The sequence below is a fragment of the Patiria miniata genome, unplaced genomic scaffold (genome assembly GCF_015706575.1).
Source record: "Patiria miniata isolate m_02_andy unplaced genomic scaffold, ASM1570657v1 HiC_scaffold_3, whole genome shotgun sequence".
Lineage (NCBI taxonomy): Eukaryota > Metazoa > Echinodermata > Asteroidea > Valvatida > Asterinidae > Patiria > Patiria miniata.
The window spans coordinates 42063381-42339744 of NW_024037069.1; the positions used below are offsets into that span (position 1 = coordinate 42063381).

Genomic DNA, 276364 nt, shown 5'->3' on the forward strand with positions numbered 1-276364 from the left:
TGATATCATTGGCTGCGTGACTTCAACCCCGTGAACTCTGACCTTTTGCTGTCGTTTATTTTACAGGACGGGAAGTTCGCCTAGTGGAATCCAGAGTCTACAACATCAGAATGGGAATCTGCGATCCGGATGAATACTTCAAGCTCCCAGAAAGCTGTCACGAGGTGAGTTATATACAAATACCGACCTCGTCACCGGGGATTACTGTATTTTCAACCTCGTTTCCAATAGTGAGCCCTTGGATGGGAACTTGCTTCCTGTATCCTGATTCGATAGCGCAATTAGCAGGTAATGGTTTTATATCGTGTACTTGGTGTTGTTAAATGTTATTTCCAACGTGTATTACGTGTTTTCATGTTCATTGTTGTTATGACGTCCACACCTTCTCAAAAATAATAATTTCCTTTGGATGATATGAGAGTGCAGTTAGTGGTGGGAGCGTACTGCTCGACACCCTGGAATCGAGGTTGTACAAATACAGTTGTGTCATCTTAGAGGTACAGCCATGAACTTGGTGTGCTTTTGTTCCACATGCAAACTATGAGTTCACTCCTTCTTTCGCCATTGATTGTGAATGACTTCAAATAATCAAAACAGCAAAGATGGCCGGTGTATATGCACAATTCGCATTGAATATACTATACATGTAGTCCTAAATGTCAATGTTCAGTTGTCGCGTGGAGTTTTCTATCGTAGAGAACACGGTAACCCATCGTGATTTTGCTTGGTGTGAGTAACATGCTTCAAAAGCATTGACAATAAAGCGTGGCTCTATTCACTATTCACTCCCAACATATAGTTCAATGGACGTTGATTATTTTTCTATATTTTGATCTATTTTCCGCAGGAGCGTGCCTTAAAGGAACACACCCCAGAGATGGTGAAGTCCCAAAGCAAGAGCTTTTTCCACCGCTATTAAACGTCGCTCACAAATTTGAAAGGAGCTCCAAGACCAATTCTGATTATGGAAATAATCTAGTTTGACTAAAAGACTAAATGAGACAAGTATATTTTCTAGACATGAATAATAAATTTATAATATACATGTACTCTTGTTAATTGAAATACATCTGGCGTATAGCGCAAGGGATTTCGTTTATTCACTCATTAAGAAGTGAGAAATTGTACACTCTAAATAAATTTGTGTTGAGCAATTAAACACAATCTCTCTATCATTTTGTAAACATTTTTAGAAGCTAGACACTATGCGTTCAATTCCTAAATATCGTTGTTCAATTGCGAAACACTATGTATCCTTACTCGAAACATGTTGGTATTTTTAAACATGCTTACAAACTGATAGCAAGAAAGTGTTTAGAAAAGTGTTCAATTGCTGAACAACTAAAAGCTAAATTCGTATTCGTTGGCCTAACCACACTTAACTTTATTTGTTTTTATTCATGTAGATTAGGAAACAAATATTGTTGATGTTGGCAATTATGTTTTTTGTTTTTTTTCTTTGCATGGTCATTCACGTCCATGTGCTACATGTGACAGCTGCAAATAATCTGTGTAGCGATACCTTTTTCGTAAATTAAACTTTTCCTAATAGCTTTACTGCAGCTGAAGCTTAATTGTTGATATCCTCTTTCACTTCTATGTGGGCCCCTTTTTGTAACTCTATCATTCAATGCTTATAATGACTCAAACTCTTCTCCAACACATGCTAGGCATTTTACCTGCAAAGGACAGCTCAAAAGACATCCCAAACATTGACTTTTTGCCATGCCCCAGGGCACCCTTTGCTTAGTATTCTCATTTTCGTGTCTTGCATAATTAATGCAACCATCCAACCTTCCATGTATTGCCTTCGTTCATCAAAGAAAAGACATGATTGGGCTCAAAGTGAACCCCTCAAACCATTTAGCAAATGCAAAATAATCAACAATATGGTTTTCGTTCAAACTAACTTACTTTATACTTCCGTGAACATATCCTGTTTAAGAAACCAAGCGCGGGCGGATTCGTGTATTATGAAACAAAATATGCAAACGATTTTTAAGATTTGAGGGTTTGTTTTCTTCTGAGGAATTCGTTGAATTCGTTTTATTGGGAATTGGGATGCATGCCTTTAACGGTCTCATTCAAAATTCAAAACAGAGAGGGGCTTTAAGATATAGATGCGGGTGAAGTGACAACGTGCCTGGATGGCCTAAATATTTGAACATCGGTCGAGGTCTCAGACCGATCGCCACATCGTCACTGTGATGCCAATGTTTTATGTACGTGATGAATGGTCTTGAATGTCAATAGGCCACACTAGTGTCCAAGCTTACAGGGTCATACCTCCTGTGGATGTTAAACCCATTTGTACCTTATTACAATGTATAGAATCTTTAACAGTTACAATGATTATTATATCTACAAGCATTATGTTGTACGGATGGAAATAAAACAAACAAACAAACACCCCAGCTTACCTAACCCTATATATTACTTATATATATATTAAGAAACTCAGAAGCATAAGAAACCGCCAGCATTCTCACACCTATGGACGGCACAGCCTCTCATCAAGCGCAGCCTTGCAAACATTATCCCTTGCAAGAGGGATCTTTTATATACAGCTCGTTTATTTCTCAAGATCTCAGTTCACGGACCTCATCACTCCTTTCCCACCTTGCATCCTAATCATCCCTCCTTGATATTCCCTCTCGCATCCATTCATCTTTCACGCTCCACTTCCCCAAGACGCTATGCATGGCGAAGGCATCCCCGTTCGAGACGTGTAAGGTTGCCGGGCGCATTGTTTTTCTTCTGCCGCGTAGAATAGTCGCCTACCATTATTCGCATGCGTAAAACATTTCTTGTAATTTAGACGATGGTGCTTTGGGAGGACTCTATAAAGTTTACATTATTTTTTTTCGGCTCAGATCGAAGCAACTCCGTGGCATTGTAGCTAGTGATATTTCTGGATATACTGGATGCTGTGAGATGGAATTCCAGTATTTATTTTTTCCTGTTCCTCAAAATTAAGTCCTATTTTCCAATGAAATAAATTTAACCTTGTATTTTCTATTCATAGTTTTCAAGGTAATTGTTTCAGGGTAAGCGAAGCCCAAGAACTACTACAGTAACAACTGACGCAAGGGCATATTATGGTCAGTGACTATACAAAATCGTAATATAAAATTGCGGTCGCAAAGTCGCAATATAAAATTGCGGTCGTTGCTGATGGCCGAGTGTCCCCAGCGTATTTCTCCCAGGAGTCGGCCCCGCGTGATATAAGATTCTCGGTGTCTGTCACATCCAGTAGACTTTCCCCGGTAAGCCACTACTTACCGTACGAATAAGAGATAAAACAAAGCGAACATTACACTCCCCTGGATCGAGAAGAGCACGGTCGCCTTTCAGTCAGCTCATTACCCTGTTATAATTTCAATAAATCAGTAATACATTTATAAAGTTCACAAGCTTGTGTCCATAAACCTACAATGTTAACTGTAATGACTTTGACAATGATGCGAGAGATCATACAAAATGTTCTTATGCGAGTTATCCTCTGGAATGGTAACAGCCCGTCCCTATCACTCCCGCATCTCAGGTTCTTCACACCTTTCGGATCTGTCAAGACGCGATTCCCTGAGACTCATATCTGCGCAAGGAGGACACCTTTTCTTCACTGTACTGACTCTCAGCACTGGTTATTAGAGACCTTCGCCGTCAACCGTATTCAAATTCAGGTGACATCGCAACGATGAGAAAACAGCCGTCACGGTATCAGCGCCTTTAAGATTCCGCTAGGATAACTAGGCATTGTGTCACATTCTTCGGGGGATATCCACAGTTTACTTCGGTCTCTCCTGGTCGGGCAAAGGATGAAGAATACCAGTCTGTTGTTGCTGACCATCTGGTCGGTGTTTGGGGCCTACTTGGGCCTCTTACTGACCAGCGTGGGCACCTTTACGAACCAATGGGTGTTCACCTCGGAGGAGAGACATCTTGACTTCCACAACGGCACCCTGAGGATCACCATGGACATGTACTCAGGGCTGATGGAGTCGTGCAGGATAGGAGGTAGGTAAAACGGACAGGTATAGAGACAAGCGTAGTCAAAACCTTTAAGATGTAGGTGTCTGCGTATTAATATTTTGATGGTTTTTTAGTTTGATGGTTCAGTGTATTTAAAGTGTCACTGAAGAAACTAACGGAGACATTTCATAGTGCAAGACTATTCAGTAATCAGCATTGTCTTCGTGAAGTAGTGGGGCAGATAGGGGAAATATTAAGGGGAATTGTGCCTTTGATGATACAGGCATGGATTTGACACAGAGTCAGAGTATGTTATGAGGTAGCCCCCTAAATGTGGCCTATTTACTTGACTGCCTCCGTAAACATAGGCCACACGTCCACATGTACAACAATCGTGTCAACTCTGCCAAATTTTGATTTTCACATTTAGGCTTAGTTTGTAGGATTTTTTTGCTTTAGAAGCATACTCACCCACTTTATAGGCTAGTCAGAAAGTGCTGCCTTTTTCAGATGTCTAATTTTTGTGAAATTTCATGTTGAAATTTTGATACGCACACGTGTAAAAATGAATCTGGAAATTTCACGAAAAATATACATCTGAAAAAGGCAGCACTTTCTGATTAGCCTATAAAGAAGGTGAGTATGCTTCTAAAGCAAAAAAAACCCTACAAACTATAAAGCCTTAATGTGAAAATCAAAATTTGGCAAAGTCGACACGATTTTTGTACATGTGGGACGTGTGGCCTATGTTTACGGAGGCAGTCCAGTAAATAGGCCACATTTATGGGGCTAGTCATGAGGAAGATAATTGGCTATAGGGACCTCGCGGATTTGTCCTTTGAAAATAATAAATTTAGAATAACAAGCAATTTTCAAAATTGTCAAAATGGCTGCCATTGCTTGTTATATTACCTATAATATTTTAAACGACAAATCTGCGATGGCCCTGTAGCCAAATATCTTTCTCATGACATACTCTGACTGTGTGCCAAATTCCATGCTTGTATCATCAAAGGCACAATCTCATCACCTATCTGCTGTACAAAAGGGCTTGGGGAGGGGAGAGGGAGCTTCCTCCACCCCAGGGTGGTAAAGTCAATAATGTACTGTTAAAGTCAATATATCCACAAGAAACTGCAAGAAGGGACTACAAATCGGCTTTGTACATCAATACATGGACACCAGTCAATTATAATATCCATACGTATAATTATTCGTATATCGTTTTGAACACAGAAAATAAAATTGCGGGACGCGTACGAAGCTATCTGTGAAAAGTAAGACCCTCTCAAAACTTCTAAATATTATTTATGATCATTGAACCGTCTAGCCAAATAAACAAGGGCCAAGAATTGCACAAGTCATGTAAATGTCAATAATTACATCATAATAATATAAATATCATATTGCTTGTGTACGTGAGTTTTAATTAACTGAAATTTAAACTACAGTATTTCCCCAATCGAATTTTTTTTATGTTCAATGGTTTATGACATTTTATGTAAATAGTAGATCCAACAATTGACGTCTTCAGAAAAAATAACATATTTCAGATAATCATGTGTTTTCTTAGTTTTAAAGATCATATTACAACTCCAGCCTCCTCTCAAAAAAGCAGCGATCAAAGGTCATGAGTCGGTCTATATATTTTTTTTTGGGGGGGGGGGTCGTTATACCAAGACGTGCTCTATCCTCATATTTTATTTCCTCTGTCGATTTGCTTTTGCATCATCCATTCTCCTGAGCGTATGATGTCATGGGAAATCTCGTCTTACCGTGGTGGCTGCGTCATTTATTATTTAGACCGACTTCGTGCTCCATACACATCAAAGTCTCGCTATGGTGTGCGCAAGCTGCATTTCAGAATAATTCAGTATCATTTTGTGTGCTTAATATTACACTTTACGTATGAAAATTAATGCGCATGCTAATCACATTTTAAAGCGGAAAATCACACATTATCTAGAAATTTATTCAAGTTTAATTCATTTCGATGATTTAAACTTATTTAAACTGACGATGATTTAAACTTAAGTATTATTGTGGTTTTGTTTTCGTATTTGAGGGTTCAAACTCTGTATAGTAGGAAAACTAAATTTTGTCCTGCCCTTTTAATCATTCGTTCAATGTAAACAAAGCAATTTTTGAGTGTATGTATCCATTTGCTTCTAATTTTGCGGCAGATTGCATTTCATAATTAGTCAGTGAAATATTAATTGGTTTTACGCATCAGTGAACCCTCGTCGAGATTGGATGACGCGTGCCCTAGACTAGCCACGGTCCTTTAAGGTTAAAATTCAACCTGTGAAATTATTGCAACCTTCTCTAGAGTGTTTCAAATATAATAAGGGGTAAAAAAGGCCTTTACGTATGAACATGTATGTTTCACATCGTGCAACTTGAATCGTTATTTTTGGAAAGAAAATCGTGTGAATCGTTTCCCCTTTTCACTTTTTAGTTTGAACAAAAAGTAGTTGATGACGCTGCAAATTTACCCACAAAGGTTTTTTGTCATCCATATGATTTTGCTCCTTTGTTGTTGAAGTTACATACAGGTGGGACTTGAAGGACGCATGGAGGCAAGTGGAGCCCAACTCGACTCAGGAAATCCTACCAAGACCTGGTAAGGATACCAGACCGCAGTGAGAATAATTAGGCCTCGTCCGAATTAGCTGGCTACGGCTTAATGTACTAACGTGTCTATGGTAGAGGCTGCAGCCACTTCCTATAGACTGGTGTGAATTTCAAGCCGTAGCCAATTGACCTCTTTATCCTGATTGGTCAATGAGGCCTTGAAGCAACCGGTCCGCCATCTTGAATCCCCAAACTGTCACGTGACTTTCAAATTTGTTTTTATATTAAAATAACTATTCTTCTTGTAATCATTTGCTCCTTGGATGTTGACAAGTCCTAGTTATGGTTTAAATCTCAAAAACTGGTCAGAAATTGCAATTCTTATTTTCGTCGCCTTAGGCCTAGTTTGAGGGGTCAGACATGCATGTGTGCAGAGCCCACGAACGAAGGTCTGATATACCTTGCCACGCAAATTTTATGCGACCCCGCGCGCCAGCCAATCGGAGTCGACTTTAGAAACTGTGACATCAGTTCGATCAGAAATCTGGACTTAGCTGTTGATTTGTCATTATTTGGCTGCCATGTTTTTGTAAAACAACACCGGTTACGGAAGACCTTATACAAGGCGCCAGCTGAATGGTCAGAGTGTCGCGGTCAAGATGCATTTTTGTTTTGCATAATTAATTGCCGAATCCGCTCGCATTTCATTGACTAATACTGTGCCAGCGGATATTTTCCATAGGCCACCTTATAGGGGTCTGTGAAGTAAGCTGTGTCGAAAAATATATGAAACTATTAGTCTGGGTCCAACTTGTTTTTTTCCCCTCTACTGGCCTAAGAAAGCATTACAACAGCATAAGGAAGTACAATAAGAAAAACAAATGAACCAGATCAAGGCACAAATCAATAACAATTAATATTTTTTTCGGTTGCCCTGTAGGCTCCCCTGCCTGCGTGAAAATCCGAAGTGTGCTTCCGGCCCCCGGCTCACCGCCTAAAGACATCACCTCAGCTGCACTAGGTAAGATGCACACTGGTATAGATCTAGCAGCCACAGTTTAGAAAACCATGAATGAGGTGCTACCACCGCATCCAATAATACTGCGATCAATATAGGGCGAGTCAGAATGATCTGGACCCACGTTCACCATTTTTCTTTGTGGCAAATAGAGTATATTGAGAGAAAATCTGAGTTTTTCGTATAAATTGTTTTTACCTTGCCTTCCACAGGAATTTTGAATTATTCAAATTAGTTATTAGTTTTGATTGAAGTGGCTCATTTTCCAGTCTCGAAACTTGGTTTTGCGTTTTTTTATGTATCAATAATTGCAAGTGTGTTAGTCAACATGGCTAGGTTGTTATTTTGTTATTACACTGTTTCATATCAGTACCGTACGCGATTTCAAATTGTTGAATTGACCATGGAACCATGGTCCGAGTGTTATTAGCGTGAAACTTTCACCAAATATGTCCACAATACCAGCCCATAACATATCTCATTTGCACTCATTTTCAAAATTGCTACATATTTTTAATATGTTCTTTAAATTGAGTCCAGATCATTCTGACTCACCCTGTAGGATTGCAAATTGCGCGCGACTTTCAATATTAGGAATGCATTCCGTGTGCGCAAGTGTGGTACCACAAAAAAAATGATTTCTGACTGATGTCCCTTGTTTGTATAGACACAAAATTGGTGACTTAGTCAATTGTTTAGAATTGTCAATTTGCGTCTGTTTTGTGCAAAACAAATGTATTGTACCACCCTGCGGAGCTCATGCTAAATATTTGATAGCACCCCCCCCCCCTGCCGCCATCAGGCAAATTATTAATAACGAATCAGCACAAAGGACACTGTCACAGGTAACTATGGCAACTTGTTGCCCGTTGTAGTTGCCAGGCGCACTTTCTTTACAAATATCATGCAGGCAGAATGTGACATATTATTTGTTTTGAACGAGTGGCTTGTTTACAGTGCCGTTGCCATGGTATTCAAATTCTAAGTTTCCTTTGTTTTATATATCACCATAGCGTTTTCTATTCATCCACACGTGTGGCTGAAATTGAAATCGTCTGCGTCATTTCGAGTATCGGTTTAAAGTGAATGTCGAGCCTGACTTTGTACACGTGTGTATTGAAAAGAATCCCCACACCACTATGGGATACCTTTGCAAAATATTGTTTAACTTAAATGTTGGTAACTATTTTAACATTGATGATAAGTATAATACCAATGAAGACCCATACATTTTGATCACAAAAACCATCATATACCTGCCTGTTTCGGAGGCAAATTTGTCACCAATACACTGTAAAAGGGTTGGACAAAACGCTGTTGGGCAATGTAATTTATCCAGCGTTGGTATGAAATTACCTCATATTGGGTCAGTGAATTGGGGTAAAACTGTCAAACTATAGGAAAGAATTTGCCCAAGAGTGTATAGGCTGTTGATAATTTGACCAGCATTGGTCGAATTATTAACCAGCATTGGTCGAATTATCAACCCATTTTGCCCAACGTTTGTAAAATGTACAGAGATTGGCGTAAACAGTGTCTTTAAGGCAGAGCATTTTTCTACTTATGACTGGCCGAGAACTACACAATAGGCCTAAACAGTTATTTATTCTCGTTGGAACGTCGCTGGTACGTCATTATAGCAGTAGGCACGAATGCAGCAGAAACGATTACACGTCTGTGTAACTTCCTTACACCATATTGTATGATGTAGGGAGAGAGCGCTGAGTTGCAATTTAGTATCCGGCGCATGGAGTTTGCGAAAAGGAGGTGAGATAAACACAGCTTTTATTAGTAAACGGGAGAGATCTCAGCATCGGCTACTGTATCCAGAAATCGACATGATTCAAAACCTGTAAAACTGTCTTGGTGTCACCGAGTTGAAGACCATTTTGTGCCAGACCACACAACATTGTGAACTGGAGAGCCCGTCTGGATTGTTGGATAGATAGACTTGAAACAAATCAACAGTGTGTGTGGACCGTAAAAGTTACCAAACTATCACCATGCCATCGCTTGTACGTTTTGTTGTCATCTTGCAACTTCTTTTAATTACTTCGGGACTCGATCAATGTGAAAACAACTCCTGTGCCCAAAAGTGTCCCCCTTCATGGAAGCGATGGCATGACTCGTGTTACCGTTTCACCCCGAGCAGGGGCAGCTGGGTCGCCGCGCGGGAGGCCTGCCTGCAGCTGGGAGGTGATCTGGCCGCCCCGCAGTCACAGGAAGAGAACAATTTCTTCTGGGAATTCGGAAAGGAGGACAATTTAAATCCATTCTGGATAAACTGCGAACTGTTGGGAACAAACAACCAATGGTTTTGTGACGAAAAAGCTATTGTCGGTTCCGATGCATTCGAATACTGGGCTCCCGGTGAACCAAATAATAACATTGGCCACGTCTGCGCTGCTCTTGGCACACGCCATGATGGGCATTGGATTGATTTCAGCTGTTCGAACTCATTTCCACCATTACCCGGCATTTGCAGATTGGTACCCCCTGCACCTCGCCTATACTGCTGCACAATCAATAGCGAAGGTAGGCTGGACCCCTCGTGTTTTGATGACTAAATTCTTGCGATCACCTTGACTATAGGCCCCTCGTTTTTTGATGACTAACTTCTGTCGATCACCTTGACTATATAGGCCTGCTACTGCACAACCAACAGCGAAGGTAGGCTGGACCCCTCGTGTTTCGATTATTATATTTTGTCGATTGGTTGAGCGTCTCTTTATGTAAGATCGCTTCGATTTGATGACTTTTGGTTCTACCAATGCAATATTAAACTGGTAACCATGAATCTTTGGAGATTGTGAGAGGCTTGGGGATTCAGACGCCTTCGCATATTTACGACAACATTTTATGTGGAAGCGTAACTTACTTGATGATATCTCTTGATTATCGCGGACAGAATCGCAGATAGTCGGTCCAGTAATCATCTGCAATTACAGACTACTTCCGATACTCCGTACTCAGTTGCATTCTTAATGATATTATATCCATGATTTCGACAAACGACGGTATAAGCTCACTAACTTCGACGCCTCGTGTGTAAGACTGTATTCTTATGGGGAGGTTGTTGAGACACGGTTTCCGGGAAGAACTGTTATTGTTCTCCGAAGTTGCGTGGTTTAATTTGTTTTCGAGTCGAGCCTTTATGGGTTTATAGAACGGTGAATCATATTATATATAATTATAATATAATTATATACGGGTGAATGACCGAAGACCCGATATAGAAAGCGCCCGCTGATTAGTCAAAATCGGGGAGGTCAAGAGGCGGGGTCTTGCCTAATTAATCAGCAAATCTGTTCATGTGATAGACCACGGCTTTCGCCAAGGTCTATTATATAGCCTAGCTATCAGATGGTTAAAACTCCAAAGCTATTATCCGATATTTAATACCTGATAATATTGATATTTAATAATATTTTGCGTCAGAGTTATGTTTATTTAAGCGCAATTTATATGAGCACTGTGTACACAAATGATATGAATTCAACCAGAGATAATGACACACAATTTCACATGTTAACTGGGGTGTTGTTTGAACCCACGACCTTAAAATTGGTGTATACGTGCTTTTTGGGTGTGGCACCTTGAAAATTGATTTTAAAATTGAATTGATTTTGTTTTCTAGCATTACATAAGTTATGAGCTTTCCAATGAGACATTGTACGAAAAAAAAAACGGCCCATGGAAAGTAATCAAATAATTAATTTCAACTTTTGAATTAAGAGCGAGACGCTCCTAATTCGTTCTGAACAGTGTGCACAATTTCTGAACTGGAGCGCGCCATTTAAAACCAATTTTTGAAATTGTATAAAGGCCTGCGAAAACGAAAAACTAATTCATTTGTTACAGGACATTATATTCCTCTAAATTGCGTTTGGAAAAGAAAATTATGAAAAGCACGTACAATTTATACCAACTTTAGAAGCAGTACAGACGGGCCAAGCTAGAATCAAATCCGTGTGTGGTCGTCGTTGTCCTTTTAGTCTTGTTGACGCAATATTATTTCTTTTCTGTTGGTGCCATTTTTTTTCTCCTTATGCTTGAAAACGAATCGCAAGCTGCAACCCAACCTCTGTTACAATCAACTACGGAAGCTGATTGCCATGTTTGTTTTCATGGGTTTGTTGACGCATTTCCATTGCTTTCTAATCGATGGACGTGTCGCATGTATTACAATTGAATGCTACGCTGATTGCTGTTTTTTTACACTTGTAATAAGTTACAAAGGGAGAGTTGGGGGAGACCACTGGTTAGGACATTCAAATACATTGCTGACGACGTATGACGCTCGCGTGCGAAGACACTACCGGTTTAAACATGCAGTCAGTATGAAATCGGTGGTGCATATACTTCACAGTCACACCAATACTATAATAATAATTAGATTTATTTATTAAAATGCTGCCATAAAGGATGATGCATAATGTTGCATAATCAAATTGACAATACATGTACATAGATATATTTACAAGTGATACATAAGCAGTGAACATTAACTAAATGGTAGCATCTAGGTCCGGGGTGAAGCATCAGCTTTTGTTCCCCAGCCTATGGACAGACAGACAAGTGACAGACATACATGAAAAGACAGAGCACAGACACGGGTTTAAGACAGTAATCAAGGCCTTTATACCCATTTCATTGTTTAAGTATGCAATTAAAAACGAGTTTTTTGTTTTTTAGCAAAAATACAGAGATACGCACACGCAGCGTGTTCATCGCCCCCCCCCCCCACCCACCCCACCCCACCCCCACTGGGGATCTTGAAAGTAGTCACAATAGCAACGGGTACCGCAACCAATTGCTATCTGTGTGATGGAATTACAGAAATGATAAATAATCTGCGTCCTTCGATGGAATAGAGAGCGCATATTAGGTTCAAATTAGCAGCTTTCAAACGAAACTGTCACAGGTCACGATGACGACTCGTGGTCTATTGTATTTGCAAGGCGCACTTTCTTTGTAAATATCATTCAGGCACGAGGGGTACATCATTTGTATTGAACGAGTGGCTTGTTTACATTGACGTTGCCATGGTATTCAAATTCAAGGTCTCGGGTTTTTTTTTATTACCACAGTCTTTTCGATTTGTCTACTCGAGTGGCTTAAATTGAAATACTCTACCTCGTTCCAAGTATCATTTTAAAGAGACTGTCGAGACTAACTATGAACACGTGAATTTAGAAGCTATAGGATACTGATACACGTCGTTTTACTTAATCTTTTGGTAGGCAGTATAACGCTGATGATTCCTTTAATTCACGTACATTCCCTCCGTCACATATTGATCATACAAGACATTATAGGCCTGCTTGGTTTTGAGATGGTCACAAATAGTTTTGGTAAAATGGTCACACATACAGCAACAATGCCTTTAAGGCAGTAACACTCTCTACTTTTGATTGGCTGGTGAGTTTCTTGCCGGTACGTCGCTAGTATACGTCGATAATAACTACAGGCACAATACACTTGGCGTCCGGGTATCCTTCTTATTATAGTGCATGTTTGATGAAGGGAGAGGGAGGTGAATTGTACGTTTGTCTTCAGAGCTTGGGAGCTTGCGAAAAGGAGGAGAGAGCTTTTATGAGGAACAGCTCTCTCATAAAGGAGCTCTTTTGTCGGCTGATGTACCCGGAAGTCAAGACAATTTCAAATTTCTGAAACTGGTGTGGTGACGCTGAGTTAACTATTATTTTGAGCCAGACCACTCGTTCATTGTAAACTTAAAAGCCAGTCTAGGCTTAGATGGATGCACAGAACTGATTGAACTGGCAAACAATATATATTCTAACAAACTTTGATGAGAAGGGGCCTAGCGGATTCCATATTTTGTTTGAAGGTTACGCCGATGAGTTGAATAAGATTCAACGCTGAATCAGAATTGGTTTGTGAATGACATTAAACCTCCAAAACCAAATTGGATTCCCAATAAACAACAATAGAATCATGTCATTGTTTGTACTTTTTGGCGTCATCTTGCAACTTGTTCTGATCTCTTCGGCACACGATCAATGTGAAAACAACTCGTCTACTGAGGAGTGTCCCCCGGCTTGGAGGCGATGGCGTGACTCGTGTTACCGTTTCACCCCGAGCGAGGGCAGCTGGTTCGCCGCACAGGAGGCCTGTCTGCAGATGGGAGGAAATCTGGCCGCCCCGCGATCACAGGAAGAGAACGATTTCTTCTGGGAATTCGGAAAAGAGGAAAAATTGAATCTGTTCTGGATAAACTGCGAACAGTTGGAAACCAACGATCATTGGTTTTGTGAGGGAAAAGCTATTGTCGGTTCCGATGCATTCAACTATTGGGCTCCCGAAGAACCAAAAAATACGTTCGGCCACGCCTGCGCTGGTGTCGGCATACAACATGACGGGCATTGGATTGATTTCACATGTTCGAGCACACCTCCATTCCCCGGCATTTGCAGATTGGTCCCCCCTGCACCTCGACTATACTGCTGCACAACCAACAGCGAAGGTAGGCTGGACCCCTCGTGTTTTGATGACTAAATTCTGTCGATCACCTCGACTATAGGCCTACTGCTGCACAACCAACAGCGAAGAAAGGCTGCACCCATCGTGTTTTGATGAATAAATTCTGTCGATCACCTCGACTTTAGGCCAACTGCTGTACCACCAACAGCGAAGGTAGGCTCGACACATTGTGTTTTGATGACTAAATTTGTGTCAATCACCTCGACTATAGGCCTACTGTTGCCAGCCAACAGCGAAGGTAGGCTGGACCCCTCGTCTTTTGATGACTAAATTCTGTCGATCACCCCGACCATAGGCCTGCTGCTGTACCACCAACAGCGAAGGTAGGCCCAACCCATTGTGTTTTGATGACTAAATTTGTGTCAATCACCTCGACTATAGGCCTACTGTTGCACAGCCAACAGCGAAGGTGGACTGGACCCCTCCTCGTTTGATGACTAAATTCTGTCGATAACCTCGATTATAGGTACCTCCTATTGTTTAAATTACTAAATTCTGGCGATTGGTCGGTCGTCCCTCTAATTAGATCGCTTTGATTTGTTAACAAATGCCGGATGATGTTTGGTTAACCGATACAACAAAGCTATCAACAGGAGTAATCATAACACTTTGCAAGTCGAGAGGCCTGGGGCTTCAGACACCAAGCTTCGTGTATTTGTGGATGCATAACTAAATATAGAGGATATTCCTGATTACCGTGAACAAATCGCAGACAGTTCAATAATCGTCTGCAACTGCTTCCGATAGTCTGTGCTGAGTTGCATTCGTGCGGAAATCCCATCCATGCTTTTGACAAACAACGGTAAGCTCGCTAACTTGGACGCCACGTGTTTAAGACTATATTCTGACGAGAAGGTTGATAGTTTCCTGGACAAAAACTGTCATTGCTCTCCGATTATGTGGTTAAGACATAATGACAGTTTCTGAATTCAACCCGATGTAATGGATACTAAACTACGCAAAACACGTGGAATTCAGTAGTAACACAAAGATGTGATAGTAGAACAATGGGAATGCTACATTGAGCTAGAAAAAATAGAGCACGGTTTAATGATACTATTTTGTTGCGTAAAGTATAGAATATCTGCCACCTTTCCCCTTTTTAATTTATCTTGGCATCTTACCGTTTTCGTAAAATGCAACGCCTAACCGTAAAAAAAATGCCGAGGTGAAATCAGTCCCGCACATTTTTTTATCCGATATTTTTTTTTCGTGCCGAGCCTTTTTGAGTTTGTGTATAGAATGATGTCGTACGGACGTTTTGAAACCAATTTTATAAACATGGACGGAGCGCGCGTTTTTGATGTATGTCCAATTTTCGAAGTGGGGCATTGAAAAAATAATTGTTTTCAATTAACCGTAATGGGTCTGTATAGGAAAGCACATTCATTCACGGACGAAAGCTTGTAATAGTAATGTTTATAATTACAAAATGCTTTATTTCGTTGAGGTAAAACTTTGTACAATTATGAAAATGTTTACTAACGCACTACATTTCATAAAAATCGACTCTTGGATGTCCGAGATCCCGTATGTCGGATGGCAAAAACGGCTCCTTATTGGTTAAAACTCAAATGCCTTATAATCATATGCTAATAGTTGATAGAATTATTTGCGTCGGTGTAATTTTCAAGATTTTGTTTTGCCATTCTCCGAGCACTGCGTACACAAGCGCCTAGTACACAAGTAAGTACCACCCATATAGAGCTATATTTAATTACTAGAGCGCTAACTCCTCATTCTTGCGCGCGGAGACGCTTTAAAGCCGCTCTGGGCGCAGACATTTTGAACTTATGTGCGTGTTTGTAGAGCACAATCAAAATAGATGGATTGAATTTTAAAAGTGTACTCTAAATGCATTGATCTCCATATACACAGACTGGATAGGACATCGCGCCGTGTTTGTGCACGAATGCGCGGCCTAACAATGGCGGCGCGTTTACTGTCAGACGGGTAAACGCGCATTGTGTTTTCACTTTGTTTACTTTGGAAATGGATTATTGAGTGAAATTTTTCTGACAGGAGGGAGTTCAAGCGCTCCTCTAAAACAATCTTTAAAAAAATAACTGAACGATGAAGAAGAGTTACCCTGAATCCCTCCAAACAGCTTCTCCAATTTTTCCTGATATACACTTTCTTATTATGCATTTTCGAAATTCAAGAAACCCCCCTTTCCTTTCCCCTTATTTTTTTGTACCCCCTCCTCCTCCCAAAAATGATTGTAAGTAAATTGCCATTTCATTTTTGGCACATTGGTCATTAGAACACACTAAATTACTCCATTAATGAAATGATTATTGTATGCTGAAATGACATCATATTTTTTAACTGAACACTCACACGAGAAATTGTTAGGAGATTCATTCAAATAATTGATATATTTATTAAAAACCCGAACATAAACCAATTAGAATCTAAAAAAGTAAGAAAAAACCTTAATTTTACAAAGTAATCAGTAAAAAATTCTTTCCGTCCCTAGATTGATCAGGGAATGACATCGTTCACCTCTTGTGATATTGTGTGAAAGGAGATGAATCACAAACCAAAATTCTATTTTTGTCAAAGAATAATTCAAGTTTCGCACGGTCTTGTTTTATAGTTAAATGTTTAGCTATACTTCTGAAAATAAATATAATTACTTGTAAGTGTAATGGGAATCGTTTTTGTGAGCGAATATGACGGTGTAATAATGGCTATAGCTAATAATCTTATATAAAGGCGCACATAATATAATTTCAAACTGTAAAAGTACTCATTGCTTTCTTCACCATACAAAAATACTTGCGTTGAACTCCACAGCTTCTTTCCAAAAAGAAAATCAATCAATGTAACAGTTCCACATCGTAAAAATTGATTAAGTCAAACTCTCAGATGCCTATCACATCGCATGTTCCATTCAGTGGATGATACAGTCGATTCCATCCCTCCGTTAAGTTCTCCATTTTCGTCCGGCTCGGTCCTGCAGCTGGTGGTTTTTGCTATATGGCTTTGTTGAAGTTCTTTGTTTGATATGAAGGTCAATCGGCCGGTTGTGCAGTAATTTAGCATAAACCATCTCCTCGGTTTCTCTTTATAAAGAAAAAGAATAGAAACATTTCGATAGGCGTTTAAGGCAGACATAATTCAATCAGATTTTGCATATAAAAGTTATAAAAGTTATTCGAATAAACTATTTTAAACAAGTCAACTTTTGTTCATTGCCATTGCCGGGTCAGTCGTGCACGTTTAGGCTTATGTCTTTTAAAGAAAAATGATGCCGACCAGCATGACAGGCCTAGATCGCATGGAATTTTAACAGAATATCTCGCTATAGCTACCACACAGGCCTCCATCCCCTCCAACTCACAGCGACGTTAACGATATTATAATTTGCTTTGTCGTTCCCACGTTCATATTCCTCCATGCCATGTTGTATAGGCCTCGTTAAAAAAAAAACTTACTTGCGAATAATTGTCCTATTCTTCAACGCTCCTTACTTCCCGACTCCAGCAATCTAATGCTGCGCACACCTTGACTATACTCCTCGTCGATTTTGATCAATTTAGATCTCTGTTTCTTTTATTCTTTCAAAAATGACAAAGAAACCGAAGAAAACCCAACTTCAATTTTTAATCCTCCGTTCGAAAGTGTACACAATTCGAATGCGAATTTGTGTTCTTTACCCTTTTCAAAAAGCGCGCGCGCGGACGCACGTTCGTACGCGATGTCCTATCCAGTCTGTGTATATGGAGATATGGAGATCAATGTCTAAATGCAACGCGCTAGTAGAAGATACGCAAACAACTTAAGCGCGTCATGACGGTTCAAAAAACCTCACGGCAAAAAACATCCTGCAGCGGAGGGACGCGCACGCGTTGCGCTGTTTGCGTAGAGCAAAATGAAACGCTCATTTGCTAATCGTGCGTTTCGGTTTTGGGCGTATCGGCTTCGATGACGCACCGGTATGGAATACAAACGCAGATATGCAAATAGCCGTACAAAAGCCGTACAAAATTTTGAGTTTTCCATAGGTTTGTGCACAAACATGGATGCGCCCATCAGGCAGTACATCGAGTTAGCGCTCTAGTAATTTAATATAGCTCTGTGGTACCACCAGAAATAAAAACATAACTCCGCAAAATAACTCGAGTGGTGTTCGAACCCACGATCTTAGCAGTGCAGACGGTCCAAGAATCGAATCCGTCTTTGGTCGTCGTCGTCATTTTGTCTTCTTGATGCAATGTCATTACCTTTCTGTTGGTGAATTTATTTTTCTTCTAATGCTACTTTGAAACGCATCACAAGCTGCAATTTCGCACCTCGGCAGCAACCCAACAATGGAAGCTGACTGCCGTATGTTACCATGATGTTTGTTGATGCGTTTCCATGGTTTCTTAATATGATGGATTTATCCTGCGTGTCGTTTGTATCATTATTGAATCCTACGCTGATTCCTATAGTTTTTCTTTTACTTGTAAATACTCCACGGTCACAAAGGGAGGGTTGGGGACCACTGGGTCGGGCATTCAAACGCATTGATGAGGATGTATGATGCTCGTGCGAAGACGCCACGGGATTAAAGAGCTTTTGCGGCCTGAAATCCCCGCAAATGTTATGTATTGGATTGTTTACTTATCCTATTTTAAACATCTGGAAAGGAAACTTACCTAATGTCTTACTGTTTCCGAAAAAAACCCCGAAAAAAAGCGTTTGTTTACATCGGACGCAGCAGACATTTGCGGCATGTAGGCCTACGCATACGCGTCAATTCAATGTACGGGTACACGTTGTGTGTGTCACTGCCACATAATACACACAACACCGATACACAAATGTTGTTTCTCGCACGTCCGCAGAATGCTATGCACTGGTGAAACACGTGCGGCAGGATTCACGACTGGCACCCAACATACAGCTCTACTTTTGAGACACAATATTTTGACCCCCGAGATTCGTTATCGCATGGTTCTCGCAAGAATAACACAAAAACGCCAAGTTTTGAAGGGTGGTGGGTGATGCTTCTCAATTTGTGTGTGTAATGTTTTTGTTTCTATTTGGCGTACTCCACGCCAAATGCGCGCAAACTAATACGCGCACGCGGCGTATCCATCCCACTGGGCCAGGCTCATAAACATATAATGCTCGAATGTCATGCAAGGCTTCGATTTACGCGCATACTTCATACGTTATTCTATACGCACATTTTGCTCACAGGCGCAATAGCAAATGTCGTGTCTAGGTTTTTATTATATGGGCTTTCGAAAGTGGTCACAAAGCGCCCTTTACTGTCCATACATGGAGTCCATAGCAACGGGTACCGTCGATAAGATTAAGAGTGCTTGTAAGAAGGAACAAGCGGTTAGTGCATGAGATTGTCATTAGTGACTATGACGACTAATGGCAGTATTGGGTGTGAGTTTTTTTTTTCAACTTCCCATTACAAAATCATTCAGGCGTATTCGCCTGTGTTTTTACATTTACGTGGCCATGTCATTAAACGGTAGGCTTACTTACTAATGACCACTATGTTTTCTGATCAAGTAAGATTTTAAAGTAACTGTCGAGACTGACTAGTACACGTGTATTTGAAAACAAATCCCCACAGCCTTATAGGATACTGATACATGTCGTTTTATTTAATCTTTTGATTAAGAGTCTAACTCTGATGATTCTTTTAATTCCCGTATGCACTCCGTCACATTTTGATCATACAAGGCATGAAGGGCCTGCGTGGTTTTGGACTATTAAAAGGTAAAATGGCCACAGATACAGCAAGTGATGCATGCAACGGTGCCTTTAAGGCAGTAAAACTGTCTACTTTTGATTGGCTGATGAGTTCTTATTCTCGTCGGTACATATAGCTGTAGTATACGTCGATAATAACAGCAGGCACATTATTCACTGTCTATCTGCGTCATTATTCGTCTGTGTATCTTATGGTGTTTGATGAAGGAGAGAGCGGCGAGTTGGCGAAAGGGAGGTGACAGCTTTTGTGACGAAAGTTCTCTCGTAAATCGACGCCATTATCGCCTGATGTATACGGAATTTAAAAAAATCGAGATAATTTAAATTTTGTGAAACTGTTGGTGACACTGAGTTTACTATTATTTTGAGCCAGACCACTCGTGCATTGTGAACTTGAAAGCCCGTCTAGGCTTAGATAAATGGACTAAACTGATAGAACTGGCAAACAAATCCACAGTGCGGTCGGTGATTGCTGGTTTAAGGATTGGAAAGTCCAACTTGCTGAAGTTTGAGAACTATATATTTGCCGGAAAGTATTCGTATACACATTCTAACAAACTGTGGTTAGAAGGAGCCAGGCAGATTCCAAATTTGTTTGAAGGCTACGCCGATGAGTTGAATAAGATTCAACGCTGAATCAAAACTGGTTTGTGAAAGACATTAAACCTCAAAAACCAAATTGGATTCCCAATAAACAACAATAGCACCATGCAATCGCTTGTACTTTTTTGCGTCATCTTGCAACTTGTTCTGATCTCTTCGGCACACGATCAATGCGAAAGCAACTTTTGTGCCAAAAAGTGTCCCCCTTCATGGAAGCGATGGCGTGACTTGTGTTACCGTTTCACCCCGAGCGGGGGCAGCTGGGTCGCCTCACGGGAGGCCTGTCTGCAGATGGGAGGCAACCTGGCCGCCCCGCAGTCACAGGAAGAGAACGATTTCTTCTGGGAATTCGGAAAAGAGGAAAAATCGAATCTAGTCTGGATAAACTGCGAAAATTTAGAAACCAACAACCAATGGTTTTGTGACGGAAAGGCTATGGTCGGTTCCGATGCATTCGAATACTGGGCTCCCGGTGAACCAAAGACTAACCACGGCCACGTCTGCGCTGCTCTTGGCATACAGCATGATGGGCATTGGATTGATTTCACATGTTCGAACTCCTTTCCACCATTCCCCGGCATTTGCAGATTGGTACCCCCTGCACCTCGACTACACTGCTGCACAACCAACAGCGAAGGTAGGCTGGACCCCTCGTGTTTTGATGACTAAACTCTGTCGATCACCTTGACTATAGGCCTACTGCATGCTGCACAACCAACAGCGAAGGTAGGCTGGACCCCTCGTGTTTTGATGACTAAATTCTGTCGATCACCTCGACTAGGCCTACTGCTGCGCACCAACAGCGAAGGTAGGCTGGACCCCTCGTGTTTTGATGACTAAACTCTGTCGATCACCTTGACTATAGGCCTACTGCATGCTGCACAACCAACAGCGAAGGTAGGCTGGAACCCTCATGTTTTGATGACTAAACTCTGTCGATCACCTTGACTATAGGCCTACTGCTGCACAACGAACAGCAAAGGTAGGCTGGACCCCTCGTGTTTTAATGACTAAATTATGTCGATCACCTCGACTATAGGCCTACCGCTGAACAACCAACAGCGAAGGTAGGCTGGCCCCCTCGTGTTTTTGATGATTATATTTTGTCGATTTGTCGAGCGTCTTAAGATCGCTTTGATTTGTTATCGAATTCTTGATGACTTTTGGTTCTACCAGTACAATATTGGTTACCATGAATCTTCGGAGATTGTGAGAGGCCAGGGGCTTCGGACACATCAGCAAAACATGGTACATGTTTAGGATGCGTAACTTACTTGATGATATCCCCTATTAATCGCGGACAGAATCGCAGATAGTTGGCCCTGTAATCATCTGCAATTACAGACTACTTTCGATACTCCGTACTCAGTTGCATTCTTAATGATATTCTATCCATGATTTCGACAAACGACGGTATAAGCTCACTAACTTCGACGCCTTGTGCATAAGAGTGTATTCTTATGGGGAGGTTGTTGAGACATAAATTCCGTTATTATTGTTCCGTTGTTATTGTTCTCCGAAGTTGCGTGGTTTATTTTTTTCGAGTCGAGCCTTTATGAGTTTATAGAACGGGTGTATCATATTATATATAATTATAATATAATTATATACGGGTGAATGACCGAAGACCCGATATAGAAAGCGCCCGCTGATTGGTCAAAATCGGGGAGGTCAAGAGGCGGGGTCTTGCCTAATTAATCAGCGTATCTGTTCATAATAGACTACGGCTTTCGCCAAGGTATATTACATAGACTAGCTATCAGATGGTTAAAACCCCAAGGCTATATTCCGATATTTGATGCCTGATAATATTGATATTTGATAATATTTGGCGTCAGAGTTATGTTTATTCAAGATAGGTTTTGGCAATTCACCGGCGCAACTTATATGAGCTCTGTGTACACAAGTGAATTCAACCAGAGATAATGACACACAATTTCACATGTTAACTGGGGTGTTGTTTGAACCCACGACCTTAAAGTTGGTGTATACGTGCTTTTTGGGTGTGGCACCTTGAAAATTGATTTTAAAATTGAATTGATTTTGTTTTCTAGCATTACATAAGTTATGAGCTTTCCAATGAGACATTGTACGAAAAAAAAACCGGCCCATGGAAAGTAATCACATAATTAATTTCAACTTTTGAATTAAGAGCGAGACGCTCCTAATTCGTTCTGAACAGTGTGCGCAATTTCTGAACTGGAGCGCGCCATTTAAAACCAATTTTTTTAAGTGTATAAAGGCCTGCGAAAACGAAAAACTAATTCATTTGTTACAGGACATTATATTCCTCTAAATTTTGTTCGGAAAAGAAAATTATGAAAAGCACGTGCAATTTATACAAACTTTAGTAGCAGTGCAGACGGGCCAAGCTAGAATCAAATCCATATGTGGTCGTCGTTGTCCTTTTAGTCTTGTTGACGCAATATTATTTCCTTTCTGTTGGTGCCATTTTTTTCTCCTAATGCTTGAAAACGAATCGCAAGCTGCAACCCAACCTCTGCTACAATCAACTACGGAAGCTGATTGCCATGTTTGTTTCCATGGGTTTGTTGACGCATTTCCATTGCTTTCTAATCGATGGACGTGTCGCATGTATTACAATTGAATGCTACGCTGATTGCTGGGTTTTTTTTCACTTGTAGGCCTAATAAGTTACAAAGGGAGAGTTGGGGGAGACCACTGGGTAGGACATTCATATGCATTGCTGACGACGTATGACGCTCGCGTGCGAAGACGCTACCGGTTTAAACATGCAGTCAGTATGAAATAGGTGGTGCATACTTCACAGTCACACCAATACTATAATAATAATTAGATTTATTTATTAAAATGCTGCCATAAAGGATGATACATAATGTTGCATAATCAAATTGACAATACATGTACATAGATATATTTACAAGTGATACATAAACAGTAAACATTAACTAAATGGCAACATCTAGGTCTGGGGTGAAGCATCAGCTTTTGTTCCCCAGCCTATGGACAGACAGACAAGTGACAGACATACATGAAAAGACAGAGCACAGACACGGGTTTAAGACAGTAATCAAGGCCTTTATACCCATTTCATTGTTTAAGTATGCAATTAAAAACGAGGTTTTTGTTTTTTAGCAAAAATACAGAGAGTGGGTGATGAACTAATAAACGAAATCCAGACTATTTCAAATTATAGAGTGCCACGTTGGACAACACATTTTTTTTTGACAATGAGGTTCTACTATAATTAACATAAAGATTTTTCCTAGTAGTACTGCGGGTATTATTTTTTTTAATTGTATGTTTGAATTAAGTGTAAAACAGGGGTTAAAACAAGCAGGTGATGCACGATTCACATATTTATAAGTTTAGATGATACAGGTCAGTAAGTTTTAACAATTTTAAATTTGCAAATAAAGGCCCTAATACGCGCACGCAGCGTGTTCATCGCCCCCCACCAACCCACCCCACCCCCCACTGGGGATCTTGAAAGTAGTCACAATAGCAACGGGTACCGCAACCAATTGCTATCTGTATGATGGAATTACAGAAATGAGAAATAATCTGCGTCCTTCGATGGAATAGAGAGCGCATATTAGTTTCAAATAAGCAGCTTTCAAACGAAACTGTCACAGGTCACTATGACGACTAGTGGTCTATTGTATTTGCAAGGCGCACTTTCTTTGTAAATATCATTCAGGCACGAGGGATACATCATTTGTACTGAACGAGTGGCTTGTTTACATTGACGTTGCCATGGTATTCAAATTCAAGGTTTCGGGTTTTTTTTTATTACCACAGTCTTTTCGATTTGTCTACTCGAGTGGCTTAAATTGAAAGACTCCACCTCGTTACAAGTATCATTTTAAAGAGACTGTCGAGACTAACTATGAACACTTGAATTTGAAAGCTATAGGATACTGATACACGTCGTTTTACTTAATCTTTTGGTGGGCAGTATGACGCTGATGATTCCTTTAATTCCCGTACATTCCCTCCGTCACATTTTGATCTTACAAGACATTATAGGCGTGCTCGGTTTTGAAATGGTCACAAATAGTTTTGGTAAAATGGTCACACATACAGCAACAATGCCTTTAAGGCAGTAACACTCTCTACTTTTGATTGGCTGGTGAGTTTCTTGCCGGTACGTCGCTAGTATACGTCGATAATAACTACAGGCACAATACACTTGGCGTCTGTGTATCCTTCTTATTATAGTGCATGTTTGATAAAGGGAGAGAGAGGTGAATTGTACGTTTGTCTTCAGAGCTTGGGAGCTTGCAAAAAGGAGGAGAGAGCTTTTATGAGGAACAGCTCTCTCATAAAGGAGCTCTTTAGTCGGCTGATGTACCCGGAAGTCAAGACAATTTCAAATTTCTGAAACTGGTGTGGTGACGCTAAGTTAACTATTATTTTGATCCAGACCACTCGTTCATTGTGAACTTAAAAGCCAGTCTAGGCTTAAATGGATGCACAGAACTGATTGAACTGGCAAACAATATATATTCTAACAAACTTTGATGAGAAGGGGCCTAGCGGATTCCATATTTTGTTTGAAGGTTACGCCGATGAGTTGAATAAGATTCAACGCTGAATCAGAACTGGTTTGTGAATGACATTAAACCCTCCAAAACCAAATTGGATTCCCAATAAACAACAATAGAATCATGTCATTGTTTGTACTTTTTGGCGTCATCTTGCAACTTGTTCTGATCTCTTCGGCACACGATCAATGTGAAAACAACTCGTCTACTGAGGAGTGTCCCCCGTCGTGGAGGCGATGGCGTGACTCGTGTTACCGTTTTACAGTGAGCGAGGACAGCTGGTTCGCCGCACAGGAGGCCTGTCTGCAGATGGGAGGAAATCTGGCCGCCCCACGGTCACAGGAAGAGAACGATTTCTTCTGGGAATTCGGAAAAGAGGAAAAATTGAATCTATTCTGGATAAACTGCGAACAGTTGGAAACCAACGATCATTGGTTTTGTGAGGGGAAACCTATTGTCGATTCCGATGCATTTAACTATTGGGCTCCCGAAGAACCAACAAATATGGTCGGTCACAACTGCGCTGCTCTCGGCATACACCATGACGGGCATTGGATTGATTTACCATGTTCGAGCACACCTCCATTCCCCGGCATTTGCAGATTGGTACCCCCTGCACCTCGACTATACTGCTGCACAACCAACAGCGAAGGTAGGCTGGACCCATCGTGTTTTGATGACTAAATTCTGTCGATCACCTCGACTTTAGGCCAACTGCTGTACCACCAACAGCGAAGGTAGGCTCGACACATTGTGTTTTGATGACTAAATTTGTGTCAATCACCTCGACTATAGGCTTATTGTTGCCAGCCAACAGCGAAGGTAGGCTGGACCCCTCGTCTTTTGATGACTAAATTCTGTCGATCACCCCGACCATAGGCCTGCTGCTGTACCACCAACAGCGAAGGTAGGCTCGACCCATTGTTTTTTGATGACTAAATTTGTGTCAATCACCTCGACTTTAGGCCTACTGTTGCACAGCCAACAGCGAAGGTGCACTGGACCCCTCCTCGTTTGATGACTAAATTCTGTCGATAACCTCGATTATAGGTACCCCCTATTGTTTAAATTACTAAATTCTGGCGATTGGTCGGTCGTCCCTCTAATTAGATCGCTTTGATTTGTTAACAAATGCCGGATGATGTTTGGTTAACCGATACAACAAAGCTATCAACAGGAGTAATCATAACACTTTGCAAGTCGAGAGGACTGGGGCTTCAGACACCAAGCTTCGTGTATTTGTGGATGCATAACTAAATATAGAGGATATTCCTGATTACCGTGAACAAATCGCAGACAGTTCAATAATCGTCTGCAACTGCTTCCGATAGTCTGTGCTGAGTTGCATTCTTGCAGAAATCCCATCCATGCTTTCGACAAACAACGGTAAACTAAGTTCAGACTGTATTCTGACGAGAAGGTTGATAGTTTCCTGGACAAAAACTGTCATTGCTCTCCGATTATGTGGTTAAGACATAATGACAGTTTCTGAATTCAACCCCATGTAATGGATACTAAACTACGCAAAACACGTGGAATTCAGTAGTAACACAAAAAATGCAAAAGGAGAACAATGGGAATGCTACATTGAGCCAGAACAAAATAGCAGCACGGTTTAATGATACTATTTTGTTGCGTAAAGTATAAAATATCTGCCACCTTTCCCCTTTATATCTTGGCATCTTATCGTTTTCGTAAAATACAACGCCTAACCGTTAAAAATGCCGAGGTGAAATCAGTGCCGTACATTTGTTTTTTTTATCCGATATCGTCGCCGAGCGATTTTATTTCGTGCCGAGCCTTTTTGAGTTTGTGTATAGAATGATGTCGTACGGACGTTTTGAGACCAATTTTATAAACATGGACGGAGCGTTTTTGATGAATGTCAAATTTTCGAAGTGGGGCATTGAAAAAAATACTTGTTTTCAGTTAACCGTAATGGGTCTCTATAGGAAAGCACACTCATTCACGGACGGAAGCTTGTAATAGTAATGTTTATAATTACAAAATGCTTTATTTTGTACAATTACTAAACATGAAAATAATTACTGACGCACTACATTTCCTAAAAATCGATTCTTGGATGTCCGAGATCCCAAATGTCGGATGGCAAAAACGGCTCCTTATTGGTTGAAATTCAAATGCCTTATAATCATATGCTAATAGTTGATAGAATTATTTGCGTCGGTGTTATGTAATTTTCAAGATTTTGTTTTGCCATTCTCCGAGCACTGCGTACACAAGCGCCTAGTACACAAGTAAGTACCACCAGAAATAAAAACATAACTCCGCAAAATAACTCGAGTGGTGTTCGAACCCACGATCTTAGGCCAAGAAAAAAAAGTCTCCAGTTTCAGATGGCGCACGCGTCGCCGTAGCCATGCGCGTCGGCAAAATGAAAACGTTTTTTTCCAATGAAAGATGATGTCTCAAAACCGCCAAATTCACTGGTTTGACTGGAATCCTGCTGCTGCACAATTTTAACGTGTTTTTGGATGGGGTTATGATCGAGAATAAGCTCTCTGGACTTCCATATATTTGCATCAAGTTTAGTCGGGCACCATTTGCAGTCATCAGCCAAAATTTGAGGCAAAAAAAATCAGGTAAAAAAAAAAGCCGCGTTGGGCAAGCTCCATACCAGAAACCGGAGACTTTTTTGGCCTTAGCAGTGCAGACGGTCAAATAATCGAATCCGTCTATGGTCGTCGTCATCATTTTGTCTTCTTGATGCAATGTCATTACTTTTCTGTCGGGGATTTTTTTTTCTAATAATACTTGAAAACGAATCACAAGCTGCAATTTTGCACCTCGGCAGCAACCCAACAATGGCAGCTGACTGCCGTATGTTGCCATGAGTTTGTTGATGCGTTTCCATGGTTTCTTAATATGATGGATTTATTCCGCGTGTCGTTTGTATCATTATTGAATGCTACGCTGATTCCTATAGGTTTTTTTTTACTTGTAAATACTCCACGGTCACAAAGGGAGAGTTGGGCGACCACTGGGTCGGGCATTCAAACGCATTGCTGAGGATATATGACGATCGTGCGAAGAGGCCACGGGTTTAAAGAGCTTTTGTGGCCTGAAATCCCCGCAAATGTTATGTATTGGATTGTTTACTTATCCTATTTTTAAAATATGGAAAGGAGACTAACCTAATGTCTTACTGTTCCCGAAAAAAAAACGAAAAAAACGTTTGTTTACATCGGACGCAGCAGACATTTTGTGGCATGTAGGCCTACGCATTCGCGTCAATTCAATGTACGGTACACGTTGTGTGTGTCACTGCCAAAATACACACAACACCGATACACAAATGTTGTTTCTCACTCGTCCGCAGAATGCTATGCACTGGTGGAATACGTGCGGCAGGATTCACGACTGGCACCCAACATACAGCTCTACTTTTAAGACACAATATTTTGACCCCCGAGATTCGTTATCGCATGGTTCTCGCAAGAATAACAGGGTGGTGGGAGACAGCCTCGACTCCATGGGCGCGTGCGCGTTCCTTACACTAACCCCTGGCCGTGATGATGACGTATATGACGCTGATTGGCTATTCACAGCGTACTGCGCGCGCATTTCGAAGATTGCACCATAGATATAAAATAAAAAGACTAGATCCGCAGCGCGTCCACACGCGCGGACTTTCATGGAGGGTCACGTGCTGGAGGAAAGATACAAATAATGCGCAAAAACATGACGAACGCAACGCCGTTTACACGCACAGTGCACCATTATCGCTCACGCGTGGGCGCATCGCGTAAATACTCGGTGCGCATTTCTGGCTTCGCACGCGTTGAGCTTTGTCACGTGCTGCAGGAAAGATACATTTTAGCTCCAATACTTTACGTTAATTTGTTGCGCGTCCACGAGGGACAGAAAAAATGGCGGACATTTATCGCACAGTGAGTGGGCGCGTGTGGACGCGCTGCAGATCTAGACTTTTTATTCTATATCTATGGATTGCACGCCGGGCGCGCCCGTAGTGCGCTCGCGTGCTCTGCACGTAACATCACGTACGAAAAAAAGAAATTGTTATTCAAAAGTTGCGCTGCCTGTACCATATGGATTATGGCGGCCTCGTTTTTCGCTAAAAGAAAACCCGGTATCTTCGGTTGTAAAGGGACGAAAGGGGTACGTACATTTAATACAAATCTTTGCTGAATAACGTGAGGTCCAAACGTTACGTTTGAAAGGATTGATTCTTCAAAATCACAACTTTTAACATTTTTAAGATGGCCACGGTACGTAAAACGGATAAACTGCAGCCTAATTATAATGTGCCATATTTTGACACATTTAAATTACACAATTCCAGGGGTTAAGATCGCGCAAGGCATGATGGGTAACAGCATGGCGCAGCAAGATCGTACCCATGGGGAACGAGGTTGGGTGGGCGATGCTTCTAAATTGTGTGTAATGTTTTTGTTTATATTTGGCATACTCCACGCGAAATGCGCGCAAACTGATATGCGCACGCGGCGTATCCATCCCACTTGGCAAGGCTCATAGACATATAATGCTCGAATGTCATGCAAGGCTTCGATTTACGCGCATACTTCATACGTTATTCTATATTATACAACACCTGAATAAATCCCCGTCATCCGATTGGTGGATCGTTGATCACATGTCATTGAATTATTCGTACCAATGCACGGCGCGCCCGTGGCGCGCAGCGCACAGTGCAATGGAAGTACTATTGCACTGTGATTAGAAGTACCATTGCACTGTCACTGCACATGTTGCCGAAGGTGGCGCTGTGGTGTTTAAATTGGCAATAACAGTTCTGGACTTCTTGAACTGTTTAAGTTCTAAACTTATGGAAAAGTTTTAAATTGAGATAAATTGAATATGATAGTTCTCAACCTGTTGAACAGTTTGCATAAATTAAATATGATAACTCTGAATTTGTCAAACTTGTAAACAATTTTTAACTTGATAAATTGGCTATTAAAAGTCAACCAATCAGATGACGAGGATTTATTCAGGTGTTATATCAAACAAATAATGAAAGTTTCACGTTCGTGGAATAGAAAGAATAATTTCATGAGGTGACAGATGAAATGTTCCATTCCACTCGGCTTCGCCTCGTGGAATGGAACATTTCATCTGTCACCTCATGAAATTATTCTTACCATTGCACTCACAAACATTCATTATTTGTATACGCACATTTTGCTCACAGGCGCAATAGCAAATAACGTGTCTAGGTTTTATTTAATATATGTCTATGGCCAGGCTTTCGAAAGTGGTCACAAAGCGCCCTTTACTGTCCATACATGGAGTCCATAGCAATGGGTACCGCAACCAATCGCTGTTTTTACAGTTGTAAATAATGAATAATCGTCGTCCTTCGATAAGATTAAGAGTGCTTGTAAGACGGAACAAGTGGTTAGAGCATTAGATTGTCATTAGTGACTATGACGACTAATGGCAGTATTGGGTGTGGGGTTTTTTTTTTTCAACTTCCCATTATAAAATCATTCAGGCGTATTCGGCTGTGTTTTTACATTTACGTTGCCATGCCATTAAACAGTAGGCTTACTTACTAATGACCACTGTGTTTTCTGATCGAGTAACATTTTAAAGTGACGGTCGAGACTGACAGGTACACGTGTATTTGAAAAAAGAATCCCCACATCCATATGGGATACTGATACATGTCGTTTTACTTAATCTTTTGGTTAAAAGACTAACGCTGATGATTCCTTTAATTCGCGTATGCACTCCGTCTCATTTTGATCATACAAGACATTAAGGGCCTGCGTGGTTTTGGATTAAGGTAAAATGGTCACAGATACAGCGCCCTATGCATGCAACAGTGCCTTTAAGGCAGTAAAACTGTCTACTTTTGATTGGCTGATGAGTTCTCATTCTCGTCGGTACGTATAGCTATAGTATACGTCGATAATAACAGCAGGCACATTATTCACTTGGCGTCTGTGTATTTTATGGTGTTTGATGAAGGAAGAGAGCGGTGAGTTAGTTTTAAATTCGGAGCTTGGAGTTGGCGAAAAGGAGGTGACAGCTTTTGTGAGGAAAAGTTCTCTCGTAAATTGACGCCATTATCACCTGATGTATCCGGAATTTAAAAATTCGAGATAATTTAAATTTTGTGAAACTGTTGGTGACACTGAGTTTACTATTATTTTGAGCCAGACCACTCGTGCATTGTGAACTTGAAAGCCCGTCTAGGCTTAAATAAATGCACTAGTCTGATAGAACTGGCAAACAAATCCACAGTGTGGTCGGTGATGACTGCTTTAAGGATTGGAAAGTCCAACTTGCTGAAGTTTGAGAACTATATATTTGCCGGAAAGTATTCGTATACACATTCTAACAAACTGTGGTTAGAAGGAGCCAGGCGTATTCCATATTTGTTTGAAGTTACGCCGATGAGTTGAGTAAGAACCATCGCTGCATCACAACTGGTTTGTGAAAGACATTAAACCTCAAAAACCAAATTGGATTCCCAATAAACAACTATAGCACCATGCAATCGCTTGTACTTTTTGGCGTCATCTTGCAACTTGTTCTGATCTCTTCGGCACACGATCAATGTGAAAGCAACTCTTGTGCCAAAAAGTGTCCCCCTTCATGGAAGCGATGGCGTGACTCGTGTTACCGTTTCACCCCGAGCGGGGGCAGCTGGGTCGCCTCACGGGAGGCCTGTCTGCAGATGGGAGGCAACCTGGCCGCCCCGCAGTCACAGGAAGAGAACGATTTCTTCTGGGAATTCGGAAAAGAGGAAAAATCGAATCTATTCTGGATAAACTGCGAAAAATTAGAAACCAACAACCAATGGTTTTGTGACGGAAAGGCTATGGTCGGTTCCGATGCATTCGAATACTGGGCTCCCGGTGAACCAAAGACTAACATCGGCCACGTCTGCACTGCTGTCGACATACGCAATGATGGGCATTGGATTGATTTCACATGTTCGAGCACACCTCCATTCCCCGGCATTTGCAGATTGGTACCCCCTGCACCTCGTCTACACTGCTGCACAATCAACAGCGAAGGTAGGCTGGACCCATCGTGTTTTGAAAACTAAACTCCGTCGATCACCTCGACTATAGGCCTACTGTTGCACAGCCAACAGCGAAAGTAGGCTGGCACCCTCGTGTTTTGAAAACTAAACTCTGTCGATCACCTCGACTATAGGCCTACTGTTGCACAGCCAACAGCGAAAGTAGGCTGGACCCCTCGTGTTTTGATGACTAAATTCTTTGGATTACCTGGACTTTCGGCCTACTGCAGCTGCTGCACAACCAACAACGAAGGTAGGCTGGTCCCCTCGTATTCTGATGACTAAATTTTGTCGATCAACTCGACTATAGGCCTACTGCTGCACAACCAACAGCGAAGGTAGGCTGAACCCTCGTGTTTTGATGACTAAATTCTGTCGATAGGTCGAGTGTCTCTCCACGTTAGATCAAAAGCCGAACAGAGATATCAATAATGGTAACCATAACACTTTGGAGATTGTGGGAGGCCTGGGCCCGGCTTCAGACACCGTCATTTATTACGAAATGTTTTATGTGGATTCATCACCTTTTTTTTTGATGAGATTCCTCAGTCGGTCCGTTGATCGCAGACAGCCTCGGTCCAATGATCGCAGGTAGCGTCTAGCATTTGTAATGTGTGCATTGTGCTCATTTGAAGCAACGAAGGTGCTCAAAATCTAATATTTTCAATTACGTCAGTTTCTTTTATGATAGCTGCAAATGATGGCAGTCAGTTGCCGTGTCACGCGTAGCTGCTCTATTTTCTCGTCTACACAACTTACAGCAAAGCGAGGCCAGCGAACGATGGCCGTAAATAGGGCTTCAGGAAATTCGCAATTTTCATGGCAAACCACAACCGATCCAAACAAACAAAGTTGTTTTAGGTAGTTGAAGACCTACTTCATACATCTATCATTTTTTTTTCTCCAAAAAAGGATTTCGATGCATTTTGACGATATTATTTCACGGACAAATCGACTAAACTAGGTCATGAAATTTCCGGGTTTTTTTTTCGAGAACGACGAAAGTCTCCCAAATGTTGAGGTAATCAAACGAAAGAGTGAACCTTCATCTACAAAAAATCTCGTGAACGTGATGTCGTTAATATTTTAAGAATTCGATGTACGCCTTATGTTTCCAACAACTTCCATTTTTCACAACGCGAAAAGATCGTAGCCATTGTAAAGCATAGAGCGAGGAACTTAAACACGGTGTGACCTTGTGACCCATACGCCCACTGATTGGTCGAGCTCGCGCTCGAGTATGGCCTGCTTAATATTCATTAGGCATTCATTGCCCGAATAGCGCGTACTATTTACAATGTTTTCAGGCCAACGTACATGTACGTCGGCGTACGTTTACACACGTACATTGTGATTACAAATCATGAAATCTCGCAAAAGTCTTCATTTTTCAACCGGCGATTTAGACCAAACATTAGAAGTCTCCTGCAAGTGTTTCACATGAAAGTGAAGCGTATACTTTCCACTATCTACTTAGCCTTGCCATTAGCCTTGCCATTTGTTTCGGCCGTTTTTAAGAATCGAATGAATACCTAGAAACTATCGGCCCTCGAGTTTGTTGATAAAAAATATGATTTTGTTTGACAGGCCATAACAACACTTTATATTTGTCAAAAGCAGTTATTTTTGTCATCAAAATGAAGCACACGATTTCAACTTTTCACATATTTAGCCATCTTGGCCAAACAGTGCATGTATCGAGGCACTTTTTGTGTTTTTCTGTAGTCTCGAATAAATCTCGTAAAATCTCGCATACGCTATTGGGCCATGCGTGCTTGACCTCGGGACGAGAAACTGAGGTCAAACAGGGCTGTGTGCGTGACACGGCTACTGACTGATGGACTGTAGCTTTAAATATGCCGTCAGTGTGAAATAGGTCGTGCGTACTTCACGCCAAATGCGCAATGAGTACGCGCTCGTGGCATATCCGGTTCATAAGTGTGACGTCAGCTCAGTTTAAACCACGCCCACTGGCCATCAAGTAGAATTGGAACATTGATCTCCATTAGTAATGGAGATTAATGCATTGGAACCATTGGAATCGGAAGCTAACGCAATTTCAGTGTTTATCCAATGAGTGCTCGTAATCATTGGTTTGTGCGCGTGTATGACGTTTTACTAACGAACCGGACACCTCCAACTTGGAATCTTGAAAGTGGTCACAAAGCACCTTCTACTGTCCATGCATGGAGTCCATAGCAACGGGTACCGCAACCAATCGCTATCTGTATGATGGAAGTACAAAAAATAATGAATAGCCTTCGTGCCTTTGATAAAATAGAGAGAGCGTATTTGTAACGAATCAGCAGTTTTCACAGGAAACGGTCGCAAGTAGCTGTGACAACGTGTGGGCTATGGTATTTGCCAGGCGCAAATTCCATATTAATATCATTCACGCATATGGGACACGTCTTTTTCATTGAACGAGTGGCTTGTTTACAGCGACGTAGCCATGTCATTCAGTTGCACGCTTTTTGTTCGTTATAACACATTGTTTCCATCCACGAGACCACTCGTGCGGCGAATATTGAAATCTTTTGCCTCATTTCAACTATCGTTTTAAAGTGACTGTCGGGCCGAATTCTGTACATGTGCATAGTTCTCACATAGGACACATTTACATGTTATTATACTCAATCTTTTGATGTGCAGTAAATTGTAACGCTAATGATTCCTGTCAGTGTTGTAAGAACTCCATTACTGTTATCACAAAAATCATCATATTGCTTGATTTTGTTAATAAGGTAAAATGGTCACAAATTACTGAAGCTGCTGTAACAGTACCTTTAAGGCAGAGTTGCTTTTGATCGGTAGACGTATATCTATAAAAGGGATATAAGGAGGATGAGTTTGTAACAATGCCAGTTAGTATCATTGGTACGTTGCGCAGCAGGCGCGAATACATTTCGCGTCAGTGTTACTCCCTTAATTCACATAGTGTTTAATACGTGATGACAACGCTGAATTGCAGTGTTTTATTCAGTGTTTGGTGTTTGTGAAAAAGACTGACAGAGATAAACAGCTTTTATCAGTCAAATGAACGTCTTTATCGGCGGATGTATTCAGAAATCGAGATGGTTTAAAATCAATGAAACTGTTTTTGTCGACATCGCGTTTAAGACTATTTTGTGCCAGACCACACAGCACTGTGAACTTGATTGTCCGACTGGATTGTTAAATAGATAGACTTGAATGGATGTCTAGAACTGATATAACTTGCTGGCTAAAAGCTAAACTGGAATTTCAACTCGTCGACTCGCTGAAGTTTGAAGACATTGTTTCGGTGTCAAAGTGTAAGCACACTCTTACAAACTGGGATGACTAGAGAACCGGGTGGAATTTATTGTTTAAATGTTACCTCTTTGCGTTGAATACGACTCAATTTTGAATCACAACTGGTTTATAAAACGGCAATAAGCCTCCCGAACCGAATTGAATTCCCAATCTTTATTTCAATTGACAAAAAAGCACCATGTCACCGCTTGTGCTTTTTGTCGTCATCTTGCAACTTGTCCTGATCACTTTGGCACACGATCAAGGTGAAAACACTTGTCTACCGAGCGAGAAGTGTCCCTTGTCATGGAAGCAATGGCGTGACTCGTGTTACCGTTTTACCCCGACTGTTCACAGCTGGTTCGCCGCACGGGAGGCCTGTCTGCAGCTGGGAGGTAATCTGGCCGCCCCGCGATCACAGGAAGAGAACGATTTCTTCTGGGAATTCGGAAAGGAGGAAATAACCTCCACCGTACAGAAATTCTGGATTAACTGCGATGATTTGAAGACCAACGGCCAGTGGTTTTGTGAGGGAGAATCTGTCGACGATCCGGGTGCCTTCTTAAACTGGGCCGCCAATGAGCCGAATCATTTACCCAGTGAACAATGCGCGGCTGTCGTGATAGACCAACAAGGGAGGTGGGTTGATTTAACATGTCAGCGCACAAACCCATTTCCCGGCATTTGCAGGTTGTTACCCCGTGCAACTCCACTACAATGCTGCACAATCAACAGCGAAGGTAGGCTGGACCCCTCGTCTTTTGATGACTAAATTATGTCGATCACCTCGACTATATAGGCCTACTGCTGCGTAACCAACAGCAAAGGTAGGCTGGACCCCTCGTGTTTTGATGACTACATTCTGTCCATCACCTCGACCATGTGCCTACTGCTGTACAACCAGCAGCGAAGGTAGGCTGGACCCCTCGTGTTTGGATGACTAAATTCTGTCGATCGCCTCGACTATAGGCCTACTGCTGCACAACCTAAGGCGAAGATAGGATTGCCCCCTCGTGTTTAGATGACCAACGCTGTCGATCACCTCGACCATAGGCTGTGGAAACATCGCTTTTTTGATGAGATTCCTCAGTCGGTCCGTTGATCGCAGACAGACGGTCCAATGATCGCAGACGGTCGGTCCAATGATAGTCTGCAACTGCTTTGACTGACATACACAGAGACGCGAAAGACAAAGAAACATGGGAATGTTACATTGAGCGACAGAAAAAATATAGCAGTACGGTTTAAAGATACAGGGTGAGTCAAAAACAATTTGACCAGGGTTAATGTTTCCCATTGAAAAGCAATTGAATTTAACCGATGAAGCATGTTTTAAACGAGCATGTTCGTGTGGGGAAAAAAATTACTGCAATTGATCCATACTATCAGATGTTATACATGTTTTACTAAAAGAGCCCATGTTTACGGCTGTCCATGGCATGCCTAATGTCATTCTGAAGTTTTTTTCAGCTGAGTGAGACCAAGACTTCTAATATTACATTTATTGTACGACTTTTATGTTTTGAACATGACGAACAAATCAAGTTTTTTTCTGAAATTATGATGTGATTTTTGTCAGATGACGAAAACGGCTCTTTATTGTTAAAATTCAAATTCTGTGGATATGTAGTACACACATTTCTTTGCGTCGGTGTTATGTAATTTTCAAGATTGTTTTTTTTTTCATTCATTGACGCAATCTCATGAGCACTGTGTGTACAAGTGCTTAGTACAAAAGTGAGCACCCCGGAGATAAAAAGACAAAACTCCACAAAATAACGAGGGTGGTGTTCGAACCCATGACCTTATAGCAGTGCAGACGGCCCTAGGATCGAATCCGTCTATGGTCGTCGTCATCATTTGTCTTTTTGATGCAATGTCGTTACTTTTCTGTTGGTGCCGTTTGTTTTTCTAATAACACTTTAAAACGAATCGCAACTTTCTTATTCGGGATTCGGCTGCAACTCAACATTGAAAGCGGACTGTCGTTTGTTGACATGAGCTTGTTGATAATGATGCGTTTAATTCCATGGTTTCCTTATCAATGATTTTTTTTCCACCGCAAATGTCGTATATATTGAATGCAACGCTGGTTGCTATTGGTCCACTGGTTTACAAAGTGGACATTCAAACGCATTGCTGACGACGCATGACGCTCGTGCAAAGACGCTACCGCTTTAAATGTAGCGTCCATCGTTTGTAATGTGTGCATTATGTTCGTTTGAAGCAACACACGTGCCCAAAATCTTAAGTAGGGTGCTGAACAACTAACCTGATAAAGTTTCAGCTCAGCGAATGCTGTATATTCCGAGAAAACAGTATTCTAGGATTTCGATTTCAAATCAAAGTTGCTGGGTTATGTTTTAAATTGAGCCCAAATTCAGCGTCCGAGACACGTTGTCTCTTATCCGATTGCAGCTATGCGATGTCGCGCACTGTCGTGACTACGCTTGCGCGCGCTGCCCCGAATAACAAACGAACTACCAACGGAAATTTCCACGAATGCGTCTTTAGACGCCGATACTTCATTGGTTTCTTTAAAATCACATGTACAGCTTGCCAGAAAGAACAGGAAGTGCATACACATTACTATCTTTAAACCAAGAACTATGCTTATCAACAATAATACGTCAGTTTCTTTTTTGATAGCTGCAAATGATGGACTGTAGCTTTAAACATGCAGTCAGTATGAAAAAGGTTGTGCGTACTTCACGCCAAATGTGCGCAAACTAATATGCGCACGTAGCGTATCCATCCCACTGGGGATCTTGAAAGTGGTCACAAAGCGCCCTCTACTGTCCATGCATGGGGTCCATAACAACATGTACTTCAACCAATCGCTATCTGCATGATGGAATTATATAATAATGAATAACCTTCGCGTCTTCGATCAGATAGAGAGAGCGTATTTGTAACGAATCAGCAGTTTTCAAACGAAATTGCCACAGGTCACTATGACGACGTGTGACCTATTGTATTTGCCAGGCGCACTTTCCATTAACGCATATGGGACAAGACTTTTCATTTGAACGAGTGGCTTGTTTACAGCGACGTAACCATGGCATCCGATTGCACGCGTTTTGTTCGTTTTATGACCACAGTGTTTTCATCCACGTGACCGCTCGTGTGGCCAAAATTGAAGTCTTCTGCCTCATTTCAACTATCGTTTTAAAGTGAATGCCAGATCTGATTGAAAAGAATCCCCACATCGCTATAGGAAACATGTATGCCGATACATGTTATTATACTCAATCTTTTGAAACGGTGAATTATAAACGCTAAAGATTCCTGTCAGTGTCGAAAGAACTCCATTACTTGTGGTCACAAAAATCACCATATTGCCTGATTTTGTTAATGTCTCAAAGTACATAAACTGCTTGTAACAGTGCCTTTAAGACAGAGTAACCGTTGATTGGTTGACGTGTATAGGAGGGATATAGGGAGGATGGGGTTGTAAGAATTCCAGTTTATCGTTAGTACGTCGCTAAAGCAGCAGGCACGAACACACTTCGCGTCAGTGGTGTAACTCTCTCAAATCACAGTGTTTGATAAAAGAAGAAAGCGGTGAATTTCAATTTTTTTATTTGGAGTTTGCGAAAAGGAGGTGAGAAAAACATCTTAAAGCAGTCAAATGGACGTCTTTATCGAATGATGTAACCAGATATCGAGATGGTTTAAAATCTAAGAAATTGATTGGGTGACATTGAGTTCAAGCATTTTGTGCAAGACCACACGGCATTGGGAACTTAACTGGTATAGCCCGTTTGGATTGTTGACAAGAAAGACTTCTATGGATGCCAGTAACTGATGGATATTGGAAGTAAATCTTCAGTGATTGCTTGTTTTAAAAACAAAATTTCAGATTTCAGAAAGTTCGATTGTTGAAATTTGAAACAATATTCATCGAGGGCCTGTCGAATAAGATTCAGTGTTCAATCACTGCTGGACGGCATTAAACTTACCACAACTCGACCACGTTAATCAATCGAAACACGGCTTTCATCATGCCATCGTCTGTACATTTTATCGTCCTCTTGCAACTTGTTCTGATCACTACGGCACCCGATCGACGTCAAAACAACTCGTGTACCGATAAATGTCCCCCGTCATGGAAGCGATGGCGTCGGTTTTGTTATCGTTTCACTCCGAGTGAAGGCAGCTGGTTCGCCGCGCGGAAGGCCTGCCGACAAATGGGAGGCAACCTGGCCGCCCCGCGGTCACGGGAGGAGAACGATTTCTTCTGGGAATTCGGTGTAGAGAACGGAACAGATAGGGGAATGCTCTTCTGGATAGACTGCGATGATTTTGAAAACAATTACCAATTGTTTTGTGAGGGAGACTCCGTTGACGATCCTGATGTATTCCGTAGCTGGGCTAGAGGTGAACCAGACAATTTCACCGGCAGTGAACACTGTGTTGCTTTTAAGAAAAATAAGCAAGAAGTTGGGCATTGGTTTGATTGGCCATGTGAAGCGCAGTTTCCCGGAATTTGCAGAAGGTTGCGCTGTCCCCCTGGACTGTACTGCTGCACAACTAACAGCGAAGGTAGGCTGGATCCCTCGTGTTTTGATGACTAAATCAAGTCGATTGGTTGATCGTTTCTCTACCCTAGATTGCTTTGAGTGCCGGATGACTTTTGGTACAAACATTTATGATACCAATGGTGATAAGTAAAACTTTAAAGCTTGTTTATAGTTTTATCTTGATGCGGCACCAACTTGAGGAAAATCCTGATTATCGCGAACAGTATCCCAGACGACAACAAACATTAGCCGCCTCGTGTTTAACTTTAAGACAATGTTTGATGGGAAGGTTTCTTAAGGCATAGCTTCGGTGAGAACTGTCATTGCTCTCTGTTTATGTGATTAAAGCATAATTATAGAGAATCTCAGACTGCAACGCAGATACAATGGAAATAGTTGTCAAGGGATGCGCGACTCGACTACGCGCGACCACCATAAAAGAATTGAGGATGCATGGGCTTGTACATACTTGCTGGATTTTACTCGAAGGAACAGTCACTGCCTGTCAACCTAAGATAGATATTTTGTATTTTTATCCTAAAGTGATTACTTAGCCGCGCGGAAAGCGTTGAATTCACTGAAAAACACAGTCATGCTAAAGAAGAATTGACAATTTTAACATTGAACATCGAAAAAAAGCACCACGGTTTAATGATATTATTGTGTTCTGTAAAGTATAAATGTTTTTCAACATTTCTTCTTTTAAGTATTATTACATCTTACTTTTGAGTAACATACGACGCATGTTGTGTTGCAGGCGCTTTGACGCCTATTTCATTAAAACAAAATATCGAAGAGAGCATTTACACAGAATGTCAAATTGTCGACTCGGGTGCGGGCCTAGGAAAACGCATTCAGCCACGGACGGAAGCGTGCAGTAGTAGGCATTTGAGTTATTTTTCCCCTATAGAATGATGATCACCCCTCCTCACAGGCGCAGCGTCTTAATTGTTGCCCATTATAATTTTAAAGTTGTCCTACTCGTGCAATTGACGAGTTTCCCCCTCCCAAAAAAATTGATCTTTTTCTAGCCATACAACAGTTCGCTTGTGAATGAGACATCGAGGCAAAAAAATCAGCCCATGTTAGTAAACTCGTTATTTCCGGCTCGACAATACATGCGTATCAGGTTTTGTTCGTCATGGGCGCAAAAGCAAGCCAAAAATACAAGTGTATCTTCAGAGGGTTGAAGTCGCCCCAAATTGAAAAAAGTACTAGTTGGTTTATTTTCCGGCAGCTCAAGTTTGGCAGTTAATTGTCATATTCGTTTCCATGAGTTTGTTGACGCGTTTCCATGGTTTCGAAATTGATTAAGCTCCTGTCAACAAGTGTGGTATGCATTGCATATGAACGCATCGTTGACTTTTGTCTTTCACTGGTTAATAATTGAAGGCTAGGTGTGTCTAGTTTCCCGAGCGTATTTATCACCGTTTGTTGATTACCATGGTAACTATATATACGCCTCGTACTCTGTTCATCGATTTTATGTCAGGCAATAAGCAAATAGATTTCTTAAAAACGTAGATAGTGTCAATATTAATGGCTTTTGACAGTTTTAGAAAGTGTTTTTCTTTGTGATAGCAGAAATTTAAGCATTGCATTGTTTCTCCAATATATTTGTTGTAAGAAATAAATTGCGTGCAAATGCGGAAGCTGCAAATCTCAATGATTAGTGGCAAGAAAATTAGCTTGCATTTTTTTCTGATTATTCAACTAAACTCAATGCATCCATATCGAGAAAAGTATTTGCTAACATGACTCGGACGATGTTTTAGCTATTTTCTTATTGGTGAATTCAGTTGTATGTGCCAGCTCAAGACTTTAGACTTAATTGATAAAAGTAAATGTGCCAGATAGATTTTAGTCAAGCTTCTAAACATTGATAAAGGTGACAATTTGAAATATATTTTCATTAGTTTTAAAAAACGAAATGAAACTTGATGTGGAAAGTGCAAGTATTGAACTCTTTAATTTGATGTTATTTTGATGATTTGTTAGCATGGCGCGCATGTATATATTAATATGTTGAGCATTCGCTCGCTTGACAAAACTGTTGGAAATGTGGTTAATATGCCAGAGTCTCGGTCGCTCCATAAAACTTTGAAATTTTTATATTTTTTTTTGAAAGATGAATATTTACTTTCAATTGATATACATGCGTGATTTCGCATGCAAGTCAGGGCTTTGGAGCTCGAGTGCAGTCAATTTAATTCTTGAGCAGAAATGAAATTTTTAAAGTTTCATTACCTTGGCATGAATGAAAAATAAAAAAATGGTTAATTTAATTTAAATCATGACACTATAAGAGCTATATGAATGTCAACTAGTTAACGGTGAAGCCAGTATGTTAATCTCGTGCTAATTCGTTTAATTTTTGAGTGATGTAAATTGCTGTGGTGAATAGATTAGGGCACGTAGGGGTCTATATTGGTATGATGTATAGCAAAAATCGTAGCTAAAACGAAATTTATAGACGTCTTTGATTATCGTAAGAATATTTGTCAAATTGCTGACTAGACCAGGTCAAACCTGTTTACAAACTTCAACGCTCACGTGGTCATTGTAAGACCGATTTTTAGTAATTTACATTGTTGTATTCTGCACTTCTTGTTTTACACTTAAAATATTGGTGGTTTAAAAGTATTGATGATTAGTGCATAATAGGCAGCCATTAGGTATGACGTCACAGGTAGAATTGTATATGATTATCGTCTTTATATTAGTCTTTATAAGACTCAGTTTTAGTTTTAAAGGGTTCATGAAATGAATTTTAAACTGGTGCATATTAATTTTGAAGCAAATTTTGAATTCTCTGAAACGTTTCAAAACTATGAAACATCCCTTTTTGGTGAAATCTTTTGCAAAGTGCACTATTTTAAACAAATTTAAATGTTTCGTGCCTTTCTTGACAACAGAGGGCGCTGTTCTTGTGAATGCCTTGAATGACATCACAGTTTTGCTAATGAAAACTTAGCATACAAACCAAAAAGGGACCAAAACTACCTTGAAGTGACAGTATAAAGATTTAAAATATGTTAAATTTGACGCGAAGGTACATTTCAAGGATTGCATTTTCAAACAAATATATTACATGGACCCTTTAATGAGATAAACATTAATGTTATTGCTTATAACATTCCAATAATTGAAAGTATATTATTGTGCTTGAATGGTAGTTAGAATGTGCATTTAGACTTGTGTTTCAGTGCTCAAAGTCTATGGGATTTATTTCTGGCCTAATTTGGCCATTTACCTGCCATGGCTTATTAAGGAATAACCCCCACCTTTGACATCATGTTAAAGCGCAAATCATTATTTTCCATTGATACCAAATACACTGCTATTGCTTAGTTTATTCCAAAGATATGACGCAGGAACTTCAACAGTGTCCTGCCAAGTTTCTCTAACCTCATTTCAAGAAAAACGGCTTTGAAAAAAAGACATGCATTGCGCCGCCAACGGCAGTGAAAATCGTTCTTCAGTTCTTCCACTTTTGTGGGTATATTTTTCCCATACAAACATGCATAGTGTGAATTTTGGATACCTTGGCTATTCAAAAATACAAAACAATCGAAAAAGATTTTCACATCATTTTTCTAGTATATCCGACTTCAGGCGTCTATTACTCAAAACAAGGTTTTGGGGGACATTCCTCAGTTTGCCTCAGTAGGTCATTTATTTGAATGCATTTGTGTTAGTTGTCTCCTAGAAAGTTTACATTAATGAACCGTACTTAAGACTATAATGGAATGTCCCTTAAATGACCCTGCTCAAGGGGGGGAAATCAGTAATAGTTTTCCGCTGGAAGAATGTAGGCCGATTATATTTTTTGTTTGCGGTACCGGTAACATTACTTTCCAATTGATTTGTTTTATTCAAGATTTAATATTCAACGGAAGAATTATTGGAAACAGTCATTTATGTTTGCTAGGTTGGTGAACTTACCCAAAACAAATTTCAGAACATTTTGCTGGAATTATACATGCTTGCATCTTCTAAAAAGAAGTCATAATAGCAATGTTAACTTTAAAATGCTGACCAAACCATCATTGTGAAGAACAGTTCGAGTCGTCCCACGAATAGTAGTAGTATACGTGTATGTATGAAGTTAACATATGAATAAATGTAATTGAGTGTGTAACGAAAGAGTATATGCCTACTACATTGATATGATACTTATATTTTAGGGTTTTGCTACAAAGATGAGATATCAGAAGGTCAAACGATACCTGCAGAGGCAAATTAATTTAGTCATGAAACTTTTTTTTCGAATCATGTACGAATCCACAATATTGTATTTAACCAGAAGAAACGGTGGAGTTTTTTTCCCTCAAAAAATGTCGAAGATTTGAAAATACTTATTAAGGTCAATGTCCTGCACAGAATCCTAAGGAAGTAGAAAGAAGGCAAATGTTTAAGATCAGTTACTGGAAAAAATTCCTAAAAGATATGTGAGCGATATTTTATTGGCTCGTTATATTTTTGATGAAAAATTGCATTAAATCTCTAAGTTTTATGATATAATGTGCAAAGGCGGATCAAGGACCTAAATTTTAGGGGCGGGGAGCCCGGTGGGAGGCAACCGGCAAGCCGGCCGTTGCAAATTCGAAAAGGGGGGGGGGGGGGAGTGGAGAAACACCTCATTTGAGGCTCATTCCCCGTTTATTTTATCTGTCTTACTTATGACACCTCATTTCAGGCTCATTCCCCGTTTTTTTAATCAAGGGCGGATCCAGGGGGGGGCCAAAGGGGGCCATGCCCCCCCCCAAAAAAAAAACGAAACCAAATTAGTTTTTTCATGTGAAGTCGCAATAAAGGCAGGCAATGAGTACACCACCATCTTTTCCTCAAAAAAACATTGGTTAAAGTGATCAGAAATTGCCTCAGATCGCACCACAGAGCATCTAGAATCCAAAAAGTTTTTCGGGGCCCTTAAGCGGGCCCCGAACCCCACGCCGTAATTTTTTGACCCACTTTTTGGGGGGACCAAATTTTTTTGGGCCCCCCAAAAAATTGTCTTCTGGATCCGCCCTTGTTTTTAATCTGTCTTACTTATGACACCTCATTTAAGGCTCTTTCCCGTTATTTTATCTGTCTTACTTATATTCCAAATATCTATACTGAGAAAATTCATGAGTTTAATTTTTAAAACAAAAATTACACTATTTCTGATTCCCCCTACATCCTTGGATTTAAAATAGGTGACTTCACGATCGTATTACATTCGTCATTGTCCATCGGAGCAAGACAATATTCCCATACATAAATACCAACTAAACCACTGACATTGCTGACCGATATTTGGCACCCACCAGCCAAGATCAACTCCGTGTGGCCGTTCCCCGTCATCAGCTTTCTGCTCCTCATCGTGTCGTCCGCTCTCAGCACGCTGGGTCTTTGCATACCGACCAAGAGAGCATTCACCTTCTTCGCTGGTGTCGTCTGCGTAGTGGCTGGTAAGTTGGCAATACGGCGATGGTGCTGGGAGCCAGTTACGCATCAGGGCGCAGGTTCGGGCGAGGACCATTAGTCGACTAGCGGTTTACTCGTAACTGTCATCACGAACTTCTTGATACTGGCTCCCTGCAGTCCATTATGATGCGCGCAGCTATTGGTAACCAGTTCAAAATAGCCAACCAGAGTAGTCCAACCATCCTGCGTTCGAGTAAAGTTGATCGAGCTATAGTTAGCTATATTCCTCGCTAGACCTTCAACATGGCGAGTTGTTATTTAATACAATGGCTGTTTTCCAAACTCGTCCTTGTCTCCGTATCTGGCTCTAGCCCTACTGCCAAAATACATGACTGAAGCCAGATACGGTGACGAAGCTGGGGTTTGAGAAACAACCAGTGTAGATAGTCATGTTGTGTACGATTACGGCTCATCAACTAGCGCGATGGGGAAAAAAACTTAGTCTTAACAGCAGGATAACCCATTCGGACACCATCATAGGCGTAGCCAGCGGGGGAGGGGGGGTAAGGGGAACCGGAGAAAAAAACGTGACTTCTTTCAGCACGGATGTGCAAGTGCCCTTTTCAAGAAAAGTTTAACACACCCCCCCCCCCCCCCCCCCCCCCCCAGTAAAATGACCTTGCTACGCCCTGACCCTATTTTGATTTTGGTGTAATTCTGCATGATAAGGTCGTTCCGAAACAAGTAAAATTGTCACGTCTCATTGACTTAAATCCCTTGAAATGTTCCCCGGTGGAGCACACGTCGACGCACGTGGTCGTTCGTTTCAAACGCTGCAGAGCTAAGTGTGATGCTGCCCTCTGTTGATGGTTTGAGAGCGAATTTTATTTGTGTACACAGGTTAAGTTAACGGTTGGAGGATGCCTGCCTTTATATATGAAGAAATGGGAGGTCAATAATGGCAAGGAAAAAGACGGAGGAGAAAAGCAGCAACAAAAACCAAAAATGGGGGAACTGAGTGAACACCGGGGCCTTAAAAACATGCATTCTTACTTGTTTTTATTGAGTTTCAAACTCCAAAACTGGCCTATTGTCCACCTTAAAGAGCTATCTCCCCCCCCCCAAAAAAAAAATTAATAATAAGGGAAGGACGACTTAATTTCAGAAAATTAATCAACACATTTTAAGAGAAAGGGGTGATGTTGTTGTCTTCTCGCAGGATTATTTGTTCTGACGGGAATAGTGTGTTACATCATTGCCGTGGGAGATGCAGTCATTGAGAAACATCCGCCCCTACCTGACAAGGTAAAAGCCATCACCAGTTTCTGGTGCCCAGTCCCGCCCGTCTTTTCGCTCATACCCACAGGCTGTCCAAGGGCAGCTAACCTCTAATTTGTTTGAACACTGTCTTATTCGATGTGCGTAAGACACGTGCGCATGGAATGTACGTATATTCATCATGGCAAGTAATGCATAATGCTTTGCGTCAGCTGCGTTTCATTCACTCGATTTTGTGAAGGGATTAACTCCCCCACCTAATCAAATCGGTATGGTGACGCCCAATTCTAAAGACTGAAACATCTGTGTCCCAAAGTAAGCGGATTTATTGTGCGGGGAGGTTGGTTAGTGGGTAACGGCTTACATTCTTCTTTCCTAATAGTCCAGTTAATAAGAGGAGGCTGTTGTTAATGCCACTTCTCCACGTCTTTATTGCAGGTCTTTGAGTATGGCTACGGCTACTCCTTCTGTTTCTGCGCCATCTCCTTCCTGGTCACTGAGGCTACGGGCGTGGCTTCCCTGTATCTCTTCATCAAGCAGGAGACGTACGCCCTGCGCAGCGAGAAGGAGCGGATACGACACCGTCTTACAGCCTCGGGCTCCGGTACCTCAGTGGCCACGGGGAGCACCCAGACCATTCCGCCCAAAGTGACGGTCGAGACTGCGCAAGATGTATGGGTGTAGTTCATAGGGTCCATTGTCCTAATCCTGGCTAAAAGCAGCCGGTTCCCATCCCCTGGCGTGATCAACATGCTGCGGCTGTAAAAAGATGAATCAAATCCAGTCTTTGGGATTTCCGAGCATAGGTCTACATGTACCTCAAGCACGTGAATTAGCTTAAATGTAGCGCGGGTGAGGTGTGCTCGGTTCCAGTGGTGCAGACATGTAAATCGACTCCCATAGACCAAGTGATATAATGAGCCTCTGTACTGATGACGTCACACTTTGTTTACACGTGTGCTTTCTAAGGGAAGCCTAAAGGAGACGACAGTTTCGTAGCACACTTAAACAAAGTGTGACGTCATCAGTACAGAGGCTTATTACGTGCACTTCCTAAAATTATTAAAATTACTCACAACTCTCCCAGGTGTTTAAGACACCCATCAAATTAAAGCTTATATCATCATCTTTCATTTTTTGTGGATGGTAATCGTATGACTTTTGGGAGAAAATTCCATCCAAACATGATTACCCCTAAAAGTTGTCCTGTGGCCCATCGCTATTTTAAGAAAAAAAAATGATGCCTGCGCTCCATTGCGAAATAGAACAGTTTTAGGGCCCAATCTACGAGAAATACGAGCTCGCAGTCCTATGCGCGGATTCCACCAATATCTTTTACAAACCTTCAAGTTTATGGCCCACAATACAAAGTGCTCTAATAACGAACACAAACGAGGGCATACAAATCGTGATTTGGACCGCGCACGCAATTTTGGGCCTATTACCGGTCTGCAACCCCAAAGACTGGATATCGTCTATTCTTGTTGATGAATGCCCGTGGTTTCAGGACCACTTGCACTAGGAGAACAAAGTTCAAATTCACACAGTCTTGGGCCAAGATCAGGGTCCATACGGACTCGTGATAAGTCTGTTTCCCTTACCTTACGACCCCCCTCGACGTTTCGGATTTCGGAGTCAAGAAGCAGCCAGGTTCGTATTTAGAACATGGCGCTCCAAAGCCCTGCCCTCGTCCGGCCGAGTGTATCAGCAACGCCACATAAATACAGATTCTGGGCATGACGTGTGGAATCAAAATTTGCGAATGCGAGCTTCGGTTTAATTAATTTTAAAGTTAAATGACTGATAACAATCAGACGGTGCATTTTGTGTTGATAAATACAACCATTTTTCGCACTCATCCAATAGCTCGGAATAGCATCCGAGCTATTGCGTACAAATTTGACTGTGAACTAGAAATTGAGGAAATTTCAGAAATGGGAGAAAATCCTGCCCGTCTTTTGAAGCTTAACATTAGCCTCTTTATGAGCTAATGCAACCTTCGAATTTCTCAGCCATCGGACTGACAATAACACATGCGCCTATGGAAAAAACTTCACATAACAGACGAATTTATTACTGCCAAATAACCGTAGCCTCGTAATTCGGACGTGGCCACAGATTCTAGTCCGCAAGATTGATTCAAAATAACATGGATAGAACGACTCGTTGAGACAGTGTTTCGTATTTCGTGTTTTGTTTTTCAGTTGAACAAAGAAATTGACTGGAGCGAGGTTTCAACCTGTTATCTCCGGAATGCCACTCCGGTGCTGTACCAAATTGAGTTATCCGGCCCTATGTTGCCTTTTGGGGGACACCCTGCAGAGTCAGAATTAAACCATTGCTATGACCTCACACTGTTGTGGAAAAAGCATGGATTAGTATCAACGAATCCTTTAGTAAAGTTTGCATTCGGAACTACGAATGCACATTTTGCACAGTACACTTTAAACACGATACAAATGATCACCATGAGTAAATTTGTTTTCTTTTTAGCACGATGTTAAACAAAGCTAATATTATAATACCTAATTTCGTGAGTGCGAAGTTACAGCAGATTCCGGTTTCAACATCGCTGTGCGTTGTAGCCCCCCCCCCCCCCCCCAATAGATTTTCTGATGATCATGGACAGGATGATATCATTGCATAGCAAATTAAAAGGTCTTGAGGCAAATTAATTTGCTCGGCGCTATGCGCCTCGTGAATTCTTAAATTACGAATCCACACTTTCTCGTGTATTCTCCTTAACCTAATAAACCCCTGCCATTGTATCCCGTACAGCCAGGGATCGCGCTTAACGTCACGATGCTAGCAACAGTGTAGCAGTGCTGCAAACCTGGGAAATAGCAACATTTTTTCCCCAGGTTTTGCAGCCTTGCAAATATAATGTTGCTAGAACTTGATATGAAAAAGAAACCCCTCCTAATAATGGTCCTACAACAGGACGTCAAATTTATAGCTGATTGAAAGTTTCACGAGCCACCCCTCTCACTTAGAAAAAAGCCCAACAACCAATTAATTGTTTCCGGACCTTAAAACTGGCTCATTTTCATGGACAATTTTTTGAGGGCCACCCTACTATTTGTAATCTAGCTTAAAAGTTGGTTTGTTAGTAGTTGTAAATACTTTGAACAGTGTAAAATTGCAATTTGTCCTTCATTTGTGTCATTTTAGAAGAAAAAAATTATGGTCGAATTGTGAACGTTGCTTGTAGGAATTTTAAACGTGCGAAACAAAAGTACATAAGTTAAAGAAAGCAGCATGCTGTACGTCTGTGTGTTGTGGTAATGATAATTATATAACTTTTGAGTGTTGTTTTTTATACATAAAATAGGTATTCGAACCAGATGGAGATAAACCTTAATTAAATAATGGATTTGTGTGTTAAAAATGTGCACTGAACTGGTTTCTTTTTATTTTTCCGTGTCCACAATTCGTAGTGCCGCGTATAGGAATGTATGATCAAAATCCTCGTAGCTGTGGCAGCAATTTATCGCCATTTTACCGACTACCCGAAAGAGTGCAAACAGATCGTGACCAAAGTATCAATACATAATTAGTCGCACCTCGGCAAACGATTCCACAAAACGCGGCCTTTTTTAATCAGTATCCGTACCCACGGCAACGGCCGGGGTGGAGTCCAGCCCGAGCAAAGTCCGACTACCGGCCGGTATATCTCTGTGACTGGCGTTTGAACAACGATTATCTCCGCAATTATCGTTGATATCAGGGTTGCGAGGCAGGACTTTGAACTGCTGCACTGGCACTGATAATTGCAACAGTTTCGTGGCATTGTTGACTCTAACCCCGCAGATGTGCGGCATTGTTTCGCGTGTTGCCTTTAGCTGCCAACGTCGGTCCCGAGTTTCTTACAGCGTCACATCTTTTTTTTCGGAAAGTTTCTCATCGGATTACTGTCTCCTGGTGAAAGTTGTTGCTCTTAAAGTCTTTCCACAAAGTTGATCTTCCAGCAAGAACAGGTAAGCAATATGTAAACTTGTTATCCTTTGTAACATAAAAGTGATCGCATCACGACACAACACCAGGTATCGTTAATTTTGTAGCACCGCAATTTGCTTAATTTTTGTTACCATATCTAAAACTATTAATTTTTGGCAACATCTTTCGGTGAGACTGTTATGACCATCTCTTTCAAAAATGACTTAACACCTTTTAATCGGAAACAAAACATGCAAAGAGAAAGCGATTCTTTATAAAAAGGCATAACTCACAATGGCTAGACTATTGTGAGAAGAATGGTTAACGACTGTTATGTGAAATTGAAGTATGGGATTGTAAGGTTTATTAATGGTAGTTTGGGGTCATTTTTATACCAGAAGTTTGATGTATACGTGACGACATCTTGTACAGATGTATCTTCTCATGAACTGTAACAATAAGGGAAAAAGTGGGGCCAGGTAATTCGTTAGGAAGGGGAATTGACCTTCGAACAAATTCAAACAATTCTGCAATAATTCTTCAAGAGGTCATGCATAACTTATTTCCAAGTGACCATTCACATTGGTTAGCAATGACACGGCGCGGTTAAGTAGGTCTAGAGTATAGTAACTGGTTAACATAGGATCGTTTGCATTTGGAACATTTTGTCTTTTCGTTTGAAGCAACAAAATTGCCCAAAATGTTAAGTGGGGTGCACAATTAAAATGTTGAAGTTTCAGCTCAGTGGATACCACACCTTTTGAGAAAACGGGGAAACTGTTTGGCGTCTCGAAACTTGATTCCGTCGCTAAAGCACGTAAACAAAAAATGTGCCCGCGAGGACCTACTTGAAAACTTCTTTCAATGCTCTTTCTTCTAAACGATATAATTGTAGGCGAAATAATCTCCAGTATATTTTAATACTCGTCCGGTCTTCACTTTGAGCGAGGTTGCTGCTCTTAAATCGTCAGGTAATTTTTTTTTCTGGAAACTGCCAGTGTTCCTTCGTAGCTTTACTTGGGGTACATGGACCCCAAGCCTTGCCAGTTTAGTTGACTTGATCTTGCCTTACTGGCGTTATTGACTGTTACTGTTGCTAGTGTAAAAAAAAAGGAAAACTAAAGTGTTTGAATGGAACACAAACCATTTTTTTCGAATTGTAACATCTTAAAGACTGCCCTCAGTCCTCAACATTATAAGAAAAAAGCATCTCCGCGCTTTTCCGCTTTTCTGTTTCCCTTGACGAAATTGCAATCTTCCCATTCGCACATCACAAATCAAACGACACCAAAATACATCATTGGTCGCGGACGAGCCAAACTCAAAGTCCATCATGCGTGGAAATTTACTGGCCTGATAATGGCCGCTTAGTCGTTTACATAACATTAGCTGGGCGTGACAGGCACAGCCCAACACGCTGCTTGTGAATCAGCAGTATTATCTCAACAATGAGAATGCTCCTGTGAAACTAACCGTCTGGTTATCTTACTGTTCAACCAAAAACAGGTTTCGTTTATCCGTAAGAATTAAATATCTAGTTCCGTTCTAAATTTATGATGTACAAAAACGTTCAATCATGGCCCAATTTCACAAACTGATCCATGTTAAAATTTGTGTTACTTTTCCCAACGTTGGCATTTGTACTTCTATTTTGTTTGGGGGTTTTGAATAATAATACTGTTTTATTTGTTTTGTTGCATCTAGGCGAACAAGACCGTTTCATTTCCTTTACTTCTTGGAGAGGAGGAAAGGCGAAATGTCTCCAGGACTTTTAACAAATGGCATCGCACTTCCACTGGTGGCGGTGTTGGCGTTAGTTTCTATGACGTCAGCCTGGCAAGGTAAGACAGGATAAAGTTGATTGGCAGATTGAAGTATCCTCGATTTTTGTCTAGGTTGGATTTTTGATTGCACCATTTAGCTCGTTTTAATATAAGTAACCATTCAAGGAAAAACACGATAAGGAACAAAATCTAAACAGAAGCAACTACAGGGTGAGTAAAAAAAAACGAAACCCAAAATAGCAGGACCATTTTTGAATGAAGTTTGCCTGTGTTAACAAAAAAAGTAAGTGTTCCTACAGCAAAACGAAAACAACTCTTGTAAAGATGCATGTGAACTGTTTTCGTTTCGCTAAAAGAACACTTTCCGTTTTTTGATCCGTGGACAGAATTTTAAAACGGTGTTTGTGTTCAAAAAAGTTCATGAGTGATTTGAATGATTTTTGCATTAAAAGAAAGCTTAATGACTGGGCTTTCATAACCTAGATTTTAAAAGCGCTAGAGGCAAAACTAATACATTCAAACATTGGTCTAGCCATTGGGTTTCGTTTTTGTTTACTCATCCTGTTTTATGTGGCGGAAATACGCACATAGGCGTTCACCAAAGTGGCGTTAGAATTATAATACCATGAGATAAATAAGTTAAACCTCGTGCTTTAAAATTGCGCAGAAAACTTTAATGTGGAATAAGCATTGTGTATATAAATCACTGAGCTGCTATTAAAACGGATCGATAAGTGTATGCAGTGTTAATCCTACCATTTTGACCATCTCAACCGTTGTGAAGATTTTACCCAAAAAAATATATTGTTTTTTTTTCAGCTTGCAATTCTTGCCTAAACAAATAAAGTGTCATATTCAATTTCAATTTTTCAAGAGTATATGATATTTTGATATTTTTTTAGATTTTAAATATTTTTTTATCAGAATCAGTGTAGCAGACTGTACAGAGTTCTGTCCTCGAAATAACAAAGGATACGAGTCTCAAATTTCGAGTCCAACTTACTAATCTGAACATGTATCCATCAAAACACGAAATGGGCCGCAAATGAGTGTGCGCACCCATATTGGTTCGTAAAGGCGCTCCAAATTCAATAATGGTAGAAGTGTAAATAGCTTTTCAAATAGATAACTTCTCACAAAAGGCCTACGTGACTGACAATTAACCAGATAAAAAGTTCGACTTTAAGTGTATTCAGGGCGATTGAATAAAGTGATAAAGTTCTTAATCTTAGGGTCTTATGTAAACTTATGCAGAAATAAAAAATTACTGCGTGTGCAGAACGGTGTTAATCCTGCTGACTTTGGGGTGGAAATTTACTGTTGTATTATGGTATAGGGGTCACTGTGGCCGAGTTGGGTGGGGTCACGGGGCGTGGTTCGCGGGGTAGGCTGGGAAGGAAATTCGATTTGGGTGTGTTGTGGGTTGAGTTTTATAAACTCCGAAGAAGAAAAAACATCATATTTAAAACAAGTTCCATTTTTCCCCAACAGATTTTGACAATAATTTGTTTTGTTTTAACGGAACATTAATATTTTCTATTATGGGCGTTTTCAACCTTCCGTTTTTTGGGGGAGTTGCTTTTGCATATTTTCATAAGGGCCAATAATCCTGAGAAAAGCAGCATATAGGCTAACACCAAACACTAAATGTAGATGGGACAAAAAAAGATGCAATTTAACTACTTCATTACAAAAAAAGGTGTTATATTTGCATATTGCAGGGCTGAGACATGATCCATGGTTTCTATCTATGGTTAAGTGTTTGTTTTACAGAAACTATGTTTACAGTATTTGTAACTGTTACTGGTTTATTGGGAAGGATGCTCAATTCAGTAGAGAACCTTTTATAAACACGATAATGATGATTGATGTCCCACTGAGATAAATTTTCCTGTGCAAGGGGGAGTCTGCAATGGTCGTAAACTGAGCAAAAGTAACATTGTAGGGTATATTTTGTTCACTATCAAAGAACGTTTATCTTATAAGATAAGATTTTTAAATGAAACTGCATGTATACATAATCATTCATTGACCTTTATATAAACATGAAACCTAGTTAACGATTAGTTAACAACTATTAACTTTTTTTATTGAATATTTAATTATAATATGTCGCTTTAAATTCATTGGGTCATTTTCATTTTATATACGTTGCCAAGCGGCCCCTTGAACGAAGACATTGGCCAATTGGGGAACTGCCAACACAGGGCTGGATAGCTCAGTTGGCAGAGCACCGGAACCGCAATCCAGAGGTCGCAGGTTCAATCCCCGCTCCATTCATTCAATTTCTTTGGTAAACTATGAAAATAAAAGAAATTATTAATCAAATTAGATAAAATAACTTGCATAACTTTTTCTTAGATCATATCATTATTGTTCCCTTTGTAACTTTCAAAATCAGATTTTACCACTTGTGGCAAGATCCCTATGGACAAATCGCGGATTGTGGGCGGGAAGCCGACGGACGAAGGAGACTGGCCGTGGATGGCCAAGTCGTGGAGGTATGGCCCAGAAACTGACGAGGGTGTCAGCCGGTGTGGGGCCTCTCTAATCCACCCTGAATGGATTCTAACCGCGGCCCATTGTATGTAAGTACGCTCATCTTGATAACTAGCGAGGATTGCATTTTTATGTCCACATTATGCCGACAATAAACTAACTTAATTCAGATACAACACAGATTTGCTTGGGTTTAAGATGTGAGATATTTCCACGTGTATTTTTTTAACAATTTTTTTTATTTCGGCGTTTGCAACCCTGTAAAAAGGTTTTTTTTACGTTGCTTTTGCGAACAGATCCGTTTTGCGAGTAGACTGTTCCCAATCCCTGTATATTTTTTATCGAAAATGATAAACCAATCTGCCCTGGAAAACCATTTTTTCCTACATAATTCGAAAGTGGCAAAGGAATGATTCCATATACCTAAATGTGCGTCCACCGTGTTCGTTTGATGCCGCCTTTAAATAAAGCTGGCTACAGCTTTTCAAATCATCTTGCCTCGGGTCACATGACCAGCTATTCAACTGAATCGTGACGTAGAGTTTTCTTTTGTCATTGCTCATCCACTAAACTTGTAACCTTGCTTGTGATTTGACTTGTGATCAACTTACGAGCGACTCAGTCGCAGCTGTGATGCATCGGCCTAATTTGGTATCATTGAAGGATTCGTTTTGTCAGCCTGGAGGCCATGCATCTTGGAAGCCATTCTCTCTAAATTCCAAAGAGTGACATTAGGGACTAGACGTTTTAGAGCGAAAATCACTGTCATGTTTGATTGAAATAGTCTGAAAAAGAACCACTTCAGACGAAGCTCGAGTGAAAACTCGATCTTTACGATTGAAGGAATAAGCCTCTGTACTGATGACGTCACACTTTGTTTACGTGTATGCCTTCCTATGGTGCTCTTTGGACCGCAGGCCCCCACTGGCTCCATAGGAAAGTGCACGTGTAAACAAAGTGTGACGTCATCAGTACAGAGGCTTATTTCACTCTAAAACGTCGAGTCCCTAGTTCCCGACTGTGGGAGTGAATTTTCACTCGAATGGAGTGAATTTTCACTCTTCGGAATTTAGAGAGTTGTGCCTCCCTTCGTCCCCATGTGATTGATTGCATTCAGCAGTCATCTTTGATGTGTGCTTTGTTTATGTTAATTCATTAACAATGAATGCACGAGAAGTCTGCTATTTCCCTGTTGAAAAAAAGCACAAACCTCTGAGATGGCTGAGTGCAAACAATCTATATAAATACAACGTATCTGTGCCACTTCTTTTATGTACAACGACTTTTCATCTATCAACAGAAAAGTTCTCAACGATCCCTCCATCCACTTCCAAGTGTTCGGCTCAAACACGACGGTGGTGGCCGACTTCTCCAAAAATGTCCAGATTGTGGGCGTGTCCGAGGTCTACATGCACCCCAACTACACCACGTGGGGGGCCACCACAACTGACTGGGACATAGTCGTCATGAAGCTCAAAAAGGCAGTGACATTAGACGATTACGTGAGCCCCGTGTGCCTGCCAACAGCTGACATGGGCGAGAATATATTTACGCCCGGGATGAACGCCACTATCACAGGATGGGGAACCACAGAGCAAGGCGGTAAGTTTTTGCCCCAATTGAAAATAGCGACCAATTACAGACTATATAGCGGGAAGCTGTGGTGAGGCCGCGTCTGAATCTAGTGTGTGGAGCTAAGGACCTGTTTACTAATAAATTCATAATTATGCACCCGGCAAAAAGCGAAAGCGGTCCGCTGAAAATGTACAGGTTTACAAACAGCTTTTTGTCTCTCAATTTGTCCACGATTGATTTGTCGCTTTTTTTTCTTAAGAAAAGCCCCTTAAATCGCCATAGGCATTACTTTCTTGGTTAGTGGGTTTTGGGGCACAAAATAAAAATTGAAACGTTTGCTTTTGTTCCGTGCGCACGAAGTAGAAGGAAATCAGCAGGGCCCTCATTTCCGCACGCGTGAACGAATAAATAACTGTTTGCTTTGGGGTACCATCCACAACATTTCGGGCCGAATCGCGGTGCCGAATCGCACCGAGCTGCACCGCGGGCTGCAACGCGGGCTGCACCGCGGGCTGAAGCGCGGGCTGAACCGCGGGCTGAATCGTGGACTTTACTTCCCTTAAACAAAGCTTCTGAACCATGAATCGGAAAGATAGGGTGTAATTAATTTCGTTGAAAGGACTTAATAACACACGTTAAAGTAAGAAAATTCATATTTTGACAGGGGAAAAGGGCAACTAAATAGGTCGGTGAGATTCGAAGCTGCGGCATATATCTAATATAAAAAGCGTTAAACAGTAGGTTTTGTTGTAGGCCTACATCTTTAGCTTCGATACAACCTCGACATCCGAACTTTATAAAGTCATCTCAAATCACGTGATAAATTTTTCAATCGCGTGATGTGTTTCACGCATGCGTACTATGGTTTGTGACGCATGGGGAAATATTGGTGGTCGGTGTATATTTTTTTTTTGGTCAGATGGTGAACAATCCCAGCCAAGCCTGGACAATGTAACCCTTTTCCCATCTTCGTTTCACGTCCGTCTCTTTTGCATCACTGACTAAAACATATGCATTCTTCTATCTCATAATGAACCAACAGGCGCTCAAAACCCAGATCTGTACGAGGTGACTGTACCCATTGTAAGTCAAACGGACTGCCAAGACTATTACGCCGATGAGGAGATCTCCGAACGCATGATCTGCGCAGGGCTGGACAAAGGAGGCAAAGATTCATGTCAGGTAAACACAATACTAGACAAAGCAAGTCTCATAAGACTGGTCCCTAAGAAGCGCGAACTTCTATTCAATTTGATTCAAAATGGCCATTCACTGGAAGTCTTTTCATGTACGCAAACAGTGGGCCAGATTAAGCTTATTCACTGGTGTTACAGTGTATAGTAATGCCCGGCTCTCTCGTCCACTTTACAGCCAATCAAAACCACGAGTGACAGTCAGTCAGTTAGTTAGTCAGTCATTGGGATGGGCGGGAAGGGGATACTATTTTCCCAAGCACACCATTTCCACAACATAGGAAATTCATTTTCGTAACTCCCCTTTCCCGAGGCACAGTTTGCCATTTTAGGAATTCAGTGACCAGCACTTCACATCAGGTGACTAGCCACCCTTCTATGCTTTTTTGAAAATATTTGCTCCGGAATTGGGTCTATTATGATTATTTTCAGTAAAAAAATACCGATTTAGCACCCCCCAAAAAAATGTTACAATAATAAGTCGGTGTGACCAATGACTGCGCCACTGTTGCATTGATGTCACAACAACCAACTGATGAACGATTCTTGAGTAAAGATGCTCCTTTTTTTATTAACAGGGAGATAGTGGCGGCCCGATGGTGTCCAAGATTGTAGATACCAGTGACGCTACATTGAAAGACCGATGGTTCCAAAATGGGATTGTGAGCTGGGGCTATGGCTGTGCGCAGCCGGAATACCCGGGCGTCTACGCGCGTGTCTCGGCCTTCCAGGATTGGCTGGCGCCCATCTTCGAAAACAATGCCGGACCCACGGAAAGTAAGGAATCCGTTTCTGATATCTTTATTCCATGCTTGCATAAGTAAACACATCTTTTGATTTATCATTTCACGGTTTTTGTTTTAAGTTGACAATTTGGGTTTTTTTAAGAGAACAACCAATCGATTTGCTTCCCTGGTCTATATTGTGTTTTGCATGGAACAGTATTGTCGCAAGTTTTGACGGGGAAAGACATTTAGCTACACTTTTGTTTTCAGTTGTCTTCTTAAGAGGGAAGTGATACTTTGTACTTTTGTCCAGTGTCTTAGTCGAGTCTATCTCGATTCCCCATCACATTAAAGGGAAGGTACAACATTTGCAAACATCAAAACACGAAATGATCCAATTATCACGAAATACCTTACTGGAGTGTCAGGGAACGACAGTCTAAAGCATCCTGTTAAACTGTGGCTCCTGTTGTGCTGGCATTTTCAAGAAAATTTGTAATTTTCCAACGCTGGTCGGCCGACCAGTGTTAGAGAAAACTAGACTGGCAATTTTTTCAAAAACTGCTCTCTAAATTCCAAAGAGTGAAATTTCACTCCATTCGAGTGAAGATTTACTCCAACAGTCGGAAACTAGGGACAAGACGTTTTAGAGTGAAATTTCTTCAATCGTGAAGATCGAGTTTTCACTCGAGCTCCGACTGAAGTGGCTCCTATTCCAATCAAAAATTTCACTCTTTGGAATTAAGAGAGTGCTCCTAATTTTTCATATTTAGTTATTCCGCAATAATAATTATTGTCTTTGCAATTTTTTGTGCCGAGATTTAAACTATATTCGTAAGATGATTAGTTGTCCCTTCTTTTTATTTCGCGTTTATTATGGCGGCTGCCATCTTGAGTTTACGCCATCTGCATCCGCACGCACTTTTGGCCGTTCGTAACCCGAGAACATCGCGGGTCGCTCGAGAACAGGGTTTCGAATACGCCCTATAAAAGACTGATCTCCCCACTAAACAGTAAAGTATCTCAGTAAAGAAATACCGGCGTAGATATATGATGTAACTATTCCGTTTGTGTGTGTTTCGTCTTTGACCAGAATATGGCGACAACGGTTGTCGGCTGGATGAGTTCATGTGCAAAGGACTGCTGTGCATATCCCATGCGGGTAGATGTAACGGGGCCAATAACTGTTTCGCCGACACCGACGAGCTTCAGTGCGGTAGGTCCTTTACACACCCCAGTGCCCTATACATTTGTTAACAGGTACCCTTTTTCTGACCAAGTGCCCCTTTTTTTCTGAACAAGTGCCCTTAAAAAAAAAAGTGCCCTTTTTTAACTATCGGCCGTTACGGGTGCCTTTTTTTATTTTCGCATGTATCACCATGAAAAGCACCATATTATTGTCCGCAAGGGAACATAATAGTTGGTTTTGAACAGCGCCCCCATCGACAGATGGTCCTCCCACACTTGTTGATTTTACAAAGGGCAAGTGTCCAGAGAAAAAAAAAAGTGTCTACATTTCAGCATAGATGTGCAAGTGCCCTTTAAAAAAAAGGTTTACCCTCCAATTAAAATGACCTTGCTACGCCCCTGTTAAGATATTAAAGGACCTGCTAGAAAATGTTGGTTATAGGGTATTTTTAACGAAAGAATTGAGATCAATATGATGAGCGATGTTTTTCAGTTAACTTGCCGATGGGAATAATGACTGAAATTGAGCGCAGGAAGATAAACTTCAAAAGAAAAAAACAAAGTTGATGGAGGTCTTTCTTCAAATTTGCCCCTCCAGGAACCTTCGGTAAGTTCTTCGATCCCATGCCCGGCAAGTGGCTGAATGCCTCGGTCAGCAGCTTCCACGTGGACAGCGATGAAGATTGCGCCAAGCAATGCATTGAGTGGCCGGCCTTCAACTGCTTCGCCTTTGACACGGAGAAGGTGGGCGACAAGATCATCTGCAACCTCTCCGACGAAAACGTCGACACCTACGACAGAGAGGCGAGCGACGATCGGATGCATTACCAACTCCAGACGCCCGCTGAGTGTAAGTATAACCCATCGCTCTTCGCAATCTCATTTGTCTTCTTGTGTCGTTGAGACCAATGACCTCGGTATCATTTGGACTGGCTAAAACTAGCCTTGGTCAAGGCGTTCGTCATTATTCGTCCGTACGCGGTTAACGATCGGTGGCATATCCTCGATATAATACATTGCATTAAAAATACAGCGCCACTTTTTTATACAAATCATTTTGGTCCAGACGAACGCCTTGGTCCAATCGTAAGCGAATTTTACGTTTTTCTTAATTTTGCGCTAGATTTCCAGCGCACGACCCCATATGGGCGGGGCTAATATGTGGACTGTCCAATCACACCTTGGTAAATCTCGACGTCATCAAATCATTTGCAGCTGTTCGCCCTTTGCCGACGTGTAAGAAACCACATTTTTTTTGTGCATTGGTGCTGTGTGTATTGTGAGACTTCGACACACAATGTTTGTGTATGTATTTTGTGTGTGTGGAATGTATTATGTATTGTAAGTATTATGAATTCGACTATGGTGTGATAGTATGTATGTACAGCATATAGTTCCCACGCAACGATCGACCAGTAAGAAAACAACATTTAAGGTCTGCTCAGGCTAATAGCATAATGAGCACCACCCCAAAGGTTCACACGTTTGTTTTACATACCTAAAGTGGACATTCCTTTGTTTTCGTGTAGTTAAGAAAAACCAGTGAAAAAAACTCATTTTACTCAAACTGTGAAAACTCGGTCAAACCAAATTTGTTTTTCTATGATTCCTTTAAGTGTTTCTCTACATTGTGCCACTGATACACCTAACCCAAAAATGCCTCTAAACCTGTTTTCCAGAGAGGGCAAAACGTTATGTGGACACGCAGCTGTACGTGCGCGCAGCTGAGAATGTAACAAAGATAATTATGTGGCTCTTCGTGGAAACAATCATCTCAATACACCTTATTAACCTTTCGCGGTAGAATCGCGTCAACGCAGCTTGTGAAATATTGTCCAATCACGTGATACAAAAATGGACGCAGAACGCGCACGATCTGAGACGAACAAAACTTAACGTACAGAATTCCATAGGGTTGTCTAAGAGGCGTGGCGAACTCGCAAACGGCGAAAGGTCAATAGGTTTTGTACGCGTTCAAGGGGCCAAAAATGTATGAGGCTCCTCGTGAAAACGCAAATGCAATTATCGAGATTTTTTGCCCCTTGCATCATTAATGTATTTTGAAAATTAGTGATGGTTTGCGTACATAAACATGTTTTGATGATTAAGTACAATGTTTGAACGCAAACTAGTGAAAAAAAAATCAAAATGGGAAAAAATGTGGCTCTTCGTGAAAGCGGTGACGAATTATGGAAGAGGCACTCAATCAGCGCTTTACACTAAAGTTTATTTCGGTCTTAATTTTGCTTAGAAATTGATCTTTTTTATTCACTATTAAGTCCTTCAAAATATTGATGACATGGTTTATCGTGATTTTAAAAGGAAATAGTATGCATATTTCTGGTGGCATTAAAATTTCCCTTATGGTTATGACAATGATCCTATAAACACGGATTTTTTTTGGCTTAAAGATATGTTGCATTGTTTTTACCAGATGGGGTCAAAGAAATGACCTTTGACCAGCAGCATAACTTCCTTGTGACCCCTCGCTGGATGCTGGTGCAGGGGACCAGCGACAGCAGCTGGTTCATCTGGAACATCTCGCCCGCCGCCCCCGAGAACTACAACTCCCTCATGTTCAACTTCGTTGGTGTCCGTTCCCTGGCGGATGAATCCATGGAGTGCAAGACGGCCGCCGACATGAACATGGTAGTAATCCGGTCCGGAGTCGAGGTGTCCAGCCCCGTTGCGGCGGCGTTCTGCCTGCACGAGCTCCCAGAAACCTTCAGGGTCATGTCGGCTATGGCACGGGTGGAATTCTACACCAAAGACCCCACCATGTATGGCTTTATGGGGGAGTATAACGCAGGTAGACCCTTTTTTCTTTTCATTCCGCATAGTTGCTCTATCTCTTTATTTATAATCATAGCTCAGTGATTACTATTGCCAAATCCTCTGGCCTTTTGACTCTTAACGGCTAAATTTCGTTTGTTTGTTCGTTTGGTTTTTTGGGGAAGGATTTGTTTGGGGTTTTGTACATTGTGTCTCCTCTAATTTTTGTTGCTGTGTTTGTATATTTTGTTTTGTTTTGTTTGTTTGTTTTTTTTCCTTTGGGGAGGAATTACTTCATTGCTGCTGCTGCTGCTGCTGTTGCCGACTTTCGTGTCGTCTTCGAAATTGTCATTGCTATCGTTTTAATACTTTTTATCTTTGAAATCATTTCAAAGTCTTCTGAAGCATTTTAGATTCAATTCATGTAAAGCTTTGTTATCTATTATACATTCTAAAACTTGTAAATGTTAACTCTGTCTGAAGTTACTCTGTCGCTTGTTGTTCAACACATTGAATTGAGTTTAAGGATATGAACAGCCAATTTCTTTTGTTAAAATTTAAAATTATGGTCGGTTTCCCTTTGTGGTTTATTTGAAAATGTTAAATTGAATTGAGACAGAAAAACAAAATGAGTCTGGCATATACACTCACCATGTGTTGAGTCCTTTGGCAAGCCACTTCAACCCAACTTAATACTTCTCTGCACCCAGGAGTATAAATGGGTACCTGCATTAGCTGGGGAGTAACCTGCGATGGACTGGCATCCCATCCAGGGGTAACAGAAATATTCTCAGTCATTTCTAACTACTGAAACCGGAGATAAGCGCCGGACTGATGGGCCACATTGGCTCGTGACAGACTTTACTTTATATACTCATAGTGAGATCATGCTTTATTCGTCACTAGTATGGTACTGCGCCGACACCAAGACCACATCTCCCGGCACAGTCTCCTCGCCCAAGTACCCGTCCAATTACCCGGCCAACGCCCAGTGCGGCACCTTGCTTCAGGCTCCGGAGGGCATCAAGATCCATCTCAACATCACTACCCTCCTCCTAGAGGCGCCCAACAAAGAAGGCGACTGTTTCGACAGCCTGACGGTCTACAACGGCCCGGACAGCAGCTCGCCGGAGCTGGTCAAGTTCTGCGATAGTCAGGCCGAGGATAAGGTCTTCGAGACGACATCTGCTTCCAACTCCTTCTACCTGGAGTTCAAGTCCGACTACTCGTCTCAGAAGGCGGGTTTTAAAGCCAGCTACAAGTTTCTCACAGGTGAGCACGAGTCACTATCCAGAGATTGCCAATACGTGTTTGATTGCTCTCCAACATTGTGAATTAGTTTTTCGATATTTCCACAAAATCTCTTCTCAGATGTGATTCTTTTTTTCTTCAATGCTTGTCGCCTATAGACTTTTATCATGATGCCACCATTTCAGTCATGTTCTTTGTGTCCAATATCAGTACTGAAGGTTAATGAGTTTTGTGCAAAAAAGGAACCAGACTATTTTTCCTTCCAGCCTAGCTTTGGTTACGTATATTTGAAAGAGAAAAATCAAATTGGCCAAGGCTAAAGACTACAAAGAAAAAGATGGACAGAACAGCACTTGAAGGTAGACATAGCCCTCGAAAGGATGCAACACAGAGGGATTCCGGTCCTCCATACCAACTGAGCTTAAAATTGTGTGCTCGTTTCGATGTTTGAGAGTGTCCTTTCGTCTTATCGGCAGGGAACAATACCAAAGTTTAGCTTTTGGTTGCAGGCCAGTAAATCGGTCCGAAATTGCCTACGCTGGCCAAATTATGATTTGCATGCCCTCAAATTCTCCAGTATTTGAGCATGTGGGCCATGAACTTGAGGGTTTGTAAAAAAATTAATAAGGGAGGAAGCCGTGCACAGGACTGTGAGCTTGTGTTTCTGTGAAATTTGGATGAACAATTATTGAGGCCCGAAAAACGCGCTATTTTGCAATGGAGTGTGGGCACCGTTTGTCAAAATGGCGATGGGCTTCAGGACAAGTAAGAGGTGATCATCTTCGGATGGAAATTTCTCCTAAAAGTCATCAGATTACCAAAAAAAAAAAAAAAAAGGAAAATGGAAGATGATGTAATAAGCTTTAATTTGATGTGTGTCTGGAACAACCGAATTTCTGAAGTGGGGGCATTTATCATTGGGGTCTGTGGCAGTTTATTTACTGGTCTGCACCTATTAGCTTTCAGCACGCGTCAGTGTTGTAGTCTAGTCGAGTCCATCACAAGTCCAGTCTCAAGTAAATCAAACGACCACTCACAATTCCAGTCACGAGCAACAGGGGACGAACGATAACAATATAATGCCTTTGCCAAAGTTTTGAATAACTTATGACTTGTGACTTGACTCGGAAATGGATGACTGTCTTCTGAGGACTTGCAGCGACTTGTGATTGACCCGACTGCAACACTGGTACACGCTTTGTGATATAGCTGGACCATAAAGCTATGTTAAATTACGTGGACATCGGGGAGCTTCTTACATTACCTTGTCTAGTTCCCAGACCTGTTATCGTAGAACAAAAACGGTTCTTGAGTCAGTGGTGTTAAAACGGCAACTCATTGCAACCGATGAAAACTGGTTTGCAAATGAATAGATGTTTTCATCGGTTGGAATCGATTCACTGGTACGCGCTTTGTGATATAGCTGGACGTGGACATCCGGGAGCTTCTTACATTGCCTTGTCTAGTTCCCAGACCTATTTACTTACAACCCAATGGTTATCGAGTCTGGGGTGTTTAACGGCAACTCACCGCAACCGATGGAAACTGGTGTGCACATGAAGAAAAAAACAAATGTTTTCATCGGTTGACGTAATCGCACCCAGACCTATTTCACTTGTTAGATAAGAAAATGACTCCACTTTCCCCTCGTCCTTCTACCTCGCTGCAGGACCCACCAATGAGGAGTTGCTTGACGCCACTTTGACCAACTTCAAGTACGGACTGACAGCCATGGGCATCTTCTTCTTCTGTCTGACCATGGTGTTCATTGCCTCCATTTTCACCATCAACGCCAGGGAGAATGGTGAAAGGGCACAGATTGCAAAACTCAAACACAAGCACTCCATTGGTAAGAGCTCTTGTTTTTGTTTTTTGGGGTTTTTTTGGGGGGGTGGGGGGTTTGGAGGGGGGTTGGTTGGTGTTAAACAGGATGTTGCAAAAAGAAGGCAACCCACTTTTGACAGCAATTGTCCCTACTTGTTGAGCATTTTTCAAAAAATCAATTTAATGGTATTAAAATTTTGATCTTTGAACACACGTGACGAAAATGTATTCATTTTGTCTCTGAGATATGGTAGTTTCAAAATGTCATGTACCGGGAACCACACGTGTCTGTCCACGGACAGACCGGAGCTTGATTTAGAGACAACAATCACTACACCATACTTTTAGGCCAAAAACAAAAGTCTTCGGTTTCTGGTATGGAGCGACGTGGTGCGACGACGCGGCTTTTTTTTTAACTTGTATTTCTTCAAATGTCGGCTGATGACTGCAAATGGTGCCTGACTAAATTTAGTGCAAAATGTATGGGAACCCAGAGAGGCCACATAAAGCTTATACTTGATCGTAACCCCATCTCAAAACACGTTAAAATTGTGCAGGATTCCAGTCAAACCAGTGAGTTTGGCGGTTTTGAGACGTCATCTTACATTGAAAAAAAAACTGTTTAATTTTGCCGACGCGCATTACTACGGCGACGCGCGCGCAGACCAGATCAATGATTTTGGTGACTTGTATTCAAATTAGCATATTAACACTATTCTTGCGATTTTTTTAAAGATTTATTCATCACGTATGGTTAAAGAGCTTTACTTCACTACATTATAAAAACAGTTCAATTAAGTGAAGTTGGTTAAAAAAAATCCTGTCAAAAGTTGGCTTCCTTCTTTTTGCACCACCCTGTAGTACGTCCTTTTTCCTAGCCCCCCCCCCCCCCAAATGGGGTGATATAATAGGTGGGAAGCAAGAATTGGGCTTCACCAAACTAGAGAGTGTAGTCTGTGCACATAAGCCATTCGTTATGGCTATCGGGGCTTGAAATTGGACAAAGAGATACGCTGAACAAAATCAGGCAAACATTGCTAACAGAGAAAAGCGTAATTGAGTTCAAATCTCAAAATAGAAGAAAATGTTGCCATGCAATTGGATACTTGCACTGCTCATCACAAAAGGAAAATGTTGAGGAAAACAATGCTCTGTTTTCTTAAGCCCCCGCTCCACTTCCACTGCCTTCGGACATTATCAACGAGATAGCTTTATATTATGTGACCTGCCACAGCATAATAAGGAATAACCCCCACCTTGGACTTTTCACGTTTTGTACATTATGTTAAAGTGCAAATCATTGGCTTTCCAATGATACCGAATTTATTTCTGTAGATTAATTTATTACAAGGAGAGGACGCAGGAACTTCAACATTGTCCTGCCAAGTTTCGCTAACCTCATTTCGAGAAAACGGTTGGAAAAAAATACATGCATTGCGCCGCCAATGGCAGTGAAAAACGGTCTTCAGTTTTTCAATTTTTGTAGGTATTTTTTCCTCAACAAAAAATGCATAGTGTGAATCTTTGATACCTTGCCTACTAAAAAAATACAAAACGGTCAATATTGATTTTAACTTGATTTTTTTCAGTATAATCGACTTTAGGCGTTCCTCATTTTGCCTCAGTAGGTCACATATTGTGTTCCTCAAGCATCAATGAGCGTGTCTATACGCCTTCACGCATGCGCCAAGTTGCAAGATTGCCTTGCAATGCTTGCCTTGCTTAGCGTGTTTGTTAGTTTGTTTGGTTTTGTTTTCAGCCAAGTGAATCAGAAACGATGCCAAAAGAAATGTCCGTAATTTATAGAATTATTCATCACAGCTTAAAATGTATCCATATAAGGTGTAATATCCATAATTCTCCACCACTTAAGATCGAATAACATCTTGCACCGATAGCCTCGATTTCATACATGTCCATAGTTGTAACATACAATTGTCCCTGTGTTGCATACTACAGTACACGCTGTCCCACCCCAAGTAATTGACACCAACATTGACTGGGACAAGCCGTCAACGAGTCAGGCAGGCAGCGGGTCCGCTAGCGGGTCGCACCCGGACGACTACGCCGAGGTGAACGAGGTCGAAGGCAAGACGAACCCAGCTTACCAATCAGCGGAGTAACGAACCTTCATCCACATAATCGAGGCATTGGACGATTGATCACCGTGTTTAAAAATCTGGATAACCTTTTTGGACATTGCGCGTTGTATGCACATTTGAAGCAACGCGCTGGTTCCGAATCTCTCATTTCGAACATGGTACGGAAACCAGTGTAACCATTCACCTTATAAAAAAAATAAAAGTATATAGGCCTATTAAACGATTGTTTTCTCGACAGAGTTTGACAAAGAAATATTTAAGTTTCAAATTCAATTTTGATGTTTATACAAATGAATACATTTTTTTTTTTTAAATAGGTAAATTATATGCGGTTAAAATGAGGATATATTTTTTTGTTTACAATTCCATTGTTATGGGAGTGTCAATATGGCGGACGGTGACTTCACCTCTGACAGCCAATGGGCTATTCAGATGTTTATTATAGGAGACCGGTGCATGGGATGCCGTGTACACTGCCCTAACTGCTGTGGCCACCATGTGGGGGTGCAGACTAGTCACCAGGGGCCTATACGCGAGTTCGGTATTCCAACTGTGCAGGTGCAAATCAAAATTTGCCCGATTTTTACCGAGGATTACCGTTCCGATGCTGTATACCAACTGAGCTATCCAGCCCTATGTTGGCGGTTCCCCATTTTGTTGATGGCTTCGTTCAAGGTACGCTGCTCAGAGGCCTCTTGACTAGCGCCCCTTGAGCAAAGACTGAGACAAAATAGGGAACCGCCAAGATAGGGCTGGATAGCTCAGTTGTAGAGCACAGGAACGGCAATCCGGATGTCTCAGGTTCAAACTCCGCTCCAGTCAATTTTATTGTTCAACATTAAAACAATTATTTCATGCTGAGCATGCACAGCTTCATGAAATTGGGTCCAGTACAAAAAATGCCAGAGACTTAAACGATAAATATCCTTACTTTAAGAAATTGGGGGGGGGGGAATAATCACAATTCTCATTTTAATTTCAACTTAAAGCTATAATCTATCCTTAGTTACTTTCTGTTCAATTATTTCAGGGGGAGGGGGTTCAACCTTTTAGGTGAATTTTTCCAATGAAGATGATCTCCCCTAAAAGTTGTCTTAAAGCACGTTGCCATTTTGAAGAAATGATCTCTCTTCTCTTTTGCAAAAAAAGAGTGAAATTCCCTACCAATTCCATCCAGATTTCTCAGAGATGCGAAGTTAAAAGTGGTTGAGCTGGTACTCTTCATTTTTACAAACTCTCAAGTGCAACTTTGCAAGGGAAAACCTTACAAACAAAACTTCTTTTTTTTTAAGCGTACAAAAGTGATTTGTTCGGCGAAGGCATTTTAAAAAATCCCTTTACAGGCCTACACAATAATTTGTGGCATTTATCGAATGATTCAATATTGGTAAACCACATGGTATTCATTAATAGTGAACTGTGCAGTGAACAGGTACATAGTCGGTTCGGTAATTGATTTGGGAATAATCACACACGAAAAGAACATTATATGGACGTGGGTTCCAAAATTAAGGAGTACTTAAGGGTCAGTTTTTAATGTATAATGATCGTACGGCAGCCCTGATTGGTTTGTTTTGTTTTGATGTATAATTATTGTACGATAACGCTGATTGGTTTGTTTTCCTTTACTTACTTTCGGATTACGGCACTATATATTTTAACTCTATAGGTTGTTTTTCTTTCTCTGTCACAAATAGATGTACCCATATTTTAATCTTAATATCACTTGTTGTATATTCACGTTTTGTTTTATTTCTTGGCACTTTGTTTCAAATATACTGGGTGTATAAATGCCAGGATGCAATTTAAGAGCCGATGATTATGATCCATACGTTTCACATTATGGATCGTAATCATCGGTAGAACAATGTAGCTTATGTAAAGGTTTGTCTGTTTTATCGTTAAATTTAGCTTTGTGTTGGTTTTGGAGGATTAAAAGGGCAGCAAGAGGGATTTCGTTATTGCAATTGTCACTCCAATATTCACTTAAATTCAAGCGCTTCCGATTTTTATGATTTGTTTTTTTAGGTGTGAATTTATTTAAACTTCGAAGTTAAAAATGGCTTTAAAAATGCAACTGATTTTGTAAGTCTCAGGAAGTTGTGTAAACTCTATTCGATCAAAGACTACAGTTAAATTTCATTGTATAAGTACAGCTTTTCAATATGTTCTTTTTTTGAGAGTGAAGCAGAGAAGCTTGATAATGCTCAGTATTATTTTTTGATCATGTGTATATATTTATCTTGAGTAATAACAAATCGTATGGTCCGTTTTACCCTTTCTGTACTATTTAAGCGATAACATAATGGCATCAAGAGTTTGGGCCTAGCATAGGGTGCACGTACATAATGTTATTCAGTACTTTTTGATATAATAGAAATCACGGTAATATAGCCTGAATTCCTAGATCTGGGGCGTAAAAACGATTAGGCCTAGTTAGGAACCATCGCATTGGCAGTGTACTTAATGACCAAATTTCTCAGGGAAATCATGAATAGACACAGAGAAAGATTATATTCAAGGCAAATTTGTGGATTGCTGTAGTTCAATTATAGCGCCCTCTCTTTGAGGATTGCCGTAGTTCAATAATAGCGCCCTCTATTTGAAATGTAAACTTCGCTAATGACCCGATAAGAGTGCGTGAAATTGTAAAAAATGGTTTGGGGTTTTCTTTGTCTTCAATTTTAATTCCGTGACAGGCTGAAATGGATCTCGAGTTTGGTTTAACTTCTTTTCCCTTTCAATGAAAGGCAATGGTGACACGTAGGCCCAAGTTGGCGACCTCCGTTTATTTTTCACGCTTGATTTCCTCCTCAATATTGTCTTCATCCGTTTGGCAGATTTACTTCCATGTGTATATATTAAACATTATCTGTCGTGAAAACATTCGTAATTGTCGCAGCTTGATTTACAAACCGATTCGTGATTTGTTGTCTACAGATGACGAAGTGTATATATTTTTCACGTTATTTCGAAAGGCCTGCATATTGCGTACCCTTTGTCCTTCAGGCTTAACGTAAGTGAGGCCTTTTTTAGCCTAAGCATGCAAAGGGCCTCTTCTCTACCGGAGGGACGACATTTGGGTCCTTCTTATTCTATGGCGCAGGAACGCTCATCATCCTGAACCCAAACCTTCTGCGTGCAGCGCAGACAGGAATTCTTAGATGGTGGTTGCACCCAGAGGACCCAATACAGTGGATCCGAATGGGGGAGGTAGGGGGCTAGACCAGGGAATGTAGTTAATCCATCACCGCAATTTCCTGCAAGTGCATGCAAGTACAGTCCTTCACGATAGGCTATCAGCTTCGGTCCACAAATTGGGCCACCGGTATCAAGTGATCGAGAAGAGCAATGTTCATAGCGATTTTTTGGCAAGGTATACAGATCTAGAGTGATAGCTTTATAGTGTGAGCGGTGGCAGTTTTTAAAAACAAATTTCAAAATGGCCGCCAATATGCTTGAACTGGATTAATTATATGTGGTAACAAGCATGTTTTGGCTGCCATTTTTTTAAAGTGATATAGTACCCAAAAATCTGATACCGCTGCAATGCTATCACATATTTTCCAACTACAGGGGTGCATACCTTGCCAAAAATCACAATGGCCATTATTCCCCTCATTTGATACCGACCAAACCCCCAGGTCGCTGGCCTACAAGCGCTCTAGTCCCAAAAAGTATTCCTTTGTTATTGTACAACCACTGTTTCTTGTCACTTAAATGTGGGGCAGAAAGGGGAAATATTTCGGGGAATTGTGCCTTTGATGATACAAGCATGGAATTTTACACACAGAGAATACGTCTTAAGAAAGATATTTGGCTATAGGGCCATCGCAGAGTTGTCATTTGAACCAATATAAGTAGAATAACAAGCAATTTTCAAATTTTCCAAAACGGCTGCCATTGCTTGTTATTCTGCCTTTAATTTTTTTCAAAGGATAAATCTGCGCTGGCCCTTTAGCCAAGTATCTTTCTCATGACATACTCTGACTGTGTGGCAAATTCCACGCTTGTATCATCAAAGGCACATTCCCCTCACTTATCCTACACACAAGGATTAACGACTCGGCCAAACTCCACGCGTGATAATGGCCCGTACAGGTTGCAAATACCATGAATACATGTGTCGAAGTCTGTCAAGCCAGCTAATTATATTTTTGAATATTCATGAGTCTATTTTTTATCTTAATTGTTGAATTCTGATAAGTGATAACTACATAACCATGTTTATACCGAGCACAATATATTTAGCTTGAAAATGAACAGTGAAATGTCGCTTTTGTTCATCGGTTCGGAACCACATCTCTCTAAAACTGTTTTATGAAAGCCTAAATAAAAACGAAATTTGGGTAAACTGTGTTCTCCTCGAAATTTGACGTTTATTTCCCGGGTAAATACTTCATCTATGGCGACAACAACTGCACAATACCATGTGTTATTTCCTGAAGCATTTTTTTTTGTAACAATTTTTGAACAATATTATTGTATCTTACATATTAAGGAGTAGTTTTGCATACAGTTTTATGAATATTTTCGTTTTAGATCTGATGCAAAAATCCCGACACAATGGCACACCTGGAAAATTGGCGATTACGCGCCAACGGGTATTAATACCCGTTATCACGCGTCTTCCAAATTAAGGCAAGTCCGCTCAGTACATTTTGTACTAGAGCTCAGAACAGTCATTTATCCTTGTGTGTAGGATCCGTGGCTGTATACTAACTGGAACTGTGATGGTCTTGTCATGGACTCGACGGCATCCCCGGGGCTGACGACCGTCAAGATTTTGGTGGTACGTGCTGTTTATTGGTCTATTTCGTAGGCCTAAGTACACGTATGCCCTGCTGTTTAATTCTGTTTTTTATGTCCTCCGTGTCTTTGATTTCTCTCCATCTGGACACGGTTACCTAGTGGCCCATGCCCAGCGATGAGAGGGAGAAAGAAAGAAAAAGTTAACAGGAAAATTTGTAGAGGTCCGCAAGGGCGGATCCAGAACACAATTTTTTGGGGGGGGCCAAAAAAAAGTTGGTCCCCCCAAAAAAGTGGGTCTAAAAAATTACGGCGTGGGGTTCGGGGCCCGCTTAAGGGCCCCGAAAATTTTTGGATTCTAGATGCTCTGTGGTGCGATCTGAGGCAATTTCTGACCACTTTAACCAATTTTTTTTTGAGGAAAAGATGGTGGTGTACTCATTGCCTGCCTTTATTGCGATGTCACATTAAAAAAAAAAAAAAGGGTTTCGTTTTTGGGGGGGCCATGGCCCCCTTTGGCCCCCCCCCCCCTGGATCCGCCCTTGGAGGTCCGACGTCCACTGTACCATGGTAAGTCAATAACGATGGACGCTACCATGGTCCAATGTCATGGCACTGCTTAACAGTTAGCAGACATGGTGGATGTCGGACATGGACCTTGACATTTGATTCGGTGTTGCATACGAGAGAGAGAGAGGGAGAGGGAACAGAAAAGTTGTGCTTACTATAGCAAAAAATCGTGCTAATCGTAAGCACTTTTTCACGGCGTGGGTGTGCTAACAGTTGCGTGCGCATGGAGAATTCCAATGTTACGTCACTAAGTTCAGCAATTTTTTTCCTCTGAGGTAGGCGTGGCTTTTGCTGTGCTTACTGCTTACGGTCTCCGTTAAACACGAAGAGCCTCTGTTAGCTTAAAATCGTGTGATTTGCAGTGCCATGAAATTGACCTTTATCATGCTGCCACCATTTAAGTCATGTTCCCTGTATCAAATAACAGTACTGGATGATAATGTTTTTGTGCAAAAAGGAACCAGACTATTTTTCCTTCCAGCCTCGCTTAAGTAACGTTGATTTGAATGGGAAAAAAAATCAGGGTGGCTGCAACATGATAATGGTCTATTGGGCCCAGGATCAGGAAAGGATCTCAATCGTGTTATGTACAGTACACAGCCACAGACATATAATAAAACCTTTATTATATGTCTATGTACACGGCACATTCGCCGCGCATTGATGAACAGCGCCCTCAAACGTCGAATGATCCGCGCGCTTTTTGAATTTTCCAAGGCCGGCCGGAAAATTTACTTTTAGTAACACTCCCCCCCCCCCCCCATCAACCCCCACACCACCACCACCACCAAACAAAATACTTCTCTCTACGATACTGCCAATACTGCAGTAGGCCCCTTCTCCCACAACTACCAAAGCTCGTTTAAACAGCCCCTGGGTAAAGCGTTCAAATCCACCAACACGTTCTAGGCGCTCTTGAACTTCTCAACTTATTTCTGCTGATTTTTAGACCATAGTGACCGTTTTAGCCGATTTTCGGCCAATTTTGACAGATTTTTTGTACAAAAGCGAGTTTGACAGAAAATTTGACAGAATGGATTTTTTTTTGGCAGGTTTCTGGCAGAATTCTGCAAAACAATGGTTATTTGACAGAAAACACAGCAAATTTGAAAAAAAATGGTACATTTTTGTTTAAAAAAAGCTTTTATCTTCTCAAACAAACCCTTGCAAAAATAGGACAGGTTGCCTGGTCTAGGTGCTGAGATCACACTGGGAACCAGATTTCGTTGTGACACAACCGCGTTTTGCCTGAAATTTACGCAATTTCATAGCATCTTTATGGGACTGTAGATTGTTTATAATGTCATTCTAACCTTAATATAAGGCAATATTACAACATCTGCATGTGAATTTAAGTGTTTATTGTGTATTTCGAGTAATTCTGGGGAATTTGGCAGATTTTTGATGAATCTGACAGATTTTTGAAGTGCATTTAGCAGAATTTTGCCATGACCTCACGGTCACCCTGTTTCAGACCTCCCTATCCCTAGTATTGGCCGGTCATAACTTACTTCTTCTTGTCGACGGACTGACTAAACAGACAAACAGGTGACAATGAAGCTTACCAATCCTTTTCACGTTCGGCGACACGACGGAACCTCGGATCACTGGGTATACCAGCCGTATTATTCTCTTCTAAAGTACAGTGTCCACTTAAAGGGAATATACATCATTTGCTTTTGCTGTAATTTTCAGAAATGGATGGAATTGGGGGGTTGGAAATATAAAGCAAATATAGTTACACTAACTTTTTGGAGGTTTTGGGTTCGAAAATGCTATAAAAACCAAGTAAAACGATCATTTTCCTGTAGTCTGGTTCCCTGACTCCATATAAGAAGAAACAGAGCAGTTTACATACTTTGGGGGAATTGTAAGGTCAGGGAACCAGTCTAGCTGGCTCGTACCCGTTTATAGGTTTGTAATCGATTGCAAACAAGTGCAATGGTCAATTGGGGCTAGTATTTGAAAAAAAGCCAGTTGTTTCCAACGCTGATCGGCCGATCAGCGTTGGAAATTGATACAAAAATACCACTTTTCTTGAAAATGACAGTATACCAGGTGCCATAATTTTACAGGATGCTTTAGACTGTCATTTACCAACATCCTGTTAAGGTATTTCGCAAAAACTTGGTAGTTTTATTTTTCGATGTTCTTTGTCCTTTCAAAAGAAACCGACACTACTATTTTGATAACCGTCTAATGTAGGCTTACGTACTTTGTGTAGGTCAGGGTTGGTATTTGGAAGTATTTTTGTGCATATTTTACACCCTGAGATATCAGTTGCGGTGCAATCTCGTTATTAAGCACCGTTTAATGAAGTTTAAAAAAATACCCGTGTTTGACTTTAAGTGGATAGCGCCCAATTTGAAATACATTTACATGTAGTTGCTATGCCGTAAACCAACCCCACACTTCATGCCAAAATATCTGTTAGCAACTTAATTTGAGAAACAATGAAATTGAAAAATTCATGTCACAATTAACTTTCTAAGAACACAAAAGTAGAAAGACAGCTCCTACAAACAGTCATTCTCTTGTAAGTTACGCTAATTAAAAAAGGTCAAACGTGGCACGTGATTTGTGGCCTTATGACCTGCCAATCTCCATTAACGGAAAAGAGATAGGCCTATCTGTTCTTAAAATAAAGATATATCTCGATTATGGGAATAGGGATATCTTTAAAGAGATATCTCTATTTGAAATATAGATATCTCTATAACAGATAGAGGATATCCGTTTGAAATAGAGATATTTGAAAAAAAAGCTTACTTGGATTAAATATCGTACGGGTACTAAACACCCCGTGAAACGTTCGAAATAGAGAACATGTCTATTTCGAATTGAATATCATTTTGGTACGTCTGGAAAGGGAGCTATCTCTACTAATAAAAAAAGTCCTTTGGTGCACTTTAGTTTCCCAATCTAACTGGGAAATCGTGATTTATTGTTGTTTTTACTTGCTTAAACTTGCGTTCCATGTGCTGTTTTCGAGTCTCATCCCGAAAAATAGATTCCTTCTCCAAACTGCTATTTTCTATAGCAATACAAAAGTTATTCACGTTTGAACCAGACATTAGTTATCAAATTATTACTTTAAATTTTCGAGTTATTGGCTGCTAGGCAATAATTTCTTTCTTGCGGGATATATAAGGCTGGCTCCCGCCCCACAATCAGTATCGATAATGTACGGACCGGGAGCCAGTCTGCTCGCAAAGGGAATCTGTTTGTGCCCAAAACAAAATGTTTTTTTTTCCAGAAGGTTGCAGACGCACAATTAAAAAAGATACAAGGCTTTTTTGTGGTTGGAATGAAACGTACATGTTAAAAATTCAGTAATGTAAAAAAAAATCGAATTTGTTGAATAACACGGCGATTACAACTTTGAGTCGATATACAAGTAGAAACCCGAAAAAAACCACAAACACCCGTCGTGAGCTTCGGGGAGCTATAGCCCCGCGATGCATGGCTTACGAAAATCAAAGCCGGGCCAACTCCAGGGACACTTTTTGCCGATTCCTACAAGGTTAACAAACAATAATTGTCACATCACAAAAGATCAGTGTTAATACCGCATGACGAATTGCTAATGAAGTCTTTCAAAGACAGGGTCGACTTTAATCGGGCCACTGGTTTTTCTGAAGCATTTTTTCCCGCCAACGCCGAGTCCTCGAATTTTTTTTGAATTGCATTGACTTTCGACGAGGTTTTTTTTTCTCAAACGAAAATTCTAAAAATCACTTTTGAACCTTTCGTAACCATTAACACCAGCATAATAACACCATGGTGGGGTGTCCTATACCATTATGCTTGTAAGATGCCAGGGAGAGAAAAAAGAAACAGAAAAACACCTCAACACTAATGTGATATTAAAGACTTTTTGAATCACGGCTAAGATCAAACGTTTCTCGAGTTTACACTCAGTGGGGCGTCCGGTCAATACGTGAAAAAAAACAACTTTAAAAATCCAAAAAAGCTCTACATTTTAACTGAAAAGAGTCAACTAGGATACTTTCTCAATGGATTTGTTATTTTGACGACAAGAAGACATACAAAGACTGGCAGTTACTTACTGACCCTTCAAGTAAGATTGACTTTCAACAGCTGTACTACTTGGGCGCACTTCTCACTTTAAATATTACCTGTTGCGATCTCATGTATCCACCGTGAGTTTTGAATTTCCCGATTTCATTAAAAGTAGCATGCTCGTCTCAATTGTGACAGTTTGGCTCTAACGCGTTTTAGAAAGACCCTTACAAAGTAGAATTTGACAGTGTACGCAACTTTTAATACTTTCAAATGTTCGGTTTTTCTTGTGAAAAAAAAGCTTTTAGATGTAATGACAGTAACATAATTTGTCATTTTCTGCAGTGACATGTACATTGACGAACAAGAGAGTATGCATTAAATCCAATGTAAACTTATAGGAAAAACTTAGTTATATGAAAGCCAGACTACAAAATTCTGATCCTCAAAATTCGAGCTGTTGGAGCGCTAGTCGTGATTCCAGTCACACAACGTTCATCGACCAAGTCAGTTTACTTAGAACGGGCAGGGCACGTAACAGACTGTACATTTAAAACCTGGCTCATAATTCAATGGCTTTATTCACTGCTGGAAATAAGATTAAGCGAATCAACAAAAATGCCCCTCTGAGCAGTTGTAAACCGAACGTAAGACATTGTGATGTCGATTTCCTTGACCCGGCCCTTTGAAGTAGGGTTGATGCACTATCTTATTAAAACACACAATAAGCAATCGCAGGATCAAAGTTCACCTTTAAGTTTAAGTACTGTGTACTTGGTACTTGGTGGTTATCCTCTTCAGAACTCCTCGAGGAAGTCTAACTAAGAGGCTTGGAGAGTGGCATAATTAACTAAATCAATGATTTGAATTTATTGTGGTTTGGGGCATTGATGACATCTTGGGGTAATTTGTTCCATTTTCTGACTGTTCTTGGTAAGAAGGATTGCATGTAGACATTGGTTCTTGCGGTGATTTCATTAAAATTGGCAGTTGTTCCCCCTCCTTTGTCTGTTACTTTTCTGTTGCAGTGCATCTGTGTTGTTGATGACCTTGTACAAAAATACTAGTTGGTTTACTAGTACAGTTGAGTAACAGTTTTTGGTGTACTTTGCTGCCACTCCTACATTTTGGTTACTGTGGCAGATTGCGGTTGTGTCTCATGTGTCTATTTATAAATGGGCTTTCATGAGCTCGTTGTCAAAAGAAAAAAAGAAAAAAAAATAATAAAAAGACCTCCGCTTTTGTAACAACTAACTCTTTGAAATATGAAAACCGCAAGTCAACTGTTTCCAAAAGCTCTGGTTATTATTATTTTTTTGGGGCCTTTACTGTAAATATGTGAACTATGTTCCATATTTCATGATGAGTTATGTCATGACGGGTCTCTATATATAATGACAACCACAATCAGAACGATGACGTACGTGGCACTGGCACTGGTAAATGCTGTGAATTGTACTTACGTCCTGCGTTTTTTTGCTCTTACCAATCCCTTCAACGGAGCCTTTTGAAATTCACAGACAAAGCATGAACCTTTACAAGTCCTTTTTTGTGTCTGGCCTTGTACCTGGCTTAGTGAATGCAGTGTTCCACAAGGAAACGCGGGAGTGCGTGATCCAAGTGTGAATGCGTATAATACGTGTCAGTATGGTTTTTTCTCTCTCTCCCTCTCCCCAATGAGCGCATTCCTGCGTGAACATTTCAAAGGAGAAAACCTTGATTTTTTTTTTCACAAAGCAGCTAGCTAGCTTTAGAAACACCGGCAAAACCTCGGGCAAAATTTAATCCTCTGTGAAACTGATCTCGACAGCTCTGCATTTCTATCAGTGAAAGTTTATGGGGAAATATTTTTTATAAGTATTAGGTTTTAACAATAACTGTCATGTTAAAAACTACGTGCTAGGTGACATTAACACGCACGTGTGGAACGTGTACATATGCAAAAGATTCAGCATTTCCTTGACGTTAACCTTTAAATAAGTCTATGAAACTGCACAATTTTGTCCTACATGGAGCAACAGAGGGCGTTTGCAGTCCTCGGACTGCAGGCGGAAATTGGGAGTCGCGTTCGTATATTCCGTCGACTTGGTTCTGCCCAACTTGCCATTGACTGGAAATTCCTGTAAGCCTTTAAGAGATACTAGATAATGGTCGACACAACGTTGAGGGCGTTTGGGGTTTTTGTCTGAGCGGGTGAACACGTCTGCATTTATCCGAATGTAGGCCTACTCACTCAGAATGCCCTTCAGTTGTGTCGGCCATAAGACGAATCTGTATTCATTATAGTGTACAGGGTGTCCCCAAAAATAGTTGTGCTAGCAGACATCATTCAATTTCTAAAAAAAAACTTTTTAACATGAGTATTTCATTTTGATGGAGCATATTAATTAAACTCTTGTGTATACTCAGTGAAAATGCCATGGAATCCGTTCAACCCAAACCAGAGATCTAACCGATTGTAAAAGGCTATGGGTTTGTCACCCTTTCCAATGGTATTGGATTTACAAACTTAATCTACACCAGAGTGAAAGGCCCATGGCAATATGATGCCTGATATCACTAACTGTGTTAATCCCATCGGAAATGGGTGAAAACCCCGTAGCCCTTTACAATCGGTTAGATCTCTGGTTTGCATGAATGGATTTCCATGGCATTTTCACTGCACAAGAGTATAATTAATATGCTCCATCAAGATGAAACGCTGATGTTAAGTAGGCTTTTTTTGAGAAATTAAAGGATATTTGCTGGCACAACTTTTGGTGGGACACCATGTATATAGTCCCACACACTCGGGACTTGGAGCATTATTGTTAGCAAACATTTCTTATAGACCATTCGTTGGTTTGTAAAGATTGGCGCCATTTTATATGGACTGCCGCTAGTGCGTAAATTGAAGCCGTGGTTGGCAACATGTTTTCCCCCAAAAAAGGGCCCCGTAACGCCCTCAATACAAAGTAAAAAGGCATGTTTAGGCATTATGTTTTAGCTTTGTTGACAATGTTGTATTTCCAACAATCAAATAATATTTTGGTTATCTGTAATAACTCTTCTTCATTTTTGCAGTGTTGAACCTTCCATAGTTTTGCAGCCCGTGGTTGGCAAAAATGCAACAGGTTACGCATGAGTAGTCATTAGGCATAGCCGCCGCACCCGAGCTCGCTACGTGCTGGACAAAAAGTCATTCGAGGCAGTTTGCTCAGCACGTAGCTCACACAGAATACAAAAAAATGTATCCCCATATGCGGTGCCTTTTTGCTTAGTTTTCTGCCTGTGACCGTGAGGCGAAAAACTCACCGTGTGAGGTCAACCCGGGCCAATTTCATAGAGCTGCTTAAGCACAAAATTTGCTGAAGTACAAAAACGTCTTGTTAATAATAAAATCAGGTTACCGGCCAAAAATCCATGCGACTGTTATGCTAAGTAAACAACAGCTAAATACCAGTCACAAGCAATGTACATTACATGGAGTTTTGGCCGGTAACCCAATTTTACTAAGCAATGTTTTTTTCGTGCTTAAGCAAATTTTCTGCTTAAGCAGCTCTATGAAATTGGGCCCTGATGCTATAGGCCTACGTGCTGAGCTAAAAATATTTAATTACAGCCGATTAAATCACGTACTCTGTACACGGGATTTTTGTTCAAATCTTCAAAAGCCTGCTGGCATTTGTCCTCATTTTTTAAATCCCGCGACTGACAAACAAGAAATTATGTGCTTTCATTGGTTACTTAATCTTTATAGCTCAGAACGTAGCTGAGGTTGACCACACAGGTGAGTTTTTCGCCTCGTGAGGCGAAAAAATAAATCAAACAGAATAGATATTTTCCTCACGGCCTCGCGAGGCAGAAAACTCAGCAAAAATGCGGATATTTTGCAGGCTACGTGCTGAGTTTTTGCTCAGCACGTAGTGTTTTGGGCTTTGGAACCCCCATTACAGCTGTTCAATGCAAATGATCTATAGAGGACATTAGACTGTAAATGGTGAATTTTCACATTTTTATCTTTCCAGCCGCACAAACAATTCTGGTGTTGTTTTGTAGTGTATTCAATCCGCGCATACATATCTGAGGGCGCCCTCCGTGTATAAAGAGGTAAACAGTGACCCCAAGATGACATCTGCACGTGAGTGATGCTATTAACCATCAGATGGATCAATGCACTATACGGGTTCAAAAAAGGTGCGTGATTCTCAATAGTTTTTGTAAACGTATTTTCAAGGAATCAACCTTTCATGATTTGTTTAGCATCGCCTCGATCGGTCAGCCAGTTAATTCTGTCCCCGGACATAAAAAAGAGTAGATCTCAAGCGGAAATGTGCAAGACGACCTCTATTGTCAGCCCAACAATACACCAACAGACACTGTCGCCAAATCTGTCCGAGTGGCCTTGGACTAACAAATTTATTAAACAAACTTTTGTGTATACCCCTCCTCTTACAAAAACAGAAACTCGAAAATAAAGAAATGATCCTGAGGGTCCGTTCTTATATGCGTTGTCGATACACTTGCTGAATACACACAAATCGCGATTACCATAACAACACAAATTCCAGAGATCAGTGGAAAAGGCCGTACTGCAAAGGTTCTCCTACCTAGCAAAATAATTACCATTGCAGGGGTTGGGCGAGCACTATGCATGAGTGACGTTGCCCAGTCAAAATCTCGGAAAATCCATTTAGATCGTCTTGGCCCTAAGACCTCTTATGAACAGGCGTCAGGCCCCTTTGTCCTTCGAAATTGAATTATTGATATGGCTCAACAACTACTAAAGAGCTGCATTTATTATAGTGGTGCTTAGCTTACAAAATTCCATGGATTTCTCTTTTACAGGAAACTATGGAAGAATATTGACTTCGTTCTTGAACTTTTGGGGCAAAAATTACGTGCTAGGGTTACGTGCCCTTTGCATTGTATTTTAACGTACGTGCCAAACTACGAGGAAAAACTGTTCTTCTTGCAAGCTTCTTTTTTTATTAAAAAGGCCGTAGGATGTTACTTCCCTTGCACTTGTACACTGGGGAAAAAATGTGGTGTTGTTTGGCAAGGGAATGTAATTGCGCAACATTTTGTTCTAAAATTACCTGTATTGTTGGTAAAATATTGACCAACTATTAGGAAGCGTATCAGTTCACCCAAAGTGTATGCAGTTTGTATGTTGACCAAACTTACTGCCCACCTTTTTTTGCAGTGGCGTAGCACGGTCATTTTATTTTGGGGTTAAATTTTCTTGAAAAGGGCACTTGCACATCCGTGGTGAAATGTATACACGTTTGTTTTTTCTCCGTACACTCGGCCTCCGTAAAATCAAAAAGCGCTGGGGGGGGGGGGGGGGCTGGTACCTCTCTATCGATGGGGGCGCTGTTCAAAACCGACGATTATGCGCACTGACGGACAATATCGTCGGGTGCCCGGCAGAAGGGCATATGAGCGTTCTGACGCAAAAATCATTTTCAAGAAAATTGCATTGAAAGGTCCCATTGTTCCCCCGCGCGCATTTTGTATCCAATGCTCTCCCCCACGTAATATAAATCGTACGAATTTGAAATTTGTCACACGTATGAATCATAAGTTTTGGAACAACTATACACGTTAATTTCTGACGAAAATGTTTAAATCTCATTAAAATGGAGGCAGTTTTCTGCAATGCCCTTTTGCTGGGAACATTTTGGTCATTACGCGCTATTGCATAAGGGCATATGCACATATGCCCTTCTGCCGGGCACACGACGATATATGGTGCTTTTCAAGGTCATATAAGACCAAATTTAATTTCGTCTTGCATGACTTCAACTTTTGGTTGAATTTAACAGGAATTCTAACCCAAACAATTGGTTATAGAACAACCAAATTTTGGGTAGTTGCAGTTTTCACCCTTTCTTGGGTAAACTTAATCCAGGCAATTTTTCAGTGGTGTCCCCCCCCCCCGCGTAAATTCCATCATATTGTGCACCAATCTGCCTGACTTAGACCTCAGACCATATGCAGAGTCAGCGCAAAGTGCACAACGAAAATGACCTTTCAGGATCTGTCAAATCTCTTTCTTTGTCAGCGTATTAGGCTCGATCCCAGACCGCATTTTGATTTTTGTTCCCCTTATATGCAACCGGTCACTGAAAGGAACAGTCAAGCCGCTGCGGTCGAGTGGGCGCCATTAACAAGATTAATCAAAATGCAGTCTTTTGAACTTCGGCAATGGGACCTACGTAATTTTTAGCGTAATTCACGTACACAAGTGTGTTAACACCTTCAATCGTGGGCCCCCTATTGTCCCTCTTTTGTTTGCACTTTTTAGGAAGACCTCCCATATGATGTGTACACGATCGTCAATTGTGGACCTTCGGGAATTGTGGATCTTATTGTCCTCTATTGTTCAACGTCCCCTTATTGAATGCAAAAGCAAACCCGCGTGCACGCAGGTGTGATTATGGTGTAACTCGAGTATTTTCTATTGTTCCTAATCATCGATCTTTTGTTTATACTTTTTTAAAAATGTGCAACAGCTCCCATTGGTTTTGTACACGTTTTCTAATCGAGGTCGTCCTCGATTTGACTCCTGATGTCCTCAATTACTTGATGGTGCTTCACACATGTGTGTCCTCGATTGGCACCATAAACATGCGCACATCTTCTTCGGTCCCGCTATCAAAGTTCCCAATAGACTGGTTCCCGGTCCCTCCATTGTCCTTCGGACTTTGACTGTAGGGACAGGTAGCTGGCAATGAATCCTGCATATATTAGGAGGTTTTCCTCCCAATGTATGCAAATTATATGCAGGACTAGCATAGGTCTGATTCCGCACCCTGAATCCAAAATCACAACAATAATATTAGCGTGGAACCAGCCAATTGCAAAATGGCTACAACGGTTACCACTAAATTAAAAATGTGCAGTTTGTGTGATGATGAGCTTGAGTTTCGCAAAACAATTAGAAAGTGTCCGGGCAAATGTCAAAAAAAGAAAAAGAATGGCGCTACTTTTCAGTATTTTTAAACATATGCAGTTGAAATGGTTGCATTCGTGCAGACACTTTGGCAATTTTGCCTTCTGTTTATGGTAAGAGTCAGGGTTTTTTTATAGCATGTGTTCAAGTGTCATCCATGCGCGAAGCTGTGATAATCATTTTCAAAAATAAACAATCATAGTGCGTACGCGCAGAGGTGATCCAATCAATGGCCTTAGATAGGAACTAGCTACTGGTCCCCATATTGTATGGGGAGAGAGAGCGTGGATCAGTCTAAGTTTCCAGAACTAATTTTGCTTCAACTTGTTGATAGTCATGTAGTGCCCTAACAGAGGCTTAATTGACCGTCACATCTCCTCCGTGTTTGAGTTCTCGTACTCGTGCTCGAACTCGTATACTCGAATACAGCACTGTATCTCTCTTTGTCTAATTGTCTATTCCCCCATTTTGCACCCAGTCCCATAACAAACGCGACTATGTTGCCGCGGCGGTTGAGGTCTCAATCAACAAGATGAATCAAATCCAATCTTGGCAATATTGGCAGCGCTACCCAGGAAATGCCGAGCACACCTCACGCGCATGAGTTGGCTTGAATACAGAACGCGTGAGGTATGGCTCGGAATTTCCTGGGTAGTGCTGCCAATATTGCCAAGATTGCATGGATCAGAGTCATCTTGTTAGCGTCTCCCTTGTCAAGCACCGGCTGTGAATTCCAAATCCAGTCTTGGATCGAGACTACTTTTCGTCTCGATCGAGTAACCAACCACGCTATCCATCAATCACCCAACCAGGGAGTCATCACGCGATACGGCCGGTGTTTGGATATTTTTCACTCAATAATAATCCCTGGCCTCTTATCTAACAAATTTTTACCGTCACGCTCGACGACATGTCTTTATTCCGCAGCATTACAAAAGGGCTGTACAAAGTTACAAAACGTAATTTCCCAAAACCTTTGTTCTCCGGTGCGAAAATACCCATCCAAGTGTGTGATCAAAGTATGCGACCTCTGTTTGTACTTTTTTTTTTGGCCTTTCGAAAAGTACGATTAGTGAAGGACGATGTCATAATGGTGCAGTGCCGAGTTTATGAGTGCAACCCTGCAAAAAAATCCCATAGACACTATTGCTAAATGCGCATAATTCAAAATTCTTTTTAAAATACTCAGAACTCTCACAGGTATTCAAGCTGCACAGAAAAATGATGATCAAAGTCTCATCTTTCATTTTCTTTTCATTTTTTGGTGGGTTGACCATTGACTTTTCGAGGTATTCTCACCCAAAGAAGACGACCCCTATTTTCCCCAAACGGAAAAGTAGCCATCTTGAAAAACGATCCCTCCACAACATGGCAAAACAGCGCCACTTTCGAGCCCAATATCATCCAAAATGCTCAGAATTGGAAGCCCCAAGTCCGGGCCAGAGGTTCATTACAATATTTCTTTAATTCCCCAATTTTATGGCTCTCAAAACTCTCTAATATATAATATTGTGAGGGTATAAGTATTATTCATGAGCTCGGCGGACGGATTTTGGCCTATTTACAGGCGTGCCACCCTTATGCAACCCTCTTGTTGTCATAATGCCAGTGTTATCATCGCTCTGTTTTTGTGTGCGTCTTCTGCTGGGGATTTGCAAAATTGACAGAAAACACAGCAATTAACTGCTACCCCCCCCCCCACCCCGACATGTGAAGTCACTAAATAAAAAACAGTCTTTCTTTTGAATTGACTGTAACCGCAAAGGTCTCTGTAATTTCTCACGCTTGCTGACTACATTTTAAAATTAAGCAACCAACAGGCCTGAATGCGATAAAATTTGCCTGGTTTCTCGAAAACAAGACAACGGTTTTTGGCGAAGTCCCCAATTTGTAAATTCGGCCCAAACTGCTTCAACTTCTACTCCATCATACGCGGATGTGAATACTAGGGTTAGTGGACATTATACATTTGTCTTGGTCTGGTACTCAGAGCCAAGATTTATGAACGTAATGACGTGTGTTTCGAAATCTTTCTTAAATTGACTCTTTTTAAGAAGGATTTGTTGGGTTTTTCTCATACAATCACGGTTCCACGAAATGAAAATACATTGACATTTTAGAAGTACGGGAACCAAACAATATGCATGCCTCTTGAATTGAAAAAAGGGTTTCCGTGCGTGACGTCATTCCAAGCGCTCCCTCCAAACAATTCTTACAATAGATTTCTTTGTTTTCTTTAGAAAACCACCCCGGAAAAGGCCTTTGCTTAAAGGCCTTGGCATATCCTTTTTTATGCAACGCATATCTGGGCCTCAACAGCAAGAAACATTATTTACTGACGAATAGTAAATGCTGACGGCTTGTGGCCCAGATAGCGATTCACCTCCCTACAAAAGCTGGCCAGATTTCCTGATAGTGGGTACGTTGGCAGGAAGAGAGTTCCATATTTGAGCCGTAGATGGTAAAAATGACCTTTAAAGGGAATGTACATCACTGGCTTTTGCTGTAATTTTCAGAAACTAACTATTTTGGGGGTTAGTATAATAGATCAAATATTGTTACACTGACATGTTTGAAGTTTTGCGTTCGAAAATGCTGGAACAAACCAAAAAAAACAAAAATGTTCAAGTAGTCTGGCCTGACTCCACTAAAGATGAAATGGATAAAAAATGCCGGACAATATTATTGTAAGGTAAGGGAACCAGTCTAGCTGACCTGCACCCGTTCATGAACATGGAACCAATAGCAAACAACATTTGGACTGAAAAAAAAACAATGGTAAATATGGAGCAGTAGTTGAAAAATAGTTAGGTTTTTCCAACGGTGGTCGGCCGACCACCGTAGGAAATGTATACAAAAGTACCGTTTTTCTTGACAATGACTTCACACCAGGCGCCATAATTTTACAGGATGCTTTAGACTGTCATTTACCAACATCGTAGTAAGGTATTTCGTAACAACTCGGTAGTTTTCTTTTTCGATGTTTGCAAAATATTGTATTTTCCCTTTAATGGCTGACTCGGTTTTATCTTGGTACCATTGCAAGGTTGTGTGATCAGACGGACTGCAGAAGCCTTAGATCTGGAATATACCTGTTTGGTCTCTCACTTCTGACAATCAAAAATACATGCGGACTAGTGCAACTTACAGTTGCATATAGGGCACATCCCTAAAATCGGTGTACGTCGGTGGGAATTTTTGAATTTTTGGTGGTCATTAGGTGAAAACTTAACTCCAAATAGATGACAATCATGCATTCTAAGGTTTCAAGTGGTGTGAATAAACTTAAAGGACATGTTAGTATTTACAAAACAAAATCAAAAAGTTACTGTTGAAAGGCCTGCACCCACTGCTCAAGCCAGCCCCATTTAACGTAGAATCCATCGGCTGTAGATACGCCTATAGGCCTTTCGGCCGTTCTTTTGTTGGTAAACATTGGCGCCATTTTGTATGGGCTGCCGTAAGCGCATAAATTGAAGCCGTGGTTGGCAACATATTTTTCCAAAAAAGTCCTCATAACGCCATCAACACATAGTAAAAAGGCATATGTAGGAATTATCTTGTAGCTTTGTTGAAAATGTTGTATTTTCAAGAATCAAATAATATTTTGGTGATCTGTAACGACTCTTCTTCATTTTTGCAGTGTTGGACCTTCCATAGTTTTGCAGGCCGTGGTTGGCAAACATGCAGTTTGCCAACCAAGCGCAGAAAGGTCTATAGGTAATGGTAATTCTTAGCAACGTTATGCATTCTCACTCAGGCAAGTACACGATATGAAAACAAACGTGCACAAACAAGGAGACCCAGGAACGACAATACCGGATGTGAAAAGTGATAAATGAAATGTGGTTTTTACCCATCTGCAAGTGATTTTCCTCAATTTTACTTGAAGAATACCAAGATAAAATCCAACACGAGTGTTTTTTTTTGGGTGGTTACAGTTAAAAATCATTCTGCCAAAAATTATAGAAGGTAAAATGGCTATTATGCCCGGTGTAAAATGCTCATATGCGGGCCGCGCGAGGGATCCAGAAGCTCACTGCATGTCCTTTTACTGTTAGGCTCCATTATATGGTTGCAACCAAGTAAATAGGCCAAAAATCCGTCCGCCGAGCTCATGAATAAAAGATATACACTCAAATTATTCTATATTGGAGAGTTCTGACAGAGAGCCATGGAACTGGGGAATTGAAGACATCATAATTATGGCACTGCACTTTTGGCCTGGACTTGGGGCTTCCAATTCAGAGCATTTTGGATGCAATTGGGTCCGAAAGTGGCGCTATTTAGCCATGTCGTGCACGGATCCTTTTTCATAATGGCTACTTTTCCAGTTAGGGAAACATCATTCGGTTCGGGGTTGCAGACCAGCAAATAAACTGCCATAGACCGTAGTGGTAATTACGTACACTTCCAAAGGTATTATTAAAAATACTCACAACTCTCTGAGGTGTTCAGGACATGCATCAAATTAATGCTTATTTCATCATCTTTCATTTTCTGTTCAATTTTCTGGGGGTTAAACCAATGACTTTTGGGAGAAACTTCCATACAAAGATGATCACCCCTAAAAGCAGTCCTGAAGCCCATCGCCATTTTGAAAATGGACGCCTACGCTCCATTGCAAAATAGAGCCATTTAAGGGGCCAAATTTCATCCAAATGTCGCATAAATACGAGCTCCCAGTCCTCTGCACGGCTTCCAACCTTCATTATTAACTATTCATCAAGTTCACGGCCCTCGAAATGCTCTAATACCGGAGAATTTGAGGGCATGCAAATCGTGATTTGGCCGGCGTAGGCAATTTCGGACCTATTTACTGGCCTGCACCCTTATAGGTGGTATTCTTGGGTGAGAATTTCTCCAAAAAGTCATCGGTCAACCCACCACAAATTGATAAGAAAATTAAATATGACATGGTGATCATTATTTTTCTGTACAGCCTGAACACTGTGAGAGTTCTAAGTATTTTTAAAAGAATTGTGAAGTATAGGGATATTCACTAGTGTCTATGGGATTTTTTTTTATACTGGGGTACACCCCTATAGACCTTTCTATTGTTTGTAAACATTGAGTCATCGTAACACCATAAGAAAAAAGGCATGTTAAACGAAGTATTTCGTTGCATTTGTTGATAATTTTGCATGTTCAAAAATCAAATAATATTTTTGTAATCATTAATAACTATTCTTCATTTTTGCAGTGTTGGACCTTTCATAGTTTGGCAACCCGTGGTTGGCAAAATGTGCCAACAACGTTCTGACCATACCACCCTTGTGGGGTGATGTTCCTTTCAGAACACATCACCCCCACTATTTTCACAATAGAAAAACATCACCCCAGAAGAGAATCTTTAGAAAAAGGGATAAATGGGAACACAATGCTATCACCCCACAATTCCGTCTGGCTAGACCGTCCGCGTCGGCGATAGAAACGTCTATGTCAACGAGGATAAGTTGACCTTTGCATTCGGCGATACTTTTTTTTCTAGACACCGTCATTCAATGAACTGAAATGAGCACAATGGATTGACCTGTCACAAGGGTTAGTGGCCGTACCCATTACAAATGAAATTCCAAAGAATGCAAATTGGCCCATTCCATAGAAACCCCCGTCCAGCCCTCCAAGGATAGAGGGTCCGCGTCTATTCAATGACCTGTTTCACCTGTTCAAGGACCTGTTTCGCCTGTTTTAATGCTTTCTGAAAGGTACGGAGGCAGTTTACGCCTTCTCCCTTCTTGGTCAACAATAGAAGGAAGGCTGAAAAGTTAGAGGCATAATAGGATCATTTATAATTTTATCCCATAGGCAACCTATACCGAATTCTTGTAGCTAAACTTGGATCAAAGATCATACTGGTACTAAACACGCCATGAAGTTATTCCGTCTGGCTTGCTGTCATTAAGAAGAATTCAAGAACTTGTGTGTAGGGGATTTCCAACCAATAGTCAATTCGTTTAATAAGCGTTTTCACCAAGGTACGAACTCGGCCAAAATCAGTTACTTTTCCGAAATTCTTTTTCCGAACGAAATCGGTGTTAATCAGAATTAATTGTTCTATTATACTGTAATTGGTACATCTTTGAAGTTTATGATCTAAGCTTACTATCTGTGTAAAAACTTAGTCAACATGTCCTCCAAAAATAGGCGAAATCTTTATTTCAAAAAGTGACCAACTTAAAACCCGATTTTCTCAAAACCACTGTTCAACACCCTGTGGCCAAATTCGTCTCTTCGTGAAAACGCTGACGAGTTGACTGATTTTTGGAAATAAGAAGTGCTTTAGACGAAAGTTTGCATGTTTGTTTTTCACTTTTTATCGAAAACCGTAATATCAATAGGTTAGGTTTTCAACATTCCTCTTTGGATTTTGAGTGGTGCTATTATTGGAAACGAGCAAAAGGCTTAATTGAAAAGCAAATGATCCTATATGCATAAGATCATCTTATGAATAGTTTGGTTCCGGTACCCGCTGCTACATCTGATTCGAACCAGCCAGCCGATCCCGGCTGGTGGTCGAGTGGTAAGACGTCTGCACTAGTAAGCGGGAAGTCGTGGGTTCGTGTCCCACCCGGTTGACTTTTTTTCTCACAATCACTCGAACCGGGACAAAACTGAGTATCCAGTGTTTATAAAACAAATACGTCGGTGAAGGGCCGGGCAAAACTAAATATTTGATCATACAGGGTGAGTAAAAAAAAAAAACCCAAATGTCGGGACCACTGTTTTAGTGAAGTTCTGCATGTAGCGCCTTCAAAATCTAGGATATGAAAGCCCAATTCATAAGGTTTCTTTTAGTACAAGAATCATTCAAATCACTCATGTACTGTTCAAGTTACGGAATTTTAAATACAACCACCGTCCTTTCAGTGTTGCTGAAAGAACGCACACCTTTTTGTATGATCATTGGACAGTACTTTAAAACGGTGGTTGTGTTTCACATTCCGTAACTTGAAAAGTACATGAGTGATTTTGAATGATTCTTGTGCTAAAAGTTAGCTTATGAATTGGGCTTTTATATCCTAGATTTCGAAAGTGCTACATGCAGAACTTCACTAATACAATAGCCCATACATTTGGGTTTCGCTTTTTTTCCCCCTTGTTTTTTTTTTTGGGGGGGGGGATTTGAAAAAGTAGAAAGGGCTGGAAAGTCACAGCCTTCGTCGATGCTATTCCGGTCTGATTGCACCAACGATCAGTCAAGAGGGGAAAAGAAACACTCGTCGCGGATCATTAAATAGGACAGCGTCATCAACTGTCCTTCTCTTTTATTTTTTGGACAATGTGTCTCCAAACTTAGTTGACCAATGTAAAGGTCATCGTCGGGCGGAAATTGTAATCTGAGGACCAAGGACTCTTAAAATATGTCAGGTAGGCCTATTTAAAATAAAATTAAGGACGGGAAAAACAACTTTTGCACGCAAAACAACTAAATACAATGGATATTGACGCTGCAATTATAGAAGGGGGAAATTAGAAAATGGAGGTCAAATTTCCTGTTAATTATTGTGCGTCAAACATAACAGGTCGTTTTTTATTTATTTTTGTTTATTTTTTTTCGGGGGTGATATTTTCCATATTAAACTATTTTTGACATTTTATCCGTGAGCAACCATCGAAGATTCCATTTGTGGAATATTTCATTACACTTCATTGACTTTTGAGCTACATTAAAAAAAATGTCACGTGTCTAAAGCGGATTCAAATTTGGGGAAGGGGGTCCAAGTGCTGAAGCCGCGCCCACGCTAGGAAGGGGGGTGTTAGGGGATGCTCCCGGCCGGATGTTGCACATGTGATGATTTTCTGCATTCGGGGCACCTGTCAAGATTTTACGAAGTTTGGCGGGGTTTGCGTGTGTGTACACATATGCGTGTATGTGTGTGTCAATTCAAGGGAGTTAAAGACAGCAGTGCGGTACACATAAAACGATTGTTCAATTCAATTCATGTTTTCAAACCAGGAAAATGTTTATTTCCACACTGTTTTTTCAAATCACATTCATTAAGACATCGTAAAAAGCTGAAGCTCGTGGTAGATGTGTCTAACAAAACTAAACAAGACAAAACAAAATAACACTGATTACAGAAATTTAGAAGAAATCACAATTGATTATAATATCGTTTTAAGATAAAGTGCACTCGGCAATTAACAACACGTGTCACAGAACAATAACGGCTAAACACAACGAGTAATAACATCAGATTCGAACCAGCCAGCCGATCCCGGCAAGCTCGGTGGTCGAGTGGTAAGACGCCTGCACTAGAAAACAGGAGGTCGTGGGATCGAGTTCCACCCAAGTGAGTTTTCTCACTTTCCGGCACTGGGGGGGGGGGGGGGGGGCGTAACTTACTCGGACCCCCCCCCCCCCCCCAAGTGAAAGTGAGTAACACACTGAGTATATGCAGTGTTTATACGTCAGAAAAGGGCAAAACCTCGTATTGAAGTATATGTAATAATGAATTAGGTACTCTGGGAGTTAAGTGATTTTAGTCTCCATTTATTGTATTCAGTTAAGGGCAATTACTTACAGATGATGAAAGATGATTCCTGTTTTTTAGGTCCAGAGAAAAGAATTGCATGTTGAAAAAGAGTGGTTCTGACTTGAGGTATAAATATAAAATTTGGATGAAGACCTAGTATTATAATCACGTGCGGATTTGTTAAAGTGAAAAAGGTTTTTTAACGATTTAGGAAGGGTGTGCAAAGATGAATTATCGGTTTCATTATCAGGATAATATTCAGTTATCATTTTAGGCCTATGTTATATATTTTTTTAAAACTTTATCATATGTAACCCGGCTAGACCCGTTCGATATTAAATTGTGTTGCACTTAAGTTCTTCAAATCTTTTTCAAAGACGAACATTCTTCACATTTCAACCATTCACTTCAATACAAAGGAGGTCAGGTGGCAACTGACGCACTTCAAGTAAATCCCATCCAGCCACACACAATGACTCGTCAAGGCTTAAAGTGCGGCATAAAACGATTTTACCACGCCCCCTCTAAAAAGAAAGGGTTCATAAAACTTTTTATTGTGATCCGTATTATGGGCTCATCCTTACAAAACAGCACTGCTATCCAACTTCAGACAGGTGGAAATGTTGTCTAAAGGAGGAACACTGAAAACGGCATGTTAATAGTCGATGTGCAGACTACAGATCTGGTACACGGTACACTGCAAAAACTGCAGTGTTAAATTTACACTGTTGGTATCTATATAGGACCATCTGGTGTTAATTATTACTGGTGTTGTCCTATATAGATACCGAATGGTGTTAAATAAACACTACAGTTTTTGCAGTGTACCCTCTGGAGACATGTGCACAATAGAAAAAAATATTGTATACGTATCCACAGAGCAATTTCTATAGGCGAATACGTTTCCACAAAGTTATCACGAAATAGTAAATGGATTTTACTCAAAAACTAGGAATCTCCAAGGTGTGTTGATTTGTCGCAAATTGAAGTATTTTATGAAAGGGATATTAAGTCCGAATTTCAGCCAAGGAAATTAATTCTGGTTAAAATAAGAGCATTTTGCAGACTACAGCACTTTTCCTAAACCCTTACTCAGTGGCGTTGTCATATGAAAATTGGACTCGTATAAAAATCGAACTCTTTTTCCCTTTTATTGGTTAAACCCTCTCGTGTGACCGGTCCCTCTCCTGGTTATCTATGCATGAGCATGCGCAATACCACCAATGAGTCCGTATTTCATAAAATCTAAATTCATGAATTCTACAGCGTAACTAGGGGGCACGGGGGGCACGTCCCTCAAACAGAGGTCCATGGCCCCCAGGTGCCCCCCCCCCCCCCAGTTTAAAATCTTGAATTGCACACAAACAATATATACGTTGCTCTCAGTGCCCCCTTGAAAAATTGGTGTGCCCCCAGGTGCCCCCTAGCAGCTTAACCCTCACGCCGCTGCCCTTACATAAATTCAATATATAGACCTCATGCGTTTAGGCGGAGTCAGAGGGCAATGGTTTTGTATCACTGGGACAGGCATGAGTAAAAAAAGATTTGCTGCATTTATTGTAACTATAAACCTAGGCCTATATATAACAGACCTGTGGGTTTCTGCTGTTCGAACATACATTAATTGCATTGGTCTTCCAACAGGTCTTTTGCACTATTTAATGTGCGTTCCCTATATAATAGATCGTTTTGAGTTTTTTTCTTCTTCAATTTTCCTGCAGTGAAATGTGTACAACAATGGACCGGCATTCCAGCGCACCCCCACATATTTCCCAAACAGTGCCTTTAGTGATGCTATAAAGTGCACACTTCGATCCAGGTAATCTCGAATGCCTTTCAATCGAACAGATGTGAAAATATTAAGGTTCATTTACAGAATAGGAGAAAACATTATTTTTTTGGGTTCAGTGTTATACAGAAAACTTACAGACAATCATGAGCCGGGCCGAGGCTGTGGAGATGGAAGTTGGTGCGACAAAGTGATATCATGTTTCTGACGTCACATCCATGACGTGAAACCTGTTTGCAGTGCACCGTGAAAACGCCTGATCAAAAAAAAACACGAATGTTTTGGTCAAGTTTACATGATTTACAAGCAAAAATCCGGCATCTACTTAAATTTCCAGTATTTTCCCTAGGCAGAGTAATTGTTTTACGTATCAACATTACCCAACCGACGGTACAAACCCATGTTTAAATCCCTTTTGTGGTAACAAAGTAACGGCGTCTGCTAAAACTTGTCAATCTTTCCGCCTTCTTGAAAAGTATAAGTGAACCGATCGCAAGACGTGTCGGTTCAACTTTGGTCGGAACAATGGCGTCATTTCAGTGTAACCGAAACGCCAAAACGGTCCTGAACCAGAAACATGTTTTACGGTCACAGCGCCAAAACGCGGCCCAGTATGCTCGGGAAACCATAGACAATGGAGGTCATTTTTTTAGGTCGAATAACTGTGATTTCACAAAAGTGTTAGAATTGTTTGTCATCACACATTCTTGTGTCAGTTTTTGTCGTGGTTCTGTCAGTTGCGGGGGTGAAGACTTTGAGTCATGGTTTAAGAACGTGTAGGCCTAGGCCAACCCCGACACCTTTTGGCAGACTGGTGCAGATTGGTGCAATGATCAGTTAAAGTTGGCAGTGTGACACTTTTACATTTGGACGCAAAGAAGAAAGCTGAAAAGAATGGAACTAAATTAGGTTTTTCACGGGTTGTCACAAGCACTTGTGTGGGCCAAATTTTTTGAGGTAATTTCGTGGAGGTGAAATCAGCAATAAAGTTTCTTTTGAATTCGTCAAGCCCCGACCCATTAGAAGGTTAAGGGCTTTCAGCGAAGGCTTTGTACCAAGCACTTTCATTGTGTATTGATACAACCCTTCTACACAGACTGTTAGAATAAAAAGGTTATTTTCTCGACCGACTGTGCTTCACCGGACTACGGAATGTAACAGTTTGCATTTTATACTGAAACCCTCCATTTTAAGAGTCAATCTACTTCAATGAATCAATCCTGTGCTGTTGTTTTTCAAAATTATCATAAAAAGTTTACCATTCCTTTCCAAAGTATTCAAGCAGCTCGGTTTCTCTCTTACTTTTGCCCTTTAACTGTTTTTTTAATGTGTACGGTGCCATGTAATTCTCGCATTTTAGATCAAGATACAGATGTTACCACTATGGGAACAGTAACTTGTGTATAAACTACAGGGTGAGTCAGAATGATCTGGACCCAAATTAAAGAACACATCAAAAAAATATGTATTAGTTATCAAAACAAGTGCAAATGAGATATGTTATAGGCTTGTATGTTGGACATATTTGGTGAAAGTTTCATGCATAGGCCTATCCATTGTACCATTTTAAAGAAATGTGACCGCATTGTTTGAAATGCAGTCACATCAGTACGCGATTTCAATAACTTTGTTGAACCATGGAACCGTAGTCAGAGTGTTTATTTTTTAAGCGTGTGTTCTTTGCTAGCGTACTCTTCAAAATGGTACAATGGATATACATGAATTTTTCACCAAATATGTCCAACATACCAGCCTATAACTTATCTCATTTGAACTTGTTTTGACAATTGCTACATATTTTTAATATTTTACATAATTCGGGTCCACATCATTCTGACTCACCCTGTAAAGAGGAAAACATTGGGACCCCTCCCTCCCCGCCTCTCATATTTTTTGGAAGTTTCATGTAAACAAAATATTTTTAACTTGATGTATTCTAAACTGAACCAAAACTACATTTTCACCAATTCTTCCAGTTGAAATAAAATGTACATGTTCTCTGCTTTTCTTCACAAAAATACAAAAATGGTAAATTTATAAATTGTCAGAAAAGTCGATTCTCAATACACTGGTATGTAGTATGGCAAGTTGTAAGAGTTGCAATTGCCAATCACACGTAACGACATTCATTATTCTGCCGGAGGGAGCTCTCATGCTGCGGCCATTATTCAGGCAGACTTTTCTTTTGAAAGTAGCATTTTGAAAGAACTCCCTGTGAGTACCTCGCGGGCATTTTATTAAACAAAATATTGGCAAATCCCCTACTCCTAACGTACGTGCAAGGGCATTATTGTCGTGAAAGGTCAAGCCTTTCACCCTTAATAGCAGCCAATTATTGCGGGCATCAACATTAAAAAAGCAGCGTTTGATATTTCCAGTGTGCAATTTATAATGAAAATGCCAAGCTACCAAAATATACAGGCTTAACCCTAGAGATTTGCCAATAATAATATCCGGAGTGATTTGCAGTGTAGCCTATTATATGCGATGCGGACGTTAAAATTCTTCAACTTCAGCTAATAATGAATCGTCCCAATACATGTACGTGTGTTTCCACCGAGGCCCACCTGTTAACAATATGCAGGGCGGCATCAGTAGATGTATGCACAGTTCTTAGTTTCTTTTTTTTAATGAAGCTTTGACTTCTGTTTCCATTTATGTGTATTTATTCCCTCCCAACAACTTGTCATCCATCAATGCCTTTTGCACACTTAGGCCTATAGACCAATAGGCTTTATGCACGAGTCGTCCATTTTAAATTGAAAGCGAGGTAATCTCTTCTTTTTTGGAACTTGCAAGTAGAAACAAAAGCAGTGCAAGAAAAGTTCATTTCAAATTAACACCAGTTTAATCTGATGAATAACATAAAAATTTGTAATTAAATACACCCTAATTTTTTTAAGCCACATTTAGAAAAAAAATTGAAAGAGTGGCTTGAAAAACACTACGATCAAAAACTATTCTGGCACTATGTCATTCAACAGTATACAATGGACCTTTCTATACGCTTGGTTGGCAAACTGCACATTTTGCCAACCACGGGTTGCAAAACTATGGAAGGTCCAACGCTGCAAAAATGAAAAAGAGTTATTACAGATAACCAAGATATTATTTGAATGTTGGAAATACATCATTTGTCAACAAAGCTACAGCATAATTCTTAAACATGCCTTTGTACTATATATTGAGGGCGTTATAAGGACTTTTTTTGGAAAAAAATGTTGCTAACCACGGCTTCAATGTATGCGCTTGCGGCAGCCCATAACAAAAATGGCGCCAATGTTTACAAATAGAAGAAAGGTTTATTAATAGATTCAGGGAGCATGATCGTGTATACGCTATTGTTTCGGTTGTGTAAAAGTCAAACGGTTATGTACTATATGAACCTGACAACCTGTTGTGTAAGCTGTTGTTTAGACCACTTGTGTAAAATATTACACAACTTGTTCATTTTTTTTACAACTGGTTGCTAGGTTCGTATAGGCCTAGTACACAACCGAAATAACAGTTGTAAGGTCTATTTGAGTTGCCCACTTTTTTACTTACTGGGCTGGCACGTGTACTTGTATGGGCGTTTCAGGCACGGAAGCACCCCAGCAATGGTACCAGAACCATCACCATAGTTTCAAAATCGGATTGGTGTGTATCCTTTCGGTAGACTGCATGAGACTTTGAAGGGATGGGAGCGTGAATATGTTACCCGAGATCCGTCGAAATCAACCAGAAGATTTTTGAGGATTTTGCAGGATTGAGGAAGGTATAGAGCCCAGATAGGCTGTTTCTTTACATGGGGCTTGATGCACTATGAGAGTACAAAATACAAATGTATCATCGGTGGAGGATTTGAAAGGATTCAGGACGATTCCCCACAAAATAAATGGCAACATGCCAAGTGTTTTTACCATGTGATTTTTCAATTCTGATGCCGATAAAACTTCCATAATATTGCGTTGGTAGTATTTTGTAAGAATTGTAAAGTTTTACCAGGTATACATTGAAACATGGCATCAGCCGACACTGCGTTGAATTGAGGCTTTTGAATTCGTGTATTCGGTCTTTTCTTGTTCGCCAAAAAAGTGTTGGACCTGCATGATCTGAAATACATGTATAGTTCAATTCCAACCCCCCAAATACAAACACCCTGAATTTAGCCTTTCTTGCAATCGTTACGGTTATATACTCATACCCTCGGGCATTGACGCACGGGCAAAGTCTGTGACGATAAGCTATTAAACAAATACGTGGGAGTATGAAACCGTGAATTTTAAAGAAAGAAAAAAAGATCGAATTGAGGCCGTACAACACGTTGGCATGGTTCATATGAAAAGAATCTTTGGTAAAGTTGTTAACGCACCAGCGATGCCTCTCCTTTTTTTTCTGTGGTGAAACCTCTACGGTCACAGGATAGAATACAGCATTTCATTCTGGTAACTGAGGGAAAGTGCCAATAGTCCAAGGTGATTGCATGAATACAGTCTCGTCTCGGGCAACAAAATTGAGCGCAACACTTCCCGGCGTTTGAGAAGCGAAGTCGTTGTCTCCACTGTCTCGCGTTTACGTGCAAGCTGCTTTTTAAATGGCGGTATTTTTTTAACAGGATCATTTGCTTGTAATGCATGCATTTTGTTTGTGTCCAATAATAGTACAACTCAAAATTCAAAGAAATATGTTAAAAACCTAACATGTTGAAATTTCAGCTCAATATAGTGGTTGTTAAAATTTTCGGGAAAACAGTGACAAACCATGCGCAACCTTTTGATCACAAAACACGGTTTCTTCCGCAGTACTCTGTATTCGCAAAAATCACTCAAAAACAAATGACTGACCGTTTGGAAATCATACATTTTTGATTTCTCTTAAATGACAGCAAGCCACACCGAATATTTTCGCAAGGTGCTTGATAATAAATCGGCTTAAATATAAATGCAAGTGTAGCTATATGTCATTTTAGTGAATGTTACAAAGGGTGTAAATCCCAGAGGTCATATGCCCCCACATAAATGAGTGGAAGTTAATTCACTCTTTTTAGAGTGCTTTTTCACAATGGGTCATGGTGAAAAACTATTCAAAAAGATGCAACCTAACTAACCCACTCGAAATAGTTGTCCCCCATAATGGCTCTTAAGTATATAGAGTGGTTTGGTTTTTCACTCTTTTGCATTTAGAGAGTAGAACACGTCACCACATTTCAAAGCGATCACCTTGGACATGGAAATTGTTATAGAGTTTGGAGAAAAATGGCATTGAAAGGTCCCTTAAAATGCTTTGCCACTTAAATAAGTTTGTTTGACAAAGGTCAAAATACAGTAATGAGGCTATGAGTGGCGTTCTGTAATTCTCCTTGTTACTACAATAGATCATTATCATGTTGCAGCCATCGTTATTTTTTCCCATTCAAATCAACGTAACCAAAGCGAGGCTGGAAGGAAAAATAGTTTTTGCGCAAAAAAAAACATTATCATTCAGTACTGTTATTGGATACAGGGAACATGTCGAAATGGCGGCAGCGTGATAAAGTTCTATTAAGACATCGTTTTAGGCGCGGCCTCCTATAGAATCAGAAACATGCCGTAAACTGGTTCCCCGTTCTATAATTTGCTTGCCTCTGTGTGGAGAGCTTTTTTTTGGCGTTGACAAACCCATGAGAAGGCACCATGAGAAGGCAACAGTAATGTAACAAAAATGGCGGCCACGTACTAAAAGTTCGTGCTATACTGCTTCGCCCTAGCCACCCAAACCTGTTTAAATGTGAAGGTTAACCAACCGTCCCAAGACCATGTTCTGTGAAAATGTATTAACAAAAGGTGTCTGCTATCGTCATTGATATCAAACTGTCCTCACACTATTCTACATATTCGAAAACAACATTTTCACAAGTTTGCCAACATTGCCAGAATTCTCCGGAATTATCGCATACCTACATGTCTCAAAATCATGTTCAACTCTGCTTTCCAATTTTAATGAGGGTGTTTTAAAGCATAATTTGTGAAGCATTGTATTTCAGCATGAAGCAAGAGTTTCCAATGAAGTGATGGCGTTTACGTTTCTCAACTTTGCCAGTCTCTATAGTGGCTGCAAGTTGAATTCGGGACAAAGTTGTGTTATTAGCACATTTCTTCTTTTCAGCATCGGTATGTCTAATACCAACACTGTGCTGGCACACCTTTATGTCAAGGGAATTGGCTGCCTGAGGCGATTCCTGTACGTGTTCAACCAACGCACCGTGAATAATCCCACGTCTTTGAACCGCGCCACACAGACCGTATAAGCTCAGTCGACAATGGCGCCGGGCCACGGACAAAGTCGAGGGGAAAATGGATATCAAAACGGGTTTTACATGATCGGGACGTATAGACGGCGCAAAAGTATGAAGCATTTTATGGAGATGTATGATTTCAAGTTGTGTATATAGCGGTAGTGTAATAAATATAACAGATAATTGATATAATAAATACATCAATGTACATGTACATGCACTTGAAACCTTTGACGGGATCCGTGTTTTGTGGGACAAAAGTAAAGCCCTAACTTGATGCCGAAGCTGATTAGCAGTATTATTATACAAATAATGGGTGTCAATGAGTGCAATGTATTCCATTCCATGAGCGAAGCAGAGTCACCGAATGAAATTATTCTTTCCATCGCACGAGTGTGGAACATTCGTTATTTGTTTTGTACAACGCGTGAATAAATCCTCGTCACAGATTGGTCTGAGCCCCCAATCGCGTGACCGTGCAATGGCATTTCTATGGACCATTATCACGCTGCGGCCATCTTGATTTTTCCCATTCAAATCAGCGTAACCAAAGCGAGACTTGAAGGAAAAAAACAGTCTGGTTCCGTTTTGCACCAAAACATTATCATTCAGTACTGTCATTGGATACAGGGAACATGACTGAAATGGTGGCAGCATGATAAAGGTCTATTGACCGTGGAATAACATTTCTCATGATTTTTTAGCGATGAGGCCGGGCCGTGGGCTGGGACGAATAATTCAATGTCATGTGATCAACGACCCACCGATCAGATGGAAGGGGATTTATTCAGGCGTTGTTTAAAACAAATAACCTTCTTATTTCTGTAGACTAATTCGATTGGCTCTACGGCATATAATAAGGTTTTTGGAAGAGTATGGATTGAAATTCGTTGGTCGGCGTTCTGTAAGACCCATCCACTGTGAATTTTGGTTGTTTTGCTCTCGAATATCTAGCTTAATTCCGCATGTAATTCATTATGTAATCGTTGACAAAATCATCCTTACAAGTTTTCCCTTTATAAGTTTGCTTTCCAGATCCACTCAGGTACCTTTTTATCACATGCAGAGGCGTTTTCTTGTGCTTTTGCAACCTAGAATTAAATATTTCTAGTTAAAAAAAAACCCGAATGAGTGATGCCTGAGTTCAAAAACTGTGGAATTCCGAACAGATAACGTTGTTTTGTTACACTATAGTTCAAATTCCATTGAATTTGAGGCCGGGGTCATGCAGCCATTTTGTACTTTTAAAAGTACAAATAGCTGCACGCGACCCCGGCCTCAACTTCAGTGAAATTTGAAATATGGGAATCAATATGCACAGCAGACAGCCTTCAAATCAGCCAACCCTTAACTCCAAAAGACCGACAGAAAAAAAAATTGCACCAACCTTGTCTGAAAAAAAAACTTGAAAGAATACAAACTATACATATCCTTAAAATACAAAAGAAGGTTCCGCGGTTCAGCGCAGTCGTAACAATAGCACCTGGCGCGCCTTGCTTGAAAAGTTCTATGGAGGCCCCCCCCCCTTCCGGGCACTTATGGCAGAGGTGATTGGTGTGGGCGTTGGTGCATAGAGAGCTAGGGAGGTAGCAATCTGGGCTGCTGATCTCCCCCGGGACATAGCCACTGACTTCGGCAGGTACTCTGAAGCTACTAGTCACTCTGCTCAGGCTCCTGGCTCGGTCTAGACCGTCGAACGAGTAACTGGACAGCACACGCCTAGTTTTCTTGGTTGATCTGACACCGAGTTAACGGTAGGTGTAAGGAGCAACCCGCAGCACCATCATCATCATCATGGCAATTAAGCCGATGATCCTGCTGGGTGTGTTGGCGCTTATTGCCGTGGGGAAAGCGCAGGATACAACCGGTGGTGAGTGATTTGTCTTTCTTCCACTTCAATCTCATCACAGAAATATTTTATTAATTTTATCTCTCGATCGGAGTTATTCGTTGCTGTCGTGTGCACTCGTACTTGTGAATTCTGAATTGCGAATAGTTTTTGGACTAAATAGAACATAACCTTTGGTAGATGCATCTCACTTTCGCCTTTTGACTGAGCGAATCAACAAAAGCAAAAGTTTCGGGGGGGGGGGGTCATTTCATTTTCATGAAAACGTAAACCGCACTTATAACTCAATTAAATTAAATTAATTGAGAAGTATGAAAGTCATTACTTCTTCTTCTTCCGTATGAACTCTGGACCGGCAAGGTGAACATCTGAGATTGGTAATTTGGTCTTTGTACTGCTGGTAGAATGTAAAGGCGTTAAAACGTAGTGGAAGTTTATAGTTTGTATATTTATATTTTTTTTTTTACTTTTGCTGAGAAATTTAAAAACTAGGTTGAAGTTTGGTACTTTTAAGCTTTCAAGACCTTGCCTTTAGACTTGGAACTCTGAACCAAGGTGAACATCATAGTGAGATTGGTAATTTGGTCTTTACTGCTGGTAGATTATAAAGTCGTAAAACGTAGTGGAAATGTATAATTTATATATATATATATATATCTTTTTTTCCCATTTTTTTGGCTGAAAAATGTGAAAACTAGATTGAAGTTTTGGTACTTTTAAGCTTTCAAGACCGTGCCTTTTGATGATTTTATGGGCTTAATATGAAAGGTTGCTTAGTCTTTGATAGTACTTTTTGACTGCCTATTACACGTTCCTGTTTTAGGTTAAGATATAAGCAAGATACTTAACATGGTCACGTCGAGACCACTCGACCAAACCTGTGCCATTTCGATTGCTTACAACTTCGGGTAATTAATTTTAAAAAAAAATCTTTAAGTTTGGCAAAAAAAGAAGGAAAGAAAACAAATTTGGGAATTTAAATGAAACAAAATCAATCAAAGTCATACAACTCCGCGAGGAAAATATGGATAATAAATTACTCTGATTTCGTTTGCTGTCAGATTTGCCCTCTTTTTTACCCATAGTTTTCTTTTTCTCGAAGTGTTGCAGCCTGAGGTGGCAATCGGCGCACCCTTTCCTATTGTAGTCCCATAAAGCCTTGCCCTGGAATTTGTTTTTAAAAAAAACCAGGTTCATGGACATGTAAAAACGGTCGGGCGCTATCTGCATCTCAAAGCTCATAATACTTAAGATCTGCATAATATTGTGATTCAGATTGAACAGGCACATTTCCAAACCTATGATTGGACATTCCGTTCCGACGTCAATGCCTACGTACGGTACCGCAAGAGTCACTGACGTTGTCTATTGTTAGCGACACGTACACTCCGCCCACCTAATTTGCATGATAGGTCACTGGTTAATGATTGGCTATGAAGTTCGGAGAGTAGGGGAGAGGGAGGCGGGGTTGACTGACGTCACTGTGCGTCGATTGACAGACTGTTCACGACTTGCGACTAGGATGGGAGTGCATTGCATGATTTTATGTAACTCAAAGCAAGAAGGGAGGCCCAAATTATTTACAAAACATCTCATCTTACAAAAAGTAATAATCATGGTTTCTAAAACGCACGGTATTTTTTCCCCGATTGTATTATTGTACTCGTACCATGATAATCTTTATTATACAGCTCTATGACTCGTACTCATCACATGCATTACGCGTACGCGCAATGTACATTTTGTACATGTACTTTATCACGAGAGGGCGGTAGACTACACAAACAAACATGTGTTTACATCACACAGCACGGATTTAAAACAGCGATACATCACCACCATCGATCACTGATCTCTGTCACTTGTCAATGGAAGTCAGTGATCTACATCTACTTGGCAAGGTCCACTTCTGGATATTAACGCTGAGGAAAGTATCGATATATATTATTGGAGTGTCATGGCCGAGCGGTTAAGAACACCGGATCAAGCTCTGGTGTTTCTGATCATGTCACTCACAGGCTAGACCTGTCATGCCTGTGAACAGTGAACGTGGCTTGTAAACTCAACGCCACGTTCACGGGTCTAGGTTTAATTTGAGTCCCGCGGCCCGGTCTTGACACTTGTGTCCTTAAGCAAGACAGTGAACCAAGGCATTAAGCCTATATTGCTTCGCTTCGTCCTTTGGATGGGACGTAAAGCCGTAGGTCATGTATGATGTAGGTCCCGTGCGTTGTAAATGCACTAAGAGCCCAGTAACAATTATCACCTAAACTTAAGGGAATATACAGCATTTGCTTTTGCCGTAATTTTCAGAAAGGATGGATTTGGGGGGTTAGTATTTTATAGCAAATATAACTTTGTTTGAAGTTTTGTGTTGGTGCACAGATGCTGGAAAAACCAAGAAAAACAAGCATTTATTCCTGTTGTCTGGCATGTCTGGTTCCCTGACAATGCCTGACCCCATTTAAGATGAAACACAACAATTTATAGATGTCAGGGAATTGTAAGGTCAGGGGACCAGTCTAGCTGGCTTGTACCCATTCATAGATTCACTAAATATGATGAATCGGGGGCAGTATTAGAAAAAAAAGCCAGTTTTTTTTCCAACGCTGATCGGACGGCCATGACCAGCGTTGGAAATTGATGCAAAAATACGACTTTTCTTGAAAATGACAGCCCAACAGGTGCCATATGATTTTACAAGATGTTATAAGACTGTCATTCAAGTATTTCATAATAATTTGGTAGTTTTGTTTTTTGATGTTTGCAAATGATGTATATTCCCCTTAAAGGGAAGATACAACATTTGCAAACATCAAAAAACGAAATGATCAAATTATCACGAAATACCTTACTGAATTGTTAGGGACTGACCGTTCAAATCATCCTTTAAAATCGTGGCTCCTGGTGGGCTGACATTTTCAAGAAAAACTGTATTTTTCCAATGCTGGTCGGCCGACCAGCGTTGGAGAAAACTGGCTTTTTTTTCAAAAACTGTCCCTAAGTTTTCATATTAAGTTATTCTGACTTTTCTTTGCAATTGATTACACACCTGTGAAGGGGTACAAGCCTGCTAGACTGATTCTTTGAGCCTACAATTCCTTAAGTGTATTAATTGCTCTGTTTCATTTTAAGTGGGGTCGGGGAACCAGACTACAAGAACATGATAGGTTTTCTTGGTTTTCCAGCGTCTACAAGCCCAAAACGCGAAACAAGCCAGTTTAACAATATTTTGTATAACATACCATTCCTCCAAATCCATTTATTTCTGAAAATTACAGCAAAAGCAAATGTTGTATATATTCCCCTAAAGAGAAGGGGTTCACCCCGGTGTTTCTGGCAGTGCGTTTATCCTCATTCATATGAGGCTGCACTTTCAAGGAAGGAAGGAGGAAGCTTAGACGGAACCTTGCTCTAGCTAAGTTCCCCCTAGAACTATGGGTCTTACACGTAAGACCCATGGTTCTAGGGGTAGCTTGCTCTATGGTATTAGTAGTACATTGTACTAAAATAAGGCCCAAAAAAAAAAATATTCGGTCTCTGGTCAGACCAAAGTTCCGGAATTGACGCGGCGAAGCGGCTTTTTTTTGGTTTTTTTGCTTTTTTTTTTTCTTCAAGCTTGGATTGTACAGACAAGGTGGGGTACTTTTTTGCTTTTTTGGTGTCCTCATGTACATCGGTGTCCTCCATAATTTGCCTTGGTGCTTTCAATCGTTTGTCTTGGTGCAATTTCCCATTCCTTGGTGCTCTGGTAAAAAAGTTGAAGAGGTGCGGCAATAGAGGGCGCTGTTGGAGCAACCACGGAACATTTTGGAAAAAAAAGATTGACGCGCATGATTAAAATCGACGCGCGTGCTGACCAGAGACCGACTTATTTTTTTTTTGGCCTAATACGTAGTGGCTATCGGTATCCGTAACACAGTTTTGAAATATTATCGTTTTGGGATTGTAAAAGCACATTACGAACATAACATTCACAACTTCTGATCCCCCCAGGTCGCCCCGTGGCGACTAGGGTCAAAACCCCTGCCGCAGCGCGCCCCCTCTAGTACAGGCCTACTCAATTTTTATTTTTTTTTAAATTTCTTAACATTAGGCCTAAGGTTTTAAATGAAATTGTTTTTTATGTTTGAGCAGATTTCATTTTTTTTTTTTTAATCAGTGGTTCGGAGAATTTTTTTAAAAAGGGAAATAAAGTCCCAGAATCATCATATGGGAGTCTGGTTCCTACGCGGCCAAAGTTCATGACGTTGAAAACTGTTACGTCAGGGAACCAGACAGTTCTGTAAGTTCTGAAAGTCGCGTTACGGCTGCCGTAATGATAGCCACTGCTCTATGGCCCTACTCGGGCCCTACTTGTATAAAGATACGTCTTAAGTGGTATAATACTATAAAGATAGCAATAATACTTATTATTATTATTATTATTAAGTCCTAGAAGTATACATGTAGTAACACTAGACTGTGTTTGTGAGTTGCTAATGCAAATCAGGCTGCTACAGTTTTGTGTGTGTTTATGTACATGTACGTATGGCTTTACGATGGAGGACAGATCCACATAGGGAGAACAAAAGTTCCTTTAAGTCCTACTCAGTCCTACTTAGTCTATGGGAGAGTGTTATTTTACAGGGACAAAGGGAAACACAAAGCATTGTCCTAGGGTGTATAGAAATTCACGACTGCTCATGTGAGTGTTCACTAGTTGATAGCACTCCGCACTCATGACGCCAATTTTGCTCCGCGCCGTATGCGCGCATGCCAGACAAACTTTGGAACAATCACGCGCGCCCACATGCATGCACACCTGGCCGCATACGTTCGCATAGAAACGGTGCTGCAAGCGTGCGCGTAATCTTCTCACGAGAAGTTCGTACAGCATGCTTGTCAGAGATCCAGGTACTTGCTTATTTAACATTAGTGCGGAGTGCTATTGATGGCATTGGTCGTGAAGTGGGCAACAGGCAGTGAAGCCGCCTGCCTGAATGTAACATTTATAAGTGACATTATACAACAACTATCATCCATCTATGTGCTGATTTTTTTGTATTAATGATTTGTATTGTTTTTCTTGATTTGTTCTTTTCATCTGCAGCTTGCGCCACAAGTCCATGCCAGAATGGCGGTGTATGCTACCTGTCCAATAACAACTACATATGCATGTGCCCGTCTGGATTTGAGGGCCAGGATTGCAATGACCCTGCTGGTATGTCCGATCTCATTCAGGATTTTCTGACATTCATAGGAAAAAGACATAATGGGGTCATGCTTTCTTTACATGTTTGCTTTCCAGTGGGAGCCAGGTGTGCCACCAAGCTCCTGTAGGAAATTGCACGTGTGTAAACAGAGAGTGACGTCATAATGTCTCAGCTAGGTCTACAATGTACGCAGGCTTGTACTTGGACTCCAATAAAAAAATCAAGTTACTCATTGGTTTGAATTTCATGCCACCGCAATCAAACTTTTTGTTCATTAATTCCTTTCAACATGCCAGAATTGGCGGATCGGGGGAGGGGGGAGGGGGGGGGGGCAATGGGGGCCATGCCCCCCTCCTTCAATTTTTTTTTTTATCATCGGAGTGAAAACTCCTTTTTGTCTTAAATTTGCAAGAAAATAAATGAAAACGATGCGTATCTCCCTCGCAATCCATCAACTACACATACCGTTTAGTTTTTGTATTACAATGTGGAAACAGCGCACAATACTATATATACTTAATCCCTTTCCCGTTTTTGAAAGAAAACAATACTCGAGCCCTCGTGGCCCTTCCAAAAATTTAGCTCTGGATCCGCCCTTCATGCCAGGACCATTAGTCGGACTAACAGGTTAATACACCAATCCAAAATAAATGTCTGGTACCGCAGACTGCACAAACCCACGTCTGGCATACAGACCCATTTTTGTTTCATCACTGTTCAGAGTACGCAAACATAGACCCAACAAATAGCGGGGTGCTGAAACCTTCAAGTAAACAATAACAAAATTGGTTATAATAGTCCTTCCACTTTCCTAAATAAATTCAGTCATTGTGTGTCATTAGTATACGTAAACATTCAAATACAAAATGCTTAGCATAGGTTCGGATTAGTTTTGTACCTATAACTCAGGAAATTCATTCCATCCCCCTCCTCCCTTCAAAAAAAGGGGAGGGGGGTTCAGATTAGTTTTGTACTAAAGCTCAGGAATTCATTCTATCCCCCTCCTCCCTTAAAAAAAAAGGGGGGGGGTTCTGGAGTCTTGCATTCCAGTGCAGTTGTCTCTTCTATGTGTGATTGTTTGGACCCAGAATTTCTATACAATATACTATCTGAAGTATTGAAACATTACATCTTCCAAGATTGATGCATCGAAAGTGGTTTTTTTTTTGTTTTCTTCTTTTTTTTTCTCTTCATTTTATTTGAACTCACCCGTGTGATTAAGTGATGTTGTGAGGTCACATGTTAGATTTGCCAACCGATGTCCTGGACAACATAATATGCCTGAGTATTGTATCTGAACTACCACATGGCATGGCATTGCATGCAGAAAATACAAACCAAACCTCAGGTTACATTGATTCAAAAGTGAATTTTTTTTTTAATTTCAGGTGGAAATTGTGGTACCAGCCATTTTGGCATGTCATCAGGCACCATCACATCCCCAAATTACCCGGCCACCTACCCCAACAACCGGATCTGCTACTACTACATCAAAATCCCCAATGCTCGCATGATCACCCTGACCTTCGATGCTTTCAATACTGAGCTCTTAAAAGACGTTTTGGACGTCTATATCGGACCATCAACTGCTGGCACGATCTTCATGGCCTATGAGGGGAATTACACCACGAATACGGGAGGGGTCCCCGACGATATCGTGGCCATGACAGATCAGATGTCCTTCTTCTTCACCACCGACCGGAACGTCCAACTTGAAGGATGGTCCCTTTCTTGGGCGAGCGGTAAGTTGGTGGCTATTACTCGGTGGTTATAGTGTCTGATTCACGCGTGAAGGTTTGTGGAACATGGTGCTTATGTTCTTGGGCAAGACACTTGACTACAATTGACTCTCTTCACCCTGGGAGTATAGATGGGCACCTGGTAAAAGGGTACAAACCAGATTGGACCGATCTTGAGCTTGCCTCAGAAAACTGCTTTCATTGGCCTGATGAACAGGGGCAATAATTGTGAGGCAGGTTGAGACTTGTGTATAAAGCACAGCATGAGTAATATTTGTACACGGTGGCTGAACTTCAGTAGGCTGATGGGCTCAAAATGGTCACACGTGCTGGACATCTAACTTGATTTGAAACTTCATTTAGGCAGTTGATTCTGTGCTCGAGGAGTTCAAGGCTGGTTCGAATAACTAAACACACAAATACAATTGGAAAAGGGAATTCAAAGTCGATCGTCCCAAAATAGCAAGGGCAATTTTCATCACACTATGAACACAGTATTCAACTTTTGTGAATTCACAACGTGAATGCTTGATGTGATATTACAACTTTGATCCAAGCATAAACAAGTTTTGATGTTAACCTAATTCTCCCAGGGTAAAAAAAAAACAATTTAAACAATAACCTGACATTCGTATAATCTTAATTTTTACAGTATGATCCTCTTTCTCATTTCAAAACAATAAAAGAGATCTTCTTATGATACAGACTTTGAATCTGCTTCAGTTATATATATATTCATTACTAATTGAGGAAATTACAAAGTATGAATTTGGGTTTGGAAAATGCATTCATGAATTGGTTGGGAAAAAAAGTGTTGTGTGACAATAAATGTGGGGTTTCTTTTTGGTTGTCTCCCTGACTACAAGTATGTGACCCAGTGCTGCCAAACTCGAAAATGATGTTTAAATGATGATCTTTTGCTAAAAAAATGGACTAACGTGGTCAGAAATTACCTCAGATAGCACCACAGAGCGTCTTAAATTCAACAATTTTAGGGACCCTAACGCGGGCCACGAACCACACGCCGTTAGGGCTTCGCGCTCGCTATGCTCTGTCGCCAAATTCTCACTCTTAGCTCTTACTCAAAGTTGGCACTTGGCAGACTTGGTGACCTTTGAATCTTTTGAATTGATATGTAAATTTGCCCAATTAGATCCAGCCCAAGTATGGACTTCAAGTAAAGTTATTGTTGCCAAGGTTGGCTTGACTTCAATCTGGGTTAAATTCCAATATGGGATGATTCCAACTTAGGATGGTTCCAACTTCGGTTTGGCTTAAACCTGGGAAGAATTAAATTGAAAACACTATGGTGGAGCTTGGAAGTTTCTCTTCTTTTTTTTTTTGGTTACTCCCAGTTGCGAGCCTGTTTATAAGGGAAAATATAAATAACTATATTCTCTCCTTTGTTCTCCTCAGATGGAAATGACTGTGAATCCAATCCATGCCTGAACGGAGCCACGTGTAACGACCTGCAGAATGCATACCAGTGTGTCTGCGCAGCGGGCTACGAAGGGACTAACTGCGAAATAGGTGGGTAACGCATCGTGATTGTTGTTGCGCTGTGAAATGAATCATCGATACATCGCTGTATCACAATATGTCGTCAGAATAGGGGGATAATACTGCCATGGAGCGAAGGCGGGGGCTATTATCAGTGACCAGGTTTGATACGATTAAAGGGACACTAGGTCCTGGAACAGCCCAATTGTGGCTACGAAACGCGCTTTGAACGAGATGTTGTTAATCGGAAATAACGTTTAAAAGGAGGATATAAACATCCACACAACTATCCTTTCTAAACTGGGCGTTTTTGTCTTATCCCTGTATTATGCGTGCGAGAACGAATTTCGGGGTCCGCTTTAACGGCCCCATAAATTTGAGCTGTTTGGATGCTAGTTGCGATTTCATTCGTAAAGTGTTCGCCTTTTGCGGACGTTGAAGAAACCACTTTTTTTTGCATTGGTGATTGGTCACCGCTATTCCCGAGACAAACAACGTGTATATCGTACACTGAGAACGATTTCTCCACGTTTTCTGAAAAGTGAGCCTGAAAAAAGTAAGGTTGGCACTGGGCAGTGGCGTAGCCACCGGGGGGGCGTGGGGGGGGGGACCGCCCCCCCATGAAACCTTGTCGCCCCCCAGTCGCCCCTCCCCCACTGAGATTTTGAGTTTCTAAAAAAATTATCATTGATCTACATGACGCCATGGGCCCTATTATGTACTACAATGTATTTTTTGCTTAGAAAATATTGGTGAAAGTGGTCAGAAATTGCCTCAGATAGCACCACAGAGCATTTAGAATCCAAAAAAATTTCGGGGCCCTTAAGCGGGCTCCAACCTCGAAAACAATGTGCACAAAATTTTCTTACGCCTTTAGCTGAGAAAACCTCGAAAATTATGGTTAAATTATTATCTGTTGTGCTAAGATAATTATTGGTTAAAGTGGTAAGAAATTGCCTTAGATCACACCACAGAGCATCGAAAATCCAATTTTTTTCGGGGCCCTTAAGCGGGCCCCAAACCCCACGCCAATAGCTCAGAATACCGATAGCTGATTCAATGTCTCCAACCTCAAAAACGATGTTCAATAATTATCTTTTGCCAAGAAAATATTAGCTAAAGCATGGAGGAAAGTCGTAAGAAATTGTTTCAAATCACACCACAGAACATCTAGAATCCAATTTTTTTCGGGGGCCTTAAGCGGGCCCCGAACCCCACGCCGTAAGGGCTTCGTGCTTCGCGCTTGCATCAGTTATGATCAAGGTATGTCCCCCCCCCCCTCTCTTTTGAGAAGCGATTGACGCCCCTGCTTGACGCCCCCCCATGAAATGTTCCAGCCCCCCCCCCCCCCCCCCCCCCCCCCGGCTACGCCACTGGCACTAGGATTCATAGGCAACTGGTATTTTCAGAACTTTGGAGAAAATGTTTTGGAATTCCTGAAACTTAGGAGTATTGAATGGTCTGGAGATGTCATTCAGTCAAAAAGAGAGGCTTTAATGGGGTCCGTGCACAAGTACCCTATCAACGGCCAGAAAAGGAGAGTTGGGGGTGGCCTAGACTGGTTCCCGACTGGTTCCCGACTGGTTCCATCCACTGCGTAATTTGAATGATCCAAAGTTATTGGGGTCGGGGATTAGTCTGGGAGACCATCGCAAGTTCAATTTGAACGTAATCAAACGTATTCGCGCGCCGATGACGCCTGACGCTCACGCGGGAAGACGCTATGGCTTGGCTTTGTGCACATTCAGGATAAAAAAAAAAGATGTGTGCCTACTTGGCGCAAGAATTACAGTACGCACATGCGGTGTCTCGTCCAAGGGGCATGTGGTGTCTCGTCCAAGGGGCTCTCAGAAATGGTAAAAGTGCGCCCTCTTTTGTTGGCGTACGGAGCCCATAATGGGACATTAGTTCGTTTGATTTCCCCCAAAAGGTCCAGCCTGTGCACCCCCCCCCCCCCTTTCCTCAAAAAACAAACCCTGGCCTACCAAAACTAATGTCACATTTGATAAATAAATGTTGTGTATCTTTCCCGTCAGATATTAACGAGTGCGCCAGCTCCCCCTGTCAAAATGAAGGCACCTGCCAGGATAACATCGCTTTCTACACTTGCATTTGTCGAGCTGGATTCGATGGGGACAATTGTCAAAACAGTAAGTGTCTAAACTTGTATGCAGTCAGAGAGGCATTTTTCACATTTGCTTGGTTTTGTTGTTGTTGACATTTCCCATGTTGTGTTTGTTTAGGTTTCTCATTCCAACTTACCAAATTTACCGAATCCACACGAAACGTGGACATAGCTGAAAAGAGGACAATTTATGAAATCTTGCGAACTACAAGCATCACTACCTCATATGGGGTATCTAAGAAAAGGGGACAACAGGACCTTTTTATTTGAGTGGTGTGCCAGTAAGATGGAATGTGGTTAAATTATTATTAGTATTTTTAGTCCCATAGTTTTCATGGTGCAATCTCTTTTTTCCCCCACCTACCTTGATTGGCAACCATAGCCTTTCACTCTGTGACAATTGACACAACAAAAACCACAATTGAAAAGTGGCGCAAGTCTCTAAATAGACCCTTTCATAAAATTAGTCACTGCTCAGTCAACTGTTAATGTAATGACATGACCAGGGTGTCATTTTAAAGAGGAGATTCAACCATTTGAAGTTTGAAGTGTTTGCATAGGAGTATTCCGATTGAATTGTTATCCATGGAAGTGAGCTAGATGGAAGTGTCCCCCAGGAATTTTAGTCCCTTGAAGTGTTCCAATGCTGTTCTATAATATTAACACCGAGTGTATAAATACCAGATGGTATTAGTAATGTTAGACATTATTGGCTCTTTTCAGACATCAACGAATGTGCCAGCGGCCCTTGTGTGAATGGTGCTTGCGTGGATGGAATAAACGGCTTTATTTGTTCCTGTTTTCCTGGATGGGCGGACACCCTCTGTGATCGGAGTAAGTAAATGGCCGGCGCGATGTGGCATGACCACCAGTAATCTCCATGTAATCGAAGCTGGATAGCCAATTGGCTTTGAGGGTTGCAGACCAGTAAATCGGTCCGAAATTGCCTACGCCGGCCAAATCACGATTTGCATGCCCTCAAAATCTTCAGTACTGATTTGAGCATGCTGTGGGCCATGAACGTGAGGGTTTGTAAAAAAAATATGGGTGGAAGCCGTACACAGGACTGTGAGCTTGTAGTTCCGTTCAATTTGGATGAAATTGGGGCCCTTAAGGCGCTCTATTTTGCAATGGAGTGTAGGCATCGTTTTTCAAAATGGCGTTGGGCTTCAGGACTATTTTCAGGGGTGATCATCTTCGGATGGAAATTTCTTCTGAAAGTCATCAGTTGACCCCCCAAAAATTGAACAGAAAATGAAAGATGATGAAATAAGCTTTAATTTGATGTGTGTCTCAAACACCTTGGAGAGTTGTGACTATTTTTCCCGAATTCCTGAAGTGGGAGCATTTACCATTGGGGTCTATGGAAGTTTTTTTACTGGTCTGCAACCTTAGAAGTGAAGTCCCCGTCCGCCGTATTACCATTCCAAGAACTAGAGATTTTTTAAAGAAAGATATTACATTTTAATTGACATGTTTTCACTTTTTCATGGACTAAAGCAATGAAATATATCTGTTTAGAATTGTTTTTCGTATACTTTTAAACAATTTTTATTTGAATTAGTTTGTACAATACAGGCGATTGCCAGTGCAGTGCGCTGACAGGAGGTTGCCATGGAGAGTCCATTTTTTCAAGCTTGCGGTCGACAAAAACATGTTCGACATAATTGCTGCGATTTGCTGTTAACGAGTGTCAGACAATTTGAGGAAATGTTTTATAGATCGGGGCATAGCAATCTGCCACCTCACAAAAAAAACACACCATCTTAAAAGAAAAAAAAGGAAAAAAAAATCGCGATTCTTTACGCTTACGAAACTACTGACCGGACAACCAACAATTTTAAGTGTCCCGAGCTGTGAGTGTGTCGACCGTCTCCCACAATGCACTGCGAAAAATTGACTCTCCATGGCAACCTCTTGGTGGCACACTGTATTTGGGAATCACCTGTATTTGAGGTTTGAAGCTGGTACCCTCCCCACATTCGGACTGAGGGATCAGGAACCAGTGCGTAGCTTCATTTTTTTTGTACAGCTGAGAATGGCCAATGAGCTGTCCAGATTTGTTTCCATGGAGATCAGCGACGACGACCCATGATGGACTCCATGAGTTAATAATAGAGGGCGCTTTGGGACCTGTATGCTGGACAAGGGTGAAAAACTTTCTTTCTTTCTTTCTTTTTGTCTTGATTCCATTAGACATCGACGAATGTGCGTCACAACCCTGTCTAAACGACGGAACCTGTGTTGATGGCATCAACTTGTACAACTGCATTTGCGTGTTGGGCTACAATGGAGATCAGTGCCAGTTCAGTAAGAATATATGCACATTTTGGTAATCCTTACTTTTAGGACACCTCTATTTTTTACAAGTTCTGTTCAAAACTGACTTTTGCAGATGACTGTCCAGTACCAAAGTGACTTTTGCAGGCTAAAGCAGTCTTTTTCCTTCATATAAACTCATGTTAGTTGTAGTTTTGAAAGCACTTTCGAAGAAAATGTGACTTTCCTACCTTTTTTCGCAGTCAGACGTGCATGTTGTAGTTCTCACATGCGTTAAAGCCCTACATAATGAAAGCCTGATGCTGATTGGCTGCTAAAAAAATTAATTAGTCTGGTTCCCAGACCAAAAGATTCTGACTACTGAATCTTTTGGTCTGGGAACCAGACTAAAAATAATTTTTTTTATCAGCCAATCAGCATCAAGCTTTCATCGCATCGAGCTTTCACGTTTGCCATCTTGGTTTTTGAGTCTGTTTTCTGGTTGTCATCGTCGTCTTTTACCCCTGAATTTCCCTCATAAATCAAAGCCCTGCCCTCTTGCCACAAAATTAAACCTGCTGATATTCAAGAAGGTGTCATTGCCAATTGTTCAGCTGTGCCAAGAAGTATCAGAATGTCAATTTTGAGTGTCATTTAGTCAACTGTTTTGGTGAGTCTTTCCCTTCCTATATAGGACCTGGGTCCTAAAAGTAAGGATTACCCAAATTTTCTGGTTTCACAGCCATGCAACTTTTCCTCAGATCAGCTGATTTCCTCATTTTTCACTTCACACGTATGCCAGTAATAAAAAAAAAAAAAACACTTTACAAAGTCTTGTAAAGATTGTTGTTTCTTCTTTTTTGTTCATTCCAAGTTACATGCCTGGTTTCACTGTCAGCAAAGCCAGCTTACGTCCACACCTAAAGCAAAATGCTCCCCAACAGGAGTCATAAGAAAAATTGTTGCATCAGTCGCATAGGTTAAGTAAAAATGGCCAAGAGTGTCTCTCTTCCCCCCCCCCCCCCCCACCTCCATTCCCATCCGATGGTCCTATACTAAAATACCTATTTGGTGACATTAAAAAAGTCGTTCTTTGTTTTCTTTCCTTCTTTCACAAGACATCAATGAGTGCGCCAGCCGGCCCTGCCAGAACAACGGCCAGTGTAATGACGGCGTCAATTCCTACACCTGTACATGTTTACCGGGATTTGCCGGACCGCTCTGCGAAATCAGTAAGTGTGGCCATTGCTGGACAACCGCCAAGAGGCAGACGTGTTGAGAAAGTTTAACTGAGTCACATTTTGCTAATTTGGTTTTGGCCTTTGCCCCAAAAGGATCAGAGCCATTCATATTAGGTCTGCAACTTCACACTTCATCTACTTCGCATTTCGTCCTTATGGGTTTAGGGCACTCTCCTGAAGACGGTCAGAGCATACTGACCGGAATGTCGAGTGTATACCTCTGGTTCTTTTCAGAACCATTCTCTTAGTTTGAGAAATCATTCCCTCATGGTGTTTCCGTATACCTTTCATTCACAAACTTTGACCTCTCATGCAATCTGTTTTCTCTCCTTCAGACATCAATGAGTGTGCAAGCAACCCATGTCAGAATGGTAACTGCGTGGATGAGGTGAACAGGTTTACTTGCAACTGTTTTGCCGGTTGGGCTGGGACTTTCTGCGAAATAAGTGAGTAATGTTCTCAGACATCAGGTTGGCGTCGGGCTGTGTCCAAATATACTGGTACACTTGAATATTCTATCATCCACCAAATATCCGAGTAGCTGGTTTTTGTTTTGTTTTTTCATTCAAGTATTTGAAAAATTGGTCACATCCGTAATATTATTTAAGTTGTATAAGATTCATGGTTTTATCGTTTTTAGAATGCCGACCCTTTGTCGGTCGCGCTCCCTTTACCTGCATGATTGGAGAGTTTCTGTGAGGAATATAGACAAATCCGACGGCAGCCATTTTCTGCGGTGGCGTAAGGCTCGCTCGAGTCTCGCTCAGGTAGTACACTCCGGGCTCCTTTGACCAATAGGAATACCAAAATACGCGTGCACCTCGTCTTTAAGAATGCGTGCAGCATGCGCGAGAGCGTGACACCACTGCAGTAAAAGCTTCTAATTCTGTAAAATTTGTCACATATGGGTTGTGTGTACACGCGTTTGTAAATGACCATTCCCCCCTCCCCCAATTTTCTCCCCTAGTCCCCTTCCCCTGAATGTACAGTTTTATATGCTGCGCATTCAGGTTCAGCTTTTGCAGATAAGGTTGCCCACCTACTGCGACCAACAGATTCTGAGTAGTCGTTTTTTTGTTTCGCTTTCACTAACAGTTTTGTTTCCCCCTCTGCCCCATCAGATATCGATGAGTGTGCCAGCAGTCCATGTATGAACGGAGGCCGGTGTGACGATGCCATCAACAGTTACAGGTGCATCTGTTTGATCGGATTTGAAGGACCTCGTTGTGAAATCGGTGAGTTCAAATGTGGAGGGAAAATTGTTTTCCGTATTTTAATCTTCCAAAGCACAATAAGTGTCTTTGATATTTGTCTGTATTCCCCGTGATTCCAGTTGCCAAACATGTCGAGCTGTTTTATTTTTAAAAAAATAACATCAATTTGGACTTGTTGCCCTTATCTGATCCGTTCACAAGTACCCCCTCACCGGCAAAGAAAGCACAGTTGGGGGTGACCGACCGACTCCATCTTACCTGACTGCAATTTTGCCGTGACGGGCGGCCGTACCATCTACCACTGCGTGTACATAGCACAAATCCCCTGGTGTACGTGCGTCACACAAAATGAACGGTGCGCATCAACCAGCTAAATGTCCCACCCATGGGACATCGTTGCTAGGTAAAAGGGCGCCCTCTTGAGACCATGGGTGTGCCTGTTTTTAACATTTCACGTCACATGTGTTTGTTTGTTTTTGCATTTATTTTTGTTCAGATATCAACGATTGTTTACCAAATCGCTGTCAAAACGGTGGCGCATGTACAGATGGCATCAATTCTTTTACATGTACTTGCCTGCCCGGCTGGGATGGAAATCTCTGTCAAAATAGTGAGTTGTACTTATTTTATTTTTTTAATGTCATTTTTATCAATATTCCATTTACTTCCCTACATCTTTTTCTCATCTCCCTCTGAATATCCTGGTAGTATGTAGGACTTACAACAGGTTTTATGTTATACATTGTATAGCTTTTTTTTAGTCTCATTTGGATGTCTGACTTTTAGTTGTAAGGTATTCAAAAGGTCACTTTACTCAGTAGATGTCAAGTACGTGTATGTATTTCTCCACAATAGCTGTTACGCATAAAACGGTATTTACAATTCGTAAAATTTATCAATGTTGAATAAGACCTTCGCAGAAGCTGAAATAGTTGAAGTACACTGGCCATTTTATAAAAGTCCAAAAGAACAAGCCCTGATTTTATTCCTCTGTTGATGTGATCATAAATGGAGCTGCAGTATATTTCAGCGTGAAAATTCTCCATGGACCGGGGAGCTCGTTGATATTCTTCGGACAGATGCAGTGGATGAGTACAATACGTGCTCAAAGTTGTTGTTTTTTCGTGTCAAAGTTATACATCAGTTCTGATTATTTGCAGTGAATTTCAGACAAAAGAGCTGTGGTTAAATTGGTTTATTTGGAAATATAATAATAATATATTTGTTTTTCCCAAAAAAAGTATGGAAAAAACTCATTAGGGCTTAATTTGAACTTTTTTAGGGCAGTATTCATAACATTACGTTTTGGTTAGTTACTGGGTTTTTTGCTCTTCAGGCATTTTTTGTGCTTATTAAACTTCTCTGCTTAAAAGCTCCATGTAATTAGCTGTAATTCCATTTTTATTTCAACCAACTTCCCGTTTCACAAAACCCAAAACTTGAACAATTTTTTTTAAATGGGTTACGTCATCCGTTGAAATTTTTTTCAGAATTAGGATTAGGTTCCCCCCCCCCCAAATAAAATAGTTCTGCTTCCAATAACATGGCATTCGAAAATACCTGTAGGGTAGGTAGGTAGGGAATTTTTTGTGGGGGGGCAATTTTTTTAATTTTTTTTGTACAATCATATGGAGGCGTCTGTGTGTAGTCAAGGGTAAAAGGTAGTACATGTAATTGATGGTTTTGGGTGTTATTTTTTTGATCCACCCCTCCCCCCGAAAAACTACGGTAGGGGCTGTCTGAATAGGATAGGTAGGGAATTCGGAAGCAGAATTTTTTTTTGGCCTTATCACTAATGCACATGGGATGTACATTACAATCAGTTTTAAATAACTAAAATGTTGTTTCGCCGTCACAAGAGAGCGCTGTAACTTGAGTAGGCGCGGTGAAGGTTGTCTCATGCCAAAACACTGGAGGGTGTGCTTAACAAGTAATAGGTGTTCACCAAACCCCGGTTTTTGTCCCCGGCTTCGGCTTCTAACAGCAGTTTTTAAATGAGTTTAGGCCTCCAAACTTAGAACCCTGGCTCACAATACATGAAATGGACCTCTTTTCATTGGCATCACAAAATCACTGAATCAACTTCAGAGCATCACTAATCTGTTGTATCTAAAATTTATCCTGGTTGCCGGAAGTGAAGGCAAAGCTGGAGACACAGCCGTGGTTTAGCAAATGGCTAAAGATGACATTACAGCATCTTGTTCTAGCATTCAATATCATCTTAGCATTTAAACAAAGTAAAGGTTTGCCTTTTAATATATTTGTCTGTTTCTTGGAATGAACAATGCATGCGTGTGAGGTATATTTCCACCACTGACTCTTTTCCATGAGCAGGGTCTGTGGTGGCTGACCCGGGTGAGCCCCAAGTTTGACATCATGGGGCAAGCTCGCGTAAGGACTATAGTTAACCATTGGTCGACTAACGCTTGCCCGAACTCTGTCTAGTCGACGATGGTTAACTACGCTAGTCGACTATTTGGAACCAACCTACTGGGGTTGGTTGCATCGCTGGTAACCATAGCCGCGCGCGTTCATAACGTACAGCAGGGAGCCAGGATCCAGACGTTTTGCAATGACATTTTGACCAGCGTTCGACTAGAGACGTTTGCACTTTGCTATTAGTGCGCAGGCGTAAGGTACGTCACAAATCAACCACTAGTCGACTAATGGTCCTTGCCCGAACTTGGCCATGGCTAATCGGGGCACGGGGCTATAACCAGAGTCGATCCGAATAAGCTACTCGAACGGGCTATCAAACTTAGTCACGAGTATTGTGGGGAAACTGCACTCAAAGCAAAGGTGGGCGGGGCAAATGACAAAATTTGGAAAGGGCCATAAAGATGGAAGCTTTCAATCTTACATTTACACAAATGAATATGTTTGCATAAATGAATACACGAACTGCAGATTCTTGGCGTGTCTCTAACAGTTGAAATGCTCTCTTTCCGACTGCAGATGGAGCATGGTACTCCAGTCACACATGTGTACTAGCCCCCACAATGCATGCATAACATCCACTTCCTGTCTGCACGGCCAGGCTTTAACCCACAATGTAGGTCTAGTGGTACATTTCCAGATAATGAATAATTCATAAGAAGATTGTATGCCTAACAAGTAACATTGCTTTGACATTAAAAGACATTTCTAAATGAAAGTAGAGTATTATATACCTACTGAGCATTATTCTAAATTGAAATAGCCCCATCATACTACCATCCCTTGTTTAATGAAATTTTAAAAACTATTCACTGAAAGCATTTATAGGTTCAATAAATGATAGGAAATTTATACTGAGTTAACGTAACATGCTCTATAGTGTAGGCATAATGCTTTCAGTCTAATGCATCAAGTGGAATGAAATCATTTGATGATTATATGAACATTATACCTCTGATCCATTTCAGACCCTCTAAAGTTCAAATTTCAAGGTTCTGATAAAAAAAAGTTGTCCATACCTTCCCAATTTTGTTGACATAGGATTTTTTTTTACCATTTCAATAAAAACAGGAGATAAAACTTGAGGCTAGCACTAGGGCTAGGGAAAAACCTTCAACTGTCCTTTTTTTTTCATAACAGATAGAGAAATAGCAGTATCATTTTATGTTCATGATGGATATGTAGCCTAAATGTCTACATATCTAAATGTCTAAGTCAAAAATCTGAGACTTCTTGTAAAATTGAGCCAATCTTTGCCCCCAGTTAGAAAAAAAAATCTGATTTCTGACAGATAGGTTTTTGGTAAGATCCTTTGAAAAGAAATACCGGCATTTAAAGATAATTTTAATAAACCTCGTGGACCACTAATGAAAATTGTATACATGTAAATCCAAAGAAATTACAGAGGAAGAGGAATCAAGTTTTAGGTAATTAGAATAAAGATTTAAAGACTAGTTATACTAGTTATGTAGGTTTATCCTTTAAATAATACTGTTAAAAAAAAACATAGTTTGTGCATTAGGTACTAATGCACAGAGTATGTTTTCTGGCAAAAAGGGAACACCATTAGTACTAGGACAGAAAATGTACAGATGAACTTACTTAGGAATCAAAATTTCTAGTTACAGAAAGGGGTTTCTCCACCCATCTATTTTTTCCCTATTTTCCCCTCTTGTTCTTCTGATTCTCTTCTCTTTTCTACTCATTCCTCACGTCATACTAATTACTTACTGGCAATCATCTTGTCTGTTTTTTGTTTGTTACTTTGCCAACACTACTAATATGCCATTTCTTTTTTCCTGAATTAGGACTATTTAAAAAACATGACCAGTGTAGTAAAAGTTTCCTCGATCATAATCAAAGGTAGAGTAGGTCATTTGCAGCTGTCCAAAAAGTTATTGACGATAATTGTTGAGAAGCATACTTGGCTTAAAGATAGTAATGGCGCTAAACTCCCCGTGAAATTATTCTTTCTGGCAAGCTGTCATTTTGAAGAAAACGGCAAAAGAAGGCCATATCCAAAGATGCGTCAAGTGAAGCCGTGAATGGTTGCACGCAAGCGTCGACACAATGCACACGCGCGCGGCGTTGCTATAATTCGTCGGATCAGTGCTTGACATCGCGTAGCTGCAATCGACTCAATGAAAACATGTCCCGGACGTTGATTTCGGGCGAAATTCAAAACATGACACAGCAATCTTCGAATTGAAACCAAGATCCTAGAATATGGTTTTGTTCTGAGTATACATTACTCGCAGAGCTTAAAGTTCATCAGGTTAGTTGTTAAGCACCTGTCTTTACAGTTTGAGCACTTTTGTTGTTTCAAGCCAAAAAAACAAAAAAAAATGCGCAATTGACAAATGATCTACCCTATCTTGAAGTACTCCCTCCCAGATAGCAATTGCAGACTTAGAAAGTTTGCCTCCTGGAAAAACATTGTCAGAAAATGAACTTTAACAAATTCAACTCACCTCGAGTCCATTTATAAGTTAATAACCTTTGAAATGAAAAAAAAAAGGCAGATCAATTCACTTTTGTTTTTTTCTGAAACCATCGTCTTTTGCGCGACTGTATAAACTCAATGAAAAGAATCAAACCAGCGAATACACCTACATGTATTATTTACTGAGACATGGCCTTTGTGGTAAATTATCTTGCTTATGGACAGAAGTACCAGATTCTAATTTCCGCACAACTACCAATGCATAGGCAATTCTAAAACTAATCTTTAAGAACTGTTCTTTCTTCTTTTTTTCCTTTAATAATCATAACTTCATTTCCTGCTACATGTCACCTCTAATATAATGGAAACAAAATCAATATTTGTTTCTCTTTGCGAAAAAAATTCACCTGATTTGTCTTTCATTTTTGCAGACGATAAACATATATGTCTTTGTCATGCTTCATCACCATCATTGTATTTTTCTTAAATGTTATAATATGTGTAATATTTTGATTATTTTTCCCATCATTATCATTTACTTTTACATGAATTGCCTTTTTAATTTTACATTGATGATGACTTGTGTTTTGTATTGAAATGGATGTTTGAAATTGTTATATTTGTTGCAAACAAGTTTCACTTGACCAGTGGCACAACAAAGAATGATACACACGCAGGAGAATAACTTTCTTTAGTTTTTCAAGGAATTGTGTGCACTTTCTGAAGAAAGGAGATATTTTCCCAAGAAAGGAGATTATTTTCCAAAACATAACAAAAAACAACAAAAGTGAGGTGAACTAGTGTCTGTTTCCATGGAGATATGTAAGATTCGAAATTGTTATTCTGCTTTGATATCGAGGTTTGCCAGAATGATTTCAACACAGTTTGTACATGTACTTCGGAACAGTTACCAAACTTGTTGTCTAATTTTTAATCTTTTTTTCTGCCTCGTTTAGATTTATTTTCTCTTCGCAAAACTGTTGTCTTTAGTGTTGTGAAGGATCAGTCAATATTTACTTCTCATTAATAATTCAGCGATTACGTTTTAAAGGTAAATATGGGTTTGCAGTGATGGTTTGATAAAAATGAACCAACTTTATGGGGGGAACCCACAAAACCACCATTTGTAATTTGACAGGGAAATCTGAGGAAAATACACTGTGTTTTCTGTATGGATGTTATGAAATTCATTCAAATCAAACCTTTAGAGTGGTAGTATTTTAAAGGTCCTGAAGATCGTTTGCAACAAAATTGCCCTTAATGAATACAATACATTTTAATAGTGAAAACAGAGAACACATGGACATTTAAAAAAAAATGCTTTGGTCTCGTAACTGGATTTCGTTGCTAATGCACATGTTCAAAGTAGTTTACTTACAAACAATACCATTTCGGGTTGATAGGGTATTTGACACTAGTCCTATCTTGGCTTTAAGCTAGGGTCTGGTCATTGAATCGGTAGGTACTTATTCATCAATTGCAAAAGGTGTGGCTTTGAAATAATTTAAGACATAAATGTGAGAGCCAGGCTGGAGGAAATACAGGGTGAGTCCAAAAATGTAACCCAAATGTCTGGACCATTTTTGTAGTGAAGTTATGCATGTAGCACTTTCAATATCTAGGATATGAAAGCCCAATTCATAAGCTTCGTTTAGTACAAGAATCATTCAAATCATTCATGTACATGTACTTTTCAAGTTACAGAGTTTTAGACACAACCACCGTTTTAAGGTTCTGTCCATGGATCACAAAAAAAGTTAAGTGTTCTCTCAGCAACACGAAAACAAATCACATTGAAAAGGACATAAGTGATTTGAATGATTCTTGTACTAAAAGAAAGCTTATGAATTGGGCTTTCATATCCTAGATTTTGAAAGTACTATATGCGGAACTTAACTAAAACAATTGTCTTGACATCTCCTTGAAAATTGAAAGAATCTTCTTGAAAACTATTAATACAAATTCAGGTTTGCAAGATTAATTAAAAAATGTTGTCTGAAGAAAACAGTTTTAAAAATACTGAACACTTCTTGACAACAGTTCTACAGAAAAATCTTTTCAAATTTTAAGTACATTTCAATTTTTGTCATAATAATGAGTTTCTATGATTTTTTATTTATTGTAAAAAGAAAGATAAGTATTTTGGACGAATTTAATTTTGGTTGAGGGAACGTGGGGAAAGGGATTTTTTTTCTCCCCGTTCTCATCTTGTTGTGCCACTGTGTCACGTGACAGTTGTATTTTAAATGTGCCACATTGATATTGTTTGAGAATGTGTTTAACATTTGTATTTTGCCATTTTTAAAATGTTGCCTGTTATAGTCCAGATAAATCAATTCTGTTCAATACTTGCCCCTTCTTCTCCCCCCCCCCCCCCTCCCGCCCATCCTACTAGAAAAATGTGACTTTTTCTTTCAAAACCAGACTCTTTTTAACAGAAGTTGAAATGGCAATATGACCAGAAAATTATATGGGTTGATTTAGTTTTTCTTCAAATTTCCAAGATTAGTGGGTTTTATTGTGATCCTAATTATGCTTTTAAAAAATCTGTAAAATTCTTAAAACCATCATTTTTGATGATTTTTGGATGATTGTATTTTGAGGATGTATCAGTTCAAAAGGTGCACGAGGAAAACTTTAGATGAGTGATTTCTCGGTTACCAACTTTGAGAACCCAAGAACTTATAAAGGGCATTATTTTGCCGTGGAAAAGTCTCTTTTCAAAGGGAAATTCTATGTATTTCAATAGTATATGTACTGCCTAGAAGATTCTTGTTTTGACAGAACACATAACATAGCTGTGATAAGTTTAGAATTGGTCACTCCATATAAAATATCTGCCAATTTTCCCCCAAAAGTCAAATCAAATGACTACATGTTTAGTTCCCATTCTCCAAATTCAAATGTTCATTTAGAGAGTTCGGCACTTTCTGGTTAATGAATATAATGATAGCATCTGGAAAAAATCCTTGTTTCCTTCAAAATTCATTCAACCATAAAATCTGAAGCGAAAAAACAAAAACATTGTGAACCTGAGAACAAAGTGAAATCTGAAGTTAAGGTCGAAAATATTTTGAATCAAAACAGAGATTATATGTGATGCGATCAAACTAAATGAGTCGTTTGTCGATCCTGGTCAATTTTTTTTTTTCAGATTTAAAAAGAGCACAATCTCAGCATTACTGCTGTGAAAACCGCATGCTGGTACCATCTTTAGTTCAAAAGTTATGGAAGTTGGAACACCAAGAGATGTGATGAAGTGATGTGATGAAGTGGCCCCTATTTTGGCCTGAATCTCTAAATGAAAATTCCTGACAAACGCCTCATTTAGCTTGATCGCATCACATATGAGGAACAAAAACAATAAACCCTCCTTCCTAGTTTCGAACCATATTGAGACCAGTTGACATCGGAAAATCCCACCCAGCCAAACCCATGCCAACTAATTCCGTCACTTTAGCCTCAATTACTGCATTTATCCCCTTTCCTCCTTCCCATAGCCCTGTGCCAAACTGGTACATGTATCTGTACAACATTTCATACTTTGTCCCAACAGTGTTTTGATGTTCAGGTTGTGTAACATTTTCTTTACAGGATATTTTCCATTTTGCCAGAATTTGTAATCACATTTGAGCTTTTTTTTCCATTCATGAATTGTTCAAGATGCTAACTTTCCCTCCCAAATAGGTTTTTCTCTAAAAGTGCATGCTTTTAGAACCTTCTTTTTTTTCTCAATGAGTAAAATGAGTCGGACGTTATCCTAAAGTCTTTTCAATCTGTACCACAAGATATCAATGAATGTGCCAGCAATCCTTGTCAGAATGGCGGCGCTTGCAACGACCTGATCAACTCCTATCGGTGTGTCTGCCAGCCCGGTTATACTGGCCTGCGGTGTGAAATCGGTGAGTTCCTCCTTCCCTTCGTTGGAAAGGCTACGGCTGGATGTTACTTTATGGGTCTGTGAGATGTGGCTGCGGCTGCTGCCATAGGCGCGTGTGTAATTTCCAGTCATAGCCCAGTAATTTGGACACGGCTTCAGGTGCTTTACGTAGCCATAAGTGTGACGTCACCTCCTCCCCAGGTCAAGCTCTCTTCCCCCACAACGGTTCATGCGCACTCCGTACATGACAACTTCCATGTGCATTTAAAGCTATAGTCCATCATTTGCAGCAATCCGAAAAGTAACTGGCGTAATTATTGTTGAAAAGCATACTTGGTTGACAGATAGTAAGGGGACTATAAAACTCCCTGTGTAATTATTCTTTTTGGCAAGCTGTCATTTTGAAGGCCTTTCCAACAGTTGGAAAGGCCTTCGTTGGAAAGGCCTTCGAAAGGCAAGTGTTGGCACGACGCACACGCGCACGCGGTTGCTGTAATTCGTCGGATCAGTGTGCGACATCGTGTTAAGCTGCAATTCAAAACATGATTCAGCAAGTTTTGATTTGAAATTGAGATCCGAGAATGCTATTTTTCTCGGAATATACAGCTGAAGCTGAGCTGAAACTTCATTAGGTCAGTTGTTCAGCACCCTTCTTTAGATTTTTAACACTTTTGTTGCTTCAAATAAACAAAATGCACAAATTACAAATGATGGACTATACCTTTAACACACATGATCACAGACAGCAATTAACATCCTCCTTTTAGAGACCTTTTTTCACAAATTAGTTCCTGAAAATGGCATCACAGTTTTGAATTAAAAACTGGAAATTAACATTGGCATAAAAAATCAAAAGGCACCAAAAATCTCTTGAAAATGGCAACGTAAAGATTGAACATACAGTTTAACCAATTAGCACCTTGACTTCATTGCATTACACTGTATTTATTCACTGAAAAATCAATGAGACCATGAGGTGCTGGCAAGGGCGGATCCAGAACACAATTTTGGGAGGGGCCAAAAAAAAATTTGGTCCCCCAAAAAAGTGGGTCAAAAAATACGGCGTGGGGTTCGGGGCCCGCTTAAGGGCCCCGAAAAAAATTTGGATTCTAGATGCTCTGTGGTGCGATCTGAGGCAATTTCTGACCACTTTAACCAATGTTTTTTTTGAGGAAAAGATGGTTGTGTACTCATTGCCTGCCTTTATTGCGATGTCACATAAAAAAAAAAAAATAATTGGTTTCGTTTTGGGGGGGGCCATGGCCCCCATTGGCCCCCCCTGGATCCGCCCTTGGGTGCTGGGGCGGTTTTGGGCGCTACAGCAACTAAAGGGATTTTCCAGGATTGCATTAAATAACTTCAGTTCATGGTCCCTTTCAGTCCGAAAAACTAATAAAACTCTTTTTGCAAGTATGCACCAATCATCTTGCCAGATCTTGTTGACCAAAACACGTCAGTTTTGCTTGAATTTATGGTTTGTTTTGAGTTAAAAACCCATCCACTTGTTACTTCACTGAAGCCTCCATGCGCTGATTTTTTCATAAGGTTCCCTAGCAGGGTGCCATTGGGCAACGTCCTGCACATTGTTTCATTTTATCAGGTGTTTCTCTAACAGGAAATTTCGCATTCAAGAAGCACAAGCGATTTTTTTTCAAAAACTGCATTAGGATCGAGCACACTGGCATTGACAATAACTAGATCCCTTAACAGACATGAAAAAAAGTGAGTGACATTTCACCTGACGACGGGCAGAGCATACTTTTCGAAATGTTGAGTCCCTCCGGTTCTTTTCAGAACCACACATACTCACAAAAGAGATTTATTCACATGGTGCTACCGCAAACTTATCTTGTCTTAGTATCTTTCCACCATGCAAACCTTCAAATCTCATCTGACATTTCAATTTGTTTTCCCCCCTTTCTCCTAGATATCAACGAGTGCGCCTCCGGCCCATGTCTGAATGGAGGTCAATGTGACGATCTGGTCAATCGCTTTGAATGTCGCTGTCCGGCCGGGTACAGTGGCTTGCGTTGTGAAAACGGTAAGCACAACCGCTGAGAGATCAAACTGTGTTGAATCTCCCAAGAAGCGTAAGAACCGTCATTTGCCCACTGTCCAAGATTGCAATATTATATAATAAACCAAAAATGTGTTACATATAGATTGTAAAACTTCATTAGTTGAAAATCTAATATCAGGTAGAATAATAAATGGTTTGGTTGCACTACCACGGCTTTATCAGCTAGTTGACCCCGGGAAGTTCTGTGGTCGAGCGTTAAGACTCGTTATGGGTTCGAGTTCCACGTAAGCTTGTGGATTTGTCACAAGGCCTTGGATAATACTGAGTACACTACAACGTCAAATAAATTTAAACACAAACACCGTTTTAAACTTCTGACCACAAATCACAAAAAAAAGGCAAGTCCCTATGTGAATCGTTTTCCTTTTGCTGAAAGAACACTTGCTTTTTTTGTGATCCGTGGACAGTACTTCAAAACGGTGGTTGTGTTCAAAAGTCTGTAACTTGAAAAGTACACGAGTGATTTGAATGATTCTTGTACGAAAAAAGAAGCTTATTAATTGGGCTTTCATATCCTAGATTTTGAAAGTGCTACATGCAGAACTTCATGAAATAATTGGTCCTGCCATTTGGGTTTCCTTTTTCTTTTTTCTTTTTTACTCACCCTGTATGTCACATTTTCCATTCTCCCATTTACATACAGTATGGTGGGTTTTTTTTCAGTAATTGATTTTTGCTTTCTCTATTTCAATCTCAGATGATGATGAGTGTCGCAGTCAGCCTTGCCAGAACAACGGCCAATGTCAGGATGGTCTCAACCGGTACACGTGTGTTTGCACTCCTGGCTTTGTTGGCGACAACTGTGAAATTAGTAAGTACATGTAATAAAAATTGGGCTCCGCTGCCAGGGCGCATTTTTACCACTTTTGAGAGCCCCTTTGACATGACACCACGTGTGCGTACTGTACTGGTTCGCGCGCGAAGTGCGCAATAATTACTTATCCTGAATGAGCACATAGCTGAGCAATAACATCTTTGTGCGTGAGCATCAGACGTCGTGGGCACGCGAATACGTTCGAAATTGACTGAGATGGTCTCCCAGACTATAATGCCAACCCCCAATAACTTTGGATCATTGCACGGAGCCCATAGCGCTTTATACCAAAGGTCTCAAAGTGCTTCATAATTATTACCGCTGTTCATCAGGCTATGAGACCAGTTTTTGCAGCAGCTCGAGATCAGCGCATTCTGGTCTCTACCTTCACAGGTACCCATTTATACTCCTGGGTGGAGAGAGGCAATTGTAGTAAAGTGTCTTGCCCAAGAACACAAGCACCGTGTTTCCTGCAGGGTTCGAACCCATGTACCACGACACATGAGACGAACACCGTAACCATTGGACCACAGCGTTCCACAAACGCCAGTAGGATGTAAATGTTTGTAATTTTTGAGCGAACAAGGCACTGTAAAGGCACCCTTTTATGGGTGCCAATAGAAATATAGAATTATACAACACATGAATAAATCCCCGTCATCTGATTGGTAGATCGTTGATCACATGTCATCGAATTATTCGTCCCAACCCGCAACTCAGCAGCACCGCAAAAAAAAAATAGCAGTTCTATTCCACAGTGAATAGAACTTCTTCTATTGCACGGTTTGATTACTGCCAGTGGTGGCGCTGTGATAGGAATCATTCCCGTGCAATAGAAGAAGTTCTATTCCACGGTGAATAGAGCTTCTTCTATTGCACGGTTTGACTACTGCCAGTGGTGGCCCTGTGACGGGAATCATTCCCTTATATTTTGCGAAGTTTTTAACGTAACCCACATTGTAAAAAAAAAAAAAATGGACCTCATTTTGACTCCACTCACAAGACAGCTTTGCACTATAATATCTAAAGATAACTTGACGCATGTTATATTTTTAAAAATTGTTCTTTTTCTTTCTTTCAGACTTTGATGAGTGTAGCAGTAACCCATGTTTGAACGGTGGCAGGTGCGACGATCTAGTCAACGGCTTCCGTTGCACCTGCACACCAGGCTGGACCGGAGTCACTTGTGCCACCAGTAAGTCATTTGGACAGGAGAGTTTCAGGCCAGTTGCCCGACCTGGAACTGTGGGGTGGGGGTTGTCGGTCCCCTAAAGTGGACCTTTTCATGCCATAGTATACAAATATTGAGTGGCTCAGCGTGGAATGGGAGGAATATTATCATAAGATGGAATTTTGCGTCGGGGTGATATAAATCAAATTAGGTTTTTGCCCTTCACCGACGTTTTTAACACACTGAGTATACAGTGTTTAAAAACGTCGGTGAAGGGCAAAAACCTAATTTGATTTATATCACTCCGACGCAAAATTCCATCTTATAATAGTTTATGCGGTACCCGCTGCTATGTATATCAGATTCGAACCGGCCACCCGATCCCGTTAGCTCGGTGGTCGAGTGGTAAGACATCTGCACTAGAAAGCAGGAGGTCGTGGGTTCGAGTCCCACCCGAGTGATTTTTTCCAACTTTCACTCGGGAGGTAACACACTGAGTATACAGTGTTTAAAAACGTCGGTGAAGGGCAAAAACCTAATTTGAGGAATATTATCGCAAGGTAAAATCTGGACTTTTCCAATTCACGAGGCGAAGCCGATTGAACTGGAAATGTCCGAGCGATGATATTCCTCCCATTTCACAATTTAAAGCCACCCAATATTTGTTTCATATAACTGACATATAGATCCTTGTCATTTGATGTATTTGAACTTTTATTTCAATACAAAACTGGAGGAAATGTATTTCTCTCTTCCAAACCACCCCTTCACGAAAATGTTTGAACCCAATGCTGTAGCGCTGGCTCTTTGGAACAATACGTGCTACGCGCAACGCTGAACGCGCACACCAGCATGCATTTGTACACAAATACCGCGTCATGATCCTAACTGTTCAATAGTATTTCCCATTCCCCATGGGCGGATAGTACTTTTTGGGCCGTGGCGTGAATGGGAGCAATACCTCCCATGTCACGTGATGTGAGTTCACATGTCACGTGATGTGAATGTCACGTGATGTGAGTTCCACTAATCAAATGACAAGGATCTGTATGTCGGTTATATAATGCACAACATGTACCATTTTGTTGCTCACAGTTTGGATGCTTATCCAATGGAAGGCCTTTTCGGTGTGCACAAAACTGAGGTCACACCTCAAAAACTTTAAAAACAAATAAAAACTCCAAAAGTGGGCAAAAGCAGAACTTGCGCATCAGTTGAGGTGTGGAGGTGTGAGATTTTCAGAATAGGAGTAAATTCTTGCAAAAAGACACAGGAAAACGCACCTTTGTGTTCCATTTTCAATTTTTCATTTTGCCATTTTCAAGGGTATTTGATTCCTTTCTTGGTTTTTTATGCTAATGCTAATTTACATATTCATAAGCAAAAGTGTGACGTCAGTTCAGGCAGACACCTCAATGTTACAGCTATTTCAGCACCAAAAGTTGCCAGAATGTTGGATATTTTCCTGTCGTGAATTTTCTTTTCGTTGGTGATTCGTTATTATGTCAGTACATTGCAGTAAGCTGGCGAGCAAACTTTATCGTAAGCAGATGGTCTCTGAATACTTTCTAGTTATTTATTTATTTTCAATTTCAATCTGCAAAGCGTCTATTATTATTATTATTATTATTATTAATCATTTCTGGTAATGAAACCAAGGATTCTTCAAAAGCGCCCTAGGCACTGTAAGCTCGCAAGCCTGAAGAAACCTGTGGAGAGAAGACAATGAGAAGAAGTTACAGTTTTAGAGGTGGGAGGAAAAGCTCAGAAGAATATTCTGGGGAAAAACCCACGGCATCAGGCAGGGACTGAAAACCCAATCCACATATTGGCCCAGGCGGGATTCGAACCCGGGTCACAGCGGTGGAAGGCGAGGAAAGTACCGCTACGCCAACGTAGTGTAATGGCCTAGCGGTTAAGAACACCGGACTCACGTTCTGGTGTTTCAGAGGCAACAGTGACGTGGGTTCGAGCCCGCCGGCGGACACTTGTGCTCTTAAGCAAGGCACTTAACCATTATTGCTTCGTCCTTCGGATGGGACGTTAAGCCGTAGGTCCCGTGTGTTGTATAAATGCAGGTAAAAGAACCCAGTAAACACTTATCGCTAAGAGAAGGGGTTTGCCCCGGTGTTTCTGGCCTCCTGTATAAACTCCCACGTGGAGTATTTAGGAGAAGAACCAACCAAGAACCAAGAACCAACCTGACTCCCCTATGCACGATGATCCTGACAAGTCTGTGTTTGTGTTGTTTTTTTTCCTCTTCAAGATGTGAATGAATGCGCCAGCAGTCCTTGCTTCAATGGTGGCAATTGCCAGGACGGTATCAACATGTACACTTGCAATTGTAACCCTGGATGGGAGGGCCTTCGTTGTGGAATCAGTGAGTCGGCCATTATGCTTTATAAACACCTTTACAAGCACACCCTTGTATATGTGACCTGTTCTGTCAAAAGCAGACGCTTCTGGGCAGAGGTTGAAATTGAGATAGGGCCAAAAAACGCTGTGGGGGTGATTTTTATCGATTTTCAAATTTTTGCATATTTGTAATCCTGAACATGTCTGAAATCTATAATAAAAGTTTGAAACCCTAATTTGAACTCTACATATATACTATTTTTGATGATTTTGATAAGGCATATCAGTTAAAGAAATAATTGTTTTGTGACGTTCGTGGCCATTTTCTCCGTTTTCTACTTTTCGACACAATGAACTTCAAAATAGCATAACTCTGCCCAGGAATGACCAGTTTCAAAAATTAAACCACCTACTAAAAGGAAAAAGAACATATGTTAACACTATGTAAAAATATCATTTTCGACCTTACGCCCAGAAAAGTCTGATTTTGACAGAACAGGTCACATATGTGTATCTTGTAGGATGGAGGCTTGTGTTGGGGAGATGGAAACTGTATCATAAGCAACAGATGAAAATTCACCAGCATACTCGAACCCAACAATATTCAAATCGTCAAGCCTCAAGTCTGAGTCCAAGTCCAACTCCTCAGTGTTGAGTCCAAGTCTGAGTCCGAGTCCGGGTCATGAGTCACTTTAAGGCATATAGGATTATTTGCTTTTCATTCGTACTGAATGTTCATAAGATGGAATTTTGCGTCAGGGTGATGTAAATCAAACTAGGTTTTTGCCCTTCACCGACGTATAAACACTGTATACTTAGTGTGTTACCTCCCGAGTGAAAGTTGGAAAAAAAATCCCTGGGGTGGGACTCGAACCCACGACCTCCTGCTTTAGTGCAGACGTCTTACCACTCCGAATCTGATGTCCCTAGCAGCGGGTACCGCATTAAACTATTCATAAGATGGAATTTTGCGTCGGTGTGATGTAAATCAAATTAGGTTTTTGGCCCTTCACCGACGTATAAACACTGTATACTCAGTGTGTCACCTCAGTGTGTAGATTGGCAAAATGAGGGGAAAGGTTAGGAGGCTGTTTGATTTCATGGGGCTTAGGCACGTAGAGAGCAGCGTAGCGGCTGCAAGGAGCATGCTGATCTCTAGTGTTTGCACTAATACCGAAGAACAAGCAAAGTACAATCGAATGGCTTTTGCCTCTTTGTTTAGATATTGACGAGTGCGCCAGTACTCCCTGCCGCAACGGTGGCACCTGCAATGATGGCGTCAACGGCTACACCTGTCGCTGTGCTGCAGGATACGATGGCGACTTCTGCCAAAACAGTGAGTAGCCTAGTCTATGGAGTATCCTCTTGCACAGCAAGGGTATATGATATGCAAGCAGTAAAGGCAGGCACTGCTTACCCCACCATCTTTTCCTCAAAAGAATTGGTTAAATGGTCAGAAATTGCCTCATATCGCACCACAGAGCGTGTTGAATCCCCCCCCCCCCCAAAAAAAAAATTGGGGGTACCAAAATGTTTTTGGCCCCCCCCCCCCCAAAAAAAAATTGTGTTCTGGATCCGCACTTGAGCAGATACGGCGATTAAATATGCAAAACAAGACCGCGCCTTTGATCTCAAGAGTCTGACCATTCAGTGGGTGCCTTTAATATCGGGCCTTCCGTAACCCATTACAAAAACATGGCAACCAAATTGACCAATCAACAGCTTAGTCCACATTTCTGATCAAAATGACATCCCGGTTTCTAAAGTTGACTCCGATTGGTTGGCGCGCGGGGTCCCATAAAATTTGCATAATCGGATATATCAGATGTTCGTTCCTGTGGCTCTGCACACATGAATGTCCGATTCTCCGACTATGAGTATACAAAATTGGTTTGAAAAATGTACCGTCCGTGCTCTTGAACAAGTTCACATTTACTTCAATTCTGTTCAATGCAGAAGACGTTTATTTCGCACTCTCCCATACACCGATACAAATTGAGTTCATATAAAGTACAATCTGTTCAAATCTTCAAGAAAATCCTGTTTTTGGACATTAAATCTCACATTTCGAAGTAGTATACAGGGTGAGTCAGAATGATTTGGACCCAAATTACGGAAAATATTAAAGATATGTAGCAATTATCAAAACAAGTCCAAATGAGATATGTTATAGGTTGGTAGTTTGGACATATTTGGTGAGAGTTCCATGTATATCCATTGTACCATTTTGAAGAAAAGCGCTAGCAAAGAACACACGCTAAAAAAAACCACTCTGACCACAGTTCCATGGTTCAAGAAATTTATTGAAATTGCGCACTGATGTGAAGTAGTGTAATAACAACCTAGTCATGGTGACTGACTCACTTGAAGTTATTGACACATTTAAAAAAAATCTAAAAATTAATGTGGCCTGACGTTGCGAACTTAGCAAGTTCTTCTTCAGAGGCTAAAACAGAAATGACAGAGGTACATACATTAACATGGGGGTGCACACAAACATGCAGGGCTGAAAGAAGAAACACAAAAGGAGGATTAAGTGGGAAAGGTGTAGAAAGATGCAGGGGAGGGTGGATGAGAGAACAAAGAAACAAAGGGAGATTGCAAACCACAAGGGGTCTGGTATAAACAGGGAAGGGACCAGAAAGGGGAAGGATCAAAGGTCACAGGGAGTGGGAACGGAAAAAAGAGTGTTAAAAGAGGGGGATGATGCGGGGGGGGGGGGACAGTATTGAGGTGGAAAGGGATGAAAGATGGGGGAAGATGGGTAAACACAAACAAGGAAGACCAGGTGGATTATCTGTAACAGAAGACAATGGAGGAAGAAAAGGATTAAAAAAACATTTTAAAAAAGGCAGAACCAATTCCGTGTGCAGACTGGAAAATGAGCCACTTCGATGAAAATGGCATAACTCCTCACCACAGCCACGAATTTGAAAAAAATCCAAATTCCTGTGGAGGACAAGGTATTAACCATTCACATGAAACACTCAGGGGTTTTTTCTCAATATTTTTGCCACAAAAAAAAATTGTGGCAGAACTGTGCCTTTGGTGACAAGGAAAATGCCGTAAACTGACTGCAGAGTTTTGCCCTCCTATTGTTTGGTCAGTCACAGACAGTCAGTGTTTTCCACTTCCCTTGCCGTACATTTGTATACAGACTAGTAAAATAGTCGGGTCATCACATTCATGTAAAACACTTTGACTAGTCAAATTCCATCAACAGACTAAAGAGGTAACTGATAGGCACAGCTGGCATATCAATCACCTCCAGTCAAAATAAACAAGGGAGTTCATAACTGTTAAGAAAAAACACACTAGTTCTTTGATTGATTTTGACTGCTGCGATGGTGTAGCGGAACTGATCAGACAGAGAGGGAGGGTTTGAAGGGGGGCACTAGGGCAAGGCATCCTTTTAGCCTGTCGGAGTGAAGAGTATTACAACCATACTTGGTTTGACCTTTGAACTCTCTTTCTCGCACCTTCAGATATCGACGAGTGTCGCAGTGGTCCCTGCCAAAACGGTGGCGCATGTCGTGATGGCGTCAACGGTTATACCTGTGACTGCGTGCCTGGATACACTGGCCTGCAGTGCCAAACTGGTAAGGAATCACAAGAAAATCTCGCGTTCCGACATAGAATGTCATTGTTATAAAAAAAAGCATCCCAAATGGCAGGGCCAATTTTTTGAACGACGTTTGCCTGTAGCACTTTCAAAATCTGGTATACGAAAGCCCAGTTATTAAGCTTTCATTTAGTATGAGAATCATTCAGATCACTCATGTAGGTTTCAAGTTACGGAATTTTGAACACAAACACCGTTTTAAAGTTCTGTCCACGGATCACAAAAAAAGTAAGTGTTCTTTCAGCAAAACGAAAACAGTTCTCATAGGGGTGTATGTGACTTGTTTTCGTTTTGCTGAAAGAACACATACCTTTTTTGTGATCCGTGGACAGAACTTTAAAACGGTGTTTGTTTTCAAAATGCCGTAACTTGAAAAGTATATGAGTGATTCGAATGATTCTTGTACTTATAGCTTCGGAGGTGGGCTTTCATATCCAAGATTTTGAAAGTGCTACAGGCAAAACTTCATTCCAAAATTGGTCCTGCCATTTGGGATGCAATTTTTTTTTTTTTTTTTTTTTTTTTGGCTCACCCTGTACAGGAGGGCGTGCTTGTCTAAAGAAGCTTTACATAAGCTTCATTTGTAGACGGTTTAATATAGGCTTGTTCATGTCGATGCCTTGGCGTACACTTGGCCAAGAGTTTGTCTATCGCTGCCTCTCCATCCCAGTGTGGAGAGGGTGCTTGTGCACAGTGTCCACCGAACTCCCTAAGGCACCGTCGATATATAGATATTACTCGATTATTCAGTTTTATTTTGATATCGATATCGTCGATAGCCATTTTTTTTATCACATCGAAATATCCCAATTTTCGAAAGTATTGAAAATGCCTCAGATTATCGTCAAAATAAATCTCCTTTACCTTTTGCTGTATAATGAAATAAAACTCGACGTCAACTTCTGCTTGTGACTCAAAATAAAAACGTCGCGAAATGCCAAGCGGTGTCGCATTGTGCTCCAATCTAAAACTTTTTTTTTTTAAAGCCTGTTCTGGACAAACTCTCAGTGCTGAAGTTTGTTTTAAAAAATTTGAGCATATTGCTCCAGCGAAAGCCATGCAGAATTGGGACTTAAACTTTGTTAATCAAAGTGTCATCTTTAATGGTCTTGAACTTTTACACGGGATAATCAATAAATTGAATATTCTCGATATTGGATTTCCGATCTATCGATTATTGAAAACAAATCTGATATCGACGGTGCTTGGGACACTGCCTGGAGGTTCTAGTCTCGTCCCCAGTCATCTCCGCCCGTCTCGTTTCCACTCGACTTGACGTCACCGTTTCATTTTCTTCTTTCTTGCAGACATCAATGAGTGTGCCAGCTCGCCCTGTCGCTTTGGTGCCGCCTGTAACAATCTCATCAATATGTACACGTGTACCTGCCAACCTGGATACACTGGTATCAACTGCGAGATTGGTAAGTTCTCCGAAAAACGATTCATTCATAGTCATTTTTTGTCTGCTCCGTGGTTGTGTATTTGTTTTGGGTTTTTTTTTGTGAAGATGAATTTTACTGTCATAGCGTTTTAGTGTTTAACAATTTGATACCCATTTTAGGAGCAGATTTGTTTTCATCGCAAATGAAAATAAAAGGCAAACGTATCAGTGACATGTGCCCAGAATCCAATTTCCAATTCGAAATAATTTTGATCTTTTGAATTAATGTAGTGCAGATTATTGCATTTTGAACCGTGCAATGTGATTGGTCAGTGACAGAGGGAAGCTTTATTTGTCTCCAGTGAAAAGTTCTGTTACACTTTATATCATCTGGGTGTCCGATGTGTCTATCCTTTGTCAATGCCACAGTGTGGTCTGAAGAAATATTAATTGATCTCAAGAACATAAAAGAAATTGTCCACAGAAGCAGATACTATTTTGGTGCAAATTTTGATATAGTTTGATGTCATTTTAAGTTCATAATCGTATTGCCTTTTGTTTGTTTGTTTGTCCCTTTTTGTTTGTACTCTTTTCTTGTCTGTTGCATCGGGAAAATCCAAAGCACTCGTTTTACTTTTATCCCTAAATGCTGGTAATATTACATTATATAGAATTATCAGAGTAAATGTTAATTTACACAAATTAATTTTCAAAAATACGATATTCTGTAAGTGAAGAGTTTTCTCCAAAATGCAATAAGCGCCATTTTGTTAAGTTTTAGAAGCCCGCTCATTCCTGGCTGCCTAAAGTCAGTATTGAAAGGGTTTGGTATAGTTCAAATAGAAGACAGTGAAGCGAAAAGTGAAGTTTAAAAACAGTTGTTGTACTGTTTTTATGCCTTAAAACTTTGATAAAACATGCAGATTTGTCACTTTTTTTTTTCAAATGGATATATCGCGTTTTGGCAGTAAACTCCTCAAGTGTACAATGCATTTCTACTGACATGAAAATCAATGTGTTTAAATCATTCATTGCAGATATCAATGAATGCGCAAGCTCGCCCTGTCTGAACGGCGGCTTCTGCCGGGACATGGTTAACCAGTATACCTGCAACTGCCCCGCAGGCTACGATGGAATCAACTGCGAGAATGGTAAGATATCATTCGACGTCAACACAATTTTTTCATAATATAATATAAAGTGTGGGGCGCTGTGGTCCAATGGTTACGGTGTTCGACTCGTGTGCCGTGGTACATGGGTTCAAATCCTGACCGTGTGAACATGGTGCTTGGGCTCTTGAGCAAGGCACTTCACCATTATTGCTTCGTCCTTCGGATGGGACGTAAAGCTGTAGGTCCTGTGTGTTGTGTAAAGATCCCAGTAACACCTTTGCTAGGAGAAGAGGTTTGCCCCGGTGTTTGTGGCAGTTATGCGCCGCAGCACCTAGCAAAAAGGTGCTACATACATGTAATGGGTCTCATATGTTCATATACTTCATTTACCTGTCTTTGGTTGCATTCTCCCCCAGCACTTTGTAACCTTTGCAAAAGGCGCTATATAAATACGATTAGTATTATTATTGTTATTAACACCCCCAAAGGGGCCAGTGATTCGTGTTTACTGGTCCCTGAAAAGGAAGTACATAAGTAGCAACCACATTGCACAAAAGGTGGTTTCTGCACATGCTACCTTTTTTCCGCCTCTCTCCTAAAATCTCGGCCATTGAGTGACGAAAATTTTTGCAATTCAGTATGTGCATAGAGCAACTCATCATGAACATACCCCAGAAATTTCATGACTATAGGTCAAAGGGTTTAGGAATTATGGCACATTAATTATTCATATATAAGAATGGTAATTCTGCTCTGTGTACACGATGTATATGGGAAAATTCAGTTTTCACGGCACATAGCGCCGGAAAATTGTTCGCTACGCGGCAACCCCTGGTCCAATTTTCATGTTTTTGGTATCAAAAGATGCGCAAGGCTCAAGGCTAAAAAGTCAAAACAGCTCGGGTCACGAAAAAAAGGTTAACCCTTGTAGGGTTAACCTGTGGCAAAAGTTTTAAATTCGCTGTCCGGTTTTTTTTTTAAGAAGTCAGACGAAACTCTTTTTATAATGTTGGCTTTCGGAACAGTTTTTTCTGACCATCAGTTTGGATTTTCTCTTGTTTCTTCCAGATATCAATGAATGCGCCAGCAACCCTTGCCAGAACGGAGGACAGTGTAACGATCGCATCAACCGCTTTGACTGCACCTGTCAACCAGGATGGGAGGGAACTGTCTGCGAAAACAGTGAGTGGCTATTGCAATCCTCCCCCCCCCCCCAAAAAAAAAAACCGACAAGGCTTTCCTTGTGGAGTTAGTCCGAAAGTCTCCATTTAGGACTCTGAATTTGCCTCGTGTATGGCACTGGACGTGTGTAGTTGGATTATTTTATTATTATTATTATTATTAATCATTTCTGGTAATGAAACCAACGATTCCTCAAAAGCGCCCTAGGCACTGTAGCTCGAAGGCCTGAAGAAACCTGCGGAGAGAAGACAATGAGAAGAAGTTACAGTTTTCAGAGTTGGGAGGAAAACCCCAGAAGAATATTCTGGGAAAAACCCATGGAATCAGGTAGGGACTGAAAACCCAATCCTCATGTTGGCCCAGGTGGGATTCGAACCCGGGTCACAGCGGTGGTAGGCGAGGAAAGTACCGCTACGCCAACCTGACTCCCCCATCTAGTGTGAAAGGGGTTCCCGATAACTCAGGGTTCGACCTTGGTACGTTGGCACGTGTGGTCTAGCGGTAGAGCATCGGATTCATGATTGTGAGATTTTGGGTTTGAGCCCCACTGTGGCCATGCGTGTTGTGCCCTTGAGTAAGGCGCTTTACCTCAATTACTCCTATCAACTCAGCTGTTAAATGGGTACCGGCATTAGTCAATGCTGGGAAGGTAACGGACTCGCTGTGGAGGAGGTGTGGCGATCCCCCCACAGCAGCCTATGAGTCTGGCCCAATCGCTAACGATAGAGAGATGGGCACTCTGTTCCTGTAAACACAGGTTCGTCCCCTTTACATTTTGGTACAACACAGAGATTTTGGACAGTGTGCAAGGGCCAATTAAAGAAGCTGCGTCACAATTTCTCCATCTGTTAGCTTCTGTACAAACGCCTGGTGTGGCTATCCCGTACAGTTTCTCCATTGGCTGTTCCGAAATTTTGTGATCGAATGTTTGTTTTTTACATTTGTGTCTCCTTCTGCAGACATCCAGGAATGCAACAGTTTCCCTTGTCGCAACGGCGGTCAGTGCGTGGACGGAATCAACGAATTCACCTGTACCTGTGCCCCCGGCTGGGAGGGCACCCTCTGCGAAACTAGTAAAGTTTTCCGTTCCCTACAAATCACTCCTCCTCTCTGGTCTAACCCTAACCAAAACAAATAAAAGTTAACCCTAACCGATCTTTCCCCCCTCAAGGATTTTTTCCTCCCCACTGGCAAAAAGCGAAAAGCCAGGGATAGGTGGTCGCAACAGAACGAGGTTCTCTCCGAGTTTCACCGGCTGAAAAAAAAAATCGAGCCGCGCATGTGCCCAACACGTGCAGTGTCGTAAGTAGTGACCGGACGCATGACCCAGAGGTCGGCCCGAGGCCAAAAGGTCATGGGTTCGCTGGCTGGTGACTTTTCATTTTTGAAAATTTACCGGCTGGGTTCGTCAAACACACACATACACATTGCATGTTTTTCATGGTGCCATGGGTTGGGTATGACTAACAATTCTATTTTTTCTCTTTTTTACTTGTCTCTCTTTCCTTCTCCTTGGAAATTTTTTTTTCTTTCCTTTTTTTTTTCTCCCCTTTTCTCTTCCAACCCCACCCCTAAACCCTTACATTCGCAGAGTTAGGGCGTAAGTTTATAAATTAGGCATAGATGTAGGGACCAACCACAATTCATCCGTAAAAAAAAACATTCAGATTTGCCTGTAAATCGCCTCCAAAAAGTCAGGAATGAGACAAACTATTTCTTTCTCCAAACATGACGTGAAAGTCAAAATACCTGCAAGCTTTGCAGTTCCAAATTTCGATTAAGTTCGTAAGCCGAACCAGCCTGTTTGATCCAGTAAAACATAGGGTATTCCTGACTTCGTGGATGCACGCACTACGGAAAAACCAGTGGAACTCTCTGGTGACCTTTAACCTCTTGTGCAAGCTAGTGGCATTGGTAAAAAAAAAAAAAACGTTGTCCGAAAATCTCACGAAATTCCCAATTTTTGGTGGAGAAAAATGTGTGTATGGAATCTTTTCGCTAGTAAATAGTTTGAATAACAACAAAACGACAACGATTGCTGGCCACATTGCAGCGCAAGAGAACGGAGGATCATATCGGAGGCACGCTCTGCCGTGTTTTCCCGCGAAGTGCGTTTTACGGGAAATGTGAAATTGGTTTGACAACCAATTTCACATTTCCCTCTCCGCTTGTGTTCCCCTTTTGCCAGATGTGGACGAGTGCGCCAGCAGTCCGTGCCAAAATAACGGTCGGTGCACAGATCGCGTCAACAGCTTCACGTGCACCTGCTTGGCAGGTTATGAAGGGGACCGGTGCCAGATAAGTGAGTGGTCTTAATTTTTTTTTTTTAATTCATTTAAAGGGAATATACAACATTTGCAAACATTGGAAACCAAAACTACCACATTTTTACGAAATAGCTTAATAGGATGTTGGTAAATGACAGTCTGAAGCATCCTGTAAAATTATGGCACCTGGTGTGAAGTCATTTTCAAGAAAAGTGGGTTTTTTTTGTATAAATTTCCAACGGTGGTCAGCCGACCCCCGTTGGAAAAACCTAACTATTTTTCAAATACTGCTCCAAATTTACCATTTTTTTTTTCAGTCCAAATTTTGTTTGCTATTGGTTACATGTTCATGAACGGGTGCAGGCCAGTTAGACTGGTTTCCTTACCTTACAATTTTCCGGCATCTATAAATTGATTCATATCATCTTTAGTGGAATCAGGGAACCAGACTACTTGAACATTTTTGTTTTTCTTGGTTTTTCCTGCATTTTCGAACACAAAACTTCAAACTTGTCAGTGTAGCAATATTTGATCTATTATCCTAACCCCTCAATAGTTCATTTCTGAAAATTACAGCAAAAGCCAATGATGTACATTCCCTTTAATCATAAAACTGTTTTAATTAGTTGTAAATTTTAGCCACTTTATTTGTATGTACTGGGTGTCCCCCAAAAAATGTTCCTCTGGAGGGTGTTTCAGAATTCTCTTGATTTATGAAAATTCTCAAATTCAACTATAGAATTGATGAACCCAAACGATTTTCTTTCTTGTTTAAAGATTTTGTTGGATTTGATTCAGTGGTTTTGAAACAAAGGCCATTGATGTAACACTATTCCTTTTTGCTTCATTCCAAGTTTGACAACATGCATTGAGAGTGTACACAATGTACTTCTCTGCAAGTGATTTATTTTAACAACATAGCGGTTTCGTTTAGCAACATAGCAATCGTTTTCCTTCTGTTTAGTTTAGTAATTTTATCAAAAAGCCAGTTTAAGCTAAACGTTAAACTTGGAATGGTGCAAAATAGTACTGTGTTACATAACAGCCTTTATTTGGAAAACCGGTAAACCAAATCCGATGGAAATTCTACAGAAAATAGAACAATACATATTCTTCACAATAATCCAGTTCGGTATTCCAACTGCGCATGTGCGCATCGAGATTTGACAATTTTTCTTTCGGATAAAAATGTCATCGTATGCGTGCAAAGCATAGGGGGTACCAGCAGAATTGAAGAGATCATCGTGTTTTGAATTACAGCATTTTGCAACAAAACTTTGAACAGCGAAAAGTTTGAGGTGTCTTGTGTGTCAAAATTTTGTGGGAACGAAAGTTCCATCTCTTTTCGATTGCACGAAAAATTGCACAGAATGCAGATTTGGTTACCACGTCGTCTCCCATAGCCTTGTGTGCATTTATCTGCCGCGGTTAATCCGAAATTTAAAAAAATGGTCGAATCTTGCTGTGCACCAGACTATTTTGGAATACCGAACTTGCTGATTATGTAAGAACAAGTAGAAATAACATCTCATTTTTTTCGAATTCTGCTACAACCCTGAGAGGGACTTTTTTGGGGGGGACACCCTGTATATATTATCTTTATTTTCTTGCTGGTGCCTGTAAAACTGAATGTCAGTTGTGACCTAGACTGGTTGTAAGCTGATGAAGAGAGCCGGGCAGTGCTATCATATAGGATTACTTTGTATTACACCAATGAATGATGGGCCCAACTCTGGCCCATTGTGTGGACCAGATGCATGAAAAGACTTCCGGTGAACAGCCATTCTAAAATCAACTGAACAGAATTTTCTGCGCTCTGACTTAGACTGGTCTTGCAACAGCTTTACTAGACGTACTTAAACTTCTGCATTTTCATTTCAAATATGACACACAAAAAGTATCCAAACACGACCGTCGTAATTACTTCAAGTTTGGCCAATATTCACCCTTTCTGTTTCTCTTTCTCAGATATCAATGAATGCATGAGCGGACCGTGCCGCAATGGCGGGGTCTGCGTCGATGGCATCAACCGGTATGAATGCAACTGCCCCAACGATTACACTGGTGTTCACTGTGAAACCGGTAAGTCAGGCAAACTAGGAGCTTTCCACTTTCTCTTCACGGCTACGCAACGCTTTGAGATGCAATCTTTTGCAATTCGGGGGCGATTCACAATGCAGTGCGCCACCAAGAGTTTGCCATGGAGAGTCCATTTTTCAGGTTTACGGTCGATAAAACATGGTCCATTTGAATGAGTATCAGTCGACAACTTGAGCTAATATGTTATAGATTGGAGCATAGTGTCTGCCGCCTTGCCAAAAAAAAAAACATATTGATGAGAAGAAAAGGACAGGGTAAACAGATCCTCGAATCATACGCTTACGAAACTAAGTGACCGGAAAGACTCGCAATTTCAAATAGCCCGCGCTGCGAATTTGTCGACCATCTCCCACAATACACTGGGAAAAATGAACTCTCCGTGGCAAATTCTTGGTGGCGCACTGCATTGTGAATCGCCCGAATTGGTGCTGAAGTTCGTACCCAATGCTGTTTTTTTTTAAGATTGCGTAGGCTTGTAGCATTGCCTAAGTGCATTTTTTAAGTTAAAAAAGTTGGAGTGTAATAGAAGTGTATAAGTGGTGTCCTGTAGGAACAAGACAAGTTGGCAAAAAAAGGCACTTTTCACGTTTGTCACTAAAATCATTGTGCTGGCACAAATGAAACAGTCTTTTGCTAAAGTCACAGGAGCTTTTAAAACCTACTTGCTCTTAACCCCAACTGTGCCTCAAAAATGTTACCGACAGTTATAATTTGGCATGTAATATTTGTCGCCCTCATCTGATAGATGGGTCGTCGATAAGGTGTCATTGAATTATTCGTCCCAATCCATGTACCACCAAAAAAAACAGAAGTTCCACTCCATGGTAAATCAAAGTTCCATTGCAATTTCAAAACTACAATCAATCAGATGACGAAGATTCCTTCAGGCGTTGTATAAAACAAATCATGAGTGTTACACATTCGTGCAATGGAAAGAATGGTGTCATTCAGTGACAGATGGAATGTGCCATTCTACTCGGCTTTGTCTCGTGGAATGGACATTTTATCTGTCACCTCATGAAATTATTCTTACGTCACGGTAATGGCTTGTCAGATAAGTCGTTTACAGTCTGTGACAGCCTGCTGTGATATGCCTGACTTCAGAAGCTAGCATTTCTAAAAATTGCACCGTTTTTGTTCCTCTTCCCCTGTGCAGATCTGAATACCTGCCGGAGCAATCCCTGTCTGAATGGCGGTCGCTGCGACAACCAGGGTCCCGACTACATCTGCCAATGTACCGCGGCATACACAGGACGAAACTGTCAATATGGTAGCTCCCAACACCTGTTTATTGGTGTGGGGTATTGGTAGACTGCCCAGAGTATCATTCAGTATATTATTTCAACATATGATTAGGAACATAGTTCGGTGCTATGCACACAGTTTCAAAGCATTGAGTTCTAGATCACATTTCAAAACGACACATGCCAAAGACACGTCTTGCTGCAAATTTTCAAATGTTGTGCACATGTTAACCATCAACAAACATGCCCCTCAATTACATGGGTCATACTTGTTGTTTCTTTTTTGTGATTATTCAGCAAATGGCCGCGGTAGCCCACGAAAGTCTTTCGACCTATTTACAGTGGGGTTCCTTGGTAGAAGATGTGGAAGGAAGTTACAGTTTTAGTGGTGGGAGGCAAACCCCAGAATGATATTCTAGGGAAAACCCTAAAAAAAAACGGAAGCAGACAGGGACTGAAAATCCAATCCACATATTGGCCCAGGCGGGATTTGAACCCGGGTCACAGCGGTGCAAGGCAAGGAAAGTACCGTCACGCCAACCTGACTCCCCTTTAGCGTTCGAGAGGAAAACCCCGGAATAATATCCTAGGGAAAACCCACAGATTCAGGCAGGGACTGAAAACCCAATCCACATACTGGCCCAGGTGAGATTCGAACTTGGGTCACAGCGGTGCAAGGCGAGGAAAGTACCGTCACGCCAACCTGACTCCCCTTTAGCGTTCGAGAGGAAAACCCCGGAATAATATCCTAGGGAAAACCCACAGATTCAGGCAGGGACTGAAAATCCAATCCACATACTGGCCCAGGCGAGATTCGAACCTGGGTCACAGCGGTGGAAGGCGAGGAAAGTACCGCTACGCCAACCTGACTCCCCTTTTGCATTCAAATTTGTGACAACTCAGAACAATGCTGGAGAGTTCAAATTGACACATGAAATGAAAAAACTGAAATGAAAAAAACCCTGCATTGTGTTACTGCAGAAATAACAACCAAACTCTGACTTTTTCTGTGTAAAGTCCAGTTGTGAAGCATGGTAATACGATTGTGTGTTCTTTTGCCTGTTCAGGAGGAAAACCCTGGATTGATATCCCAGGGAAAACCCACGGAATCAGGTAGGGACTGAAAACCCAATCCACATATTGACCCAGGTGAGATTCGACCCTGGGTCACAGCGGTGGAAGGCAAGGAAAGTACCGCTACGCCAACCTGACTCCCCTTTTGCATTCAAATTTGTGACAACTCAGAACAGTGCTGGAGAGTTCAAATTGACACATGAAATGAAAAAACTGAAATGAAAAAAACCCTGCATTGTGTTACTGCAGAAATAACAACCAAACTCTGACTTTTTCTGTGTAAAGTCCAGTTGTGAAGCATGGTAATACGATTGTGTGTTCTTTTGTCCAGAAATCAACTTCTGCTCCAGCCTGCCGTGTCAGAACGGCGGAACCTGTGAAGACTCGCTGACTGGCTACACGTGTAGCTGTCGTGTCGGCTTCACTGGACTCAACTGTGAAACACGTAAATTACTAAACATTATAAGTTATCCCGCGAGCGCGAGTGGAACACGGAATAATGTAGTGCGTCTGTGTTCCACATACCACGAGGCCGAAGGCCGAGTGGTATGTGGGACATGGACGCACTACATTTTCCGTGTTCGACGAGCGCGAGCGTGATAACAGATTTATCTTCAAGCAAACTTGACGCCCAGTACAGTTGGAACGAGTACGCTTTAAACGGACATTCAGCTGTTCAGCGTATGCAGCTGGAATGTTGCTCGCATCTTGGAACAGCGGAATACGCGGAGTGCGGTATGGACCGAGGCCGTGCTTACATGGTTATATGTAGCACGGCTTGTTGCCACGGATCCACCAATCAGGATCGAGGATTCAAGTTTACTTGAAGATAATTGTGATTATCTGTTTTGCCTGGACCTGGGTAGGGCCAGCCTACTTTTATCTGACTGACTTTGTGACCAAGGGTAAATGTTGAGATTTTTTAGGTCCAAGTCTGCTAGGCAAGCATTGTACTAAAGCTTTTCTGTGATCTATAGAGGTTATTCCCTGTAGTTCACAGATTTAATTTTAATGGTTTGTTCTAAAAAGGTGGGCAGGGGTACAAGAGTGGCTCTGTAGATCTGTGGTCAAATTGGGCTCACTATGCCTCATACATATTCATGAGCAAGAGCCAAATTCTTTCTGGTCCAATCACCTTATCATGTCTGCCACTAGTGCGCACGCGAGAATTCATGCACAGGCTAAATACACATGTGCCGTTCACTCTAGCATGGGTTACCCATGGATAGAATAGTCGACTACACACATGCTTTACTAAGCAATTGTGGAACTGTCACACAGGGTTAGTGCGCACCTGCGAACATTGCCCTAGCTAGATGAGAAGATGGAAAGACACGCACAGCAACATTTTGCCCAGCGAACTGATGCGTAACTCCACCCAGTTTCTGTGTGAACATGTATTCTTCGCTTCGGGCACTAGTATGTCAGTTCCCAATACTGTGGGGAGCTAACATCGACTACCCACCCTTAAACCGTGTAATATTTGTATAATATTCAATGGGGCAAGCAGGTGTAAGCTCGAAGCTGGCTGCAAGGTGGTTGTATATTGTGGTTGGATACTCTGCAATCGCTGAAATCTCTTAACTTGCCAGCAAAGGGCAGAATTCAAAATGTTGTAGAACCTACATCCTCTGAATGACGATAAAATTTTGTTGTTGTTACGGAATATCATTTCTTCATGTTTTTGCCCATATTTTTCAGTGACTTTCTGTGACATAGCCGGCATGTGGTACAATGATCAGGGAGACGTGGTCACGCTCAGCCAGACTGGCTCCGGTATGCTCCTGGGAGAGTTCAAGACCAACTTGGAGAGGCTGATGGGATACATGGGTAGGTAGCGATAGCCACCAATAGAGGGCGCACTCACTGTTCATTTTTATTATTTTTTAAATTCAACATTCATTTCTGTTCAATTCCAACACTTTATTCACAAAGGAAACATCTTTCATTGAAAACAAGTAAGGAGCACACGGAAATGACAATAACATCAGAGCTTCTGAACCTCAGACCCTACTTTAACCAATTCACATATTTGCAAGAACGGAATGAGGCTCAGGATTACTTTTCACTCGACCTCAAGCCAGGCGGGTTGAAGCCATCACCCTCGGGCAGCATACTCATATTTCCAGCCTCGCTCACTGCGTGTTTATCTGTCATCCATTCCAAATACCTCAACATAGCGCGGACTGGTTAACGGTTGTCCCCTTTCTAGTTTAAGTAAAAGCTGCATCTAGGGAGGCTCTTGAAAAGCCAGTTTGGGCCAAGTTCGGGCAAGGACCATTAGTCGACTAGTGGTTGATTTGTGACGTACCTTACGCCTGCGCACCAAGAGCAACGTGCGAACGTCTCTAGTCAAACGCTGGTCAAAATGTCATCGCAAAACTTCTGGATCCTGGCTCTCTGCTAGCGTTATGAATGCGCGCGGCTATTGGTTACCAGCGAAGCAACCAACCCCAGTAGGCTGGTTCCAAATAGTCGACTAGCGTAGTCAACCACCGTCGACTAGACAGAGTTCGGGCAAACGTTAGTTAACCATTGGTCAACTATAGTCCTTGCGCGAACTTGGCCCAGGTTGATGGCTACACAAAAATGAAGGGATCTCCAAAAATAAAAAAAAAATAAAAAGAGACTAGAAAGTTGAAGTTGAAGAGTTTGTTTTCAAAATGTGATGTATCTACATGTATTTGAAAAAAAGTGAAATATTTGCAGTTTTATGAAACTTTAAAGAAAAAAACAATATATAAGGTGTTTCTAAACTTTTAGCTGTTTATAAACTTAAATTGTATTTAACAATATAACAGCTGTCCAAACTAACTTTGGGCAGCCAGGAGATAGCGGGATTCTCAAAGGCAACAAAACGGCGTGTCTCGCGTTTTGGAAAGTTATTGTGCTTGGCCTGAGACAAATTAACATCAGTCTTGTCTTTTTTTTTCTCTTTTATTTTGTTCTATGTGGCTCTCCGTACAGCTCCCACTGTCCTGGTAGGCTATGCCACCCGTGATGTCACCTTCCCGGCCTTCGGCTTCACCGTGGTCCGCAACAACGGTCAGATGGCCAGCAGCTGGACCGGCCAGTGCCAGTGGTGTGGCGGGACCGAGGTCCTATTGACCTCCTGGATCCAGTCCAACCAGGTCAACACCTGCGGTCTGATGAGGGACTCCAGCGAGTAAGTGACCCATGGGGTAGAGGGTGGTGGTGGGGGAGGGATAGGGAGACTGGTCAGTGGTGTGGCCGGACCGAGGTCCTACTGACCTCCTGGATCCAGTCCAACCAGGTCAACACCTGCGGTCTGATGAGGGACTCCAGCGAGTAAGTGACCCATGGGGTAGAGGGTAGGGGTGGGGGAAGGATAGGGTGACCGGTCAGTTATGTGGCGGGACCGAGGTCCTACTGACCCCCTGGATCCAGTCCAACCAGGTCAACACCTGCGGTCTGATGAGGGACTCCAGCGAGTAAGTGACCCATGGGGTAGGGGGTGGGGAAGGATAGGGGGACCGGTCAGTTATGTGGCCAGAACGAGGTCCTATTGACCTGGATCCAGTCCAACCAGGTCAACACTTGCTGTCTAAAGAGGGATTCCAGCGAGTAAGTGACCGATGGGGTTGGGGGGCTGGGGAGGGTAGGAGGATGGGGGAGGGGGACTGGTCAATGGCGTGGCGGGACCGAGGTCCTACACTGACCTTCTGGATCCAGTCCATGGTCTGACGAGGGATTCCAGCAAGTAAGTGACTGATGGGGTTGGGGGCTGAGTTGGTTGGGGGTTCGGGTTGAGGGAGGGGTCGGTAGTAGAATCGGTGTCTGTTGTCGGATCCGGGGGCTGGGCCAATTTCATGAGATCCATGGTCAATTGTGTGGAACACTTCAAAATCAAATCGAAAAATCACGGCAAAATACAATTTCTCTGGAACTTTGTTGCGTGTACGTAAACTCAAGATTTATGAGCGGGAATGTTTAGTGCTTGACCAAAATTAAAGCGCGCCACGCGCAGTAAGGGGACATCAACAATACTCTGTATGACTGATTCTATGCTCGGTGAGCCAGCGAAGAGTACGTGACTGCTGAAATGAGGGCTGGGGTGGGCTGAAAGGGGATTTGGTGGTGGGTATATTTGGGGATGGTGTAAAATTTGTTTAAACTTAAATTTGGTTGCACCGCGCCTTTTTCATTGCGGCGAACGTGTATACAATTTTGTATGCATGTTTGCTGGTACGGAAAAGGCGCCGTGCAACCTGTTTGCCAGTATGGAAAAAAACGCGACGAATTGTTAAGTTCGTTAGTCTGTGTGGGCGGAAGATTTCCATAAAGTTAGTGAATGTGGTGTGTCATGTGGTCTTTTCTGGGGTATATGGTGACAGTTAGGGACCTTGTGTCAGAGTCTGTGTGGGCCTACTGCAAGAAAAATCCCTGGCGAGGACTTTGTAAAATTTAGCGTCAAGTGAGAAAGCAGGAGGGTAAACTTGTTTATATTTTTAAGGGTGTGTGTCAATGGCATGTGTAAGGGGGGGGGGGGGGGGCATGGGGCTCCTACTGAAGCCCAGTATCCCTCACCCCTTTTTCCCCCTGCCGAGAATTTTGAGGATTGCAAAGATGGGCTTGTCATTGTAAGAATTGCATTGAATTCACCGCTTCAGAAAATGAGGCTGCCTATTAAAAAGTACCCCCTTGCGAATAGGACCCCACTCGTGTGTGTCTGTGTGATGTGTAAATCTGCTGGTTCACCGATAAGGAAATTTCTTTAGGGGTGTGGGTGTGTCTCAGCCGGGTGCATCAAAGGAGTACCTCAGGGTGTTGTAATTCAAGCCATGTGGTTCTTAAAACACCATGAACGCCTATTTGTTGAGTCGCGGCAACTTTTCGCATTGCCAGTTTATAAGATTTGAACTCTCGGACGGCTTTAATTTCAACAGCTTTTTTGTTGCGAAAAACATCAAACTCGCTTCCCATTCGCATGAGGTATAGACCAGCCTTTATATAATCTTCTTGTTTTGAAATCTTTGTAATTGGTTATTGTGAAACCAAGTGTCCAGTATGTGCATTAGGAATTTTTGTATTGTCTGGTTGTCACTGTTTGTTCTATGTGTTGTTGTGGTACCACAGGAAAATTCTACCAATTTCTGGAATGGGGATAAAGAATACATTTTGAGAAAGCCTAGAGATTCTCTGTCCTCTCCAATTTGTTCATGATAGTTAAAACAACCAATGATCACATAATAATAAGGATAGTGTTAAACCACATTTTAGAATGCATTTATTTGGCTTTACAACCTCAACAAAATTACGATAAAAACAAACAAAAAATTAGGGGAAATGAGTTGAAACATAAATAAGCAAATGTGTTTGAAGAGTTTGACTATATTTTGGTCTCTTGAAGCTAGTGATCTAATTTACACTTGTTTAAAAGACCAAAAAAATACAGAGCAGTCTTTTTTTTCTTAATATTGTGTAATTTGAAGCTTATGACTTGGAATAAAGTGATTTAAGAAAATAATCACTAAATCATTATTCTTATAACACGTAAGTTATGGGCCTCGGCAAAGCTATCAATCGCCTACTCTCCGCTTTCTCTCTTTCATCCCAGGATGGGCCAGGATCGCTGGACTCGCTTCGAGCAGAGCGTTGCCCCCTGCCAACTGTAGGCGGGGCCACTCCCCTAGGTAGGGCGACGTTAACATTCTGCTGGACATTTAACCACGAGTCTTTCACCAATAACGCTTCCGAGACATTCAGTTCTGAATATAGAAAAAATGAACTCCTTGTCAAGATATCAAGAACTCTATCAACTTTTTTTATCATAACCCCTGGCTCAAACATTACTTCCAAACATGGAAGATACGTATACATCTTCTTGGAGATATCACTGAATGGTCAAAGAACAGTAGATTAGCAGTGATCACTTTTTGTGCTGTAAAATATTTATCTTCGCAGCCATTTTGTTTTATTTTAAATCAGGCAGTCAATGTTTGTTCCCATTTTCTGAATGTATATACATTTTTGCACCATTTGGCATTTTTTGGAAGTTAAAAGTTATCCAAATTTCGTAGCATAAAAACAACAGAATAATTTCCAAGTGATCAATACATCAATGGATTGCTAGAATTTCATATTTTCTATTTTATTGTCATTGCTAAAATTTTAAATATCAGCAGTTATATATTAAAGGTGACGGCTAGTTAGTGAGTTAATTTCTGTAGCTTAGTATGCATTTTACCAATAAGTCAGTTTTAACGGGGAAAAATGCATTTTGTTTTTTATTCTTGCGTAGTTCTAGACATACTTTTTTATATATATATATTTGAGGTAACATGAGCTAAATACTTTTGTACTTGATTTAAGCAAACATTCAGATTAAACATTAATGGGCCAAAATCACAAATTTCAGTGTTTTCAGGCAAAAGCTCTTTTGATGAAGTACAATATCTAGGGTTCTAAACCATCCCACCGAAAATTTATCATGCATCGTAATTTTATGCAATAATTTTCGTTAAGCCGAACGTATGTGCTGATGCTGAAAAGTTGCATGCAAAGTAAGGCAATATTAACTCTGAGACTGCACTTGCAACTGGCAACCCCCCCCCCCCTAAAAAATATCAATAATTTTGAGCACAATGAATGAAAATCAAGTCAAATGAAGCAGATTTTGTTTATCCTTTTTATTCAGTAGATCTCCTTTTGTTTATTCTGTTTTTGTTGCATCTTTAAATTCCATATTATGTCTATTTTGCAATCTTAGGCATCGAAGTTCCCTCAGAAAGTTCAGTCGTTTTATTGGGGTTTTTTCTCCTTCATTCTTTCAAAGACAAATTTCTGCTCGTTGTTGAGCATAAAGTTAGAGGTTTAAGCTTAACATTTAGTTGCTCGATAATTATGGTGTATTTACATAATCTGCGATGCAGGCTATTTGTTGTTTCGTTGGCAATAAATATCCTTTTAGTCAGTGGTGGTTCTACGTCTCCCCTGTTCTTGCAATCAAGACTTTTCATTTTCTGTCCAAAAATCTCCTTTTTAAGAAAAACAATATATTCTTGAGCGTAAGAATAACCCCAAGTGTTAAACATCTTAGAAAAAATCGTCGTAATTTCAAATATATGGATTTTTTTTTAAGACTTGAAAAGCCAAAATTTGTAGATGTTACCTTGGTGAAATAAGTAAGACTTAAAAACAACAAAAGAATATCAAGTTTGAGGTGGAACTCCTTGGATTGTCTCTGGAGATGTGATGTGGAGCAGAAGGAAGTTTTTGGAAGAGGAATGACAACTGTCCATGAGTTGGAAAACGTCTCCGTCCTCTGTTGTAAGTTACCTCCTCTTCATTGATTTGACTTTACTCACCTCTGTTAGCAGGTGAAACTTCTTTTTTTGTAAGGATTTGAAGGTAAAGCTATGCTTTTGGGGGTTTTGTTTCTGGTTGGGTTTTTTTTTTTTTTTTTTTGCTATTCAAATTATTTTGGGGTTTTACTCATCCATAGTTGGATTTTTTCATTTAATTTGTTTTGCATACAGTGTTCCCTAGCTAAATGTTTTTGGGGTTTTTTTTAGTTTCATTATTTGCTTGTATTCTTTTCTATTTTTTTAAAAGATGGCTATGATGTTGGGGGGGGGGTAATTTTTTACCAGTCTTGGAACTTTAAACAGCACATTTAATTATCTTTTTATATTTTTTTGGAGAGGGCAATCGGTCACTTTCCCGAAAAAAAAAATTTGCCTCATTTTGGGTTTTGGAAAAAAAATCAGTTTTTCATCTGTTTGAAACAAAATTCATCCACCAATTTGGAATGCTTCAATTTTTTTTGTTACTGGCTGTGCGGACCATTTAAGGGCTTTCAAATGATGTTTCAATGGAAAATGTTGTTCTTGCAACAAAATCCATACATACTGATGAAAGCCCGGTCAAATTACCGTTTCCAACTTGAAGAACGACAAAAACAACCAAAGAATAATTGTTGGCTAACCAAAAAAAAAAGAATGAACATTATAACTGAAAGAAGTCTAGAACTACTCTTCAATAGTTAGAGTAGTACAGCACTGATATTTGTTCCTGTGTGGTGAGCTGTCTGCCCATGTAAATCTGCAGTGGAGATTTCTCGATTGATGATGTGCCTCACAATGTCCAAGGAATATGAAAGTTGAGGTAAGAAGATATTCTGATTGCAAATAATATATTGTTGTTTAGTTAGTGTGCGTTTAATACAGTAGCAGTATTTTAAGTAGTTGTAAACTGTATGTACGTATGATCATTATGTGTGTATCTTTCCTAATGTGCAAATGATGACGAGAATTTTGCTTCAGCTGGAATTAGGAAAAGTTATTTTGAGTTACGAAACAGTTATTCTAATAATAAAATAAAAAGACCTCAAACACGAACCTGTCATAATTGTCTAAAAAAATGTTTAAAAATTATCTTGGCAAAGTACATTCAGGGAAAACGTAAGGATAGAATTTTTAGCAAGCACTTGAAACTTTAAACATACCGAGTATTACATTCCTTAATTTCAATCTTTAAAAAAATTCTAGCAAGGAATTTAATAAAGTACATTGTAATAATGTAGTACATTGTAATTAATATGACTTGAATATATTTCTGTTTTTCATTTCATCCCGATCTCCTTTTTCTTCAACCCTCTGTCCTTCTTCACTTGTTCATATCGCCTGTCTGCCATTTCCCTCTTTTACTTTCAAACTGTCCGTTTCCCTATTCTTTGCAATTCCCTTATTCTTCCCTATTATCTCAAACTTTATTCCTTACAAGTACTCTCAATTCTCTTCCTATTTTGTCCTTTATCTCACTTTTCCTGTTTCTCATTCAGTTTACCTTCTGTTCTTTTCCTCCTTTTCTGTACTTTCCTTATTTCTCGTCGTGTTCCTTTATTCCTTCTTTCTTTACTTCTTTCTTTACTTTATCTGTCTCATCTAGGCTTTTCCCTTCATAATGTTCTTTCGTCTTTAAGGCCCACTAATTGTACATGCTATGTTACAATCGATTTACCAGACTTGTCTTAAATAGCATTCCTGACTAAAAAACATTAATAGAAAAATTACTGTTTGCTTGTAGATGCAGCTTGATACTTTATCTCTATTTACTTATTTATTTATTTTTTTACTATTCTTAAGTATTTTTCCTCCGCGTTCTACTCAGAACTTTCCAACTCTTTCAAATTACTAAACTAGTGTAACAAGAGCTTGAAATAAGTATGGCTTATATTTACCCAACTTTAAACTGTCTTAGTATGCTGCATTGTCACATTCCAAAACATTTGAATATTGTGTCTGCGCTATTAGAAATTATGTAAACTACCCTATCAACCGAACATTACTAATAACGAGAATATTCAAATTTGGAATTTAAAAAGCAGTAAGTGCAAAAAGAATTACAGTCGTGCGTCTATAGTATCTCAGCTTTATCTCTGTAATGCTATGTAGCTTAAGGTTGTAGTGCTTATACAAAAAACTTATTAAAGCATAATTATCTTTCAACCTTCGGCTTCTAATATTAACCAGATAATTTAATTTATTTTTACGTGAGAACAGGACATTTGTAACCAAGTTTAATTTATGTCTCTGCCAGTTTCATTTGTTGCTCCAACGTTTTGTCAGTGGCGACCGCTTGCTCTTAAGACGTTAAAAAATGTTTGAAACATCGGATCTTCAAAGATCTAGATCTATTCTAACGATGTTCCAACAATCCCTGTCAGTAACAAATTAATGAGAGAACTAAGCCTTGTAGCAATATTAATTGAACTGAATGGAATGACTTGGATATGAAGTCAGATCCCCACCTTTTAAGCCCTCGCTCCTACCGCCACAAAAACAGTTGCCTGACCTTTCTGAACCAAACATCAAGTTGCTTAAAAATACAGTCCTCAAAAAATGTGTTTTTGTAATTTGACTGTAGTTAATCACAAGTCTGTTCTATGCTTTAAATCTTCTTAACAGTGCATGAAAGTAAATACTGTATTGTTGACGTTCGCAGATACTAACGAGTGCAGCAGCGCACCTTGTCTGAATGGCGGACGGTGTTCCGATGGAATCAACTCCTATACATGCGCGTGTGTGCCTGGCTTTGTGGGAGGCAACTGCGGAGTCGGTAAGACTGAGAAGATTCCTTGTTTTCTTGTTTTTCTCTTCTGTGGTGGTGTTGTTAAGATTGTGTAAATTGTGAACGTCCGATGGAATTCGTTTCCAGAAAAGGTGGATACAGGCTTGAGATCTTTCAGAATTTTGTCTGAATTCAGACAGTTTGAATCTGAGAGAAAGACGACAGTATAGAAAGAAATGCATCTTTCAGAACTTTCATCCAATTTTCAGATTTTTTTAAATTGACAGTGTCATCCCTGTGGATAAAAGGTTGCTTGCATGGTATGAATTGGCATCCCAGTTGTCTGTCAACTGTAAACTTTTGATGGAGACCTTTGGACCATTGTTAAGGCATCATGATGCCGATGTCCTTGAGCAGGAAGCTTTACCTCAATGACTTCTCCCTACACAGAAGGAAATGAGTACTTGATAGGACTAAGATATTGAATGTAAAATAACACCCCAACAAAAAAGAACCGAATGCAGTTCAACACAGTAGAGGCGTGTTTGACAGAAAATTAGTTTATATTTCATAAATGCTTATTGCTCTGATTTTTTGTATTACTCCTAAACAAGTGTTGTGGTAATTTTGTGTTTACAGACGTGGATGAGTGTGGAAGCGACCCATGCTTGAGTGGAGGCTCCTGCACCGACTTGGTCAATGGGTTCTCCTGCATGTGTGCCCCTGGTTTCGCCGGCTCTCAGTGTCAACAAAGTGAGTATTCATGTTCTCGTTACATTCGCTTTATTTTGAGGATTTTTCAATTGGTACAACCACATCTAAGTTTGAGACTGATTGCCAGAGTTGTAACAAGTCACTGATTTTTGTGACTCGAGTCGAGTCGAGTCGAGTCATTTTAAAGAAGTGAGTCGAGTCGAGTCATTAGTTCAAAAGGTCGAGTCGAGTCGAGTCGAGTCAAATATTTAGCTCTAGTCAATTCGTGTTGCGAATATTTGAACACTATACCAAAATTTATAAAAGGAGGCCATAAGTTTAGCCAACGTTCGAATCCAAGAGCTTTATAAGAAATCGCCCAAACCAATGATGAAACAGCGAATTAGAAAATGTGTTTAAAAATCTGGTTCCTGGATAGTATTTTGTGCGTTCTAGAACCATGAGGTGGGAGTCTGTGACACGTTGTATATTTGTACATGACTGCTATTCGCAAAGTAAAGTGAGCTTAAATTTTGCACCGTAAGTCATTGCAAATACTTTTCGCAAAGTTGTGCTTTTATTTTTGGGACTCGAGTCTTATTAGCCTTCGCTCGAGTCAAGTCGAGTCTTCTGATGAGGGACTCGAGTCGAGTCGAGTCATTTGCTCGCAGTGACTTGAGTCGAGTCGAGTCATTTACCCTTAGGGACTCGAGTCGAGTCGAGTCACCAAAAATTGTGACTCGAGTCGAGTCATTGACTCGAGTCATTACAACTCTGTTGATTGCCAACTTTTCCGACCTTGATTTCTGGCCAGATATCAACGAGTGCAACAGCAGGCCGTGTCGTAATGGCGGAGGGTGCACGGATGGTATCAACTCATTTACCTGTCAGTGCTTGCCTGGGTGGGATGGTCCTGTCTGCTCTATAAGTGAGTATTTATCCACCTTTGTCTTTTGTCTGTTTGCCCACTTGGAAAGAATATTGTATCCAGACGCCACTTCTTGTGCTATGTGCAAAGTCTTTGGAGAGTCGAGTTCATTTTTAAAGCATTTTTCTAACAAAATTGGAAATGTTTCTCGGTCCAACATTCAAGTCTTTTCAACATTTTTGCAATGACTGACTATTATTGAGATAATATATGATGCAAAAAGTGGCGTCAGGATGCAACATTCTTTCCATCTACTTTCCTCGTTTTCCCTTTTTTCCCGCCATCTCCCAACGGCCGTTATTCCTTCTTCTTTTTTTTGTATTAACTGTAAGTGTTTAAATTGTCAATGCTTTTCTCCTCCGTCGCCTCCCTCTCCCCACCCCCCACCCCCCACCCCCACCCCCCAGCTTTCTGTAAACCCGAGGTATAATAATGTCACGCTTTGTTTACATGTGCGTTTTCCTATGGAGCTACAATCCCGGCCAAAACGGTTGGGACACTTTCTGAGCCTGCCACGGTCACCCACTCCCCCGCTCCCCCGGTCAATGTTGTTCTCTCCAGCTGACGAAGCACACACCGCGCAATGAGAGACAACATTGAACGGGGGCCGGGGGTTGGGAGCCCAGCGAGATTTGGCCAGGATTGTAGGTGGCTCTCGTCTTCACCTGGCTCCCATAATAAAAAAACACAATTTAATCAAAGCATGACATCATTTTGTCTAGGGTCTTTTCTGTCTTGTACCAAACTTTTGTCTTATATTTGTCATTGTCGTTGTTTGCGTCGGTGTTTAGCAGTAGTAACTGTGAAGCAGGAAGATAGCCTTGTGGTTTTTGGTAGTTGTAGAACGTGGTGGTTTTGGAGCTGAGTACGCTGCTGCTAGCTATTGTTGAAAAATACGATGAAGGTGGTGATAATATAAGAAATTAGCATCCATGTCATGTTGTTCCTTGATGATGGGGAAGGCAATGATGGTGTTGGTGGTAATAGCGTTAATGGTGATGACCGTGCTTGTCTTGAACAAGATCATCATGGTGGCATCAGTGACAATCATTACGGTGGCATTTATAACAGTGATGACCGTGATGACAGTTAAGACAGTGACACAAGGGATTAGGACCATTTCTACTGGTGCTTATACAGCACCTTATGCCAAAGGTCTCTAAGCACTTCATAATTACTACCCCTGTTCATCAGGCCATGATGAGACCAGTTTTTGCAGCAGCTCAAGATCAGCGCATTCTGGTCTCTACCCTCACAGGTACCCATTTATACTCCTGGGTGGAGAGAGCCAATCATAGTAAAGTGTCTTGCCCAAGAACACAAGCACCATGTTCCCAGTCAGGATTTGAACCCACGTGTCATGGCACGTGAGTCAAACACCGTAACCCCTGGACAACAGCGCTCCACAATGACTATGTTACTGGCAGTGATTACAACATATTGAGTTTTCGAAGCATGATGACAATCAGAGCAATTGACAATGACAATAATGACAGTGATGATGCTTGATGACAGTGATGTCGATTCAAAAGACTATTCTAAAAGGACAGTTGAACACAGGTGCCGGTTGCAATACTAGCATGGTGCTTTTTCTTTCTAGTGATATTTCAAGTACTGGTGATGGGGGTAATGGCAGCGTAACATACCTCTGGTGGCCAGGTGGTTGTTTTCTCAATGTTTCTGCGAGTTTCTGTTTCTTCCTTTTCACTCACAATCAGACTTGTAATCAAGTCCATCACAAGTCATCCAGTCAACTCACAAGCTATGTAAATGAACGGTGACAAAAGAAATTCCTTTGTCGTTGTTCATCTCTTGTGACTTCTGACCTGACATGTGTGTGATTGACCTGATTACAACTCTGGTCACAATCATAGAGTTATATCAGGCCAAAAAAAAAAAAATTGTCAGTCTCTGGTCAGATCAAAGTTCCGGAATTGATACGACGATGCATTTTTTGGGTTTTTTTTTTTCAAGCTTGGATTGTACAGACAAGGTGGGTACTATTTTGCTTTTTTGTGTCCTCATATTCCTTAGTGTCCTTCATCATTTGCCTTGGTGCTCTCCATCATTTGGAGTCGAGCCACCCACGAAAATTTGAGGCGGTGCGGCAATAGAGGGTGCTGTTGTAGCTACCGGGAACAATTTGAAAATAGAACTGACGTGCATGATCAAAATCAACGTGCGCGCTGTCCTGAGACCGACTATTTGGGGGGGGGGGCCTTAAATTACTAGAGCGCTAACTCATTCTTACGCCCGCCCGGAGATACTGTGAAGCCGTCCTGCGTGCTGACATTTTGAAATCAACTTTCAATTGTGCGTGTTTGTAGAACATGAAATTAGGTGGAATTAATTTTGACAGTGTACTCTAAATGCAATGAGCAGAAACAACATATGCTAACAATTTGATGGTGCGTTTCGGTTTCGGGCGTATCAGCTTCGATAACACCTGTATAGAATGCGAACGCAGATATGCAAATAGCCGTACAAAAGCCTTAACAATTTTTGAGTTTTCCATAGATTTGTGCACAAATATGGATGCGCCCAGCAGGCATCACTTTGTACATGAGTCAGCGCTCTAGTAATTTAATATAGCTCTATGGCCGAAATACAGTCAATACGTTAGTATAAATACAAACAGCAGAACCACCATAGTGATACGGAGTGCAGAAACTGCTAAATCTCATCAATTTAGCCTCCATTTTCTTCACTTACTTGTCAAATTTCACCTTGCATTCCTTCAATTTCCGTCCATGCTTTGAAGGAAACTCTATCTCCAGGTAAGATTTAACACCTCTTTTAATAGTTATTTTTTCTCTAAACTTGTAAAAGTAATTGTTCTCCACCCTTACTGCAAGTTAGTCTTTATTTTAAACCTTGGAACCAGAATTTCGTCTTCCTAGTACAGTGCAGTACAGAACAGTGTAAATTCTCAATGCAATGAATAACTTCTGATTTGCTAGAATTAAGGTTTCTTTCTGTAAATACAAGCAATGTGTAAGCTTTCCATCAGAAAGTAATGAAAATGGCCGGTGTTAATTCAATACGACTGATTTAGTTTGAAGAATTAGTATTTACTTATGAGATGATACTTAGGACTTTAAAACCATGTATTATGTTTATGTGTTAAATCCATTTTCCAAGCTGGCCTAGGTTTTAATACCTAGGCCAGCTTGGAAAATCTTTAAAAAAAATCAGTATTGTATATTTCGTTAAATCTAGATTAGGCTCGACAAGTGAGTGAGAAACAAAAATTCCACCAAGATATTTTTGAATTCATGAATTATTTTTTATAAAGCTCTCTTTAATTTTTGTAATATTAATTGTATGAAAAGTTACTCAATATACTTCCAGCCCTCTTTCTCCTAACTTCTCCTGTTATTTCTTCTTTTCTTCCCAAACCTGCACTCTCATTCCATTACTCATACACTTCATATATACTAACTGTTACCACAGTGACCAAGGGCGTAAATCCCGGGGGAGGGGGTGGGGCATGGGGAGAATATATCCCCCACTTTTTGACCAGGGGGATGGGCCATTGGTTCACCCCCCCCCCCCCCACATTTTTGTGGTGAGAAACCAACAAATGCCAGGTGTTTAGGTTATTTACTAACTTTCCAACAACTCAAATGTATTAAATAGCACTGAAAAACGTAGAACGAATAGCACAAAAGCTTCACCCCATCTTCACCCCATCAAACCTGCCCCATCTTGATGTATTGTAAGGGCACCAGCTTGCAAAAGGTGTACAATGGTATCATAAACAGCGTCCCTTAGTGCCATGTGGTATCCAGCCCACCTCCCCCCCCCCCCCCTTCAAATTTTCACGACCAGGCAATTTCAGGATATTGGTTATCCCCCATCCCCCCCCCCCCTTGCGGGCATGGATTTACGCCACTGACTGACTACTGTTTTACATGTGTCAACCAAGACTGTGACATTACCATCATCTGGCTATTATTGCGCTCTAACTTTTTTTCTTCACAAAAAAAACATGATTTACATTCTTTTGAACTTTGCCAGAGTAAAATGTGAGAAAGTGCTTGTTTAATCTTTAGTATAATCTTTTATGAAACCACTTGAATTTTTTCACAGCTGCTTTCATTTTCCGACTTCTCAATTATAATTTCATCATATTGTCGAAGATTTCCACCACAATGAAAAAAACTCCCATTGTACATCGCATCATAACACTATCGCCTTCATCACCATCATTGTCATTAAATGTATATTGTTTTCGCTCATTTTAATTTGAACATTGGCAAAAATGTTTGAGCACATGTGATTTTTTTATGTGACAAATCATCCTCTTTCATTTTGGAAGAAAATGGCAACACATGTAAGTACTGTTGTAATGATGTGCAACTTTTTCTTCTGTGAATCTGTTTATTCAACTGAGCATCATTTAGCTCCCCAATTAATGACATCTTAATGTCTGTTTCACTTCTTGTAGATATTAACGAGTGCTCCAGCTCCCCGTGTCGTAATGGCGGAGCTTGTGGAGATTTGATCAATGGTTACACGTGTACATGTGTGCCAGGATTTGATGGAACCAACTGCGAAAATAGTAAGGAAACTAATGCCTCTCTGTCAGATTTGTTATTGAATTAAACACAAGTGAAATTTGAATTAATTTGAAGTCATTTATGAGACTACAGTGGGACGTCGCTATACCAAACACCGCAATACCGAGCATTCATTGTCCTTGGCTCCCGATTTTTGTGTAAAACGTACCAAACATTGTTGTTGCAAAAGGGGAAAGCCACCCATTGCTGTAGGTAGTAAGCTCAAAAAGTGTGCAATTACTTAATTCAATAGTCGGCACGTGTTCAAAGTCATCTTTCAGTAACTACTGGTACCAGGGCGTGCAGGGTGAATTTCTGAAGGGCGCTATTTATTGATAAGTGAGTACCGGAGCACCAGCAGCTTAAAATTGCTATACCGAACGATTGCTATTACGAACAATTTTTGTGGATCCCGCGATGTTCATTATAGCGGCGTACCACTGTAATCAGAAGTAACAGGGGGTGATCAACGACGGGGAATAGCTTGAACATGATTAGAGACTGGATGTCTTGCGATTGACTTGAGTTTGTAACCGTACTTTTGTGGTCTGCACAATCTTCCCAAGCATGCAGTAAAGCTCTTTCTTCATGATTATGTTGTCCTTGGAGATCTCAGGATTTCAAACAAAAAGACGTGATGTGACAACCTTTCTTAGTTAGTATCAAGAAAGTTTTTGAACACACTTCTTTAAATATGTATTCAACTAGTCTACAATGCATGCTGACGATGTGCTTTTGAATCTCAAATTCAAGCACATGAAAAGAAACCTAGTTATGTAATATAAAATATTTAAATAAAAAAAACCAAAATATATTGCCCAAAACCATGAGGCAACAATAGGTTAAATAACTTTGGTTTGGCACACTTGGCCAGGATACATGATCTACAGTGTACTGTTTTTTTTAATTTGTCTGAAACCTGATTCTTTGCAGACATTAACGAGTGTGGCAGCAACCCTTGTCAAAATGGCGGCGTTTGCACCGACCTCATCAACGGTTATACCTGTGCCTGCGTCCCTGGATTCACTGGCCTCACGTGCAGTATCGGTACGTAGTCAATGATTGGTTTATGGGGGTTATCATTTGGGGCCTAATTAACCTACCGGGTATCGCGGTAGAATCGCGTTAGGATCGCGTCAACGCAGCTTGTGAAATATTGTCCAATTACATGATATACAAATGGATGCAAAACGCGCAAAATCTGAGACAAACAAAACTTAGTATACAAAAATTCCGTAGGGTTGTCTAAGGGGCGTGGCTAACTCGCAAAAGGCGATAGGTCAATTTCGCAGAGCTTCCAAGCACACAATAGGCTTTATTCGTGTGTCGGCCGTATTCAATTAAAAGCGAGGTAAAATCTTCATTTTTTTGAGCTTGGGAATAGAAATGAAAGCAGTGACATAAAGTTCATTACAAATTAATAACAGCCTGCTCTGATAAATAATTTCAAATTTGTGATTAAACATACCCTAATGTTTTAAGCCACATTTGAAAAAAAAAATGGAAGGTGAGGCTTGGAACACACTCCAATCATAAAATAGTCTGGCACCCTCCCATTCAACAGTTTACAATTTAGGAAATGCATTCAGGGAACACGATCTAAAATGGCTTCCTTGTGAAGAAGGTCGATACTGCTCAGCAAATTTAAGTGCTAAGCAAAAATAAGCTGGGTACCAGTCACAAGCTGTATAGATTGGATGACGTTTTGGCTGGTACCAGTTTGTGCTTAGCAATTTTTTCCGTACTTAGCAGGTTTCTGTGTTAAGCAGCCTCACGAAATTGTTCCTTGGCTTAAAAAATATGACGAGACCAACTTTTGGGATTCAAATTCCTTCCTTATCTCATCAATTTTCAATAATAGATATAAGGGGTCAGGATTTTTCCTATTTCAGATTTTTAGGAGAATTGTTCCTGATTTCAGGACTTTTGTCAGAATCTTTCTCTGATTTGAGAATTTTTAAAGAAACCGGTTTAAAATCTGGAATTCCTGAGGTTTCACCGTGAAGATGTTTTTACCTATAAAACTTTATGTAGATCAAAAGAAATTGGTAAATTTATGCAGAACATTACCATAAACCCTCCATTGCTCTGAGGACCTCGGTGACTCCCATACCCGTTGACGATTTATTTGTGGATTATTTTGTTTCCCCTACCCCACCCTTGTCACAGTTGCTGAAGTTTAATCATTGAGGCAGGCTCATGACATTTCTCATTTTCTATTTTCTGCAACTTTACAGACATCAACGAGTGCAACAGTAACCCATGCATGAACGGCGGCGAGTGTCTGGACCTGGTCAATCTCTACAGGTGTCGGTGCGTGGCGGGGTATAGAGGAGATCGCTGTGAAATCAGTGAGTTTGGCTCTCTCGTTCGCTCTCTCTTGGTCAAACGTGTAGATTCATGGCGAGGAAAAATGTGTGTGAAAGTCTGACAAGCATGTGTGATTCATACTGGTCTTGGTTTCAGACTTGATGTGGTTTTTGTTCCTCATATAATCAGCCAGTCCGGTATTCTAAAATAGTCTGGTGCACAGCAAGATTTTTTTTTTTTCAGAATAATCGCGGCAGATAAATGCACACAAGGCTATTGGGGACGTGGTACCAAATCTGCATTCGGTGCAATTGTTCGTGCAGTCAAAAAGAGATGGAAATTTCGTTTGCACATAAGTTTTGACGCACCAGACACCTAAAAACACTTCGCTGTCCAAAGGTTTTTTGCAAAATGTTATGCTTCAGAACACAGTGATCTCTTCAATTCTGCTGGTACCCCGCTATGCTTTTGCATGCATGTGAAATTTTTATCCCAAAAGAAAAATCGGCAAATCTTGATGTGCACATGCGCAGTAAGTGTTTAATTAGCCGCAGTCAACAAGACAAATTAATTCTTCAGGATTTTTTGGTCAGGATTTTTCCTGGTTTCAGGATTTTTTTTGTCAGGATGGACTTGTCCTGATTTGGGGATTTTTAACTTAGAAACCCTTTGGAAATGTTTTAAATTTGAGAAAAGTTGTAAATATGCAGGATTTCAATTAAAGATAGCTTTTTTACTTCCCTGCCAGATATCGATGAGTGTGCCAGCCTGCCTTGCTTCAACGGTGGTACCTGTGTTGACGGTGTGAACACCTATACCTGCACATGTTCAGAAGGCTACATGGGAACACGATGCGAAATAAGTAAGTTCTGTCTTCGATGTTTTTTTTAATTAGACCTAATGTGTTGCTAACTTTCATGTGTAGTATTGAAAGTTGCTCAACTCAAATCTGCAGAGCATGCAGTGTGTTTATATCAACTTGGGTAAAAGAAAGTCCTTGTTTTAATTAATCTTTCTATTTTTTTGTAACATTTGTGACTCAATCCAACAAAATGATTTACAAGTTGCGAGGGCAAGTTTACTTAGTCGTAGGCCTTTAAATAGAGTCTTTCACAATGAAAATAACTAGGAACAGTCAACTTTGTAAATAATCGCGTAATATCTGTATATTACGTTATCAAACTGAGTGATATTATAGTTCTATTGAATGTTTATGAGTGCAATGGTAAGGCGAGCCATCAGATAACAGACCGTTCGGGTACCGGGTCCGGTATGCTAATTTCTTTCACCCCAATCGGTACGAGGCCAAAAGCCACCCGGTTACTGAAGCGTGACGCCCCAATCGGTCCAAACTGGTGACTCAGGGTTTCACAATAGGCAACATCAATTGAAGTCTTCTTTGAAGCGCACAGTCATTGTTGGCTACTGGAGGATTAGCGCGTCGATAATTGGTTCCTTTGTGATGAGCCAGAGCCATGGTGCAGAAGCCTGGTGGAGTTAATCCAGGCCGATCGGTTCCATGCAAGGTCCCAATCCCTTCAACATACTGGGCGGGCTCAACCCCGAACGGTCTGGGGAGGGATTCTAATTTGAGGGCTCGCCTAAGAACAATTTCATTCCAGAGCCACCAATAGTGAGACCGTGCCATGGAACTTCTATTTACCGTAGAATATAACTTCTATTTCTGTAGTGCGGCCGTGCCGTGGGTTGCGACGAATAATTCAGTGACATGTGATCAACGACCAACCACTCAGATGACGGGGATTCATTCAGGCGTTGTATAAATCTAAACGACGAACCTAGTATACTCTTTCTATTGCATGTGAAAAACTATAGAGTAAAAATTGGCTCCTAATTGTCACATTTACAAAATGTGATTTAAGAATTTCATTCAATTTACATCAGAATGGATCGTATTTTCCCCTTTTCAGATGTCGATGAGTGTGCCAGCGGTCCCTGCGTCAATGGCGTCTGTAACGACAGAGTCAACAGCTATGAGTGCGCCTGCTTCCCAGGATTCTCAGGCATCAACTGTGAAATCAGTGAGTGGCTGAATAATAATAATCAAAATCTCACTGTAAGATGTGTCCGGAGCATCAACGGTCCGTCGTCATGGTCCAGAGCATCAAATTCAGAATCTGCGGGTTATTCTGCAGGTTGTGGGTTCGAGTCCAGCCTGGGGTTGTGGTGCGTGTGTCCTTGGGCAAGGCACTTTGTCACAAGTGAACTTGCACCTCATTGTCAAGTCCAGCAATTTTCTCCACTTTGCCTGTGTTTTTTTTTTTCTTCTTGTTTGTTAAGAGTAGTGTTAATTTCAAGACTCTTTAGTACTAGCAAGTGTGTAAAATACTGGTGAAAGTTAAAATACCAATAAAATTACATCTCGCTGAGGTAAAATTCTGATTTAAATCATTAGTTGCACTACCTGTTGCTATATCAGAATCGAACCAGCCAGCCAACACCGGCAAGCTCGGTGGTCGAGTGGTAAGACGTCTGCACTAGTAAAGCAGGAGGTCGTGGGTTCGAGTCCTACCCGAGCGAGCCTATATGATTTCTTTCTTGCAAGCTTTGACAGTACTGAGTACACAGTGCTTATTGTGACATTGTTTTGTCTGGTTGCAGATGACAATGAATGCAACAGTTCCCCTTGTCAGAACGGCGGTGTATGTAACGACGGAGACAACGGCTACACTTGCACCTGCGTAGCAGGCTTCGCAGGGGTTCATTGTGAAATTAGTGAGTATTTGAGGATCAGGAATTCCAAAAATGGGCCTATTTTCTCGCTCTCCCCCTCCCTCTCCCAACCCCCCTCCCTCCCGCCTCCCCCAACCCCCCAGTTGTTAAAAATCCCTCTACCATCCGCCTTCCCCCCCCCCCTTCATGCCCCCAACCCGAGTCCCAAGAAAGAAGTTATATTACCTTTGAATAGGAAATTTTTATTCATGAAATAATTCATATTTTAACTGTTGGTTTGAATATTATGACATTTTCCCCCGTCTAGATATTGATGAGTGTGCCAGCAGTCCGTGTCGGTTTGGATCCACTTGTAACGATCTCATCAACGGTTACACGTGCCGCTGTACCCCAGGATACGAAGGGACCAATTGCGACATTGGTATGTTCCCTTAAATACAGAGTAGACGTCATTGGTGCATTTTTTTTTTCGTTTGAAGCAAGAAAAGTGCTCCAAATCTAAAGACGGTGTTTAACAAATAACCTGATGACCCGTAAGCTTTGTGAATGCTGTATATTTTGAGAAAACACAGTATTCTGGATCTCCATTTCAATTCAAAAGTTGCTTTGTCAATCCCGAAATCAGAACTCGGGACATGATTCTCATTCAGCCGATTGTTGCTACTTCGATGACACACACTGAACCAACTATTCGGGCTACTAATAACAATCGCGCAAGCTTGTGTATCATGTCCCTACGCCTTCACCCCTTCATGAATTTGCTCAATTACAAACCAACTGCCAACGGAAATTTCCAAAAATGTGTCACTTGACGCATCTTTGGGAATGACGGTCTTTTATTGTTTTCTTCAAAATGAGTTAAATGACAGCATGCCAGAGGGAATACTTTTACAGGAAATTTAGTGTCATTACTATATTTTAACAAAGTTAGCCGACCAATAATTTGGTCAGTTACTTTTTGGATAGATGCAAATGGTCCACTTTACCTTTAAAAACAGACACAAAAGATTTTCCTCCTCCTTAGCCTCCCAAATCCTTCAAAATTGATAAGTTTTTTTGAAAGACTTTGTAGGATTCTGTATGGTACAGCTCAGCTACTGTTACTTTGAAATATATATTTTACAAAAAATCTGCCATAGGTTTCCTGCACTTTTAAGGATTTTGCAGAATTTAGAAAGGTTCACACAAAAATGCCTAAGGAGATGGAGTTGAGTTTCCTGAAAGCTAAGCAAAAAAAGTTTTTTTGTGTCTACTGGAAATTTTCAGCTCAATTGGATTTTGTCTGAAGACTTCGACTTATATTCATGGGTGTCGCTTTCCACTGATCACTTCTTTTTGACGTGTTTCAAAGGAGAGTAGTTTATTCTGGGGAATCAAATCTTGGACTCTCTAACCAAGAGTCAAGGGGCTTTACCGACGTATTGTTTGTTTCGCATTTTACACAGATATTGATGAGTGTTCCAGCTCGCCATGTCGTAATGGAGGCTTTTGCATGGATCGTATCAACTTCTACAGGTGTCAGTGTGCGTCTGGTTATACAGGAGATAACTGTGAAATTGGTCAGTTAATTTTCCAAAATATTCATTATGTTGATTGTTGAGTTTTAGTGGGTTTTTTTGGTCATATAAATGACACAGGGAAACTGGCTTTTTTCATTAGTGTGAGGTTGTAAATTGACAGTATTAGGATTTAAACCTGTGACAGGTTCAGATGGGTTGGGTTTGGGTTGGGTTGGGCTGGTTTTGGGGTGGGTTGAGTTGGTTAAGTTGAGTTGAGTTCGGGTGGGGGTGTTGGATTGAGTTGGGTTGGGGTGGGGGGAAGATGTTGGGTTAAGTTTGGGGTAGGGTGGGTTGGGCTGAGATAAGTTGAGTCGTTTGGGGTGGGTTGAGTTGGGTTGGGGTGGTTTGGGTTGAGTTTAGTTTGGGGGTTGAGTTGGGGTAAGGTGGCGATGGGCTTGGTTAGGTTGGGGTAGGTTAGGTTGGGTTGGGTTGAGTTTGGGTAGGGTGGGTTGGGTTGAGTTGGGATGGGTTGCATTAGGTTGAGCTGGGTTGGCCTGGTTTGGAGTGGGTTGAGTTGGGTGTGGGGTTGGGTTGAGCTGGGGTAGGGTGGGTTGGGTTGGGGTAAAAGCGAGTTGAAGTGGGTTGGGCCTGGTTTGATGGGGCCTTTGATAATCTTTTAAATATGTGATGATCTATAAATTTGATTTGATTTGATTTGATAGATTTTGATGAATGCAGCAGCAATCCTTGTCAAAACGGAGCGCAGTGCAACAACATGATCAATTTCTTCACTTGCACGTGTGCAGCTGGTTACGAGGGAGTCTTGTGTGGCATCGGTGAGTGTTATAAACTCAACTAAAGATTTGTAGGACTCCTCAAATTTAACGGGAAATCACAGTGTATCACAGTGTATATTATGCAGACTAAGACTTTACCTTAGGCACATTTGTTTAAACGTAAAAAAAACTATTCGGTACTTTAATGAATGTTGAGGCTGAAGAATTGACCGAGGCTAAGAAAATGATTTTGTCTACCCTTAGAGTCAGATAGGACTGATAAGTCTTAAAAATAAAAGTTCTGGATCTGCAAATTAAATTGTGCTATGAGTATAGATTTTTTGACACACGTTGGTCAATCCTACATTGTCTCCATAATTCCTCCTGTCTCCAGACATCAACGAGTGTGCGAGCAGCCCATGCCGCAACGGAGGCCGTTGTAACGACTTGGTCAACAGATACACGTGCCAGTGCCAGCCGGGCTTCCAGGGAATCAACTGCGAAATCGGTATTCCATTTTAGCTTCTTGAGTTTATTATAAAACCGAAACATACATTGCCATAATGACAGGTGTATATGAACGAAGACAAGTGGAACGTTTCTCACTGAATCCGCAAAAAGCCATTTTTGTGTAAGCGAATCATTTGAAAGATTTGAAAAAAATTAAAGTCTCAATTTCTTTTTTGATATTTCAAAGTCTCTAGTGCAGACAAGTTGCAAAGAAATTCCTTCTTTCTTTTTTTTATCAACACCGATTAAAGTTGAAGAACAAAAAGTAACATTCTTTTTTTATAATAGTGTAATTCACTACATTTAACCTTCTCTCTGTTTTCTTCCCCGATACAAGCAGCCAAAATATTTTGTTGGAGATGCAGATTTTGTGTTGTTTTTGTGCTGTTTGATTGCTTTTCCCGAATGGGTCGTTCTATAAACTTAGGGCCCACAGTGTGACATTTTTCCTGTCCCTGTTACATTGGTACTTTGTAATGTGCCATTCAAGTATCATTGAGAATCACTTCCAATGATTTTCTATTTGTTGGGTAGTAGTTTGCTATTCATAATCACTCTTGAAAGACGACTGCATTGAGGAGTGCATCAGAATTATAACATCATAGATGTCAGATGTACATGTAACAGGGACAGTAAAAAAAAGTGCACCCCATAGTTATGGAATGACCCATATGTAGCAGTTTACCACGAATCATTGTGATTGTTTGTTGCAATTATTTAGAATCGTTTTGGCCTTCTTTCTTTCACTTGTGTCTCTTCCATTCATTCCTTTCAATGCTCTTCTTTCCTTTTGTAACTCACCTTCCTTTTACTCCCCACCCCAGTTGTTTACTTAAGTAAAGTTGTTTTTATTTAATTCAGGGTTTTGTGTTAATATATAAGTCACTAGTTTGTTGGTTTTGGAATCTCTTCTAAACATGCCAACAATATTTGCAATTATACTAAATTTATCCTTGTTTAGATTTTTAAATTTAAAGAGCCCTTGTCGGAGAGTATAAATTTGACAGTTCGGACCTACTCTCTGAAAAAAAGTTGCATCTTGTTGCCAACCTTCTTAAACAATATGAGTTTTTAAAACTGGACGCAATAGTTTGGTAGAATCATCTTACGAGAATCCATTGATATCATTTATTTCTGGACCTTCAATGAGAAAAAAGAATGAGGAAAATTTTAAAAAAATATGTCTCATTGAAATGTTGCATTTAGAAGTAAAGAATTTTTATTTGATTTGAAAATTGCAGCACTTTTTTTATCTTGAAATAAAACTGATTTTCACAGAGCAGGCTGTATTCACTTTCTTAACATAAAAGAAATATTCCTTCTGTTGCATGTTCAGGGTTTATACTTCCACACTCATCCAAGAATGTCTTTTTTTCCCTGAATTATTACCATTTAAATATCCATCATGACTGTTTATGTAATTCATAAAAGTAATTTCACAAAATGGACCTTTTTATGACAACTTCTCATCTGAAGTTTTCAGCCACCATTGTTGATTTGTGTTTGCTTTTGCTCTGTTTTTTTTATGTTTTATTCTCAAAAGTTGTGCATTTTGAACACAGAATCCAGAGAAGGGTGCTTGCTTTTCCTTTGTTAGTTTGTCTGAGCTTGCCTGAAAATTTCAAGACTCACCAGACACCCGTGAGTAATAACTGGACCCCAAAGTAAGTCTCTCCCACCCTTCAGAGATTAGCACGTAAGTCATACAAATTTAGAAACAGGTTTTCTAAGCCTCAGAAATTTTCAGATGGTAATATTCTATCCTTAGTACATTTCACAAATACAGTTAGAAGGTTAGTTTACCACCAAATCAAGTCGTTACTTTAGAAGAACCCTGGAGGAATAGGAGCAAATTTCTGAATAATCGATTTTTATGTAGGTATTATCAGGGTAAATCCTTTGATTGGTAATATTTTACATTCCGAATTTGCTAATATAGTCATATTTTGAAATTAGTATTGAAAGAGGAAAATGGATCAATAGGTCCCGGTGAACATTTGTTAAAAACAGGGCATTCAGCTTTCATCGGATTAGCTGGTTTCCTCCTTTTTCACTTCACAGTTAAAAATGTAAAAACACTGTAAAAAGTGTTTTAAAGCCCAGAATTTCCTATTTTTGGGTTTTTTTACTTCCAGGTTGCATGCGTGTATAAATAATTAAAATAGAGAGCACAATTATCAGTATAATGAATAAAAACCTATTTATTTTAGAATGTATATTTCCCCCTTTTTTATCACTAGGCTTAGCATTTAATTACAATAGAATTCCCTCCTTCCCCTACCTCCTTCAACTCTCCTATCCTAAATTTCATCTGATTTCAATTTCTTTTGTTTCTTTCTCAGTCTACCACCATCTTTAATTTTCTTATTGTTGTGCCTTCTGTTTTCATGTTCTGAATACTAACATCATATTTTGGTTCACCAAACACCATATTCTGAATGTCATTAAGCCTAACAAAAGCAACCCTTTAAAAAAACTGGACCATTCACAGTGAATTACACTGTGAATGGTCCAGTTTTGAAGGGTTATTTTAGTCTAGAAACCAATTTCGAACCAAGTGAAATTCCGCAACCTGTTATGTTGAGCTGTCTGTTTTTGTGTTGTGTCAGAAGTTGCCGTCCCGAGAACAGATTTCTCGCTGTAAAAGTCTTTTCCTTTATGTGCTATTAACAAAATTCTTGTAGCAAATATTCCAGTCCACTTTTTTTTTTCATCGGTCATTCTACACTTTTACTAACTGTTCTTCATTGATGCATGTGTATGTGAGTGTGAATGAAGGCTGGAAAAAAGTCTTGGAAGAGGCATGGCAGTTTCGTTTTTCGTGCCATATTTGTTCTACCAGTTCAACACTACAAGTTACTGACCACCTTGTCTCCATTTGCCAGTGGGGAGTTAGTCTTTAATCGGATTTTCTGTTTTAGTTTGTTTATTTTGACATTGTAACAGGCCGAATTTGAAACTGACTTTGCAAAAGACTTGGTTATAATAATGAACAAAATACAGTTAAAAAAAACCAAGCAAGGAAGCAAAACAATCAAGCAATCGCCCACTGTCAATTTGCAAGATTATTAATGAAATGCAAATTATAACAACCAACTTGGTATTTCTTCACTGCTAGAAAAAAAACAATTTCTGGCAGTTTCTTCAGACAACTCCAACTAAATACCTTTTTTTTTTAAAGGATATAATCAAATGAAAAGAAAAATCTGCATGATAATAATAAAAGTGGTACTTCCAACAAGCTGAAGAACAAGAAATTGTAGACATTTCTCTGAACTAAGTTTGTTTAAGACTTCATCAAGAACATGGACAAATGTGAGGCGTTCTGAAGAAAAAAAATGAGACAGAACTGGGCAGAGGTCAAAATGAGGGTTTGCGTGTATTAGGACTGTTTCTTGCCCTTCAATCTGACAAGAATATTGAGAAAAAGACTCAAGTTTTTTTAGTTTTGTAGTAGTGAAAATGAAAGATGCCAATTGTTTTTTTCCTTGAAAACACTTTTACTCAATGATTTGTATACTACTTCTTTAAAATATGTGTAGTAGATTTATCAAAGATTACAAATGTCAATAAATCTAAAAATCAAAGAAAAAATTACCCTCATTGGGTTTTTGCTTTGTTCTCCACAACTGCCTGTGCCCAGTTCCATCTTGTTTTGCCAGAATGTCTCACAAATGTTCCATAACTCAAATGATATTTCCAATTTGACTAAACACTTTATGCCCATCATTCCAGACTGTTTTGCCAGAGTCCCCCAAACCAAATAGTACAAGGAACAACTCAGCTCTACCCAAATAGATTGACTGGACTCTGGAGTCATTTCAAACAAAAGTCAACAGTTGATCTTCGAACAAAGTCACTCCTGTTTCAAAATTGAACCTTTCAAATCTTCAGAATAATTTTGTAATGCCAGTCTGCCACAGGTGTTCCGACAGTGTTTTGTGTGCATTTGCACTCATGGGCTTAATTATCGTTTGTTTCTTCCCTTCCTACTCTAGACATTGACGAGTGCGCCTCTAATCCTTGCATAAACGGGCAGTGTACGGATCAGGTCAACAGGTACACCTGCACCTGCAGCCCTGGGTGGGATGGCGTTAACTGCGAAATCAGTAAGTATTTGATATTTCAGAGTTGTTTTGATTTCATTTGATTTCAGAGTTGTGTTGATTTCAGAGTTGTACTGGAGGACAAGCCTAGGGTGTTATTAGCTGTGCGCATCGTCCATTGAGGGCGTGCACACCTCCTTTTTTCTCTGGGCATTTCTTGGTGTGTAGTTCACTTTTTTTGTAAACCTGCTTACTGGTGTCGTGGTTAAAGTCCGTCACTAGTCATCAAAAGTCCTCACAAGTCCATCACAAGCCATCCGAGTCAATTCTAGTCAATTCACAAGCTATTCAAATGGTATTTTTTTGTATTGCAAAAGCGGCATCTTTGTTAATGTTCAGCCCCGGTTGCTTGCATGTGACCAGACAGGTGATTGACTTGTGATTTGACTTAATATTGACTTGTGATTTGACTTGTGTTTGCCTTGTGACTGGCATGGGCTCCGAACCCCACGCCTATAGCTCAGAATTCTGGTAGCTGATTCAATGACTCCAACCTCGAAAACAATGTTCAAAAAAATTTCTTATGCCTTTAGCTGAGAGAACCTCGAAAATTATGTTTAAATTATTATCTTTTGTGCTAAGATAATTATTGGTTAAAGTGGTAAGAAATTGCCTCAGATCACACCACAGAGCATCGAGAATCCAATTTTTTGGGGGCTCTTAAGCGGGCCCCGAACCCCACGCCTATAGCTCAGAATACCGATAGCTGATTCTATGACTCCAACCTCGAAAACGAGGTGCAAATAATTATCTTTTGCTAAAAAAAATTAGTTAAAGCATGGAGGAAAGTGGTAAGAAATTGCTTCAGATCACACCACAGAACATCTAGAATCCAATTTTTTGCCGTAAGGGTTTCGCGCTTTGCGCTCGCATCAGTTCTGATCAAGGTATGTCCCCTCCCCCCACTTTTGAGAAGCGATTGACGCCCCTGCATGATGCCCCCCCCCCCCATGAAATGTTCCAGCCCCCCCCCCCGCACTCCCCCCCCCCCCCCCCCCCCCCACTGAAAAATTCCTGGCTACGCCACTGCTGCAGGTCAAAGCCATTACTGGTGGGTCCGCATTGACAACTGGATGACTGGGTAACATCACCTACCTTGCGCAGGCTCTATTCGAGTTGTGTTGTACAAAAGTCCTTGAGAACCATGAAAGATGATGTTCCCCAGATAACATGGGATGGTGTACCCAGTGAAGTCCATTAGATCGCCCTTCGTGAATTTTGGCAGTGCGTCACGTAAACAGCCGCAGTGAAATTTCACAATCAAATACCATGGTGGCATAAAAAGCTGCATCTCTCTTTGTAACTGCGTGAGGGGGTACGTATACAAGATGTCCATAGTAATCCATACACACATATCACTCCTTCTTTGCTTTGTTTCTTCATGCGCAGATATCGATGAATGTGCCAGCCAGCCGTGTCTCAACAACGCCCAGTGTACCGATCAAGTCAACGGCTACTCCTGTGCTCCATGTTTGCCCGGCTTCGATGGCATCCGTTGTCAAATCGGTAAGTACCGTCATTAAGCCCCTCCCCCTTCCTTATGCCCCCCTTTCCTTATGCCCCTCTTCAATTCATTATGCCCCTCCCCCGTCCTGATGCCCATCCCCCTTCCTTATGCCCTGCCCTCTTCCTTATGCCTATCCCCCTTCCTTATGCCACTTCCCCTTCCTTTTGCCCCTCCCCCTCCTTATGCCCCTCCCCTTTCCTTGTGCCCTGCCCCCTCCCCATCGGAAATTGCTGGAATAAACTACCCCTTGTATCCAACATCACAATTAAGCCCAGGTCTTTTTTCCTGTCCAATAGCTATCAGTGGTCATTCGCGTAAATCCGTGTCGGCAAGTGGGGGGAAGGTGGATGACCATACCGCAAAGTCCAAAAATTGCCCGCCGCGGATATTCAAAAAGGGATGGGGGGGGGGGGGCTTGATGCTTGATAACACGTGACACTAGGGGTAACTGCCCATGATACTGGAACACATTGATACTGGAACATTGGAAAATTACAACATAACCTCAAAATCAACTTCTTCTTTTTTTCGCCACAAAAAAGGGGGGGGTTGATCCAATGGCACATCCCCCCCCCCCTTTCAAAAAATGAAGGCGATATATCCTTCCCATCCCCCTCCTGAGTGTAATAATAATAATAGTGAACATTTATATAGCGCCAAAATCCGTCTAAAAAAGACACTCAAGGCGCTTTAACCCTTGTTATACTGCTCAGTGTAGTACCCCACTGTAGTGGTTTCTTGTTGCGATCATCTGGTAAGTCGATAAGTCTGATCTTTATTTCTTTGTTTGTTCCCTTCCACAGACATCCAAGAGTGCGACAGCAATCCGTGCCAGAACGGCATCTGCATTGACGCAATCAATCTCTACACCTGTTCCTGCTTCCCTGGGTGGGAAGGCACCAACTGTGAAATTGGTGAGTTTAGACAACCCGCCCTTAACCAGTTCGCGCCGGAGCCCATGTATACACTCAAAGGTCCTGCGGTAATTAGAACGAATGACAGATAAACACGCAGGGAGCGAGGCCGGAAATATCTGTCAGTGACCCGCTCGCAGCGAGCGAGGCCGGCAATATGAGTATGCTGCCCGAGGGTGATGGCTTCAACCCGCCTGCGTTCTTGTCAAAATAATCCCAGCGCAAACTGGTTAAGAGTGCGAACTGTGGTTTAAAGCTCAAGTAGGCTGTGCTGCATTATGTGGCTACTGACGGGCTGTAACACACATATTTATGGGAAATGGCTTTCGTCTCTCTTCCATAGGTTCATGTGTAATCGCAAGCCGCAGCCCAGTAAGGCCACACAAAAAATGTTGTGTTGCCCTCGCATGAAAAATATCAGCAGGGTTGGTTGGTCAGGGAGTGGTTTTTTTTTTTTTTTTTTTTTTTTTTTTTGCTTTCACACAATATATACATTATATACATTATTTTCCTAGTTCTTTTACCTCGTTCCTACTTTTGCTACTTTATTCTTGAAATTCCAACCTTTTCCAACTTTTTGGTCCCACAACTCCAAAAATGAGATCTATATGGATAGTTTTCATAGCAGTGTTATACACACTGTCATATGTAAATCACACAATGAAGGGCTTGGGCGCAGGAGTACTGCAACTGTACTTCCAAGAGCTTAGTTGAGGATGTAGCACAAGTGTTGTGAGTACAGAACATGCCACATGAGGCTTATGATGCTGTGGACATGGGTGAGTATCAACGAAAACTACTCCTGAAAGCCTGCAAAATTCCTACTTATTATCCTGATTTTGTCCTCCGAAGTCCTACTTTTGTCCTGATTTTTAATTTTTTTTTGGAAATTTTGATCCTACTGTTCTCCTACTTTTTATGCTCGGCCTGCTTGAAGGTCTACCATACGCATGCTTTCATTCTGTTTTGTGTCCGTTGCAAAGTTCGGCCAACAGTTTAGAATAGGCCTAAATACACATGCGGGCCCAAGCCTCAATGTTTGCTTGCATATTTCCACAGATATCAATGAGTGTGCCAGCAATCCGTGCCAGAATTCAGCAGCCTGCGTGGACAGCGTCAACGAATTCACCTGCACTTGCCTGGCAGGGTACATCGGGATCCTCTGCGAGATCAGTGAGTATTTTTTTTTATAAAAACTCGTCCGATACAAGGTTGAAAGCCACAAGGACTACTAAATTGGGGAAAAAAGAGAGGCACTAGTGTCCCTGCGATCCTGTGTCCAAACAGGACGTCTTTTAAATTTAAGTAATTAAATTTTCAAACATCAACAAAATCAAAACTATCAAATTATGATGAAATACCTTACTTGACTGTAAGTGAATAATAGTCTCAAGCATCCTGTGAAATCATGGCACCTCGTGTGTTGTCATTTCCAAGAAAAGTGGAATTTTTGTATCAATATCCAACGATGGTCGACCAACCATTGTTGGAAAAAAAAATTGCCTTTGTTTTTCAAATACTGCCCCTAATTTGCCCAATTTAACTAGTCCACATTTTGTTTGCAATGGGTTCCACATCCGTGAACATATGCAAGCCAGCTAGTCTGGTTCCCTGACCTGACAATTCCCCGACGTCTTAAAATGCTCCATTTTGTCTGAAGTAGGGTCAGGGAACCGTACTACAGAAACAGCATTTTTTTTCTTGGTTATCAAGCATCTATGAGCACAAAACTTTTGAACAGGTCAGTGTGACAATATTTGCTATAAAATAGTAACCCCCAAATCCATCCATTTCTGAAAATTGCAGCACAAGTAAATGTTGTATATTACCTTAAAATGTTTGCCGAAACACTAGGGAGTATTTTCACCCTCTTTATTTTCCCCATTTTACTTTCAATGTACCCATTTTATTTTTAATGGATTAATTGATTTTTTTTTTTCAGATGTGAATGAGTGCAGCAGCAACCCTTGCCAGAACGGAGCCGCTTGTAACGATGGCGTCAATTCCTACACCTGCACATGTATGCCTGGTTTCCAAGGCACGAACTGTGAAGTCGGTGAGTTTTTGTTTTGTTTTGTTTTTTACTTTTGTCCATTTTTAATTTCCAAGCTTGAGGTCAAATTCATCACAGCCAAGAGACAACGTTCTGCTTAAGCGATACACGTACATGATTTTGTTGCAATGACCCTTTTTTTGCGCAGCCATGTCACAGACGCGTGTGTGTCCACAATTACGCATTATGTTGTATCATTTTTTTGGTCCACCTTTTACTACCAATTAGTTCAGGCACTGGTTCCATATGAAATACGTATGTGAAGTTTGTGTCGCGCGATAAAATCTCTTCTCTTCGAAAATTGCGTGATAAGTTGTTTGACATTTTTTGACGTTGTTACATAAATGCTAACACCCTCATTGATATATTTTGTATATTTATAAAAACAAGCGACATTGTCAAGTTTTTAATTCGTAATTTTTTGTCCTGTCTTTTTGCCGTGGTTGACAGATATCGACGAGTGTGGCAGCAACCCTTGTCAGAACCAGGCGGAATGTCTGGACCTGGTCAATCTATTCCGCTGCATCTGTCGCGCGGGATACATCGGAGAATTCTGCCAAATCGGTAGGTGCCGGTAGAAGTAGTGCTGCAGTATCATGGCACTTTTATATCAAAGCAAACCAGCGTCAGTTACGCATGTCAGCAACGCATATTTTAGCGCTGCATATTTATTTTTACTCAGCCAAAATTATCAAACCTCCCTCAAATGTCTTCTTTTTTTCAAGTCGACCAACAAAAGAACGAAAGACAAAGCTATTTTTAGCTGCGGGATAGCAGCGCAACAAATCATCATGTCTCTCCGTTAGTTAGTTAGTTAGTAACAAGCATTGACATTGTCTATTGCTCGTACATATTTTGACTGATTTCAACCAAACTTTGTCACAAGTATCAGTAGCCCAGCCCCAACATGTCACATGACCAAACTGGAGTCAAAGGTCATAATGAAGTCACTTGGGTCAGAAAATCTTCTTCTTTTTTGTTATTTTAACAAGAATTCGTTTGCCCGCAGCTTCTGAGATATGTCCGATCAAGCTTGTCAATTAGGGAAGAAGGATGATTGTGAAAAGATTTAGACTTCCAATCCTTTTTGAATTTCAGAAATTTTTCATTTCAAAAGTGTGTTCCTGAAACGTAAATTTACCTGTATTCCCATTATCATTTGTTGTTGTTTTTTAGCATGGTTGATATTTCTATCCTTTATTATCATTTTGCTTGTGTTTTCATGTCTGTTTTGTGTCAGATGTTAACGAATGTGCCAGCAACCCTTGTTTCAATAACGGCAACTGTGTGGATGGAGTTAACCAATACACGTGTAACTGCTTGGCTGGATACGAGGGCAGTCGCTGTGAAATCGGTACGTATTAACTTAAATCTGATAAAAGTGCCGTGCATGAAATTAGGGAAATTGGGTGACCGCTTTTCAAGCGTCTTGTTCAAACAACGGAAAGCAACATTATTCGCTTCGTTCACAAGTACCCCCTCACCGGCAGAGAAAGTACAGTTGGGGGTGACCGAATGACGCCATCTCGCCTGACTGCAATATTTTGCCGCGCCAAGCCCGGCCACTGCGTGTACATAGTAGAAATCCCCTGGTGCACGCTCGTCAACCAGCGAAATATCTGTGTCCCCCCATGGGAGGTTGTTGCTAGGTAAAAGGGCGCCCTCTTTTGTTTGCGCATGGAGCCCATGGTCCTGTGGTAAAATGACGTCATGTTTTGTTTACTTGTGCACTTCTAATTGCCTTTTCTTGTCTTGCCTTTTTAGATACTAACGAGTGTTTCAGCAGCCCTTGCCAGAATGGAGGTTTCTGTCTTGACCGCGTCAACTCATATGAGTGTCTCTGCCCTCTGGGATACAATGGAATGAACTGCCAAACCAGTAAGACATCGGTCATATCCATCCATTGCCCCCCCCCCCCCCCTCCCCCCCCCCCCCCCCCCCCCACCCTCCTCACGACAACATTTTCCAATGGTGTTCCTGTGAATGGAAGGAATTTTTTAGAGTTGTAATGACTGGAGTTAGTGACTCGACTCGAGTCCGACTCGAACACAATTTTGGCAACTCGACTTGATTCAAGTCCCAACGGGTAACTGACTTGACTTGACTCAATCATTGCAAGCAAATGACTCGACTCGACTTTACTCGAGTCACTCATCAGAAAACTTGACTCGACTCAAGTCGAAGGCTAATAACACTCTAGTCCCAGAGCTTTGCGAAAACATATTTGCGGTGACTTAGGGTACAAAGTTGCTTATGTTCGTGTACGTTGCGTTACCGTCAAGTTGTGGCCACTTATCGAATACAAATATATGCCTTATCAGACTCCCCCACCTCGTGGTTTTATAATGTAACACACAAACTACTATCCCGGAACCAGACTGTAAATGTATTGACCTTCGTGACCTAATGACTCAACTCGACTCAAGTTATTTCCTTAAAATGACTCGACTCGACTCGAGTCACAAAATTCAGTGACTCGTTACAACGTGAAGTTTGGACTTTGTGCCCCTCTCACCTCTCTCGTCAACCTCCCCACCCCACCCATCCATGCAACCCTTCCCCTACCCCTGATCCCTCCCTCTCCTCCTCTGCCCTTATCAAACCCTCTGTAATTGCTGGCTGTAGCCCCACCACTCAATCAGCCCTATCATCAGTCATATAAGCCCTACTGGTTTTCCGGATGATCTCCACTCATAAATTAAATTGTAACAGTTCTCATTTTCATTGATAACAACTTGATGAACTTGATAAACTGAACCTGATTCTGAAAAACTGCACTTCTCTGTGCTCTCATGAAAGCTTCAGTAAGTAATTGAAAAAATTTAGAAAAACTGTCTGGTTTGTATAAACGGGATCTGATGAAACTCTTTATTCATGCATGTTCCATTTCCTTTGTTTTGTTTTTTTAATAGACACTAATGAATGTGCCAGTCAGCCCTGTTCTAACGGCGGCACCTGCAGGGATGAGGTGAATGGTTACAGGTGTACCTGCGTGCCTGGTTGGACCGGCGCTAACTGCGATCAAGGTCAGAATTCGCCATTTTTAGGATCTTGGCAGAATTTATAAGAACAGTCAAATGAATATTTTTGGACCAAGCCAACAATAGATTTCAGGGAAATGTATCACAGAAAATGTTTATGTTCGAAAAAAAAAATTGAGAAAGAATTTTTTTTATCTGATAAATTTCAGAGGTTCACTGCATGGTAACATGAAAAAAAAATTCACAGAAATAAGGATTTTTTATAGATTTTAGATTTTATTGTGTATTTCAGTGTATATAACATGCATGTTACACCTTTAATGTGCATCAAGTTTGCTTGGAGATACACCAGATATCCTAGCACGAGTAGAACATAGAATAATGTAGTGTGTCTGTGTCCAACATGCCGTACAGCCTCTCGTCCTCATGGATAACGAAACACAAGACAAACAACATTATTCCATGTTCCATTCGCACTCCTGCGAAAAACTTAAATAATTTAGTTCATGGGTCTTTGAGTTACTGGATACCATTAGCAAACATTCAATAATGAAACTGTCAAAATATGAATAATCCTACTTAATTGTAAGTAAGTAATATGATCACGCATCCTATAAAATCATTTCGTCTAGAATTCTGTCATGTCCTCAAGATGGTTTAGACAGAACCACCTCACCGTTAACAGAAACCTTTTCTTTGCGATGGGAAAAGTTAAGATGAATTTTCATACTTTCCTCCCCAAAAAAATCTACTGAGCTGAAATTTCAACAGGCTTAAGTTTTTTAATGGCCTGCTTAAGATTTATTGTATGGTTGTTCCCTGAATCAGCAAAAAAACACCTTTTTTTTGCAAAGGATGTCTAGTTCACTATACAGGATGAGTAAAAATAAAGGGAAACCCAAATGGCAGGACCAATTTTTGAATGAAATTTTGCCTGAAGCACCTCCAAAATCTAGGGCATGAAAGCCCAATCAATGGGCTTTCTTTTAGTACAAGAATCATTCAAATCACTCATGTACTTTTTAAGTTACGAAATTTTGAACACAAACACTGTTTAAAAGTTCTGTCCACGGATCACCAAAAAAGTAAGCTGTACATCACTGAATTGAGATTGTATTTGATCTTGTGCCCTAACTTCACAGATATCAACGAGTGTGCCAGCAACCCTTGCCGCAACGGAGGACAGTGTAACAATCAGCTCAATAGCTACTCCTGCGTTTGCCGCTCTGGCTACAACGGCGTGAACTGCGAGATAGGTATTAGCTTGTTGGGTCAACATTTCTGTGTTTGTTTTCCCCTTATTTTTGATATTGGTGTCGGGTCATGGAAGGGGGTTTCTTGAAAAAATTAAGAGAGCGACAGAGACCTGATTCTGCGGCAGAGACCAGGGGCAAATTTCACTAACCTCGTCTTATTTTGCGACTCATCTTAGGTCTTAAGACGAGTCCCCGCTCTAAGATCAATCTTAGCCAAGACATGTCGTTAGACAGATTTCGCTAAACCCATCTTAAGTGAGACGCATCAAAACTACCAATTTGATGGCTGTTTCATGTTTGTTTTTACCGCTGGACGAAACACTTGTTGAAAAGAAATGCACAAAACCAACTTCCCGTAAGCATGCACAGAACATTAACTTTCGCCAGAAAAAAAGTACTCTACTCAATACATTTCACAAAAGGTAGTTCTACACAAGATACAATAGAGTCATTCTTGCTCCCTATTTCACCACTCTATTTTAAAAGTTGACTAAATATAATAAATGGCGTATAATAAACTGTTGTAAATAAGCTATTTTTATTAACACTACCTTCGTATCAGAAGTCTTTTCAAATCTGTTTCTTACAGCAATTTTCTTTCTCGAAGCGATAACTGTAGGCTGACGCTCGTCTTTAACGGCAATGATTTCCAGACAACTTACAAATTAACGTACGCATTAATGAGATAAGACGACCCTCAGACCGATGTTAAGTTAAGGCCGCGTTGCTAAGGAAGTTAGGACGTGTTGAATGTGTCTTAAGTTGGTGAAATTGATCCTAGGACAAGTTGCGAGATGAGACCAACTACCCTTCCTAAGACACGTCTTAGCGTTTCGTGAAATCGGTCCCTGATCAATTGACTTGTTCAAAATGGCGGCGCACATGTTGACGGAAGGTGACAGGACAAACTATGAATTTAACTGAGATTTTTCTGTCTAAAGGATTGTAAAGTGTAACACTTGCTGTTGGCAAATGACTCTGTGCGTATGGGTTTCCAATTTCAACAAGCCTTTAACTTGTGTTGCCCTGTCTGCCCCAGATATTGATGAGTGTGCCAGTGGCCCATGTCAGAACGGTGGACGGTGTAGGAACGACATCAACGCTTACTTCTGCCAGTGTCCTGCAGGCTACAGTGGTGTCAACTGCCAAACAGGTAAGAAGATATGTTGTCTTTGGCTATAGCTATTCACTGTACTGTACCACATCAATGGCAAAGACCAAAGCCATAAGAGACTTGGCCTGAACCATTTGTTGTATACGGCTATGGCTACTCACTGTATTAAACCAATGGCAAATTCCTCATTGCCTGAGGAATTTGTTGTCTAAGGCTATGGCTACTAACTGTACTGTACTAATGGCGAAAAAGCGAAGTCATAGCCAGAAGAGACCTGATTCAGACATCATCGGAGCCGTTTTGTGGCTATGGCTATGGCTATTCATTATACTGTACTGTGCCAATGGCAGAAACTTGAGCCATAGCCACAAGAGACCTGATTCAGACATGGCCTGAGCCATTTGCTGTGCACAGCTATGGCTATTCACTATGTTGTACAAATGGCAAACACCAAATCCATAGTCACAAGAGACCTGATTCAAGCATGGTCTGAGCCATTGGCAAACTAAATATGGGTAAAGTCTAGTATCATAGACTTTGGGTGTCTCGAACGTCAAAGTGCAGTGCAGCTGGGCCAAAAGTCAAGATAGCAGCTATCATTACTGCTCCTTCACTGAATAAGTGCTTTCATTTTTATGTACAAAAACTTAACGCAAGTTGCAGTAGGGACTTAAGTCCGCCATCTTTGTTCTTGACGTTCGTCATCTACTCCCCAATGAGTTCGGAGTGAAAAGCCTGTCCATGAACACTGTTCGCATGGTGGTTCTCGTTATTGAGAACCCCGTTCTCGTGTTCTTTCAACACGAAAACGGTATTTCTAATACGCCCTTTGTGTTTACCTTCTTAAACATTTAAATATCCGTTGCCTAAATTTCTGCCAGAGAGAGACTTAACTTTCAATTTCAGTGAAAAATCTTAATCAAAGGAGGTGAATTTAATATCGTTTTTCTCTTCTGTTTTGTCCCCCAGATATCAATGAATGCGACAGCAATCCATGTCAGAACGGTGCACAATGCCAGAACAACATCAACTTCTACGTCTGCAACTGTCTGCCTGGATATGAGGGAACCCAATGTCACATCGGTATGTCTGTCACCATAGGCGTAGCCAGCGGGGGGGGGGTAAGGGGGACATTTAACACCCCCCCCCCCCCCAATATTTTGTAACGACTGCCCTTTTCCATTCAAATGCCCTTTTGTCAACGGGCTTACCCCCACCAATAATTTGTAAAGAGTGGCCTTTTTTTTACGAAGTGCCCTTTTTTTTTCTGAACAAGTGCCCTTTTAAAAAAGATGTGGGGCCCTTTTTTGTGGCATCTGCAGTTTTGGGTGCCTTTTCACTCTTTATAATTTTTCGAATTTTAAAATTGGAATTACTTTTGAAGATGTGTCGGTTCTCAAAGGTAACGGACACCATTTGCAAACATTCGAAAACAGAACTGCCAAAATATTATGAAGTATCCTGCTTGATTGTAAGTAAAGAATAGGATCAAGTATCCTCTGAAATCGTCGTGCCTAGTAGGCTGTCATTTCAATGAAAAGAGGAATTAATATCGTGTCCTCGTTATGTCACGATTAAAAAAATACTGCCCCAATTGACCAAATTTAGTTTAGTTTGTGATCGGTTAGATCTCTGTGAGTGAGCACTATTTTTCCGAGTGACAAACTGGGGATCGTACCACAAGAGGGTGCGAGTCAAAATGTATTAATGAACATTTTGGAAGGGAGGGCTTTCAATGGAAACCTTGCTTGTGTCCAGAAAAATGCATATGTATTTTTACATTTTTCTCAAAAAGTATATCTACTTTAGTTTCTTAATAGTTCCTTGAATCTGCAAAAATACAATTACATTTTTGCATATGAAAAATACATGCACTCGGTCCGTCCTTAGAAGAATGCTGAGAATACTGATATTTGAATCTCTCTTCAGTTTTCCACAGACTATCAGTAGTAGCTAGGCCTCATTCACGGGTCGGCCATATTAAATTGGAAGTGCCCATTTTCCCGCATCATCATGAATATTCATTTTGATTTATAACTCCTCCCACCTCCCCTCTCCAGACATGAATGAGTGCGCCTAGGCTCTGCCCATTTCCCTCAATCATCGTGAATATTCAGTTTGATTTATAACTCCTCCCACTTCCCCTCTCCAGACATCAATGAGTGTGCCATGGCTCTGCCCATATTCCCTCATCATCATGAATATTCATTTTGATTTATAACTCCTCCCACTTCTCCTCTCCAGACATCAATGAGTGCGCCAGTCGGCCATGTCGCAACGGAGCGTCCTGCTCGGACCAGGTCAATGGTTTCACATGTACATGCCAGCCGGGATGGTCAGGGCCAACGTGTGCTGATAGTAAGTACAACCCAACCCTGCCTAACTCTTATCCTGCCTAACTTTTTGCCCACAAATTGCCTAACTCTTAAACCAGTTTGATAATTCTTTTCAAGTTTAAAAGGTTATTTCATCCTTGTCAACACAAGCATCGAGATTTTCATTTTCTGTACAAGTCTCTTCTGTTTGACTGTTGTAAATAACTACATATATGTGAAGCATTCTGTCTAAATGAGACAGAACTGGGCAGAGGTCGAAATGAGGGTTTGTGGGTATTAGGAAGGAGAATAAAATTTGCTCTACAATACTGTTTGTTGCACTTCAATCGGACATTGCATTTATCGACATGTCCAAAAAGTAAAATACTGAGAAAAAGGCCTTTAATTTTCAAGGTTTGTAGTTTTGAGTATGGAAGATGCCATTTTGTTTCTCCTTAGATAAAATTTTATTCTACAATTTTGATACTGTCTTTGAAATAAGTGCATTAGACGTAATCAAAGATTACAAATATCAATAAATCTGAAAATCAGAAAAAGTTCACTATTCAGTTTTTTTGCATTTTTCTCCAATTTGGCCTGTGCCCAGTTCTGTCTCAATTTGCCCGAACGCCTCACATATAAGAGATCAAGACATTTTGTCAACACGGATGCCACGAGCTGTTTTTCAACTTGATATAGTTGTTTGGGTTGCTCCAAATAGCACATTGAAGTTCAGATTGAGAATTTGTATTCATTTTGTCACAGAATGCTTTTAAAAGGTGAGTTAAAATGGCTGTTATTAAAAAAAAATAAAAAAAAAAATTTAAATATGTAGAAAATGAAAACACCGTGTTCTTTTCCCAGCGTGATGATACATGGTGATGTCAGTCCAAAACAAAAAGCAAGAAGGAAGAATTTTGCTAATAAAATATTTGACATTTTTGTCATCAGATATCAACGAGTGCGTCAGTTCACCTTGTCAGAACGGCGGTAACTGCGTCGACCAGATCAACCGATACGTCTGCCAGTGCGTAGCGGGATATACAGGCACCAACTGTGAAAACAGTAAGTCCTCCAGACAAAAAAAAATGAATCAGATCCTACAAATCGTCGAGAGCCCGGCAGAAGGGCGTATGAGCATTCTGACGCAAAAATCACCTTCATTGAAAGGTTCTATTGTTCTCCCACGCGTAATATGAATTGCACGATTTTGAAATTTGTCGTATTTATCACTCATGAGTTTTGGAACAAACTGTAGTAATTTCTGACGAAAAATTTCATTAAAATAGAGGCAGTTTTCTGCGTATGCTCTTTTGCTGGGAACATTTTGGTGATTACGCGCTATTGCATATTAGGGCATACGCGCATATGCCCTTCTGCCGGGCGCACGACGAAATGTAGTATTTTAAGACAAGCTTGGCTTTGAAGAATGTGCTTAAAGCCCGTAAGATCATTTGAAATTACCCCAAAACCTTGCTCGAAGTGATGATAAGGATGGTACCAAATACCCTGTGAAATTATTCCTCCAGAAATTCTTTCATTTAAAAGAAAACAATCATTGAAGTTGGTTTAAAAAATGTGCCAGCATGCAAAATGCAAAATCTTTAAAGTTAAAAAAGGTTATTGAATGATTATTACAAAAAAGTACCTTTTCTTGCATTTGTTTTTACTCTTTCACTTAGATTAGAAAGTCCCGGATTTGCTTCATTTTCATTCCTCTATTTGTTTGCCTTTCACAGATATCCAAGAGTGCGCTAGCCAGCCCTGTATCTTCGGCCAGTGTTCAGACGGCATCAACGGATTCACCTGCACCTGTCAGGCTGGGTACACGGGAACCTTATGCGAAGCCAGTACGTTCTGTTTGTTGGTTCATTTGTGTGTGTCTCTGTGTATTACTGCGTTGGTCCAGTAAGCCAACTCGGTATTCCAACTGGGCATGTGTATCACAAGATTCGATGATTTTCTCGGTGCTCAGTGCTCTTATGTCAAACTGGAAGGCTGAAAGGGCGTGGCGTCCCTTGTGTCAGTATTAGACTCCCAAGATGCCAAAACAACATAGGAAATGGTCATGGAAATCCCTGATTATGTCCTGGAAAAATCATGGCAAAAGTCCTGGAATTTCATTTCAAGTTTTCTGTGGGAACCCTAAAAAGAAAACTCATATTGTGAATCAGTGGTCTTACGTCAAACTGGAGGACTGAAAGGTCGTGGCGTCCCTTGTCTCAGCATTAGACTCCCAAGATGCCAAAAACAGCATAGGAAATGGTCATGGAAAGCCCTGATTTTGTCCTGGGAAAATCATGGCAAAAGTCCTGGAATTTCATTTCAAGTTTTCTGTGGGAACCCTAAAAGAAGAAAACTTATATTGTGAAGCAGTCTAATGTTCATTCTCGTTTTAGAGTTGAACAAAGAGATTGAATTTTTCTTTGTTTTTTTTTCACAGACATCCAAGAGTGTTCCAGTAACCCATGTGAGAATGCGGGACGATGTATCGATGGCGTCAACAGCTACTCCTGTGACTGCGTACCGGGATACGTTGGTGAAAGGTGTCAAACCGGTGAGTCACGGAACCCACTGCTACATCAGATTCGAACCAGCCAACTGATCCCGCAAGCTTGGTGGTCAATTGGTGAGACGCCTGCACTAGAAAGCAGGAGGTCATGGGTTCGAGTCCCACCCGAGTGATTTTTTTCTCACTTTCACTCGGTGGGTAACACATGGAGTATACAGTGTTTATACGTACGTCGGTGAAAGGCAAAACCTAACATTGCATTTACACCACCCCAACGCAAATTCCATCTTATCAATAGTTCCAGAATACAAGTACTGGAAGTTGGTTGCAATGCCAACAAGACATGCTTAATTCAGTAGTGTATCCATGTTTTACGTGTGGGGGGGGGACAACATGGATGGATGGACAAAATTGATAAAAGAAAAAGTGGCCCACAATTTGTGGGGGTTGTAAAAACAGCTTAAAGCAGCAGAAAGTATTACTTGAGCATGCAACATTTCCTCTTTGTTTCACTTCAGACATATGTCATTAAAAATGTAAAACACTTTGTTTGTAACGATTGGAATTTCTTCCTTTTTGTGGTCACTTGACAGTTCCATTCCTGATTACTGCTACTAATGGTCGTCAGGTGGTGGCACTTTCATTTATTTTAAAAAAGAAAAAATTAACAAGAAAAAAAGTGAAAAATGTCACAGTGTTTTACTTTGATTAAAACAGTCTTTGTTTTCCCTTCTTTGTCTTCGTTACAGATGTCAATGAATGTGCCAGTGGGCCCTGCCAGAACGGCGGTATCTGTAGCGATCAGGTGAATGCATTCTCGTGCGCCTGCCCAGTCGGATTCTTCGGAATCTACTGTGAAACCAGTAAGTTTTTATTAACAAAATTGTGGTCTTGCTTTCTTGTCCCAACAAAAACCAAAAAATCTTACCCCATAGCCAGCCTGGTGGAAGGGGAGGGTCGTTGTTACCATGAAGTGGACCTTTTCACCATAAAGCGGAACTTTTCACCATAAAGTGGACCTTTTCATCATAAAGTGGACCTATTCACCACAAAGTGGACCTTTTCATCATAAAGTGGACCTATTCACCACAAAGTGGACCTTTTCACCATAAAGTGGACCTATTCACCACAAAGTTGACCTTTTCACCATAAGGTGGACAGGGGTGTGATTTTTCCGGATTTTTCCGGATTTCCGGATTTTTATCTAACGTCTGCGGAATTGTTTTGCGGATTCCGGTTTTTTAACGTTTTCTGTTTCCGTAATAATATCGCCCAAAAACTTCTGGCGAAATATAGGCTCTAATTTACGATAATGGATGGACTGGTGACAAGTCTAATGCAGTGCGGTCAAAAACCTAATAGACATTAATGCAGTATGCGCAGTGGAGTACTTGAGGACCAGACTAAAAATAATTTTCAATGGGTTTGCAGCACCTCGTGTTTGTATATCGCGTGTGTGGGTGAGCTTGTCTTACATACGCAGTGTGGACTTCCGAACAAAAGACGTCCACATAATGTAGGTAGCAGCGACGAAGTGTGGACTTGCCCACGTCCACACAGTGTTTCCCCATTTCTGGAAAACAGGTTTAGAGGCATTTTTGGGTTAGGTTTATCTGTAGCAGAATGAAGAGAAACACTAAAGGGAATCATTGAAAAAAAATTGGGTTGTAAGAGTTTTCACAGTTTGAGAAAAATGAGTTTTTCCACTGGTGTTCCTTAACTACACGAAAAGAAAGGAAAGTCCACACTAGGTATGTGAAACAAGTCTGGGTGTGTGTGTATTGTGCATGTAGTGTGCAGTGACGATCGTGTGCTAGCAATTCGCAAACACATTGGTGTCAATATTGCCGCGATTTTGTCAAGGAATTCAAGAGTATGGCTGGAAGAACTGGTAATAAAACGTCACTGTGGATGGAAATCAGTTTGAGCTGCAGTAGTGCTTTGAAAAATAGCCACCACCAACACAAAATTTCAAAAATGTTTTGGAAGCCTGGGGCTGGGACTGGAGTTTAAAGTAAGATTAAACTTTTTTCAGCACCGTTCATATTGTTTTGTGTGAATCGTTTCTCTCTGCAACATGCAAAAGTAATAACATCACACACAGAAAAAGCCTTTATGAATCAATCACATATGGATTATATTAATTTAATGACCAGACGTTTTTTCTTAATTTTTCCCCCATTTGTTTTCTTTACTGAAGCAACAAAATTTGCTAACATTACAGAAATTACAGATACAGTACATAAAATGTACATGCCCTAGGCCTATATATGGACATACGTGCATGCATATGTATACATGTACATCTATACAAGTACATGTACAATAATACATGTACATGTACATGTACATGTATATTACATGTCAACCGAAGTTCGTGGATTTTTCATTTTTGTCCAATCACACCCCTGGGTGGACCTTTTTTCCACAAAGTGGGCCTGTTACCACAAATTGGACCTTTTCACTATAAAGTTGACCTTTCCACTATAAAGTTAACCTTTCCACCATAAAGTGGACCTTTTCACCAAAAAGTGGACCTTTTCATGTGTAACTAGAAAGCACTCAGAGAGCGCACACCTCCACCAAGGCTGAACAATTCCTTGCCGTATTGTTAGTACACCCATACAGCCTTGCATATCCATTGGACTTCCATATTATGTGGCACATTTAAAACATCTTTAAACTCACAATACTTTGTATGTTTATGCCTGTGTTGGTCTACTTTTCCACTCCCCCGTTGTATAAAATGGTATAGTCCATTGACCTGTGTGGTTAGATTAGGTGGGTTACAAGGCATACAGGGTCACCAGGTCAGTGCCACGCACATGAACCTTTGCACAGAGTGATCCGATGAAATGTGGGTGAAAAATTCTTTACAAAAATCCTGCATCCACACACAGAACCGGATCACTTCCAAAATCTAATCGATTTGTACTTGTACCAAGGACCCACCCCTTAAAAACCCCAACCCTGATTCCCTGACAAATGTTTGTTACTGATGTCGAAATAATTTCATTCCGTGATTTTTTTTTCTAGACAGGGATGAGTGTCGCAGCAACCCATGTAGGAATGGCGCAACCTGCAGCGATGGTGTCAATGGATACAGTTGCCGGTGTGCACCAGGCTTCAGCGGAGATAACTGTGACACGGGTAAGTGCAGTTGTTAAACATTCTGAAAGATTACAAGCAATATAAAGGTAGAGTAGATCATTTGCAGCTGTCCAAAAAGCTAATAGCAATAAACTCCCTGTGAAATTATTCGGAAAGCTTATAGCTTTAATGTTCAGCGCATTCTAATAGAACTTGCGCTTTGTAAATGAATAAATTATTATTTATATATTCAGGAAGCTGTAGAATGTGTAGCATCTACCTATTTAGGGAATGAACCTTAACACGTGCGTAGTTTGGCAGTGGCATTCAAGCGTCCATCTAGTTTCTGTTTTTTACTGCAGAGCTAACACACGGAGTCCAAGCCAACTTGTGGTCAGATCTACTTCAATAGTGGATATTTACGTTAAATTATTTGTCCTCAGCATTCCACAAAAATAATAACAATGTGATGATTCTTTTATTTATTTAGTAATTTTTTTTTTGTAATTGTTTTGCAGATATCAACGAATGTGCGTCCACGCCTTGCTTGAACTTCGGCGACTGCGTGGACCTGGTCAACCGGTATGAGTGCCGCTGTGCGCCGGGTTATGATGGCACCAACTGCGAAATCAGTAAGTTCTCTCCTCTCAAATTAACACAAGTTTTGGAATTGCTTTGGTTTCAAGATTTAAGAAGGTGGAAATGGTTACAGGAAATACTTAAAAATTGTTGTGAATAACTGGTAAATATTTACCAAATAAAGATTTGAAATGGACCATATGCAATAATAATACATGTAATACTAATGTGGTGCCGAAATAACGCTTGTAGACCTGAGGATTTGATACACCGTGCCCTCTGGAGACATGCACACAATAGGGAACAAAAGATTGTATACGTCTCCACAGGGCAATTTCTGTAGATGAATACGTCTCCACAAGGTTTTCATGAAATAAATATATGGATTTTACTCAAAAAATAGGAATTTCCATGGTGGGTTGATCCATCGCAAATGGAAGAGTTTCAGAAAAGGGATATGAAGTCCGATTGTCAGCCCAGGAAATTAATTCTGGTTAAAATAAGAGCATTTTGAAACTACACTTTCAAACTCAGAAACTTTACTACACGAGAACAAAGAAATGTCTCCACAAGGATATAAATTTCAGTATGTATGTTTCAAAGCGCTTTACAATGTTACCCCTGTTCATCAGGAATGAGACAATTTTTCTGCAGCAGCTCGAGATCAGCGCAATCTGGTCTCTACCTTCACAGGCACCCATTTATACTCCTGGGTGGAGAGAGGCAATTGTAGTAAAGTGTCTTGCCCAAGAACACAAGCACCGTGTCTGGGTCAAACCCATGTACCGTCGCGCATGTCACCATTGAACCTCATCATTTCACAAATTACACCAATTTTCTTATTCATTGTTTTTACCCCTAGATATCGATGAGTGCACAAGCAGTCCGTGCTACAACGGCGGTGTTTGTCTCGATGGAGTCAATTCCTACACCTGCAACTGTCGCGACGGATATGTTGGATCTCGCTGCCAAACCGGTAAGAAATTAAGTTTAAAACAAAAAAATCAAAAGCCACATTCCCCCCTTTTAATTTGAACATATCCATGCTCCATAAATAAACTAGACAGGATTCAATGAGCAATTTGTTTTACAAACAAATTTACACTGCTTTTTTTTTTGTAAAATTTTGTGAAGCTAAAGCAGCTCAGGTATGAAAATCTGTGAAATGTTCTAAAGTAAACACTTGAAATTGCTCAGCAGTTTGCGATACAAGTCAAGTACAAAATTTCCTCGGTGATTACCCCCACACCGATCCTCTATGTTTGCTTTCATTCTAAATATCAGTTTATTAAGTAGGGAAGTAAGACCACCTATGAGAAGACAATATGGCACTTTGGGTCCCTCGTTGACGTATACAATTGTGCAATTAGAGCAACCGGTTGAAGACAGCAAAATTTCATTAGTATTATCGCTTGAGCCTGTTGTAAATTCTCTTGTCCAACTCACATCACGACTTAAATTTGTTAATTCTTTGTACTTCAGATGTGGATGAGTGTGCCTCCATGCCTTGTCAGAACGGCGGTGTGTGTGAGGATCAAGTCAACAGCTACCGATGTAACTGCCAGGACGGATTCACAGGAACCAACTGCGAGATAAGTAAGTATAGCAAAGATCCCTAACGTGGATAGAGCTCTTAGAATTTTTCCCTCATTTTTTCCTCATGCACTGTTGCCATTCCTCTTTGTGGACAAACTTCAAAATATTGGTACTTCAACCTTGATAAAAAAAAAAAACAAAGTTGGACAATTGACTGGAGCAGGGTTTGAACCTGCAACCTCCGGATTGCCGTTCCGGTGCTCTACCAACAGAGCTATCCAGCCCTAATAAAATGTGTTGGAAACCTTCTAAACAAATTTAGTCGTATGAAATGAAGTCTGCAAGTCAAACAACAGTGTCCAGAAATTGGGCTAAAACAAAACTGGGTGGAGGGTTCCCTATAAAAACATGGTAAATTTTCAATAGATTTTTTAAGTGAAAGTGAAGTCATTCTTTCCAAAAAGTGATAAACCTATTAGAAAAAAGGGAAATGTTTGCATGATGACGAAACTTTAAAGAATAAAAACAGTATAACAACTGTTTCTAAACTTCATATTTTGCTTTATTGAATTCTCAGATTGTGTTTAACAATATAAAACTGATCAAAACTGACATGAGGCATCCAGAAGAGAGCAGGATTCAAAAAGTTAACTCTTCAAGTGTAACAAGATCTGGTACACGGTACCCTCTGGAGACATGTGCACAATAGGGAACAAAAGATTGTATACGTCTCCACAGAGCAATTTCTATAGGTGAATACGTCTCCACAAGGTTATCACGAAATAGATATATAGAATTTACTCCAAAACTAGGAATTTCCAAGGTGTGTTGATCGGTCGCAAATTGAAATATTTTATGTAAGGGATATTAAGTCTGAATTTCAGCCAAGGAAATTAATTCCGGTTAAAATAGTACACTTTCAAACTCGAAAACTTTAGTACACGAGAACAAAGAAATGACTCCACAAGGATACAAATTTCAGTGTGTGTGTTCTTTCAAATCGACAAATTCTGAAAAACTATAATTATTTCCAGTCCCATATGCTTGTCGGAAATCATTTTCTCAGGGGTGTGAAATCTCAGCTTTAAAGCTGACTTCAGCTTTTTTTGTTTTGGATTTCAGCTTTTTTCCCGCTCTTGCTGTGTACAAAAGTATAAGAGATTTCCAAAGTTCAAGCATTTTTACACCTTTTTCAGCTGTTTTCAGCTATTTTTATCAGTGGTCACTCACACCCCTGTTTCTTTTGGATGCTTTTTTGGAAATACTGACTGTATGAATTTTCATAATGAATGGGGGTGTTTTTCTTGTTGCAGACAACAACGAGTGCTCTAGTGGACCATGTGTCAACGGTGCATGTATCGATGAGATCGGTGGTTACATGTGTGTCTGTAACCCTGGCTACACCGGCGTCAACTGCGAGATAGGTGAGTGGAGGCCAACTTTGTCAAGTTTTACAATTGTTTATTTATTTAATTTGTGGGGGTCTTGATGATTAGGTTGGTGATTTAAGATTAAAGGAAACCCATGCATTAATTCCATACAAAAAAAATGTTAAAACGTATTTTTTTTTCCAAGTTTTAAAAAATGGGCAATTCAGGCGGTATGTAATGTTCGTGACAGAGCTGTGAAGAGCTCAGTGAATAAACCTGACAATGTGTTTTTCGAATCATATACATCCATCATCTAGTAATGGTCAAGGAGATTACAGACTACGAGTTTTGGATCATTTCTCTGAATTGTTAATGTGATATGGTTAATTGGCTCTGTCACGGACATTACACTTCTTTTCATAACACTGGAACTGCCTAGATATTGGATAGTGTGTTCATAACAATTTGAAGTTTTTTAATCAAAATTTTGCAGAGCTGCTTATTTCTTTCAGATTGCCACAGGAATCGTTAGAAAAAAACAAACATTTCCCCGTTTTCCATTGTTAAATATTCAAAGGCCCCCATTAAAAGCAATATGGAAATGCAAATGGGCATAAAATATGTATCTTGTTAATGTTCTGAAGCACTCGTACAGTTTCGACCACAAAGAGAAAATAAAAATGGTGGTAAATTAACAAATACGCTTCTTGGAGCTGAGGGAATGGTTTTCAAAGGATGTCAGTTTGAAAAAAATGTTCAAGTTGGTAAGCAATTGTTTCTTCAAGTGGATCATAAGCTCAAGAAGATTTACACATCATAATATATAACATATAAATTGTCATCCATGTTAAAGCTGACTTTGCTCTTTTTCTTTCATCTGCACAGATATTGATGAGTGCGCTGTGAATCCGTGTCGCTTTGGAGGGGCCTGTACTGACGGGATCAACTCATATACCTGCCAGTGCGTCCCAGGATTCACCGGCGACAACTGCGAAATCAGTAAGTCCGACCAGTCAAGGGTGGTTCAGCCGGCAGAAAATGCCTATTATAATATTGTTTGGAGCCATTAGAAATAGACCATGACTGAATTACTTGGCTATAACTATGGCTATGCCTATGGCTATGCCTATGGCTATGGCTATGGCTATGCCTGTCGCTAGGGCTATGGCTATGGCTATGGCTATGCCCGTGGCTAGGGCTATGTCTATGGCTATGCCTATGGTTATGCCTATGGCTATGGACACACCAACATGTGTCTATGGGAAGTGGATTCAGCCACATCCATAGGCGCATGTTTAATATGAAGCCGCAGCCGGGTAATTTGGAAACGGCAGTATTTAATGGCTTTTCTGACCAAGGAACTCTGTGCGTATGATAAGCTTTCTGTGCTCACAGCGCTAGCTCAGAAATTCTTCACAGAATCTCAAAACGACGTGTTTTTTTTCCCCCTTCACTCAGACATTAATGAGTGTGCCAGCCAGCCCTGTCAGAACGGTGGCCGCTGTAGCGACGAAGTCAACGCTTACTCCTGCATCTGCCCCACGGGATTCGAAGGAATCAACTGTCAAGTCGGTAAGACCAAGCGACATCGCGATCCTTAGGTCAGGTCCTTATGAAATGGAAACGAATCCTTTTACCATGTATCTATTTTACAATCTGCCTGGAATAGTGAAGTAAGCTGATTCTTCGTTTACAATTATCGTTGTGTGTTTCAGTTTTCTTAAGCGCCACAAAGTCAGAGAAAGGATGGCATATGTGTTGCTTGGCGTCTACTTTTCTTCTTTCAGAATTTAAATTTTTCTCATTTTGTTCCATGTCTTTTTTTATTCTTGTTGACAATTCCCGTTTTGTGGTTTTAAAGAGAAATATAGTCAGAACCAGAGTTAGGGAAGACGTAACGAGGATTCACACACACCACTGTCCCATTTGTGAAAAATTTGGTTTCATAACATATTTTCAACCCATTTAAAAAGTTAATAGTTTTGCTCACTCACCATATTCTTCCATTTGTTTATTTCACCTGTTTCTTCACTTTATCCCCATCTTTAAGCTCACGAATGACAATTCCAACCACAATTTTTCGTTTGATAATGTTTAGGCAAAATAAAAATATACATTGTTGTGTTTGCGGTAACACGATCTACCTTGATTTTTTTTTACGTCAAATTGCCCAATTCAAACTTTTTATTGCTACATTTGGCCACAACTTTTAAATAAGTATATTTCGAAAATGAAAAAAGATTTCCCAATGAGAGTTTTTAGTGTGTTATGAAGGGAACAAATATGTGCTTGGCCGGTTTTTAAAACAAGTCCAGTTTAAACCTGGCTTAGGGGCGTGGTCCCGGATAATGGCCAGAGCCGAACATCAAAAAGTTACAAAACAAAGTGATTTCCCTAAACTACCTGTCTGAGTTTTAGGGCGCTACCACAAACACACAACTCTTGTTTTGGGCCTCATCAGTTTGATATTTCTGTTGTTTTCCAACCACAGATGTGAATGAATGCCAGAGCAATCCTTGCCAGAACTTGGGAACGTGTCGAGACTCCGTCAACTCCTACGTCTGTGACTGCGTGGCGGGCTTTGAAGGCACCCACTGCGAAATCAGTGAGTTGTCAGAGGGCGTAATTGGCTTGTTCTTTAAATGTAGTTAGGAGAAGCTTATTCTTTCAGTGTAGTCAGGAGAAGTAAGGTTTATTCCGATAAGATTTGAAGATCCACATAAGTAAAAAGTAAAGTCTGTCCCGAGCCAATATGGCTCATCAGGCCGGCGTTTATCTCCGGTTTCAGTAGCATGAAACGACTGAGAATATTTCTACTCCCCCTGGATGGGATGCCAGTCCATCGCAGGTTACTGCCCGGCTAATGCCCGTGCCCATTTATACTCCTGGGTGAAGAGCGGCAAGTTGGGTGAAGTGGCTTGCCCAAGGACACAATATATGACCAGCGGCTGGATTCGAACCCCGGACCCTCTGATCATGAGTCACGAACCCTAACCACTAGGCCACACACTCCCGCATAGTGAAGTAAAAAAGTTCAGTTTGTAGTGGCGGATCTAGGGGGTGTTAACCTCCCCCCCCCCCAAAAAAAAAAATTGAAAGATCATTTAGAAAAAGTAGCACATGCCTTCTTTATCCCCCCTCCCTTTGACAGCCAGCTACGCCCCCCTCCCCCCAAGGCAAAGCTGGATCTTTGATAAGACAGGCGTCTGAAAGCAGGCAGAGCATATTAAATCTTGTTTGTCTTTTATTTAGTTTGGGATTTGTTTGTTTTGCTTGTTTGTTATTTTTTGTGTGCTTGTGCCTGTCTGTCTGTTTGGCGTCCTTTTTTTTCTGTGTCTAATCAAATTGTACTGTTGTAGTTGGAGAACGTCTCGACAAGCTTTCTAAATAGCTTTTTAGGCAATCCCTCAGGCCTGCATATGGTACAATTTAATGTTTGATGTGTTTTTAATGTTTTTGTTTGATAGTTTCTTGAATTATCTAATTAGTAAAATAATAGATAAATAACTTTGTCCAGTTTGGTAGGAATAGGACTTTAACGAAGATCAGTCGCAAATTTTCGACAACCATCTTACCAACTGCCCAAACTATCAAACTGTCGATTTTAAAGGCATTTAGGATCGTTTTGCTTTTCAAGCGTTTTGTTTGTTTCCAATAATAACACCACTCATGATCCACAGAAGAATGTTTAAACCCTAATATGTTGAAGTTTCAGTTCATCGGATGTTACACTGCTTCAGAAAACAGTGAAAAACCATGCACAATCTTTTCATCAGTCAATCGACTGATCATTGGAAATCACCTACATTTCTTGATGTCCTCTAAATGACAGCAAGCCAGACGGAATAATTTCATGTGGTATTTAGTACCAGTACGATCTTTAATCCAAGTAAGCTTTTTTGATAATAATTTGCCAGGTTACTGTTTGGATAAATGCAAATGGTCCTATATGCCTTTAGGGTCGTTAATTTTTTGGCTAAGTTTGTTTTTAACTTTGACAATCCTCTGTATCTCTTCACAGATGTCAACGAGTGTGCCAGCAATCCCTGCCGTAACAATGGCAACTGTAATGACTTGATTAACGGGTACTTCTGTACATGTGCTGCAGGATGGAACGGACCAGCCTGTCAATTCAGTAAGCTTTCATTTTTGTTTCTTCGTAATTTTATGCTCTCTTTAAAAGGTGACAGACACCATCTGCAAAAAAAAAAAATGTATTTTTGCCACTTCAAGGAAGGAGATGCAGGATAATAAGACCAATTTCATATATTTAATAAGACCAATTGTGACCGGCTTCACAAAAAAAGGGTATTAAGTCGAGCTGAGCATTATTGTGTAATGGCCCGCTCAGCATTGAGAGAGTGAAAATTTTGTCAACATGTGATTTTCATTTTTAGTCATGAATGTCATCTTTAATACCAACAGTTTCAAGTTTCATTCACAGAAATGTTGATATTGTTGAACAAAGTAGGAAAAAACCACCATTTTGTGTGCATCGTTCTGTTCTACAACAGAGCCAGCTATTTCAAAGCCTGTTTTCTCAGTTGTGTAATTTAAACTCCAAGGAAGTAATTAATATGCAAATATGTCATATCTCCAGCACGGGAGGGGCTATGGAGCTCTATTATACACCAAATGAAAGCTTACATTGTGGGCTTTCCAACTATGTATATAACTCAATTTCACTTTTTTGCGACATAATACCCTTTTTTGTGGAGCCGGTCACAATTTCATATATTTAAAATTATATCAAGTTTTCAAGTATTCATTATGTGTTTCATTGTATTCCCATAACATTTCATGAGCTCCTGTGCACACGATCCTGTTGAAGTTTTAAAATTCATGCTTGCATCAAGTACTTGCATCATGATGTGGGTCACGGTTCATTCGGGACAATCAAACACTCATGGAAGGCGCATGAACGCGCAAGGAGATGGTCTTACGATGCTCGCGCATTAATTACGAGCAGAACGGGCATTCGCGTAACATCGCGTAATGTCGCATCAAAGATTTTATCCCGAATGACCATTGACCTCGACTACTTCACTGAGATACCAAACTCGTTTATTATCAAATTATCAAAATTGATTTTTCAAAGACAGTTTAGAGGGTTTTCTATTAATTTATTTTCATGAAATTGACTGTTTTTGGTTTGTTTTGCAGACAATGATGAGTGTGCCAGTACACCGTGCTTGAATGGAGGGAGATGTATTGACCGTGTCAATGGGTTCGAGTGCCGCTGTGTGCAAGGATACACCGGCGTAAATTGTGAAGTTGGTAAGAACAGTTTCACTTTGAAACAATTTTTTTTTAATGGACTTGTGCACAATGAGAATGACCTGCAGCCGATTTCACAAACTTGCGTGACTCCACTTGCGCCACAACTTCATAATTTCGCATTGCGCAGCAAAACTATTTTCAAAAAGGTAGGCGGAGGTTATTCAATGACTGTTTCTGTGACCAAACAGAAATCATACCAAAGAGTAGACGTATTCCAATGTGGAGGAGTTAATAATTCCCTGCCACACTTATCCTTGAATCTACGTTTTTGCTCCGCAGATATCAACGAATGCAGCAGCCAGCCCTGCCGCAATGGTGGACAGTGTGTGGATTTGGTCAACATGTACGAGTGCCAGTGTCCCACCAACTACGCTGGAATCAACTGTGAAATTTGTAAGTCTGGAAATTTGTTAAATTTAGGGGAATTGTTGGATTTTTCTTAAGGGGGGTAGGGGACGATTGCTTTTGTTTTTGTTTTTGTGGGTTTTTGGAGTTTGTAATTTAGGACATAATTGTTGAGTAGTCTAAGGTTCTGAAAGTGCTCTACTCAAAGATTTTAACCAATTTTAATGATCAGCATTGTATCTCCGTGGCAAACAGTATTTGTTTTGAAAATAGGCAAATAAAATTCCTAAGGCAATTTTTACTTCAGTTGCTTCAGTAGAATTAGACATGAACATCATTGTTTTTAGGTGCTGTGACTTTTATTTTCCCAAACTTCAGTCCTTCGTTCACTGAAGTCATTCTTACCCCAAAAACACTCCACGAGCACTCGGCCGAAAAAAACTTAAAGCTTGCTTACGTTACAAACACCCTTAACAACAGCAACCACAACGGTCTAAAGCCAGCTTGCCACAGTCATGGTTAAAGTCTGTTTTGCTTACTGAGGACTATAGTTTCTAACGGACCTAAATACCCAATAAGTACAAACGAACTTAAAAGCGCATGTGAGTAATTCTATAAATTTGGGGTCCCCTTATTGCCCGTCCCTGTTGCATCCAACATCTATTTTTATAATTCTGATGCACTCCTTAATGCAGCCGTCCTCCAAGAGTGATTATGAATAGCAAACTACCTACCCAACAAATTCAAAATTGTTTGAAGTCATTGTTAATGATGCTTGAACGGCAAATTACAAAGTACCAAGGTAACAGGGACAGGAAAAATGTCCCGCTTTGGACCCAACCTTAACAGAACGACCCATGTGGAAAGGTATCTTAGGACATTTTCATCCGTTACCTGTGACGAAACAACCAAGTAATTTTCTGTTCAGTTTTTTTGTCAAATATATTAGCCCACCCCCTACCATTGATTTGCGTATCTTTTCGTTCTTGTAGCTCTTGATGCCTGTATGAGCAGCCCCTGCGCCAATGGAGGGCGCTGTGAGAACCGTGGGTCTGACTATGTCTGTTTCTGCACCGCCGGGTTCACTGGTACCACCTGTCAATATGGTGAGCAAAAAAAACCGGAACCTAACCTTAGCAGAAAAAATATTACTGAGTAATAATACAAATAATTTATACATTTATATTGCGCAAATTCCATATGAATATGAACGAATGCGCATCACAATTATTATCCCTGTTCATCAGGAATGAGACAATTTTACTGCAGCAGCTCGAGATCAGTGCAATTTGGTCTCTACCTTCACAGGTACCCATGGATACTCCTGGGTGGAGAGAGGCAATTGTAGTTAAGTGCCTTGCCCAAGAGCACAAGCACCATGGTCCCCGTCAGGGTTCGAACCCATGTACAAAGGCACACGAGTCGAACACCGTAACAATTGGGCTACAGCACCCCACATAGGCGTGCTAAGGAAAAAAATGCATAGTTTCAGATTTCTAGACCCTTGCTAATCAATCACGAGTCAAATCGCTAGCAATAGGGGAATGACTACAAAGGAATGTCTGCATCACAGTTCATATGAATAGCTTACTACTTGTCTTTTGTTTTTGTCTTACCCTGTAGAAACCAATGAGTGTGCTAGCTTGCCCTGCCAGAATGGAGGAGTGTGCATTGACGGTCTCGTGGACTACACGTGCCAGTGCCCCCAGGGTTACACCGGGCGGAACTGCGAGTCAGGTACGTCACTGCCTGTACATAAACTGCGCGGCTGAAGAGTTGGGCCATTTCCAACTTACTTTCCCAAGACCTGGCTCTGCTTACCGTTAGCGGAAAATCCCTGCTTACTGTAGCAGAAAATTCCGTGCTTACGGTCAGCGTATTTCACGGTTTAGCGAGGAATTTTGGCTAAGGATTCGCACCTAAGGATTCTTTGCTTACAGGGTTAGCACAGAATTTTCTGCTAGTGCAGTAATCACAAAATGGTGATCGTAAGTGCAGAATTCTGTGGTTAGCGGAGCCATGCGCTTCTTAACAGCCGATTTTATGCTAACAGCCTAAGCAGTAAGCACGGCAAAAGCACGCTTAACCCCAGAGGAAAAAATTGCCTAAATCAATGACGGAACAATAGAAATCTATCACGCGCAACCGTTAGCACATCCACACTATAAAATAAGCAGCAGCGTGATTTATACAATAGTAAGCACAACTTTTCTGCTAACTGCTAAGCAGCGCTATGAAATTGGGCCCAGTAATTACATATTTGTCTGTTTAAACGGCTAAGTCCGCTTCCCATATACACCTGTATTACTGCTAGCCATAAGCCAGTAGTTTCGGACATGGCCTCAAACTAGCCTTGAATTGGGCTCAGAAGGCACCAAACTGCCATGGATTATCAACACAGATTAGCTACCGCTTTACGCAACTCGAAAGAATTCTAAAAACATCCAAAATCAGGCAACATTATTTATTTCATTTCTGGTAATGAAACCAAGGATTCCTCAAAAGCGCCCTAGGCAATGTAGCTCGCAAGCCTGAAAAAACCTATAGAGAGGAGACAATGAGAAGAAGTTACCTTTTTTAGAGGTGGGAGGAAAAGCCCAGAAGAATATTCTGGGGAAAACTCACTGAATCAGGCAGGGACTGAAAACCCAATCCACAATCCAGGCGGGATTCGAACCCGGATCACAGCGGTGGAAGGCAAGGGAAGTACCGCTACGCCAACCTGACTCCCATTATTAACTACCATTAGATAATAATATTGTTTTCATTGGAGAAAAGGATTGTGTCTCCATTTAAATTTTTGCCAATGGTGTTTGAAGAATAAACGACTTGTGAGTAGTTCTTGCAGGTTAAATAATGCAAGCTTTTTTTCATATTGTGAACGTAACCCATTTTTTGTCAATTCCCCATGCAGTAACTATCTGTGACCTTCAAGGCACCTGGTACAACGACATCGGTGACACCATCACTCTCACCCAGACGGCGTCCGGCATGTTGCTGGGAGAGTTCAGGTCCAAGGAGGAGAGAGATCGCGGCTACATGGGTAAGTCTAACCGAGTGAATCGTTAATGACTTACAGAATATCTCAAAAGAAAAAAATCTGTGGAGAATTTTCTCTTTATCCCTGAGATGGATGACATACAAGGCAATTCAAATTCTTTGAAGCTTGTAAAGTTAAAAGAAAAAACTTTAGGAATCCCTTTTGGGATACCAGTTACAGCTGGAATGTACCCTCTGGAAGAGGAAGGGCAGAGTCAGCTTTATTTTCTAATCAAATTCAGGATTACTGTTACAATGCACTGCTGTTCTAATACCAGGGGCAATCTGAACATTTATTGTATCAATTATTCATAAATACCTGAAACAGTCTACCCATTCCTAATTGGTCGCGAGCCCGTCACGTGGGTAGTTTTAAACTGCTGATAAAACACTGGCTGGTTTTAAACACAATCCATTTCCATATAATGAGATTTTTAGCACTTTGCGCATGAGGCACATACCATAGACATGGCCAAAGGGGTGTTTCACAAAACATGAATAAATTGTTGAACGAAATCATTGGAAATTTGGGAGTTTTTACCTGTTTTGACTTTTTGAAAGGTATTTATGAATGGGAATAAATATGTGCTTAGCCGGCTTTAAACAAGAATGTTTAAAAATCGGTTAGAACATTCTAACAGAATTTTCCTCCCACGTCTAAAACAGGCCATTAGCGGCGACCAGGCCCATGGCCGGTTTTCAACGTACTTGTTCAAAACCGGCCAAGCACATATTTACTCCCTTTGTGTATTTCATATGATCGGACATTCAAAGTAAAAGTTAAAATAAGTAAACATTAAGAAAAAAAATTATTTCAGTTATTCCAACTGCTTCAGTAGATTCAACAACCTTTCCCACTTAAAATGTGATTCTTGATCATTGTATGCAAATGTGTCTTTCATTTCAAAACAGTCCCGACTATCGTTGTTGGCTACGCTGCCCAGAACGTCAACTTCCCGGCCTTTGGCTTCACGGTCATCCGCAACAACGGTCAGATGGCCTTCAGCTGGACCGGTCAGTGCCAGTGGTGTGGCGACGCCGAGGTCCTGATGACCAACTGGATTAAGATGTCCATGGTCAACACGTGTGCACTGGCCAAACACGCCACCTTGTAAGTTCCGTTTTGTTTTGTTTTTTCCTTCCCTTTTTTCATTTGTGACAGTGTGATAAACCCAGAGAACAGTGTCATGGTATTGTTAATTAAGCATAGACTTTTCGTAAGCATGCAACGAATAAGCCAGTTAGGTATTCCAACTGCGCATGTGCACAACAAGATACGAAGATATTTCTTTCGGGATAACCACGGCAGCTAAATGCACACAAGGCTATGGGGGACGTGGTAACCAAATCTGCATTCTGTGCAATTTTTTGTGCAATCGAATAGACGATGGAAGTTTCGTTAGCACAAAAGTTTGGACACACTAGACACCTAAAAACACTTAGCTGCCCAAACGTTTTTGGCGTTTGTTTTTTTTTTTAAGTGTTATACTTCAGAACACGATCGTCTCTTTAATTTTGCTGGTAACCGCTATGCTTTGCACGTATCCGATGACATTTTTATCCCGAAAGAGAAATCGTCAAATCTTGATGTGCACATGCGCAGTTGGAATACCGAACTGGATTATTGCTAAACAAAGGGCGCTCATTTGACTATTGCTTAAGTAACAAGTCACATTCTTTTGTACTAACGAAATAATTGGCACAAATCCAAAGCTTAATTCCATGATCAATGTTATGAAATGTGTCTGTATGAATTCCGGTTTATTTAAAAGAAAAACAATGCATCTAGCACCGGCAGGTTTCAGTTAAAAAACAAACAATTAGACATTTGAAAATGTACCATTGAAAATTTCATCTAAAATGTAAAATTTAACTACAACAAAGACAAACAATATCTTTAAAACATTAGTAACATTACAATTACAAATAAACATATAAATTGAAGAAGAGTAACAAAATATGAAACACATTGTTTTTAAAAATGTTTAAGTTGGTTTACATTATTTCTTCTTCTTTTTTTGCAGAACTGGTCAGGACCACTGGACCAGATATGAACAGCAACTACAGCCCTGCCGACTGAACTAAAAAGGCGCCCTCTATTGAGGATGAAATCCCAGGCCATGGCAGGCAAATTCAGGGTTCAAACTAGCTCGAGATGAAAACAGTCTCGGGTTATAGTCCAACCTAGTTTGTTCTTTTATTTGTGTTTTTTTTTTTCAATGTTTTTTTCAATTTTGTACTAGTTTTTAATTGTGACATGGTGATGGTTGATTTAATGGAGGGAACTTTAGTCTCTTTTTCCCTTCACAATTTTTAATTTACAGTGATAGCAATATTACAGTACATAGAATAATCATCCTTTTTTCCCCCTTTGATGTAACACTTACTGTCCCTTTAAACTGTGAAATAAAAGGCGTTTGTATATTTTATACCAGTAGCACAGAATTTTGTTTGATTTAGAACTCTTGTTGGCCTTTTGTAGAATTAGAATATATTCTGGGTTGAATGGTGCTTGCATATATCTGTATGCTAAATGTATTTATTCCCGTACAAATGACAAGACTTAAAGTGCTTTAAATGCTAAAATTTCATTTTTTTTTGGAGAACCCACGCCATTATTTGCAAAAGATTGTAGTTAATAGGCCTGAGACATAATGACGTCACGCGTTGTTTACATGTGCGCTTTCCTATGTAGTAGACGGTCCCCACTTTATCTGGCGTCCCGACTTAGCTTCCATAGGAAAGCGCATATGTAAACAAAGCCATTACGTCTCAGATCTATTGGTTTTTTATCTATACTGTAAGTCCAAGTAGGCTGGTGCATATGACAGCATTACGGAATTCACAGTGCTCCTTAGACTTGGGCAATAGGGAACTAGACGCATGTTTTCCAACTGTTTTTCAAGTGAATCAAAGTTGTTGACACTTTCAGGGCACTTGTTCAATATGCCCTCGCTTATATTCTGATCACGAGCATCTGTATATTCGGTTCGGTCTGAAAACATTTAATCCGTAGAAATTCAAGCTTTATATTTTTAAAAATGTAAGATGGTTTCTTTTTATCCTGTACAACAGGGTTGCAATGTTTATCATGACGTTATTTCCGATGCAATGTTGTGTAAATTTTGGCTGATTCAACGAACATTTTATTTTTTGAGCGTCGTAAATTTCAAGTGCACTCATTCCTATTTCCAAGTATGGTAACATCGCAATCTGTCTAACTTGAAATTAGAGTTCATCATTTTGAACATTAGCAATGAACACAAATTAACCATGTGCATTATGCTTAAAATAAAAACTGTTTCAGGGTTTCATGAAGGAATTGTACATAGAACTTTTCAACACAAAGAAGTAGATTGTTAATCAGCCTGCCCCCACCGATTTTGGTTACTACATTAATTAAGTGCTTTTCACAGATTCACTTTGTGGGTCCAAAGCACTGGACATATAGCTTTAAAAAAGCAAGTAGAGTTTTTACTGAAGAATTATTTTCTGTCTAGTTTAGCATGCGGGTAGACATTATAACAAGCTTTGTAGTAATCATGTATTATCTCAAAAGGGATTGTATCTCATTAAATGCTCAATAAAAAGGTTTCCCTTTATTTGTAATTCCATATTCTGGAAGAGTTTTTATTTGGTGAGTGCTGTTGTTTAACAGATCAATCTAAATAAGGCCTAGGTCATTTGTGTAGGAAAAAATTGTCAAAATTTCATTTTATTTTTATACTTCTTGAAAGCAGAAAGGGAAAACGATATCATTTCATCATCTTATAACACCTCTTTTTGTCAATTAGAATTTCAATGTCTTTTTTTTCCCATGATGTGCCTTATAACAGAGCAAACACTGAAAGAGCCGAATTGTAAAATGTCTGTTTTCTCCCATTGAAGGTACAGCTTTCTTTTATCGTCTGCCCGAGAATTTTTACAAAGATATAACGACGTACGCGATTGGACATAAGCAAAAAGTGTAGCAAGATATGCAAATAATATGTAAAGTTTCAGCAATTGCCAATGGCGTTGCGTCTTTCATCCGAGCATGTAGTTGTCAACATTTTTTACACAGATATAACGACGTACGCGGTTGGACATAAGCAAAAAGTGTAGCGAGATATGCAAATAATATGTAAAGTTCTCAGCAATGGCCAATGGCGTTGCGTCTTTCATCCGAGCAGGTAGTTGTCAACATTTTTTTTCATTCCGCCAATCCGCCATGTGCTTTTCGTTAGTTGGCATTGTCGTGGAAAAGGAAGGTCTCGCTCGCCAAACTATGGAAAAATTGTGACTTTATTGAAGGCAGCCCCTGCTATATCAGGTAATTTGGGTGGTTCATACAACAGTCTGTGTGACAAGTGGTTTCAATAGAGGTATTTTACGGTGCTTTTGGAGATAAGGCCAAAACTTTTTGTTCACTAAATTTTAGGTCGTTGTGCTCGGCGCCAGCATGGCTCGTGCAGCGACAAGGCGTAGACCTTCGAACGTACCGGCTCCGAGGGATTCTTTCTGGCGACGCCCTCGGCTTATTTAATGTTAGCTGCATGGCGGGAGGATTTGTACTTGGGTCTTGGGTATTTTAAAAGTGGCCGAGGACCTTTCACTACCATTCTGCTATTGATCTGAATATATTCCTGGATAATCTCTGGTTTCCCCTGTGTTGTGATATATAAGTCATAGAGCAAGGAAATGCTTGTACGATTGTGAACGATGAGAAAAAATGACCAAACACAAATGCTGCTACTTTAATAGTGCTAGACCAGTTGTTGGCCATGTTCTAGGCTGGGTGACCGTAAGGTCATCACCAAATTCTGCTAAATGCACTTCAAAAATCTGTCAGATCTATCAAAAATCTGCCAAATTCCCAAGAAATGACTCTAAATACACTATAACACTTGAAATCACATGCATATGTTGTAGTAACTAGTAGGCCATATTGCCTTAATTAAGGTTCAAATTACATTATAAACAGTCTATACTGCAGTCACATAAAGATGTTATGAAATTGCATAAATTTCAGGCAAAATGCGGTTGCATCATGACGAAGTCCATTTCCCAGTGAACCTAAGCACCTAGACCAGCCAACCTGTTCCAACCTGCAAGGGTTTGTTTGAAAAGATTGAAGCTTTTTTAAACAAATGTACCATTTTTTTCAAATTTGCTATGTTTTTCTGTCAAATAACCATTTTTGCAGAATTCCTCCAGAAATCTGCCAAAAAAAATCCGTTCTGTCAAATTTTCTGTCAAACTCGTTTTTTAACAAAACAAATCTGTCAAAGTTAGCCGAAAATCGGCTAAAACGGTCGCCGTGGTACTTCCAGGTGTAGGCCTATCACTAAGTATGAGTGTGCGTAGAGAACACATACGTGGCACTGAGCTAATGTTTTCATTCACCCAACAAAGTGGAGTGGGCTTTGTTTTAAGACGTAGTGAAATATATGATTGTTTTATTTCAGCTGTATCCGCATGGGGGCGCTGTGCATACAGGGACGGAAGATGCAGTCATCCATCCATGGGATGTCTTTATTTATATGACATCAATTTTCAACAAACAGAAACTTTGATTTGTGATAATGCACAGTACGAATCCCAGCACTGAGCCTATTTGGAATTAAACTTGATGTGTTGTGTGTGTGTGTGTTCCAATACTACTAAAGGAAAACGAAAGCCAACATTTAAACAAGAATAGCCTCGGGGTCTAAACTTGAAGTGAATCATCAGTTGATTTATTGTTGGGAGTGTGGTGCAATATGATTTTAAAATGCCACTCTGTACACTTTAGTGTAACACAGAAATTCTGCGATCAGTCCATTTCATTTCATTTCTTTTATTTGCCTCAAATCGTGGCCCAGAGAGCCAAATTCCAAAAGACAATTAGGCCTACATTGAAAGCAATTAATATTAAAAACCGATTAAAAATTGCATAATACCCAAAAAAATACATTGAGTAAAAAAAGGCAGGCAATAACATTGTACGCTAACAAACACCACAAAACCAAGGAAACATGAACAATACAAGAACGGAGGGACAACATGCATCAAGAAAAAAATGGCACACAGTAACACAGAGCCGGCATTAAAAATATGAAGTAAGGGATGGGACTTTGTTGGAAGCACTCGATTCTAATAGGGAGTTGAGTTATTTGGTTACTGTTCCTTAGGTTCCTACCATGACTTGCTAGCCTCGTAGGGGGAGCAAGTGAGTTGTTCTTGAATTAGAGCCAAGAGCATTAGCAAATGTTATGTAATGTCCTACTCTTCTGCTATATGGTGTATCTAACAAGTTACATAGGTTGAGCGCATCCAAGTGTGAAGTGTACTGATTCCCCATGATGGTCCTACAAGCTCGTTTCTGTATCCTTTCAAGATCATCGGTTTGCTTTTTTGTTAAACTAGAATGCCATATCAAATCCGCGTACTCAACCATAGGTCTGTGTTAAAGGATTGAGGTGTCATCCCCAACTTCCCATGTTTCTGTATTTGTGTTTAAGTTAGAAATGGACGACATATTGATATTGGTGGATCCAGGGGGAGGGCAACGGGGGCCATACACCCCCCCCCCCCCAACCTTTTTCTCTTAAATTTTTCGGAAATAAATTAAAACATTGCATATCTCCCCCGCAAGCCATCAGCTACCCCTACCTTTTAGTTTTAATATTACAATGTGGAAATAGCACATGATAGTATATATCTAATCCCCTTCCCTTTTTCAAAAACAAAAATACCGCAGACCCTTGCCCCCCCCCAAAAAAAAAAATTGATTCTGGATCCACCCTTGCCTATTAATCTAATGGCCAAAAAAATCGGATTAGAATCTTACAGACATAGAAGGCTACCAGTAGCTTCTACATTTAGTAGAAGAGGTATATTTCAAGACCAGTGCCGAATTACAGTAATGCCCCAATGGCAGTATGAATGGATAGGGCCTAGAATATTTATTTGTAGTTAACTTGAAAATTTGAACGCATATGCCCCAGTCTTATTTTGAAAAAAAAGTTAATTTACAAAATATATATACATTGAATGGAAGATAATGTCAATAATATCTGTTCTACTTTGGTAATCTGTACTTTTTGCCCCTTTTATGGTTTAAAGTCTTAAACCTGGGCTTATATCTTGTTCTTTGTGTGTTACCCACAATGTCTGGTCATGCAGACATGAGCTCAACTAAAAAATGGAAACTAATAGCTTCATAATTTGAAGCAAAATAATCAAATACACTTAATCCTTCAACCATTTTGTGTCCAAAGTTTCACAAAAAAAATCCCGATGCCAAAAAAAATTGCAATTTAACCATCCTACCCAAAAAAAACTGTGTAAAGATCCAAAGTAAACAGTGGGTGTAGACCAAGTTGGCTTTGATTGTTATGTGTAGACTCTTTTTGAAGTTAAATCCCTTGACTATCCTTTCCGAACAAGGGAGTTATAGTACTAACAAAGACAGATGGCTGCAGAACGGCGGCTTTCCTTTTCAACTTATCCAGGAAGCTTTTGAAAAGGTTCCGTTTCCCCTGCACTTGACTCCCACAGAATCACTTGCACAAAATACTTTATTTTTAGTTGGCAACTTTTGTTGGGTGTAAGCGTGATTTGTAAACAGCGCGATCGTTCAGCCTTTGACGTCGCGGTGACTAAAACTGTTGCCCTGCCAATAAACTTTGCTCCTATTATGAGACTTGCCTTTAAAACGAGGACGTGACAGGCATGACAACGGCCTACCGACTTCTGATTTTCCGTATGCTTCATGCACGTGACGACAAAATCTGTCACAGTATGTGCTCATTGGTGGAGGTAAGTAGCCTACGCAAGTGGGGTGTTCAAGTCATCAAAATACGCAATAAGCAAGCAATTATTATTGAAAGCTTACTTTAACCCTGCACCATACTTGCTCCAGGTTGAAAGGCCATATGCCTTCCGTGGACTGCAAAGCTCGATTTCTTCGTGTTTCACTTCTTTTTTTAGGGGGAGGGGACATCGTAGGCTGTTGGCATGAATTTAACCCTCCTGCTATTTGAACAGTCACGGACAGTAAAAATTCCTTTCCACTTCCCACGCTACACTTTTAACAAAGGCTAGTCACCAGCAGTCGGATCATATGTCGAGCAAGCACTGTGACAAGTCAAACTGGGTCAACAGACAAAACAGACACGTTGTGGTCACAGCTGTTTTATCACTGGCCCGGAGTGAAAGCATAGTTACTTCAACAGTCCCATCCAGTCAATCTTGCTTTGTGCAGGCTCGGAATTCCTGACTGTTGAAAACGGTCACTTGATTGCTTTCTACTGAAAGGACAACTTTGCACAGAATGTCTGTTTGCAATAGGAGGGTTTTAATTGCAGTCCCAATCGTTTCAAATCTAAAACAGGTAGGGCCTAACCTGGTACATATATATATATAGTAAATTCGTAGACAAAAAAAATTAAAATGGTGCCTGCAGTATCGGATTAAATAGCAACATACAAGTCGGGATAATCAACCGAGCGCACGGGGAGCCTTAAAGTTAACCCATTTAATTTGAACGAAAAAGGGAGGCGCAACGCCGTTACCCAGACCCTTCCTGGATGAATAAGAACTCTTCTGGTTTTATTAAAAACATGTTGGGGGGCAGCGGTAGCCCCCCCCCCCCCCCCGATCCTGCACTGGTACCGTTTCGTCAGTTCTTTATTCCTTACCCACATTCACGTGCACAGAGCCACGGCATTTACGAACGTCTGATATCGCAGCATGCAAATTTAATGCGATCCCGCGAGTCATCCAATACGGGCGATTCACAATAGTGCGCCTCCAAGAGTTTTCAACGCGTTGGCCAATCACAATGCGCGAAATCAGTCGACCTTTTCCAAACGCGCATTGGGTCGACAGATTTTGCGCATTGTGGTTGGCCAACGCGTTGCAAACTCTTGGAGGCGCACTATTGTGAATCGCCCGTATTGGAGTCGACTTTAGAAACCATGACGTCATTTCGATCTAATATGTGGACTAAGCTGTTGTTTGGTCAATTTGGATGCCATGTTTTTGTAATACGACAACGGGATACGGAATACCCGATAGAAGGCGCCCGGTGAATGGTCAGAATCTCCAGGTCTAGACGCAGTCTTGTTTTGCATAAATAATCGCCGAATCTAGTAAAGTAATCTAGACTAGTAAAAGCATGCACTTGCTCTTAAGTATTCTCGACTGCGATCCAGAAGTTCACTGTACGAAACTGGAAGTTGTGTTATGATCCTTTATCAATGATCCTTTATTATAAAAAGGTAACAAGTCCAACAAAATTCCGAGAATTAGGTATCCACATGTACGGAAATCGTGTATTGGTCTGTATACAGCTTGGGAGCGGAAAACCATACGGGTAAAGGATAGCAATAACAGACTGAGAGCGGTACAATTAGGTCAAGGTTGGCTACAGTGGTAGTCACGTTCGATTCGCAGGTTTTGTGCGCGTTTGATGTTATTTTTAAGTCATGAAAAAAAAATTCAAATTCACGTATCATACCGATGTGTTCAGAGTCTCTAATATACTGTTGAGAGTGCATTTGCCTCTGATTTTGTTTGGTCTCTTTTGATTAGGTGCCTTGATGCGATCTCTTGGTGCGTCTGGATCCAGGGCCGGGTGTACGGTGTCTTACCCCTTCCTTCCCTCCATCCACCTCCTAAGAGTAAAGACATGTGTTAATGATGCTGTATAATCAACACCTCCCCTTTCCTGGGCCAGCAGCCCCTTCCGGCCTGTCCACCCCCTCCCCCGCCCTGCCGCTTTTACGAATTTACCGTGGTCTGCCGGTCGGTCGGTCAGCCCCTTCCAACGACATATCCATGTTGCTCACTGTCTTCTAATTCCCCTCCCCCACACTTGAAAAAAAATAAACATCAAAAAGTGTTTAAACTCAAAGCACCATTTTAACAGCGTTGTTATTGTGTGACTTTATGAGTGGGTGGGAATGTAGCTATGTGGATCTATTTTTGTGTCGCATTTCTTTATGTAATTATCTGATTTGAATCGCTCTAGAGACTTCTCGTGCTAACAGAGCGTGCTAACCGTGGAGCGTGCACATTCCTGAAACTCCAAAACACCCAATGTGTACATAAATACAACAAAATCACTGACTAAATCCACAACAAAGCCCAACATATTTTCGTTCTGGCGAAACAAATCCCCTCCGCCGACGAACAATTCGTCGCGTGCGAATCACCAAGGTGCGAGGCCCAGTTCCGGCACGCAATCCCGCACACCACCTTGTGTTTCGTGTATCGACCCGTCGCCAGCGGACTGAGTCGTCTGATGATACATCCGTGCAGGGGAATTTTTTTCTCTGCCTAACCAGCGCGCCGAACGCGAAACCAAAAGTTTACCCGACCCTGGCGCGGGCATTGCCCCCGAGCACCCTGCTTACTATACGCTCGCCTTCCTTGCAACCCCCATCGCGTGATACGCGTCCGCATGCTTGGCCTATTTCACTAACTCCCCACCATCAATGAACTTGATGTTTCGTTCCTTGTAAGTCCATCGTATACCGCGCAGAGATGTGGAGCCGAGGCATTTAATAATAATTGAGTACCTTGTCATTACTTCCAGCGCGTTGGTCAAGTTCAAAAGGCGAGAGTAAACTTAGCATGGTTCGACGGGCAGGGATAAACCGCACTCGGCAACATAATTGCCCTGGGGACGTACCCTCAAGGACCTGGGAATTAACACCAGACTCGTGGATAGGGTAAAAGAAATAGCTCTCCAGAACTGAGGATAGTACTGCATAAAGTGACTTCTTATAAGACGTAATAATAAAGTTATCCTGGCAAAATGTTTCAAATTTCTGGCTCGGGTTTCTCGAATCTTTGTCCAGCGCTAATGTAAACGGTGGATGCACTTTCTTTTAAAACTGTCAGTGTAGAAATACATTAACCTGTAAGCATAAGTATTGACTACCTTTAAAAAAACACCCTTTAATGCAGTGGTAATGGGAAAATACTTCAGCGCTGTCTCTGAAGAGTCGGAGAAATTTGACCAGAATAGGGCTCTCTGACGACCCGGCCTACATCCGGATAGTCAGCGTCGCCATTGTAGTACGCAAAGATCGTATTCTGCACCGCGAATAGTGGGGACCAAGCAAGCCTTCAAAATTGTCAAAAACTGTGAGAAAAATACGCGGAGCCAACACCCAGTGTCTGTACTGCCTATTCACGGTCGGCACGATTATGACAACCGTAAGTAGTGACCATTATGCCAAAGAATTCGCGGTTGTTTTACGTGAAAATATAGTCTAGTTTACAACACACGACGTGGTTGCTAACCAGACGTTTTGCATGCGCAATGGCGGCCGATCACGGGAAAATCGGATGGTCATCTGGTACTTTGACGTCATACGATCGAAACCTATTAAAACGAAAAACCATACGCCTATACTCCTTCTACTAAAGACAAGAAAGCGGTCTCCGTTATTATCAGCCCCAGAAAACCATTGACAAGTACTCATTGTTTATTGGAAGATGCCCAAGTCAGACCCTGTTAAGGTAAAGTGGCTTGCTCAGTGACACATACGATTCTTGGTTGGATTCGGACCTTGGACTTTGCTATCACACACAGTGGTGAAACCGAATTCACAGGGACCAAGAGGCAACGTAGTTTTTGTTTCCACACCTTAGGAGATTTTAAGCCTAATTTAGAAGACAGTTATTCCAAAATTATAAATTGAAATTTTAAGGTGGCTCTGTCAGCTCTTTTTCCTTTCCTCTATCCCACCCCAATCAGAAAGTAGGTATATACATGTAAATGTGTCAGTAATATTACCATCCCATCTCAGGGATTTACACCCTTCAGTTTCAAATTTCATATCGCACAGTGACCCACTTTTCGCCACCGTATCCTTTCATTTTGTATGAAACATTTTGTTGCCTATACAGCAGAAGGTCAATGAACATTGCCCGATGTAAGTTCTTCACCTCCTTGTGGATACTTGGCGCGACACAGTTGGGGAAAAAATCCCAAAACTGCGATCGTGTGGGTTTTGGCACGCGGGTAATTTTTGCCAGAAAGGTCACTCAACGTGACGCAATGATACTCGATGCAATTTCAATTGTCTGTGGATTTGAGAGACGTGTTCGGTGTGGAAGAGGTCCCCTTTACAAAAACCAGGTGTAACTTACAGTTACCCTCGCTGACCCATTTACGTGGAATCTGGCTTTCCAGGTAAAAGTTTAGGGTATATACAACATAAAAAAAAACGTGTGGTCTAGTGTCGGCACGTCTAGCGGTGGAGCACAGGATTCATGATCGTAAGGTTGTGGGTTCGAGCCCCGCCGTGGCTATGTGTGTTGTGCCCTTGAGTAAGGCGCTTTACCTCAATAACATGTTCTCCTCTCAACATAGGTGTTAAATGGGTACATGCATTATTCAATGCTGGGAAGGTAACACACTCGCCTAGGAGGAGGTGTGGCGACCTTGAAATGAGATTTCACCTCAGTCGTGAGGCAACTGGCAAACGAAGCGAAACAAAAAGGCACGTAGAATCATTTGCATTTATCCCAAAAGTATTAACCAACATTATCAAAGTATTATCAAAAGCTTACTCAATGGAATTAAAGATCGTGACTGATGTCCTTTTTTTAAAGAGTGGTATTGACGAAATCAATGTGCATGTTTTTTACTTTTCGCATTTTCGCAGTTTTCTCAAAAAGTGTAATAGGCCTTTCCACTGTGCTGAAACTTGAACAGGTTGGGTTTTGAACATTCTTCATTTGATTTTGTGATTCATCATTATTGGAAACGAACAAAATGCATAAAAAACAAACGATCCTATATGCCTCTATGAGATTTCAACTCCGAGTCGTGAGATACCAAGAACTGGCAAACGAAGCGAATTCCATGAAGTTAACAATATAGGGTTGCTAGCCTTTACACACGATCGAAAACATGCGTCACTTAAAAAAAACACCACTTGTGTACGAGCTAGTGAATTGATAGCCAGCCAGCGTTGCCGTCAAAGTTTCGATCATTGCTTACAAATTAATTTTCTTTTTCACAGTTGTTTACAAAGTAGGGAGGAGAATTGAGCGGCCATTAAACCCAACCAAGTGTAACCTTTGAGAGTAGGTGCCGAGGTTCGATGAAAGGGTTTTTTTGTGTTCCCTGAAAATTGCAATTTTTTTATGGCCATTCGGAAGGGGGTGTTTCAGATCTGCAATCGTTTCAAAAAAGATCTGTCACCGTGTATGCGTGTCTACATGATGGAGCTTTTATGAGAAATGGAAGGGTTCAAGTTTTTGGGACCGGGCCCAAACTTAATTGTCGGTGGGTTGTTGAATTGAAACGAAAAGGGAGTATATTTCCATTTTGACAACAAAAATAGAAAGAAACATGGTCAAACTTTCATCTTACTTCGCTTGTTTGCGTCACAAAGTAGAGTACAGTTACGTGGAGTGACCCAAAAGTAAACGATTTTTTTTCATTTTCATTTTCAATACATTTGTGTCAGGCTGAATTTAAACCTCTATAATTTCCAATTTTGAAATCTGCTGGCAGCCATCGTAAAGAAATTACCGCTACGTTGATTTCAAAGCCTGATGAATTTCGTCAAAAGACACCTCACGATAGTCTCAAGTTCCTCGCAGTGGACAATTCAATTAAGGAGCTGTTTTTTAGTTTTAAAATGTCATTGTATTGTTGAATACTGGTTGAATACTGACATATGTACTGTACTCCTGCAACGTCTTGCATCGGAGCCACAGATCGTAATAGGCAAGGGTCAACCAAAAGGTCGTGGGTGATGTGGAAACTACGTCAAGGAGTTATTTTTTACGAGGTTTATTGGTCATATAGCTAATAGTGTTTTCCTCCTTTATTTTATCACCTTTAGATCCTTGATAAAATCGCCAGACTTCGAAACAAAAGAACCATTAGGCTAGACGGCACATTCATCAGCTCGGCGAAGTCCTCAAGCGAAGGATATTAAAGGTGAGAAAACCAGTAGTGTACGTATTTCAAGATGTGTACTTTGGAAGAAATTGGCAATAGCGTGTGCCTTCAGCTACCCCGTGGTGTGCTTTGTCTATAGGTACATTATCAGTACGTTTCTCTCGGTTTTAACAACACTTTTTTTGCAACACACCTCCATAAAAATGTCATTGACAAAGACGACTGCAATGTCTTCCACTAGTCTTCCATTGTCTTTCACTGCCTTTCACTGTCTAACACTGTCTTCTACCGTCTTCAACCGTCTTCCATCGTCTTTCACCGTCTTCTTCTGTCAACCACCGTCTTCCACTGTCTACCACTGTTTTCCTCCGTCTTCCACCGTCTGCCATCGTCTGCCATCGTCTGCCATCGTCTTCCACCGTCTTCCACTGTCTTCCACTGTCTTCCATTGTCTCCCACTCTTCGCCTGTCTTCCACGTACTGTCTTCAACTGTCTTCCACTTGTCTTCCACTTGTCTTCCACCGTCTGCCACCGTCTGCCACCGTCTGCCACCGTCTTCCACTGTTTCCACTGTCTTCCACCATCTTCCACCGTCTACCACCGTCTGCCACTGTCTTCCACTGTCTTCCATTGTCTTCCATTTTCTTCCATTGTCTTCCACTATCTTCGCCTGTCTTCAACTGTCTTCCACTTGTCTTCCACTTGTCTTCCACTGTCAACCACCGTCTTCCACTATCGTCCACTATCTTCCACTGTCTTCCACTCTCCCGTTATATTACCCTAATCTTTCCTTTACTGCGTCGGGAAGCAGGAGATAACATCCAAATTTCAAACTTTTCTGGAGGAGCATAAATTAAATCCCCGAAACCTCCCCCTCTTGCAAGGTGTGTCTTCGACACTCGGGCTCTTTTCACAGTTGTTGTTTGTTTCTTCAACTTCAATGAAAATTTATACTCCGCATCAGTCTTCCACTTCTTTGAATATCACACCTGGGGTTGGGAAAAAGTCGTGCCCCACAGGTGCTTTTACTAAGGAGAGAGAGAAATCACAGTTTCTCTTTGCACCAGGTATCCGCGTCAAAAACTGCAGAGGAATAATACTTTTTTTCGGAAATCGAGCCCGAGGGGAGGAATTTGTTCCGGTGGTGGAAACCAGACTCTTGGTGTCACAAACAGGTTGCGAGCTTGAGAGGGCCTGGGGGAACGGACTACGTGAGGCACGTGCGATAATGATGCGTTGTAGTTTTTACCTCAGTCGGTCAGAGTTCTGCTCATTTATGTAAGGACCTCGTCAAGAGACACAGTCTGAGATGAGACAGAGTTTAAATTATTTACCAATCGACAACGCGGGTTCTTAGGCAGTGGCCCGGGTCAAAGTTGCTGGGCGGCACTTAGGGCTCATTTGCTGAATGGGCTATATCCATGCATTTTTAAACATTTTGTTGCCTTCTCCAAATTCTGAGTGGGGGACACAAGGAGGTGGCGCACAGGTCTCTAGGGAGGGGGCGTTCCTCACTTAGCTAGGCCTACGCCACTGTTCTTGCGAGGTCTTTGATCAGTTCATGGAGTTGAAAAGACAACTTGGCACAGAATGTATGTTTGAATAGGAGGGTTTAATGTCTTCTTGTGAGATATTAGTAAGGTGCTGGTGTATGGACCCATATGAACAGAGGATGGGCTGTGCCTGTGGTGGGTGTCATTATTTGCGTCACAATCACAATTGCGTCTCAAAAGTTACACTTGCGACATCACAATGTCAACGCTATCAGCTAAACTGCCTTCCATCACCCACCATTTCATTAAACCATCAACGCTTCTCATCATTGCGATGGTCCGTTATTACAGCATCCACATTGGCCGAAATGCTAGCATTCATTGTTTTTCCCCGATAGATCAGATACACTTGAACACCTGTGTGTCCTTAAAACCACCCCTAATTCACCTTCAACTTGGTAGCCCGAGCTGGTTAGCTGGTAACCACAAAGCCTGCCCAGATTATTTGCATAGTTCGGGGATTATCTGGGTTAATTGCTCGTGGGTAACCACATGCTCGAAACCACAATGTCAACATCGGATCTGGATGGCCATATAACGGTTCTCGAAAGCACGGCATTATCAGTAGGTAAAGTTTGATATCAAATTTGTAGGACCTGATAGTCATTGAGGATTTTTTTTACTGATTCAGTTTTATCATGCAATAAGATTTTATCAGATTTAATCTGACTTTGGCGCACACAAATCCATACTTTGTGCGTGCTCAACACGTAGGCCTCAAACGAAATGCGAAACTTTACAATGCGGGTTTAAAAAAAAACCTCAATTTTAATTGCCTTAGATTTATTCGATGTTCTTGCACAAAACTATGCATGCTTCCTTTGGCACAGACGGATCGAAATAAGTAACTGGCCACTTAAATGGATTCTTATAGCAATCCTTGTTTTGCCAGTTTAACCTCGCTTTGGAGATTCGCACAGCATGTAGCCGCATTGGTTAAACGCAATTCACATCTTGATTTTCTTGCCGATGATGCGGTCCCCGTGTCTTCGCTCCATCTTTACGGTATACGTGACTGTTTCATTCTTGTCCTTATTAAATTACACCAATTACAGTGAACAGAAACACAGTTCACCTTGTTAGCGCTAATCGGATTCGGGGCGAGGTCGTTAAACCTCTGCAGCTTCGTCACGCGAGGTTTAATGGCCAATATTATAGAAGCTCTGGATTATGAAATTCGTAAAATAAAAGAGTATCTGCCCAGCTCTGGTGCTGCTGTGTCTGGCCGTGAGGCACGGGCATAGTTGAGTGTACTTGGCAGTTGTTGCGTGCTGCCTCACAGTTAGTAGTGTATTGTATCGTCAGTCGCGACAATGGGATATTGTCAGGAAAGATCATGGGGGATTTGTTGCGCCACATCGGGCCATTGTGTGTCCCCTTCACCCTCGGATATCACGACTGCATTACAGGGTGAGAACCAAGCGCTCCATTGTCACCGCTTCCCCCTCGAACACAGGGCCCGACGATATATCAATATCACCCCCAGCGAAAAGCCGCATTATCCAAACGACAATTTTTGCACAAAGGTTGACCACTCCGGTATTATTTTCTCCTTTCTTGGGGTGACAATGGGGCAAAGTTGTGGAATAATGGAACCCCGGTAACAAAACCTCGGCTATTGTGTGCTGGGAGAATGCAGGATAATGGAAGGCCGGCTTTTGGCGGTAAAGGTTAGAGAAGGAAAAAAAGGCAAACAATACGGATTTTGGTAATGTGCCAAACAAAGTGCAACGAGTGCCTTATTGAAGTGAGTTTCATACCTGTTTAAAAGGCAAAATGAAACCGACATAATACTTGAAGTCTGGGGAGACGAATAACGAACGAGTGAGGGGTATTTCTGTTTTTCTGATTTGTTCATTTTCTTCAACCCCCATATTTTGGTGCTTTAACATCATCTCTATGGTTTTAATATACGAAACCGCATACTGTTGTGCTATTTCAACTCTTCACGCCCGCTCTTAATTTAAAAGGGTGAAAAGCCATTTGTCCACCATATGGCTCTTTAAAAGAGTGGACATATTTCACTCTTTTAGAATCGTGTTTCACTACTATGGCCCATAATGAAAGAAAAACAGTCTTTTTTTTTAGCAGTAAGTTAGTCATTCAAACTGTACAAATATCAACATTGAATCTGTCAACCACTACGTAGAGTATGGGTATGTAATATTACCGAGACTATAATATATTAGATCCAATACTACATGTACTACATGTAGTGTCTAGTAACACGGGACAGTATCTAAGAGCATCCAACATATGTACACACGCGTAAGCCATTACAACACACTGTTATTTTGGTTGTGTACTATATGAACCTAGCAACCAGTTGTGTAAAAAAAATGAACAAGTTGTGTAATATTTTACACAAGTTGTGTAAACAACAGTTTACACAACACGTTGCTAGGTTCATATAGTACACAACCGTTTGATTTTTACACAACCGAAATAACAGTGCAGTAATAGTTCCTGATTCTAGGGCAGTGATAAGCCTATGGCAATCGTGGGTATCTTGAGGGTTATATCTTGAGGGTTATATCTTGAGGGTTATATCTTGAGGGTTATATCTTGAGGGGGATGAGGGTATCTTGCTCCTCGGTTTGACTGTCAATATTCAGCTGATGTCTTGTGATGATCAAAAAAAACAAACAACCCACAATAAACCCGAGTTCTTAGGGTGTGGGGGAAACCATTGGAGGATTCAGACTGTTCCAGGATAACCCTATTTTAAATAGCTATTATTACCAGATTAACCCTTCCCAACAGTCAAAGTAGTGGCCAACGTGTGAGGGTCCTCTGTGCACAAAATCCATCCCGCCGCCAGGCCAAAAATATTGGGCAGCAAATATTGACCTGTATAATAACTCTGTCACGTTCACAGCCCTCGGACTAATTTATCTCATGGTAAATAGCTCAGTCTATAGATTAGAAGTCGTGCATCTGTAAGTTCGTTTTGAGATACAGGTCAATGGTTAAAGTTCGAGGTTTATATCATGAAAACGTGTCCCGTCTGTTGGTTTTTTTTTTGCCTGAGCAGGCAACACGTACATGTACATGTACATTGCGATTTTATTGCAGGGGGCAAGGTGACGTCTTAATTTGCTCTCCCTATATGCAGCCCATAAATCAGTGAGGTTAAAAGGTTGTCGTGTCGAACTTGACACATTTGGCACAGATAGGTCAGGAGACGACGGCGACCTCGGAGGTCAGGGGTCACTTGAAGGTCAGGGGAAAGTTTCCTTTCCAAACAGTAAAAAATATTTGTATACACAAGGTGCGTGCTTGACAGTGAGTGCACGTGAGCTTGATTGCAAACATCGTGAGCATCTTAACCGTGTTTCTGTGCAGTTAGAGAAACAAATTATCCGATTTGATTTCTGGTAATCTTCGGGAGAATCGATGCAGATTCCGTCCATATCCATCTAAGATATTGTCAAGTAAAATTATTGCTTGAAAAATGGAATTACGGAAGTGGTACAGTACCTCATGCATGATCCAGGGGCGTACATTAAGAAGCCAAAAGGGAGACTTGACGCAGGCACAGGAGGAACAGGTTTAAATGCCAAAAGAGAAAGTTTACATTTTGAACCTTCATTTTAAGCTTACTCATAACGACATGACGTGGGGCCAGTCGTATTTGGTTTTTGTTTCAAAGGGGATGCTATTATTTTGATTATGGTGTAGGTGCTGAAATAAAATTTAAAAATCAGTGTTTGGGGTAAAACCCCAAACACTGATTTTTTTTCCAATCTTGCACAATGGTAATTTGCTGGGACTTCAGGTTGCATTTTTTTGTCAATTACGCCTACAAAAAAAAGTGCAACACTATTTTTTCCCACCATAGTGTTTGTAGCAATGGTACGGCTAAAGTGTGAATGAATACCTTGATTGCGTTTCTAGGTACCTGCTTTAATGGCCGGCCTTCATGGCTAGCTAAACTCTTTCATCCAGCTCCAAATCTCTGAGCACGGGCATCTGCGCCCACCCCCACTTTTTAACAATAGGACAGTAGTTTCCGGCCAAACAATTGTACCTGTGCCGAAGCTTGAATCCCTCCGCCGCGGCCTGGCCCCTTTTTATGCCACTCATCTGCACACGCCAACTTTTCAGGGAGTAAATTAAATTATGCCGGCTACTTTATCTGGTTTGGAGCAAGAGCGTTCACGGGGAGGAGTTCTTGAGAAAACCTCGATAGCCATTAGCGTGTTCACTGGATGAGGCTATCGAGCTGTGGAGACTTTGTGTATTATAATTAGCTGAACTACTTGACGCGGCGGCTGGTTTTGTCGAGGGGTGTACGAGGGACCCCACCAGCACTACCGCTCTCTGCTCTCTATCCCTCGTCGCTAGAGCTCTGATAGCGTGCGTTGTGCGCGACTTCACACGAAAGGGAGGCAGCATAACAATAGCGCGGTCGGAGGACGTTGCACGCGAACACGACAATAGGTTGATATACACTCGTGTTCCGGTTCTGCATATAGCGTGCCGTTCTCGACGAGCTTATCACGGAATATAGCGTGTGTGAATCTTCGATGAATTAGGGTCAAAGTACTCAGTGGAGCTGCGCTGTTGTATTGCGCTGTGATTGGCCTGGAGTGTAAATAGTATATAAGGCAGTCGGCCGAGACGATACATGTCACAGATGACTCTGAGCAGAGCTTGGTATCACAAGTTGCAAGACACTGCAATAAATTAAAGTCGAGTTGACTCTTAGTCGTTTTTGGTTGAGACAATCCTGTTTGAACCATGTTGATTGCAACCGGACAGGCCGTCATGGCACACCTCATGCCAGAGGGGCCATCGACTGTTACCTGGGCAACTATTGTTCTCAGCATCTTCCTCATCATCCTCATCACGGAGGAGATAAGACGCTTCTTGGTGAGCAGCTCCAGGGAGCACGGGTCCTCTTCCAAGGGACTGAAGGTGCTCCCCGGCCCTTGGGGTCTACCCTTGCTTGGTAACATCCTCCAGCTGGGGACTGCTCCTCACGTCACCCTCAAGGAGATGGCTCGCAAGTACGGTGACGTCTTCCAGATTCGCATCGGTAGCCGTCCGGTGGTGGTCTTGAACGGCTACCAGGCCATCCGCCAAGCCCTGGTCAAGCAGTCCATCGACTTCGCGGGCAGGCCAGACCTGTCCTCCACAAGGTCCATCCAGGACATCTTCGGAAGCACCTTGGCTTTTTCCACTCACGGCGAGGGCTGGAAACTACAACGTAAGATAACACATTCCACCCTGCGTCACTTCACCTCCGGGAGCCAGCTGAGTTCGGTAGGAGCGAGAATCAGCAGGGAGGCTTTGGATTTGATTGAAGCTTGGACATCCCAACCTGAAAAGAACAACAGTGTCAGCGAAGGTGTTCAAAGCAAGCGCCACCCCTTCAACATCTTGAAGCTGTCCGTCAGCAATGTCATGTACTCTTACATCTTCGGCAGGCGCCATACCCTCGACGACCAGAAACTGTTGGACTTTATTGACATGAGTGATGCTTTCTCCGAAGCCATCGGTACAGGCAACCCAGCTGACTTCATGCCGTGGCTGCGGCATTTCTCCGGAAGAATCCACGACAGGTTCGTACGGATGCTGCGCGAGTACAAAGACTGGTTCGGCAAGGACATTGCCGACCACATCCACAAGTACGAGGAAGATTCGGAGGCGAACATTCTGGACTATCTGATCACCGTCTGTCGGAGGACAGATCAGGAGAAGATGGAACGCCTGGGTCTGAGCGAAGAGATCATCACCAGCAGCGTGCATGACATGTTTGGTGCGGGCTTTGATACCATGTCTGCCGCGCTGAAATGGGCCGTAGCGTTGATGATCATCCACCCCGACGTTCAGCGCGAACTGCAGGCAGAGATTGACGCTGTCATCGGTCGCGATCGCTACCCTGCCACGTCCGATCGTGGACGTTTGCCCCTCACCGAGTCCTGTCTCCTCGAGGTGTTCCGCTACTCCTCCATGATACCCATGACTATCCCACACAGCACCACCAAAGACACTGAACTGAACGGGTACTTCATCCCTAAGGACACAGTGGTGTTTGTCAATCTTCATTCCATGCACCACGACGAAAACAGATGGGAGAAACCGGAGGAGTTCAACCCTCGTCGCTTCCTGACCGAAGACGGCTCCAGATTGGATCCTGCCAAGACCGTCGACGTCATGCCCTTCGGTGCAGGTAAGCGGCGGTGCATCGGCTCAGAACTGGCCAGGTTGGAATTCTTCTTGTACTTCACAACCCTGATGCACCAGTGCAACCTTGCAGCTGCTGACGGAGTAACGCCCAAGATGCAGCACAGTCCCGGTCTCGTGCAGACGCCCCTGCCGTTCAGCATGACCGTTCGCAAACGGGACGAGAACCGTGAACCTTGAAGAACTCATAAAACATTACTCAGGTTGAAATGAATTGCTTAAACGGTATATTGTTTTGAAGATTACTGTGAAGAATCTGCGATGAACATTCGTGGTGAGTAGCAGGTGAAAAAAGGTTAACGGATCAAAAGAATGTGGAAGAGAGTATGAAGAATATGAAATGGTTTTGTCTACTTATAAATCAATGACTGTATTTTCTACATGATACAATTTAAAGTTCATACCATTCGAACTTACGATTTATTACCTAGTTGAAGCTTATCAGTCTTGTGCACATGCGGCAGATTGTTTTCGGTACGAGCATAACAAGTATTCAATTCATGCTGTACATTTGCAATTTTCTGCTTCAGTTTGAAACTGTGATGTAAGAATCAAAACAAACGGGAAGCTTTCTAAATGAAGATTATGGTATAAGTACGCAGTTTGCAGCTGTTTGTTATTTTTGGATAAGACTACAATTGTTTTTTTTTTGTGTTTTTTTTTAAGTGTTTCTTGACAATTGGAAGAGTTATGTGAACAAATCTTCAGTATCGACTCGTTTCGTAGGTTGGTATTCCCAAGTGGGGGAGGAAACTGTAGCCTACCCTAACTTCAGTCACCAACGTGGTTCAATGATGATTCACACTGAGAAAACTTGAAATGAAATTTAAGGTTGTGCCTTATTAAATTTATGAATAAGTGTTGATGTCATCTGACAATTTCGGTGTACTTCATTTAATATTATGGTTCAGGTTGTGGTATTCGGTCATACCTTTTTTTTAAGGGGGAAGATTTCTATTATTTCGAAATTCAGTTTCAAAACAGATGTGTTGAACACGGAAACGGTTCTTTTTCATGGAAATTGTAGCTCGGCAATAAGCAAGTTAAAGCGAGCAATTTTGATTAAAATAGATTTTTTTTAATTTAAGTTCAGACTATTTTGGGTCAAATTGCCCCCAACGTCAACATTTTTATAATGGATTCGTCATAACAGTGTAAATATTGGCTATAACATTAACTTAGCCGGAAATTGTATTCTCAGGGCTATACAGGGTGAGTAAAATAAACGAAACCCAAATGTTGGGACCATTGTTTCCGTAACTTGAAAAGTACATTGGTGATTTGAATCATTCTTGTACTGAAAGAAAGCTTATGAATTGGGCTATCATATACTAGATTTTGAAAGTGCTACATGCAGAACTTCAATAAAACAATAGTCCCGACATTTGGGTTTCGTGTTTTTTTTACTCGCCCTGTATACTTTTGTATTTTTAATACACCTCACCCAGTTGACAAAAGGTCGAAATGCTGAGCAGTTTGTCATCAGGGCCTACATTTGGAGTTGTATATCCTTGTTTAGAAAATAAGTAATAAAATTATACTTAGAACGTAACAAAGGTTGTAAATATAGTTTTTTTACGCACCCTGAAAAGCGAAATAGTCTATAAATTTTGGATCGTCATGTACAGAATGGATAATTCTCAGATTCTTTAAAGAAATTATAGTATTATTGTGTGATGCAGCTTGATTTTTTTTTTTCAGTTGTAATCGGCGGAATAGAAGTTGAAATTTTGATTCGTTATGTAAAGTTCAGTTGTGATCATTACAAATTAGTTGTGTACGCTGGCGTTTAAACTCCGAACAATGAGAATATTTTTGTTTTGCATAATTTTTAAACATTTGTATATCAATGAGCTTACACTTTTGTTACTTTTACATCATAATCTCATACAGTAAATGTTTCCATTGTGTAAAAATTATATTCGAATACTTGCACTTTTGAAGCTTGAGTTATGTAGTGAATTATGTTAAGAATAAAGACATGGTTTGTATTCACGATTTGAAATCATTCTTACTCATCTCGGCTCGGACTCAATCTTGGATTTGGAGTTTAAATTCAAAGAAACATGATCAACCATTCCTTCTTGTAGAAACTGTCTCTTTTAAAACAGAAGGAGAGTTCTCGGTTATGGATGATGAAGTCATAATTTTAAAGCATCTCGCAACATCTTTAATTTGTTTGCTTGTGACGGGAGGGGGATATAGGCCCTACGCATCGATAGGATTTTAAAACAAAACTAGGGTCAATGCGTTTTGGTTATCGAACCCATACTTTATTTACAATTAGAAGAGTATCTCCAATTGAAATGCACAGATGCACTGTTTTGTTCCTTCAATTTCCTGGCCCTGCAGACAAAATTATTAACAGTCAATAATTTTAACATTTCTGGCATCTGTGTTCCGCTTGTTTTCGAAATCTTTACTGTCTGTTCCACGCAAATATTTTGGTCCACACCCTGTTCTTTACAACGGACAAGGGTCTCCCTGCCTTTAGGGGATCTTAACATCCCAACTTCTTTCCCCACCATAAGGCCTTTGCATCCATTTTTTTTTTAACTGGATAGCCCATTCAGTGGAATCCAATGGTCTCCCATGGGGCCCAGTAAAGAGAAGACAATGTGGAGAAATTACAGTTTTAGATGTGGGAGGAAAACCCCAGAATAGAACATCCTAAGGAAAACCCAGGGAATCAGGCAGGGACTGAAAACCCAATCCACATATTGGCCCAGGCAGGAATCGAACCCGGGTCACAGCGGTGGAAGGCAAAGAAAGTACCGCTACGCCAACCTGACTCCCCGATCCTGGTCTTGTACTTTCCTGCCCCCCCCCCACCCACCTTTTCCCCGCCCCTTCACCGGGTCTCTGTTATCGTGGTACCGTACCTCTCAAAAAAGTACAGCACTCTCATTGTGATATTAGCCATTTAATATCATGTGCCTCGACAGGCTAATAAGGGACAGCAGCTGTGATTGGCGGACATCGCCATTACGTAGTAGGTAACTTGGTGGGGGCGTGTCAGTGGGCGTGGCCATGCCGGTATTAAAGAGGGCATTCTGCAAACTACAACAGGCGCATGATACAAGATAATATCAGAATTTGGTAGTTAGGATCATTTCTTCTGTTTTATATTTCATAGTTGAAGCAAGTGCAGCATCTTGTTTAAATTTCCCCCCGTAAAATTATTCAAATAAGTGACTCAAATTCACGATCGCACGATTGAACTGTCCTATCTCATCTTCCCACATCTTTTTGTTTGATCTACCGCCAAAATCATGATTATAAAAAAAAAATCGTGAACCCCTGAAACTCCCAAGAGCGATAATCGGACCGGTCTGCCCTTACAGCTTTACCCAGGTCCAGACCCGGACGTACTTTGGTGTGGACCCGATGTTCTTTTTTCGTTCCTCTTTTATTTTCTTGTACACACACATGTCTATTTACTCGGGCCGCAACAGTCACGCGAACTCGACGGAATTGGGGTACCGGATACCGACGGCTGATGGGTGTCGGGTTCCGCTTTGTGACGATCGTGAAACGCGAGCATGTTTTTAAAGAGAAAGCAGTGTCAAACGGTACCGGCATTATCTTGGTGATTAGCGACTTAGTGAGTAATTCGGTTTTAGTTTAAGAAGTGCAGAAAATCGGGAAAAATCATTTTGAACAGTGAGCTACATTTAATTTGGTTTTGTTCCTTTAACAAGTCTATTTCCAAGTATTGCAGTAATCGATTGGTATTGAAATGAAGGTTGTGTAAAACCTGAAAGGCATTATTGTACTAATTTATCTCAAAAATTACTGTACTTAATTGTTGGTCGTAAGACTTAATGTTTGATATTTACTCTTCCGTAAAGACTTCCCATCTCTTTCTCTGGGAGACTTCTTCTTCAACAGCTTGGGATCTTTACATTAAAAAAAAATCCACATTTTAATTGACATCGCAGCCGGTCATTTTCAAGGTGGGAGATGTTCATAAAACAGCCGTTGATTTTGGGCGTGATTACTCGGCTCTGAGATAGATGGAGGGGTGGTCGATTCTACCTGTGTGCCGACGTCTGTTTGCGGGGGAAGGTCAATCAGGGCTGGCCCCCGCCTCATCTGCCGTCATAGGTTAGCGCACTAGCTACGCAGTTCCCCATTCGATCAACGGGGTCTGAACGGCGCGGAAGTTTGCTGCACCCCACTCGTTCGCGCTCTGGAGCGAGACCAGCTTTCGTGTTATCCCTTTTGTTCGCTTCTCACGCAAACCCAGAACTGGGGCCATTGTAATCGGGCCTTTATCGAAACTCTTTTGAAAGAAAACACTGATAAAAAAATTGTTACCTGTTTTATGAGCACAATCAATATCGCGTGCGACGCAAAGGTCCTTCGATATTTTTTTTCTTCTTTTTACATAAAGAACGGAGCGTTTTGAAAGAAAAGCAATAAAACATGCCAGAAAGGAGAAACACAACTGCGTCCTTATTTCGGAAGTGGAGTGAATTCCCGGTGGGAACGATTCGGTGGGCCGTACAAAGCTCCAGGATGTACTGCTGCCACGCGATGTCATTTCAAACCTATACGGCATGTACATCATTCTCTGCCCTTTGAGTACTCCCTCGATTGTCACATTCTCATGAAGTTTTGTAGGCCTACTTGATTTCCTAATCATTTTTTATAAATTACTTTCAGCGTTGAACACTTGTATATAAAAGTTATACGTTTTTAATCTGAACTGTAAATGTTTTATGCTTGGAAAAATCTGTGTATCTTTTTTAAGTAAAATGTGATATTCCTTTCGTGGTGTATACTCCACAGGGCCAGGGAAACATTAGCAAATGTCAGTTTTATGTACCGTCGGTTCTTCAAATCATCAAAAGGCTTTTTCATCCTACTCAATCGAAGAACATCTAATTCACAATGTTGCATTTTTGCATCTTGTCTATATAGATTTGTTCCTTTGACTGTATAACGGGATACTCCAAGCCAGTCATATTGACGCAGATGGCTACCTTTTTTTTTTATTATAATTTGGAAGTTTAACAAAGAAATTGAACGGATACAGTGGGTTTTGAACCTGGGACCTCCGTGTTGCTGTTACGATGCTCTACCAACTGAGCTCATCAGACATCATAAGCATTCTGCCCTTGGGCAGGTTCTTTCATGGAATTGTTGATCGCCACTTCACTCTATCCTGCAGCCAGGGCCAACTTCTTCACGCGGCTACTGGAAGCTTCTTCAGCTTTTAGTTCATCTAGCACAGATATTCGTTTCCTGCCCCTTGGTCTTTTCCTTCAAAACTTCCTTCTGTTTACCTCTCTCGTCAATTCCTTTCCAAGCCAAGTATGCCCCGTCCATGTCTTTCTGTCTTTTCTTGAGGCACCTGTCTTACTTGTTGTAGAGTTTCTTCATTGCTCCTACATTCCCTCCAGCTTTTAACATCCATCTCCAGGTTCACATCTCGAAGCTTTCTAGTACATGTAGTTTCTTCTCAGCATGTTCTCATGGTCCAACTGAGCTATCCAGTCCTATAATTGCATAATCAGTTGGTCATCCGACTTTGAAAGTAGAAATCAAAACGCTTGTTCCTTTTGATGGCAGTGAGGTAGTCATGTCTGGTTCTGATCTCAACACCACTTGTCCTATAGTCACTTCACGTACGTGCAGTGGCGTAGCCACGGGGGGGGGCCGTGGGGGCGACAGCCCCCCCCCCCCATGAAACCTTGGTCCCCCCCCCCAGTCGCCCCCCCCCCCCCACTGAGATTTTGAGTTTCTAAAAAAAATTATCATTGATCTACATGATGCCCCCCCATGGAATGTTCCAGCCCCCCCCCCCCCCCAGCGCCCCCCCCCCCCCCGGCCCCTACTGAAACATTCCTGGCTACGCCACTGCGTACGTGTGTCAGCAAACGTTTCTACGTTTCCCCCCACTTGGCAAATCCTCAAATCTTTACAACCATGGACTTGCACTGAGAATGGATGCAAACAACTGTTTTACCTTTCCTTTCTTTGTAATGCATTTTGTTCTTGGAAATGTCCTAATTGTATATCATGCAAGACGCGTATTCATTGAGAAACGCATGGGAAACTCAGTGCGTATAGCAAAATTAAGTACGACAGGTAAACATCAACTGTGAACCAGCCTTTAATATATCGCACTACACTTTGGCAAGTAACCTGAAGCATATGTTTTCTGTGACTGGGTAATGTCTGTACTTAAAGCAGTTCTGGTTTTCCTTTAGTTTGGACTTTCCTGCATTGAGCAAATTTGCATTTGACATGAAAAGACATTCATCTACTTGTGTGTTACAAAGCGGAATTTGATTCCGTCGAAAACCGGAATATGGTGGCCATTGTGCCGTAACACACTTCAGTTCGAACTAAACTGAATTGGTTATCTTGAGTTTTCAAATCGCGAGAGGGCGGCATATCATCATAAGGACTTAGTATAAGCACGGAATACTATTATCTGAAACTTGTCAAAAATTGAAGAAATGCATTGATACGAAATGCTATATAATGGTCTATTGTTACTGATACCCAGTTTCAAGTTTCATTTCTAATTTATTCGTCGAAATGTTCTCATGAGCAGTGTTCTGGTGAAGTCCATCGCAAGTCCTCACAAATCCACACCAGTCCATCACAAGTCCTCACAAATCCACACCAGCCCTCACAAATCCACACCAGCCCTCACAAGTCCATCACCAGTCCCCGCAAGTCCATCACCAGTCCTCACAAGTCCGTCACCAGTCCTCACCAGTCCCCATAAGTCCATCACCATTCCTCACAAGTCCATCACAAGTCCTCACAAGTCCATCACAAGTCCTTCAGTCTCAAGTCAAGTCACAAGCTATTCAAATGAATTGTAACAAAGGCATTCCTTTGTTATTGTTAACTTCTTGGTAAAATAGAGGAACTTTTCGGGCAACACCATGTTAAACTCTTCTTGGAAGAAGTGTGGTTCTGAAAAGAACCGGTTGGTTGAGTGTAGTATAACTCGACGTTTCGGACAGTGTGCTCTGTCCGTCCTCAGGAGGGTGAGGACGGACAGAGCACACTGTCCGAAACGTCGAGTTCTCGTTCTCGTTCTCGTTCTCAAAAATCTCTCATGTTTTCTTTCTCATTTAAATCTTTGTCTGGCCTGTCAGTTTCTCAAAATTTGATTTGGCTTTATGTATACTCCTCCCCCTCCCCCCCCCCCCGGCTTTCACATTGCCGTCAAATATCGCGTGATGTTATAATAACATAATGTCCTTCAATACAAATGGAATGTTTAAAAAGGGGAATACCCCTTTTCCCGAAAAAAAAAGTTTACAAGCCCGAGGTTTGGACTGGGGGATTCTGTACGGGTGACCGAGTTTAGTTCTCCCAGCCCCGCTAAGCTTCCGAGCCTATTCACGGTAGGGGGATGCGGTTCGGTTGTTCAACCTGCAGACGGCGACAAGGATCGCAATAGTGCGCGAAAGCGGCCCATTGTGTTCTTCTCACGCAATCGGGTGCGCGTTGCACGCAGAACTCTTCCCCTCTCACGGAAACTCGCGCTTGTTCTATTGTCATTCAGCCTCGCTCCGTTTTGACTGTATGACCGGCTCGATTCCATCCAGCATCCCGGAATCAAACAAAAAAATTATAGTGGTAAGCTCTGTTTTTTGAAGTGTTTGGCGGGAGAATTCTAGTGGTCTACGTGCGTGCGGGAACTGTAACCATATTCACTGGAGATTTTCGATCGCGTGCGAAGAGACTGATACGGGAACGATTAGCAAACAGTATGGTTGCGATTTAGGTGAACGGATCGTGAAATCATCGCGTGCTCGGTCAACGAACGAGCTTAGCTTATTCCTTAATATCGAAGCTAAGAGCACGAGGCCATATTTTGTATTGGTACAGATTCCACTAAAATGATACTTATTGGTTTCAGTGCATTTTATTATTAATTATGATATTGTAATTTAACGCGGAAAAGATTTGGATAAATTTTGATGCCGTACATAGTTTTGTTTATATGGAATATATTTCTTTGTTTTTAGGTTCCGGTTTTTTTTACTTGCCCTGTATGCATACATTTTTTTCTAAGCATAATAGTATTAATGCCGGTTTAATAACAATTGCGAACACTAAAATCCTTCCCTTTGACGTTTTCAATTGATAGTTTTGTTTGTCTTATTTAAAGAAAGAATCAGAATTTATCACGCGCTCGCAATCTGTTACCCGGCACTTTATATTCTATAATGAGTCGCCGCGACACTTGCCGATAAGACACACTATCAGATATCACACCACCGCTGCCCTTCCAACCCTCTCCAACAAAACCTACTTAGATCGGGGTTTCCATTGTAAATATCGAACTGAAAATGTATTAATTTTTGTATTGAGTAATGGAGCTAATACCTTTTAAACCACGACAAATTTATCAGAAACTAGAAAGCACTCAGAGAGCGCAAACCTCCGCCAAGGCTAAACAATTCCCCGCCATATTATCGGCACACCAAAAAGAAATACTCGCATAAATGGTGAAGAATGATTTTTAAAAACCTGGATCCAGACCCAGATCCGGATCACTTCCAAAATCCAAGCGATTTTTTTGTACTTGTACCAAGGACCACCCCTAAGAAAAGAATTTCATGCAAATCCGTCCACAAGTTTTTGAGTTATCTTGTTAACAGAAAAAAACAACCAACCAACCAACAAAATCCGATGAAAACATAACCCTCTTAATTAGGGGAGGTAAATATCGGGTGCATATAGCGAAACATGACGCACAGTGGCGACAGAAGATATCGTTAAACTTTTGGCTTGTTATGGACGTGTTTATCCAATAAGCATTGGGACATTAATTTTGAGGTTTATACACAGAACATATTGAAATCCTTGTATACTGAATATTATTCAAATGATTTAAAAGTTCATTTTGACTATCTCTGGTTTATTTGAGTGAACTTGATGCAACTCGCACTCTTTGAGGTTTGTTAAATCGCAGCATAGACGTGTAATGGGCCCTCTTTGTAAATAATCTCAATATTGTTTCAAGGTTTGTACCAATGATTGCAGACCAGTAAATAAACTGGTCATGCACTTCTCATCACTCATCCTCCTGAGGACGGACAGAGCACACTGTCCGAAACGTCGAGTTCTACACTCAACCAACCGGTTCTTTTCAGAGCCACACTTTTTCCAGGAAGAGATTTCTTTCCACATGGTGTTACCCGCAATTTTTCCTATTTTATCTCATCCGCCATGCAAAGCTTCAAGTCATATATGAATAAACTGCATTAGACCCCAGTGATAAATACGCCCACTTCCGAAAACTCTCCAAGGTGTTTGAGACACACATCAAATTAAAGCTTATTTCCTCATCTTTCATTCTCTATCAATTTTGGGGATTAAGCAATGACTTTTGGGAGAAAATTCCATCCAAAGATGATCACCCCTAAAAGTATAGTCCTGTAGCCCATCGCCATTTTGAAAACTGATGCTTGCGCTCCATTTCAAAATAGAGCAATAATGTAGGGCCCAATTTCATCTGATTTTCACAGAAATACGAGCTCACAGTCCTGTGCATGGCTTCCACCCTTCTTTTATATTTTTACAAACCCTCAAGTTCATGGCCCAAAAAAAGATCAATATCAAACAAATTGAGGGTATGCAAATCGTAATTTGGCCGGCGTTGGCAATTTCGGGCCCATCTACTGGCCTGCAACCATATTTTGGTCTTTCAATAATCAGTTAACGATAATAAGAAGGTGTCGTTTTTTTCATACAGAGGAAACGCCGATGGAGAACATGGTCAAGCCAATGTTAAGATTCAAACACGATCGAAAATTGCTTCTTCGTGAATAAGGTCTATAGTTTGGGCGCATTGTAGGTCCTAATCTTGCTCCTCAATCTTCTCCCCAGAATCTGACCCAATTTCCTCCGTGCCCCGGTCGCGTGTCCCTATCATTTGCCCAGATAAAAACCGCCGCTTGTCAAGTGCCTCCACCAATCTCGCCACTCGAACGCTGTTGATTTACCCCGTTTTAATCATGCACACATCAGGAACCTCTAACAAAAGGAAGTCCCCGGACTTTTTGTATTTCCGAGATGATTATATTCATCTCTCCTTCTCTCTCTCGGGCAACCTGGATGGTTCGATCTATCGGCTAAAGTACACGCGGAAATTGATTGTACGCACAGGCAGATCGATCGAAGAGATTGTCCGATACAAGTGGCTCGTCTCAGAACGGTACCGCGGCGTGTATGATGGGAATCGGCTCATTCGGCCATTCTCACCACAGGATCACTTATCTGTCTTTTTTTGTCGTTATTTATATTGAGACAAATACTAAGAACACTTAAAACTCCATGGTCTAACTAGGCGCCACTAAAGGGGCGTGTCGTCATTTTAGTTCCGAATTTCCCACGAGTGGGGATTTATGTTTCACCATCCATACAGTTTCTGACTACTTCTATCCCAGATCTTGCACTTAGACCTCCCTCTCTAGTTCCCAAACTTAACCGCAATTAACATGTAGTTTTCCTAATCGAGTGTGCTGCCTGTAGTTATTTAACACTTACTCAGTGTATGGCGTCTCCAGCAATTGAGAGGGGTATTACTTGCTGCCCCCCCCCCCCCCCGTCTGCATTTTGGGTTTCAATACGGTTCACACGTCGATACAGTAAAATCTTAATTTTGCCCCCCCCCCCCCTTCGGCATAAAAAGCTGGATTCGCCCCTGCACTTACTCAATCTTTACTTAAAGGGCACATGACATGAATCTTACTTGGGAATGATAATTTTGTGCAACTTCCTACTCCTCTTAAATGTATGAAGTCTATTTGACACCCCTTTTTGGTTAATTTTATCGAAAAGTGCACTTTTTAAACATCTTAAATGGTCCATGCTTTTCCTGACAAATGAGGACGCTGTTGCTTTGATGTCATTTAAGGAAGACACTGTTCAGTTGAGTGGTTTTCTGTTAAAATTGTGAACCCAATATTTGCTCATTGAAACATTTTTTGAGAAAACTTTGCTCATCGGCTTACTGTCATGTACCGAAACAACAAAGAATCACGAAAGGAAAGAACATTTACTACAGCAAAATATCCGACATTCTGGCAAATTTTGGTGCCGAAATAGCTGTAACAATGAGGTTTCTGCCTGAAATGACATCGCAATTTTGCTCATGAATATGGAAATTCGCATTAGCATAAAAAAACCCAAATAGGCACCAAAATGCCCTTAAAATGGCAAAATGAAAATTGAAAATGAGGTTAAATGAGACACAAAGGTACATTTTCAATGATTCCATTAAAACAATTACTTTACATGGGCCCTTTAATAAGTCACTGCACCAAAGCCTAATCTGCTTAGAAAAAAATCTACTCTGCAGCAAAAGTAACAAATTTAATAGGTTTTGGTAGCAAAAGAAATTAGTTGGCAACGTCACAAGATATCTTTGCTTCTTTGTTTTGGTTAACAGGATTTGGGGAAATAAGAAGTTCTGTGAACTCAAGATGAGAGTACGCTAGTACGATCAGGTGAGTTTGAATTCTCATTCATTGATGTACACAAACATTGCCGAAATCTTCCCACAATCTCCCCACCCCTTGGATAGTTCTTCAGCTCAATTTAAAGTACAGATATTTAACCGAGCCCTTTCGCACAACTTAACTGTTAGGAGACACAAGACATTTTCAGAGAAACAAAGAGGGCGGTAGTGAAAAATTACAGGCGCCAGCGTAGTAATAATACCATTTATTTCTGAAGCTTCGATTTCGTCACCGACTTCGACTTCCTTTATAGCTTCAATTTTGCCCTTTCTTAATCGAAGAGCTTGTCAAAAGTCTTGATACTTGGACCCAATGGTAGCAGTGCACAAGTTTGAATTCGAATGAAATAAACTGGGTCAGAAAGTTCAATCAATTTGGATAACATTGAATTCGAATAAAACCGCATGAGGCTGAAGCCGATATCGGAGGCTAAGCCGACATTTAGAAAATGACGACATGGTGGATCCAGAGCAGTACAGTATAGCCTAGTCTCAAGTCAAACAACATTGGGTAATAAACATGCGAGAGGCTGTGAATTCAAATTGTGTAGATCTGCAACAATTCAAGTTACAATACAATTGAATTTTGTCGCTTTCCTATACAGTGCTAAACTTCTGTTAGAAACCCATCGATCTTTTCGATCTTTTATATCTGTATTTCGAAGCTTCTTTTAGCAAACAAAAGTTACTTACAATTTGTACATGTTCGACAAACCGAGAATAGGCCCTGCTATAGCTGCTACTACATGTGTATCTTTTCATCAAGACATTTTCGGTAAAGTACTTAGCAACACTGAAATTGTATACACGGGTTAACGTAATGGCTGATTATGGCCTCAAACATACATGTTTGTAGCCTCAAATTTCCTATGTTTATGTCTAAACTTTTTTTCATAAAAACGAAAAAAAACCTTAAAATTGGGACAATTAAGTAGTGAGAAAACCATAACTTTTTTGTCATTACGTATTGTAAAGCTAAATGCTTCTGCAGAGAGACCACGTTGTACTGTTGGGGTTTTTTCATTGTGGCAACGGATTCCATGGTCTCCTGATTGCCGAAGGAAGTTTTTCTTGTTGTTTTTTTCAAGGCACTCTTGGTCTTTCACCAACCCGTAAAAGAATCACAAATGCCCTCAAGAAAGGGAACGAGAGGGACGTGAGGACTATAATCTATTCTATCCCTTGTGAGCGTTTCCATTCTTGGACTAAAACCCGAATCCCGAAATATAACTGTGCCTGACAAAGGCCGTGATTCTTTGGACGAGTAGCGGGCGAAGACGGACTTTGTTACCGGGGGATGGCCCCACAATGCCCGCCTGTCTAAGCTCGCTTTTGTGCCCTTTCACGTGGGTGATGTTAACGGCGGAAATCATACGGCTTCCGAGTGTACATCCGAGTATTGGGAATCAGGTTTCAGCTTAAACTTTCGATTTAAAATTGAGACCTGCTGTCTGTGAATAAAGTTTCAAACCATTCTACGGCATTGCTGCGGGCCTTTGTGGGTTAAAAATGTTAGTTCCGTATCGGTGGAGTTGTGAATTCAGGGAAATGTGTTGGCATAATAATTGGCAAAATATTCTTACCATAAATATGCTTTCAAAGCTTGTGCATGCGTGTGTGTCAATGATCGTCAAAGAGTTATAAGTGGATAAGGGTAATCATTAAACTTTCCAATGAAAGAACCACGTCGTAGACTAAACTGCGTATTTTCAGGAAAACTATTAAAATTTCAGTTCTTCACTGTAGACAATTCTTCAGAGTGCAAAAAACAAAAATGCATGTCGTAACTCTACCATCGTTTCTGCAATTTCTCGCTACATATGGCGTAGATTGAACTATTAACTGCCGTGTGACCATCACTAGACATGTCAACCCTCCTGGACCCTTCAAACTCCATCATGAGGTTTTTGGAGGATTTTTGTAGGAAGGCAGGTCCCACTTTGCACGGGGTTTGAAGCCACTTGAAAGCGTAATTAAAGGCTATTATTATGTGCCGTTGGATTCCTGCAAAGTGGTTGGTTTTGGTAGATTCGGGAAGATTTCTAGCAAAAGCGCCTTGAGATCAATGACCATCAAAAGGCTAGCTTATGGTGTGGGAGGGTAGGCCCTTCCCTGTGTTCTTGATGTTTTAGGTGTTGATGTGTGATTTGAAGACGGAAGACGGGTCGGTAACCCTTTCGTTCTTTGGGAATCAACCGCGGAAACATGTACAAATGTTGTCAATTCACATGGGAGTGGACCAGCCTACAGCCAAGCCGGGCAAAGACACAATCCTCAATGTTCTCGGCAAAACGATTACGGTGATCGTCAGACAAACGCGAGGACACCTCCCCTCTGTTGGGGATAAACAGGTTTTGTTAGTGGGGCTTTGCAAGCCTTTGTTTGTCCACCCCTTTCTCCCCCATTCAGCCGTTGCGCTAATACAGATGCATATGTTTGAGGAGCATTGTTGAGCATTCTGGGGCGGTGTTTGCGTCCGGGTTTTGTCTTCGCTCCTCCGCCGCCCCGAGCTATGCATTCCTCTCTCTCACGATCCCTTGTCCCTGCCAAGGATGTTGAAAAACAAACCTAGGAGGGATGAAGCTGTCTTGGAACGGACTGTATGCCCGGGGAGCAGAGGAGTCACGAACATCTAGGGTGTAAATGGTCATCCAATTTGGGGGTGGGTCTTATAGGAGAACTAAGTAGGGTGCATCGTTGTGTATTGGTCACTGGGCGATAAACTAAAAATAAACCCAATTGTTGGTATTCTGGTGGTCGTAAAGTACAGACCATAATATCTGCTATAACGTAGTTCTAGTTATATCGAGTTTGTTCTACATTTGCACGGCGTACATCATTTAATTCCGACATAATTATATCAAGTTGTCTGATGTGCACATTATCTTCAATTAATTTTAATTGACGTGGCTTTGTTTTCTGCTCGGATGAACCGCGTTATAACCTGCAAGTTTGTAGGTAAATTTGGAAACAAAGGGCCTACACGATTTCTTTGGCGCAACATTGAGAAGATCACTAGAAGTTGTGCTAATCTTCATAAAGTAGGCAACTTTCATTATCTAGGAAACTTTGAAAACTGGACCCCATCAGTCCTGACAGTAACCAGCACCAACAACTGATTTTCTGATTTTTATCATTATAGTCAGTGTATTCAGTATTTATGATTATTCATAGTTAGCCATTTTTGCCGGACGCGAAGTGCCAAACCTATTGTCCCCTGTCATAAATTAGTTTATACTTACTGACTGACTGACTCCCCGACTAAGTCACTGCCTGACCGACTGCTCTAAACTGAGTGGTTTTCTTCGGGGTCTTACTCAAATAATCAAGTCTTTTGTCTTATGATCATTAATCACAAGAAATTCATGGTATATAAACTTGCACTATACGAACACTCTACGAACAATATTCCCCACAGGGATTCGTGTCCTGGAAACCAAGTTTCATTTTCGCGAGGGTCTGGTATCGCATCAAGGTCCCCGGTAGAATCTCATACCAAATATCTTGATTAGACTTGGCATGCTCACAATCTCCTCATATCACTTTCATCAGGTGATTATGGTGTGACCGGAATATAAGTGTCATTGCCAGGCACTTTGCACAATGACCCACTTTGTAAACATTTTGTTCTCCCTCATTCCGAGAGTGTTCTTCGTCATCCTGGCAATTTATAAACAGAGATCTGATGTGACAAGTCCCACGATTTGATCCAGGCGTACTATTTTGTCTGATGCGATCAGCAGCCATTACATCTGATACGAATGAAACAAGTATTGCACATGTGTGACCTTTCGAGTCGCCCCACATTGTACAGAGGTGGGTAGATTAGTGCCAACTTGATAAACTTAACTCAAGTTTCACTGTTATCTCAATTTCTTTTTAAATTTGTGCCGTTCAAATGATCATTTAACCATACCGGTGAAGACCTTGTTAATTTTTCCCGCGCTTATTATGGCTGGTTCCCAGAGGGGCAGCCTTTGAACCGATCCAACCGAAAGACCCACGGACTGGCTTGACTGACTGAATGTCACTTGTAAACTGGGCAGTGCTATCCTATAGGATTACCCCTTAACATCAACGATTGGGCAAAATCCGGTCCGTTGTGTAGACCAGATGCCTGAAAAGACTACAAGTCAATTGCCACTTTATGAATCAATTTAATAGGATTCTGTGCACTCTGGGTCCAGCTTACTAGACTTGCCTTGTCCTTTTATGTCCAAAGAATATAGCTCCACATGCAGACTATGGTGGCGCTCTTTCGACAGTCTTGGAGGGATAAGCTAGGTCAAGGCGATCCCATTTCGTGTCCTTGCTCTTTTCTGACATCGATCTACAGTTTCCTGTAGTGAAAATACAAAATGTATGACTAGTAAATTTAACAGAATGAGGTCATAGCACCACGTGACGATGCTGTTTCTTACCAAATGAAGGGAAATTTCAGGCCAAAATAGTCCAATATGATCATTACTCAATCGGGGCTCAAAATTGCCATTTTGGTTTAGATCATTTTCGTCCTGAAAAAGCTTTAATTTTATGCAATTCAGGAGAGTATTCCTTTGTCGCAAAACAGTTAATGATACTAATATTTTTGCCATAATTATATCAAAGTTGCTTTGCCTTCACATTTTATTTTTCTTAATGGCTAATATCTGGTGTAATCATGTCGGAACTTCGTTACATAATATTACGCTTGCAGAAAAGCTGAACTGTACTTTGAAATACGCAGGAGATAGTAGCATTTAACAAGTCAACAAAACACCCATACCAGTCCATTGTCCGTGATCGTGTGCAGTTGACCATCCCATCCCATGCCATACCGTAATGCATGATAAGTGTCGTTTCATCATTGCGTGATCGCAAATGACCATTGCGTGCGAAGTGTGTCCTTGCCCCCTTTGCCTCGTGTGGTACACTGACGGAGGACTCGTTGACCGATCGGCAATAGGGAAATCTACCGTTAATTAGCGCTTTACAGCCGGGAAACTGTTGGGTAATATCATTATCCTTGATGAGATAGTCCATCCGACTGCTGTGGCCTTGCACTTATAGGTTTGGACAGTCTCATCGCACCTGTACCCGAAATTAAATGTTTAAAACAGGACTGAAAGAGCTAGAATTAATTATTCGACAAACATTGCATTCGGTTGGTGTTTGTAATGTACGCATTTGGACTGGCAAGGAATTGTCTATGGGGAACGTTTTGTACAACTCTGCACGTTCTTCGTGGAGAGTGATTTTGAAAGAATACGAAGAGCTCGAACAACAACTCGGTAGCTCATTTTGTTTAAACGCAGAACAATGATTGGGCATTATTTCACTAAACCACAAACAGTCATTATTTTGTCACTTTTCCTGCTGTGGTTCGCCTGTACACCGCCGCATTGACGTCATCCGTATAGCAAGCTGTGATTGGACCAATTTTAAATCTTTTCTTTATTGTATAGGCTGTGTTAAGCAATGAAACCATTTCAATTGATACATTTTCGTAAACTTTTCAATTTTGAAATCATAGACGGGTAGGCCTATTCTTTTCGGTCATGACTTCACAGACTTGGCCGAGTGCGTGTACATCGTTTAAAACATTATAACTCGGTCAGTCGTGGCCCTTCGTGCTTTATCCCCAAGGGTTTGGCCCGGGTTGGGTTTGCGCAACAGCGACAACCGCCGACCCGTACAACCCATATTGATATCAGTTGGGATATGATATGCAACTAATAACTGATTCATTGCTACCGTAGGGCACAATTTGCCGGTCTGTTGGGAACGCGACCCGAGTGCGAACGATCCGCGATCAATCACAAGGGGCGGGCCTAGCAGTTGCGGTCGGAACTTACAGACGGGGTAAGGCTGGGGTGTGAGGAGTGTCGATGCGTGGTACAGCTTCCCTAAATGTTTATGATCATCAAAAGTTGGTGACTAGCTTATACAGGCCTGTCGCTAATCGGGTATCACAGCCCATTGCCGTGGATGACTTCGTAGAGCAATCGCACCGCCCATTCAACGTGGTTTGACAATACTAATCAGCCAGTAGGGTAGTGACTTTTGTACGGCACGGCTTTAGCCAATTACAGAGCCGGATTACCAGCACCTACAGCCCCAGACCGTGTTTATGTAATGGGATTCCTTTTCTTTTCTTCTCCCGTACGAGAGGAGGGACAGGATTTGCTATAAATGTGCCTGTATCGAGCCGAGCGATCCACACAGTGAAGGCTTTGACAATCTTTTAAGTTGAGCTAGTGGGGAGCACTTTAGGTCCTCTCCCTGAATGGAAGAGCACTGTTCTCGGACCGCGATGAAGGGACGAGCCACAAAGGACTGAGAACAATTCACAGTATCTCCTAGATCAATAACCCAAAGGGGTATGCGTGCGTGACCACTACGGAACCGGTTGGTCTTCTGTTCGATATTCAGCCGCTCTCTCACATGGACTAATTACACCTTGCATCGATCCGCACGGCCACATTGCGTGCCAACTTTCTACAGTGAGCACAAAAGACAGCATTTAGTATTCAACAACCAGATATAACGCAGCGTGTACATGTTTGTGTGCAGTAATCATCCCCTGCCTTCCACGCAAGCAAGGTAAACTTTTAACTTAGTTCAAGTACCGTCCATAAGTAGAGATGTCGAATTCCGGTAAGACGTTACCGGGCCCTCGCGGACTGCCCCTCCTGGGGAATATTCTGGACCTGGGCGAGGCGTCGCACGTCAGCCTCAGCCAGCTGGCCCAAAAGTACGGCGATGTCTATCAGATACGGATCGGCAGCCGGCCGGTGGTGGTGCTGAACGGCATGGAGACCATCAAGCAGGCGCTGGTCAAACAGTCCGTGGACTTCGCAGGCCGGCCTGATTTCATGTCCTCGCAGTCCATGAAGGAAATCAATGGCGGCAGCATGACTTTCTCCGACTACAGCCCCGCCTGGAAAGTGCATCGTAAGATCGCCGAGACGGCCCTGAGGCATTTCACCTCGGGCCAGCAGTCCCAGTCGGTGCAGGACAAAGTTTTGTTCGAAGTTCAGGAACTCATCAACACCTGGACCAATAACAACGTGGGCAGCACCGTGGTCGACCCCTCCATCGTGCTCAAACTCTCCGTCAGTAACATCATGTGTTCCTACATCTTCAGCAGACGGCACAAGTTGGACGACCCGAGATTGACGGAATTCTCGGCTATGAGCGACGATTTCGGTGCCGCAGCTTCCAGCGGCAACACCTTGGACTTCATGCCGTGGTTGAAGTACCTGCCCACCAAGACCATGCAGAATTTCCGGAGACTGCTGCTGAACTTCAAAGATTGGTTCGGCGGGTACATCAACCAGCACAACGAGGCTTACCAGGAGGACTCCGAGAAAGACATCTTAGACTACCTGATCACCGTGGGGAATAAGATGGAGACCGAGGAACTCAAGCAGCTGAATCTGACCCGTGAGATTTTGCAGACGACCGTGTATGACCTCTTCGGTGCCGGGTTCGACACCGTATCGGCCGTCCTCACGTGGGCCGTTCTCCTCATGATCTTACACCCGGACATCCAGAGGGACATACAGGAGGAGATCGACGAAGTGATCGGTACGGACAGGTCACCTCAACTCTCCGATCGCGGTAAGTTGCCGCTGACCGAAGCTTGCCTGCATGAGGTGCTCCGTTACTCCAGCGTGGTACCCTTCACCATCCCGCACAGCACCACACGGGACACCCAGTTAAACGGCTACCAGATCCCTAAAGACACCGTCATCTTCGTCAACCTACACTCCATCAATCAGGACCCCAAGTTGTGGACCGAGCCGCAGGAGTTCAACCCCCGGCGGTTCCTCGCCGCCGACGGTCGCTTAGACCCGGAAAAGACCGCAAGCGTACTGCCGTTCGGCGCGGGACGGCGACGGTGCCTGGGCTCGGAGCTGGGCAGGATCGAGATGTTCCTGTACTTCACCTCGCTGCTGCAAAAGTGCACGCTGGAGATTCCCAACGGAGAGCGGCCCAGCACCGCTTGCGTTCCCGGTCTGGCACAGCGTCCCTTACCCTTCCAGATGAGGATCAAATTTCGAGAAAAATGACCCTTGAATCGCGAAGAAAGGAGTATTCCCTCATCCTTGAGTAATAACGATGAATAACGAATATCCTCATGTAGTAAATGTACCTCATTTCCATGGATTATACATTCAAGAAGACTATCAAAAGAAACTCTGAGCAATACCAAAAATGAGACATTGAATTAACCTGTTCTATGCATTCCTGAAAATATTAATTGAAGAAATGCATATTGTTGATTGTTGCTTTAATACATTTTAGTTTGTAAATTGCCAATTTTAAAGAATATTTCCACCATGTTTTGTTAGGTATCATTAACATTTATATATAAGAAAACATCCATATATACGCCAAATCCTATTATTAAACAAGGTGTGTGCAAATAAGAGCAGCTGCAGACGGCCAGAAAAAAAGGATAAAAGATTGAAAAATATAATGCAAGAAAATTTAAAATTCAAATAATTGAGAATTGCTTTTTACTCACCCGTCACGTGAAAGAAAGACTGAAGTTGCATTTAAGGTGCTGTATACTTTATTTATATACATGTAATTTGTTTACTTTTAGGTGATCATTATGATAACAGAAGTTGTTTGCCTATAATTTTCTGAGATGAAAATTGCTACGGTTTTGCGAAATGCTATACAGATGAGTCGCAATTTGAGTACATTTCATCGTAGTTTGATTTAATGGGAATAAAAATCTGGTCGTCTCTTGCTCAGAAAAGTTTTCATAACGTTATTTCGTGAAACTTGAAGTGGATTTTCAAAAACTGTCTGTCAAAAGTTTGCCTCGTTGTTCACTATTTTTTTTTGTAATTTGGAATGTTTTCAGACACCAAATATTGTAAAAAATTGTACAGTCATCCTGAAATATTCGAAAGGTGTAAATTACTAAGTGTATTATAATTTAAAAAAAAGAAGAGTTTAGACATTATTTACTGGTCGATATTATCACGAAAATGTGCACCAAATATGTTAATTCCTGATATAGTTATCGGTTTATTCTAATTATGTAAGCCTTTGTTTCAATAACCATGTGATCTATCTATTAAAAATATAACGTAGTAACGATCGCTAATTTACATTGTCAGTGTCACGAAATTGTTTTGAGCCGGTTTGCAGAGTTTCTTATTAAGTTGACAAATGTTACTGTGTCTCGAGACAGAAATTTTCTTTTTATGCTGGTAAAGTTGGCAACACGTACGTGCAAGGGCGTATAGCATAATTTTGTCAACAGGTCTGATGTGGGCATGTTGTGCCAAATTGAGGAGCTGACAGTGAACTACCTATAGCTGATGTGGTCTACCGTGGCGATACTCTGGAGGTAACAGGTTCGAATCCTGTCTTGGTTCTCCCTCTAAGATAGATTTATGCATTTGTGCGCATTTTCCCTTTTGAGGAATAAGATTTTGCATCTTTTTTTATTAGCATTAGATTTACTCGTACATCGCGATAGATACATTTTTATTCCTCTCCTGTTTTGTTAACAATAGTTTTAACCAAAGACACATGAGTGCAGTGCCAAGAAAAAAAAGAACAGTATGCTGATGAATTTGGCAACACGTGAAAGACGTGGACATCTAATTCTGTCGACATTTTCTTTGTGTTCTTTACTCATTGGCAAGGAACCACTGATAAAAAAATATATCCACACATTCTCGTGTTATGAACGACGGTATCAGTCTAAGAGTATTTGTGCCAATGCACCCCATATCCGCTGCCAATTGACAACAGATGGTCTTCCCAAATTGCTCCCTCCTTACAATAACTTTCTCCGCACGGGGAAGTCTCTCTTTTCTTAAAAATGACAAAACCATTCTAGATGCCTCAGGGGCATTGAGTCTACCATTGAGGTTTTCTTTATGTAAATGAAGAAAGAAAGGAGAAGTGTGAACAGCAAGGAGAAAGAGAGGGGGGCGTAAATAGATGCTCAGGCCAGGGCGAGTTATTGATGGAGGGAGGTTATAGGACGTCTTTGCTTGACCAGCTCGAGTTATTCCGGGGGATTTGCCGCGCTGCTCGCACGCGATGTTTGTTGTCCGAAGGTCGCTGGACTGATGACCGCGCGCCCCAGAGGTTGTTTACATATGACGTCATTCATGTAGTTGCAAGGCTGGTGCATACATGATTAAGCCTGCGGGGAAGGGGGGGGGGGGGCTTGCCACTTCACATGGACATAGCTGTGATTAGATGTTTGGTGTTTTGAGGGCGTAAGCAGTCGGTCATTCATGGCCGTTCACCCCATGCTCAAACTGTTAAACCACATTTTGAAACCATACATTCCAAGTTGTTTAAGAACTAACTGCCTCAAAATGCTCTAATTAAGGGGCAGTATATAAAGCCAACTAAATGTAACTAGTTTTTAGCAACAAACACCATCCACTTTCTAAAGTCTATTTCTGATAACTTTTTTACTTCATGAAAACCATATGACCATTTAAATTCAATAATTCCATATGATTGACATTTCAATTAATAGGGCTTGTGTAATGGAATTCATTTTAGTGCAATGCTTAATTTAACTTTATTTGTAATTTTCCTTTTCCCATTTCAAGGGCGGTTTTTTGGGTGAATTCTTGCTTGTTATGCTAATAAAAATTTACATATTCATGAGCAAAACTGTAATGTCATTCAAGGCATAAACTTCAGTTTCACGTCTGCTTCGGCATAAAAAGTCACCAGAATTTTAGGGGTTCGCGGTGGTTATTTCTCTGCTGTCAGTGGTTCATTGTTGTGTCAGTATATGACCGTAAGACAATGAGAATATTTTATGTACAAGTGTTTTCAATAAGCAGACTTTGGGGATTACAATTTGAAGAGAGAACCCTAATCTGAAGGGCGTGTTCATCAAGTAAACTCACAGCAACAACACCCTCAGTTGTCAGGAAAAGCACGACATATTTTAAATGTTTACACAAAGTACATTTTTAAATGTTATTGCGACAAATATGCTCCAGTGTAAAATTCATTTCATGGACCCTTTAAAGTTCCTCAAAGTCGGCAGTGTCCGAAAGTTCCAGAGAAGGTATTGCATGTTCTGTAGCTCTAACCAATCTAATCTACTTAGATTTTTCTGCACCGAGGATTTTTCCCAAAACACAATCAACTTTCTCTGGTATAGTATTCCTCCCACAGGAAAAAAAGTGACTCGTTCTCAAAATCCGAAGTCGATTGTATTTCGCTTTGTTTATACATTCCGGATTTTCTTTGGCCATTTGGGAGTAAGGAGAGAAAGTGTTGCAATAATACGGGGAGATATCAACTATACCGACCTGAGGCGATGGGCAAGGGGAAAACATCGTTGAGAAAGAAGTCAGGTGTAATTGGGTTACACTGCTTGGAAATTGAGTTACAATGCTAAGTGGGAATTTCTTTGTTCCAATATCAATCTGGTCTGCTTGGTGTCAAGAAAGACCGAAGAAAATAACCTGACTGGTAAACTATCGGCCAGGGACACTTCTCTGTAGGGCGTGTGAATGAATAAGGCTGCAGCAGGAAGACAGTAGTCACCAAGCAGTCGTCCACCAGACAGGTGAAACACAATTTCGAACAAAGCGGCACGAGCGAATTGAGCGGGAGACTACACTGCACACAGGCCGTTGACGAACTCAGATTGTGTTGCTTAGTCTCAACTCAGTTCGCTTCGCGGTTTCTCCCCTGCGTCAAAATACTGCAACATGCTGCCACATTGACTCGCTATAAGTATATCATTTAGGACAGCCACTAGGCCAAACTTACGTACAAATGAACACAGTTCATAGTCTGTCATTAACTTGCACTAGGAATCCGCCTCTTCGATGTTGGATGTGGTGATGAACAACTAATCCGATGAAATTTCAACTCAGTGAATGTTGTATATTTCGAGAAAAACAGCATTCTATGCTCGCGATTTCAAATCAAAAGTTGCTGAATCATGTTTCGAATTGGGCCTGAATTTAGCGTCCGAGACACGTTCTCACTGTACTGAGCTGATTGCAGCTACGCGATGTAGCGCACTGATCCGACTAATTTACATAGATATTCTATATCTATGAATAATTATAGCAACCGCGCGCGCGTGTGCGTCGTGCCAATGCTTGCGCGCGCTTCGCCGAATAAAAAAAGAACCACTTACAGAAATTCCAACGGTGCGTTTTTAGACGCACCGTTGGAAAGGCATTCTGTCGTTAATGTCTTCAAAATGACAGCTTGCCAGAAAGAATGATTTCACAGGGAGTTTCGTCCCCTTGCTATCTTTCAACCAAGTATGTTTTTCAACAATATTTACGTTAGATACTTTTTGGATAGCTGCAAATGATGGACTGTAGCTTTAAGTTAATAAAGCGGCAAGTACACGATGACGTCATGACTATCTACCAAAGCTTTCATCTTGTTGACTTCAGAAGACCTTCGCGCCCATTATGAGTGTTAAACCCTCTTCCTGTTTGGAGCATATAATAATCTCGTTGAAAACAACTTCATTTTAAAGGAGAGATGTCTCGCCTACTACTTTGGTGTGAGAGGCCCACGTTAAACCCATGGCTTTGTCATCGTTAACCTTAGATGCGCAATTGCTTCTCACAAGTCCAAGGGACTACGGCTATCCCTGCACTTCCCACAAGTCCCAGTGGACTACGGACATCCATCCAGTTTAGAAGCGCAATCTTAAAGGGAAAATACAACATTTGCAAACATCAAAAAATAAAACTACCAAATCATTTTGAAATACCTTGCTGGACTGTTAGTGAATGACAGTGTAAAGCATCCTGTAAATTCATGGCACCTGGTATACTGTCATTTTCAAGAAAAGTGGTATTTTTGTATCAATTTCCAACGCTGATCGGCCGATCAGCGTTGGAAAAAACGCACTTGTTTGCAATCGATTACACACCTATGAACGGGTACAAGCCAGCTAGACTGGTTCCCTTACCTTACAATTCCCCAATGTATGTAAACTGCTCTGTTTCTTCTTAAATGGAGTCAGGGAACCAGACTACAGCAAAATGATTGTTTTTCTTGGTTTTTATAGCATTTTTGAACCCAAAACCTCAAAAAAGTCAGTGTAACTATATTTGCTATATATTTCCAACCCCCCAATTCCATCCATTTCTGAAAATTACAGCAAAAGCAAATGATGTATATTCCCTTTAAATTGTTAAACCAAGAAGCATTGGAGGTTTTTTGTAAGCTTGTGTCGTCCCCTTTAGGGGGAGACCTCGTTTCTTTCTAATTATGACTTATTTCGAGGTAACGGTATGTACAGTATGTCCCCAAAAAAGTATCCGTCTGACTGTTTTTGAAATAACTACAAAACCATAAAGTCAATTTTGGAAATTGTTGACTGTGCAGATGCTCCTTATCCTTGGCATATTAGTTTCTCTCGCGTCTCACTGCACAACATTTGATCACAACAACAGTTTTGGACACTGTGACCGAGTTCCCTGCCTTAAAGCTATAGTCCATCATTTGCAGCCATCCGAAAAGTAACTGGCGTAATTACTGTTGAAAAACAAACTTGGTTGAAAGTTAGTAAGGGAACTAAACTCCCTGTGAAATTATTCTTTTGGGAAGCTGTCATTTTGAAGTAATCAACGAAAGAAGGCATTTCCAACGGTGATTCTTAAGAAGCACCGTAGGAAAATTTAAATTAGTAGTTCGTTTTGTTATTCAGCGCAGCGCGCACAAGTATTGGAACGACGCACACGCGCGTGCGGTTGTTATAATTCGTCGGATCAGTGCGCGACGCCGCGTATAGCTGCAATTCAAAACAATTCAAAACATGATTCAGTAACTTTTGATTTGAAATTGAGATCTTAGAATGCTGTTTTTCTCGGAATGTACAGCTGAAGCTTAGCTGAAACTTCATCAGGTTAGTTGCTCAGTGTCCTTCATTAGATTTTGAACACTTTTGTTACTTCAAACGAACAAAATGCACTAATTACAAATGATGGACTATAGCTTTAATCAATTTCAGTGCTGTGTTTATGTAAGCTGTGTAAAATCCTGCATGTTGTGAAGAAATGGCTGATGCGGTTTGGGATTGGAATCAATTCGCCCTTGAGCATTAAACTGAGGTCTTGCCATGATGAATAATAGCCAGACAAAATCGTTCCAATCCCAGCCGCAGCCCATGTCACATCATGAGGGATTTTACACAGCTAACATAACACAACACTAATTGATTATTGAAAGGCAAGCTTAGAACTTGGTCACAGTGTCCAAAAATGTTGTTGTGATCAGTTGACACTTGAGTAGTGATGCGTGATTGAAGTTAAATGAAACTCATAGGAGTTTAGGCCAAGGATAAGGAGTGTCTGCACAACCAAACATTTTTTTTAAATTGACTGCATAGTTTTGTAGTTATGTTAAAAATAGTCAGACTGACACTTTTTTTGGACATACCATAAAGGGTGAGCAAAAAAAAAATGAAACCCAAATGGCAGGAGCCCGCAGGACATTATTTTTGAATGAAGTTTTGCCTGTAGCACTTTCAAAATCTAGAATATGAAAGCCCAATTATTAAGCTTTCTTTTAGTACAAGAATCATTCAAATCACTAATGTACTTTTCAAGTTACGGAATTTTGAACACAAACACCGTTTTAAAGTTCTGTCCAAGGATCCTAAAAAAGTAAGTGTTCTTTCAGCAAACGAAAACAATTCTCATACGGATGCAAGTGAATTGTTTTCGTTTTGCTGAAAGAACACCTACCTTTTTTTGTGATCCGTGGACTGAACTTTAAAAACGGTGTTTGTGTTCAAAATTCCGTAACTGGTAAACTGCATGAGTGATTTGAATGATTCTTCTATACTAAAAGAAAGGACTGGGCTTTCATATATTCTAGATTTTGAAAGTGCTACAGGCAAAACTTTGGTCGTGCCATTTCGGTTTTTGTACTCACCCTGACTGTTGATCGTACAACGACATCCAGTTGCTCATTGAACCAGACCAAATGTTTTGAAATGCAATGTGTCCTGTTCTTCTACCAATAATTGTTTTCATAAACCTGTCGGCCGAGGTTCATGTCGGAATTTTTAATTGAAAAGAAAATCCTGCGCTCATTCAAGTGCCAAAAATGACACCCCCTCTTTTTTTTTTTTTAACTGTAAACAAGATTGCGTGTTCCCTTAAACTTGAAAGTACAGTGACCCCGGCGTGAACGCGCCATTCAACCGGCGTGAACGAGGTGACGAATCCTATAATCTAACTGAGATTTTCGAAACATTTCCTGCTTTTACACTAAGTTGCTTAGGCTTTATACACGAAACGCTTGGTATGAATTAATGGATTAATTCTGAACGCTAAAATGGTATGATAATGTGAACAGTATTGTCTTCATAACTTCATAATTTCAAAATGGTGTTGCATGCAAGCCAGCGGCCCATGTTGTAGCAAAAGTAGCCACATTTTTGTTCAGTTTTATTTTCATATTTCCTAAGCGGCATGTTTTAAAGAAATAAATTATTTCTAGACTTTCATCGGCCCTTAAAAAAGCCTGAAAGGAAGTAATAATTTGGTTTGGAATGTCTTGGGCGATTGGGAGTTCAATAAAAACATTATTGAATTGAACTTAATTGAATTTAAATGGAGTATTAATGAGAAATGGATTTAATCGCCAATGTTTCGTTTTCAAAAAGGAGGATAATGTTTCAGCTCCGTTCTCGCCGTTTGCATCGTTTTGTGTGTATGTGGTTTTTTTTGTTAAACCATTGAAAAAAAAGTGGGGAACAGTATTAGACATCCGAGGCTTTCCAAAATTTGCGTGCACGTCCCAAAATTTGGCACGCCCTGTCTGCTCTTTCCGTTACCCATTGCCAAGTTTGGTAGATAACGTGTTTTTTTTTTTCATTTTAAATCAAATTAAATGGGATTAAGAAGCCTAGAGTGAAAAACAAGTTGTTTAGCATAATATCCCTATTATGAAAGCGATCACCGATTTCGAAATATTCCTCCAAAGTTTGGCTTCAAGTTCACCCGATATCAATTTCGCGATATCAATTGTTCTTTTTTGATTGTTTTTGTAACTTGTATACAATTCGGATTTAGCTCCATGGTTGGACCCTCGATTCCGAGGCGAGGTTTTGCGGCAGTACCGCAGATCGAGTTCTGTTGTGGTAACCATTAACAACCATGGCTGATTAAGGTCATGTGAAGGCCGTATTAATATACATGTAATTAAAAACAAAATAATTTTTAAAATGGCTTCAATAGTGAAAGAAAGTAAATATGCTAATCAGGAGACCTCACAATACACTGACTATTATGAATTCAATTATTAATATTTTAAATGCTGAAGTACATTTTTGCTTCATTGCGAGACTTGCTGGGATTTTTTTCTGCTGACTTTAATTAGCCCACTTTTTGGCTGCAACCATTAATTCACATCTACAAAGTGAACTGGGAGTTCCCGCCAAAACAATATTTTTTTCCAATTGATTATTGGGAGTGGGTAAGTTCTGTCAAATTAAAAGGGGAATGGGTAAAGGAAGCACTTGTTGCATCACGCGTAAACAACGATTAAAACCCAAAGCCTCCCTCGACAGCAACCTTGTCAAAAACCCTTATGAACGATTTCCGAATCCCGGCGTGGTCATCGGAAGTCGTCCGCTTCGTTTTACAGCCTCACCCCGTCGACGCGTCACGCACACCCGCGAGTCTTTGCACGCTATACGGGACAATCCCCCCTTACCCGGTCCCGCCTGGCCTGGCTGGCTTTTGCGCAGTGCGTGCGATAGCACGGGACCGGGGAGGGAATACTACAAAACTCGGTGAGTCACCCCCTCCCTATCTGTCACTGTGGGGTGGGTGAATGGTGAGGACTGAGGGGGAGGGGGTAGCTCAGGGTAACATCCCGACTCATCTGGTTAATCTGTAGCAGTCGGGCAATAGACTTAGTTGTTATACGCGCGGGGGTGGAATTGTTGAGAAGAGAGAGGCAGAGAAAAAGGATAAATCCCGATCGCCAATATTGATGTCATCTGGATATAGTAGGGCCTAAGCATTACACACATAATCCCGTCCAATTTGTCCAATTTCTGTACGGCTCGTGCCATAAGATTACACCATATTATGCACCATTTTGTCTGTTATTAAAATCTGCTTGCGTTTCGGTCAGCCTATTAGTCAAATGGGAGGAAAATGTCTACGGCCGAATATGCAAATTTTTTAGAACATGGCATTTGCTTAGGCCTATATCCCCTTCCTTCAAGGGCGAATACAGAAAAATGTTTGGATTCTAGATGCTCTATGGTGCGATCTGAGGCAATTCTTAGACCACTTTAACCGAATTTTGTTGAGGAAAAAAGTGGTGCGGCATGGGGACATAATTGTGTATTTTGTGACCAAAGCATGAAACTTGGCATGTGAAATCTTCATACCATGACAATAAATTTCAGATATGGAGACATTTCATATCTGATGGCCTTCAAGGGGTCAATAAAATTTGCGTATCCTATTTGTAGATAATAAGAGGGTTAACTATTCAAAACACCACTTTTTATGTATGTATAATACGTCATGGCCGACATTTGGGCCATAGCCGTAGCAGTGGCTGTGGCTGTGACTATGGCTATGGCTACGGCTATGGCTGTGGCTATGACTATGGCTGTGGCGATGACTATGATTATGGCTAGGGTTTTGGCTATGACTATGGATATGGAATATGGCTATTAACGCCTTTGGCTATTAACACCTACAATTACACCTTTTTCCCCCTAGATACACATTGGTCATATAAATGACCTATATACGAACATTCTTTTTATAGCATAAACACCTTTAATTTAGACATGAATCGTGAAAAAAGATAAGGTTTAAAGAATAAATCTTACAAATAGCTATAGTATAAACAGGTTTAAAAAGGTCATTGACTTCTCAAAGGTCACCAGAGGTCAGATATGAATTGTTCCCACATCTGATCATTATTTTCCTGGTATGACATAAACTTTGGTCATAGGAAAGTGAATTTTTGAAGAACAAAGGTTATAAATACGGTATGTAAAGTTCGTTGACCTCTCAACATACGGGAAGCCCCTACTTCTCATTTGAGAATCAAAATGCCTGTCTTGGGGTGCCTGCGCCATTGCGGTGCTTTTGTTTTAATTCAGATATTGATCAATAACATTTTTTTTATAACAACCACATGCTTAAAAATAAAACATCGTCCTGTGGCAGATTCAAACTAGTCGATGAAAATGTCGCTGAGCATCTGCAAACTCTCAGACCCTGCCTCCTTTGATCCTTCTGAAGTCTTGATATGATCCTTTAAATCTCTTATCCATTAGCTTCCTTGGGTTGGTATGGTATCATGGTCCATTGATAATTCCCTAAGATAAGGTGTTTTTTATAAGCCTTGGTTCAGCGGCGTATCAAGCTGTTTTTATGCCGAGGGGAGGCAAAAGTAAGACTTTACTGTATCGACGTCTGAACCGTCTTAAACCGTCTTAAAATCCTAAATGCCGCCGGGAGAGGCAAAGTTGGATGTACACCACTTTCCTGACCTCTATTTGGGGCATTTTAAGTACTAAACTCAGTTGTTAGGAAAAGTTCGCACTTGCAAGAGAAATTTCGAAAGCATTCCATAAAACCCTTTTTGACTCAAGAGTTCCAAATGCAGTTGGTGTAATTAGACAAACCCGACGACTGACGATTGTCACACCATTGCCTTTTTTGTGTCTTAGATTTTTAACTTCCCAATGCAAAAATTTCACAATCGTCATGGTTTTAAACACAATAGAACTGTGTTCAAAAAAATCTTGTACCAATACTTACAGCTTTCTTTCTCTGCACTCTTTAAAATCTTTAAAAGAAATTCCTACTTTTTCCTCCTTCGTTCCTTCCCGATCCCTTCAATGCATCCCTGGCAAATGTCAAGAAATGTTTACGATTTCGACTACGCTTTGTTTATATATCGTTACTTTTATATCTGTTCAAAAAGAAATTTTTGACATTCCTCGGATCATTGTTTTGCTCAGTGGGTGATCCTAAGTAACGATGTATTCGACAGTAAAGTGGTTTATCTGAAAGATATACTGTTTTACAAACTTTCTGTTTTGCCCTCCCAGGGAAAGTACAACCTGTATGTTTTATTTTAACAAAAAAAAACAACCTTCAACTCTCTCCAAAAATATTTTGTGTTGATTTTGCCTATGAACAGATTCTCCAAGCGAGTAGACTGGTTCACGGTCTCTACGTTAACGATCCTGACAGGGAGGCGGGAATCAGTGTGTCGGGCCACAAAAGTTCGACATTTGTAAGTCGTTTTTCCATATTATCAAAGTCTTTCATTTTGATGTCTCGTTCAAAAGTGAATTATTTTCGGATTGCTAGAAATTTAGCGATTTAAAAAATAAAACGTTTTTTTTTCTGATGATTTCAACTCAAACATTGCACGGACGGTACCTCTTTAAAAAAAACACACTGAATGTTGATATTAAGTTCTGAACCGATCTAAGACTACTACTCAAGAGAGCCCTCCAAGTGGTTGAAAAAAGGGTAATTTTAAATTCAGTTCACTATACCAATATTTTTGTCAATATTTGAAAATGAAAACTCAGATTCCAAAGGTATAGAACGGAAAATAAATGTTTAAATGCAATTTTAAAGCACATCACAAGACATAGTGGGGGCTCAGGATAAACAATCCGTAATGGTGGACGAAGAACATGAAGACGGACAAACAAATCCGTTATTATTCTTTATTTTGTTTAATAATTGTCCATGGTACCAATACACTGAAACCAAAACTTGGCGGAAATTCTCACATCTTTTGTTTCCTCGGGATCGCTGTCCTTTGAACCGCCAAATCTGCCGTGTGAACGACGCGGAAAGAGATTTACACCGCCCAGGCAATTACCCTGATCGGGAAGGTTAAGGCAAGCACTTTCCATCCGACCATTTGTCATAATTATATGACACAAATGGCCTTCCATAGAGTGGGTGGTCCCCACTCTGGAGCTAACTTGAGACGAAGCATGCGCGTCTTCGCGGCGAAGTCGGACTTCGCTCCATCGGGAATAATTTTCTGGTGATGATTGTTGTAAGATGCCTTCCACAGTTTGGAAATAATTAATTTCAAGTAATCATCAGTTTGCCGTGAACAAAGGCGTCACGATCTCTCTTCTCACGAATCATTAGACAACGAATATCAAGTCAATCTGATACAGGTTGTGTGTGATGCTCAGTACCTTATTTCATAAGTAACATATCAATCATCAGAGGAAGTGGGTTCATGGTGCGCGCTGGGACATTCTTGCACCATTCTTTAACCAGGGACAGATTCCCAACACCATCACCGTACCAGGAACGGCGAGTCATCACACTTCTTAACACGCACACCGTAACTTCTCACCAGGATCGGGTTCTCGCCATTATCTCACCACTCTCGACAGAGACAGGTATACTCATCAGTCTCACCACCGGCAGATTTCACCACATTCAACTCTCTCACCAATCTCGGGGCTCTTCCTCACCATTCTCCCCAGCCTCACCACTCTCTCGCCATTTCCTCCAGGAGTTGGTTATCACCACTCTCAAAAACTCTTAACCATTCTCGCCAGGCATAGATTCTCACCATTCTCACCACAGTCTCTCACCACTCTCTCCTGTAACTGGTTTTCACCACTCTCAAAACGTCCACCGTTCTCACGCAGGAGACACAGTTTCACCACCCTCACCACTCTCTCACCACTCTCACCGGCGACAGGTTCCCACCACTCTCTTAAACTCTCACCATTCTCATGGCACGCATTGGACTGCACATTCTCACCAATTTCAACAGGGACAGGGTGTGCCCCCCCCCCCCTCCACTCTCTTACAATTCGTACCACGCTTTCACCCTTTCTAACGGGGAAAGAGCCTTGCATATGTCACCACTGTCACCGCGGACAGGTTCTTGAAACTCTCTCACCACTCTCACCACTCTCCACAGAGACCGGTTCTCACCACTCTCAAAACCCTACCCATCTCCATCCGGGGGAGATGCTTTCCACTCCCACCACTAAATCATCGCCATTCGCCAACATGCCTTTCATATCAACCAGCAGTTTCGAGTTCTGTGAACCTAGTCCTGTAATTCCTTGCAGATTTCGGTCTAGCTCCGCTTCGTCGTTGATGCATTGCAAACACGCAATCGTGGTTTCCGTTGTTTTTAGCAAGAGTACCTGTTATGGATCAAACTCCGCATCGTGGGAGTCATTCACATTATTTGCCATTCTCTTAATTCCCGAAACCTGAATTGGCCAACTTTTTTTCCCCTTGACATACTGATATCATGTTTTATTTATAAACTGTAAATTAAAAGTAAGTGTCCTCGGCTTGGTGATAAATCTCCAGCGAGCCCCACTTTCCCATGGTACACAGCGGCTAATTGTACACATGTATCGGTTGTCTGGGGCCTACCTGGCGCTTCAGCCACTTTCGTCCCGAAGGTGTATCATGGTTTTGTGAGCTCGCTCACGCGACGGCCCCCAGTGAAACGCGAAACGGGAAACAGTATAGCGGAGAGAAACCCGCCGAAAACCAGAGCCACATGGCGGGGCAAGTCACAAAGGACCGAGGCCAGACGAGTCCGTGGTTATACCTGGCACGCGATCTGTCCAGGACTCTCTGTCATCGATTTTAAGAAGAAGAAACTAAGAAAGAGGAAAACTTGGAAGCTATCAGAAAATGTTGGTGGGATTTGCAACAACATCTTGCTCTCGGAAAATGTGAACTCTACCTCACTTGCTTTGCGTTGGTTCTTTACGGCTTTACATTTTCTTGCTTCTTTGTTTAAGTGAACTTTAATATTATTGTACTGAGGCTAACACAGTATAAAAGTTGCGTAAAATAGTCTTGTCTTTCTTATCAACCCATTTTGTGGCCAGTTTAACTTATGGGCTCCGTGCACAAGTACTCCTTCAACGGCCAGAAAAGGAGAGTTGGGGGACCTAGACTGGCTCCCGGTCCATCCACTGGGTATTTTGAATGATCCAAAGTTAATAGTCTGGAAGACGCTATATGGCTCCCCTTTGTGCACATTCAGGATAAAGAAGTCGTGCGTACTTCGCGCGCGAGCCATGAAGTACGCACACGCGCTGTCCCGTCCAAGGGGCTCTCAAAAATGGTAAGAACGCGCCCTCTTAAGTTGGCGCACGGAGCCCATAGACCTTATTCACGAGGAAACCAGTTGCGACCGTGTTCCCAGAACCTTTTTTATACATTGTAAACTGTTGATTGGGATGGTGCCAGACTATTTTGTGATTGGAGTGCTTTCCAAGCGTCGCTTTCATTTTCTGTTTTTAAATGTGGCTTAAAACATTAGGGTATGTGTAATCACAAATTTTAAGTTATTTTAAGTTATTCATCAGAGTAGAAATGGTATTAATTTGTAATGGACTGTTATACTTTCATTTCTACTCGCAGGCTCGCTTTCAATTCAATATGGCCGACTCGTGAATAAAGTATATTTAGGACGAACATTAGGCTGCATCCAAATCTCGTGGCTAGAAGTTGTCTAAGTTTTTGCCCGTAACAACTACACAGGATCAACCTGACAATAGCCGTAGCCGTAGCTCTCAGTGGAGGCTCGTTTCGGACACGGCCATGGTTCTGGAAGCAAGTGCATGCAGACAATATTCTAAAATGTCGACCCTGAAAGTAACTTGGACATATTGAAACTAAATTCAATACGTACAAAACTAAAAACAAAATCTTGCCCACCTGTTGGGTAACATATCAATTTCCTGCCACACTTTACAGCGCTATAGGAAGTCGTTGTGAGTTGAGTTTGCGAGGATCATCTGACAAGAATGCCAAATGTCGGTTTTATCTAATTGACTCTGAATTGACCCGTCCACGCACCCAGTCCCACCGCAATATTATCCACTCTGTCGGTTCTCTACTTGTATCGATTGTGTGAGCAATTGCGTGCCTTGGCAGACACAGCAATTGCGTACCTTGGCAGGCACAGGTAAATAACCCAGACTTTGCTGAAATGGTGTATTACAACTGGTAATGTAATAACCAACAGATGACGTATCACACCAGCCGATAATGCAACAACAATTGACCGATGCTGTATCCCTAACCGATAATGTAACACAAATTGACTGATATACTGTAGTAACATTTACTACACTATCAGTACATTTTTGTTTATACATTATCGATTAGGACCGATATGTAACAACAATATATTTGTAACATTATCGATTAGGACCGATATGTGACAGCAATTGACTGATGGTGTAGTATACATTCTACTACAATCAATTTGTGTTACATTATTGGTTAGTGATACAGACTCGGTCCGTAATGTTGCTACATTATCGGCTGGTGTTACGTATCATACGTTATCTGTTGGTTATTACATTATAAGTTCTAATAGGGCCTACATGTCATTACTGATAATGGTGCAGTTTTAAAAGAAAGGCATCGATATAAAACACAATCACTTCACAACCGATGGTTCTCCAACACTCTAAGTATTTTACGCATGAAAACAATTGGCTAGCCTAATTCTGCCCCCATTTTACAAAAATTCCCCCGAACCCAGAACCTAGATGTGCGTCAGCATTGCACCTGTTCAGTCAGGTGTTTTTATTAATTAATTTAATATATCACTGCAGTATACTAATTAGGCGGAAAACCTTATCATCTATAAAATGAGAAATCTTATTTTTAACCATACACCCACCAATCTATCTGATCCCCTCCCAAGATTAAAATCAGAGGAAGCAAAAAAGGTCTTTGCCCTTTTTGTTCGACCGTCCTTGCCATAATTTATCAAGATTATTTCCGCAACAATTTTCCGCGGCATTCCTGCCAGTATTGTCCTTGATCAAAGCTACAAAACGGAATCGCGCGCAAATCAAATTAGGAAGTGTAGTCCCCGGCAATTAGCGCGACGTGTCAGATCGTTGTAGAGCGATGAATCTTACGCGCGAAGGGATCGCACGCAAACCCTTTTTGGTATGTGCATAGTAAGAATATATTCTGGATCCCTGCTAATACTTTTTAAGTCTCTTTATTTACAATTAAAGAAGGCCAACAAAAATAGTTCTGCTTCCGATTTATTACTTGGCATTTGAAAATAGGGTAGGTAGGTAGGTAGAGAATTGGGGTTTTTTTTGGGGGGGGGGGATTTTTTGTGTGTGTACGATCATACGGAGGTGTCCGCGTATAATCAAGGGTAAAAGGTAGTAATGGATGGGGTTTATTTGGGGGGGGGGTTCCTCATTTTTCCCAAAAGCAAATTAGGGTAAGGGCTGTCAAATTAGGGTAGGTAGGGTAACCGGAGGTAGAACTATTATATTTTCTGGCCTAAACATATAGGTCATTCCATACATTTTGGGGCCAAAGTGTAACATTTTTCATGTCCCTGTTACATGGGTACTTTTTAATTTGGCGTTGAAGTATCATTAATAATCACTTCAAATATAGTTTTTATTGCTTGGTAGGTAGTTTGCTGTTCATAATCGCTCTTGGAGGTAGACTGCGTTGAGGAGTCCATCAGAATTTTAAAATCATAGATGTCAGATGTAACAGGGACAGGAAAAAAAGGGACCCCAAATTTTTAGAATGACCCATATAATAACTTTGACACAGATGTAGGCCTATTTAAAGGGTACATTCTGAAAGCACTCTTGTAAAATTTGCATAGAAAATGGTTCAGCTGATCATTATAGCTTTAGTCAGCTGGGTGCAAGTTTGGTTCCCCCCCTCAGGTGATCTTATAGTGTATGATCTAGTCCAAAGAGGGATGATAAATACATCCATATGCATTTGTTACTTTTCCTATGGTCTTAGCTCTATGGTTAGAGAATTATAGGGCATGGTCTTCTAGGTAACTCACCCGGAAGGTATATCATAATAATGCTCTGGCGGTGCCACCTGAGACATATTGCTCAGGATGTCGACATTTTGTTCACGAAAGATGTCGACATCCTGAGATAATAATGACGCCTCGAAGGATGAACATTCAGGAAAAGAGGGAGCTTTGAGTATCTTCCGAAGACAAAAAAAAGGTTTCTAAACATATACCAGTAAAAACAAATATAATGTGGATGAAGAGGCTGGGGGAATCTTCCAGAATTTGGTTTCTATGTTATACATGTACTTCATGGTCTATGTGGGTCACTGACCCATATTCATCACTTAACAGCTCTTAAGAATATTATTTCGTTACCCAAAGGCTTAAGATTTCTGACAAAATATTAAACCTTGTTCAATTTAATAAATGACTGTCTTATCTCCTGAGGTCTAGATGTCTTTTAGGATTGACAATCGCCCTAAGCTGTAATCATACTGAGTGAATTCACATGAGTACCTGTGTATCCCATGACATGTATTTTGGTTGCGCCACTGTCTGAGTTTGCTCTGGTCTGAAGGATGTAGACTTTAATAGTGACAGATTGTATGATAAAGACCATATAGATGGGTTGACAGTTGGTACTGAATTGGGGGCGTGGTGGAAACAGGGCGCAAGGGATCCCTTTTACCCCTGGCGGAGGATTGGTCGGAGTTGCCATTTTGGCTATTCGAGTGGTTTTGTACATATGGGGATTCAGAAAAAAATGAAGGTCTTCAGAGTAAAAGTGATTGGGTGGGATGGAAGTGACGGGATAAGATGGAAAGGGCTGGGTGAGGTGGGATGGGTTGGGGTTGGATTGGCTACAGGGCTGGATGGGCTGGGCTGGGTGCGATGGAGTGGGCTTGGAAGGGCTTGGGTTCCGATGGGTTGCGAAAGGATGGGATGGGATAGGAAGAGATGAGATGAAAGGGATAGGATGGTTTGGGTTGGCCCAACCCATGGGTTGGGTTGGGTTGGGTTGGGTTGGGTTGGGTTGGGTTGGGTTGGGTTGGGTTGGGTTGGGTTGGGTTGGGTTGGGTTGGGTTGGGTTGGGTTGGGTTGGGTTGGGTTGGGTTGGGTTGGGTTGGACGGACTGGGATGGGTTGGGTTGCGTTGGGGCGGGTTGGGTTGAGATGGGATAGGTTGGGCTTATCTGAGGATTATGGGACGGGATGGGGTGGGTTAGGATGGGCTAGGGGTGGGATGGGATTCGGAGGACAGTGTGGGGATGGGATGGGATGCAATACGAATGGATTGCGGTCTTGATGAAGGGAATGGTAACTGATGACAGTTCAAGGTTATCTGTCACGTCGGGATTTGATACAGCGTCATAAGACTCCTTGCCGTAATACTTAGAATTCGGTTTCTTTCTTCCGTCCTGAAAGTGGCAACATCAAAGCTTATTCCCACTGAAAAACACGTAGAAATTCCAAACTCTTCCTAACATTTAACGCTCGCAGTTCCGTAAGTTCAGACTTTCACACAGCTGAACGTGCACGGGCGGATTCCAAAGCAGAGCTCAATTAATTAGTCATATCAATTAGCCCTGGGAAGTTGCTTTCGTGACAAGTACCGGGACGTCCTTGTCTCACTGCCGCCCGTCTCCGGGTACTGTCGGGGGTAAAAAGTGCAGTAGTCTTGGGTCCAATGTTGAGGGTTGTGCCACTTTTGATGCCAGTGCTTCCGTTTTGATAATTTGGCTGCTCTAGCGTCCCACCCAACCATGGCCTCCATTTTCATGACCCGGCTGACGAGGGAATTCTGCGTTCCAATTATTGATAATCACTGTGATTTTCCCGATTAAATGGAGATGCTGTAGAAAATTTTGGTTTGAAAATTCATGTGCAGTTCAAGGTCACAATACATTGCATGGCATTTTCTCAAACTATATTTACCTTACAGGTGCCTGTTATGATTCTGTGCTTAGCGCATTGTGCTTAGCAGTTACCCGATATTGATGCTTAAAGCACTTGCGGTGGAATTCTGCCTACAATCTTGTAAGGCAATCCTTGGTCACGTATGAAAGCCTGTGTGCGCAAAAAAAACCAAATCTGCCCCTGTGAAATACGCAAACCGTATAAACGCAATTTCTTTACTCTTGAAGTAAACGGAGATTTTTCCCTTATGGTAAGCCGAGTCATGACATATGACCCTGTCTTGAACTTGAAGCCCCCTTCAATGGCGAACGCATTGTGGAGCCAGCTATGTGCAAAGCTTTACTGCCCCATGACGGATTATCTGTACAATAGCTAGCACAATGCTTTCGCCATTAAAGGGGGCCTCTGTGATAGAATTGACAGCGTGCCGGTCTATACTCTATATGTGATTGCAGCCATGGAAGGCGCGCTCGGCCGAGCCTGCCACAGCTTCCCCACTCCATTAAAAAAGTTGCGTACCTTTTTACCCTGGTAAAACCCAACGGCGTGATCCCATAGTTTCTCGGACTTAACGTCCCTTAAAAAAGTCCTCCAGAGGCATGAATAGGTAGAAAAGGGTGAGATAATTATTTTATCGACCATCAAGATTAGATTAAACATAACTTTGTGAAGAAAACTCAAAATTTGTGGGGGGAAATAAAAATGTAAAATTCCTCCACGATTCGCACCCGGAACCTGGAGCATTCAGATCACTGATTTAGCGCAGCAACTACGCAGGCCACCGTGGAACATAAACTATAAGAACATATTCCGAATCAGGTGACATAATTTATTCGTTCAAGTGATATGTTTCGCGCATGCTTATTAGTATTACGGTCAATGGCTTTACAGAGCTTCAAGACAAAATGTTTGCTGTCTGTCCAGCGGCTATCCGTAAAAGAATGGGAGTATGTAGATAAAGGAACCGATTAATAATGTCCACTTCCTATTATTTACAAGGATGGGCTCAATGATGGCTGTCCCATGGAGGAATAAAAACTATTCCTCCATGCTTGTCCTAACTCTGCCCACTCCAGGTTTGTCACGCTCTTTCCTATTCAGATCAGAATGTTGGTGTCGGTGCTATATACAAACGTCTACCTTTGCTTACTGCGCCCTAACATGCACAATGCACGAAAGTAAATATTTAGAGCAAACGAAATAAAGACCAAGTATTATTTTTCAATGACAGCCGAGTGGTATGCCGCTACTAGACGCTATATCGGTCGGTCGCCCGGTCGTGAACCGAGTCTCCATTTATCGGTCGTGGCGTGGCGGGAAATCTGGCACGCGATGGCGGCATCAATCCATTATCGCCTGCCAGTTTCCGTGGCCCGTGTAAAATCGGGCGTTAAATCGTGCGGCACGCAAACCAAAGCCGTAACACGGAATCCGCTTAGACTATAGTCTCTGAACGCACACTATGGGCCACGCAACGGCTGTGACTTATCTTGTTAATCCCCTCAATCATAGGCGGGGATCCGTGATTTGGCAGACGCTCTCCGGAAGAACGCGCCCGTGCGAGCAACGTCTTTTGAGGACCGAAGGTCGACCCAGAGGGAGAGGTCCTTTGGCATCTCTCTATCCGCTGTCTGAAATGATTCGCGAGAAGCACCAGTGTGCATGACTTACATAGGCGTCGCCAGGATTTTTTTCCGGGGGGAGGCAAAGCAAATTTTCCCCAAAATTCCTTAACTTTTTATTATATTCTCAATTTTTCATTTTTCAGAGCGTGAGCAGGGGAGCATTTGCCCCCCCCCCCCATATCAAATTAACAGCAATATGGCTTCGCATCTCTTTTTCTCTCTTTTTTTTTTTCTTTTTTTTTTCTTTTTTTTTCTTCCCCCCCCCCCCCCCCCGTTTTTCCAGGCGGGCAAGTCCCCCCTTGCCCCCCCCCTCGCGACGCCCACGATGACATGCAAGAAAAACGGTACAGGAAGTGTCATTATTACGAGTCCTCAACTTCACACGTGTAATATCTAGGTCTTGAGCAAGTGCACGGTCCTACTGAGGCTCAATTTCTTCCAAGAGAGCCATAAAAAAAAGAAAACTTCTGTGTTTTTTAGGAGGGTGCGGGGAATTTCAGGTATGATTAAAAAAAACACGGAGAAACCAACTTTTGTCAGGTCGTACCTAAATTGGATATAATAATTTCAATGGTCCGTGACGGGTCATAAAAACGAAATACTCACACCATTTTCAACTTGGAACATTTTGTAATTCTTTAAATTCTGATAAAATTGGGCTGCCAATGGATGTACTTGTGTAGCCCCCTGATGCTGATGTCGTAAATGGAAGTGTTTAATTCCTGGTTTCCACCCGAAAGTCCCCCCCCCCTTTCCCACCCTCCCCACCCTCCATCCACCCCAATGTTTAACTCTGGCGCCGCAAAAGATCATTCCATTGCGTGTGATCATCTTCAAGATAAAGCGGAGGGGATTTCCTCAGCCATAGCAAGGCAAGGCCGTTCTAAATATAATCCACGAATTAGTTATAGATACGCAGAGAGAAATATTGCAGGGGGGGAAAAAACACACGCGTGTATGACGTGACCCCCTTGACTACATGCGTGTCAGTTTATCACTCCAACTTCCCAACAACAGCCGCATAAATCCCTCTCATTAAGTCGCATTAAACACGCCATCTAGATAACTTCCGAAGTAAATACCAGAATATTACCGCACCGCGGTCTATATTTAGGGCAAACATGCCGCAGGAGTTTCCCTTTTTCACGGGCGTGCAGATATCCCGGGAGAATTAGTATTCAAACACCAGTAAAACGGTCCGGTATTAATAGTCACGAGTTGTCTTCTTCTTTTTTAAACGTGATGACAAGGCTTGCTACATCGTGTGCCGTCATCCTCACGTTCATGTACGTCCTAGTTGCCGTGGCTGAGGCGAGCTAGACTTGCCGGAGACGTGAAGCGATGAAATCCCCTGGCGGCACGCAATAATGATAAAGTCACCTGTTACCACACGCGATACCATTCCGACGTCTACCAGTTGTGTAACTTTGGGGGCGAGGCATGGGAGGTCAACCCCCCCCCCCCCCCCCCCGTTCATAATTGGTGAAAGCAAAAAATAATGAGCTTTTTGTTAATGTTAACGCATTGAAGGAAACCCACTTTTGACAGGAATTTTAACCTATACTTGCTTAACTTATTTGATTTTTTTTTGTATAATGGTGTGAAGTATATTCTTCAAACATACGCAGTGAAAAAAATCCTTTAAACAATCGCAAGAATAGTGTTATGCTAATTTAAATACAAGTCACCAAAATCACTGTTGTCCACGTATAAGTCTAGTGTTGTGTGGTTTTTTTTTGTCTTCAAATTCAAATCAAGCTCCGGAGCTCAGGCAAGCGGATGGAATAAATCCGTCCGTGGACAAACAGGTTTGGCACATGAAATCTTGAAACTACATGTACCATATCTCATAGACAAAATATGCATTTGCAATAATTTTTTCAGTCACTTATTTTTAAAGATCATTAATTTAATATCATTAAATTGAATTTTTGAAAGATGCTCAACAAGTAGGTGAAAATTGCTGTGAAGTGTGGGTTTCCTTCTTTTTGCACCACCGTATACTACACTCTAAAAACTGAAGAGTTGAATTCAACACTTACATGTGTTCGGTCAGTGCAACAATTTGAAAGTGTTAAAATCCAGCATTTTAAATGTTAAATCCAACACTTGTTGATTATGTTGATTCAACACTTTCAAAGTGTTAAAGTTGAAAAATGTTGAATCAACACTTTACAACATTTAAAACGTTTAATTAACATTGTAAGTGTTGGCTTTAACATTTAAAATGCTGGATTTAACACTTTCAAAGTGTTGCACTGACCGAACACATGTAAGTGTTGAATTCAACACTTTATTTTTTAGAGTGTAGGGATATAGCAGACCATTCTATAATCACCTGTTTGCAACAATACCCATCAGAGTATCACATTGACCGACATTCCAGCCAGCCTCTTGCGCACCCATTCTTCAATGTCGAGTATGGATGTACGTTGAACTTCAGGGTTCAATGACACTTTGAACCGTTCGTAGTGGTTTACAGTAAACAAAACTATAAAGATCACATGATTGTTTTTCCGTCAAAATATTCGAGGCACGCGTGGCTTTCGTGACATGTGAAATTAACTGCCATTGTTTTTGTGGTCATTTCTTGACCCCAACATGTTGCTGTCCATTGAACATCTCCGATGAAACAATGGACACTTCCGAAGAAGTTTTATAATGAAATATATAATGAAGTATTATTTCATAATGAAGTATAAGTTGAATTGACGTAGTTTTGTCGTGTCGTGTAATTCGCTTCTCAAGCAAGTGGGGATAATTTATGACCATTTTCATCAACTTCCGAAGAATTGTAAAGTAAAATTCTTAGAAATCGCTGCAAAATTATCGGCGCGGAGATCCCTATGCATCTCCACTCATGCATATCTACTTCATCGAAACTGTTTTTTCCGGTTCCGTGTAAATGGCATAATGCTTGCACAATACGTCAAAGCCACAACAACTTGAATCACTGTAAAATTCCACAAACTGATATTGTTGTTTTGTCATGCCAGTCATCACGGCTATCCACAATTTCTAACTTCTTGATGTGTGCGACTGGTGTACGCAAATAAGCACGCATTTACAAAAGTACATTTGTTTTCATAGTAAACTACAAATTAAGCTACATCTCATCATTATAAACTCTAATTAGTAAACTTGTTCCTGTTTGGTGAAACTCGAGTCATTATAATAAAAAAAAATAGCCATCTGTTAAAATTGCATTGCTCTTTTGAGTTGTGAATGACGATCCCTTTTCAAGGCTGAGTCCAGAATTTGGCCGTTTTTTCTCCCATTTCCTCCTCGACTCCTCTCAATTCGAAGCTGGAACCCGCGGAGATTGCTGAAGCAGGATCAGGCTCCAGTGTGAAAAGGGGGCAATAGAGGTTCTAATCACACTAGAACCCGGGTTGAACTCCACCCTGGGCGAACCCAGTGCCACCCCGGGTTGTGGGGGGGGGGGTGGGGGGGGTTCAAGTCCCCGCGTTCAACCCCGCATCGTTTCACAATTGTTTTCATGCAAATCAAGCTTATCATGCTCAGTTACTACTGATTTGAACCCTGGCAAGAATTTCAACCCGGGTTGAAAATCTCAACCCTCGTCTGGGGCAGGGTTGAGTTCAACCCGGGGCGAAATCCAGGGTTCAACGCAGGGTTAAAATTCTGAAAGTGTGAAACGATGCATTTTTCAACCCTGCGGCAACCCTGCGGCAACCCTGAGATTTGTCTAGTGTGAAAAGTTGTTTAAGTAGTGGCGTAACTACAGGGGGTAGGGGGAGGGGTACAAACGGGGGGGGGGGGATTGGGGGGGGTTGGCCCTCCCGGTGTTCCCATTTAAAACTTGAATTGAACAAAAGTCTTTATCATTTGCATAGATACTGTAGTTACAACCCAATTACAGCAGTTGCCTTCCCTTGTAACTACATGTATTTTACAAACTCTGACAATCCTTTTGCATACATGGGCAGCCACCGTTTGCTAAATCTGGTTGGCAACAATCGAAAAGTTGAAATTTACATCCTTGTTAATCAAGAGGGAGATATCTTGTCCCTACCCTTTTGGTGTTTTGTTGTGTGTTTTGGTATTAAATTCAACCCCTTTTATTTTTTAAGTTGCATGACTTTTTTATGAAAGTTTGTGAAGTATTTATTCATATTTAGACGACTGCCAATCAGCAGCTGTGCCATCGTTGGAGAAAGGCGGATACATAGTTTTCCATGCCTAGCTATGTTGGGCACAGTGTGACGGTTTTAGCAGATTGTCCGCTAGATGTGACAAATTTGTTGGGGGGAACGAATCAGGCATAATCTTGAATTGCATCTGTAGCAGAATTGTGCGGTTTTCATCTGGTCACCTTGGTTCACACGCACATAGTGCTGTGCGTGCGTTATCAAAATGTGACACGCTAATATTGTTAGTTTTTAATGTATTTTGTGTAGTTCAAGGTGATCATAGCAGATTTTTATTGAATCTAGCAGAATTTTGAAATGCACTAAGCAGAAATTTGCGATTCCCATCTGGTCACCCAGTTGGGAAAGCCCTAACTATAGCCTAGTGTTGGAACAGTCAGGGATGTTGTAAACAAGGACAGACTTTTCTAATACTTAACCCAAAATAAAGAATACGAATTGGTTATCTCATCACCGCGGCTTATACTAATTTCTTCAGCCCTCTTGCAATGTCAGCAGTATTTTACAAATCCGAAGAATTTTTTGATCGCTTGTAACTTACAAGGCTGGCGTGAAATAACAGACGCCCCCCATCTCACAAGGACGGATAGTTTAGTGTTAAAAAAAGTTGCGAAGGTACTAGGTATAATCATCTGGAAGGCCATGCACGAAAACCCCGTTGAGCAGTTTGACAGCGCCAAACTTTATAGTGTAGTTTCCAGCCGTTCCGAGCTGTCACGGAATGGAATCAGCAACCAATGATCATCAGCAACTTGAAGGGACGTTAGGGCCTGAAGTCTACCAAGACTCTATGTTTTGGATTGTTTACTTATCCTATTTCAAAGGTCTGGTCGAAAGGAAACTAAAACCCATGTCTTGCCGTTCCCGAGAAAAGACGAAGAAAATGGTTGTTTAATATCGGACACGGCGGACATGCTGTGGCATACGCCCCATTTCCAGCTGTGTCCATTCAATGTACGATACTCATTGTGTGTGACACACATAACACACATAACACACATAACACCAATACACCAATGGTGTTTCTCGCACGTCCGCAAAATGCGATGCACTGGTGGAGCATATATTATGCTGCAGGATTCACAACTAGGCCAATAGCACCCAACAGCTCGATTTTTGAGTCAAAATGTTGATCCCGAAATTCGTTCTCGCAAGAATAACACAAAAACGCCCAGTTTGTAAATGGATGGTTGTGTGGATGTTATATCGTACTTTTGAATGCTCTTTCCAATTAACACCGTTTCGTTTTAAACGCGTTTTGTAGGCCAATTGGGCGCATTCAATGGACGTAGTGTTTATTTAAATGCAAAGCTCGACTTACATGATGACCTTTTTGAAACCTGCATTTCGATTGGATAATTTTGTTGTTATGAGAGCGAAGTGGCGGATCCAGGATTTTCAAAGGGATGGCTAGGGTGTTGACGTTTGAGGGTTTTTTTTAAAGGTGGGGGACTGGTGGATGAGGCATGACAGTCGTTAACATTGGTCAGTCGGGGTGGTTAACCTCCCCCCAACCCCCCCCCCCCCCCCCCCGCCACCCACCCCCACCCACCCAATTGGAAAATATTACGCACAACAGGAAATGTGTTCATGCAAGTCAAAGATTTCATAATAATTAAGCATTTTAATGACAGCCTACATACTGATTGGATGTCCCGTGTGTAATTGTTCAAATCACAAGTTCAACACATCTTCGGCTCTTTTCAGAATATTGGTGAGTGCATTAATACCACAGTACAACCCTCCTCGACTTAACAGCCGAACAGGACACCGCGGTGCCAACACACAATTCTGTTCCCATCATTACACGCGTACACCCTTGGGGTTAATATCGTCACGTACGCCATGATAACAACTGGAAAGAAGATAACATAAATGAAAATGATCTGCCGTGACCTTCATAAGCCCCAGAGGTTTTGTTCCCTACTTATCGTATCTGGCCAAAAAAAAAAGTTCTCTAGGGATTGTTGGAGGGGGAGTACCGGCAAATGGATTCACAAATTCGGGGGTCGACAGGGAGTCACTGGTAATTTTGCTGATGCAAAACCCAGATGAAATCAGATAGGCCAACTTGAAAGCACCCAAACTTTTTTGAAAGTGCGAAGTGATAACTTTGTCTGATGAGACGTATACATATAGTTATTAAAGTGGAGTCATTTTGAGTTTAACACGGACCACGTTTTGCACGATAGGAGTAATTATGATTGATGAACACTGGTGAAAATGTACAGAACGATAGTATTTGGAATGTGGAAAGAATATTGAATTTTCCTACATCCGGCTCTTATCATAATTAGTGATAAGAACATTCTTTAAAGGGCCACATGCACTAAATTGAAAAAAAAATGGAGCAAACTGTCGCAAACCAGGGAGAGAAATTTGTTTAGAGCAATTGTGATTCCGCAGAAGGATCAGATCGATTGTTGTTGCGCATAGTTATTCAAAGCAAACATCTAACTTTGTGTTTTCAAAAACAAGTGTGGTAGTCAAGTCCAGCACAAGTAAATCAAAAATTCTTTCAAAAGTCCAGTCACAAGCAACAGGGAAATATACGATTACAACGATTTCAATTTTTTGAAAGTGCGAAGTGATAACTTTGTCTGATGAGACGTATACATATAGTTATTAAAGTGGAGTCATTTTGAGTTTAACACGGACCACGTTTTGCACGATAGGAGTAATTATGATTGATGAACACTGGTGAAAATGTACAGAACGATAGTATTTGGAATGTGGAAAGAATATTGAATTTTCCTACATCCGGCTCTTATCATAATTAGTGATAAGAACATTCTTTAAAGGGCCACATGCACTAAATTGAAAAAAAAATGGAGCAAACTGTCGCAAACCAGGGAGAGAAATTTGTTTAGAGCAATTGTGATTCCGCAGAAGGATCAGATCGATTGTTGTTGCGCATAGTTATTCAAAGCAAACATCTAACTTTGTGTTTTCAAAAACAAGTGTGGTAGTCAAGTCCAGCACAAGTAAATCAAAAATTCTTTCAAAAGTCCAGTCACAAGCAACAGGGAAATATACGATTACAACGGAATGCCTTTGTCAAAGTTCCTTTTTAATAACTTAATTGTGACTTGAATTGTGACTGGGTTGTGATGGACTTGCAGAGACTTGTGAGGACTTGCAGGGACTTGCGATGGAATTGTGAGGACTTGCAGGGACTTGCGATGACTTGTGAAGACTTGCAGGGAGGACTTACAGGGACTTGTGAGGACTTGTGAGGACTTGCAGGGACTTGCAGAGACAGAGACTTGTGATGGAAATGTGAGGACTTACAGGGACCTGTAATGGACTTGTGAGGACATGCAGGGACATGTGATGGACTTGCAGGGACTAAATTGTGAGGACTTGCAGGGACTTGCGATGGACTTGTGAGGATTTCCACGGACTTGCAGAGACTTGCAGAGACTTGCAGAGACTTGTGATGGACTTGCAGGGACCTGCGATTGACTTGTGAGGACTTGCAGGACCTGTGATGGACTTGTGAGGACTTGTGATGGACCTGTCAGGACTTTCAGAGACTTGTGAGGACTTGTGATAGACTTGTGAAGACTTGCAGGGACTTGCGATGGACTTGTGAGGACTTGCAGAGACATGCGATGGACATGTGAGGACTTGCAGGGACTTGCAGAGACAGAGACTTGTGATGGAATTGTGAGGACTTGCAGTGACTTTTGATGGACTCGACTACAACCTCTCAAAACCTCAACTTTTTTGGGCCCAAAACAAAATAGCAACCGTTTGTATTTCCAACTTTTTTGGGCCCAAAACAAAATAGCAACCGTTTGTATTTCCAAGTCCCTTTTGGCCTTCAAGTGCCTGCTTCCCATCTTGAAGCCGTGCTATAAAACATCAAGCATCGAGCCAGCTGGTGAAATTGTGACGGTTTTTTTTTTTCAAGTGGGGACGACCTACCTTCGGGCAATTCGCTTGTGGGATTTATAGATAATTGGAGAACTTGCATCTGTCCCCGAGATTTATCGGCCGAGCAGATGTACAACTGGTTTTTGGTGTAAATGTGGGCTGAGCATGCAGCGTTGGGCCGCAAGCCGGCACACTTATTAGAGTCATAACTGATGTGAAGGTTGCGTGTTAAGTGCTTGTCATATCTGGAATTCCAGTGTAATATTATGTGACAATAAACATATTTTGAGGTTATCTATTTCTAGTATTGGATTGTATACTTAACAGTACAGTGGAAATCAGGGGGGGGGGGGAATATATAACTTTGTCCATTATTTTTCAAGAATATTATTGTATCCAGATAATCTTTAATTCATTTGTCCGGAACTCAGTTTTCAGCAGGTACTCGTACAGATGGAAAAATCAACTGCAAATGTTAATTGCAAAAGAACAAAAAAAAAATCACCTCTTTTTGATTCAAAATTCAGCTTGCGTTCACATCCCTGCATTGCACAGTACCAGAGGTATGACCCAAAAAAAATGAAATTCATGTAAATTATTACTTATTTATGTGTTCCCAACCTGGCTCCATCTGTAAAAGCAATAAATTTAATGATGATAAACTGCTACTACATTCAAATCCCCAGGGTACGTCGACCTTTGACCTCGGGTCAACCGCAGCTGTTTGAAGCACGCCCCTGGGACGACGAGAGTCAATTTGTTTCCCATTTTTCGCCGGCAGTCCGTTTGGTAGCAATCAAACTTCCCATAAAAAAATCAAATTTCATTTCAGTCCTGTGCCTGACAGTTTGTTTTTCACAAGGGCAAAGTTTACGTGATCACGGCCCTTCTCTAGATTCCCAGCTGCATTCAGGGTAGCACCTAAGAGGCAATTTTTTATAGGGATCATGAAGAAGTGGGACAACACGTAGGCTTACATGTTTCCGTTGGGGAGCACATGCTCCAATCTTTACATAACCTTCTTAGCAATTGGGGAAGATAGACACCTGGAAAATTAAAAAAAAAACCACATACATATTCTGTTATTGCTGTCTCAACAATCTGATCTTGAAATGAAAGCGTGATGAACTAAAAATAATGGTTTACGTACGTACATTGCTTGGCGAGAGGGCGCTATTCATAATTATGAGTTAATCAATATTAGGTTTTGCCCTTCACAGACGTATAACCACTGTACACTCGGTGTGTTACCCGAGTGGAAGTTGGGGAAAAAATCACTCGGGTGGAACTCGAACCCACGACCTCCTGCTTTCTAGTAGTGCAGACGTCTTACCACTCGACAACCGATCCCGCAAGCTCGGTAGTCGAGTGCACTAGAAAGCAGGAGGTCGTGGGTTCGAGTCCCACCCGAATAATTTTTTTCTCGCCTTCACTTTGATTTGATATCTTTCACTGGGTGGGGGAGGGGGGGGGGAACACACTGAGTATACAGTGTTTATATACGTTAGTGAAGGGCAAAAACCTTATATTGACCTTTGACCTCGGGTCAACCGCAGCTGTTTGAAGCACGCCCCTGGGACAACAAGAGTCAATTTGTTTCCCATTTTTCGCCGGCAGTCCGTTTGGTAGCAATCAAACTTCCCACACAACAAAATCAAATTTCATTTCAGTCCTGTGCCTGACATTTTTTTTTCACAAGGGCAAAGTTTACGTGATCACGGCCCTTCTCTAGATTCCCAGCTGCATTCAGGGTAGCACCTAAGAGGCAATTTTTTATAGGGATCATGAAGAAGTGGGACAACACGTAGGCTTACATGTCTCCGTTGGGCCGAGCACACCAATCTTTACATAACCTTCTTACCAATAAGGGGGAGGGAGAACTTAGACACCTGGAAAAAAAAAGAATAAAAAAAAAACATTCTTTTATTGCAGTCTCAACATTCTGATCTTGAAATGAAAGCGTGATGAACTGAAAATAATGGTTTACGTACGTACATTGCTTGGCGAGAGGGCGCTATTATAGTATTGAGTTAATCAATATTAGGTTTTGCCCTTCATAGACGTATAACCACTGTACACTCGGTGTGTTACCCGAGTGAAAGTTGGAAAAAAAATCACTCGGGTGGAACTCGAACCCACGACCTCCTGCTTTCTAGTAGTGCAGACGTCTCACCACTCGACAACCGATCCCGCAAGCTCGGTGGTCGAGTGCACTAGAAAGCAGGAGGTCGTGGGTTCGAGTCCCACCCGAATGATTTTTTTCTCACCTTCACTTTGATTTGATAACTTTCAAGGGAGGGGGGGGGGGGGGGTAACACACTGAGTATACAGTGTTTATATGAAGGGCAAACACCTTATATTGATTTACATCACCCCGACTCAAATTTCATCTTATTAATAATTTTGAGTTGTTAAGAAAAACCTTTTTGTAAGATGGAGAAA

General features: G+C 41.1%; 7 protein-coding genes and 1 long non-coding RNA gene across 8 annotated transcripts in view; all 8 read left to right on the forward strand.

Annotated features, from left to right (window-relative positions):
- Positions 1–2119, forward strand: part of LOC119738432 — a 2506-nt gene extending 387 nt beyond the window's left edge. The window contains exons 2-3 of the long non-coding RNA XR_005272452.1: positions 67–164; positions 848–2119. This is a non-coding gene — a long non-coding RNA (uncharacterized LOC119738432). The remainder of the gene's footprint in view (positions 1–66; positions 165–847) is intronic.
- Positions 2120–3708: 1589 nt separating this feature from the next.
- LOC119736833 lies at positions 3709–7608 on the forward strand. The gene is made up of 3 exons (XM_038210843.1): positions 3709–4017; positions 6518–6595; positions 7487–7608. The coding sequence occupies exons 1-3, from the start codon at positions 3819–3821 to the stop codon at positions 7606–7608; spliced, it is 399 nt and encodes a 132-aa protein (XP_038066771.1). The 5' UTR covers positions 3709–3818.
- Positions 7609–31426: 23818 nt separating this feature from the next.
- LOC119736834 (lactose-binding lectin l-2-like) lies at positions 31427–31987 on the forward strand. Its single transcript, XM_038210844.1, has one exon. The coding sequence runs from the start codon at positions 31427–31429 to the stop codon at positions 31985–31987; it is 561 nt and encodes a 186-aa protein (XP_038066772.1).
- A 3448-nt stretch (positions 31988–35435) lies between these two features.
- Positions 35436–36819, forward strand: LOC119736835 (perlucin-like protein). The gene is made up of 2 exons (XM_038210845.1): positions 35436–35875; positions 36816–36819. The coding sequence occupies exons 1-2, from the start codon at positions 35436–35438 to the stop codon at positions 36817–36819; spliced, it is 444 nt and encodes a 147-aa protein (XP_038066773.1).
- A 13352-nt stretch (positions 36820–50171) lies between these two features.
- LOC119737788 lies at positions 50172–70184 on the forward strand. The gene is made up of 12 exons (XM_038212398.1): positions 50172–50426; positions 52090–52226; positions 54571–54757; positions 55969–56270; positions 57286–57425; positions 58015–58213; positions 59255–59377; positions 59948–60199; positions 61784–62158; positions 63028–63393; positions 65042–65221; positions 67156–70184. Exons 2-12 carry the CDS (start codon positions 52142–52144, stop codon positions 67317–67319), a joined length of 2373 nt encoding a protein of 790 aa, XP_038068326.1. The 5' UTR covers positions 50172–50426; positions 52090–52141; the 3' UTR covers positions 67320–70184.
- Positions 70185–101688: 31504 nt separating this feature from the next.
- On the forward strand, positions 101689–207998 carry LOC119737346 (fibrillin-2-like). Its single transcript, XM_038211637.1, has 65 exons — positions 101689–101972; positions 107044–107154; positions 108535–108888; positions 110302–110415; positions 112422–112535; positions 113234–113344; positions 114707–114820; positions 115888–116001; positions 116346–116456; positions 117132–117245; positions 117721–117834; positions 125892–126005; positions 127911–128024; positions 128761–128874; positions 129959–130072; positions 132315–132428; positions 133626–133739; positions 135889–136002; positions 137333–137446; positions 138444–138557; positions 139587–139700; positions 140660–140773; positions 162489–162602; positions 163534–163647; positions 164838–164951; positions 165659–165772; positions 166842–166952; positions 167533–167646; positions 167912–168025; positions 169050–169163; positions 169826–169939; positions 170274–170387; positions 174388–174498; positions 175885–176001; positions 176806–176916; positions 177976–178089; positions 178859–178972; positions 179420–179533; positions 180210–180323; positions 180734–180847; positions 181882–181995; positions 183093–183206; positions 184246–184359; positions 185290–185403; positions 186565–186678; positions 187587–187700; positions 188375–188485; positions 189079–189192; positions 189897–190010; positions 192184–192297; positions 192756–192869; positions 193679–193792; positions 194299–194412; positions 195666–195776; positions 196608–196721; positions 197181–197294; positions 198214–198327; positions 199744–199857; positions 200886–200999; positions 201282–201395; positions 202340–202453; positions 202971–203084; positions 204262–204390; positions 205299–205497; positions 206411–207998. Exons 1-65 carry the CDS (start codon positions 101897–101899, stop codon positions 206469–206471), a joined length of 7638 nt encoding a protein of 2545 aa, XP_038067565.1. The 5' UTR covers positions 101689–101896; the 3' UTR covers positions 206472–207998.
- A 15416-nt stretch (positions 207999–223414) lies between these two features.
- On the forward strand, positions 223415–227302 carry LOC119738412 (cytochrome P450 1A5-like). Its single transcript, XM_038213303.1, has one exon. It carries the CDS (start codon positions 224581–224583, stop codon positions 226207–226209), a length of 1629 nt encoding a protein of 542 aa, XP_038069231.1. The 5' UTR covers positions 223415–224580; the 3' UTR covers positions 226210–227302.
- A 16026-nt stretch (positions 227303–243328) lies between these two features.
- LOC119738413 (cytochrome P450 1A1-like) lies at positions 243329–246638 on the forward strand. The gene has a single exon (XM_038213304.1). The coding sequence runs from the start codon at positions 244156–244158 to the stop codon at positions 245584–245586; it is 1431 nt and encodes a 476-aa protein (XP_038069232.1). The 5' UTR covers positions 243329–244155; the 3' UTR covers positions 245587–246638.
- The last annotated feature ends 29726 nt before the right edge of the window (positions 246639–276364 follow it).

Bases quoted from the DNA above. Each gene is read 5' to 3' on its own strand.
- LOC119737788 (XM_038212398.1), top strand. From the start codon at position 52,142: ATGTCTCCAGGACTTTTAACAAATGGCATCGCACTTCCACTGGTGGCG. The intron at 57,426-58,014 runs GTAAACACAATA...TTTTATTAACAG, and splicing joins GAGGCAAAGATTCATGTCAG to GGAGATAGTGGCGGCCCGAT. The intron at 62,159-63,027 runs GTAGACCCTTTT...ATTCGTCACTAG, and splicing joins TATGGGGGAGTATAACGCAG to TATGGTACTGCGCCGACACC.
- LOC119738413 (XM_038213304.1), top strand. From the start codon at position 244,156: ATGTCGAATTCCGGTAAGACGTTACCGGGCCCTCGCGGACTGCCCCTC.
- LOC119736835 (XM_038210845.1), top strand. From the start codon at position 35,436: ATGTCACCGCTTGTGCTTTTTGTCGTCATCTTGCAACTTGTCCTGATC.
- LOC119738412 (XM_038213303.1), top strand. From the start codon at position 224,581: ATGTTGATTGCAACCGGACAGGCCGTCATGGCACACCTCATGCCAGAG.
- LOC119737346 (XM_038211637.1), top strand. From the start codon at position 101,897: ATGGCAATTAAGCCGATGATCCTGCTGGGTGTGTTGGCGCTTATTGCC. The intron at 176,002-176,805 runs GTAAGTACCGTC...TCCCTTCCACAG, and splicing joins TGGCATCCGTTGTCAAATCG to ACATCCAAGAGTGCGACAGC. The intron at 205,498-206,410 runs GTAAGTTCCGTT...CTTTTTTTGCAG, and splicing joins CTGGCCAAACACGCCACCTT to AACTGGTCAGGACCACTGGA.
- LOC119736834 (XM_038210844.1), top strand. From the start codon at position 31,427: ATGCAATCGCTTGTACTTTTTGGCGTCATCTTGCAACTTGTTCTGATC.
- LOC119736833 (XM_038210843.1), top strand. From the start codon at position 3,819: ATGAAGAATACCAGTCTGTTGTTGCTGACCATCTGGTCGGTGTTTGGG. The intron at 4,018-6,517 runs GTAGGTAAAACG...TTGTTGTTGAAG, and splicing joins GGAGTCGTGCAGGATAGGAG to TTACATACAGGTGGGACTTG. The intron at 6,596-7,486 runs GTAAGGATACCA...GTTGCCCTGTAG, and splicing joins GGAAATCCTACCAAGACCTG to GCTCCCCTGCCTGCGTGAAA.